At 56.7% G+C, this 278,044-nt stretch overlaps 3 protein-coding genes across 6 annotated transcripts; 2 read left to right on the plus strand and 1 right to left on the minus strand.

Annotated features, from left to right (window-relative positions):
• Window positions 1-2,354: 2,354 nt before the first annotated feature.
• Chd5 (chromodomain helicase DNA binding protein 5) lies at window positions 2,355-58,594 on the plus strand. Its single transcript, XM_076863415.2, has 41 exons — window positions 2,355-2,433; window positions 11,624-11,751; window positions 18,953-19,132; window positions 20,732-20,850; window positions 21,328-21,566; window positions 23,279-23,403; window positions 24,436-24,559; window positions 25,234-25,400; window positions 25,544-25,765; window positions 27,522-27,728; window positions 27,973-28,184; window positions 30,263-30,394; window positions 30,485-30,593; window positions 31,407-31,598; window positions 31,681-31,881; window positions 35,231-35,368; window positions 35,453-35,574; window positions 36,288-36,461; window positions 36,816-36,957; window positions 38,029-38,160; window positions 40,256-40,373; window positions 41,352-41,476; window positions 42,003-42,234; window positions 42,456-42,566; window positions 42,783-42,955; window positions 44,060-44,234; window positions 44,689-44,781; window positions 44,951-45,039; window positions 45,261-45,394; window positions 45,804-45,948; window positions 46,316-46,475; window positions 48,673-48,752; window positions 48,972-49,104; window positions 54,538-54,627; window positions 55,142-55,279; window positions 55,524-55,632; window positions 56,171-56,303; window positions 56,472-56,667; window positions 57,227-57,390; window positions 57,724-57,777; window positions 58,484-58,594. The coding sequence occupies exons 1-41, from the start codon at window positions 2,355-2,357 to the stop codon at window positions 58,541-58,543; spliced, it is 5,856 nt and encodes a 1,951-aa protein (XP_076719530.2). The 3' UTR covers window positions 58,544-58,594.
• A 3,863-nt stretch (window positions 58,595-62,457) lies between these two features.
• Window positions 62,458-147,448, minus strand: Kcnab2 (potassium voltage-gated channel subfamily A regulatory beta subunit 2). 4 transcript variants are annotated; one of them, XM_076863420.2, is made up of 16 exons: window positions 121,987-122,052; window positions 111,177-111,305; window positions 110,113-110,154; window positions 85,962-86,005; window positions 85,217-85,254; window positions 78,924-79,003; window positions 76,305-76,349; window positions 74,464-74,508; window positions 73,697-73,740; window positions 72,817-72,903; window positions 68,999-69,084; window positions 67,263-67,383; window positions 67,097-67,191; window positions 66,494-66,614; window positions 65,894-65,982; window positions 62,458-65,046 (listed from the first exon to the last, which is right to left on the minus strand). In XM_076863420.2, the coding sequence occupies exons 2-16, from the start codon at window positions 111,251-111,253 to the stop codon at window positions 64,957-64,959; spliced, it is 1,104 nt and encodes a 367-aa protein (XP_076719535.1). In that variant the 5' UTR covers window positions 111,254-111,305; window positions 121,987-122,052; the 3' UTR covers window positions 62,458-64,956. The 4 variants fall into 4 exon arrangements, with proteins under 4 accessions (XP_076719535.1, XP_076719532.1, XP_076719531.1 ...); XM_076863417.2 differs by lacking the exons at window positions 110,113-110,154; window positions 121,987-122,052 and adding an exon at window positions 147,362-147,448; XM_076863416.2 differs by lacking the exon at window positions 110,113-110,154.
• A 4,657-nt stretch (window positions 147,449-152,105) lies between these two features.
• On the plus strand, window positions 152,106-251,087 carry Nphp4 (nephrocystin 4). The gene is made up of 30 exons (XM_076863423.2): window positions 152,106-152,151; window positions 152,609-152,781; window positions 159,121-159,273; window positions 165,024-165,196; window positions 166,216-166,280; window positions 167,855-168,010; window positions 173,843-173,979; window positions 177,089-177,270; window positions 177,894-178,020; window positions 191,676-191,858; window positions 195,317-195,455; window positions 209,037-209,098; window positions 210,815-210,919; window positions 212,160-212,311; window positions 212,447-212,638; window positions 213,236-213,423; window positions 228,711-228,871; window positions 231,740-231,920; window positions 235,008-235,133; window positions 237,083-237,291; window positions 240,822-241,048; window positions 241,173-241,359; window positions 241,882-241,965; window positions 246,549-246,705; window positions 247,273-247,358; window positions 247,992-248,077; window positions 248,987-249,158; window positions 249,584-249,763; window positions 250,010-250,153; window positions 250,833-251,087. Exons 2-30 carry the CDS (start codon window positions 152,647-152,649, stop codon window positions 250,971-250,973), a joined length of 4,290 nt encoding a protein of 1,429 aa, XP_076719538.2. The 5' UTR covers window positions 152,106-152,151; window positions 152,609-152,646; the 3' UTR covers window positions 250,974-251,087.
• The last annotated feature ends 26,957 nt before the right edge of the window (window positions 251,088-278,044 follow it).

Genomic DNA, 278,044 nt, shown 5'->3' on the forward strand with positions numbered 1-278,044 from the left:
GCATCTTGGCTCTAATTTGTTGCAAATTAAGCAGTTGGAGCTTTTCCATGGTGAATGATATCTTGACTTTCTCAGCCTTGCTTTGGGAATTGGAGCCAAGGTTAATGGTGTGTGTGTGTGTGTGTGTGTGTGTGTGTACTCACACACTCACACACGTGGTGGGGGCTTTCTGGTATTAAGAAATATTAAGCCAAAATTCCTTGCAGTGGGTTGGGGGAATCACCACTAGCTGGTGATGGAGGGTGGGTGTGTTTGGTGAAGCTTAGGGTTTTTTTCCCTGGGAAGTTATGAGTCAGGGAAACAGGTGGACTTGAAAGAGCCAGGAAGCCTTTCAGGGAACACGCAGGCCTGGCTCCAGCCTAGTGATCTGGGGCTCCCCTTGGCCAGCTGCTCAGTGGTGAGGACAGTTTTGCGGAGGGAGGTCCTTTGGTTCCTTAGCCTGCTTGCTGCTGACTGCCCCTTTCCTCTGATAGGTGGCCTGCAGTATTCTGATCCAGCATCTTTATGTACAATGTGCTCTAAAATAGGCATGGTGGCACACACCTGTAATCCCAGTGACTTGGGAAGCTGAGGTAGGAGGATCATAAGTTCATGGCCAGCCTCAGCAATTTAGCAAGCCCCGGTCTCAAAAAAGGACTGGGGATGTAGTTGAGTAGTAAAGTGCTTATGGGTTCAATCCCCATTGCCAAGAAAAAAAGAAAGACCTGAAAGATGAAGTGGATTCTCAGCACCTTGCACTTTGATCCTGAAAGGCTGGACAGACCTGCCTTTGCCTAGGATGTAAAAAGAGATTTTAGGGCTCAATGGCAATTAACTTGGGTTGCACCAGGATAAAGCTTTGCCAAAAACCTTTACAACCCTCCCTGGGCCATAGATACAGCTTTTCCTGTCCAGCAGCATGGGTTGTAGCAACCTCCCCAAAGAGGTCTCGCTCTGGGGTCCTTCAGCCAAGTGGACACAATTTTCATGATTCTCCAAAAGTGCCAGGGCAGGGAAAACCCTCCTGGTGATGGATGCCTGGGTGGGACAGGTGCTCAGCCAAGACCAGAGGGTTTGTGCTATATTCCTCTTCCACCGCCTTGAGGTTCCCAAGTCAGGCAGAGCCTGGCTTCCGTGGCTGCAGCTGGTTTCCAGTGGACCTCTTACGTGTCTGGCTGCAGGTAGTGAGATGAAGTTGCCCTTCTTACTGGTCTTTCTGGGATAAGAGTTGGTGATCCTGGGGGTCACTGAAACCTACGCGCGTTTTTAAAGTAGCGTTAAGACTTGCTGCAGCGAGACTGAATGCACTCACTTAAAATTCGTCTTGCTCCCGCAGGGCTTAGGCCTCCTTCCTTACCTTTAGCAATCGAGGGTTGGCAGCGGAGGCTCCTTCGCGTTTCGCCACAGGTGTTGCTTCTGAGTGGGAGTTTGGGGCGCAGACCACGCAGGGCCACACAACCCCCAGGGATCTGGATGTGTAGGAATTGGAGTCAGTCCAGGAGGGTTGTTTTGGATGAAGACACGTAGGGGGTGGGCACAAGCACCCTCACGGAATCAGCCCCACTGTCTCCAGAACGTCCCTTCCCCAAATGCACACCACATTTTTCTTCTAGTCTTCATTCGAAATGGGTTGAGAGAGGAGATTAGAAGCATGTCAAGGCCGGAACCGGGTGCGGGGCGGGTCTTGGCGCGTGTCAGCCTAGTGGGGCGCTTCCTCCTCGCAGCCCCGGAGACCCCGCCTCCGCGCCCTTGGGGACCCGGGCCCGGCGCCTCCGTGGGCGGGGCGGCTGTGGCTGGCTCTGCTCTGGGCGCGCGGGGGCGGCGTTTCCCCGCCTGCTCCTGCGCTAGGGCCGCCAAGTTCCCGCAGCCCGCTTGGCCGTCGGGTCCCCGGGCGCGCGGGCGCCTCGACGGCTCCCCCTGTCGGAGCGCCCCTGTCTCCCACGCTCACCCGGCGGCACCGGACTAGTCCCCCCAACTTGTTCTGTGCTGTTAACTAGTACCGCTGCCGGAACGATGGGATGGGGTTGCCACAGCAACCAGACTGGACGTCACAATCCGGGCATGTGTGCCGCCCCCCCGCCTGCCGCCGTGCCGCCGGCGCTGCCGCCGCCACCCTCGGCCGGCTGCGGGACTGGGGCTGCCGGGCGCGGTGGGCGGAGCGGCCCGGGCTGTGCGGGTGCGGGCTAAGGCGGCCGGAGGAAGGGGGGTCGAGACGGGGGGGTGGAGGTTTAGGGGGTGGGGGGGCCGGCGTCCGCCATCTTCTCGCCGAGGCCGCCTCGCCCGCCGCGCGCGCCCGTCTGGCAGCGCACGGGTTAAGGCTGGCACCGCGCCCGGCGGGAGGGGGGCGCCCACCTCCCCTCCCCCCCGTGCCGGGCATGCGGGGCCCGCTGGGCACCGAGGAGGAGCTGCCGCGGCTGTTCGCCGAGGAGATGGAGAACGAGGACGAGATGTCAGGTGAGGGGGCGCGGGGGCGCCCCGGGGCCAGGGCAGTGGGGGCGCCGGGACCCGCGGGACCCGGACCGGAGCGGGCGGCGGGGGCGGCGCGGCAGGGCTGGCGCGGCGCGGGAGGAGCGCCCGGGCTGCGGGCTGTGCTCCCGCCCCGCTGGCGCCGCGCGGCCAAGGGCGCAGGGCAGGGCGAGCGCCGGAGCGCAGCGCGCGGGCGACCCAGGGCGGGGTGCGACCCGGACCCCGGCTGCGGCGCGGGCCGGAGGACGGCGGGCAGGGGCCTGCGCGGGCGCCCGGGCGGGGAGGGGGAGCGGCGCCGCCAGGGTCAGCCCGCGTGCCCTTGAAGGGGGCGGGAATCGCGCGCTGCTGGCGCGGCGCACCCGCCTCTCGCCTGGCCGCCGCGCGCCCCTGGCCTCGCCGCGGGCAGGCGGGACCCGGCCCCGCGCGTCTCGGCCCTAGGGCGGCCTGGGTGGGGCCGGCAGCGGGGCGAGGACCGGCTGTGTTTGGGGATCTGAAGGTGCCCGGCATGGGAGGCTTCCTTCGGCCCGCGAGGGCTGCGAGCTGGGGCGCGCGGGATGGGACTCCCGCTCCCTTTTCCTGGCCGCTGGGCGCTGCGACCGCCGCTCCCTGCACTTTGCCAGGGCCGCCGGCGTCCTCCTGGCGCACCCTAGCGCCCGCGCAGTCTCCGGCCCCCTGTCGCCCAGCGCAGCGGCGTTCCAGCCCACCCTGCTGCTGTGGCTGGGGGCCTGGCGCCCCAGGGCCGCCGCCCCTGCCCTTGCCGGCTCTCTCCTTTTCTCTCTCAGAATTCAGGATTTCAGCGTGAATGGATTTGGTGCGGAGGGGTTGCTTACAGGATAACCATTCAGTTAGCTGCCCGCCATTTGTTCCGACGTTTTCCCACCTGGCCCGCCTGGGCAGGGCCTGGCCAGCCGCCCTCCTCCGCTGCTCAGCGCCCCTCCTGGACTCCTCAGCTGTGAGGCCCGAGGTTCTTCCCGTCCCAGAATGTGCATCTGGCCCCCAGGGATGTTTTATGTCTTCTCAGGGCATGAGAACGTGCCACAGTGGCACCTCCTCACTTCTGTTGGGGTACAGCAGCCCCGAGGCTCCTTGGCACCTTCTCACTGTTGTGGGGAGTCCCCCAGGTGGCCACGCCCCTGCCCCTCTCCCCATTTCTGTTTGCCTAATGACTTTGACTCTGGGGCCTCTGCAGGAGGCTGTTCCTCACCTTGCAGTAAGGCCAAGTTAGCAAAGAGGCGGCTGGGGTGTCCCCACATGGGGTAGGGTTGTCTGGACAGTAGCTGTGACCTTCCCAGGCTGGTGGGATCAGACCCATTCCTGGGAGGGGAATACAGAGGCCCAGCACATGGGAAGTACCTGTGTTTGCTTTCTAGCTTGGAGGCTGGCTTCTCAGTAAGCTAGCTCACTGTTTTCCTCAGTGAGACGCCCTGTGGTGTTTGGGGTGTGGCCCTTTGTGGCACTGATGGGGTGGTGGACAGCTGAGCAGGCATGGACAGCCCCATTTCTGGGACTGCAGACCTCTTGCTGGAGTCCCCTGTTCTCTCCTGCCTTACTCTGGCTCTCTCTGGTTGTATTGGGGTACTGAGTTTGGGGAAGGAAGGAGATGGGGGGAGGGGCATAATGCCAGGCTGGTGACACCCAACTCATTCTTAGGGCCGGAGAATTGGGTCTTGGTCATAATCTCCCTTCTGCCCCTCATTCTCCCTTTTTCTCCAGGGCAGGGGGGATGTTGTCCCCAGGGCCTCCAGGAGTGGTCCCCAAAGCCTGGCAGAGAAGATGTCCTGCTCCTGCCCTTCTTGCCTGGGGATTCCAGCCCCATCCACCTACCAGATGAGCTGCTCTGCCTCCGAGGCTCAAGCTCCTTTTCATGTCCCTGATCCCTTCCAGAACCTCCCGGCCTGTTCTCACTGACCACCCCCCCTTGGAGCTGGGGTCACCTCTGAACACAAATCAGAGCTTGGAACCTGGGTCCATCCTTTTCTACTCCATGTCCCTTTATCCTCGCTCTGCTTTGTCCTTGGGCCTTGACTGTGACCTCTGCTTGAATCCCTCTTTCCTCTGCGCAGAGGTTTCTCTTGGCCATTTGAATCCCAGCTCCAGTGCTACCATGGAAGACCCTCTTTGATCCTCTGGCTCAAGTGTGGTCCCATTACAGACTTATTTTAATGGTTTATTGTCTGGGAAGCACTTCTTGCTCTCTGGATGTGTTACTGTCCATCTGCTGGGCCAGTGGGTTCCCCTTCAAGTGGACTTCCCTTGACCACCTGCTGTGCTCAGCCCCCCCCCCCCCCAGCACTAAGGGTGCCAAGAGATCATTATGGTCTCAGTGTCTGAGGGTGGAGGGAACCTAGATCACTCCTGGGCCCCTGGATGTGATGGTGGCCTCAGCTCCAGCCTTATGTCCCTCCTTCAGTGCTGACTGGCCTGCCCACTAGCAGCCTGGGGCCCAGGTCAATGGCAGCCACCTGGAGTCAGCTGGTTCTGAAACATTGCAGTTTGAGGCTGGAGGAGTTAGTATTTTGGGGGCTGTCAAACTGTTTTTTCTTTTTTCTAATCCAAGCAGTTGCACTCTTTGTCATTTTTTTTTTTTTTTTTTTTGGCTCTGCTCCCCCTCCTGTCTCACCCTCAGAGTGGCCCTTGCTTCCTCAACGGTATTCTTGCTTCCTACCAACCCTTGCTAACTCTCTGGCTTTGTGTCAGGTGGGTGAGTCTGCTTCCAGGAGGAAGGTGGGATGGGTGCCCACCTCTTCTGGCTCTGCCAAATTCTCCTGGGAGCTGGGAGGACTGGTCAGTGAGGGTTTGGGAGTTGGATGGAGGAGGCCTCCGATCTCAGCTCTGCTTTATTAGCTGAGAGGCCTTGAGCAAGCTCACCAGCCTTCTGCCTCAGTGTCCCCGCTTCTAGAATGGGACATAGCACTCACTACCTCATAGAGGGTTATTATGAGGCCTAATGAGATGGTGCATGTGGAATATTTAGGTCATAGTGCCCTGCATATAATGGGTGCCCAGGAATCCATGGCTGGTATAATTAGCACCATCCAAGCGGGGAAGCTATCCTGCCTCCCCAAGGAAATGCTTTTGAGACTTGCACTTTCATCCAGTAAGCTGGGCAGGAGGAGGGCTGGGGGGATGGAGGACAGGGACATAGCACCTCCAAGCTTTTCCTTAGATATAGCACTAATTCCTCTTGGAGCCCCTGGTGGGCTGGCAAGTTCCCTGCCTAGTTGGCCTAGCCCTTTCTTAACCATAGCCAAGCTGGTGAGCTGACCAGACAGCATGATCACTCCAGCCCCAAGGACACGCGACTGACCTCTGCTCTCCATGCCTACAGGACTGGCTCCGTCCGCATGAGCATCTCTGGCTTTCTGAGTGGCTGTCATGACTTCTAAAGGCCCAGGCTTTCTTAGCTTGCTGGCATTCTTGAGGAATGCGTGTAGGGTGGGGTTCCAGGCATCCTGATTATATTGTTATATTTATTATTCTTTCTGGGAGAAGGGAGGCAAAGGGAGCACAGTTTTCCCAGTGACTTGGCAGTGACTTCCAAGTTGATGAAGGACTAAGATTATGTGTCATTCCACCAGGTATTCACCCAGACATCTACCTATTCACCCGTAAACCCAACCAACTAGCCATCTACTCACCATCCCTCCATTTATCTACCATTCATATCTTTATTATCCATCCAGCACTCATCCACCTACCATTCAGTCATCTACCTTCCATCCATTCATATATCCATATGTACACCCACCAGTCATCCTTTCACCTATCTACTCACTGTTCATCTGTCCATATATCACTATGCATTCATCCATCTAGCCATCTATACATTTACCATCCATCAGTCCATCTAGAATCCATCCATCAATCATCCACTTATCTATACATACACATCTATCTACCCATCCAGAATCTGTCTGCTACTTATCTAGCCATTCATCTATCCATAGTCGCCACCCACCCACCCATTCTCCATCCATCCATCCATCCATCATCTATCTGTCCATATGCCTACCTGCCTGCCTGCCTGCCATTCCTCCATCCCTCCCCATCCATTTATCCATCTCTCTGCCATCCACCCATTTACCTATCCACACAACACACATTTTTGGAGTATCTTCCCTGAGCAGTTTTGAACACAGAGCATGATGTCTTTCTGGGCTCTTGCTGTGAAACCCTGAGATTTTCTGTCTCATCTCTGTGTCTTTGTCTATATCTCCCCCTCCCTGGCTCTCTCCCTCTGTCCCCCTTCTGTCTCCTGTGTCCGTCAGTCTTGCCTCTGCTTCTCTGTCTTGTCTCTCTGTCTCTCCCTCTGCCTCCGGGGTGGTCTCCCCATGCAGTGAGGTAGGCATGAGAGAGGAGTCTCCTCTCTCTTTTTCCTGCCCCCATCCCTTCCTTGGGCCTGGAGGCCTCTTCCTGCCTGCCTTGTGCCCCTCACTCTCCCCAGACCCCAGTCACTCCTTGGTAGAAGCCTTGCCACCTCCCCTCTAGTCCCCTCCCTCTCAGGACTGGCGCTTTCTTTTGATGAGACGCCAATGAGGTGATGTCTGGGTTTTGTTAAATGTCATAAATAAATTATTAATCACTTCTTGGGCGGGAGGACTGCCCCCCACATCAGCCTGGGTTCTGTGTCATGTGGGGAGGTCCAAGGACTAATGGGAATTTTTGTCTGGGCTCCTCCTTGGCCAGAACTCCTGGTCCCTTAGCACCCAAAACGGACCTGACAGCCCTCACCCTGGGGCCACCCTCCCGGGCTCTGCCTGCTTATCTCCGCCTAGGTGTCCCATCCCCACTTTTCACTCACAGTTTCTAATTCCTTGGTCACCTGGAGGAAGGGTGCTGGGACAGGCCAACTTTCAGAAGAAGCTAGAGTCAGCCAGGCAGGGACTTGGGCCACCCCAAGGAGGGGTGCTGGTTTGAAGCCATTGCACTGTCCTGTCCCTGCCTCCTCCTGACCCTGACCGCCAGGTGGCCTTGTTTCCTGCTTGGACCTGGGTTACAGGGTGGGGAACAGAAGGAGCTCCTGTCTCCAGACCCTGGGAAGGATGGTGGATGCTGAGCTGGGTCCCTATCATTGACACATTTGGTGGCCCGGACCTTGGCAGTGAAGGTCTTGTCTAGCTCCTGCCTCTGTTCTTCCCACCCTTGGACCACCCAGAATCTGGTGGCCTAACTGCCCTTCGCAGTCACATGGTTTTCTTTACTCTGAGCAGCTTGAGCTTCCAAAGCTCTCTGCAGCCTGGCTCAGCCGCTGCTCCTCCCAGAAGGGGCGGGGCTTGCCCTGGGTGTGAGCCTGGACCAGCCCCAACCTCCCCCAGGGGCCCCTGTGACCTTCCAGACCCGCCTGCCTTGGCTTCAGTCACCTCATGGTCCCCAGGGTGAAGACCCCACTTGGCACACCAGACATGCTGTTGAAATGCTGAATTCTGGGAGGATCTGATGCCTGTCGGTCGGTTCCCTGCTGGCCGTGGAACTGAGATGCCGGCAACCCATGGGGCCCTCTGAGCTTGAGTTTCCACATCTGCAGTGAGATTGGTAGTTCTTATCTCCGGGGTTGCTGTGTGGTGTCCCAATGGATATGACACTGTCAGGTGCTCTGAGCCTAGGGCAGGTGGTGTGTAGGCATTAGGTGATGTGTAGGCCTGGGATGGGCCACCCAGCTGTGTCAGCTTGGGGTCCCTCGGGGCTGAGCCAGAGTGTGCATGGGGAGCTAATAAGGGCTGAACTGAGCGCAGGAAAAAGCTAGGCTCTGTCCCTCCCTGTCTGTCCATCTGCTCCTTGCCTCTGAAGCAGCCTCCCCGGCCCCTCCCCAGGCCTGCTCTGCCTGGGCGGCTCTGGAGGTGAGCGATAACCAGGCTAATGGTCCTAATTATAGCTGGCTTGGATCGATGGCACCTCAGGCCCTGGAGGGGCAGGCCTGGTGTGGGAGGGCCCAGCCGGGCGGGCCAGAGGTGTGGGTCGCTATGAAGGCCAAGAGCTGGCAGGACAAGGAGTCCTGGAGCCCCTCACCCCAGGGCCCAGGAGCCCACCACCACTGGCTGCATGTCCTGCATCTCAGCACCCTCCGCATCTCTGCTCTGTCCTTGACAGCTGGGGCCGCAGGGAGAAGGGGCGGGGGTCCCCGGGCACAGGGCTCAGGGCTCAGGGCATGGCTGATGGTGGGGTGGCTTGAAGAGTGATTCCTAGGCCTAAGAGCCCAAGAAGACTCATGGCCTGTTGCAGAAGAGGGAGAGGGGCCGTGTGAGAGGAGACAGGGTGCATGGACTTGAGGTGTTCCCAGGGTACCAGAAGCCTGTGGGAACAGGAAGGGCCTGTCAGAGAAGGGGGTGGGCAGGGCTGGATCCCCATCTCCCATACCAACTCTGAACCTTCCTGGGGGAGGCTTTTATTAGGCAGATGGCCCTGGGCTGGGAGGTCTTCTGGGAGGGGAGGAGGGGTCTGTGATGGACAGGGTCTAGGACCGATTCTCCAAGGTGCGTTCTGGGTGTGGTCAGGGTGACCTGTGAGGCGCCTCTTGCCTTCTTCCCGCTACAAGCAGACCAGGAACTTCGTTTCAGAACTTCCCCAGCCACCTGTTCATCCTCGGTCCAGTCTGGTCAGTCAGGGACCATGTACTGATCTGACCTTCCTAAATCTGGGGACTGCTCTTCTGGGAAGGGGCAGGGGACAGCCCAGAGCAGGGAGAGCCCCCACTCCCGAGATTGCATCAGCCTCGAGTGGGTTACATAACCATGTTGAGCACTGCTAGGGGGTGGGGTGCCTCTGCCTAGGACGTCTCCAGGGGCCAGGGGAGTGGGCAGATTAGGTTGGGCATCCTGTGGGCCACCTTAGCCTAGCTCCAGGCCAACCCCGGATACTGCTGGCCAATCTTCTCCACTCCAGGATGACTCTGGGGGTCCCCATGCATGTTTTCAGCTGGTTTGAAAAATCTCTGCCCTGCCAAGTTGGGACTTAGAGGGACAGATGGGGTCATCTCTAGCGGCTCCTGGCCTCATCCTGGCTGTACCCAGGGCCTGGCCCCCACTGTCCACGCCTCTGGGAGTTGGAGCTCATCTAAGGCCACCGCGTCTGTGCCTCCACCTGGGTATGTCCTCAGCAGTGCTCTTGAGTGGGTCAGGACACGCTGTGCTGGTCCCTCAGGCACACTCAGGCCACCCTGCTAAGACCAGCTCCCTGTGGCACCTGCCGGAGCCTCCCCCTCCATGTCGGTATGCTCCGCTGGTCCTCGGGGTTCCCACCGCCTCAGCATGGGGAAGGGTTGGACTCAGCGTGCCCTGCCTCTGCCCAGGTACTCCTGGGGGCTGGCAGAGCAGAACTTGCTCCCCGGTTGGGACCCTGGTGCAGAGAGTCCCAGGCAGTGGTGTAGCCCCCACCTGGTGCAGCCTGCCCTGCAGGGTGAATGGTAGGAAGGGTGTCTGCCCAGCCACCAGAGTCACCAGGGCCCTCTGAGGGCTGGTGTGTGTGGAGGAAGCCTCCTCATCCTCCCTTGGGACAGGGAGTGGGCAGGGGTCCCAGGCTGGGGGTGGGGCCTGTGTGGAGCACGGGAGGGGATGTTTGTGGGTTGAGTCCTGCGTGTGCACACCTGTGTCCATGCACACGTGTGTGGCTGTTCTGTCTGCTGCATGGGGCCTGCACACAGCTGGCTGGCAGGTTGAACAAACAGGATGGTAACAAGGATTTCTGAGGTCACCCTCTCCTGGTTCTGAGGTTCCCCTGGGCAACCTCACCCTCCCAGGTGGGGTCCTGCAAGGTGGCCGTTGGACTCTGAGCTGTTCACCCTGCTGTGTCTCCCACCTTGTGGGCCCAGCCGGCCACTCGTGGCACATGGGGGTGGGGTAGGACGAGCTGGCCAGGGGTGCATGGGCCACCGGCTGGCAAGGGGAACTGACCCGAGTGGGTCCTCCCCTGGTCTTCTGGAGGTTTTGTTTCCGCGTGGCCCTTTGCCCCATGTGTGGCCATAGTTCTACTCTGGGTGACTTATTTCTTGGTGCTGTGTGCCCTGGGGAATCCTCCTCCCTTCCCTTCCATGGCCCATGCCTGCAGTCTTGGAACTTGGGCTCAAGTGTGGTTTCTTGGGTGGGAGTCCGGCCTCAGCCCACCGTGTCCCCATGGAAAGGTCACACATCATGCCCCCAGTACATGTGGGAACCCCTCCTCTAGGTTGGAAGTGGGGGAGGGGTAGTCCCACCCTGTGCCCTTCAAGAGATGGGTGTGGAGCTCAGAGCCAGCATCTTACTTTCTTTGACCTAGGGCCCTGGGCATGCACACACACACTACCACTGACCACACCCTCGGCCCTTTTTATTTTTTATTTGAAGACAGGGTCTCACTAAGTTCCCCAGGGTGGCCTTGAAACTGTGATCCTCCTGCCTCAGCCTCTCTAAGCTGAGGATTACAGGTGTGGCCACCACACCCAGCTGTAGCCAGTTTCTTCTTCAAAGATTCTCCACCCAAGTCCACTCTGCTCTCCTCGAAGCCTGTAGGGTGCTGAAACAAGCAAGGGGTTCAGGATTCTGGTGGCTTCCAGGAAGCCCAGGCGTGGTGAATGTGACAGTTCTCCGTGGGGCGCCACATCTTCCTGGGTGCCCAGCTGGCGTGTTCTTGGCATACTGTCCGGCGTGTGTGTGTGTGTGTGTGTGTGTGTGTGTAGGGTGAGGTGTGTGCACCTATGCACAGTGGCTGCAGGGTCAGGGCAAGGGGTGCAGTGCCATCTTGGATGTTCCTGGGTGGGTCCCTCCTCCAGCACCCTGGCTCTTGCTGTGCTGGTTTTATGTGGCCCTCGGGTGATGGGCCTGAGTGTCCCAATTGTCCTGTTTACACAGGATGGGCCTCACCCAGGTTGGCGCCTGTGTCCAGCCCTGACCCTCCCTGGGTGGTTCCTTGGGGCTGCTTCCTCCCTGCGCCCCATGCACAGTGCCCGCTGGTCAATCGCTCACTTTTGTTCCTAGAGATCAGCTTCCGTGTCCCTGTCTTACCAGGGGTTGGTGGTTACTGTCCCATTTTAGAGGAGGGAAGGAAAGGCCCAGGGAGGGGACCTGACGTTGTCCCCCACGGCTGGCATTCCTGCCTTGCCCTGGTTGGGTCTGGGGAGGGTCCGGAGTGGTCACCTGGCGTGGCGGGTGGGTCCCTGGGACTCTGGCTAGGGGAGTAGAGGGTAACCCTCCCACTTTGCGTCTTCCAGAAGAAGAAGATGGTGGCCTTGAAGGCTTCCACAGCTTCTTCCCTGCGGAGCCCGTGAGCCTTCCCAAGAGAAAGAAATCCAAGAAGCTCAAGGAGAGCAAGTCCAAAGGGAAGCGGAAGAAGAAAGAGGTGAGATGCGAGGGCGGGAGGGGCGCTGAGAGACCTGGGCCTCACCGAGGAGTCCCAAGCCAGTTTGTGCTGGAAGCCTGGGGTGTGCCAGCCTCTCTGGGGTTCCTGATATCCTATTTCCTGAGAGAACGTTGCGGGGGGTGTCTTTCCTTTCTCCTGTCCTGGCTGCCCTGTGTGGAGACGGTGGAGTGCCCACATTCAGCATCCCTCCCTCACAGCCGGTGGTCACTGCTTCTGGCTCTTGGCGCTCTCTCCTGGCTCTCTGTAGCAGCCTCTGTCCCTCTAAGCAGATGTACTGGAAGTGCAGAGGCGAGGCGGGGAGTCCTGGAGAGACCCTGGTGAGCCGAGCCTGCCCCTGGAGCTGGGCTCCTGTCTCTTTCATCCTGGTTCCCAGCAGTTCAGGAAAGGAGAGGGAGCTGCGGATGGATGGAGCCCACGCGCTCAGAATATTTCCAAGTGCTTCATGGACTCGCTTGGACCCCAGGATCCACTCTGGGAATCGGTGGGATGGGGCTCTCTTAACCAAACCTCTGCAGAGAAACAAAGAAATTGGTGGGATGGGGATGGAGATTCGTCCTTGTCACATGGGAAACTGAGGCAGATAGGCAGCTGAAGGTTCCCCGACTTGGACTGGGACCCTGGGTGCCCTGTTATCTTACTGCATGCCGACTGGGAGGCTTTGGGCCTCATCTCCAGTCCTCCAGGCAGCCCCGGGAGAGGGTGGTAGCATGCATCTAGCTTCACAGGCAAGGGAGAAGTGGCTCAGGGACGGCCGTGCCCATGGTCACATGTGGTCATGCCGAGGTCTGAACCTGGGACTCTCAGCAGGGTCCAGCTTTCCCCTACCAGGCATAGTCCTCTCCTAGCCTGCCTGTGTGGCCAGTGCTCTGCCCCTTTTTGGTCCAGAGTTGTAGACGAAAGGCCCAGGAAGGTGGCTAGTGAGGAGCCCTGGGCAGAGCCTGGTAGGGAGAAGGGCTGCAGAAGACCCCGCCGAGGGCCCATGTGCCTGCTGAGTGCTTGGGAGTCCACCTAAGGCAGTGGCGCCCTGGGGCCACCGTGGCCTCTTGCCTACCTCTCAAGTGAGGCGGGGTCAGCAGAGGGCTTTGAGCGGCTGGGCACAGGATGTAACTCAGCTCTGGCTCCTTGGGAGGCCCCAGGGTGAGGGCCAGAGGCAGAGGCCATTGAGGGAGAGAGGCCCAGCAGAGGGAGAGAGGACAGTGGTGGGCGTGAGAGCTGCTGCCTGTGCCACTTGGTTCTGTGTCCCCTTTCCACCTCCCATTTGTTTTGGTGACACATTAAGTGCCTTCCCATGTGAGGTGGCTGTGGAGCGGCCCCGACCTCTGCTTGTGGTCTGTTTCCCTGGGCTGTCTGTGATCTTGCGCTGTGGTCTTCATCCAGGGTCCCTCTGGGGAGAGGCTGAGGCAGCTTGGTTTTCTTTGGTTGGTGCTCTTCGCTGAGGTTGGTGGTCAGCCTTTTTCACTGCAGGCCCCCACCCTTCTGGGAGAGCTTCCTGAAGGGTGCACCTGGCCACGCCCACAGCCCCTTTTCAGAGCTCCCGTGCTGTGCCCCCCAGGCCCTTCCTTGCCACTATTGCTCCACTGTGTGTGTGCACGCGAGGGATCCTGGGTCCTCCTGCTTGACTTTGCCCACACCTGCTGCCCTCAGCTCTGTCTTCATTCTGGCGTGATGTCCAGGACTGATGTGTTTGCCCCCTCTGAGGACACTCTACTCTTTACCCCTGGGCCAACCTGCAGGGTAGGGCCCAGGTCAGGGTTGTCCCTGAGGGTAGGTGGGTGGCCGAGGCTCCTGAGATGTGTAGGCCTGTATGCCGAGTCTTCTGAGGGGTCATGAAGGGGGGTGAGCTTCCTGTTCCCAGGATCTAAATGGAGATGTGGAGGGAGAAGGGGGCCCTGTGTCTGGGGGCTCCCCCACTGAAGGAGAAGCTGAGACCAGCCCTTTTGATGGGGAAGGTCCCTAAATTCCTTGCTGTAGTTCCCTCTGCACTGCGGGGTCCCCACCATAGCCCTGCAGGTCTGTCCTTGGACTAGGTGACTTACTGATTGAGGCTGTGAAACCTGTTCTGCTGCCCCACTGCTTTCCCCTCTGAGCCCCAGGCTCCGTGGGTCTCCATCCTGGGCCTCATGGCCGAGGGCAGGGATTTCCTACATGTGGCCCCTGCCCAGTGCCTGTTTCCTCTCTAATAGATTTCTGGGGATGGGGTAGGAGGCTAGGACCAGAGGCACTACCACCTGGCCCTGGGTCTCAGCCTCGGGCTGGCTCTGCCCAGGCCCCCATTTGGGTCCCAGCAGGTGCCCGTGAGAGCCACCGCCCCAGGCAGGGCTGGGTTTTTGCCCCCTCCCTCCTGGACATGTTGGCCCTGGCCAGGAAGGAGGCAGTGTCTGGACAGAAGCCAGGAGTGGGAGGGTGCTGGCGGCCCTGCAGCCTCCGGAGCCTGTAAGGGCTGGTCGCTGCCTCTCTTCTCAGGGCCCTGGTCTCAGCTTCTCCTTTTTTGAGCTGATGGGCTCCCTCCTTTCTCCGAGGCCTGGTTTGGTTTTGTGTCCAGCACAGCTCTCTGGCTCTCGTCTGCTGTCTCTCGCTGCGTCCCACGGAGCCTCCCTCTGGCTCATGCTTGGTCTCTGCCTTATGCATCTGTCCCCCTGGCCTCTTGCTCCCATCTCTCCATTTCCCCCCCTCCTGCCTCGTTTCCCTCCCTGCTCTCCCTCATTCTCCCCACTCCTCTCTACAGAGATGCTGTGGTGCCTCCTGGAAAGGATGGAGGGCTGGGGTGGACTGGAGGACCCCAGGGGACAGGCCCCTCGAGGTGACCTTTGGTTCAGGGCTGCCTCCTTCCCTGCATTCCTGAGAGCCTGGCTCTGACCTGCTGTGGATCCTAGGGGGTCTGGAGCATGCTGTGTCCAGAGAGGAGGGTCCCAGCTGCCTGCCTGCCCCGCAGGCAGGGGGATTGTATCCCTTTGCCCCTCTCTGTTTCCACCCAGGTGACCCCAGGAGGAGGTGCCAGGGCTGGTGGGCCCCAAGCAGCAGTTTGGGTGGGGGCAGGTAGCAAGTCAGGGATTCTGATTTACATAAAATAACCAGGCTGCAGCCGGAACCTGAGCATATGTAGATGAAGCTCCTTGTCAGACCGGAGCGCAGGAGGGAGAAATGATTTCAACCTGTACTGCAGCGGTTACCATAGCAACCAATTATTCAGTGCTAAATTATAACTGTTTATAACAGTCGTGAATGGGAAGGCTCATATTTCATTCTTTCTTTTTCCCTCTCAATCTTGAAGGACCCCAAATTGAGAATGACCAACTCTCTCAGTCCTTCCTTTGAGTTTAAATGCCTCCTTTTTCGGGAGATGCGGTGTGTGCGCTGGGTGTACAGGGAGGGGCGGGGAGCTGAGAGGCTTCCATCCTGAAACAGCTGCGGAGCTGGGAAGGAGGGGGGCAGTGGGGACTGCCCGCTTGGGGTCCCCAGAACTGAGGTTGGTGCGCTATGCCCTCCGTGGGAAATGGGGTGTAGAGCAGGGGCTCTTCCACCCGCCACAGGCACAGCTGGGGCGCAGTGTCCAGGGTGCTCTGCAGGTGGCTTCCGAGTCCTCTAAGATTGTTCTTCCAGCCAGCGGAGCGTCTCCCACAGTCACGTCTGGGGCTGCTGCGGCGAAAGGACAGTGCCAAGGTCAAAGTCCCACTGTGTGTCTCGGTTGCTCACAGAGCTCAGGGTGGAGCTCTGCTAGGGAATTACTGGTCTCCTCCCCTGAGCAGGCTCTGGTCCACGGCCCCCTTGTAGGGTCCAGGTATTCTCTGGTGTCCCCTCTCTGCTTCTTGGTCTTCCTTCTGCCACGGAGGTCCTCCTAGTTCCTGGGTCTCTTCTCTGCAAGTTGTTTCAGAACCCATTCGGCATCCCCCACTCCCTTTCTCTGCAAGTCAAGATTTTTTGGGGGAAAGGGGGAGCAAAAGGAGGCCCAGTTGTAGAAGTGTCAGAACAGCTGGTGCTGAGTTCTGCTGGGATAGACTTGTTCTGTAACTCGTCCTGGCTGGGGAGCGGAGCTCGGGTGAGTGCTGGGTGTAGGTGGGTGTGGCCCAAGCTGTGTGGGCTCCCTTTGGGGGAGGCCCGGGGAAGGGAGGTGGCCAGGGGCCCCTGGGCCTCAGAGCCTTCTCTTTGGCAGCTTCTTCCTCCTCTGTGAAATGAGAGGCTGACATCTTGCCTGAGCCTCAGGTGGTTGGCTGCAGGGAGGGGGTCTCTTGCTCGGCTCTGGGCTCTGGGGTAGACTCTGGCCCAGCCTGTCAGGGCTGGGCTTTGGCCTTCTGCCAAGCCTGCTCCCCCTGAGCTGTGCACACGCCGCCACCGCCAGACAGCACAGTCTGCAGGCGGCGCCTCCCGGCTCCCTCCCTCCATCTTTCCGCTCCCCCTTGGTCCTGCAGGCGGAGCTGTGCTGGCCACTCCTTGACTCTCTCACCCTGATGCTTCCCAGCAGATGCCTGGGCCAGCTTCTCTAGAGCTGTTGCTACACAGCCCCATCTTGTCTGAGTCACGTTGTCTGTCCACACTGCTGCCCAGCTGCAGGTTTGCCCTGTGCAGTGGCTCCAGCCCAGTCTGCTGGACAGTTGAGGGAGATGAGGCTGGTTCGTTTCCTCACCCTGCCTTCCAAGTAGAGTTGGGGTGGTCTTGGGTCATCTGGGCATTACCAGGGGAGGACGTGGTCCTGGCGCCTGGGTGTGGATGGTGTTGAAAGTGTCGCTCTGCCTGCGGGACCTGGCCCTTCTCTGCCGCTGTCTTCTGAGCATGGCTTCCCTGCCTGGCTGGCCTCTGTGTCAGAAACACCCAAGGGGGCTGGGGATGAGGCTCAAGTGGTAGCGCGCTCGCCTGGCATGCGTGCGGCCCAGATTCGATCCTCAGCACCACATACAAATAAAGATGTTGTGTCCGCCGAAATCTAAAGAATAAATACTAAAAAAATTTTCTCTCTCTCTCTCTCTTTCTCTTTAAAAAAAAAAAACACCCAAGGGCTTGCTTCCGGCTCCCCTTGGTTCCGCCTACCATCCTTTGTGGCACTGCCTTTGCACAGATGAGGAGGCTGAGGTTCAACTCTGCTGCAGACTTGCCCAAGGCCCTGGCTAGCAAGGGGCAAGACCTCCCAGGGAGCCCCAGGACCCACCGGCAGGACCCCGGGTCCTCTGGCTTCATCCCTGGCCAGTTTGTGGGGTCCGCCCTGAGGCAGCCGAGGGCTGCTTGGATTCCCTCCCTTGGGCTGCCTCAGCCGCTGTCCATGGTGCTGAAGCTCCCCGAGGCTCTCACCCCCTTCCTGACCTTTGCTGGGGTGGAGCCTGTATTTCTTGACTGGAAGACACCCGTGGGGAAATGGATGTTCTTGTCTGACGCCCAGCTCTTCGGAGGACTGTGGAAGAGCCTAAGAGCCAGGCTCAGGCAGCAGCCAGGGCTGGGAGCTGCCCCTGCTCCGGGTGTGGTCAAGTCAGTGTTCCGAGAAACACCGCAGTTCCAGAAAAGCCAGGAGGCCCTGTTTCTGCTACCTGCTGGCGTTGTTGGCTTGGGGATTAGTGGACGTAGAGGTTTGAGAGCGGGAGCCTGGTGGAGAGCTGGGAAGTATAGGCAGCGCATGGCGGGGTCCTTCCTGGCCTGATCTCAAGGAGAGCCCCTCAGTGGCCTTCCATTCTCACCTCGCCAATGGGATGTGCCTATTCAGAGCCTCTCTCCTGGGAAAAGGCTAGGTCATAACTCATTTTGTTGCTGATGACAACTTTATTTTATTTGTATATGGTGTTGAGAGTCCAACCCAGTGACCACAGATGCCAGGCAAGAGCTCTACCACTGAGCCCCAGCCCCAGCCTCCTCGGCCATAGCTCTTTATAGAGTGACCTGAAAGGGAGAGTTGTGCTGGGGCCCCCATAGCTTCTCCAGGCGGACCCCGCTGCCCCTCCCGTCCTCCCTGTCTTCCGCACTCTCCTTCTGCTCCACTCTCTGATGCTCCCCTCTGTCCCACTGCCGGTCCCTGAGCTCACGTTTCATCTCTCCAGTTCTCTCTTCATCTCTTCCTATGTCACCCCACCTGCCTTGTTTTTTTGGGACTGGGGATTGGACCCAGAGGGGCCTAACCACTGAGCCACATCCCCAGCCCTTTTTATTTTTAATTTTGTGGCAGGGTCTTGCTAAGTTGCTTAGGGCCTCACTGAGTTGCTGAGGCTGGCTTTGAACTTGCCATCTTCCTGTCTCAGCCTCCTGAGCTGCTGGGATTACAGGCGTGCTCCACCACGCCTGGCCCCATGCCTCTCTTCGCTCACCTTGAAAACAGTTTACTGTAGTCATGAGAGTGACAGGCCGAGTTCTCTATCTGTAGCCACAGTGCCAGCCTCTCCCCACAGACCCCAGCCCACGGGGACTGGGAAGGCTCTGCCCCACTTGCTTTCTTCAGGGCCAGGAGGAGACTGCTTTCTGCTGGGGCAGTACCTTTCTGGTGGGGACGCTCTGGCTACAAACACCCTTATCTCCAAAATGGGCCATTTTCTGCCTGTTCAGACAGGAGACTAAATCAGGGAAGCCAGGCTTAAGAGCTGCCTAAATTACCTTGTCTCATATCGAGAGAAGTGGCCGGTGTGGGGTGGTGGGGAAGGTGGGCTTGTGCCCTGGCAGCTTCTGGAGAGCCGGCTGCAGAGAAACCTGGGGTGTGCCCCATGTTAATTGAGGTGTGGCTTGAACAGGTTTGGTTCCTGGGGCGCAGCAGTAGCAGGGCTCCAGGGCTGGAGCCTGGGTGGGTGCCAGTAGGGACATCGTTCTCTGTGTGGGGCTTTTTCCGTACACCTTGGTATTGGACTCTGGCCGTGGTGACCTCTACCATCAGCTCCTGGGTTCCAGTACCATTGTGCGAGACTAGTCACAATCCCAGAGTCCTCAGAAGCCTGGAGGACGTGGAGCCTGAGCTGCTCGAGGGTGGGCCAGGCAGGCTGCGTCTCGCTTGGGAGAGGGTCTGGTTTGCGGGGGGCCTTGCCTCACTGGCACTTCTCATTCAGCGGGGAGTGAGACCCTTGACTTGTGCTGGCTCAGAGCTGTGAGTATTGGACACGGATGAGGGACGGGTGGGCTGACTAACTTGGCCAGGCTGCTCGCAGAGCCACGCGTCTGCCCGGGACCCTCCATTCTCTTGGGACCTCTGAGACCCTCACTGTGCCTCTTTCTTTTCCAGGGGAGCAACGATGAGCTTTCAGAGAATGAGGAGGATCTGGAAGAGAAGTCAGAGAGCGAAGGCAGTGACTACTCCCCTAACAAAAAGAAGAAGAAGAAACTCAAGGACAAGAAGGAGAAAAAAGCCAAGCGGAAGAAGAAGGATGAGGACGAGGACGACAATGACGACGGGTGCTTAAAGGTGACCGCTGTGGCCTGGGCTGGAGGAGCTCCAGTTCTTTGCCCTCTGACCTGAGAGTCCATCCCGGGTTTTCCCAACCAGCGCGCACCGTGGACACTGGACACCATGTCTGAGATGTGCAATGGCCAGGCATCCTGGAGACGTGTTGAGATAACGATGGGCAGATTTAGGAGCTGGTGGAAGAAATTGCGTGTCTTGCTGATGTGTTGGCTGCTCTTGGCAGTGGCTTGCCTGCATGCGTCTGCCCCTGTTTCTGGGGAGAGTGACAGCGTGAGCTCGGGTTGAGTGTCAGGAACCTTTGCTTGGAGCAGGACAAAGTGGAGTCTTCGCTGCCAGCAATAGCTGGCCAGCCCCGCTTAGGGTGGGAAGGGAACCTTGTTCCTAGCTTGCTCTGCAAGTCTGCCCGAGCCAGTGGGCATTCCCCAAGTCTCCTGCTGAACTTGGAGCAGAGCAGCTGCAGAGAATGGTCTTGCTTTCCTGGGGGACGAGTGGCTTCCTATGAATGTGCGGAAACATGGGAAACAAGCCATGGCCTTAGGCTCAGCCTCACACCCCCTGGGATTCAGGCGTCCTCTGGGGGCTCTGGACCTCCACTCTCGGTGTTGGAGGATGACCCTGAGTCACCAGGAGGGCTTTGCTCCTCGAGCCCCACAGCATAAAGATGAATGCTCCATAGATAATAGTACAGCCGCTGTGGGGCGGAAACACCGGTGGGAATGACTGAAGCTGGGAGGTGCCGAGGGAGGGGCAGCTCTCTCGGGGGCGTCCCGACACTGAGTGCTCTCATTAGTCAGTGGGTGTGTTGTGAGTCATCTGCGACTGGTGATAGCTGAGGGGCTGACAGTTCTGACTTCAGGGAGCAGTTCAGGGTCCCCCAACAGTGTCATCCATGCCCGCTCTGCTCTCCTGGGGGTGGGCTGAAGGGATGGTAGGGACAGGTTGGTCATGGGAGGGTGTCCAGCTCTCTTGGAGCCAGGTTCCCAAGCTGCTCTGCAGTGCTGGCCAGGCAGGCCTGGTCCTCAGCTCCAGGGGGCCAGGGAGACCATGTACCACCTGGGGATTTTCTACTGCAGGAGCAGACCCCGGGTGAAGGCAGCACAGGGGTATACGGAGTCAGGGCCCTGAGACTGAGAGGTGGGAATCCTAGGGTGTGGGCCCCGGTGGTGGCTGTTTCTGTGCACCCCTCTCTGCCTCTGTGGGGTCCGCAGAGCTCAGGCTAGGTATCCTCATGGCTAAGGGCAGGTGCAGAGCTGTTTAGGGCTCCTCAGCCCTATTCTGCAGGACTCCCAGTCCAATCACAGCCTGCATGGGACAGCGTGGCCATCTGGTCATCTGACCCCTGGGATGGGTCTCTTTGAGAGCTGGCTGGGTGTCTCTACACCTCCTTGGTCTCCGTGTCCTATCCAGAAAGTGAAGCATTGGCTAAAGGACCCTCTCAGCTCTGCCCTGGACAGGCCGTTGACCCATGCCCTACCCAGGCCAGGACATGCCTTCCTGTCCTTAGAACCTGACCCTGTCCTTTCAGGGGCCAAACAGGACCGCACTGGGGGAATCTGGGTTGCAGATTGGGGGACCCACTTTTGGCCTCTGTCTCCCTAGGAGCCCAAGTCCTCGGGGCAGCTTATGGCGGAGTGGGGCCTGGACGATGTGGACTACCTGTTCTCGGAGGAGGACTACCACACGCTAACCAACTACAAGGCCTTCAGCCAGTTCCTCCGGTGGGTTGGGGTCCAGGATGCTGCAGCTGGGCATCTGTGGGCCTGTCCCCTGGGGGGCAACCAAGTCAGAGGTGGGGACAGAGAGGCAGAGCCCAGGATGAGGGCTGTCAGGCCAACCACTGACCTGCAGGGCTGGCAGGGGAGGGTCCTGTCCCTCCCCTTCATTTTAACAGGTGGTCAGGCCTCCCCTGGCTGGCCTGCCCTGGGTCCTCCTGTCTCTTCCTCTTGGGTGATGCCTGCTGCAGCGCCCTCTGTCCCCTCAGATCTTGCGGGGTCTACACACTGGTTAGCCACTCACCAGCTGTGAAGGAGGGAACAGGAGTGTCTGGGGTGGACTCTTGTCTTGGCTTTGCACTTCCCTGTCCTCCTTTCTACCTGATTTCGCTAGCCAGGGAACATGGGGCTGCTGCTGGAGGCTGCGGGGCTGGGAGAAGGGACGGCTCTGCCCTCATGTCCTGGCTGTTTCTCCCAACACAGGCCTCTCATTGCCAAGAGGAACCCGAAGATCCCCATGTCCAAAATGATGACGGTCCTAGGTGCCAAGTGGCGGGAATTCAGTGCCAATAACCCTTTCAAGGGCAGCTCTGCGGCAGCAGCTGCGGCGGCTGTGGCCGCAGCCGTAGAGACGGTTACCATCGCCCCGCCACTGGCCATCAGCCCCCAGCAGGTGCCCCAGCCAGTGCCCATCCGCAAGGCTAAGACCAAAGAGGGCAAGGGTAAGACTGCAGGTGGGGGCCTCATGCCCTGCTGGGCAACTGGGCACTCCTTACCAGGGGGTTTGGGCTGACTTGCTCTTTCTCTGCGGCCATGTGGCATTGAGCTTGGTCCTGTCTACCTGTGGGGTAGGGAGGAACGGGAATGATGGGGACAGAGCTTTGGAGGTAGTGCCTGGCCATAGGAAGGAGGGAGGCCCGAGTGTCCTGGGCTTCTGGGAGTTGGCAGGCTGGAGTTGGAGGTGGCCAGGGTTAGCCTGTTGACCTCTCCTCTGGGCGCCACTGTGGCACAGTCCTTCTCCAGGCCTGCGGGTAGCTAGAGGATCATTTCCCTGCCCCCTCTGGCTTTAGGATCCAGGGAGGTACGGGAGTTGGGAGTAAGGGACTGGTATGGTCAGACTGGAGTCCAGGAAGGGGGTGCAGATCCAATCTGACTCAGGGCTAGGGGTCGTGGACAGGAGAAGAGGGCAGCAGGGCCCTGTGAGACTTGAAGTGCCCCAGGGAGGAGGCATTCTGGGTGGAGGTTTCTGGCTTCCTGGGTTTGGGGACATTGGTCTCCCAGGGTGCTCCCTAGTGCCATCTCCAGTAACTCAGCCTTCCTGGATGCTGATTTGGTTTTTGATGGGAGTGGGGGTTGAGGAGATCTGGGGACCCTGGTTTTCAGCCCCAAGGAGATTGGTCGCTGAGTGAGGTGGTGTACTCCTGTAATCTCAGTGACTTGAGAGGCTGAGACAGGAGGATCACAAGTTTGAGGTCAGCCTCAGCAAGTTAACAAGGCTCCCAGCAACTTAGAGAAGACTCTGTCTCAGAATTAAATAAGTAAATAAAAAGGACTGGCTCTGTGGTAAAGCACCCCTGGGTTAAATCCAAGGTATATATAAAAAAAGCAGCATTGGTTTCTGGGACAAGGCCGTGGTGCTGTGCCTGGCACCCCTTTGCCAGGTCTTGGAGGGGGCTGGTAGGCAAGTGACATGGGTCTGACCCTGCACCTTGTCCTGCCTGACCCTTGTCACCAGGACCTCAGGAAGGGCCTGGCCTATCCACCACCTGCCCATCCACTTATTTCCTCTGGGGCTCCAGCTGCCTAGCTATTGATTCCCGGAGCTACTGCCTCACAGCTGAGCTGTTGAAGTAGATTCTTTGTAGCATCACAGAGGGAGGGAGCAGTGGGAATCCCAGTCCCGTCCCGAGCGTGGCCAGAAGAGGGCCTTGGGTAAAGCCACCTATGTGTGAATCCCGCTGCTGGACCTCTCCCGCTCTGCTTCTCCTGGCAGTGGGTTGGGCCACTGGGGGTGCTCACTGCCCCGTGGCTAGCTTCAACTTGCCGGCCTTTCCCTGGGGGGCAGCTGTGGGAGGGGCCTGCCCTGCCTGCTTGTAGGAAGGGCTTTTGGCCTCAGGATGTAGCTCTGGGGGATAAGCATGGACCACAGGCGGGTGGGTGTGCCTTTGGTGGCTCTGCTGAGGCGGACAGGGGCTTCCTTGGCTGGGGTGGGGACAGTGTAGGGGCAGGGGCTCTTGGCAGAGGGCCAGTGCTTTGGCCTGGCAGACAAACGTGGGTCAGATCAATCTCTGGCTTTCCCTTTCCCTGCTGTGTGACCCTGCTGGGACACTCCCTGTGTCCCCAGCCCTCATGACTCCTCTGAAAAGGGAGATGGTAAAACCTCATTGGGTCACCTCATGAAGTGGCAGTTGGTGATCATGACCCTTGTTCTCAGGGCCTGGAGTGAGGAAGAAGATTAAAGGCTCCAAAGACGGGAAGAAGAAGGGCAAGGGGAAGAAGGTGGCTGGGCTCAAGTTCCGCTTTGGGGGTATTGGTGGCAAGAGGAAGAGGGGCTCTTCGGTGAGTGTGTTTGTGGGCATGCATACTAAGTGGGTGCATGTGTGCGTGTGCATGCAGATGGGTGAATGTGTGTATGTGCGTGTGTGCTGGGGAGGGCCCGGGGGACCGAGGACAGTGGGCTTTCCTTTCATTCTCCTAAGCCGGCTGGGGGCTGGGCCCCCTCCCCCTCCATTCTACCTGCATGCCTGCTGGGCTTTTCCTGTGGCTCTGGTGGGGTAGAGGCTGGATCTTTCCAAGGGCCCCTCTAGCTTGGGCTCTGGGCAGGAACTTTCCCCAGCCCACAATCTCTGGCTCCTGCTGCCACAGCTGCGGCTCCATCCAGGTAGCAGGGTACACTGGGAGGGTGGGGCCCAGGGAGGTAGTATGTAGGTCTAGGCTAAGCTCTGACCCCAGGGTCAGAGCCCAAGCCAGTGTCTCTGCCTTGCTCGCTCCCTTCTCTGTGTGTGGAGAGTTTTTTCCCCTCACCTCAGCCCTGCAAGGTGAGAGGAAGTTGGAAGCTGTTGAGTTTAGCTGCTCTGAAGGGGAATATGGAGCAGAAGGGATGGCCCACCCCAGACCCGGTGGTCCAGGTCAGCTTAGCAAACACTTGATGAGCACCTGCTGTGTCCAGCAGGCATATCTAGGGAGAGAGCGTGCAGACAGGCCACGCCACACCTGGCTCAGCACTGGCCTGTGGGTTCAGCCAAGGAGAGGTCTGGGGAGACTCCTTGGGTGGGGGTTCCTTAGGTCTGCCCCTTGCAGGGAGTTTGGCAGGATGGAGGGTAGGGCCTGGGGAGTGGTGTGGAGGTGCAAATGTGGAAGTGTCTGGGGGCTGGAGAGCAGGGCTCAGTGGGTGGGTGGACATCAAGCTGGGCCAGTGGGCTGGGCTATGGCATGAGGCTTCTATCTGGATGTGGGGGATGTGAACCCCAGGGAGCAGTCTCCAAAGCCTCCTCTGGCCCTTCATCACCCCACCCCACCAATCCAGGCAAGCAAAGTCCTTGGATGAGCCCTGGGTATCCCTGGCTCAGAGGCCCCTCCCTTCATCTGCAGAGTGAGGAAGATGAGCGGGAGGAGTCGGATTTGGATAGTGCCAGCATCCACAGCTCCTCTGTGCGCTCTGAGTGCTCTGCAGCCCTGGGCAAGAAGAGCAAAAGGCGGCGCAAGAAGAGGAGGAGTGAGTGGGGCTTCCTGTTGCAGGGCTGTCAGGCCCTCCTGGTAGATATGGGGGCATTGCCGAGCCTCCCCTGGGGACGTGGGGAGGCATCCTCAGACCTCAGCCTCCCCTGGTATTGGCCAGGAAGATGCTCTGTTGTTCCTCAACTGCCCTGGTCTCTTCTATCACAAGAGAGGGGTGTCCTGAGGAAGAAATAGGATCCTTGGTGTGAACCACCAGGGGTCTGCGCTGGCAGGTAGGGCTGGAGAAACTCATCCACTGGCCACCCTGTCACCCACCCCTTTCCCTACCCACCAACACCCCTTCATCCTCTCACTCCCTAGTTTCATCCCTCTGTCCCACCTTTCCTCCCTCTCTTTTATCTTTCTGTCCATCCATTTTTCTGTTCCTCCATCCACCTTTCTCTCCTTTTCCTTATATCTGTCTTCCATCCATCTCTTCGCTTTTCCTACCTAAGCCATCCCCAGCATTTGTTCACTCCATAGGCCCACCCACCCACCCAACCATTCCTCCACCCCCCCACCCATTCACCCCATCCTGTCCACACACTCACCAATTCATCCATCCAGCATCTATTAAGCACCTACTGAATACCTGTCAGGCAAGGGCGATGGAGATGGTTGTGCATCACTAGGGGGTCGGCCCCTCCACTGCTGCCTTTTCCCCCTCTCCAGTTGACGATGGTGATGGCTATGAGACGGACCACCAGGACTACTGCGAGGTGTGCCAGCAGGGGGGGGAGATCATCCTGTGTGACACCTGCCCGCGGGCCTACCACCTCGTCTGCCTCGACCCGGAGCTGGAGAAGGCTCCCGAGGGCAAGTGGAGCTGCCCGCACTGCGTAAGCCCCGGTAGAGGCGGCCGCAGGGGAGGGCAGGGACGGCACCTGGCTCTTTGGACCCGGTGCCATCACCCGTGGGGGGGGAGTCGGGCCGGGAGCTGGGGGACCCGGCCCAAGGTGCCTCCACCTGGACACCCCTCCAGGAGAAGGAGGGCATCCAGTGGGAGCCGAAGGATGACGACGAGGAGGAGGAGGAGGGCGGCTGTGAGGAGGAGGAGGACGACCACATGGAGTTCTGCCGGGTGTGCAAGGACGGCGGCGAGCTGCTGTGCTGCGACGCCTGTCCCTCCTCCTACCACCTGCACTGCCTCAACCCGCCGCTGCCCGAGATCCCAAACGGTGAATGGCTCTGCCCGCGCTGTACTGTGAGTGTTACGCCGCCCCGCCCCGCCCCGCCCCGCAGGCCCCGCCCCGCCCCGCCCACCCTGCTCGAGGCCCCGCCCCCGGGCCTGTGTGGCTTCTGAATGCCCTTTCTTCGCAGCTGCCCGTCAGCGAGCGTTTACTCTGCCCCAAGTGTTTGGCACAGACCTCATTCCCTTAGCCTTACTGAGCGTTCAAGAGCCAGGCTTTTGTTATGCCCATTTTTAGAGGAGAAAATTGAGGCTCAGGAAAGGAAGTGAAGTGACTTAGGGCCACATAGCTGCAGAACTGTCCACTCAGACCCAGATCTTTAGAGCCACCCTGGCCCTGGCTGTGTCCCAAGACTGGGGTAATGGGACGCTTAAACCCCAGCTTCTGCAGGGAGGCGGGAGTGCTTCCCCTCACTGCCTCCCCAAGTGATGGGCCTCCCTGCCCTGTGGTCCTGCCTGTGCTGTGGCTAGCCCTGGCCACTGTGTACCTGGGCTTGTGTTGTGTCTGTGCCTGTGTGTCTGTGTTGCATAGGAGCCTGGGAGCCCTGTTGGACAGGGGCAGCCTTCTTAGCTGTTCTGCAAAACCCCCTGTGATGAGAGGTGGCAGGAGCTTAGTTCTGTCCAGGTCCTTCCCTGTAGGGTAGGGATGGAGGTAGGTCAGGGTTGGGCAAGGAGGTGTCCCATCTACCTACCAGAGCCAGTGGAGGAGGCTGGTCCTACCTGACTCCCCGTCTCCTCTCCTACTCTGCTCCTTGGCCTTTGCTCTCACTAAGCTAAAGCAAGGCTGGCTGTGGGGCTTTGTGGCATGCAGTGTGTACCCGAAAGCCTTCCTATGTGGTTGGCACCACAGTAGTTCTAGACGTGGAGGAGGGTGAGGCCCTATTTTGAAGATGAGAAAACAGACTCAGGGCTGTACCTAACCCCAGGTGGCTTGACAAAGATATGTGGACAAATGGTGCCAGGGGTGGGACCTGCCCCCTCCAGCAGAGCTGTCTCTTGACATGCACAATCTCTGCCCCAGCCCAGCTGTGGCTCAGAACTGCCTCCTGCAAGGGCCAGGGCTGCTCAGAGCCCTTTCAGGGTAGCGTGCTCAGTGCACAGGTGGTGGATCTGTGGCCCCTGCATTCTCACTTCTGCCAGCCAGCAATTCCCTGGAGCCCAGCGTCCATCAGGACCCCAGTATGTTTCTGGGCTGATGGAGACTGGGTTTCTGACCCAGCCAGCTCAGATACACAGTGCCTGGATGGTTGCAGCCCCGCCTGGGGTGAGGCAGGGGACAGAGCTGCATTGTCCTTCAGTGCCAGGCAGGAGCTTGTCCCCACAGGTGCTTGTGGTCAGGATATGATGTGGCATGGTTTCAGGTGGGTTTAGGCAGGGAATGGGCAGTGGGAGGACCCATAAGTGGGGGAACGCTGCAGTCTTGGGCTCTGCTCCCTGCTCCGCTGTTCCTTGCTGAGTGCGCCACGTTTTCTCCATCTGTCCTGTGTGTATGGCCATCTCCTCACCTGGCTCAGGTTTTCCAGGTGTGAGGAAGCTCACAGTCAAGTGCAAAGGACGCACATGGACTCATTGTTGCCCATCTCCTGCAGGCACAGCATGTGCTGGTTCCCGTGGACAGGGGTGGGTGCCGTGGAGTCACTGTGGTATTCCTCTGACTTGGGGACTCTGCATCTGGTTGGAGGGAGTCTGTGTGACAGCCTGATGTTGTGGGAGCCCTGGGGTGCAGCCCTGTGCCTAAGCCCTGAACTTGGGGACCCTCTTGTGTCCACAGTGTCCCCCACTGAAGGGCAAAGTCCAGCGGATCCTACACTGGAGGTGGACAGAGCCCCCGGCTCCCTTCACGGTGGGACTGCCAGGACCAGATGTGGAGCCGGGAATGCCCCCACCCAAGCCCCTGGAGGGTATCCCAGAGAGAGAGTTCTTTGTCAAGTGGGCTGGGCTCTCCTACTGGCACTGCTCCTGGGTGAAGGAGCTACAGGTGAGGCACGTGGGCGGGTGTGGCTGTGCTAGGCATGGCCTGGTGTGAGACTCTTGGCCCTCCTGGATGATGAGGAAGGGGCTGACACACAGTGCCCACCCACTGGGGGAAGGGCATTGCTGGGAGTGGGCAGCTGAGGGGGAGGGTCGTCCTGCCTGGATCAGGGCTGGGAGTAGGGAGCTGGGTGAGGGACACAAAGACACAGCCCACCTCCTCCCTGGTAACTGCCGGGCTCTGTGAGCAGCTGGAGCTATACCACACGGTGATGTATCGCAACTACCAAAGAAAGAATGACATGGATGAGCCGCCACCCTTTGACTATGGCTCTGGTGATGAGGACGGCAAGAGCGAGAAGAGGAAGAACAAGGACCCTCTGTACGCCAAGATGGAGGAACGCTTTTACCGCTATGGCATCAAGCCCGAGTGGATGATGATCCATCGCATCCTGAACCACAGGTGTGTGCCCTGGGTGGTGACAGCCCTGAGCCTCACTGGAGGTGGACACCTGTGGTCCATTCACTCTGTAAGATGGGCACAGGGCTGGGAGCCTGGACCCTTTGGGGCTGCTGCTCAGAGCCACGTATGGGTGCAGTGGGGCAGGAGGAAGAGACCACGGGCTCCCCGCTGCTGGTGATCTGACTGTCCAGCTAGAAGGGCTCTCTGCCCAGGATACACTTGTACCTGCTTGTAGAGGGCAGTGGCAGAGTCATATGGAGAAAAGAGGAACTTGACAACCAGCCTGTAAACCTTACACAGAGCGGAAATGGGGTTGGGGAGGCTTGCATTCTCGGGATCCCGCTGAGTCAGCTGGATGCCCACAGGAGGGTTTTGAGGACCAGAAAGGCTAGGGTGCAGGGGTTTAGCGTTCTCCACGTTTATCACAGCAGCCAACATCGGGCAGTGTGGGGGACCAGCAAGGTTAAATCAGTGTCCCAAGCCTCACAACAGGTGGCAGAGCAGAGGGAACAGGTGCATCTGGGGGTAGGATAACTCTCTTAGCCACTGTGCTAACCTCTGTGCCCCTGTGGCAGCTTATTTGAGCAGTCTGGGAATTCTCCAGATGACTTGGTGACCGTAGGCTGCAGGAGGCCAGGATGAGGAGGCCGAGGGTTCTGAGAGAACATTTGGCTTCCACGTGGTGGACAGTGGCAGCACCTGCAGATTCTCTAGCTCAGGTACTAGGAAGCAGGTGGTGGCCACCAGGGGGCCTTGGAGGGGGACCCAGCTTGGAGTACTGTACTCCCTGCTTGCGCCCTGAATTAGTGGCTCTGCCCTTGAGGGGCTCAGGATCCGGTGGCTGTTCCTGCCCTGCGTGCCTTGGGTAGTGTCTTGATAGTCAGCTGCTGGGTGCTACATGCTCCATTTCCACCCCAGCTCCCCATTTTTCTGGGATTCGTGGTTGTGGGCTCCCTGTGCCTGTCTGTCTTATGAAGTGGGCTGCTGTCAGACTGAAGGAGCTTGCAGAGGCCTTGCTGGGGTGGCCTTCAGGGCGGAGAGGCTGTGGAACTTGAAAAGGCTCCTCCCTTTGACTGTGAAGTGCCCCCGCCTGTCTCCAGACTTCACTGAGAGTGGCCCTTACTGAGGGTCAGTATCTAGAGAAGCCTGAGCCCCACAGCGTCTACCTTTGTTAAATTGCATGTTAAAAGCAGTTTTCCTCTGTGCTTCCAACGTGGAACAGGTAACTCTCCCCTGGACTTATTCCCTGGAGTCCATGTACCAACCAATTATTTGCTGAAAAAGAATCCACTGGTTTCCATGGTGACTGGGATTGGTCTTGCTTCTTGATGGTGTCCAGGCCAGCTGCAGCACTGCTCATCCACCTGTTGGCCTGGCCACTGCCCTTGAGGGGTGCACGGCCCCCCAGCCCAGCTGTGTTTCCTTGGCCTGGTCACCTGATCTACTCGGGTGGAAGTTCCTGAGGATCCTCCTGTTGGCCAGAATCAATCTGTGTGCTTCTGGGCTTGTGCATCAGGTCCCGTGCCCTTGGGGCTCTTTGGAAGAGGCCATGCCACCTGTGGGAATTGCATCTTTGCCTGCTTTTTAGAGAAAGGCCCTTCACCTGGGATGGATACTGCTCTTTTGTTTTTCCCCCAATTTTAAATACAGTTTTATTTAAGACATTGCATTTTCCAGTCCTTTGGGTTTTTAAAGTTAGAAAACAGACAAGACAGAGGAGAGAACTTTCTGTAACAGAGATTCCGAGTTCCTGTGTCCAGCCTGTGACTGGATGTGACTCATCCCTGCAGCAGAGGCTGGAAAGGACTCTGGATGCTGCTCCTGACTCCTCAGTGACCCTTCCTCTTCCAGCCTGTCACTTATCAGAGACCCTCTTCTATTGTGTGTCCTTGGGCAAGCTGCTGTACCTCTCTGGAGCCACTGCCCAGGCACCCTCCTCCTGGGTGGGCCCAGAATCCCAGGGGACCACTAGCACAAGTGGTTGTGCATCATGTGAGGCCCCCTGTATCATCGGCCCACACAGTGGCCACTGCCTGGAGTGGCTGCCCCTCCCTCACCATCTATTTGCTGTGTTGCAGCTTTGACAAAAAGGGGGATGTCCACTACCTGATCAAGTGGAAAGACCTGCCCTATGACCAGTGCACCTGGGAGATTGATGACATCGACATCCCCTACTATGACAACCTGAAGCAGGCCTACTGGGGCCACAGGTGGGCTGCGGGATCCAGCCACCAGGTGTGGGCCGCTGGGTCCCCCTCCTGACTTGAGCTCAGCTCATCTGCACCCACGCTCTTTCCCAGGGAGCTGATGCTGGGAGAGGACGCCAGACTGCCCAAGCGGCTGATCAAGAAGGGCAAGAAGCTGAAGGATGATAAGCAGGAGAAGCCGCCAGACACGCCCATTGTGGACGTGAGTTGAGAGCGGGGCAGCAGGGTAGGATGGCCGGGGCTCCCTGGCCCAGGCTTGGCTGTGGAGGAGGGCGCGTTCTCGGGACCCTCATGTGCTCGGACTCACCCACATGCCCACAGCCTGGCAGCTGGCGTGCCAGTTACACACCATGCCTACCTGCGAGGCGCGCTGGCCGGTGCATTCAGCAGAGCTCCCTGGGGTGTCTAACAGTGCCTGGCCCTTGGGTGGCACTGGGGGGTTAATGAGCCCTGAGCCCTGTTCCAGAATAATCTTTTCCCAGGGCCCTGGGCAGGGACGCACAGCAGGGTGTGAGCTGTGTGGGAGAGGCGGTGGGTCTCGTCCCTCAGGAGAACTTTCATCAGAGAGGTGCCTGCAGCCACAGCACGAAGGGCCCAGGTGATGTCCTGGGTCAAGTGGAGGCGGTGGTTCTGGCAGCCTTGAGAGTCCCCAGATCCACATTCATGCTGTCACTCACCCAACAGTAGGGACAAGTGCCCCAGCGTCAGAGGCACTGTGTGGGGCATCTGGGAAGCAGGGAGCAGGATTTGGGGGGGGGGGTCTTGACAACGTGGGTCACAGAGAATGCGACAATCAGATGTCCCTGGACGGAGAAGTACAGGGCCAGCTGGGGCGGACCTGTGGCAGCAGAGAGGCCAGGCAGGGAGCCGGCCTTCTAGCTGAGGCCTGAGGAAGGGCTGGGGCAGCAGGGAGGAGCGGGAGGGCTCCAGGGAGGAGCAGCTGCCCGTGCAGAGCCTGGAGGGTGGGCCCCGTGGCCCAGGACTCAGCGTGTCTGCACTTCTCCCTTCCCCACAGCCCACGGTCAAGTTCGACAAGCAGCCATGGTACATCGACTCCACAGGTGGCACACTGCACCCCTACCAGCTGGAGGGCCTCAACTGGCTGCGCTTCTCCTGGGCGCAGGGCACTGACACCATCCTGGCCGATGAGATGGGCCTGGGCAAGACAGTGCAAACCATCGTGTTCCTGTACTCCCTGTACAAAGAGGTGGGCATGCTGGCAGGTGGGTGGGCAGAGGCCGGCGCCAGCTCTGGGCACACAGATTCACTGCCTCAGTCTCTCTTGGCAGGGCCACTCCAAGGGGCCCTACCTGGTCAGTGCGCCCCTGTCTACCATCATCAACTGGGAACGTGAGTTCGAGATGTGGGCCCCCGACTTCTACGTGGTCACCTATACAGGGGACAAGGAGAGCCGCTCTGTGATCCGCGAGAACGAGTTTTCCTTTGAGGATAATGCCATTCGGAGCGGGAAGAAAGTGTTCCGCATGAAGGTGAGCGTCCTTGTCCCCGGAAGGTGCCTGGTCTCCCTGGGGCGCAGAAGCCCTGCAGTGTGCCCCTTCCCTGCCCCGTGGAGGTGAGGTGCAGGCTGGCACAGGGCTTCTGCAGAGGAGACTTCCGGCTGGTACTAGCATCTTAAACAGAGGTGCTGGCTTCCCGGTGAAGACTCTAGGGGAGGATCCAGCCTTCCTGCTGCTTCCTGCCTCTGGTGCTGTCCCTGGCTTAGGGCTGCATCCCTCGTCCCTCGTCTTGGTCTGGTCACCTGGTTTTCTCCCCTTTGTGTCTGACTTCTGTGTTCTTATAAAGAGACCAATCACAGTGCTCACACAACCACCTGATCCGGCATGACCTCAACTAACTGCCAAGAGAGACCCGCAAAGACCCGTTTGCAAGAAAGCTTCTAGGTGGACTGGAGTTTAGGGAAGACGTTGCTCAACCCTGTACACCATCGGTGTACCTCCGGCAAGTCGCTGGGTCTCTCTGTGTTTTAGAGTCTTCTCAGAAAAATGGGGCTAACAGACCCCTTTACACAGCTGTTGGGAGGGTCATGGTTAGGAAAAGCTGGGCAGGGCCTCCTGACTCCATACTGCTAACCCCCAGGGGTTTGTCTTAGGGCAGGCGCTGAGCCAACAGCTCCTGTTAGGAGGAGGGGGCCGAGATCCTGCATTCGATTTACTAGGACTTTTATTTATTTATTTATTCTGCAGTGCTGGGGATTGAACCCAGGGGATTGCACCCAGGGCCTTGCCCTTGCTCGGCAAGTGCTATACCACTGAGCTAAATCCCCAGTGAGATTCTGCATTTGAAACAAAGTCATAGCTGACACGGATGTACCAACTTCTGGTACCTTGGCCACACATTGAGCAGAAAAAGGCGGTGCATCGGCAGGCCCCAGCTAAACATCAGCACTCATGTTAGCTCCCGTGCTGGGGGCTGGCAGTGTCTCCCAGCCCCTCCAGAATGTGTTGTCTTGGCTTCGTTGATGGTCTCTGAGCAGCCATTCAGGTTCCTAGGAGAGGCTCAGAAACTGTCTGCTGAAGGAACCACAACTAGATCAGTGATCCCAAGGTGGCTTTTTAGACAGATGAGCCTATGAGCCTGGGGGGTCACAAAGAATCCCCCCTTAGCTCCCTCTGGGGTCTGGCTATGGCTGGGCATTTCAAAGTCTTCACTCCCTTATTTATTATTTTATATATTTTTTGTTTTGTGTACTTAATGATTTTATATATTTTTCAACCAGGAATTGAACCCAGGGGCGCTTAACCACTGAGCCACATCTCCAGCCCATTTTATTTTTTATTTTGAGCCAGGTTCTCAATAAGTTGTTTAGGGCCTTACTAAGTTGCTGAGGCTAGCCTTAAACTTGTGATTCTACTGCCTCAGCCTCCTGAGCTGCTGGGATTGCAGGCATGGCCACTGCCCTCAGCTCTTCCCTTATTCTATTAAAAAATTGTGGTAAAATGCACATAAATTTACCATTTTAACCATTTAAGAGTACATACTCAGGAGTGTTAAGGACGTTCACGTTATCATGAAACCAATCTCCAGAACCCTTTCCACCTGGCAGAATGGAAGCTGTCTCCACTAAACACCGACGGCCCATCCGACACCTGCCAGCCCCGGCAACCACCTCGTGCGTTGTGTCCGAGACTCTGACTCCTCCAGGAGCGTCAGGCCGGTGGAGTCGTACAGCGTGACTCCTTAGCAGAAGGCCTTCAGGGTTCATCCACTGTGAGGCCTGGGTCAGAGTGGCCATCTGTTTTCAGGCTGAGTGTTCCCCACCGGGTGGACGGACTGTGTTTTATTTCATCTGTGGACGGGCCCTTGGGCTGCTTCTCCGCCTGGCCGTCAGGAACAGTGCTGAGGACGTTGGTTGTCCCGCTGTCTCTCCGTCTCCATCCACGCCTCCCCTGGGGGTGTACTCAGGGCAGGGTTGCAGGACCACGGGGTCATTCTGGTTTTGACTTTGTGAGGAACAGAGTGAGCTCTTCCAGTCCTCGTGCCTGTCCTCACTGACCTGGGTGAGGGGCCTGGGGCTGGGGCTGGGAATAAGCTGATCAAGGTCCCAGCTCAAGAGGCTGGGGCTGGTACAAAGCCTCTGGCCAGCTTTCCCTCTGCCCCCTCTGATCCCCTCACACGGGCGCTTGTCACTGGGAGAGATGGGTGTGGACTGGCCAGGATGTGGGGCCCGGTGCAGGGTGAGAGCTCTTCGTTCTAATGCAGGAGAACTGCTTCTTCCTTTCTTCATGGGCTTGTCTGACCCGCCGTTCTGTGTTTTAGGCATTTAATGTCCCCTTCCCTTTGTCTGGAGATAGTGGGTGAATGCAGAGCCTCAAGGCACCGGGGGCCCACCCTGTAACTTGGGGCATAGAATGTGCACCTAGCCCCCTCCCCACCAGCATTCAGGCCCAAGCAAAGTGTGACAGTGGTCACTGAGCAGAGGCAGGGGAGCAGAGGCCCGTCCCACACACCTGGGACCTCAAGTGAAGCTCCCAGCTCCAGCCCACGTCCCACCGTCCCACAGGACTCTTTTTTTTTTTTTTTTTTTTTTTTTTTACAAGTTACAAACTCAATATTAAAACGATTTAGAATTTCACATCAGCAAATACAAGGCATGAAACCCCCAGTGTGGAGTCTCTTTCTTCTGTTTGAGCCCCGACTCTGTCATTTGTTACCTGGGAGAGTTATCCAGCCTGAGATCCCGTGAACTTGAAGTAGGGACAATGACAGTTCAGCTCATAGAGTTCCTGAGGATAAGATGAGAGTTGAGGAAGAAGCGCAGGGCTGGCCCCACACCACCTGAGCAGTGAGCGGCAGCTCTCCTGTTATTAAACAGTCATCTCCGCACCGCCATCCACACGGTCCCCGAGACTGGTTCTGGGGCCCACAGGACACCAGAATCCTCAGGTGCTCAAGTCCCTTGTATAAAATATGACGTATGCCCACCCTCCCATATACGCTATCACCTCTGGCTTCTTACAGTGCTAACTTACAGGACACTTGTGACTTTTGCTTACGGGTGAGTGGTGCCACGCTGGATTGTTCAGGGCATAACAGCAAGGATAATGACAGGTGCGGGATTTCTCCTAAATACTTCCCACCCAGGTTGGCTGCATCTGTCGGTGTGAAACCACGGTACGGAGGGGAAACTGGGTTGAGTTTTCTTTGTCTGCAGCACTCCCCTCTTGCGGGTTCTATCCTCTGGGCCTCAGCTGCCTCCCTCTGTCTCCCCTCCTGTCCTGGGCTGGCCAGGCTCCGGAGCTCCAGGAGCCTGACTCTGCCTCGCAGATCGATCTGCCTAGCCCCCAGCTGCCTCCTCCCCAATGTTCCTCTTCCCTGCAGAAAGAAGTGCAGATCAAGTTCCACGTCCTCCTCACCTCCTACGAGCTCATCACCATCGACCAGGCCATCCTGGGCTCCATCGAGTGGGCCTGCCTCGTGGTGGACGAGGCCCACCGGCTCAAGAACAACCAGTCCAAGGTAGGCAGTGCTGGCCGTGCGGCTGGGGCCCACTCAGATTGGGGTCACCTTGTGCCCCCATGACTGCCCCTCTGCTCCCCGCAGTTCTTCAGGGTCTTGAACAGCTACAAGATCGATTACAAGCTGCTGCTGACGGGGACGCCCCTTCAGAACAACCTGGAGGAACTCTTCCATCTCCTCAACTTCCTGACTCCAGAGAGGTTCAAGTGCGTCCCCTGCGCCTGGCCGGTGGGGTGGAGGTGCTTGGGGCACAGTGAGGACGTTATCGATGTCCTGGTGCAGGAGGGGCGTGGCACAGGCTCTGCCATGCTTGGTGGGTCCCAACTGCTGCTAAGCCTGCGATTTCCCCTCAGCTCTGCCCTGGAAGGCTCTTCCCCAGGGCACCTTCTGGGCTCCTGTCTGTGTCCCCTGCCCTCTTCCCCACCTTCAGGTGACCCATGTGAGCAACAGTGATGGGAGGCAGAGGCCAGGGCAGGGGAGGGTGGAGATGGAACCTGCTTCCCCAGCCTTTTTGTTACCCACACCACATTCCTGCTCAGAATGAAGGGCTCAGGGTGAGGAGGGCTGACTCTGGAATCAGGAGGTGTTGAGCCGGGAGCAGGTTTTGGCCGGCTGCATAACCTTGGACCCCTTGGCCTCAGTCGCTGGTTTGTCGTCTGGTTGACAGTCCTGGAGAGCTCCCACCCAGGATGCCTCAAGGATGCAAAGATCCTGTGTGGCAGAAAGAGGGGGCTGTGGCGTGTGGGTGACGCAGGCTTCTGCTGACGGCTACTTGGGGCAGTGCCTGGGCCCCCTGCCCTACGCCCTGTGCTGCCTGAGCTCTCTGCCCCGGCCCCTTTACCCTAACCCTGAGTTCCTCTGCAGAGGCCTGTGTGTCCTGGGCCTCTGCTGCCGGCCCTCAGCCCTGTCTGTGTTGCAGCAACCTGGAGGGTTTCCTGGAGGAGTTTGCTGACATCTCCAAGGAGGACCAGATCAAGAAGCTGCATGATCTGCTGGGGCCCCACATGCTCCGGCGGCTCAAGGCCGACGTTTTCAAGAACATGCCGGCCAAGACAGAGCTGATCGTCCGCGTGGAGCTGAGCCAGATGCAGAAGTGCGTGGCCGGGCTCAGCCACCTGGGGGTCACCGGCCTCTGCCCCGCCCGAAGGCCCCAAGCTGGCCTTCCTGGGCCCCTCCCTGGGATGGTGGAGGCCTGGGCTCACCTTCGCCGACCCTTCCTTCTTGGGGCTCTTCTCAGATCGCAGTGTCTGTGCTGCCTGAGTTCTAGCAGGGTCTGGCACCCGACCATTTGCCGGGTGATTTCCCCTGGTGACCCCACCTCTGGGGCTCCACAGGGTCTCTCTGCCAGAGCTGCCTGGCAGGGGCCCCAGCCTCCCTGAGGGGCAGAGTGAGCCCCTTGGAGGCCGGAGGCCGGGTGCACAGAGCGCCTTGCCTGTGTCCATTGCAGGAAGTACTACAAGTTCATCCTCACGCGGAACTTCGAGGCGCTGAACTCCAAGGGGGGCGGGAACCAGGTGTCCCTGCTCAACATCATGATGGACCTGAAGAAGTGCTGCAACCACCCCTACCTCTTCCCTGTGGCTGCAGTGGTAGGTGCCTGCACCCGGGCCCTGGGCCCTTGGGCCCTCAGCTCCCCCGAAGACCTGGAGGTGGCCTGGGTCCCCTTCATGCCAGAAGTTTCTGAAACCTGCCTTTGTCCACTGCCTGGCTCAGTCTTCTCCTTCCCTTGGGCCCTCCCCATGATGCATAGAGTCAAGGGGCCACCAGGTCACCCCAAAGACCCCTCCTTTCCTAGTGCCAGGGCTCCAGGGCAGGATTTGAGGGCTGTGCCCAGTCCCTAAGGAGTGTGCCACCAGCTCCCAGGGGGAGTCCAACAGCCATGGGTGAGATGCTAAACCCTGGAACCATATATTTCAACCCCAGCACTATGTCCTCAGGAAAGTTAAAACTCCTCCCTGAGCCCCAACATCTTCCTCTGTAAAATAGGGACAGGAGCAGTGTCTGCCTGGAAGAGGTCTGCTGAGGGTCAGAGGAGCACGTGCATGCGGCACACCCTTGCAGGGAGCTTGGCGCCTGGCGTTCTCGGTGAACGTCAGCCTTCACCACCCAGTATCCCTGCCATTGGGTTCTAGTTTGAACCCTCTGCAGTTCTTCCTCCTTGTCCAACTCTGCTGAGCTGGACAGGGGTGTCTGTCCTGGGGTGTCCCAGCCTAGGGCAGCCTGAGATCCTTGTTGTGAGACTCAGGTGGCAGAGTATTTTGTAACTTTCTGATCAACCTGCTCAGCTGGGGTCAGAGGGTTGCCCTGCTGGATGTACCCAGTGAACGCAGGGACAAGGCCAAGTTCCTGCTAGGAAGGCTGGTGTGGCTTCACCCTCTCTTGGCTTCCTGACATCTCAGGTCTCAGGTGCCAACTAGGGAGCAAGACCAAGGACAGGGCTGGCAGGTCTGTGCCCCACCTGGGAACATGGTGCCCGGAGCCAGTGCCCACGTGATCCGCAGCCCATCCCGTGCTGTTGATCCAGCTCTGGTTTGGGCTTTGTGCTCAGCAGGGCAGACAGGGAGTTGGCCCATGGCTAGACCCTTATCTGTCCCCTGCAGCCTCCTGGGTGCCAAGCCAGGGGGGACGCTCACCATGGCCCTCTTCTGCTGTGTCCCCAGGAGGCCCCTGTCTTGCCCAATGGCTCCTATGATGGCAGCTCCCTGGTGAAGTCTTCGGGGAAGCTCATGCTGCTGCAGAAGATGCTCAAGAAGTTGCGTGATGAGGGGCACCGTGTGCTGATCTTCTCTCAGGTGGGCCACCCAGGAGCTTCAGCTGACACCCTGCAGAGAGCACCCTGCCTGATGGCTGAGTGCCTGCCTTGCCTGTGCCCTCAGGCACTAATGCTGGTCCATGTGGCTTGGGTATTGAGGATCATTCCCTTGTGTGCCCTGGCGGGAAGCAGCCGGTGGCTGGCTGAGGGCAGAGTTCAGGAGCCCCTCTCCCTGTAGATGACATCTGTCAAGATCAGCCCCACCCTCTGCCCTGTCACGCCTCCTCTGCTCTGCTCTCACCCCTGCAGCCAGGCCTGTCATTAGGGGGCCCTGGGGTTGGTTTGGGAGAACAGTGGGGCAGCTCCAGGCGCCCCTCTCTCCAGCGTGATCCTGAGGTTCACTGGCAGCATTCCTGTTGGCACAGAGAGGCAGGGCTGTTCAGCCTCAGGTCGGCTCACTTTTTCCTCCATTCCTTCATTTGCGGCCACTGTGTATCAGGCTCGGTCCTAGGTCCATGTGGGTATAGCGAACAATGATCTGGCTCCTCTTCTCAATGCCTACTTTAGAGAGGAAGAGTTTTTGAGACAGTTGCCTGAGTCTAGTCAGCTCTGTGTTGGAGGCCATAGTGATGGTCCTGCAGGATCCTATGGTTTGATCTCCCCTGGAAGTCAGGCCCAGCCAGGCCACTGCTCACAGCCAGAGTGTGGAATCCAGCTCCTCTGCACAGAGGTCAAGCAAAAACAACTGCTGCTGTCTGTCGCCCTGATCACACCCCAGGAGGGCAGTGGGCTGGAGTCCCAAGGAAGCAGGCAACCTGTGTCTGGAGATGAACCAGGCAGTGACTGGAACTTGGATCCACATTCCCCCTACACCACTGCCCCCATGAGACCTGATCTGGCAGAGTCCGCCGGGGACCACGTAGAGTGGACTGTCAGAGCACCAGAAATGTGTGCAGAGGGAGCCCCACAGAGGCAGCCTCCTCCTGTCCAAGTGAGCCAGCAAACCCAGACTCCCCAACTCACAGTGGAACTGGCTGTTAAGACATCCCACAAAACCATAATTAGAATCCACATCAAAACAGCAATAGAATTGCCTGAAAAAGACTTTCCAGAAACATGTTTAGGGTCCTCAAAAAATTAATGGATTAACCAACACCTATAAATGAAGAAGAATTTATTGAGGAGAAAGCAGGAGGTAATAAAACAAGAGCACACAGGTGATTCTGCAGAGGAATTTAGTCACTGAAATAAAACACCTCACCAGGCTGGGTAAAATTTCTACATCAACGAAGAGAACACTGATGAATTAGAACCTGGTCCCGAGGAACTTCCTAGGATGTAGCTAGACAAAGACAAGAAAAGGAGCATGGTGGTAGCCTGTGAGGCCCCAACAATCACCTGATAGGGGCCAGGGAACCATGGAGAGCAAGACTTGATGAGTTTATGGACTTGGAGAAAGACATGAGGTCTCAGATCTAAAGTGTGCCCTAGAGCTCCAGCAAGATCAATGTCAGTAAACCAAGCCCTCGGCACCTGGTAGGGAAACTAGCACTTCACACCTGAGGCTGACAAAGGAGAGGACCAGGACTGTCCATCAGTGACAGGTGACAGAGGATGGCAAAATCTCCATGTTCCGAGGCAGTGCCTGCTGGTAGTTTCATATCCAGCTGAACTATCTCAAGGCTGCTGGGCAGTCAGCAGGGTTGTGGGTGCTCAGCAGAAACTGCCTTTCTTCTGGGGAAGAGTGACATCAGGGAAGCTGTCACAGGAGGCCATATTTGAGTTCCCCAGGCAGAAAGGCGGGTAGGGGTGGGTATTGTGGGAAGAGTCTGGTTGGGAGTGTCTGTGGGGGCAGTGGGTATTGGGCCTCAGAGCCTTGACTGCTGGCTTAGGAGCTGGGACTTCATTCTGAGGGGCATGAGCAGGGGAGGCTGCTGCTCAGGGTCATGTTTGGGCTGGTGTGGAGGGTGGACTGGCTGCTGGAGGGTTGGCAGCCATGTTCCCCAGAGTCCTGTCTTGGGTCTGCCTGGGTCCTTTTTGTCTCCCTACTCAGGGGGCTGCCCTCTCCCCCCCCATCCATGGCCCTGCGGGCTCCTGGCTCCGTGGCCACTCCTCACGCCCCCCTCTTCCTGTAGATGACCAAGATGCTGGATCTTCTGGAAGATTTCCTGGAATACGAGGGCTACAAATATGAGCGGATTGATGGTGGCATCACCGGGGGCCTCCGGCAAGAAGCAATCGACAGATTCAACGGTACCCACCCCACCCGAGGGTTCTGACTAGGACCCCACTTCCGCCTCCGCTCCAGGCCAGGTTCTTAGCTGGAACCCAACTAATGTTGGGTGGACTCCACAATGACTGATGAAAGCTGACTAGTCCTTAGGTCATGACTGTGTTCTCCTAGGGTCCCTGGGGATTGAACCCCATGCCAGCACATGGTAGGCAAGAGCTCTGCCACGGAGCTACACCCCAACCTTTTTACTTATTATTATTTTTTAATCTTGAGACAGGGTTTTGATGGGTTGCCCAGGCTGACTTTGAACTTGTGATCCTCTTAGCCTCCCGAGTAGCTGCGATTGTAGGTGTGCACCGCCATGCCTGGCTTCTTAGTTTTAAATGCTAAAAGGATTTGTCCCAACGGCCCTTTTGGAGTCTGTTGGGGTTGTAGGAATCCACCTGATAACACTTACTTTGAACAGAGTTAGAAAAGCACAAGATGAAAGGCAGATGGGGGAGGGAAATTTCACCTTTGTCCTCAAATGAAGCTGGTCCTGAGGGTCTGACTGGCACGCTGAGCCTCTACTGTGGACACCAGATGAAGCCCAGTTACTAGCAGAGCCTGCCACTGACGCACAGGGAGGGTGTGACTTCCGAGGGCCTGGCTGCTGGCCTCTCGAGGGCTCTGCCGATATTTGCCGGCTGCTGGTTTGGTTTTTGCCCATCTGGACTTTAAAAATTGGCTTCCTTCTCATTCTGGCTTCCTCCCTTTGGACCAGAGCTCGGAGCGCTCATTGTCTGGGCCTAAGTGGCCGCAGGTGGGCTCCTCCCGCCTCCCTGGGTACAGGTATGGCTGCCCGTCTGTGACGGGGTCACTGTCTTGTCCTGCTTCTTTGCCAGGGACCTGTTGCTGGGGTTTCTGCCCATGATATCTCCTCCCACCCTCTGCCTGCCATCCATCCTGCTCAGGTGGCTCCATTAACCCACCCTCACCTGTTGGCCTCTCTTTCTCAGCCCCTGGGGCCCAGCAGTTCTGCTTCCTCCTCTCGACCCGGGCGGGTGGCCTGGGGATCAACCTGGCCACGGCAGACACGGTCATCATCTACGATTCAGACTGGAACCCGCACAATGACATCCAGGTCTATAGCCCCCCTGCCACCCCCATCCTTTGTACCCCCTGACCGTGGTCCTGACTCCTCCCTAGTTCCCTAGGCCTCCCCCTGCGGTGGAGGCTTTGCCCCGACTCCTCCCTCATTGCACAGAGGAGGAAACAGACCCAAGAAGGCCGGGTTGTGCAAGGCACAGAGCAAGCTGGCTGCTAACCCTGGTTTGTCCTGTCACCCTCAGGACTAGCCCTTGCTGCCCTTGAAAGGTTGCTGTTTGTTTGTAATGTGTGCAGCTCCCCATGGCCCACCACCGTGTGGCTCCCTTTCCATGCAGCACACAGACCACTCTCCCCTGCACGCACCTGTGGTCACGGTTAGTTCCACCTGCCAGGCACATTTTCATCCAGTCCCAGCCTGGCTGCCACATCCACACAAGGCTGGGCATTCAGGTGACCCTCCCATGGTTATGAACTCCTGGGAAGCTCCCTGGCCCATGGCACCCCACCCCATACCCAGCGTCCTCGCTCAGATCCTGGTACTGAGCTCCAGGTCTCCCCAGGCCTTCAGCCGTGCCCACCGCATTGGGCAGAACAAGAAGGTAATGATCTACCGCTTCGTGACCCGGGCCTCTGTGGAGGAGCGCATCACGCAGGTGGCCAAGCGCAAGATGATGCTCACCCACCTGGTGGTGCGTCCGGGCCTGGGCTCCAAGTCGGGGTCCATGACCAAGCAGGAGCTGGATGACATCCTCAAGTTCGGCACCGAGGAGCTCTTCAAGGACGACGTGGAGGGTGGGCCTCCCTTCCACAGGAGTCTGGTGGGGGTTCAAGGGTGACCCTGCGTGAGGAGCCCCTGTCCAGGATCCCTACCAGTCCCACCATGCACAGCCTCCCTCTCCTCAGCTCCTGCCCGTGTCTCCTTCCTCAGTGGGCCAGGGTGGCATCTGTCCACTGCCCACCAGCCCTGCAGCCCCTCTGTGCCACCACATCAGCGCCCTTCCTCTGCCCTCCAGGTATGATGTCGCAGGGCCAGAGGCCTGTAACGCCTATCCCTGATGTGCAGCCCTCCAAAGGGGGAGCCCTGGCTGCCAGCGCAAAGAAAAAACACGGCAGCACCCCACCAGGTAGGGAGGCCCACTTGAGTCCAGCCCAGAGCTGCTCCCCTGGTGAAGGGGGTGCCCTTGATGCTCCCCCAGGGAGTGGGGCTGTTGCACCTGTGCAAGTGACAGCCAGGTTTTCTCCCAACGGGTTGCTCTACTCCTTGGCCCAGACTGGAAGAGACCAGAGGTTGGGCTTGAACACTCCCTATGTCCCCATAATGCACTGTATCTGCTGCTCAGGTGACAACAAGGACGTGGAGGACAGCAGTGTGATCCACTATGATGATGCGGCCATCTCCAAGCTGCTGGACCGGAACCAGGATGCCACCGACGACACGGAGCTACAGAACATGAATGAGTACCTCAGCTCCTTCAAGGTGGCGCAGTACGTGGTGCGCGAAGAGGATGGCGTGGTAAGGTCCCTTGACTGCCTCTGCCTTTCTGTGATCCTCTGCCCTGACTCTGTCCCTGCCAGGCCCGGCCCTTCACCTTGCTCCACCTGCCTGGCCCGCTCTCTAGCCTATCAGGCCCTGCCCTGTGGCCTTGCTCCACCCACCAGGCCCCGCCCCTAGCCTATGCTCTGCCCATCAGGCTCCTCCCTCCAGCCCCATGCCCCCACCCCATCAGACCCCGCCCTGTGGCCTTGCCCCACTAGCCAGGACCTGCCTTTCCTCCCCGGCTCTGTCCCTCAGGCCCTGCCCTGTGGCCTTGCTCCACCCACCAGGCCCCCCACCTCTAGCCTGTGCTCTGCCCATCAAGCTCCTCCCTCCAGCCCCAGCCCCCCCCATCAGGCCCCGCCCTGCAGCCTTGCTCCACCCACAAGGACCTTCCCTCTTTAGTGCTCTGCTCATCAGGCCGCGCTCTGTCAGGCACCCCCACTGCGGCCTTAGTTTGGGGTCGCCCTCCACCACAGGCTGAGGCGGTGTAGAGGGAAGGACCATACAGCCACATCCTTGCTGTTGTCTTCCTCCTCCTCCCAGCACATTTGGGATGTACACATGGAACTGCCACCTCCTGTAGAGAGGCCTGTTCAGGGGTCTGGTTTCAGGCCTTTCCCGCCCTGTCCACTGAGCCCCTCCCAGCCTTGCCTGGGGCTGCACCTGGCCTGGCTGGACCACTCCTGTCTGGGAACACTCCTGCACTGCTGCCTGGAATCTTCTGCCTTCCCCACCCTGCAAACCCCTTTCTCCCACCAGAACCTTTACTTCTTCCTGAACTCCCCAGGCACCCCGTGCTAATTAATTGTCCTTCCCCTTAAATCCAGGAGCCTCCTGAGGGCAGGGGCTGGGCCTTGTCAGCCCTGTGTAGTGACTGAATGACTGCAGGAAGGGCAGGGAGAGGAAGGCCTTTGGGGCTGGGTGGCAGGGAAGGCTTCCTGGAATAGGCAGGACTCTCAGTTGCTCCTTGAGCCCCAAGACGGTGGTGAGGTAAGGTTGATGCGGGACGAGGCGCCCCAGACAGGCCAGGGATGCCTGTCCAGCCAGCTGTCCTGCTAGCCCCTGTGCCTGTGTCCCCAGGAGGAGGTGGAGCGGGAGGTGATCAAGCAGGAGGAGAACGTGGACCCCGACTACTGGGAGAAGCTGCTGCGGCACCACTATGAGCAGCAGCAGGAGGACCTGGCCCGCAACCTGGGCAAGGGCAAGCGCATCCGCAAGCAGGTCAACTACAATGACGCGTCCCAAGAGGACCAGGGTGTGTGCTGCGGCTGGGAGACCCCGGGGGTTCTGGAGTGTCAGAGGGCCATGTCTGCAGGAGCCCCTGTCTGGTGCAGTTCTGCAGGCAGGGAGGTGGTTGGGGAGGCTTCTGGGAGAAGGGGGCTGCGTGGGTTGCGGGTGTTGGGAGGGGAACGAGGCGGGAATCTGTCCAGTGACTTCTTGCACGTGGTGTGAGGTTGGGCAAGCCTTCCTAGGTCTGTTTCCCTGTCTGTAAAGTGGGATGGGATGGGGTCATTCTTAGTGTATTCCGTGGTGTGATTCCTAAGTAGTGGAGTTGAGCTGTTGAGTGAGCTCACAGGAAGTACCTGGTGGCCGCTGTCAGTGTCACTGTCTTCGCTGGGCTGGGTATAGGGCTTGGCCTGGCCCTGGGGGTGCGAGGGTTGGAGGTGGGCTTCTGTTTGCACACATGCGCTCTGCCTGCCTCCCTGCAGAGTGGCAGGATGAGCTCTCGGACAACCAGTCTGAATATTCCATCGGCTCCGAGGACGAGGATGAGGACTTCGAGGAAAGACCAGAAGGGCAGAGTGAGTATCCGTGCTGGTGACCTGGTCGGCCAGTGGACCCTGGTCTGCCGTGGGGTGTGGCTGGGGTCCTACTGGAGGTAGTAGCAGGAGGATTCCTGAGGTGGGCTGGTGAGTGGGGTGGGAGGGCCCCCTTGGCCCTACCTGAGGGTTTGTGGCGGCTTCTCCCCAGGTGGACGGCGGCAGTCCAGGAGGCAGCTGAAAAGTGACAGGGACAAGCCTCTGCCTCCTCTTCTTGCTCGAGTTGGCGGCAATATTGAGGTGGGGCTTGCCTGTTCCCCATTTCTCCCAGTTCCCCGTTCCTGCCACCCCTGGGGTATGGAGGAGGGGCTGGGGGTTTGTCCAGGGTCATATGCCAGGTAGAGGTGAGGCAGGGATGGACCCCAGGGGCAGGCTTCCCCCACCTTCTTTCTCCCCCATCTCTGAGTTCTCTGCACCCACTGTCTCTGACCTGACCCACACCTGCTCTCTGCCCTGCCCAGGTCCTGGGCTTCAATGCCCGACAGCGGAAAGCCTTTCTGAATGCCATCATGCGCTGGGGCATGCCGCCCCAGGACGCCTTCAACTCCCACTGGCTGGTGCGAGACCTCCGCGGGAAGAGTGAGAAGGAGTTTAGGTAAAGGGACCAAGGTGGTGGCCCAGGTGTGGCCTCCCAGTGTGTAGGCCCTCCCAGTATGCAGTCTGCTGCTGCCAGACTCAGGGCATCTGGAAAGTTCACGTCGTGTGGTCTTGGACGGGTGCTGGTGGGGTGACTGGCAGAAACACTAGCCGGCCTGTCTGCCTAGCCCGGCTGGCAACACTCCAGTGGGGAACATCTGGGTCTTCCAGGGTGGGGCCATCCTAGGAGGGTCCCCTGCCAGGAGGGCTCCCTCTGTCCTCTCCCAGAGCCTGGCACAGCAGGCCAGGTTGGGAGGTGAGCTGGGGTTGATGTTTCTAGCCAAGTGGTCCCCTGGGGTCCTGCCAGCCTCCTCAGAGGGTCCTGATGGCCCCCCACTCCCTGAGCCCCAGTCCCCCCACCACCCCAGAGCCTATGTGTCCCTCTTCATGCGGCACCTGTGTGAGCCGGGGGCGGACGGCGCGGAGACCTTTGCGGACGGCGTGCCCCGGGAGGGCCTCTCCAGGCAGCACGTGCTCACGCGCATCGGGGTCATGTCACTGGTTAGGAAGAAGGTGGGTGAGTAAGCCTCCACAGCGCCCTTCCTGGTGCCTTCCTGGGTTCCTGGCATTGTCCCTGGGGGTCGGCAGTCAGAGGGCAAGGCAAGTGCCCGGCACAGGCCACATGGCTGCCCGGGGTCTGAGCCAGCCCAGAGGGATCCCAGAAGCCTTTCTGGGTGAGGGGCCCAGATGGTGGAGACAAGGATGGAGGGTCCCAGGGTAGAGGACACACAGGGTGATGGGGTGCAGGGGCGCTGGCCGGGGAGTTTGTGCTCAGGAGTGTGTCTGCCTGAGCCTGTGACGGTCCAGTCCTGTGACTGCCCCTGGGCTTTTGGGCCGAGCTTCGACCACCACCTTCCCTGCTTCTCCCCCATGGCCCCAGGTTCAGGAGTTTGAGCACGTCAATGGGAAGTATAGCACGCCGGACTTGGTCCCCGAGGGACCTGAAGGCAAGAAGCCTGGAGAGGTCATCTCCTCGGACCCCAACACGCCGGTGCCGGCCAGCCCTGCTCATCTCCCACCAGCCCCACTGGGCTTGCCAGGTCTGAGTCTGGGCGAGCAGGGGCGGGCATCTGGGTCACCGGAAGTGGCAAGACACAGTGGCCTTGAGTCCTGTGCGGCATTCCATGAAGGACGTACCTGCAGAAGTATCTCTATGAGTGTGTGTGGGGTTCTTCTTTTCCTTTTGTTTTTGTGCAGTAGTGGGATGGAACCCGGGGGCACTCTTTCCATTGGGCTACACCCCAGCCCTGTTCATTTTTTGAGACATGGTAGCTGAAATGACGGGCCTGAGGCACCACGCCCAGCCGAGGGTTTCTCTTATTAGATCTAATCTGCCCGCGTACCACACGGCTCCCCCTGAAGCCTGCTGGCCAGTGGCTCTGCTATACTTGCAGGGTCCTGCAGTGGTCACTGCTTCCATTGCCAGAACACTCTCATCCACCCAAAAGAAGCCCGTACTCACCAGCAGTCCCTGCTGGTCTCCCCTCCCCAGCCCTGGGCAGCTGCTGGTGTGCTTCTGTCTGGATTTGCCTGTTCTGGACGTCTCAGATCAACCGGTCTCACACTCTGTGGCCTTTGCTGGCTGCCTCCTCTCATGGAGCATTGCGTTCCAAGGGCTGTCCGCAGCACCGATGGGTTCTTCAGGCCTCCTGGGGCCCAGTGGCATTCCCTGTAGGGATCCACCACCCCGTGTGTCCGTTCGTCCGTTGATGGGCAGCTGGGTGACTTCCGCATCCTGGCTGGTGTGGATGGTGGGAGCGTCTGCACCCATGTCTTTGTGTGGACACAGGCTCTCATTTCTCTCCGTTCTCTTTTCATCCACTCTTGGGTAGACACCTGGGAGTGGGTTGCTGGGTCATATGGGAGCTGCCAGCCTGTTTTCCGGAGTGGCCACACCATTTTATTCCTGCCAGTGATGTGTGAGGGTTCCATTTCTCTGTGTTCTCACCAAACTCAGGAAACTGGTTGTCTGACAGGATTCCAGCTCCCTGGTGGTGAAGTGGTTTGATTTGCGTTTTCCTGGTGGCTGAGCGAGTTGAGCATCTTTTCATGTGCTTATTGGCTATTTTTTTATGTCTATTTTAAAGAAATGTCTTTTCAACCTGAACTCAGTGGTGCACCCCTGTAGTCCCTCAGGAGGCTGAGGCAGGAGGATCGAAAGTTGAAGACCAGCCCCAGCAACTTAACAAGACCCTGCCTCAAAATAAAAACTGAAAAGAACTGGGATGTAGCTTAGTGGTAAAGTGCCTCTGGGTTCAATCCCTAATACCAGGAAAAAAGAAAAGTACTTTCAGGTTCTTTACCCCTTTTTAATTGGGCTGTTTGTCTCCAGAGGTCCTTTTGGTGATCCGTGTGCTGATTCAGCAAAGTGCCTTCCTCAGTTGGGCCTGACAGGCCTGGGGCAGACACCTGTCCCCAGGCTCCTGGACGCAGGCATGCTCGTAGGAGGTGGATGTGTTGGGGCTTGCCTCTGGCTCTGCCCTGAACTCCGTGTGACCTAGGGCAGGTCACCCACCCTGAGCCTCAGTTAACCGTGTGTAACGGGGATGAGACCGTACCCCTTCCTCCTGGAGTCCCTAGTTATGTGGGGACCTGACAGTGGGGAGGGGACTCACGGCCAGTGTGGACCAAACCCAGGATTCCTGGCTCCTGGCTGGGAGGTTCGACAGTCACCATGTGAACAGCACCTCACGCCTAGTTGTGTACCCAAGAGGGATCAAAACCTGCTTCCACCCTCCTCACCCGCCTCCTGCCGGGGGCAGCCACTGCTATATGCAGCCCTGTCCTGACAGCCCCTGACTTTGGCCTCACTGGGCCCAACGTCCTACGGGCGTCTCTGACTAGAGGCCAGGCCTGCGCTCTCTGGTGTACCTGGGAATCCTGCCCACTTCTCCTGAAAGTTCTGGTCCTCGTGGAGCCTTGTGAGGACCGGGCCCCATCTGTCTGGCCTGCAATCCCACTCTCGACCCTTCTACTTTTTCACCTGAGCCCCTCTGTCTCGGATCTTTTCTCTCTTCTTCTTCTTCTTCTTTTTTTTTTTTAAACTGGGGATTGAACCCCAGGGGTGCTTTGCTGCTGAGCTACATCCTCAGCCCTTTTTATTTTTTTGAGGTGGGGGCTCACTAGGTTCCTGGGGTTGGTCTTGAACTTAAGATCATCCTGCCTCAGCCTCCAGGGTTGCTGGGATCGCAGGTGTGCGCCACCGCGCCTGCTCACTGCTTCCCTTTAATCTTTCAGACAAAATGGAAACACAGCTGGGCTTCGTGGATGAGAAGGAGCCAATGGTGCAGAAGCCAAAGAAGCCCTTGGATGTCCAGGTACAGAGGCTGCTGGTGTCTGGGCCTGAAGCAGGCATTGGGTGAGGCGGGGGTCTAGGGACCCTCTCGGGCCTTGCCCAGCCATGAGGACCCAGGCACCCTTGCTCCCAGTTTGAGGCCTCTGGATGGGAGGGGAGCAGGCTGGGAGCAAGTGATGGGAGGCAGGATCGTGGGCCCCGCCCTCCTTTCCCGCTGAGGCCCCTAGCCTGTCCTCTCCAGGCCCTGCCAACTGCCCTGGACAGAGGGGAGGGTGAGGACAAGCACGAGAGCTCAGACAACAAGGAGAGAACCCGAGAGGAGCGGCCAGAGGAGGTGGAGAAGGCCCAGCCCTCCCCGGAGCAGCTGCCCAAAGGTAGGGCCTTCCAGGTGCCCTCCCAGCGGTCGGTGCGGTCTCTGGCCTCAGCAGGGCAGGCCGGTGGGTGGACTGTGCTGCTCTCCCTTTCTCTCTGCTGAGGGTAGACCTGGCAGGCTGCATGAGGGCAGGGCAGGGGCTCAGGTCTCTGCACGTGGACTGTCACCTTTCCTGCCATTCAGGGGCGTTAGGATCGGTGACTTCTAACTCGGGTGCACTCTGGTTTGGAAACGTGAGTCTGAGGATGCTGTTGAAACCTGCCTTCTGGCTTCACGGGTCAACCTTTGGCGAACGTTTTGTGTGTGCTTGAAAAGAGTGTCCATTTCTAACTGCTGGGGGCAGGTTCTGAGTATGGGCATGAGCATTAGGTAGGGCTTGCTCAGGACCCCACGGGATGTGTCCTTGCTGGGAAGTAGTTGACTGGCTGCTTTCTGAGAGACTCTGTTGACCCTGCCCTGGGATGAGGGGTCCACCTCTGGCCTTGAAGTGCCCGGTTCTGGATTCTGCCTCCCGTGATTTGAGGCTGGGTGTCAGGTGTTCATCTATTCGGGTGTTTCTTATTTTTCTGGTGACTCGGGCGTCTGATTCTCCTGTACTAGTGATTTTCTCTCCTGATCCATTTTGCCTTGAAGTTTATTATGCTGATTTCTATTGACCATCTGTTGAATACATATTATATGCCTTTTTCTATCTCCGTTTAAAAAAAAAAACAACAACATTCTGGTTGGGATGTGATTCACTTGCAGGAGTCCATGCATTTCAAGTGTACCTCCCGCCCACGGGTCTTGAGGACATTCACAGACTTGTGTGACCATCACCGCTGTCTAATTCCACAACATTTCCATGGCGCTGGAGAGAAGCTGCGTACCCATTTCCAGTCCCTCCCCATTTCTTCCTCTCCCCAGGTCCTGGCAATCGCTACTCTATTTTCCGTCTCTGTGGATTCGCCTCCTCGGGATGTTTTCTGTAAACAGAACCATAAAACACGCTGGTCTTCTGTGTCTGGCTTCCTTTGTGTTTTTAAAGCTCACCCGTGTCATGGAAGGCTGGTGTCCTTCCTGTAGCCAAGTGATTTCCCATTGACTGGGTTGGTGGGGTTGTTTATCCGTTCACAGCTGATGGATTTGGGGTTGTGCCTACCTTCAGCTATTGTGAAGGATTCTAGTGTGAACATATGTGCCCACGTTTTTGTGTGAACGTGGGTTTTTTGTTTCTCTTGGGTGTCCACCTGGGAGGAGCCTTGCTGGATCGTAAGGCAGCTGTTTCATATTTTGAGGAATGGTGAATTGTTCTCACACGTGCTGACCAGTTTACGAGCCCACCAGCAAGGCGTGAGGGTTGCCCGTGTGCTAGTCAAAACTTGTTCTTATCTGTCTTGATTATAGCCATCCTAGGGGTGAGAATCGGTCTCCTATTGGGCTTCCTGTTTGTACTCCATTTGTGCCTGAAGATGTACTTTTTCAGGTGCTTATGGCCCATGGGTATTTATGTTTGAGAAATGTCTCTTTTCGGATTCTTTGCCCATTCTAAGATTTTGTGATTTGTCTTCTTATTATTGACTTATAAGGGTTCTCCCCCCTCCCCCCCAGGTGCTAGAGATTGAACCCAGGGGTGCTCTACCATTGAGAGTTACCCCCAAGCCCTTTTTATTTATTTTTTTTTATTTTGAGACAGGGCCTTGCTTTGTTGTGGAGATTGGCCTTGAACCTGCGATCCTCCTGCCTCAGCCTCCTGAGTTGCTGAATGCTAGGCTGCACCTCTGTGCCCAGCAGGAGTTCTTTATAGATTTGTGTTTCCTTACCAGCTGTATGATTGGCAGATGTTTTCCTTGGTTGCTTTACTTTTAATCTTTCTATGCATTTGTGTTTTAGGCATCTCTTATAAACCCTGTAGAGGACTCTCTAGTTTAAATCTCTGTCTTTTGGCAGGGAAGTTTGATCTCTTTACATTTATTGTAGGAATTAGATAGTTGGATGAATTTGTATCTTGTTTTTATGTGACTCTTGCCTTTTTTTCTTTTTCCTCCCCTCTTGCCGTCTCTTGAAATGATCACATTTTCTTCATAGTTCTCCTTCCTCCCGACTCATTTGGAACGTTCATGGTTGATTCTGTTCTGCAGTGTTGATTTTTACCACACAGCCCTCCTGAATCGCATCGAGACCGTGGACTGTTAGCTGTAGTTCACTTCCCTCCCCTCTGCTCTGTTGCTTTTGCCCTGAATTTTTAGTTTGTTTGCTTTGACGTCCCCACGTTTGCTGACGTCCCTCTGACGCTCTGATCCTTGTTTAGGTCTTCGCAGTCTCTTTGCCTTTGTGTGTGCTCACCTGTCCCGCACTGCTTCACTGAAGTCCCCTCTCTAACACACCCTTTAATGGTGCTTCCCGCAAATTCCTGTGGATTGTTTCCCTTTCCCCTTGAATGATGGTAAGGCTGAGGTGGGCCGGGGATTCCCCTTAGCCCTTTGAAGATATCTCCTTTTTATTCTGGCTTTCATTGTGCTGCTGGGGAGGACACTACCAGTGAATCGTGGATCCTTTGGAGGACATCTGTCTTTACTCTTATTTTCTACCGTTAAAAGACTTTGTGTGTGTGTGTGTGGTGCTGGGGGTTGAGCCCAGGGCCTTGTGCGTGCTAGGCAAGCACTGTACCACTGAGCCACATCCCCAGCCTCAAAAGGGCTGCTTTTAAGATTTTCTCTGGTGCTTTGGCGATGTGTGATTTCAATACAGGGAAATTCCTGCCCTGCTTTTGAGATTCCCTGATTCTCAAAGCAAAGCTTGTAGGTCCTAGATCAAGTGTGGGAAACTCCCGGTCATTCCCTCTTTGCTAACTGTCTGCTCCATCGTAGTTCTTTCCTCCTGGAATTCCTATAACTCATGGATCCATTCACTTTCCAACAAGATGTAGAGCGAGCTGACTGTCAGTCACTGTTCCAGGTCCCGGGATACAACCCGTGAACCAGAACCGCTCGTGGCTCATCTCTTGCCTTTTGCGCCCTGGTGTGCGACGTGGGCAACACCAATAAGTAGAAGAGACTTCGGATGCTCTGAGGAAAGCAGGGGACCGGGACGGGCAGCGGCCGGGGTTCGAGCAGCCCTCCACATCTTGCTGCCTCCTTGCCTTTCTCTGTGCGGTTTCTGGGTTCTCCTCCGACCCAGCTTCGGGTATCCTGGCTTGACCTGGCTGTGTCTCCGGCTTCCCATGGCTCTGCTCTGCGGCTGCGTAGGCATGACTGCACACCCCAGGGCTCAGAACAGTGCGCCTGTTAGCTCCCAGCTCTCGGGTCAGAAGTCAGGAGAGGGCGCGGCCGAGTCCCCTTCTGGAGGTCGTGGAGACGGAGATCAAAGTTTTGGCTGAGCCAGGCTCCCCCCTGAAGGTTCTGGGGAGAAAGCACTTCCAAACTCATTCTTGTTTACTGACATTGGTCCCTTGAGGTTGGAGGACTTGGAGGACTGAGGTCCCATTTCCTTGCTGGCACCACCTGGGGGCCACATGCTGCCAGCAGCCACCTGCGTTTCTTGATGTGTCAAGCCAGCTCCACCCTCAAGCCAGCAAGGGGCCACAGGGCCTCTCCTGCATTGGGCCTCTGCCTGCCTTTCCTGTGGCCGGCCTGAGAGGGCTCCCTGCTTTTAAAGAGCTTTGTGATGGGGTCAGGCCCACTCAGGTAACCCTGTTTTAAGGTCACTGTGCCACTCACAGGAGTAGAATCCATCATATTCCATGCTGGGGACTTTGAGGGCCCCTTAGAATTCTGTTCCCAATTGTGAATTTCATCTCTACAAATTGTCTGGCTTTTCCAGTCTGTTTTGTTCGTTTTTGGTACAGGGAATTGAATCCAGGGTGCTCGACCACTGAGCCACATCCCTAACCCTTTTTATTTTTTATTTTGAGTCTGGGTCTTGCTTAGTTGTTTAGGGCCTCACTAAGTTGCTGAGACTGGCCTTGATCTTGCAATCTTCCTGCCTCGGCCTCCTGAGTCTCTGGATTATAGGTGTACGCCACTACCCCTAGCTCCCTGATTATGTTTTTTTTTTTTTTTTTTTAGTGCTGGGGATTGAACCCAAGGGTACTTTATCATTGAGTCACATCCTTGGCCCTTTTTAATATTTTATTTAGAGAAGGGTATTCCTGAGTTGCTTAGGGCCTCACTAAATTGCTGAAGCCGGCTTTGAACTTGCGATCCTCCTGCCTCAGTCTCCTGAGCTGCAGGGATTCCAGGCGTGCTGCACTGCACCTGGCTCCCAGCTTGTTTTTGGTCTTATTCTTCCCCCGTGGGCTCTGTTCTTTCTGTTGATTTCCCTTCCCTTTAACCCTTCCAGACACTGGCTTTAGTGCCTGTCTCCCGGTTTCATCACCTCCAGACACGGCTGCTCGCTGACTCCCTGCTGGGTTGCCCAGGTGGATGATGGTGGTTTTCTGGAAACCTGGACAGTGTCATGTCCCTCCCCCTTTATTTCCAAGTGCTTGGGGCCCAGTGGTCCCACTAGTAGATTTGCTGGTCTGGGACCAGCTTATATGATGCTGTCTTTGCTGGGACTTGATGGTTGTGACCCTGCAGCCTGGGGGTCCTGGACTTTGGGTTTGGGCTCCTCGTGAGGACCTTCTCCCCTGGGGCTGTGCTGGAGATGGGCTTCTGGTTGTGCCTGTCGGATGGAACTTCCACTCACAGAACAGACTGGTCGGAGGGCGCTGGCTTAGCTCCAGTGCTCTGCGTCCTTTGGGCTGACCCATCTGTCCTGCTGAGGTGTTGAGACCCAGCCCCAGCACCCCCATTCCTGGTGATTATGACCCCCTGCTGGGGCCACCAAATGCCAGCTCATGTATCCCTGGCTTTCATTTCTTCTTTATTTCTGGCTCCTGATGACTTTCTTTTCTTTTACTGAACTCACTTTTTTTTTGTGGGGGGGGGAAGACAGGGTCTTGCTGTATTAACCAGTCTGGCCTTGAATTCCTGGGCTCAGTGAGCCTCCCTGGGACCACCCCACTCACATCTCCTGTGTTGATTGCTTTTTTAGTGATGTGATTTTATGTGTGTGTGTGTGTGTGTGTGTGTGTGTGTGTGTGTGTTTGTATCATCTGTTTGTGGTGCTGGGGGTCCGAGCCCTGGCCCTGCAAATGCTAGGCAAGCCCTCTGCTGCTAAGCTGTCCCCAGCCCCACTAATGCAATCTATTCTGCCTGGCACTTGTGGATGTTTTAAGAGGAGTTCCACAGGACTGTGGCCTGCCCAGTGGCTGGACTTCACATCCTTTGGTTTTTGGTGCAGGAGGGCGATTCCAGACTACGGCTTGCAGATGGGGGCAGGGCAAGCCTCTGGAGTGGGTGTCCAGGCCTGGACTCCCAGAGGTCATGGATGCACCTGTTGGACTTCAGGTAGATGCATGGGGTTCTTTGACCTCCTGAGCCTCCACCTGTGAACCCTCTTTATCTTGCAGAGGAAGTGCCTCCTGAGAAGGAGAGAGCTCTGGACAAGCTGGAGCTAGGCTTGAGTCACAGCAGAGGGGACGGCAGCGACTGCAGGCCAGGTTTGGGGCTTTTCTGCATTCTGCCTTGTGTCCTTTGGTCCCTGATGGTCCTCCTGGGCCCTGGTCAATCATCTTATTGGAGCTGGGCATGGGAGCCTGGACTCATCAATCCCTGGTGGCACAGTGGTCTGCTCCCTGGAAATGGACTCCTGCTCTCTCCTGGCCCTTCCATGGCCCCTAGGGAGGGAGAGACCTGGTCACAGATCTTGGTTTGGAGGATTTGGGGGTTCAGCTTTGCATATGATAGGTGCTGTAAATCCTAGAACATTGTTCCTCTGGACCCTTGCTTGCCTTTGGGCCCTGGCCAGTGCCTTGGATGGAGAGTTAACATGATCTCAAGATCTTTTTTTTTTTTTTTTTTTTAAATATTTGTTTTAGTTGTAGGTGGACACAATAATCTTAATTTAATTTTTATGTGATTCTGAGGATCGAACAGTGTCTCAAGTGTGCTAGGCAGGTGCTCTGCCACTGAGCCACAACCTCAGCCCGGTTAGCAAGATCTTTCCACTCACAGATGACCCCAAAGCTGAGGAGAAGGAGCCCGCTGAGACACAGCAAAACGGTGACAGAGAGGAGGACGATGAGGGGAAGAAGGAAGAGAAGAACGGGAAGTTCAAATTCATGTTCAACATTGCCGACGGGGGCTTCACGGGTATGGAGGGGCACAGAGCTGGGGCTGTTGCTGTCCCTGACTGTGGGCCCCAGGAGCCGGGCAGGTGTTACTTTATGGTAGAGTGTGAACGGTTGAGGAAAGTCTGTCTCATGTCCTGTCCTAGTACATCGGAGCCGTGAACTCTGGGTGGTGTGAGGGGCCAGTGTTGGGGGAGCGCTTCCAGCCCACCGCTGAGACAGCAGAGTGGGGCTCCTCTCATTCTGTTCGTTGGCGGTTTTCCCAGAGCTGCACACATTGTGGCAGAATGAGGAACGTGCCGCCGTGTCCTCGGGAAAGATCTATGACATCTGGCACCGGCGCCATGACTACTGGCTGCTGGCGGGCATCGTGACGTATCCTTGGGCAGACCAGGCCGGGCGGTTGCTGGCCCCTGGCTCTGGGAACCTCAGCAGGAGCCCTCTGAAGGCTCGGTGGGGACCCTGTAGCGCCTTCTCCTAGCTTCCAGAGATGCCCTGGCACTCCTGGGCCACGTGCCTCACACGTGGGCTCTGTGGTCTGGTCCAGACTTCCCTCCTCTTACCTGGACAATGGTCTACGTGGCCTCTTCTCCATCTCGCCTCTGAGACTGCTTCCAGCTCAGGCCCCACACACAGGCCCTGGATGTTGGCACTTGGACCTACCCACCCTGGTTATTGGGGTGGAGGAAGTGGCCATGATGGGGTCCCTGTGCCATGTCTGGCACACTGAGGACACCTGTCACTGCCTGAAGAGATTGTCCCCATTGCCCCCCATCAACATGCTCTTCTTTAGCCGAGACTATGACTGGCCTGAGGGCAAGAGCTGGGTGCCAAGCCTCAGGCTGTTCCCTCCATCCCAGCTGCCAGTCCCACCCCTCCCTGTGGCCAGCTTTGTCCTTAACGTTGCCTGCAGGCATGGCTATGCCCGCTGGCAGGACATCCAGAATGACCCGAGGTACATGATCCTCAATGAGCCCTTCAAGTCTGAGATCCACAAGGGCAACTACCTGGAGATGAAGAACAAGTTCCTGGCCCGCAGGTTCAAGGTCAGTCCTCAGCAGGGCCACAGGTTGGGGCGGGGCATGGAGAGGGGCCTGAGGCGAAGGCCTAGGTGGAGGATGTCTTCCTCCTTCCTGCCTGGGCCTGGCTGGGCGCTGGTGGAGGAGGAGCGTGGCCGTCCAGGAGGAGGGGCCAGCCAACCTCTCACCCCCCAGCTGCTGGAGCAGGCGCTGGTCATCGAGGAGCAGCTCCGGAGGGCCGCGTACCTCAACATGACCCAGGACCCCAACCACCCAGCCATGGCCCTCAACGCCCGCCTGGCCGAGGTGGAGTGCCTTGCCGAGAGCCACCAGCACCTGTCCAAGGAGTCCCTTGCCGGGAACAAGCCTGCCAATGCTGTCCTGCACAAGGGTGAGCTGTCCTGGGCAAGGACACCCTGTGTGTTGGGGGGCGAGGGCAGAAGGTCAGTCCCAGGGCCTGGCCTCCTGGGTCAGCCTGGGGCAGTCCCTCACTGAGGGGAACCTGAGCAGACCCTGGGCTGGGTAGGTGACAGGCCACAGGATTTAAAGCCTCATGGTTATGGAGCCTGATATGCACCTTTCTTCAGTTCTCATGAACCCAGGGAGGTGAAGTCGCGTGTCCTCTGTGTGCTAGTGAGCCTTGCCCTGTGAGCCCTGCATCCTGTCCCTGGTGATGGACCAGGGCTGTGGCCTCCTGGGGAGGCTCTTTGTGTGGAGGGAAACCCAGTGTTTCTGCTTTGCCTCTGCCAGAGCAGGGGCCCCTGGAGTTATTTGGAAAGCCCACTGATCCCCCAGTTGGCCAAAGGGCTTCCTGCGCCTGGCGAGGGCGCCCCCTGGTGTCCGATGCTGGGGTGTCGTAACACACCCTTGTAAATGAGGGCTGGCCTGGCTGCTGCGTGGGCGGCACCAGAGAACAAGCCCCTCCATTCCTGGGCCCTCCTTCCCTGCAGTCTTGAACCAGCTGGAGGAGCTGCTGAGTGACATGAAGGCAGATGTGACGCGCCTGCCCTCCATGTTGTCACGCATCCCCCCGGTGGCTGCCCGCTTGCAGATGTCGGAGCGCAGCATCTTGAGCCGCCTGACCAACCGTGCCGGGGACCCCACCATCCAGCAGGTCAGGTTCAGACTGCATGCCGTGGGGCCAGCCCCTCGGGCGCCCGGTGCCCCAGCTGGGGCTGGGTGGGTGCCGAGCGGCACCTGTAAAGCTGAATCCTTGCCTCCAGGGCGCTTTTGGCTCCTCCCAGATGTACAACAACAACTTTGGGCCCAACTTCCGGGGCCCTGGACCGGGAGGGATTGTCAACTACAACCAGATGCCCCTAGGGCCCTATGTGACCGGTAGGTGCCCCTCCGCTTCCGGGCAGCATGCACACAGTGCCCTGTCAGGGCCCAGCCTGCCGCCTGCTGCGGATGCCCAGCAAGCCGCCGTGTTCTCTCTCTTTGGCAGATATCTAGCCGTCCCTGTGACTTCCCCCTGTTGCAGCGCTCATTTCCAGCTGAGGTGAGGTCCCTCCTGGCTGCTCCCCTGTCGTGCGCCCACCCGGCCAACTTGGCAAGTCAGGCCTGGCTAGAACTAGCCCGTCCATGAGCTTGATTCTGGTCCCTAAGTCTCCGGGTCCTCACTGCCTCGGGCTTTGGGAGCCACTCACTGGCCTGGACCCCTCCACCCAGCCTCCCTTGGCCCTGGGACCACCTTGGGCCAGGCTGTCTGCCGTGGGAGGCGGGGTGGCAGGACCCAGAGGACCCAGTGGACCTGGGCAGACCCTGTGTGTGCACCTCCGTCTCTGTACTTCCATGTGCTCCTGTGTTCTTGGTGGTGAATTGGGACAGTTGCCCCAGAGCAGTGCCCCATCCTGCCTTGACTGACCTGCTCAGTGGGGACTGCGGGCAGTTATGTCTTGTTTCATACCCTCCCTGAGAGCTTGAGGAGTGTTACTGGAAGGAGGGGGGCTCTCACAGACTAACTGCCAGCTCCTGCCACCTCCTTCACTGGGACCACCAGCTTCCCCTGAGTTCTGTCCCCATAAGAGCAGACAGGACAGTTTGAGGGTGAAGATAATGGACTTCCAGGCTGGTCACCCCACTGGAGACTGAGGAGAGCTGTCCAGCACTCTGGGTACAGCTCACGGCCTGGCCAGTGGTCAGCTGTAGGCTCTGGGGTATCTCTGGCCACCTAGACACATAACCCACTGACCTGCTTTTTGCAGCCACACTTACCGGGCCACCTGCCTGACCCCCACGGGAGAGAAAAGCTGCTGCCTTTTTAGAGCCGGTGCCACCTTGGGACAAAAGGGAAATGGAGAAGTGCCATCCTCTCACAGAGAACGAGGCCTAGCCTGGCTGGCCAGAGCCCAGAGTGCCACCTCGTCGTCACTGAGTTCTTCCACACAGCGTCACACCCACTGCCATGCTGGACATGCCCTCTCGCCACCTTTTCCAGACGACTTCCTAGAGAGATTTCATTTATCTGTACATCTTTTGCACTTTCCTATTGAAGATTCGGATGAATTTGTCTTGATAAAAGTTGGATGACGTATGGAAGATTCTGAGCACAGCACTCACCTCTCGTCACCAGGCTCCAGACCCAAGGGGAAGCTCCCTGGAGGCCCTGGCGCCACCCTGCAGGCTCAGCCCAGCTGGGGAGAACTCAGTGTTTCCTGTGCCCTGTCCTGCCTGCCCTCCTGCTGCAGCCCCTGCCCGCCTGGTACCCCCAGAACCAGGTGGGCCAGGTGGGAGAGGGGCCACCTTGCTCTGGCAGAGGAGATGCTGCTGACGCCTGGATCAGACAGGGTTTTCCTGTCTCCTTCCTGCCAGGGATGGAGACCACCAGGTAGAGGCTGTCTTCTGGGGGCTCCATGTCTGTCCCTGGCCCAGCATGTCCTGAAGGTTGGGCTCTTGCTACCAGCAGAGAGACCCCAGAAGTACATGGCAGGCTTCAGCGTGTGCGGCCAGGGAGGAGGGGCATGAGTCTGTGGGAGCCACTGTAGGAAGGGATGGAGGTTTGCCATCTGCTGGGGGTGTGGCTATGGGCAGGTGAGAGCTTGTGTCCTGGTAAGGAGGGACCTGGGCATTTGATGGCCCAGGAGACCCTGCCTTGTCCTGTGTCCTGCGAGGCCTGTCCCACCCACCTTTAGGTATAGACTTTTCTGATCTGGGCCACAGATGCGCAGGAATCAGGCGGACCCCTGAGGCCTGGACTGTCCTCTTCTCTGTCCCTGGGGGGTCCTCCATCTGGGCTCTTGCTGCATGAGGCAGGGGCCCCAGCTGCCCTTGATGAGTTCTTGGAGGGTGTGGGAAGAGCTCTGCGGGGAGGCAGGGGACTGGACCAGTGGCCTCTAGACCCTTCTTAGCAGGAGCCTTCCTGCTTCTGCCTCCTCTGTGGGAAGGCCTTGGAGCCCCTGCCCTTCTTCCCAACTGTGCCTGGTTGGAATCCAGCTCCACCCTTGCTCCTTCCCCGCCCTCAAGACCTCATAATGCCCTGACGCTGGATGGGGGTCAGTGGGAGCTGGCCAGGCCTCGTGCCTGTTGTCTAACCTCCCACGGGCCCCAGCGTAGCATGGACAGGGCTGTGCAGCCTTGAGCTGGAGCCTCCCAGGCGAGTGCTCTAGGGTGAGGGTCCTTTGAGTGCAGAAGGAAATTCACTGAGGAACTGGCTGGGCTTGGGGGCAAGAGGGGCTCAGACTCCACTCCCTGGGAGAGGCATGAGGGACCTGGTGTCTCTGGGCCTGTCGGGGACAGAAGTGAGGCAGGGGCAGTAGTAAGTCTCAGCCTCATCTCATGGACACTTGGGCAAATGCCTGGCCCTCCCTGAGCTCCAGGTTGCTCATCTGTAACATGGCTTTTTCTCTGAACCCCTGGACCAGACCCCAAGGCCCCTTGTTCCAGTCTTGATCCAAGTCTGGCCCAATTCTGAGAGCGGGGGTGGGCAAGGGGAGGAGAGCCCCGGAGGTGGAGAGGGTTGGATTGTGGGCAGGCTTGAGCACGCAGAGTTCCCGGTGTGGCTGGCCCCGCCTCCCAGGAGGGTGGCCCTTGTCCTCACAAGCCCCTGTGGTCATCTAGCACCACCATCCTCTGGTCAGCGCCCCCCTGCAGCCTCCTGGCTCAGGCCAGATGAGAAGACCTGCCGCCAGCTCACTCCCCAACCCAGGGCCGCTGTGATGTCATCCTCAGTGGGTGGGCAGTCAGCCCCTGGGTGGCCTCTGGGACAGGCCCGGCCCCACCCCAGTGCAGGGTCCTGAGGCCAGGTGATGACCCTCTCCCTTGCCCCTCCCGAGGGCTGGTGGTCTCCCTGGAAACCTTGCTCGGTCCCTCTCTCTGCTTCTTCCCAGGCCTGTCCAGGGGGCCCTCGACCCCCTTCCCTGCTAGGCTGGAGGTGGCACCCACAGCCAGCCTGGCCCTCGGAAGAGCGTGTTCTCCGTGACCAGCACCCAAGAAACCGGGAGGGTGGGCTGCCGAAAGTGGGGCAGGTTTCTGAAAGGAAAGGTTTTCCAGAATGTTCTCATCCTGGTTCCTCAGTAACTTCCTGCCAAAGCTGTGGTGGGGAGCAGGGAGCCCGGGGAGGCCTGCCTTGGCCTATTTGCCCTGGGGATGGCAGCCCTTGAGCCCCAGGGCAGCCTGCCTTCCTGGCCCCAGCCCTCTGTTTTGTCCAGTGTGGGGTTTTGTTGAACTGCCTTTGGCCCAGAGGGCTCAGCAGTCTGCCAGGTGGCACTGGCCTTTGGGTTGGAGTGGCCACTTCTGAGGGCGCCCTTCCCACACACCTGCCACCAGGCTGCTCTGTCCCCTGAGGCCAGGCGTGAGGAGGCTCCCTGAGGGGCAGCCAGAGGCTCCTGTCTCCTGCAGCGAGGCAAACTCCCGTGTCCCGCAGCCAGGCCCTCCTGTGGCTGGGCTTCCTTCCCAGAGTCCTCTGGCGGCTCTCCACCCAGGCCCAGGGTTGACCAGGACTCGGCCTGCAGATCCCAGGGCCACTGAGGGCCTGAGGGGGGGGCTTGGGGACCTGTGGCCTCTAGTGTGCTTGGGGGCTGGGGAGGGCGAGGCCGACCCACCCCTCTGCCCTCGCTGTCCCGGTGGCCTGGTTGTAGCTTCGGGTGGACGGTGCCCCAGCCCTTCTGCACAGCCTTGGCACCTAGGGGAGCCGCTGCTCCTGCTGGTCCCCGAGTTTACAGGTTGTGGCCGTCAGCCCAAGGCGTGGGGGTTGTTGTGTTTATGGATTTTTTCCCCTTAAGTTCCAGATTTTTTTTTTAAACAAAGTATTTTTTTAGGTGCGATACCCAGAAAGGGCCTGTTGGGTGTGTGTGTGTGTGTGTCCCGACTCCTCACACGGAGGTTGGTGCCCCCACCTTGCAGCTCCTGCTGGCTTGGCCTGGAGAGGAGGGAAGGCCCGCCTGGGCGGCGGAGGAGGGACTCGCCTGCCCAGGCCCCTGGCCCAGGCACATCCTCAGGCTGGCCAAGGGAGGGCCTGGCACTCTGAGCCAGCTAAGAGGGTCTCTCCTGCTGCGGGGTCCCTAGTGGGGCAGGGGTTGAACCTTGGACACCAAGTTCCCCGGGGGTTGTGGCTCACTGTCTCCTGCAGGAGGCTGGCAGAGACCACAGCCAACACAGTCACCTTTTCTTTGTACTCTGCGTGTATGTTTTGGTTTCTGTGTTTTAATAAACCCTTTGGGAAGGGACTGAGTCAGATTCTCATTTACAAAAGGGCTGGGGAGGGTGGAGTGGGGGACCCTGCTCCAAGCCATGTCCCACCTGAGAAGTCACACTTCTAAGGCTTGGTCGCACTGGGAGGGATGGGCAGTGAGTAGCCATGGGGTGGGCAGGGGAGATGCCCTTCTACCTGCACCCCAATCTTATGGGCTTCCCCAGACCCCGACCCCTCATCATGAGAACCACAGCCAGCCAGTCCCTCAAGCTACGACAGCCTCCCAGCAACCATCCCTGGGCCGTGGGACAGGGCAACAGACCATGTGTGTGTCGGGTGCAGGGGAGGCACCCCAGCCCCACGTCTGACCCTGGCCTTTGCCTCCTGCAAGGTACTTCACCCTGACCCACCTTTGGCAATAGGGACCGGTTCGGGAGCCCCAGTGTTTGGGTGTCTACAGTTGGCAGCCCTGGCCCAGCCCAGACCCTGAGGAAATGAGAACAAGAGGCAGGAGACCCGCAGGCTTGGGTTTATTTGTCATTCCGTAGACAGGCGGCTGGGTCCTGGTCTGTCTGGTTGGGAAGCTTGAGGCGCGGCAGTCTGCCGGCGGAGAACGCGGTAGCTGGGGAACCACGGTCATTAGAAAGGGGGAGGGAGGGCGCATGATTTACAGACTGGCTGAGAAGAGGGTGGCCGGGCGCCTTCCTTGGGACCCCAGATCTGACCATGTGTTTGGGACGAGCAATAGTGGGGCTCTGCTGCCCCCAAAGGCAGCTGATCCCCCACCCTGGGCCCTTGGTCCTTGGGCCCCTGCTTGGCAAACTGCTTCCAGAAGAGGGTGGGGGCTGCTGGAGGGTGGCCAGGCAGGCCGGCCGGCAGCTGGGGCCCAGGAGGTAGGCCTGGCACCCGGGGAGAGCTGCTGGTCCTAGGCCTGTGCTGGTGCCCCTGAGGCTGGGCAGCTCTCCCCTTCCAGGCTCAGTCTGCCCTTGGCCCTCTGCTGCTCCTCCAGAGGTCCTGCCCAGCCCCCTCCAACCTCCTTCCTACTGGGGACCACCCCCAGGAATCAGAGCCCCGTCCTCCCTGCAAGTGGACGCCAGAGGAAAAGATGCTTCAGAGCCATGTTGCTGGAAGTGCCACCTGGGGCTGCCTGGGCTCTGGGCAGGGTGTGCACCTGTGGCCCAGGGCCCTCGCCTCCCTTGCCTTGGTAACACGGCCAGCGGGCACCGCTTTCCCCGCAGCAGCCCTGCCGCGGACCCCACTGCACACTGCAGACTTCCCACCGGGGGCTCCCTGCCAGTGAGGTGGGCCACCTGGCCCTCAGTACCACCCTCTGCCACTGCAGGACCCTGTCCTTGGAGCAGCATGGAGGGGAGTGGCCTCAGCCCAGTGGCCTCCGCTGGAAAAGGACAGCACCCTCTCGGGAACCCACAGGCTGCTTCTGGTGCAGCAGGTCTTGGTGGAGGAGCCCCCAGGGCCTGTCTCTGGGCAGGGTGAGGGCTGTAGCCTACAGGGCCGTCAGGAAGGCGGGCGGGGAATGGAGGGCACGTGTGCTGGCCTCCTCTCTCCCCTGCCCGCCTCCCCCCTCCTTTGTGGTTTTCCTACAGCTGTTCCCAGGCCTTCACTCAGCCAGGCCTGGACAGCAGGCCCTTGGAGTGGCAGGGAGGAGCCTTCCCAGAATAACAGCCCCGCCCAAGGGCAGAGCAGGAACAGATGCGCCTGCGCTGGGGGTGCTGGCCAGCCACCGCCTGCCCGGGGCCTCGTGGAGCCAGCTGGCTAGTCAGGGCGGGGGCAGGTTTCATAGAGCCCCACTCCCACAGAGCCAGCAAAGGCTAGGTGCCACTAGGGCCGTGGGAGCACAGGACTGGGCCCCTCGAGCCTGCGGGCTTCCTGGCCATCCCTCCAGCCTCCCCCTGCAAAGGGGCTGACGCTCCGCCTGTCCTCCTCCCTTCCCCCAGCCTGTCCTGGACCTGGGTGGGGATGCTTCTCTCCAGGGAGAGGGTCCCTGGGGTCTTTTCCTATATTGTGGGGACTGTTGCTGAGGCACAGCCCTTGGTCCTTGGGCCTGCAGCATGGAACCCCAGAGGCTCTCCCTCACTGAGCCGAAGCGCGTTCTCTGGGCAGAATCCAGGGCCACTGCTCCGCCACAGGACAGAGAAGGGTCTTGGACCTAAGGAATCAGCCTTGGGCATATGGCCCGTGCCTACTGTCGCCTGCCCCCAGGTGGTCAGCAGCCACAGTGTGACTAACTGTGCTTCACAGGGCCTTCTGTGGCATGGACAGGGCCCATTCCACTGGGACCCTTCCCATTTGCTCTGGGCCTCTGTGGCATATCAATTGTGGGCAGAGTTGGAGACGGTGGGACAATTATCTAAAAGTCAGACCCACAAACTTTTATGGGTCCCAAACCACAGAGCCAATCTCCCTGGGGTCCCTGCTCCTGCCAGCAAGGGTGGGGTGGGGGCCAAGGGCTAGCTGGGTAGGCATGGCCCGGGCAGGGTGGGGTCGAGAGGGGTGGTGGAAGGGATCTGAGGTTGGGCCCAGCACAAAATACCTGGAGCCTGTGGAAAGGGAGGCTGAAGAAGCCTCCAGTAGGGAGCCCCTACCCCAGCTACCAGGGCCTTGGCAGAGGGGGCTCCAGGAAGTGCTGGACTCCTTCCCAGGGGGGGTTCTTGGTAGAGGAGAGGCCAACTCTGCCTGCCCCGAGGACCCAACCAAGTCTCTGCCAGGCTGTGACTTTGGGAACTGCCACGAAGGGTCACGGCTGGGAGAAGCTTGGTCTCCTCTCCGAGGGTGAGCCGAGGCGAAAGGCTTGGGTGGGACTGCTTGAAGGTCCTTCCTAACCAATGCCATCTCCCTGGCTCACGGTGGACATGGTCTGGGGAAGCAGCGGGTGGCATCTGGCAGCGACTGGAGATCATTTCCCGATGACGTCTGGGCGTGGTGTTTTCTCTTGGATACAAACCCCACGCTGTACTTGGCGTCAAAACAGCATAAGCGAGCGAACAGACAGGAGGGAACCGGAAACTGTCCGAGCAGGTGGTGGGCAGCTTAGGATCTGTAGTCCTTTTTGCTGTAGGGTTTATTGCCCAAAATGCTATCGATCTCGTGGATAATGGATGATGACAGTTTTGGAAGGACCTGCGTGCGGGGACAAGAACTAGTCAGAGCTCCACGAAGAGTTTGGCTGGGCCTGTGGAGGAGGCAGGCGACCCTTCCATGTTCCACGGACTGGCAGGTGGTGGTGGCAGGGTAGAGGCCCCAAGTGCCTGCCTTCTGTGCCCCCTAACTGCTCTCCCAGCTGCCCCTGCCTTAGGTGACAGCAATACCAGCCTTCTGGATGACAAAATTCCCCAGGACTGACTCTGCTCTCCTGCCCCATATCCAGTTTCTCAGCCAATCTCATCAGCACCCAGGCTCCAACCACAGCTCCCACACCTGACCTCAGAGACTGCTGCTACCTCCCACCAGCCATCTTGGCCTTGGCCTTGACCTTGAAGTGCCCCCATGAGCTGCCAGAAAGCAAGACCCTTTCAACAGCTCATTGGGTCATGCCAGGCTCTGTTCCCAGCTCAGCCCAGTCCTTGGAGGCATGTAACGCCCTGGGGACCTCGGCTCTGCCTGGTGCCTCCTCAACCTGCCAGGACTGCTCCTCCCCCGGAAGCTTCTATGCATGAGTCTCTGGCATTTCTTCAAGACTTGCTCCAAAGCCCCTCTTTCTCCACTGGCCCAGCTGACCCCTGAAGCCTGGCACTGTGGCTCTCCTGCCCTGCCTGCCCTGCTTCCTAAGGCGCTGGTCACCTCTGGCGTTTGTCACTGACTTCTTGCATTTAGTGTTCATATTTGCTCCTGTTATCAGGACGCAGTTCAGAGCAGGCTCACGCCAGATGCAGCCCCCGCACTTTTCCGGGCGCTGCGGGTGCTGAGTGGCCCTGTGCTTGGGTGAAGGGCTCGCTGGGCCCTGAGCTCCACCTCAGCCCCCACTCACTTGTATTGCTCCAATGTTCTCCATGAGCTGTTCCGCGTTGGAAGCACCGAGAAGCACAGAGCTGACCCCCTCGTTCCTCAGGCACCAGGCTGGGGGGCAAGACAGGAGGTGAGGAGACAGGTCTTCCCACTGTGGCCTCTGGCTCTGCCTTGCCCCTGACTGGGCCAGAGAGATCCTACTTTTTGGTCTGGGGGCTGAGGGTGCCAGGAAGCTCAGCAGTGCCAAAGGGGACTCTGCCCAAAGCCTGTGGAGAAGGTGCTGGAGAGCTCTGGCCCCACTGCCCCTGTGGAAGCAAGGCCCAAGGGCTCAGGGACCCCCTGTTCCCCGTGCCACATGGCTGGTGGATGGAGGGGGTGGCCCAGGCTCTCAAGGACCCATGCCATCTCTCCAGGGACATGGATCCTAACCCTGTCCCTTGCAGCCTTGACAGCTATGGCCATGTCACACAGGAGTTCCTCACCTCCTCCCAGGGACACTGGCCCACTGGGTTCTGAGCCCCATGACCTATGGCCAGCTGTGAGACCCCACAGTCTAGGCCCTCAGAGACCCCATCATACCCCAAGGGCCTGAGTCCCATCCCTGTGCCCGGGTCCCTGTTACCTATGGCCAGCTGGGGGAGGGTGCACCCCAGGCGCTCGGCGATGGCCTGCAGCTCCTTCAGCTTGGCCTGCTGGCGCCGGCCCTCCTCACTCAGGATCTTGTCTTTCAGCCACTGGTAGCCCTGGGGGTGGACACAGCTACAAGTGAGGGGTCACCTGGGCCTCCCACCGCAGATGGCTGATGACCTGTGCTCCTTTCTGTCTCCCTTACAGCAGCCCCGCCCCAGGCCCAGGCCTTCCAGCATCACCGGCCGTGGGCCAGACTTAGGCAGGGTGGGGTCGGACCTGTCTCTGAGGTCAGGACCCTGGGGGACCCAGGGAAACCAGAGAGGTTGGGGTGACCTCGCATGCCAGCCCCCAGCCCTGCTCTTAACCCCAGAGGTCTCAGTGGCGGTGGAGAGTGGGGGCTGTTCTGGAAGGGAGGCTACCTCAGAGGGCCTAGGTGGACCCTGCCCACATTGTGTCAGGAGGAAGGGGCTCTGCCCAGGTTCTCATGCCAGGAGACCCGTCCTGGTGACGGTGGCTGGGACAGCTGTGCCCCTGAGGTCTGTCCAAGGCCTCACCTGCCCACAGCGCCCCTCCCCACCCTGGGCCGCCCCTTCACCTTCAAGGAGGCTCTCGAGTAGGGAGGGATGCCACTGTCATACTTCCCAGAAACGATGCCGCAGGCCAGAGGGGACCAGGTCATGGCGCCCACTCCTGAGAGGGGAAAAGCAGGTGAGACGGAGCCCGGGGCCTGCGGGCTGGCAGGTGGCGGGGTGGGCGCCCACCTATCTTGTGGAATAGCTCCGGCAGCTGCACCTCCACCTTCTCTCGCTGGAACATGTGGTACTCTGCCTGCTCGCAGATGGGCGGGATCAGGTTGAACTGCCTGGCCACGGAGTAGGCCTCCTGCAGATACAGAGGGGCCCAGGCAGCCCCCGCGTCAACAGGCCTGGGGCAGCAGGGAGAAATGCCTGGCCCTGCCTGCTCCCCGCACCATGCCCCTCAGCTTTCCTGGGAGTCTTGTGAGCTCCCCGTGAGCCAGGAAAAGGGGGCGACCGTGGGGTCCCCAGGTTGAAAGTGTCTGGGGAAAGTGCAATGCCCGCGTGGGCTTCTGGCACTTGCTGGCCCCGTGCCTCAGTTTCCCCATCTGTCCTGAGAGTCCTATGAGCCAAGGTGTCTGTGGCCCTCGGTGGTGCCTGGCTTGTGGCAGGCGTCAGAGACTGCTGCTGTGCTGACTGTTCTTACCACGGTGCGTGCTGCCCTGGGCCTGGTCCTGGGGTGACAGTGGTGACAGCAAACACACCCCTAGGAGGGGCAGCAGCTATAGCAGTCCATTTCCAGGACCAGACTCCAGGTCGGTCCCTGCAGGGCCCCTCTCCAATGGGATGAGCCCTGGCCAAGGCCTCTAGACAGGTTGGCAAGGGAGCCCTGGCTGCCACCCTGAGAGGCCCTGTCTCCTGGGGCTTGAGGCTCATTGAACCTTCTCATCTGCAGGATGGGTTGATGATACACCTCCTGGAGCCCAGCGCTGGCTGGGAAAGTGTCCAGGGCATGCTCGTTGAGGGCACACCACAGAGGACGAGCTATGTTCAGTTAGGGATGGAAACTCTGCTGGATTTGTCCCGTGAAGCAGGCCCCGGGGACTCGGAGTGGGAGGCTGGATATGGGGAGGCCAGCCTGAATGGGCTGAGGCCGGAAGTGGGGCTGGGGGCTGGGGCAAGTCAGCCCAGGAAGATGCAGACCCCAGGGCCTCTGCCCTCACTCTCCCTGCAAGCTTTGAGAAGAGGGTACCATGCTGACTTTCTTGGTATTTGCAGAAATACCAAGAAACCTCTGCTACCTTCCGCCTCTAATGGTTCCCATGGAGGGAAATGACAGCTAGTGAAATTCTTTCCAGAAAATGCGAGTGAGGGGGGAAACAGCGTGGATTAAGAGATGGAAGCCCAGGGTCCTGACAGCCAAATCACATTCTAAGGCAGCCCAGGCTTTGCCTGATGGCCCGAGCACCCATCTCAACCTGAGCTGTGTGGCCTTGAGCATGTTACTTAATCTTTCTGTGCCTTGATCTTCACATTTGAGAAATGGGATGACAGTAGCACGTCATATGGTCTTATAAGGATTAAAGGGGATTTAACTTCCAGAAAATTCTTAAATCTAAGAGCACCCAGAACAGTGTCAGAGCCCAAGGCAGTGGCTAGTAGTGCCATCGTTGAGGACTTGCTGGGATCCAGGACCTCTGCTAAGAGTATCACACAGGTTCTCTCGGAGTCCTCAAAACAGGTGCATGAGGGACAGGCCATGCTACCAGGCTTGATCAACAGGTGGGGGGACTGAGGTCAGGGGCTCAGCATCTGTAATCACATAATGTTGTGGTTCCAGCTGAGGCCCTTTAGAGAAGGGCTGTGGGCATCACCCCCACACTCTTCCATATGTCCCCCTCCTCAGGGACCAAAGGCACATAGATCCTTTTCTATAGCACAGGAAGAGCCCCGCCCCACGGCACACCCTGAGTGTCACCTACCATGATCTCCATGGAGCTCCAGCGCGACGTGCCCCAGTACATGGCCATCCCCTGGTTGATGACGTGGGTCATGGCCCGCACGGTCTCTGTCATGAGAGAGGGAGAACATAGGTGGGGGCAGCTGGGGGCTCAGCCCAGCCTGGGGACATTCTGCAAATACAGGCAGGGAGCTGGGGGGTGGGCTGCAGAGACGTCTTGCAAGCAGTGTACTTCCTGGCTCCGAGGCTGGGGTTGGGGGTCCAGGAGGGATAAAAAGTGAGTCACCATCCGAGAAGTTGAAAACAACCTCTCCCTCTAGTCACAGGCCTTCCGGTTTCTTTGAAACAAGGGTCATGGGTGGAATGTGATGTGCTATGGAGAGGAGCAGGGGAGGGGAGGAGCTCCAGTCTGGGGAAGAGCTGGAGACCCCAGCTGCTCAGGAAGGGCCAGGTGAACGACTTAGCTAATGATGAGACTGGCCAAAGGCACAGGAAGTAAGCATGTCCTGCCTGTTATGGCCTCCTGCAGGACACTGCAGTCTTACGGGAATCTAGAGAGTTCTGTGGAGAGGAAATGATGGCGTCTGCAGGCACAGGGACAGAGTTTGGGACCCTGCATGGTTCCACGAGGTGGGGTGCAGGGTTGAGCTCCTCCTGTGCTTTGGAGAACCAGGGCAGGTGCAGAGTCTTGCCTGGACCAGTCCCAGGCCCCCAACAGCACAGACTGCCCAGGCCCACCCTCCACTGGATGGTGCCAGGGCAACAGGGGTCTGAGTGCCCCTCCTGTGAGGGGCCCAGGCCTAGAGGGGAACAGTTAGGCAGCTCCAGGAGTTCTGGGGGTCATGAGTCCTGGATAGCCAAAATCAGTCCTAAGGAGCGAGTTGCAGAGGCACCAGGCCACCCTTCTAAATGAGGGAGGGGAAGGGTCTCCCGACAGCGTGAGATTCTGCCCACGATTCAAAAAAGTCTTTGAGATGTTAAGAATCTGCTGGTCCTAGGGCCCCCTCTGCATTCTGGCCTCCTGGGGATGTTGCAGTCTTTATGACAGAGCCAAGCTTAAAGTTTTCAGAGTTTCTAGGTGCCCCTGGCCTGGCCGCTCCTGGGCTTCTCACAGGTCCCATACAGTGCTTGCAAGTTCGACCACCAGAGGCAGCGTGGGGAGCGGGGGGACAAGTGTTTCTAAACACACAGCCACAACATCCGCCCTGGAAAGACCCATCTCCGGGAGCGGCTTGCTCCTCAGCACCCACTGTGAAGGGAAAGCCCAGGTCCCTGGGGATGGCCAGAGGTACGAGAGGAGGAAGGGAGGAAAGGGGGAAGAGAGGAAGGAAGGGAGGACAGGGGACTCCAGGTGGCTCAGACAGCTCCGCCTCGGAGTGGCCACAGGCCCACAGGCATCCTCCCTGGCGCAGGGTGGCAGTGCTGCTTCCTGCCTATCCTGAGTTGGTGTCACTTCCTGTCCACCCTGGGTCCCTAAGTACTCCTTTGGCCGAGGTCTGCTCCAGGGGGGACCCAGGGCATTCTCAGTGCTGGTGCTAAAGTAGCTGTGGCTCCGGGGTTGGGGTCTTAGCAGGGTCACCTCTAGCCAGGAGGCCCAGCCCTGACCTCTCTTTCCTTCCAAGGTCAGGGACTGTGGCTCCTGGGAATCCTCTCGGCCCATCCTGGAGGGTGGGAGCTGGGAGGGGAGTCTGAACCTCTCTGGGGCCCTCTTGGGGCTCTCCTGGGGGCCACCTGCATGTCAGACCCAGGAGGGTGGTGCCTGGTTGGAGAGCCTGGAGGAGGTCCAGCTGGTCCCAGGGGACCTTTCCATCTAGCCCAGGCTCGGTCTTTTAGAAACACTCTCGGGGTACCTGTGACCATGCAGCAGCACTCCTGACTCTTCAGCCAAGGCCTGGGGCCACATGCCAGAGGGAGGGAAGCCAAAGGACTCCTAAGGCCAGCCTGGGCCCTGGCCTTCTCTCCCCCACAGCTCTCTCTGATCACGATGATCCCAGCCAGGGAGGTCATGTGGTGCCCAATGAGGCCCTTTCCATGCCGGTTCGCCTGGGGGGAGTCTGTGTGAGACTGGCTGTCCCCAGAGGCAGGGATCCTGGGCACAGGCCCCTGGGCTCCCCAGAGGATCTGGGCAGAGGCAGGCTGGTGTGGAACCCACACTCAGGAGCACAGGCACAGGTGTGATGTCAGCGGCCCAGAAATGGGCGATTGGGGAAGATTTCCTTCTCCTCCATATTTAATGCTAATAGACAGAAGCAGGCTCCAGACCCTTCCAGCTGCTGCCAGAACCCAGGGCATCGCTGCTGCATCACAAATAATACATGGGAGGGGTCAGGTGGCACACCAGGTGGCAGGCAGGAGCCTTCCAGTGTGGAACACTGCCCAGTCCCCAGGGAGGCCAAGGCCTGTGCTCAGGGCCGGGCCCGGGGCCCTTAGCTGAGGTGGGGCAGAGACCAAGCATGCTGGAGGCTGCCCTGGGCCTCAGAATCCCACTGGCTCATGTAGGTGTACTTCAAGGAAGAAAATGGCTCCATCTCCATGGAGACGTCTGGCCAGAAGGTGAGAGGACAAGTGGCTCAGCCGGTCAAGGGGCCTCTGGTGGCCACAGGCAGCCAGCACGCTCACAAGGAGCCAGGGTGCTGCAGAGCTCTGAGACAGGACTTCTTGGGGCCTCATGTTCTGGGGTCTCCGATGGGTTTGCTTCTGTGGAAGCCTGGTGTCCCCAACCCTCCCCACAGCACCATCCAAAGTCAGGTTTCCAGGTGGGGAGTGCACATTCTCAGCTCAAGAGGGGGCCCCGGCAGAGACAGCTGGCCACCGCAGACCACAGCAGTGCGAGCAGGGCTGCGGGGTGGGGGACATGCACGGAGGGAAGGGTGAAGTGACAGTGTGGGTGGGGGCGAGGGGCTCCGACACCGCTTTGCTTTTCCTTCACTTGCGAGGTGTCCTCATAGGGCGCTCCCCCTCCCCCGATGCATTTTATGGAGAAGTTTGTCATGGGGGACAGAGAGCTGTGTAAATAAAAACACTGTCTCATAAAATGCAGCTCGGACACAGGAGTCAATGGCCGGCTGAGGGCACTGTGTACCTTCTATGATGAATGTCCTTGACTTGGAGGAACTAAATGGGTCCCCTGGTGATAAAAGAAAGATTTAAAGAGACCGAGTTTACAGCTGTGGGAACACGGGAGGCGTGGCGTGACAAAGGGCACAAGGAGGGGACCACAAATCACTTTGTGCAGAATCCTTCTGTTAAAAGAAAAAAATTATATACACACACAAGTCATGCTGTATATACACAAAGGAAGAGAAATAGTCCCAGCACAACTGAATTTCCAAGTCCCCAAAGCGGCAGAGCACAAACGAGAAGATGCCCGGGCAGAGGTGGGAGCTGGAAGGGCCGAGGGTGAGGAGTCCAGGGGATAAAAACGCAAAGAAACCAAGATGCCTCCAAAGCACTGAATGTACTTTCTCCTCTGGGGAAGAATTCATCCCCCGAGCAGAAGACCCTACAACCTCCCAGCAGAACCAGATTGAAAGAAGGCGGCCGCTGCCAGAGACCTCATGCTGCCGCTTCACTGCGACAAAATGCCCACAGCAGAGAGGAGAGAACATTCCGCACGGTTCTAATGCAGCCAGGCGTGGGTTGGCACGGACCCAGCACGGGTGGACTCGGCCTGGAGGTTCCAGTGTGCGCCTGGTGGCTGGGAAGGCCTGTCCGCCCCCCACCAGGCCTGGCTGGGAGCCCCGTGGGGCCGAGCGGTGGTCTGCAGAGCCTCAGTTCAGACCCTCGCACCCGCGGCTCTGTGGTCCGCGCCCGCTGGCCGGCGCCACGGGGAGCACGTACCTTCCATGGGCGTGTTGGGGTCTGGGCGGTTGGCGAACACCACATCCACGTACTCCAGCTGCAGCCGCTCCAGAGAGGCCTTCAGACCTGGGGGAGGAAAGGAGGAAGTGGGGGCACAGTCCAAAGGGAATGGGGGTCCTTCCACTCAGGAGAACGTGGAGCAGAGGAACCACAGGCCCAATATGCCATGGCTGAAGGAAGACCTGCCCCTGGGGTCCCGCTCTTCTGCTGTGGGGGTCCTAGGGATGACAGGCAGAGCTGAGGAGGGGAGGGCATCTGCCATCTTCCCCACAAAAGGCCCGTGGGGTCTGACTTGCGCGGAGCACCAGCTAGCCCTACCAGGAGGCTCGGAACACTGAGCTGGCGGTGCACATGCCGGCTCCCGCACGGCTCGGCACCAGGGCCTGGCTGCGGTTGTTAGAGGAGGGAGAATGTTGGCTCCATGGCCTGAAGACCCTAACAAGCAGGCTGAGCCCCTGCCCCGGCCCCTTGCTCTGGTGCCTGTGAGCTGAGCCCTGGCTGCGAGTCTCTGTCAACCCCTGGGTCCTTCCGGATTCCCAAGGATGCCCAGCAATCCCAGCAGCACTGGCCTGGCTTCGCAGACACTGTGACAGGGGCTTGGGGAAGCGATGGCCCTGCTTGAGGCCATTGGATTGAAACCCTGGCCTGTCTGTGCCCAGCCCTAGGGCTGCCATCATTTAATGCCAGGTCCACCCGTGCCTGCCTGGGGTGGAAGGAGAGGGTCAGACCAGAGCTCTGGGTGCCCTGGACTGGGCCCCTTGCTGGACAGACAGCTGGGGCCACGGCACTGTGTGTCTTTGCTCTTCCTCCAGGGGAGGGACACGAGGGCCTGGGGGCCCATGGCTGAGCCCCTGCTCACCTTCTATGATGTGTTTCCTGGAAAGGCCTCTCTCAGTCTCTGCTCTGAAAAACAAGTAGATGTGAGGTCACAGCCGTCTGGGGAAGAAGTTCAGGATGCAGTATCAGGCAGAGAAAGCAGGTCAGCAAATGCTGCGAGCCTAGGCCCTTGGGGCAGTCCAAAGCCACGGGCAGAGTTCCCACGGGCTCAGGTGGAAGCCTGGGGGCTGGGGCTGGGGGAGAGGTGTCCTGGCCTCCAGAGTTTGGTGTTAAATTTGACCTCTGTTTGGCTTTGATTTTTAAAAATTAAGAATGAGTTACATTCCTAATTCCTATGAGATGGAATTTGTCCAGCCTCACAGAGAATAGAGAGCCAGATGCCCAGAGTATGGTGGGGTGACGGGTGGCCCAGGGAATTTGGGTTGGATAGGACACTTCACAAATTTTCTGTTTTCCAGAATTTTTATGATATTACCTTTATAATCAGAAAGGATAAAAATAAAACCAAAACCACATGGAAGTATAAATAGAAATTAAAGAAGATTTGAGCAAAAGACAAACAGCCAAAGCTGCTTTTCTGGGCTGGATGTCCCGAGGCAGGTGGGGTGCCAGTTGCACGGGGCTGTGTGGGGCATGGGGCATGGGACACTGCACGGGGCCCACACATCCTCCCTCCTCAAGGCGAACTGTCTGTCCCCTGCCCCCAGAGCCTCCCAAGTCGGGTTTCTGCACGAGATGGGGCTGCGGCTGCAGGACCCCGGCAGGAAGCCTCCTGTGCGCTGCACCTACTTTCCGCCCCAGAAGATCTTGGTGGTGATGACGAGGCTGGACCGCCTGCAGGACAGGAGAGAGGAGAAGGTGTTACTGGACCCAGTCTTCCCTCACCCCGGCAGCTCTCAGCTGCCACGCGGGATCCTCAAAAGCCTTCCCACCTGGGTGCCTAGTGCCTGGTGCCTGGTGTGAAATGGCATTTCTCCATGGCTGGCTTGGGGTCTCAGGGTCAGGGCTTCCCCCAGAGCCAGGAGGCAGCCCTGCTGCAAATAACCACCCAGAACTGTATTCAGGCAGCGGGGCCCCAGTGTGGCCAGGTCCCCAGGTGGAGGCTGAGAAGCGAACTCCTCCCTTCCCTCTCTCAGGGACACAGGACTCCGAGGGTTTGGACAGGTGTGTCCTGTGCCCCTACTCCTGGGAGGGGCCTCTGAGGCCGGCAGCTGTTCCCGGCCACATCAAGGCACCTCCTCTGCAGCCAGAGCATTGGTAGCTGTGACCCTGGCCCGCAGCCAGGGGGTCACGACCTGCCATCACCTGTGTGTGTTCCTGGGACACCACTGGGAGTGCCGATAAGGGTGAGATTCCCGGGACACCACTGGGAGTGCTGATAAGGGTGAGATTCCCGGGACACCACTGGGAGTGCCAATAAGGGTGAGATTCCCGGGACATCACTGGGAGTGCTGATACGGGTGAGATTCCTGGGACACCACTGGGGGTGCCGATACGGGTGAGATTCCCGGGACACCACTGGGGGTGCTGATACGGGTGAGATTCCCCGGACACCACTGGGGGTGCCGATACGGGTGAGATTTTCTTGAATGACTGGGCCACAGGAATTCATGGGGATCAGTCAGGGCTGAGAGGAAGCAACTGGATGGATGAGAGGTGGGTGTCACAAACCCACGTGGGGTGGGGTGGGGTGGGGTGGGGGCTGCCTGACAAATGGCACTAATATTCCGAGTGGCAAGTGGGAAAGGAGGGCAGGAGGGAAAACCCAGGTTTAAAAGTGCTCAAGTTTCTAAAAACAAAAAGAGGTAGCTGAGGCCCAGAGTGTGGATGGGGGTCACTCCTGAGAAGGGTCTCAGGCCCGATCTGCCACCTCTGGGCTTGGGCTTTGTCACCCCTCAGGGACAAGTCCGCAGGGCAGTGATGCACTGGCTGGGTCCATGATCTACAGACTCAGGACAGCCTGCCGGGAGGTTGGACCCTGGTCCCTTCCCAGATGGGGACAGTGAGCACCAGAGGTGTGGAGGCAGACAGGGTGGGGCCATTCTCTCCTCCAGGCTCCTCTGAAGAGGAGGGAGGCTTTGCACCTGGACACTCCACTGCTGCTCACTCTGTGGTACCCTGGCCACCAGGGCAGCTCTCATAGCTTTGCATCTGGGGCCTACCCTCTCAACCCCTGCGGGTGGGGTAGGACTAATGTGGAGAGTGGCACTAGGGCAGGTGGCCAACACAGCCGGCCTCCACTCCACTATTCTCCAGCAGCGTTGCCTCCACCCCTCAGAGAACTGAATTGCACACTCACCTAGGACCCGCAAGGCCCTCCCTGGCCCTGGCCCTGCCCTGGCCCTGGCCCTGGTCTTGGCCCGGAATGTTCAGGGTATGAACACTTGCTTCCCCTGGAGGAGCCTGGGCTGCTCCCTTCTGAGACGTTTCTCCCTTCCCAGCAAGAAAAACTGGGGGACTTCCAGGCCTTAGTAAGACTGCCCTGGGGCAATACATTGGTCAGCAGGAAAGAACGGACCCCCTCTACTTTCCTCCCCACTGCAATGCAGTGGCCCATCCACCCAGCCAGGCACCTGGGAGCACATCTGCCTCTCCTCCCCTCCTTCCCTGTGTGTGCAGAGAGTAATTACCTCCATCCCTTCTTCTTGATGATGTTTCCTAATACCACCTCAGCCCTGCAAAGCAAGAGACAGACCAGGGGATTTCATCACTGCAGAATGGGGAAATCAAACCCAGCCTTGCTGGGACAATAACCACGGGTCCCCTCTGTGAAACTGCCACAAGGCCTAGAGAGCCAGGCTATAAAAGCCACCTTGACTTGGCAGCTCATTCCAGACACAAGCAGGGTCTGGCGCTGCCCGGGGCTGGCTGGGAGTAGCTCTTCTCCCTCCCTCAGGTGCACATCCAAGTAGCAGTAGCCCCAGACCTTGCAGAGAAGGAAGGAGCCGATGTCCGGCTCATCAAAGTCAGCATCCCATTTCCCTGGTTGTCTGGAATTCACTGGGAAAAACACCTGGCCATGGTACATGGGTGAAATGTGCAGACGGATATATGCTTAAAAGGTGAATTTTTCATCAGATGCATCCTCTGCATTCAGAGACAATCAACATGTCTTTGGTGGTGGTGGTATTTCTAACAGATTGTGGGCGTGCGAGTGTGAACACGTGTGTGTTTGCATGTCTCTTGCTTTCTGATTATGAACAACAGGGACATGGCAAGGCAAGCACTCTGTTCTGCTTGGCATCACTCCTGGTCCTGCACCAAACTCGGGCCAGCTGGGGTCAGGAGCGGGCTGTTCCAGCCTCACTTGGCACAGCAGTGCTGGATTAACTTTTAAGAACTTTCTGCTTGTAGCAAAATGTTTCTGAGCAAAAGCAACAGACGGAGAATGATCCATGCCCAGTGCTACATTCCAATTATCAAAGCGCCTGAGTCATCCACTCAGAGACAATGGGCCCTAATTTGCAAGCTGTTTAGCGTACATTCTGCATGCTCTTCATTTATGGTCAGGATGCACAGAAAATCCACTCATCCCTGGGCCTCTTTTATTCCGCGGTCCCTGATTGTCAGACAAAGGACTAGGAAGGGTGGACATGGTTGCAGAGCTGTGTTGTAGACGGTGGGCTAACCAAGGCCTGTTGTTTGTGTCCTGCCTGCAAGCTAACAATCTGGTGACACTTGAATCCGTGTGTGTTTGTTGGGGTGGGCATAGAAATCCTTTGGCTCTCGGGGAAACACCCAAATTAGTGTCAGCATGAGAAGCAAGATAGGTGCATGTCCATCCTCATCTGCAGGAGGGGCAGCTCTGGCCCACCATCCGCAGGAGCTGTCCCTAGCCCCTTGCCCAGAGGGACTCCTCTGGTTCTGTCCCTGGAATTCAATGTTGTGCATTGAGGGTGGCTGCTCACACCGAGCATTGATGGGTGCAGACAGGCAGGTTCTGCTCTGGGCTAGACAGAGCAGGAGCTGCAGTGGCTGGCAGAGGTGGGTCTCCAGAGCAATGGCACCCTGAGAAGAAGGTGCTCTCGGAATCTTCAGTTTCTAGCAAAGGGCTTCCAAGAGGCCTGAGGCTGCATAGGCCCCCACGTGCTTGCCCCAGCATGCTGCCCCTGGTGTCCAGTTAAACAGAGACTGAAGACAGCCCTCAGCAGGGTGGCTGCTGGGAGGTGGAGCACAGGGATTGGGCCATCTGCAACTAGAGGAAGCTGCAGGGAGCTTCTGCCTCCCATACACCCTTGTGGGCAGAAGCCAGGCAGGAGCTGGGCCAAGGAAGAGGCTCAGGACTGGATGCCCCAGGGCTGGGCATCTGCATCTGGCACCTTGACCCTCAGCTTAGCTCATCTTCTGTCTGGGAAGCATGCCCCTTTGATGGGAGCTGCTGCTGCCTTATGGCAGGGCCGTGGCCCAGGAGGGGCTGCTGACAGGGGCTGCAGGAGGCGTGGGGGTCCCAGCTGTCAGCTCCCCAGTCCTGGGTCAGGACTCCAGCAAAGGCCCAGCTGTGCTCCCTGACGCTTGGTGCCAGGGGCCCCACTGCAGGTAGCGCGAAGCAATCTGAGCCCTGTGAGGCAGGTGCTGGCCCCCTGGCCATGGCGCACAGCAGGTCAGGGCTGCAGTCAGCACAGCCAACAGCCCCAGCCAGGAGCCACCGTGGGGAGGACTGGGGAGGACGACCAGGGAGCAGGGAGCCAACAAATGATTTCACAAACAAAAGCTGACTTTTGGAAACCCGATGCAGGGGAGTGGATGATTTGATTACAGCCAGTCTTTAAAATTGAAGCCAACAGCTCTGGCTGAAGAGGGCTGAGCTTTTACATAATTGAGTAGGAAAGTTCCCTGCCAAGACGGGCAGCGCTTCCCACAGCACGGGCCAGCCCTGCTCTCTCCCGCTCCCGAGAGGCCGGCGCCCTAATTGCATCATTAAGACATGAAAATGTCAGGCATGTGGGGCTGGCTGCAGGTCACCAGCATGTGGAGAGCCCAGGACAACAACTTAATCGTAGCTCTGGCCCGGCACAGTGTCTTTGGCACCAGAAGGACTTCGGTCACCTCAGTGCTCACGCACCAGGGAGCTCAGCAAGCAAACGGTGCCCAAGTGCTCTGTGATTCTGGGCCCATAAAAGTAGCTCCCAAGGTCACTGGGAACTTAGAAAGGAAGTGAGGTGGAAGGCACCGTGAGGGTGAGAGGGGTGCTAGAGCTGCCCCCCCCCCACACACCCTGGGCCACCTTCCTCAGAAGAAAAGACACTTACTTGCCAGCTGCGTAGACTTCAGCGGTATCAAAGAGGTTGATACCGTTGTCATAGGCCAAGGTCATCAGCTGCTCTGCCATCTGAAGAGAGAAACCGAGTCGCTCACATCCAGCACTGTCCTGCCAGCTCAGGGGAGGGCTCAGAGGCTCCAGAGCAGGACCCCTGTGGCCTGGGAGACTGGCCTCCCTGGTGCCTAGGCCCTGGTGCCTGGGATCTAGATGGCCTCCTCCCCCACCTCCCATCCCCACTCTCCGTCCTCCCCTCTCTCCGTCCTCCCCACTCTCCGTCCTCCCCTCTCTCCCCGTCCTCCCCTCTCTCCCCGTCCTCCCCACTCTCCCCGTCCTCCCCACTCTCCGTCCTCCCCTCTCTCCCCGTCCTCCCCTCTCTCCCCGTCCTCCCCTCTCTCCCCGTCCTCCCCTCTCTCCCCGTCCTCCCCTCTCTCCCCGTCCTCCCCACTCTCCCCGTCCTCCCCACTCTCCGTCCTCCCCTCTCTCTCCGTTCTCCCCTCTCTCCCCGTCCTCCCCTCTCTCCCCGTCCTCCCCTCTCTCCCCGTCCTCCCCTCTCTCCCCGTCCTCCCCTCTCTCCCCGTCCTCCCCTCTCTCCCCGTCCTCCCCTCTCTCCCCGTCCTCCCCACTCTCCCCGTCCTCCCCACTCTCCGTCCTCCCCTCTCTCTCCGTTCTCCCCTCTCTCCCCGTCCTCCCCTCTCTCCCCGTCCTCCCCTCTCTCCCCGTCCTCCTCTGCCGCAGGATGGGGAGGCAGCTCTCAGTTACAGACCCTTCAAGATGAAGGTAAAGTGGACAAAGAAGCAGCCTATGGGCCGTGAATTTCCTGAGATCAGGGACACTACCTATTGGGGATGCCCCAGGGTGTAGGCTGGGTTCAATAGGTGCCCAGAACCTCAGAAGGTGACCTTATCTGGAAATAGGGTCTTGTGAATGCAATTAGTTATGATGACTTCATGCTGCTCCAAGGCGGGCCCTGAGTTTAGTACGCCTGATATCCTCACAGGAAGTGAACGTGAAGCCCAGAGAAGGTCACGTGGTGACAGAGCAGAGACTGGCTCGGTGTGTCTACAAGCCAGGGAACACCAATGGTGGCAAGCAACCAACGGAAGCTGGAAGAGGCACAGGACAGATTCCCGCTCAGAGCCTCTGGAGAGACCAGGGCTCTGCTGACACCTGATTCAGGCTTCTGGCCTCCAGACTGTGGGAGAATAAATTTCTGCTATTCTAAGCCCCTCGGCTGTGGCGGCCCCAGGAGCTGACAGGAGCTCCACGGGTCTTGGTGGGATGAACGTCTCTGCTTACAGCTCCGGCCGCGTGCCCAGCTGTCTCGGGGAACCTTCCGCCCACGACCATGCTGTTGTGTACTGCAGGTGGAGAGACAGAAGCCCCCGGCTACTATGTGGCGGAGCTGAGAGCCAGAGCGGCCTTGGCTGGTGTTTCTCCAATGCAGCACACTCCCAGCCCTCTCTGGGGCAGGATTGACAAATGGCGGCCCAATCCAACCTGCAGACCAGAGCTTGCTGCTCAGGCCACTGGCAAAGACTAAACGGCGGCAGTGGCGCGGTTGGGAATTGAGGAGCCGGGAGCCCATCTGCAAAGGACAGCCAGCCCCTTCAAGGTTCAGGAGAGAAGTGTCCCCTGGACTCTGCTGACCCTCCAAGTGTCTCACCAGCTTGGGGCACCGGGCAGCCCATGATGAGGTAGGTTATTCCCAGTGGCCCTCAACCCCTGTAGGACGGGGAGTCAGCCAAGGGTGGGGACATAGGGCCTCTCTCAATACTGAGCTCAGAGTCACAGCAGCCAGGCAGGTGTGGGGAGCAAGGACAGAGGGCTGGTGACTGCTGGGTGGGACACCACTTGAAGGAACTTAGGGGCAGGGCCCATGGCTAGTGCTGTCCTTGGGAAGGTGGGCCTAGCACTATCGGGTGCCTTGATTTTTCAAGGGATGCCCAAAATCCAGGGTTTTTGAAGGTTGGTCAAATCTACTGTTTTTCAAAAGCAGCAGTGAGCCCAAAACATTTCAGGTGTGTGCGGCCCAAAGCAGAGCCCGTCAGCCAGCTGCTGGGGGTGGGTCCGGAAGCCCACTGGCCATGTGGCCATCGGTGGAGTTATCGACGGATGTCCTGCTTGCTGGGTTATTTTCTCTCTCCTCTGCTGTGGCTCAAGGGCGTCTGTGTATCAGATGCCTCACGGATACAGCAGCCCCGTCAGGGTCTTCGATAAGTGGATCCCAGGGCACTCAGGGGCATGTTACAACTTAAGAAGTCCCGCCGGCTGGCCACTCCCTGGGCAGCAGCCAGAGTGGGCTTTAGACCCAGGTCAGGTCACATTTCCTTGCTGCCAAAACCCTCCAGTGGCTTCTGTCTCACAGATGATCAAAGCCAGAGTCCCTGCGCCTACCTGCCGGCACCGCCCTCAGGGCCGACCTCCGGGCTCCCCTGGCTGCCCACCGTCCTCTGGAGTGCTCTTCCCGTCATCTCATGCCCACTCTTGCTTCCTGCAGGAGCCCCGACCCCAGCCCTCTTTGTGTGCTTCCCCTCCTTTGGGGTCTACTACACAGTGGCTGCCCAGAGGTGTCAGGTCCAGCAACCTGTTAGTTTTTGTGGAAAAGGGGACTTCTCAAGGGGATTACATCAGATTTTGAGGTGGGGCATTGACGGGGATTATCTAAGTATACTCTAAAGGCCATCACAGGTGCCCTGTGTGAGGAGGAGAGGGATATTGACATGGAACACCTGTGCCCAGCAGAGCTGGAGGTGGGAGGGGCTCTCCCCCAAGGGAATCCCTAGAAGGAGCTCAGCTCTGCTGACTCCTGGTTTTAGCTCAGCAGCACTGATTTTGCACTCTGACCTCTAGAAATCTGAGAGAATCAATTCTGTTGCTTTAAGCTGCCCAGCTGGGGGTCTTTCATTACAGCAGCCACCAGGGACTCATGCATTCTCCAGAGAGCACCTTTCACCATCAGAGACAGAGATGTGCTTATTTCCTTATGGCGTCTGTCCCTTTGCTAGAGAGCCACCTGAGGGTGGTACCTGACTCTTGGCAGGTGCTCAGTGATTGTGAGCTGTGGGGCACCTTTCTCCAGCTGCCTCGGGTGGCTTTCAGAGTGGTCACTCCCCCCTCCTCACTGCCCTGGCTGCTCCTGGCTCTGCTCTGCCTAGTGCAGGACAGCCTCCTCCTCTCCTCCCTGGACCAAGAACAGAGGCCCGATGGTCCAGACTTCAGAAAGCTAACCACGAACATGCCTAGTCCCCTCCTCAGAGGAGGAATCCTAGCCCAGCTGCTGCCCCTGGCACTGGGCAAGGGCTCCAAGCAGCAGGCAGAGCACTGGGCAAAGGGGCACCAACCCTAACTTCACCATTCCCAGCGAAAGAAGAGTCCAAACCCCGATCCCAATGGCCCAGGATGGCCCCTTGGGTGACAAGAGGAGGAGGAAACCAGGGCTCTCTAGGGCTGTGCTGTGGTCTGGGCGCCTCTCTTCCCCGGCTCGCACGCGGTTCTACTTTCCCCTACAGAGCCACAGCGCTAATGTAGCGGGTAGCAGGCACCGAGCCCTTTGCTCTGGCAGGTCCTGCATCCCACTGTAGGAAGCCGAGCCTCTGCTTTGTGACTTTTTAGTTCTTTCCAGGGTCAGAGTCCAAGAAATTGAACAGGATGACATACAGGCCACCTCCCTGCCACCCTCCCCCAGAGAGTTGTCATCCCACAGGAGTCATCCCAGCCCCAGGACAGTCACATCAGGGCTGGGCACAGGTGCCAAGGCTGAGGGCCCACATGTGACTTCCGGCACTGGCGCACATCAGGCTCCCATAAGATGGGAGTACTGACGTGGCCTCCCTGGGCCACCAGGCCGCGAGTGGGGTCATAACTGTGAAGGTCCAGCTGCAGCTCTCATTAGGTCCTTGCTGCCCAGTCTGTCTGGCACATGCGCTCCTCACAGCATGCTGTGGCCCCTGAGGGGCAGAGCAGGGTGGCAGAAAGGGCATCAAGTGGGAGGCAGGGACCCTGGCACCACCCTTGTGGCTTCACGCGTGACACGTGATGTCAGACCCGCTAGCGCCGTCTGCTTCCTTTGCTGGCTTCTGGTGAGAATCTATGAGAGCAGCCCGTGTCCTGTGAACTGTGAGCTCTGCAACGTGCCGTGTGAGGGTTGCTGGCACTCCTCCCCGGTGGGCACGGGACAGCTCTGAGCTTCTGTCTGCACAACAGCCCCGGAGATGCTAGCAGACAGCTGCTGTGACCTCACCAAACAAGGGACATGAAACTTGCTCTATGAAGAGCCACGACTGTCTCTGTGGCAGGTACTGGCTCTGCTCTTGTGGTGAGAAGTAGGCCAGGCAACTGGTAAACAAACGTGCCTGGCTATGTGTCATTAAAACTTTATTTAAAAAATAGGCTGAGGGGCCGGGGATGTGGCTCAGTGACAGAGCACTTGCCTAGCCTGTGCAAGAACCTGGGCTCAACCCTCAACACTGGAATTTAAAAAAAAAAAAAAAAATGGCTGAGTCTCCAGAGACAGGATGTAGATCAAGAGATTGACAGGGTCTGGGTATAGCAGCTTAAAGGTACAGAGCTTCTGCTTGGGGTCATGAAAACAAAATTGGAAATAGTGGTGAGGACTGCACAGCAATGTGAATGCACTTACAGACACGGACGGACCTGTATCCTTAGATAGGGTTAAGTGGTAAACTTATGTTTCATCTATTTAATTAAAAATTACACACACATACAAAAAGAACCCTCAGTCCAGGATGGTCTTCACCTCCTGGCTGGCTCCAACCGAGCAGGCAGCAGCCTGGAGCACAAAGACCTGGCCTTCCCCATCAGGACTGCAGCCAAGGGGCCTTCCACACCTGGCATACTGATTTCATTTTGGACACTAACTGTAGGATTTAGTACAGAATTCTTCTTATTCTTTACTCTGCATTTTCACCTGCCACAACCTTCCAGGTCCCTGAGTCCATCATCTATTATGGCCCCTGTCCTCCCAGCATGGTCATCTAGGGATGACCTGCAATGTCTTTATCCATGTTGCTGTGTCCCTGACAGAGCCAGCTGGGGCTGCCATCAGATTATTCATCAACGTTCCTCAGTGCAACTGACCGCTTGGTAAGAAGTCACCCAGTGGGCGTTCATGTCTGTCCACAGGGAAGCCACATGCAGGTAGGTAGCCCTGTCTGGGGACAAATCACACCCCTCTACAGGACTCTTCCATCCACTATTTCAGTTACAACACCAAAAGGGACCCAAGGCGGATCAGGCAGGACTTATTTCAAGCAGACCACACATGGCCTCATGACTCCAATTTTTGCTCGATCTGACAAGCTCAGGCCAGGCCCTTCGCCTTAGAAACTCCTGACTTGGCCCCGAAGGCCTGTACCCATCAATCTCAGAGCACAGGCAAATCGTTTCATAACCAGCTACTGTCACAAAAATAAATATGAACAAAACAAACTGTGCACTTGGATTTGATGGAAGCAAAGCTTTCCCTTTGAAATCACAGTGAACGGGGTCTCGAATAAACTAATTTTTAAATGTGGCCTTCATACTGGTAAGAAGGGTGAAGGGGACAAATGCATCTGGTGCAGATGCCCAGAGCACCTTGAGCAAGCGCCACTGTCTTTCCATGTACACTACCACCCAGAAGTGCACCCCTCTGGGAGCACATCGTTCTCCTTCCGAGGGACCTCATGATGCTCTCGGGAGAGCCCTTCCTTAGCATCCCCCGGGGGCCCCAGTGGTGGGGACACAAGCCCCAGCACGTGGGCGTGAATGTGACAAGCAGCTACGGGAAATGTGTGTCGGGATCTCGGTAAAGAGTCGATCTGCTCAGATTCTTCAGCCTGCAGGAAGTTGCAGAAGATGGTTTTTAAATGACTGTGAAGAACACGTTCTGACATTTCAAACCCAAGCAGGTGCACTCTGCCGAGGCAGCTCAGACCCGCACCCGACTTTGTAATTCCGAGTACGTGCTGTCTCTGGATTCTCAGGGTTGACCCTGGGGAGTGTGTCATGCATGTGAGGTCCCTGAGTTCCTGGGGGCTGGGGGCTTGCTGAAGGCCCCCAGGCTCCTGGCTGCAGGTGGTGGCACCAGATGTGGCATCTTCCCTGGCCACTGCCACCTGGCTCAACTTTTCACGGTCTCATGAGGTAGGGCCTCTCCACCACAGACACAGGGAGGCTGCTGTGGCAGCTGCATGAACAATGCTCATGTTCATGCAGGGGACCTGGCAGCAGGCCCGGGGCGAGGCCTTGCTGGGCACTGGGGGTCAGGGGAGTCCATCTTACCTCATCAGTGATCTGGCCTCCAAAGGTCACCCATGTTCCTAGAAGGAAACCCGCAGGCTTAGGTCAGACAAGTGTCCAGGGAGCCGCCCACCCTCCAGGGATCGCTCAGACCTCAGACTGCAGGGCTGGGGTCGGGGGCAGCACAGGCAGCCACGCTGCTCTGGGTGAGCCTGTCCCCTGTGTGTGTGGACACCTGGTCTTCTGGGCAAGCATTCAAACTGTGGGTCAACAGTCTCCAGGTGGACAGCAGCTGCGAGCCCAGGAGACCTGGGGCCTTCGAAACATTCCCTGGCCAGGGACATGCTGCTGCGGGAGCTGAATGCGGGGTCTCCCAACAACGGGTGGGTCCCTGCTCTTGCTGGGAAAGTGGGGTTGGGGAAGAAAGGGGCATGCCATGTGCACCCTGGAGGTGAAGGACTGCCCACTCATGACAGGGCTCTTATTTGGAAACAGGGCAAATGGGCAGCCCCCCGTGGGGGAGCCACAGTGAGCGGGTCCAGAAGGAAGGGTGCCTGGGCCAGGAGTGGCTCTGATCTTCTGGTGCAGGGTGGAACGTGGGTGCCAAGGGCCTTGGATCCCCTGGCCTCCTGTGCTACGGCTGTCTCTCGGTCCCCCATCCTCCTGGTTGGTGGGGCAACTGAGCCCCACTCCCCAGTCCTTGGTCCAGTGTGTAGCTCCCCTGATAGGGCAGGGCCGGCCCTCCCGCAGCCCTGCTCCTTGGTGATAAAGGGTCCCCCACACTCACCGAGCCCCAGGCAGGAGACCCGCAGGCCGGACTTGCCCAGGTTCCTAAAAAAACAAGCAGCGTGTGAGTCCTGTGCAGAGCAGGGTGCCACCAGCCAGGCCCACTGTCCAGCGCCCACCCCTGTGCACTCCCAGCCCAGCTGACACATGTCTAACCCTGGGAGGTACGGGCATTCGGAGGGAGGCCTCTGCTCACCCACCCCAGGGCAGGTGAGTGCCCGCTGTGCCCTGGGCCCACCGCGGGCTCTGCCACACTGCTGGGGTGGCAGTGCTGGAGGCCAGGGGACAGGCTGCAGTGCCGTCCCAGGAGCAGATGACGACGCCATGTCTTGCTTGGTTTCGCAGAGTGTGATGTGGACCTGGACACCCACAGGGTCCCCGGGGGATTTGGTGAGTTCTTGGGTTCCCTGCTGAGAAGCTGGCCATATCTGTGGCTTTGTGGGCCCTTACTTCCTTTCTCCAGGGACAGGATAAGAGGTGTTAGTCCCTCCTCACCTGGGCCATGTGGCTAGGCTCAGTCCCCCCTGTTTCCTTGAGGCAAGTGGTTTGGGGGAGAGTGGGGTTCCCTAGCAGGGCAGGTTCTAGCTTTGTCCTCATCACAGCCAGGTCCTGGCTGCTCCTGCAACACACGTCCCACCCAGGCATGGCCCTGGGCTCAGCCACGGGCCCACTAAGGCACTTGCCTATTGGGGTCCACCAGGATCCTATGGGAATGGTGGACATTAATATCCAGGCTGTCGTTAATACCCATAGGAGGCTGTGGAGGTGGCAGCCCTCTGCTGAGGACTGGCATGTGTCTGCCCCGGCAGTCGGGAGCCCGGGGGCAGTGTGGGTGGTCCTCACTCTACGTTGGCAGCTGCCTCACTTGTGAGGCATCATGATCCCCTCAGTACAGATCATGGCCACACCTGGCCGGCCCCCACCTGTCTATGGGAGAGCCTGGGGGGCAGCGGGAGCTCAGAGCAGACTGGCTGGGTAGGAAGGCCCCCTCCCTGATTCCTGGCCAGGTGACAGCCGGGGCCTGGTGTTTCCCATGCAACCTGGGCGCAGATGCTGCTGAGAGGATGAAGGGAGGCCTCGTGTGTGCCTGGGGCAGGGTTCACAGGACTCTGACCCACATCTGACCAGCACGTCTCCCTTCCCAGACGGCACGGCATGCAGGAGGAGGGCGGCATTTTCCCTGTACAAAACCCCCAGTGGAAAACTCAAATAGGATTAGTAGCTAAGTGTTCAACCGTGTTGAAAAGGGAGATGAAGTTTTCGGGTTCCCCCTATGAACCGGCCGCATTGTCTAACAGTGCCCTCAGTGTTGGCGCATGAGCCAACCTACAGCCACGTGTCTGGGGCCGCTGCAAAGAGGCGCCAGGTCTACGGAGTCGTGTCCACTCTAACCTCACAGTGGTGGGCACAATGAGGTTGCTAGAAGGGGCATGATGACCAGGTGAAACTTTCCTCACTGTTTGGGGATCACAGACCCCTGTGGAAACAGACAAAGGCTGCAGACATCTTCCTTGGGACTAGGCCCAGGTACTCAGAGCGATTGGGTGTCCCCGGAGCTCTGGACACCACTGGGTGCCCAGCCTAGATCAATCCAGGTCTGTAGAGGGAGGTGGGGTTCCCACCTTTCAAAACCTCCTGCCCAGGTGACCCTGGGGGGCAATTTCTGACCGGGCTGAGTTGAAGATCAGGTTTTAGGCACCTTCTTTGGCCACCTTTCCACCCGGCATAGCGCTGGGATCCAAATCCAGGTCCTCCGGTGCCGGAACACACTGTGTTCAGGAGGATGGAGCAGCTTAACCACAGACAGGTGGGGACAACAAACGCGAGGCCGACCCACCTGGGCCCGTGGTGGAGAGCAGAGGCACTGTCGCCCCAGCTTCGGGAGGTGTGCCCCTGCTCTCCGTGTCTCATCGATTCCCGTTTGTTTGGCATGAAAGGGACCAGCTTCCCTGAAAGGGCCAGAGTTTCCTCCTGTGCCCTGTGGGGACCCAGAGAGTTTGCTCTTCGGTGGCCTCTCCGCCCATAGGAATAAATGAACAAAACTAGGACGTTGCGGAAGGCCGCTGTCCCCCGCTCAACTCGTTTCCCCGTTAACATGATGGTATTAGTTCTGCCATCCGCTGCCAGGCCTCAGAGAGGCAATGAGAGGGAAGGGGGGCCTCCGGGCAGAGGGCTCCGCACACAGCTGCTCAGTGGGGGCGGAGCCTACAGTCACCGCCAGCCGGGCCGGGGCTGCTGTGTCGCTGCCACTCCAAACTGGAGACATGAACGTCATTCGCTACAGATTTCTTTTCCTACTTAACGCTTGACATATGATAAGATAGTTGGTCAAAACCTCTAAACACGATACTATTGGTTTTCGTTAATCAGGCTCAAAAGGCCTGGAAAAGAGGCCCCTGAGGACTTCACCAGGGAAAGCACCAGTGCGTCTCCCTGGGCCTCACCCCGACACTGCGCCCCCGGCCCCCCAGGACCAGAGCTGGAATGAACCAGGGGATCACAGGTCTTCTAAAAAGAGGAGCCCAGGACCTGCCACTTCAGGGTCTATGTGGGGGACAGATGGGGCCAGGTGGAAGCGGGGCCTCGGGCCTGGGTTAGCTGCTCTGAGGAGTGAGGCAGACAGAGTTTCCCGACGGCGTCTCGCTGGCCTGTCAGTCTCCTGCCCAGTGGAGGTTCCAGGGAGGGTTGTGCAGAAGATGTGGGTGCGACGCGGGGTGAGCAGCCCAGCCCCGGCTCAGCCCCTCGGGACACAGGGCTGCCCCTCTCCTCACTCCAGGGTTGGCTCTCACGGCCGCACTGAGTACCGCTGGGCCTCTGGTGAGAATGGCACCTGGTGCTGGTCACCTCTGGGTCCCTTAACACATGTGGGCTGTGCCTGGAGTAGCCACGGGGGAGGCCCAGGCTCCCAGGGAGGTGGTGAGGGGTACTGGGGCCGGGGCCAGTACCTGGTCCCTGCTGTAGTCCCTGCTGCCCCCACCTGCACCCAGGCTGTGGCCTGGTGGGGTGACTCATGAGGCTACATAGGCTGCGTAGAAAAGGGGCTCAGCAGAGGCCTTAGGGGGCATGGTTTGGATTCCCACTCCCATTTCAGCAGCTAGGAAGCCTCGTGATCCTACAGACCTGAATCCACCTCCCTCCACCAACGCCCCCAGGCAAAGCTCACCAGGCTGTGCTGTGTGGAAGGCTGTTTGCTCCTCCATAGGAGAAGCAGGATCTAGAAGCTAGGAAAGGCTGGGGCTGGGATTTGAGGCCAGATCCCCAGGCTGCAGACCCTGCACAGCCCGGTCCTACTCTCCCTGATTCCAGAAAGTGCATATATGTAGGAACACACATCTGCAGACACACACACACACACACACACACACACACACACACACACACACAGGGTCACACATGCACACAGTCACTCAGGCTCTTGGAGATCTCCCATTAACTTAAAAGTCACATCAAATAAGAGGCATCTTCACTAAAATATATGTATTCTACTTACAACTAGATTTTGATCCCCACTTAACAGAAGATACAAACCCTAGAGCTTCTAGAATAGAGAAGTCCATTCTGGATTGTTCTCCATGACCCATCAGGTCCACTAAAGAACCTTCACCCTTCCCAGGACCCAAGGTGGCTGGGACAAGAGCACAGGCTCTGTCACCCTGGACTCATCCCAAGGGGTCTCTGATCGGACAACACTGTTCTTGAACGTCCAAGTCCACCTGCCAGGCTCTGGTTGTGGGGAGGACTGCGCTGCACATCTCAGCTATTGGGAGGGACTCTCAAAATTTCCAAGTTGTTACCAATACCAGCTACAAGTCCAGATTATCGTCCTCCGGGACAGACTTTCTGGTTACTGAGAAGTGGACTTGACCCTGGCTCCTGTTTTAGAACATGTTCTCCAGGAAACCCCGGGACCAGAGCCCTTACTTGGCCTCTCTGGTCTGTGCAGATCTTGTGCCACAGACCCCTCCAGGCACTGAGGATCCTGGGTCTCACAGAGGAAGTGAGAAGAGCCAGACCTCAGAAGGGTGCCCCTGCCCCTGCCCCCAGTCTCTCCTAGGAGCAAGGAGGAGATTCAGGGAAGGGGAGGGAGGTCCTCTCCTGGATATTTGGGCCCTCTCCACTACAAGTCCCAGGCCTGGAGGCCCGGTGGGGCACTGAGTCCCCATGGAGGGAAACAAGGCAGCCTGGGTGCTGCCTGGCCACCCTGTGCCCACTGCACCCAGAGTCCCCACTAGAGGAAGCCAGCCCGAGTCTGGTTCGAGCCAGGGAGGGGAGAGTCCTCCCCCTGCAGGGTTCCCCTGAGAGCCCCCTTCCTCAGACTCAAGCTTGTCATGGTGGCCTGCTGCAAAGGCCCGGACTACCCAGCCTGTAAGCCCAGGAAAGCTCAGGAGGGTGCAGGGGGCCAATGCCTGGGGTCCCCTGGAGAAGCAGGTGGCACTGCTATTGTGTGACCTCCAGGAAGGAAACAAAGGCAGGAGGAAGGAGAGGGCTGACCGTGGGCCAGCTGCCTCTGCAGCCTTGAAGAGGAACCGTGGCGCTGAGTGGAGCCTGGCTTTACCTCTGACGGAGCCCAGCAAGTGCTTGAGCAGCCCTCCTGGCCTCAGTGCACACGCCCCGGACTGACCACAAGAGTTTTGCCGACTGTGAGGCTCATGCAGCGGGGAGGTAGGGAGGGGAGCCCCAACCTGCAGAGCCACCCGTCCCTCCTACCTATATTTCATCCCCGGCTGCTTCATGCTGCTGTCACCAGCGCTCGGCACACTCTGCACCGACAGCTGTCCCAGGCTCCGGGCCACCATGGCCACAGCACGGAATCTTCCATGGGTGCCCTGGCTGGGGCTGCCAGTCAGCGGCCGTCCCAGCCGCTCCTCGGGAACCCGGGCCTTGAGGCCGTGCTCGGAGCACACGAAGGACACCTGCATGTTGAGGCCACGCTCAGCTCCTGGCTGCCTGTCCCCTCCTGCTGGGCTCAGCTCCTGGCTGTCTGTCCCCTCCTGCTGGGCTCAGCTCCTGGCTGCCTGTCCCCTCCTGCTGGGCTCAGCTCCTGGCTGCCTGTCCCCTCCTGCTGGGCTCAGAAGGCATCTGTCCTTAGGAGTCCGCCTCTGCCTGGGACAGGAGTTTGTCCCAGAAGGCGAGGGAGCGTCGAGGTGTCCGTTCAGGAGCGAGGGTTTCTGAAGGCAGCGAGGGGTGGAGGCAATGCCCATGCAGGCTCCGGGAAGGGCATCCGATTTCCAGACGGTGCTAGAAAAGACCTCTCCCAAGAGCAGTGGAGACGGCGGTGGGAGGCGCCCTTTCCCTGGCCCTCTCAGGTCCTCCCCTCCCCGCCAGGTTCTCCTGGTCCTGCGGGGCTCTCCTGCCCTCCTGCCCGGGTGCCTGGAGGGGCTGGGCTGAGGAACTCTGGCTGGGGCGAGCAGTCGCCTGCCTCTGACAGGAGGAGGAAGCCTCCTCCCTGCGTCCTTGTCCTCGATGCCGACTGAGCCCTGAGTGGTGTCCACGGGGCTGAGCTGGGCCACCGTGACTGCCCACTGTGACTATGCAGGGGCAGAGGCTCAGGGGGTCTCGGGAGCAGCTGCTTCCCTGGCTTCCTGGCTCGCGGCCCTGGCTCTGCGCATGGGGCTGCTGAGGCTCTCACTGTGTCAACGAGGTGGCCAGCGAGAGGTGCAGGCAGCCGCTGGAGGTTCATTATTAATGACGCAGGATGCACAGCCGCCTGCCCTGCTGGTCCCCTGAGGCCAGCACTGGCTGACCCGCCAGCCGAGGCTGGGGCAGGAGATGCAGGTTCCGGTGGAGCCTCCTGATGGAGCACCCAGCTCCACGTGCTCCAGGCAGTCGCCTGGGGAGGGTGGCGGGTGTGCGTGTGTGTGTGTGTGTGCCCAGGCTGAGTGCAGGGAGAAGCCAAATCACCAGAACCATGAAAAACCTGATGTCTTGATGACAGTGACACAGATGGCCAAGGAAAGAAACTGGGGTCAAAGGAATAAAGGGACAGAGGAGTTCCAGCACTTGCCCGGCGCTTATCTTACTGCAGACACCAGAAAGTACTTCTAGAAAGAATAGGGATTAAGTGAGTGAGCCCCCCCGCCACGCTGCGCCCATCCTCAGCACCAGGAGGGGCTGGCCTTGCCCTCTGGTCCCGAGCAGCCCCTCTCGCCTGACAGGACGGGCCCTAGCCAAAGCTGCCCTTTTTTGCCCTCTTGCCTTGCCAGGTGCGGTTAAGAAAGAGCAGGGCAGTGCCCAGACAGGAGTCTGGTCTTGGGTGAGTGCTCACCAGCTAAAGCCAGCCGACCGACCCCCCATGCACTCCGCTGACCCACAACACCAAGGAACAGCCTCCGACCGCAAGTGTCAGCAACGGCCCAAGAGTGAGGTTGTCCTCTCCCCCACAGCTCCCCCATGGGTGGGCGCAGCCCTCGGGTCCTCCCCATGAGCAGGCAGCAGCCAGCCCAAGGGGTCCTGGATCTGGGAACAGGGGTCTGGGAGGGAGAAGCTTCCACCTTTGCCAAGGATGCCCTGGTAGGTCAGGGGTGATGCCTGTAGAGGCCAGCAGTGGCCTCTTGGGACAACCTGCAGGCCCAGCTCTGCCTTCCTCCTGCTGGTTGCCACAGGATCAGGCTGGCCTGGGCCCTGGGTTCTGGGTGGGCTAGAGCCCTTTCCAAGCCCTTTGGGTAGGGAGGGACAGGGTGCGGGGAGAAGGGCAGTGCTGACCCCAGGTGCAGCTGAGCCTCTTCTCTAGGCTGGACCCCAGGACCCAAAGACAGTGGGCCCTGGCCTTTTGGGTGCTCACAAGCCTGCCAAGGAGGCCACACTCGGAAAGGATCCTGCCTGGGCCCTTTCCGGGGCTCAGGCTGCCCTTCCTTTGGACTCTTAGTCCCTTGTGAACAGGGGCAGATCCCAGCTGATTATGCAAACCCTGAGCCCAAAGGGAACTTGTTCCAGCTGATATCATGGCTCTTTCAACATCTTCCCAGTCCCTTGTATAAAAAGAATCACAGGTACTCACTCCCAGGGCACCTGAGTGCCTGCCTGTGCCTCGTGCCCTTTGGAGGTCACCCTCCAGGGCTGGGCTGCTCACCGCCTGAGGAGGACATTAGGAGTGCAGAGTCCGGGAGCCTCCCAGGCCTCCCACAGCAGCAGCTCTGGCCCTGCAGGCTGGGGTTTTACCAAGAGCTCCGAGTGCTGCGGTGCTCGCTGGCCTGTGAGATGTGGACACCCCCACTTCACTCCCCTGCACAGATCCCAGAGCACTGGCAACCTGTGGGATATCTCTTGAGGGCCGGGGTCTCTCTGTCCTTGAGGGCTGCTTGGAATCAGCAAGCAGCCAAGTGTGGTCCTGGGAACCCACATTCCATCTGCCTCACCACACAAGCAGCAGTCCCTGCCCTGGGTCTGCCCCAGGGAGCTGAAAACATATGCCCACACAAAATCACAAACACAAACGTCCCATGACAGCATTGTTGACAATAGTCCCCATGTAGAAACAACCCCCATGCCCAACAACGGACAGATGGGTAAAAAAAAAAAAAAAAAAAAAAATGTGGTTTATCCAGTGGAATATTATTCAGCCATAAAAATGAAGTTCAAACACATGCTCCATCATGGAGGGACCTGGAAAACATGCTGGGCAAAAGAAGCCAGTTACAAATGACCCCCACGTACGACATCATGTGTACAAAGAACTGAGAATAGGTAGATCCATAGAGACGGAAAGTAGATGAATGGTTGCTGGGTGGAGGTGGGAGAATGGGGTTTCTTTTTTGGCGGAGGGGGTGATGAAAAAGTTCTGAAATTGTAATTTTTGCACAAGTTAGGTCACAGAAACCATTGGACTGTATGCCTTAAGTGAATTGTGTGGTGTGGGAAGGACATCTCAATAAAGCTGTGGCCCCCAAGTGACCCCAAAAGCCTCTGGGCTTTGTTCCTGACGTCCCCCGTGGCGGTGCCCTTCCTGCCTCTCTGCCTGTGAGCTCCAGTCTTCTCGGGCTCCAGCTCAAAAGTGTTTGGGGTGCAGCACAGGTAACTCCTCCCTTCTCCAAGAGCCACCGCCCCCCGTCTCCCCCAGGGCATCGGGATGTTGGGAGTAATGACCGGCGGTCAGTGTGGCATCTCCCCTGCCCAGCAGAGTCATGGGCCCAGAGCCTCTCGAGACATATGGGCCAATGACCCAAGGAAAGGCTCAGGGCTATTTTGGGCCACCCAGGGGCCATGAGCAGCTGTTGGACAATGGCCTCTCGTGGAGGAAACGGTTTACTAGTGCACGCTGTGGTTCTTGTGCGAGAATCTAGAGAAGGTGTCTCCGGGGCACTGGGCTCCTCTGAGCGGCCAGCGGCTTCCCTGTGCTGGAAACAGTCTCTGGAGGTCGTCCAGTGGTGACTTGGTGTACAAAAGACCAACCTGCCCTGCTTCCCACTCGCCCTCTCCCCACGTTTGCTATTTGCAAAATTCCCCCGTAGCAGATTCATCTAAGGAACCCACCCACAATCCTTTTTGGAATTGGGTGGGTGCGGGGAAAAGTGATTTCAAAATGATTCAGTATAGTTTCCACGTGCCTAATAGTAATATTGTAGTGTACTACGATCCCTGGAAATTGAAGGCAGGTTGATAGCTGTGTGTCAGTGGTGTCACTGGGAGTGGTTTCGTTTCCCAGGGACACTGGGTAACAACAGAGGTATTTTGGCATGCCACAGCTAGGTGGGGTTTGCTATGGAAAATAAGTGGCTGGGGATGTTGACCCCAACAGAACACTAGCCAGCCCAAGTGTCCACAGTGCTGACGCCGAGAAAGCCTGTACTAACCAGTCCTGGGTTGTCTCTCAATGACCACATCATTCTGGGCGGGAGGCACTTGGGACGTCCATGTGCAGGGGACAGGTGCTGGGAGGCCAGGGGCTACTTTCCAGACAAAAGCCAAAAGCCCAGAAAGCGGATCTTGGGCCTTTGAACCCTTCCCTGCTCAGGACAGAGGTGAAGGGAAGAGCCCTGGAGCAGGGGGGTGGGGAGATTTCCATTTCTTTGACTTTTCTCAGTTTTGAAGCCAAAGTCAAGGCAAACAAAGCAAGTAAGGAAGGGCTGTGGCCTCGTGTGTGCCCAGCCCCCAGGTCACAGCCCCACCAGGGCAGGATGAGCGGAGTACTTCACCATCCCTGGCCCTCAGCTCCTGGGGTGGGGCCTGCCTCTGGGCTCCGGCACAGAGCTCCCTGTCCAGGGCCCCGGTTCTACATCACTCAGGATGTTGGGGACAACTTCACCTGGAGGCGGGGTTCTCTCTCCCATGTGCAGGACCCCAGGTGCCAGCCTCTTGGTCACGCTGGCTTCCTGAGGTGTGTACCCGACAAGGAAGATTCTGGAAGGTCCAGATATTTTTACTTGAATGAGCAGGGTCCCCTCCCCAAACCTCCTCTGGGTTGGGGGTGGCAGGTGAAACACGGCGTGGTGGGACCTCAGGAAAGGTGTGTAAACACACTTGGAGCTGCCCAGGTGACGTGCTGGGAGCCACAGCCGGCCACGTCCACCTAATGGCGCCAGCTCTGTGGGGGTGACGCCCTGAACACGCAGCACATGGCTCCCAACAGTCTGAAGGTGGTAGCAGCACGCAGGCCACCGGTCTTTAGGCCTAAACTCCTGTGTGGCCCCCTCAGGGCGCCTTTGGCTCCAGTGGGTCCTGTGCGTCCTGGAAATTGAGCCCGACAAGGATTCCTGATGCAGAAGAGGATGTGCTGTGGGCTGTGGCCACCCGGGCTGGGGCCAGGTCCTCAGAGGCTCTTCAGGGCCTGCTGGGGCCCAGCGTGTAGAGGACCTCAGCAGTCACCATGCTCCGGCACACATCAGCACTGCCTGCTGATCCCCACTGCTACCAGCTGTCTGGGAAGCAGCCACAGCCCTGAACCCTTCTCAGACGAGTGGCTTCTCCACGGAGACCCTCCAGAGGCAGCAGTGGCAGCAACAGGGGCTCCAGCCTGACCCCAGGCAACAGGTTCAGACCACTGAGAACCCCGAGCAGGAGGCCAGGCGTGGGGGGACTGCCCCTCCAAGGTCAGCACCGTGCCGTGGGGCAGAAAACCGCTGAGCAGAGAAGGTGGCCCGCGTGGCATCCTCGACTTCCATTTGTCCAAAACAGGGTCAAGACGCACAATGTTCTTTGAAAGTCCCCAGGACCAGCAGGTGGAAAGTGAATGCTTGACCCTGAACCTGGGCTGGCCACAGTTAAACGCAACCCTACAAGGGCCCCCCCTTTCAGATGTGTCCAAGAGGGGAAGGGGTGGGTCCCAGGCACGTCCTGGTCCCCTTTAGGTTGGCTTGGGCAGAAGTTCCACGTGTGGACAGTTGGCTTGGGTCCAGGAGAGGCTGCCGGGCTCCTTCCGCCTCTTGTACCTGCTGACATCTCAGTGAAGCAGACAGCTCCAGCCGTGATCACCCTGAGGTGCGGCTGCCCCACATAAAAGCTCTGCTCTGTCCACGCCATGCTCCCAGACAGCATCCCTGGGTGCCCAGCTGCCTGCTCAGCCACTGGGGTCCAGGTCTCCACCTCAGGAAGGTCTGGAGAGATGGGAATGTCGGGGCTGAGCCAGGGCCTCCCCCAAGAGGCAGATGGCTCCCAGCGGAAGGGGCAGAGGCCTACCCTGCGGAGAGTGAAGCCTGTGAGGCTCAAGACCCGGAGTAGAGGTGGCAGGGACGGCTTCCAGAAGCCCGAGTCCAGCCATTCCTCCAGGGGGGAGCAGGGCTGTGTCCCAGAGGCTCTCCTGCCTCCCTGCACCGCTGAGTAAGGCCGTCCTGTTCCTGCTGAATGAAGCGCAGCCTGCACCCAAAGGTGACTTCCTGCTGGGAGGGAGGCAGATGCCGAGGAGCTGGGGGCCAACCCAGTGGAGCAGTTTCTCAGGACAGAGGACGGCAGGACGGGTGGCCTTCCCTGGGGAGGATGGACCAGTAGGTAAGAGCTGAAGTCCTGGGTGTCAGGTAGCTGACCAGGCCTCCCTGGGCCGTCCTGAGCCGAGCGTGCCTGAGGGCTCGCGCTCGGCCGTCTTCCCCAGGAAAGGGGAGTTGGCGGCACCAGGGAGCATGGGAAAGCTCTGGGCAGGGAGAGGGCTGGATCTGGAATGTGGGGTGTGTCCGGCACAGAGCTGGCCAGCCCTGCCAGGAGTGGAAGGCTGTAGAGGCTTGGTGTGGTAGGAAGGTGGGGAGACACAGGGAGCAGGGAGGCTGGAGGAACTGTGGTCAGATGGCGCCCCCTGGGGGACTTGTCCAGGGCCTGTTTTACGGCTGGGCTGGGTAGATGGTGCCGGTCACACTGGCAAGCTGCAGGTGGCACTTGGACAGGACCCTCCTGGTTGCGTATGAGTTCCCAGGAGACTGCTTTCCCTGTCCACCTCCTTCTGCTCCTCCTGCTCACCAGGAGCCCATGGTCCTGCTGGCTCCCAGCTAGGAGCAGTCCCCAAAGGGAAAAGGCAAATCAGCGGCCAGCAGGCTGATCCGCTTCCTCATTGGTGCTACTGACCAGGCAACGGTGTGGCGCCCTGATGGCACCTTTCTGTTCCTCTTCCACCCTCAGACGCACCCTTTGAGGTGTAACAAGGCCAACAGTGACCACCATGGTGCCAGCGTGGGGCTGGTGTCCAGTCCTCGATGTTCATGACCTGTGCTCTTAACAGAGTGCCCGGGATCCCGTGGCTGGGACAGGTGGGTCAGTTACAAGGCAATGACCCAACGTGCATGTCAGGCTCTTGGCACTTCCTCCACTTCTGTCTGACAGCCCTGCTGGGGAGGGCAGGGCAGGGCAGCTGGGGCTGGAGACCTCCAGGAACAGTCATCCCAGGTCTGGGATGGCCACTGAGGCTTGTCTGGTGGTCCCTGGCAGCAGAGGTGGCCCCGGCAGACACAGACCACACAGCCGCCAGGCTTGGTCCTGGGCAGGCCCTCCACTGAGGCCCCGAGCCTGCCAGCTGGCCCACTCCCGCCCGATCCTGTCTTGGTGGCCCCGCCGGGCTGGCCTCGTGGCGCCCTCCCCCGCCTCTTCCTTTGGCATCGGCTTCTTGTCCACAGGGCACGGACCTGCATCTTCCAGTGTGACTGTTCCCACCCATGAGACTCCAGGCTGGCTCAGGTTCCTGGGTTCAACCACTGGAGGGCAGGAAGGGAGGGGACGGGCTCGTTTCTCTCTCACAGGAGCCGGTCCTGGAGGCTTGAGTCAGGCCCCTACCTTACTGAGTTCTCAGGACAATTCCGAGAGGTGGTGACTCTGTTCCTCACTTTCCAGAGGAGGAAGCTGAGACATGGAGGGCCAGGTGACTTGTCTGAGGTCACACAGATAGCCGACGGGGAAGCCAGGCTCCTCCCTGGACAGTCAGTGATGTCTCCACAGGCTCAGGGTGTCCAGTTAGCCATTGGGACCTGTGGTTGGTTAAATGTGTCCCCGGAAGGCACACTTAGGTCCTAAGTCCTGCACTTGTGACTGTGATCTTATTTGGAAATAGGATCTTTGCAGGTGGAATCAGGTTAAGAGGAGATCATTCTAGATTACAGTGGGCCCTACAGCCAATGACTGGTGACCTTCTACAGAGGGGGACATTTGGCCACAGGAAAATGGAGGCAGGGATCAGAGTAACACATCTACAAGCCAGGGATGGCCAGGGACTGCTGGCAGCCACCAGAAGCCGGGAGACATCTGGATTTTAGACACCTAAGCTTCCGTGGTTTTAAAGCAGGTTGATATGGCGACCTTAGGAGAAGAAGACCAGACTGTCCTCAAGGTGGCTGCCCCCTTCTAGCCCTGGTCCCTCTTTCCCATGATGCCCTCCTTCCCACCTGGTCCCCAGCTCCCCCAGGAAGCCTTCCCTGGGGCTGGGACCTGTGGCTAAGGGGTCAACTTAGCTCCATTCCGTTAACTCAGCAAACAGCCGAGAACGTCTTGGGCAGTCTTCCTGGCTGGTGGTCAAGACTCCTGCCCTCCCAGGAAGTCAGGGGTTACTGCCCAGGGTCACCTGGGCTGCCGAGAGAGGCTCCAACCCCGCTTCCCGTCCTGCCTGCCCACCACAGTAAGCAGCAGGACCCAGACGCCGCGGCAGGGCTTTTGTGGGGATGGATTAGGCCATGGCCACGCGGCTCAGAGAGGCTTGGAACGTCCTGGGAACGGACAAAGGCTCGGCTCTCAGGGGGGCACAGATGGGCCAGAACAGGCCAGCCCAGGGCAGGGCGAGAAGGACAGCGGCAGGGAGGACGGCGAGGGCCCGACAGGAGCTAGTTCAGAAAGGGTGCTCAGGTGTGGGCTGTGGGCAGGAGGCAGCCGTGGGGACAGTCACTTCAGAGCATCAAGGCCGTTTTCTTAAATGACAAGAGTTGAGGACGGTCTTAAGTAAATGGGAAGCTGATAAGAAAGCTCCTGGCTTCAGCTGCCGGCTCAGTTCAGCCAACACAGCACCCAGGCTGGGAGCTGCCTCTGGGCTGCGCTGAGCAGCGCTTGTCTTCAGATGCCACCATTATTTTGGCAGCACTGGGAACTGAACTTGGGGGCTTGTGCATGCCAGGCAAGTCCTCTACTATTGAGCTGCACCCCAGATTTTTGAGATGTCACCTTTTTTTGGGGGGGGTAGGGGGTACAGGGATGGAACTCAGGGGCACTCGACCACTGAGCCACATCCCCAGCCCTATTTTGTATTTTATTTAGAGACAGTGTCTCACTGAGCTGCTTAGGGCCTCGCTGTTGCTGAGGCTGGCTTTGCAGTCACAATCCTCCGCCTCAGGCCCCGGTGCTGCTGGGATTACAGGCATGTGCCACGGCGCTTGGTGAGATGTTACCTTTTTTATATTAATATTTAAGACCAAGTTTGACCGAATCCTTGTCCACTCACCAATTGGGAAGACTTCACCCCAGAACAGCATTCAGCTTTAGGATCTTTAAAAACTGATGGCACGGGTCAGTCACCCAGTGTAGCGGCAGCAAAATGGAATTCACCAGACAGAGCAGGGGCCCCAGGAGTGGGACAGCCCTCGACACCAATGACTGAAGGTGTGAGTTGCTTTCTAGACTCCTCGGCTCCTTAGGAGGTGCGTTTCCTTGGGCATTTTGGCCCTGCAATTGGTCCAGCAATGCTATGGACTCAGATGTCACATGGACATTTTCCTTGGGACATGGGACAGAAAGATAGGTTTCTCCACCCTGTGTTGGCTTCCTGGGTCTCCAGAGCAAAGCACACAAAACAGGTGGTGGTAGTTCTATCCAATCACATCGGCCAAGACCTGTGGTCAGGTCCTTCCTGCTCAGCTCCTGGAGCTCTCTGTCTTGGTCTCTCTGGCCCAGCGCCTGGGCGCCTTCCCATCTCCGCCAATGTGCCCAGAAGGTTCTCCCCACATCGCCTGCCACATCCTCCGATGGAGCCTCTCTCAGATGACTCATGTCACTTCCTCACATCAGTCTCCCTGCCACCAGGGCCTGCGTGTTATCTGTACTGCAGCCTTGGGACGGCTAGTGCCCGAGGGTGGGGACCTGGTTGGTCTTGCTCACGCAGTTCCTCCAGGCTCTAGCCCACTGCCTGGTCCCAAAGAGCTTCTCGATACACATTTGCTGAGCACGTGAAAGTATCAGTGAGCATCCAGGACAGAACAGCACAAGGCCCAGCCGTCCTCTGGAGGAATCCGTCAGAATTAGGAGCTCAGAGGTGGCCAAGCCAGTGTCCATCTGTGCTCTCCTTACAGCCGCCATCTAAGGACTCTCAGAAGAAGTGCTTTGTTTCTTTAAACTTACCACCACATGTTCAGACAATGGGCCGAAGGACCAAACCCACTGCCCAAAGGGGCACAGGATAAAAGTCCAGGCCTCAGTTTACTCTCCAAAAAGCAGCCAGAAAAGCCCTGGGGCTTCTGTTCTATGGGAGCCAAAGCTTTAGGGCTGATGGATAAATTTCAGGACCCCAGTTCAGAACTTCAGATAAATAATGAGCAACTTTCCTGAATAAACGTGTTCTCAATATTGCACGGGGCATATTTATACTAAAAAAATGACATTTACCTGAAATTCCAGTTTACTGGTCATTCTGTATTTCATTTGCTACATCTGGCAACCCTGCCAGGCCTGGGAGGGGAGGGCCCTTTATATCCAGATGATAAGGGCTCACTCCTTGAGGCACAGCAAGCAGAGCTGCATATGGGTGACCGACAAGGATTGATAAACCAAAAACCAGGCAGCTCGCAGGTTCTTTGGCCAGGAGTCATTGGCTGGAGAGCTGTCCCAGGTGCTGAATTCAAGGATGAATGAATTCAACAGAATGTCTTTTTGCGGTTCCAAGGAAATTTATACCTGTCATTTATGCCTGTCAATCATACAGGTAGGATATTTAATTCACAGTCTTTCCTATTATGGCTACAGTTTGATGCAACCAATTCAGAGATCACCTGCTAGAAAAACCACTTCCCATAGGTACAGCCCTGATTAAGGACATAAAGGAAAAGAACACTTTGTCTCCAGAATCCAACCCAGGTCTCTGTTGCCAGAACGGATTTGCCGTTAGAGATGGTGAATCGATGTGTTTTCACTAACTCATGTTTAGTCAATGCCCAATGACGAGTTCGTCCCGACGGAGTTGCAAAAGACACCTGAAACCGCGCACCTTCTGCAAAGCCCACCCTCCAAAACGACACTCTGTTCCCCGGAGAACACACCAAGATCTTAACGGTGCTCATCTTCGAATAGCTAGGACTATGGCAGGCTTTCGGTTTCTTCTTCGAATTACTCATCAGTTCAGATGAGTAATTACTCCCAAACCTACCCATTTTCTAATCTTTCTCTAAAGTCTTTTGGGGATGATTCATTCTGTGAAATAAAATGGTTTGTTGGGTTTTTTCCATGTGGTTGAAATGCGAAAACAGGATATATTTACCCCACTACACAATAAAAACGTTGTTAGCATTTCCTGGGCTGCGCCCCTTGCTCCTGCAGTGCTGGCCCACAGGCCTCCTCTGATGTCCCCAGGATTCCCTGCCCTTGGCCCCTGCCCGGCCCTTACCGATACTTCATGCCTGTGCGCTGGGCGGTGCAGCCGTCCAGGGACAGGCCGTGCATGCGGAGGAAGCTCTCCATGTTCCTGGCCTGGGCAGCCGCCCGCACCTCCCGCAGCCGCTGCAGCTCCAGTGTGTCTGTCTGGCGGATGGGGTGCAGGGCCCAGTCCGAGTGGTACCTGCTGCTCACGCTCCGCAGACTCTCGCTGTATGTCATGGACAACATGGTGCCGCCTGGCCCAGGAGCTGCCACTGTCCAGACGGGAAATGCCGAGTGGGGAGGGTTAGAGGTTGTGCCGATGCCCCTGGTGCCCCAGGCTGGCTGGCCTGCCGCAGGGGAGGAGACAGCCTCAGTGAGACAGGCTCCAACCAGAGCGGCTGCCATGAGGCCTTGGCGCCTGGGGATGGGGTTGGGACCCCGGATGAAAACACCCTTTGGCAAGGAGTCTCTGTCTTCAAGTTGGTACTTTCCAGGAGCTGAGCTGCCCCCTCTGTCCCTGCATCCACGAGACAAGCACAGGCCAAGCTGCATTCCAGGTGGGAGTGTGGCACTCCAAATGTCCCTGTGGAAACTGAGGTGCAGGAGCATGCAGAGCCTGAGCCTCCAGTACTGAGGACCAGTGTCCCCACCCGACGGTCACTGGGTGCTGCATCACGGTGCCTTCCTGGCTCCTGGGGCAAAACCAGGCAGAGGCTGTCCCTGGAGAAGCAGCACAGGGCACACCTGCCAGTTGGGACCACAACTCCACATGCCAGGGGCCCACCCAGGGAGGCTCTGTCTGTTTACGGGACATCCATCCCGTAAACAGATGGATTGCCATCCACACAGCACATTCTTGCCTGTCAAAAGCACTGTTGCCAGCAAAGCTCTTTGGGCTTCATGCTCCCTGACATTAAGGATGTCACCATTCACAGTTTTGCAATAGAAAGAGGAAGGAGGTGGGTGACCTGGAGACACAGGTTGGGGTAGGAGGAGTTCAAAGCTTACACGTTCAGGACCATTGCTAGATCCTCTTCCTGAAGATGAATGTACACCCTCAGAAAAAAAACACAGGCAGCATGAGTGTCCATCAATAGGGGACGGATGGCTACACGATTGGCAGCCCGTCCATAGAGTAAAAGTTTGTCCAGCCATCAAGACTGAGGTGTCCTCACATGTCTGACATGTGCACAGGGGCCTGGCACAGTCACCAGAAGGTACCCACAGGAAGACCCTGTGTCAGGGAACTAGCACTGTCCCATCTTCTGCTCCTGGAGAGGACAAGTGTGATGACCCTTGGGAAGGAGCTGGGAGGGCTGTCCTAGGAGCGGAGGCAGCTGCAGAGGTGCTGGTGTGGTCCTTGGGGGCAGGTGAAGTTGCCCTGGGCTGGCCTCTCCCTTGGGTGAGCTCAAGGGGTCAGCCTGCTCAGTTTCTCCAGGTGCCGGAGGAAAGGGCAGGAGTCTGAGATGAGTTTTGAGTGGTGGGTCCTTCCAGGAGGGGTGGCCAGCCTGCCTGACCTCTAACCACTTGGCCCGACCTGAGTATGCACACAGGGAAGGGCCACTTCCAGGAGCCCTGCAGCTGCCCCTCTCACAGAGGTTTCCCTGCAAGAATCTGTCTGTGTCTCACTCACTTGTGGGCACTGCCATGACTGCTCTTCTCCCCCGCCATGGTCCTGGCTCAGAACAGGTGGCCAGAAATGCTTATTGAATGTGCAGCTGAGCAGGGAAGGGGCTTGGAGAGGAGCTGGAGAGAAGGATGGGCAAGGGGTTGGGGGGCCCTGCAGGGAGTGAGGGGAGCAGCATCTAAGCAGGTCTCGGACCCCACTGCCCAGGATGGGTCTGGGTGGTGCCTCCCCCAGGGTGGGCTGCTGTACAGCTGCTCATGGGCAGCCCCTTGCCTGGCTGGGCCCCCTATGTGCCCTGCATCTCCAGCAGACCCTTGGCATACCTGACCCTGTCACACCCCGCACTGTCGGGAGCTGCTGCACAGACTCCTGCCTGTTTCATTCCCACCCCTGAAGGTCAGGTCTGGAGGCAGGGACTCTTCTGTTCTGCTTTTACTGCTGCCCCCAGCAGTGTCCTGTCCCTAGCATGCCCTGTCCCCAGCAGTGCCCTTAGTGAGCATGTAGGAACTCCGGGCTCTGAAAGGCCAACCTGGCCTCCATTTGGGCTCTAGCTGTGGCCCTGTGCTGACCTCTCAGGTAGGGGCGTGTTTCCTATGTCGGGACTTGTGCTTGCGGTTGGTATCCTTGGGGGAGGGGCCTGCAGACCTGATGCTAAAGCAGGCAGAGCTGCCTCTGGCATGAAACCCCTTCCAGAAGAATCAGTCTGGAGGCAGGCAGGGGGCCCAGCCTCAGGGAGAGGTTGATCCCAGGAAGTGGGGCTTGGAAACCCTCAGGCAGCAGCACGGGCCCCTCTTCCTGCCTGTGCCAGCTTCTCCCTCCCTATGGCACATGCGGGGTGGCATCAGGCAGCTGCTTCTGAGGTGGCCTTGTGGCTCACTGCCAGCCCTGTGGGGGCAAATGGAGGCCACTCGTCACCTCCCTGAGTCCGCGTTCGGAGAGAAGGCCAGACGGGCAGGCTGCAGGGACCAACCCTTCCCGAAAAGCAGGGCCATCTCAGACGCACACTTTCCCAGCCAAGCCCAGCCAAACCCCGATCAATAGCCATTAGCTTTCAAGACATTAACCACAAAAAGCAACCCGGGTCTGGCTGGGTCCTGGAAGTAGGCCCAGGCTTACTTGACAGCGTGGCTGGGCTACCAGGTCCAGGACCGGGGCCGCCTCGGCTGTCACTCACTCTGCCACCCATGTCTGACATGGGAGGAGCACAGGCCTCTTCAGTCTGCCTCGGGCTGTGTGAGGAGAGGCTGGACAGCTGGGCAGGAGCTGGGGCGCAGCAGGGCACACCTGATGGGGAGGGGCCCCCACCTCTGGTGACAACAGGCAGCAGGGGAGATGAGCTACGATTCAGCTGGCAGGTGGGTGGGTCTCTCTGAGAGGGGGCAGGTCACCAGAGGCTGCAATGAGTCTCAAGACCCGGGCAGACACCAGCCGTGGCTGGGAAGTGTCCAGAAGCTAATGAGGCCCCTGTCACAGGCATGTGTGTCCCTGGGCAGATGGTGCAGGGGACTGTGGAGTGGGTAGGAAGGGAGAGAGGGCAGGAGGCAATGAGCCTCAGCCACGGCCTTGGACAGCCACGCGGCCAGGTCCTGCGGGGACCCCTCTGTGGGGCCATGGACTCCTTGCTCGTGGTCATCCCTTGTAGCAAGTCTCCCTGCCCTGGGAGCAGGCCTGTGGGTGCAGGCCCTGCGACATGGGGAAGCCTGGAGCCTCCTGCCACAAATGTGGTGCAGGGACTTGTGGGCAGAGAAGTGGGTGGGCACGGGGGCCCCTGGTGTGAGGTGGGGGGCAAGAGAGCAGAGGCCTGTGCCCATGAGGTGGTCCATGCAGGGAGGGGCCCTTGAGGAGCTCTGGGGAGCAGCTGGGGGGGTCTTCCTGGGGAAGGAAGGACACTGTGTGCAGATGGCATGGCAGGGCTGGTGGTCACCACGCTGCCTGGGACTGCGTGTGGAGGGCAGAGTTCATCTCCTGGACCCTCCTGCTGGGGCTCTTCTCTGGGCTTTTTCCGGAGGTGATTCTAGCAGAGTAGGGTCCCTGTATAAAGGGCCCAGGTGAGACGTTGCCAGGGAGGACAGAGGGGCTTCAACCTCAGGTCCCCCACCTCCTGAGATCAAATGTTCCTTGACCCTGGACCTCCGATCCACAGCACCCCAGCTGCTTTCCAGGGTTAGGTTCTCCAAGCTCTGAGGCTACCCCTTACCCTGCTGTCCGGAAAATTAGCCCCCTCCTCAATAGCCACTGCTAATCACAAGTTCTTTCCTGCCTTCTGCAAATCTATTCTTGTCAGCTGGGGGGCTCCAGGGAATTCACGCAAATCAACACCGTGACATGGAAAAATGAAACGGCGCTGTTAACCTCGTTAAGCCACCAGAGTCGCTGCCTCCCGCCAAGCCTCCTTCCACCTGGAGTCTGAACTGGGGTCTGTTCACGGACAGCCACCGCAGCAAGACGTGAGGCGGAGGAGGAGGCCTGGGTGTCCCAGTGCAATGATGACATCTGTCTGGAAACCAGAGGCACTGCCACAGGTCTGGAGAGTGGGGACGGAGGGAAGCGGCAGCATTCGCGGCTCGGCTCGGCAGCGCACGCACGGCACCACATCAGCACAGAAGCAAAATCATTTTCGCTCAAGAACCATCAGCAAACAGAGGCCCAGACAAGCAGCCCCAGGTCCCTCAGGCACGGGCTCCCTAAACAGACTCTTCAGACGGCCCCAAACCTCCCGGCAGCGTTCACAGCCAAGTGCAAAAATGCTGACTGGTCTGTGGTGAGCCCAGCGAGGCAGGAGCTCCCACCGTGCCTCTGGTGGATGGGAAGGCCAGGTGGCGCTGGGCAGGGCGGGCAAAGCAGGCTCAAGCGCGGGAACACCCGGGCGGCGGGCGCTGCCAGGAGGGAGCCTGGCCACCCTCCTCCATCCAGCGCTGGTCATCTGGGTTTACCCGGAGCCATCCCTTCCTTGAGATTCTCTGCTCTGAGAAAATATCGAGGGTCTATATCGAGGGTCTAATTGCAGATCAGCCCAAAGCTTCCTGAAATACCACCCCTGTTATCCCAGTTCCTGCCCCGGGCGGCATCCCCCAAAGCAGGTGGCCGCAGGTTCGTTCCTGGGGCTGAAGGGCCGACTCACCTGCCTCCTTGGGCGGCTGCTTGTTAAAAGGGCCACAGGCTAGTTATTAGGGATCTAAGGATCTGGTGCAGCGTTTTCATTAGGGAGTGTCACTGCGAACGTCAGAAGCAAGCGGTGAATGAGGCAGTCCCACGGGGCGGCTGGAGGCAGCGAGTGCATTAGTTCTATTAGGGCATTTTCGTCTCCGTGGAAGCAGCTGAATTATTCACGATCGCTGCTTCCCCTGAAAGCTCGGGAAGTGAGTTTCCGCGATGCAGCCTGGCACAGCCGGCTCCTGGTAGATGGGGTCGGGGTGCAACCCAACGTGGGGGTCCGACCCTCGGACCCTTCCCTTGGCCCCTCGCTGCCTCCACCACTGGTGTGTCAGAGGCAAGGGCTCTCGGAGCCCCTGGGGGTGGGGGGTCAGGCTGTGTTACTTGTTATTTCAGCGCGATGCAGCTCACTACCGAACTCAAAAAGTGTGCTTGCAGCAGGGGAGCTAGGTCCCCGTGGCATGTGACCACCACCCACAGCAAAGGGCTGGGTGGCAAGGCCTCCCCTCAGCACCCGAGGAAGCCCCTGGCAGGCTGAGCCACACGTGATGTGTCCGACGCTGCCAGCGCTCTCAGCGGCCAGGCCCCGGAGGTCGGGCATTTGGATACCCCACTGCCATGGCCTCCAGGCAGGCAGGGCAGCCCTTCTTGAGAGCATACATCCTGGCCTGGGCCCAGGGTGTGACCCCTGGGGCACTAATAGTCACCCTCCTGGGGACTCTGCAGCTCTGTGACCTTCTGGACAGTGCTGGAGTTCTGGGCTAGAGTTCTGGGGTAGACTGGGTCATGGTCCCCACTCCTTGGCCCCCCAGTATCCGTGTCCTTTGCCATGTGACTCCTAGTTCCTCCCACAGGTGGGGGAAGATATTTTCCTGCCCTTTGACTCTGGGAGGGGTGAGGGTCACGAGTCTTGCTAGGAGCAGAACTGCCCGTGCTCTGTTCCTCGTCTCCGAGAGGCAGGGCACACTCTGTTTCTCCTCTGGCTCCCCCGCCATGGGGTACTGGGCCAGGCCAGGCCTGGTTAAGAAGGACAAGAGGAGAGGACGCTGGGTCCACCTGCACCTTGGAGACAAACCCAGTCCAGCCTAGCCTAGAGCAGCTGACTGTAGTCCACCCACAGGTAGACCAGCAACAGGGTTGGGCACGGTAACACGCTCTGTGATCCCAACTCAGGAGCCAAGGCAGGAGGATTGCTTGTTTGAGATCACCCTGGACCATTTAGTGAGATCCTGTCTCAAAACTAAAACAAACAAACCATCAAAAAATAACAAGGGCTGGGGCATGTAATTCAGTAGTAGAGCATCCTGGGTTTCATCCCAATACTGAAAATAAATAAAATTAAAAATTAAAAAGTCTAATTGGGGGTCTGGGGATGTGGCTCAAGTGGTACGCGCGCACCTGCCATGCGTGCGGCCCGGGTTCGATCCTCAGCGCCACATACAAACAGAGATGTTGTGTCCGCCGAAAACTAAAAAATAAAATATTAAAATTCTCTCTCTCTCTCTCTCCCTCTCTCACTCTCTCTTAAAAAAAAAAAAAAGTCTAATTGGACAGATATACAAGCAAGAAAGAAATGAAAACTGCCAGGTACTGTTTTGGGGACGTTTGTTATGGAACAGTCTGTGAGTGCTGACTGATACAGGGTCTTACTCCCTTACCAGTCTGGGAGCTACTCAAGGGTGGGCACTTGCCTTGAACACCTTTGCTCATCAGAGGGCCAGTCTTAAGTAACTCCAGTAGCTCCCCGATAGCCATGCTTAGTGCCGTGTAAGGGGTGCCCTACTTGGAGTGGCATCTAGCCTGTTAAATAAAGACCCCTCCCCTTCGAGGTCATCATCGGAGGCCGCACCTGAGGGTGCACGTGAAGGACAGCATCAGAGACCCAAAGAACAGGGTGGCCAGGACCTGTGGGCATGGAATGTGGACTGAGAGGCTGTGAGGAGGTCTTCAGAGCTTTCCCTCAGGGAAGGCAGGCCTCCAGAGGACGAGGGTGCTCCCGGGGCTGGATGACGGGACACGTCCTGTGACCCTTGTTCTGAGGACCAGTTAGTGGTGCACAAGATTCTGTTATTCGCACAGTCTCTGTGCTCTGTGGTCCCATCAAGGAGAGCTCTCTGGGCTGGCCAGTGTGCAGCTGGGATTTTTCCGCCCGTTGTTGTGTCTCCTGCCGCTTCTGGGTTGAGAGTGCTCCCTGAGGGTGCAGGTCAGGTGTGAATGTGGCTTCATTGGTCGAATCTTTCTGGGACCAACCCCATACATTCATTAAGGTATTACGCAAGACAGATGTAAATGACGATATAAGCACTTATCAAAAAAAAAAAAAAAAAGCATTTACAAGCCCCAATTCAGGCAAAAAATCTTATTTAACCAAAATTTCAGTAGATTCAAAGAGTCAGCCATCTCTTTGGAGCTCCCGGTAAGGAATGAGACCTCACAGGAGCACTGGGTGCCCAGGTCCACGGTCATGTTCAGAGGCGCTGAGACCACTGGGGTAGAGAGGAAAGTCGTATGGAAACCCAGCACAGACCCTGGCACCCACAGCCCCAGATTCTGTGCACCAAGACACACTCCTCAGCTCCACGTCTGGTGGGTGTGCACAGCACTTGGAGCTGGTTTTGGACAGAGAGACTTCCCAGGTCTGCAACACAGGGAAGCGGCAACACAGGGAACTGTCACCAAGACCCCATCCCTCCATGGTGCTGAGGCTGGCAGACCCCGCTGACCCCCGGCTTCAGCACAACTCCGAGATCTTGCTTCCTAAACTTGGAAACCCTCCAGGAAGTAGTATGAATCTTTTTGGTGTGTGCCCGGCTTACTGGTGAGGGAGGCAGACCAGAGGGAGGGACAGACAGGACCCTGCTGGGCCACATGCCTGGACCTCTTGATGCCACATCCCTCTGGGCACAATTTCTTGTCAGGCAAACATCTGTTTTCTAATTTGCCAATGGGGAAGCACAACAGGAGAATGACACTGTCCATCCTGACATGATCCAAGCCACATTGGTACCGCACACCCCAAGAAGGCATCCATCTCAATGGACCCAAGAGCTCTGTGGGTGTCAGCCCAGATCCTCAGGCAGAAGGGAGAATGCATGGGCATGCGCTCTCCAGGGAGCCTGTGGCCTGGTGACAGAAGCGCAAGACCATGATTGTGGCAAGGTGGCCATCTGCTGCTGGTGAGTGCAGGGCTAACAGGAGGGCTGCTGAGAGCGACGCAGCCCAGAAGACCATTTGGTCAAACCAACAGCCAACCTCTAGGAGACTCACACGCACAACTAAGGCTACCGCACATTTTGTGTCAGGCATTACACTGAGAGAGGCAGAGCCCTGGTGTCACCTGTGTGTGGGCACAGTCCTCCCACCCACTCCCCGCCCTATCAGGTCTGTATTCAAGAGAAAACGAAGAACTCATTACCTGTAAAACTGGAGCTGTCTTTTGGGGCTCCCATACCTAGTACTTCGGACGGCAATGGAGAAAAGAGAAAAAAAAGAGAGAGGAGAGAAGATAGTCCAGAGTTGGCATCAACCACAGACAAGTGCCAACACAGAACGCATCACCAATACCCGCAGGCCTGGCCCGCCCCCTCCGCCTGCTCCGGATGCGCCTGGGTACCAAATGCTCTGCAGCAGCGCCACCCAGTGGCCACAGAGGCAGGGCCTGAGCCCCATCTGTCTGGACATGCAAGGGGTCCTGCACCTGCCCTTATTTCCCATGGTAAGTCTCTGGGAGAGGGTCTGTCTGGATTTCAGTGTGCTTTAAAAGAATACTAGAAACTCTCCAGTCAAGAGGTCAGCCTGCTGCCTCTGGCTACTGAGTCCTTTCAGGACAGGCATCACTTGCCCTGGGCTCCCGTGGACCCGCACGGCCTCAGACCCTAACAGCTGTCTAGGAAGGTCTGACGGCCCAGTGCCCACAGGGCCACTGCCACTGGGGCTCCCTGCCCCCACCCAAGTCGGCAGCTCTCGCCCAGCGCCCCCTGCTGTTCAGGGCTGCCTGTTGCGCAGATCACACCCGGGCCGGTTTGGGAGTGGCCTCCGTGGAGGAGGCCAAGTTGCCCTGGGAGCATCTGGCTGCCCACAGTCTCTCCAGGGTTGGTAAACAGGCGAGCGTGGCTCCACAAAGGCTTGTGAGGTTGTGAGCGCAGGGGGACATGTGGGACCACGGAGGACGCATGAGCCGTGACTTGTGAGAAACGGAAGCCGGGAAGGGCCTCGGCTCACCGCCAGGCCTCTGTTATCCTCCAGGGGAGCACTTTGGAAGTTGGGGACCAGAAAGGAATCTGTCCCGGCTCGGCGCCACCTGCAAAACCTTTGCTTTTTCTTTTCCATTTTGGTTTTCAAGAGCCTGCCTTCTTTCCTTGGAGAATGAGCAGCGCGTGTGCCTCTCAGTCCTGTGGGCCTTGCTCAGTCCTCCCCCCCCACCCCAGGGAAGGTCTTGGTCTCGGGGACCCCTGCAGGGAGGGGTAGGGTGGGAGTCACCTGTAGACCATCCCGGGGGAGCCCGTCTGCCGCAAGGAGTGCCGAGCCGGGGAGACCGTGGTCGATTCTGGATACATGGAGCCTGCCTCAGTGGTCCAGACCTGCTTGCTTTTTCACGGAGGGAAAGTTCTGGAAGAAAAGCAGAGTGGGGAGGGGTGGTTACAAAAGATCAGCCACATTTGGCCAGGAGCTCCTATGATCCCAGAGGCCCACAGGCTGTCTGTGCTCGCGGTGCATTTGTGTGGGCTGAGGACAAGGGGCCAGGACTCTGAGAGTCCACTCCACCATTCCCCCTGACCTGTCACAGGGCCCCGGCTTCTCTGAGATGACAAGTTCTGCCACCCTGCAGGAACTGGAGGGTCTGTGCTTCTCAGCCAGTCTCCTCTCCCAGGAAGGGCACTGCTGCCACCTGCAGTCACCCTAGGGGTACCCTTGGTCCTGCCTCCTGTCCATGACAGCCTCCGGTGCTGCCCCGAGCTTGTAAGAAGACTGTCAGAGGCCCCCAGTGAGCTGGGCCTGGGACTCCCTCTCTGTACAGCCCCCTAGGCCCTGAGGGTGGCTGGGTCTGGTGACTTGCTTCTCACCAGCACATGGGGGTTACAACTATATGGGGCTGTCGTCACTTCTGTGAGTGGGGAGCACAGACTGTGACTTCTACCTTGCTAGCTGACTCTCCCTCGATGGCTCCGATGAGCAAGCAGCCATGTGGGAGAGGCCCATGTGGCAGGAACTGAGGGTGACCTCTGGTCTGCAGCTAGAGGAGCCGAGGCCTCAGCCCAACAGCCCACAGATCAGGGAATCCTTCCCCAGCTGAGCCTTCCCATGACTGTCCAGTGTGAGGTCATTTGTTACAGCGCTGGAAGGCAGGCAATGATTGGGCCTTCCCCAAAGGCCACGCCCAGGACCCCGGGGCCTTTGCACTGGCAGCTTGGCTGTCATGCCCTAGTGCTCAGCTCCCTGGTGCTCTGGCCCTCTCTGGACAGGGGAAGTCTCTCTCCCTACTGCGTCCCTGTGTCTACCATAGACCCTGCCTTCTGAAAGGGTGAAGGTCCCTGACCCAAATTCATGTGGTCCCTTTCCCATGGGCAAAGGGATCAACACACAGCCCTGTCCACTCCAATAGACCCCTGAAATTGGCAGTGCCAGGCAGCCCACGGGGGGGATTTTGTCCATCCTTTTTTTTTTTTTTTTAAGAGAAAGAGAGAGAGAGAGAGGGAGAGAAAGAGAGAGAGAGAGGATTTTTTAAATGTTTATTCTTCAGTTTTTCGGTGGACACAGCATCTTTATTTTATTTTTATGTGATGCCCATCGAACCCAGCGCCCCGCGCATGTCAGGCGAGCGCATTACCGCTTGAGCTACGTCCCCAGCCCTCATCTTCCTTTCTCAGAGCAGAGACCTCCTGTCCCCAGGAGGTGTCCCCCTTGGAATATTCTCCACCCACTGGTCAACACAGCTCGGTCTAGGTCCCACTCGTAACTGAGGTCTGCTCTGAGTGAGGGGCCTGAGCCCAAGCGAACGCTCCTGCTTGAAACACGGCGACACCAGGAAGACGCGCCACAGGAAAAGTCATGGGGTCGGTGATGGTTCCCTGAGACTGTTTTTAAGGGACCTCATTTGGAATTCAATGATGAAATGAAATAAAAAATGCACTTAAATCTTTAAAATCAGAGCCGAGGATGCTTGGCTGATACCAGCCCCCACGAAGGTGCCCCCACAGGATCCTGGGCAAACCTCTCCCCGGCCCCTCTATGTGCACTTTCACACAGCCTGGCCAGTGGACACCAGAGGCCTCCCCGTCACCTCTCTCTTTTAGCCTGAGGGTCCTTCAGGGCCACCAGCACTCAGAGGCACCAGCCATCTGCCCATCTGCCCAGGTCTATGCAGGAAGCTGTTCACTGGCTCATGAGCAGGATGTGACCCAGTGCCCAAGCCTGCTGAGGTGCTGCTCCCTGGGCACAAGAACTGGCTAGAACTTCCTCCTTGGACAGTGGCTGCTCCCCTGGCCTTGGGGCAGTTGAGTTCCTGTGGACGGAGGGCGGGGGGCACAGGGCCTCAAGGGCAGTCTCTCTTCTGAGCCCATTAGCGGCTCACACACCTCACTCCCTTAGATGACTCAGAAGCGTGAAATCACATTATCTCACTGCGGTCATTTAAAAGCTGTCGCTAAACTCCTGATGATGCTGAGCTTTAAGTCAGAGTCCCTTAATGCACAAAATGCTGCCCAGCCCCGCTGGGTGTCGGGGCTGGGGGCTGCCAGGTGAGCAATGGCATCCCAGGCCCTGAAGCACACCCAGTGGGTGAGGGTCATGGCCAGGAATCCATGGCCACAGAGCAGAGGGTGCTGCAAAGGGCCAGCCATAGCAGCTGTCCCCAGGGGCTCCGTGGAAGACAGCCAAAGGGGAGCACGGGGGGCAGGACGGAGGCCTGGATACCGGAACCCTTAACAAGGTGCATGGCCTACCCCACACTCCATTCTCCCTGGCTGCCCAGTGTGGCACTCAAGGTTGGCTAACTTCCAGAATTTTAGAATCACAAACCCAGCTGCATTTGAACTGGTGCTGATTCCACGGATGTGGGTGGGACCAGGAGTTTGGAATTTCCACTGAGTTCCCAGGCAGCAGAGATGCTGCTACCCAGAGACCATGCTTGAGGGCCACTGGCCTGGAGACAAGGTCCTACACCCGGTTCCTGGGGGTGAAGTCCAGCCTGCTGCCTACTTTGGCGGATAGTTTTATTGGCACGTCTCTGTGCCCATTTGTTGAGGGACTGTACTGTTCTGAGCAGGGCTGAGCAGCTGCAGCAGGGACTGTCACAGCAAAGTCCACAACACTCACCCTCCAGCCTTTAGAGATGCCACCGTGTGGGGACCCTGTGCTGGGCTGCTGTCTCCCCCACCCAAGGGGACCACCATTGATCCACCCAGCCAGCCCACTCGAGGGCGTCCTGAGCAGGGTCTTCCTTCTCACAGAGTGCGGCCATCTGCACGGGATGAATTCCTCCCATCTGAAAAGCAGTCTCCCGGACCACTGTCTTCTCCGTCTATTCACAGGGGATTTCCTCCAAAGCACCTCTTCACTGGTCTGCAATTCCTCTCCTCCCTCTGGCTCTGGCAGACAAGCAGTCCTCGGCTCTCCCTCCTCTGCGGCAGGACCCTACACCCTCTGGGGCTTCTCTGTGCTCTTCGTCCACTCCTTCTGTCCACAAGCTGCTTCCTGTTCATCTCTCTGACCTCTGACTTTGGTGGCTGCCCAGGGTCTGGCGGTGAATCTGTTTGCTTTTCTGAACTCCGTTTCTGCTCTGCAGACCCCACGTCTCTGTCTCCACCCCGTCAACCCCTGCACCCACGTGGTTTATTCAGCTCCCTGAGCATCCGCCATGGGGATGCGGAAAGAGATCCTTAGATTCAGCTCCTGATGGGCCCTACCTGCTGCTGCTCTTCCCATGACCAGAGAACAACTGGGCAGAGCACCATCCTCCTGGGGGTTAGTTCCTGGAGTCACCCAGACTCCCGCTTCCCCTTACACACCTGCCTCATCCACCCCTGACCAAGCCCCATGCTTCTCCCCGCATGTCCCTTCTCCCCGGCTTAGGCCTCACAGCTTCCTGCCTGGTCTCCTCTGTGCCACAGGAGCAAGACTGACCCTTTCGGATCAGGGTGTCACTTTGTGCACAACTTCCGATGGCTTTCATTCTATCCAAAGTAAACCCCAAATCTCAGCCCTGGTCTCTGGGGCAGCCCCTCCCCAGAGCCCTCCAGCTCCACCCCTTGGAGCTGTGGCCTTGCTCCTTCTGCTCAGCCACACTCCCTGGGGATCCTCCAGCCCAGTGTCCCTCCTCAGGCATCCCCCACTCCTCTTCCTCCCACCTGACTTGGCTTCTGACCCCTGAGACCTACCATGGCCCTGCCTTTGCCTCTGTAAACCAGGGTCACCTTTCCAAGGAGGTCCCCATGGACACGGTGTCTTACATGGCCAGCCCTGTCTTCTTGGGTTATTTTTCTCCCTCAAGATTATCACCTGCTCTATTCCTTACAGCTCACTCACTTGTCCTGTGGACGATCTCTCTCCCCACCCAGGTGCCGGAAGGGGCAAGGCAGGGATTTTGTCTGTGGTGTTTCCATGGTAGACACTCAGAGGAGTTTGCTGGATGAATGAGTGAATGACCATAGCTCAGCCTGCTGAAGGCCCATGGACAGCGTGCAGGAGAGGATCTCGGGTTGGGCGGTCTGTGTTCCTGCAGGCGGCACCCTTGCTCCAGTGTGGGGATGCTCCGCATGCCTGGGGATCAGGGCAGCTTCCTCGGGAGAGTTCAATGCCAGCTCTGTCCAGTGGGGCTGCTCAGCGCAGCTGCAGGTGGAGGGATAATCGCTGCCACTTAGCAAGTTCTCCCGGAAGACACCTGTCCCACCCCAACCCCTTGCCTGGACTCCCAGAAGTGCTGACCCTGAGGTCAGGCTCCCTCTGAGCCAGCAGCCAGCCCCCCAGTCCACAGCCACAGGGGGATGCTGGACTCACTCTGAAGTCTACTTCATGAGGAACTGCCTGTCTTGTCCATTCGGGGTTGGGGCATAGCACAGCCCACCCCCTCTGCCACTTCACAGGGGAAGGGAGGGGCTGATGAGATTCCCACAGCTTCTGCTTTGCATTCAGGATGCAGGATGCATGGATGGAGCCAATCTGCCCAGAGCCCACCTCCTGGCTCAGCAGCTGCCACCCTCCAATCAGGAATGACTGCACCCACCAAGTAGCCAATCCCCATGAAGCTGACATCCTAGTGGGGATGCTGAGCACACCAGCTTGGCACGGTGGCTCCCGCACCAGAGGGAGGCATGCAGAGCTAAGCTGGGTGTCCCTGGGTCCCTCACCCTTAGGGCTCAGGAGGACAGGCTTTAGAAACTGTCTCCCAATCCACCAGCCCAGGAGTGTCAGGAGGGGAGCTGGGTTTGGGATCTAGGTTGGAGGTAAAAGTCTGGGCTTTGCCCATCTCCTATGGTTCTACTTGGTCTCCGTGTGACCTTGAGCAGCTCTCCCTGGTTTATATTTGGAGGAACCAAAGCTCGGAGCTTTACAAAGGTCTGCTCAAACTTTTTGCACAGAATCAAAGAGAAGCAGCATGTGAAAATGCTTTGAGCCCAGGAGGAAAGATGTTAAACCAATGCCTGCTCTTGCCCTGTACACGGTCTACTGGCAGGGACAGCAGGTGAGGGAGGACGGCCAGGGGGCTCCAGCTAAGGCATTTCTTCCTTCTCTCCATCTTATTTTTTTAAAATTTATTTTAGTTGTAGGTAGACACAAGATCTTTATTTCATTTTTATGTGATGCTGAGGATTGAACCCAATGCCTCATGTGTGCTGGGCCAGTGCTCTACTACTCAGCCACAACCCAAGCCCCTCTCCATCTTATTCTGGGAACTTTCAAACTTCAGAAAAGTTGAAAACAACCAGAATAGCAACAAACACCCGCACACTCTTCAACCTAAGCACCAAAGGTTTACATTTTAGGGAATGTATGCACTCTCTCTCTTCCCTCTGCTTTCCCCACCCTCCAGGTCTGCGTGTGCACACCCACCCACCCACCTACATACCCACACACCCACACCCACCCCCACCCACACACCCACACACACTTTCTCAACCATTTGAAAATAAGCAGCCATATCCAGAACTTCATCTGTGACCTCAGCACACATCTTCTGAGAACTTTGTCTTCCACAACCACATTATCATCATCATCATACTTAAGATAACTAATTCACTGTCACCCAATAGATGAGTTCTGTTCCAATTTCCCAATTATTCCATCTTGTTTTAGACTTAAAACAAATGCAGGATCCACCAGGAATCCCACCTGGCCCTGCTGCTTCTCCAGCCCCTCTGACCCACAAGAAGCACCCTTCCCACTTTACCACCTCTTCATTCACATTTCCCGTGACACTGAGACCTTTTGAAAGGTTCTGCCCCTCAGTTCTGATCTGTCTCATTGCTGCCTGAGGATTAGATTTAGCAACCCTTTTTAGCAAGGTGGTGTCTCACGCATCCAAGCAGGAGGTGTGCACACGAGCTTGCTCTCGTGGGCGGGGCCAGGTCTGATCACTTGTCAGGGGGCATTCACCAGGACACAGCTCGGGCCCTTCTTTGTCATTACCCAGGAATTAAGGAGGGTTCTCTTAGGTGTGTGAATGTCTGGGTCCTATTTTCTCAACTGTTGCTTTTCTTGAAAGGCCAAATGTGTTGCTGGTTTGGGCCCCGAGGGCAGAGTCAGTGGGAGGAGAGGAAGTCTAGTTCAAATGGAAAGAAAACACCAAGATGGATTCCTGGAGGCCTCAGACTGTTGTCAAAACCAGCTCCAGGAAGACCTCACTGTTCGACTCCAGGGCCTGACCGAGGGCCCCTGATCCCTCCTAGCTGTGTTGCTCTGGTTCCTGGGCCCCTGGGGCCAGCCTGGGATTGGCTGTGAGATTGGGGTTAGCAGTGTTCTGGGAATGGACCTGCCACATGATCTTAGGTAAGGACAAGAACCTTACATACTCAAGGAGGGAGGGCAGCAGACTGGACAGGACAGCGCGAAAGACCCAGGGTCACAGAAGACCCAGAAGGAGCCTGACCGGGATGTGTGGGCTCTCTCACTCTCTCTGAGCCTCAGTTTCCTCACCCACAGAACGGGGGCCTAGCCTACAGGAGCCCAGTTTCTCTAGTGGACTAATGACTGCATTACTCTGGGGACACACGCCCCAGTGTTACAGCAGGAGCCGTCAGAGGCTCCTTCTCTGACGCCTTCCCCTAAGCATTGGAGATGGGATCTGTGCAAGCCAGGAAACCACAGGGAAGTCAGGCTGTGCCCAGGAATCAAGGCAGAGATTCAAGATAAACCAGACCCTTCTGGTTTGGCCTGGATGGTGGCTAAGCTGCTCTGACGTCCTGGCATCTGATGTCCTCTGATACCCTGATGTCCTGGCTGGCTGAGCTGCGTAGGAGGAGGGTATAAGGTCGAGTCATTGACCCAACGCCTCCCTTCTCCTGGGACCCATGCTCTTGGCTGTGTGACACACATACAGTTGGCAGAGTACACTCCAGGCCCTGCCTGCTGTGGCCCTGCGACTCACTTGGCCAACAACAGAGAGGACAGCTCACCAGTTCGCCCTTGTTGGAGACTAGTTCTTGACTCCCTGACATCATCATGGGACACACATGCTGCAGAACACCTGCCATTTGGCCTGACTGGGTCCCCTGTGACACAGAGCCAGCCCCCTCTCACCCCCAAAGGTGTGGTGGACCAATGCTCCCTGTGAAGGGATCACTTGGAACAAGTCACAGAGCTTCCCCTGGCCTCCAGGGAGCCAGTGCTGCTGGCTCATCCTGCTAACATGAAACTGGCCATGGGAAAGCGGGAGCTGGCTCTGGGTACCAGAGAAGGCCATGTGTCTGCCTCGCTGGCTGGCACCCTCCTTTAGCACAGGCTCTCGATCCAGGGTCAGTCCTCTGAGCACTGGAGAGAGACTTTCTAAAACCCTGCCTGAGGTATCACACACTTCTGCCCTCTACTAGGGCTGGTGACAGGGTCCCATTCTCTTTGGGTGACCCAGGAGGACCACTCCAGGTGCTGGAGAGGGAGGCAGGGCTGCCAGGGGGTCAGACCTGGGCTTTGTTGCTGGCCCTGGGCTTGAGTCCTGACTCTGCCACCCGCTGGTGTGGGGACTGGCAAATGTCTCCACCTCCCATTGCAGATTCTTCATGCAGGAAAAGGGCTCCGTGTGCTGACGGGTGGGGAGAGCGCGCAGCAGGGGCCACAGGAGCTGGACGGGGGCTCTGGCCCAGGCCTGGGTGCGCCTCCTTCCTGGACCGGGTGCCTCTCAGAAGGCACAGGTGTCTCACAGCGCTGTCTCGCTCTCAGGAAGCTCTCTCTTTGGGCCCTTGTATTTGCTCTGATATCTGCTCTCCCTGCTCTTGGCTTCCTGTCAGAAAACTTGCTGTCCCTTCTGCTTTCCCAGAAAAGGCTGATCTTTTGTAAACGTGACCGGCCACACACAGGAATGACCACCCTGCTCTGGTGTCACGGTGGCCCCTCTGGGTTTTGGGTTCTCTGTGGCTGCATCCCAATTCTGAATTGTCCTGGAAGCTCAAAATCACCACAAGGCCAATCCCTAGGCCACGGAGGACTTCAGAGCAAGGACCTTGTGTGCACTATTGATTGCCATGTGGCAAGGACCCATGGCTGAAAACAGGCCAGCCCTAGGACCGAGGGAGAGGGGTCCCTGCATCAGTGATGGACTGTTCCCCACGTTGACCCCTGTCTTCACCTTTCCTGTGAGCACTGGGGCGTCTGCTCTGCCAGGCAGGGAGCCTTGTCTCTGTTCGCTGATGTGTGTCCCGGAGCCCAGAGAAGCCCCAGTGCAAGGTGACACTTAGTGATGAGGACCGAGGGACCAGGAGGAAGAGGCTCCTAACTTCTGGGCAGGCCTCCAGCTGGCTCTTGGAAAGCCTCAGGGCTCGGGGTGGGGACTCCCGCTTGGGCTGGTGGAGTGAGGTCCTCAATGAACACGGTGCCTCTCAATGCTGGGAATCCACCCTGCCAGGCCCCTGAAGTGTCTGCTGTGACCGTCACATGGCCAAGGCTGGAGGAACCACGGTGCTGACAGCAGGCCTCATGGAGGGACAGGAAGAGGTGTAACCGCTGGAAACCACAAGTCACAGAATGGCGCTTGTGCGACACACCCTTCCTCCCTGGGGAGGTCAGGGGCCCCTCTGACGGAGCCCACTCTTTCTGAAGCTGGGTGCACTGGGTCAGTTCTGCTCATGGGCAATGAGCAGAGAGTTGCTAGAAGGGTGCCTGGAGGAGCTGGAGGTCCGCATAGCCCAGTTCCCGTCAGCACCTCCCAGAGCTTGCCCGGATGCAGGCTGGAGGGTGGGGAAGAAGAAGAGTGGACAGGTAACCAGGGCCTAGGTCATGTCCAGGCCCCCTGTTTTTGTCCCGAAAAACCCTCAAAACTCCTGAGGCCTGAGCCTGGGGCCTGCTAATCTGACACTAAACAGCATGGATGTCACATGATTCAGGCAACGGAAGAAGCATCTGGACCCAACCACAGAGCTCAACATCAAGACCACTGGAGGGAGCATTTGATAACACATCTCATCGGTGCCTCATAAAAAATGTTTAGAAAGATCATAAACGAAAATCCTCAACCTAACCTTTTCAAAGCAACATCCAAATGCTGGTTTCCTATTAACAACCTACACAGCGACCCCGCACAGAACCCCAGGTCTAGCCCCACGTCCAGCCTGTTGTAAGGACAGTTCAGATTCACATCTAATTAATGCCACATGAATTGCCGCCAGCTTTCCCAGCACAATGTTCACATGTCTCCCTACACAACAAAAGCCCACCCAGACCCGCACCTGACTCGCACGCACACCTGCCCGCTGGAGCGGGAGCCCTGGCTCTTGGCCTGGGCTTATTGATTGGGTCAGGGGCCAGGGCTCCAGGCTTAGGAGCCCCCTCCTTCCTCCCTGAGAGGGAACGGGGGCTCAGACCCCAGCTGGCTCAGCATCCTGTCCTGGAGGAAGGGACTAACGGCTCAGCAGCTTCCGGCCCCCAAGTTTGTCCTGCCAGGATTGTTCTCGGAACTCAGAGAAGGTCCCAGGACATCGTCTGAGGAGCTGGGTCCCTGGGCATCCAGGTGCAGGGCTCCCGGCCTCTGGCCACCACAGGTGGCAATGTGTGGTGCTGTGCTGGGGTCACCTGGCACCCGGCAGAGGGACCCCAGTACTGTGCAGCAGTCTGTGTACTGTGGCAACTTGGGGTGAGCTGCGGGGTTCTTGCCCACAGCCCCCTCTGGGCTGGAGGTAGCAGGTGTTCCCCGGCTCTGGGACCCCCATGACCACATGCTCAGGCCACACGGCCCCCACTTCTGTCATTGCTCAATGCACACGTGGCATTGCGCCTCCCCACGTGGACAGCAGATGAGCAGGCTGCTCCCCTCTTCCCCCACCACACCCACACCCCACACCCATATCCTGCTGGGGGGAAGTGAGGGAGAGAGCAAGGCAGGGAGGGAGGATCCACCAGGAGATCCTGGCCCTGTCCTCGCAGAGCGATGGCGGGGCCGACACACTGTGGCGCCGGGCGCTGCAGGCTGTCTGTCCTTCAGGGTGGAGCTGCAGTGGAGGAGGTCTGAGGGGCCCTCCACCCTCTACCCCTGCCCCGCGCTCAGCCCCAGGGGCAGAGGGGAGACCCGGGATGGGAAATGTTTGCTGTCAAGAGAGGCCCTTGCTCTCTCCATTCGGAGACTGGAAGTCCCCGGCCAGGGCTTCCTGGGAGCGGACAGATGGGCAGGCCACTCTGGGAGCCACCAGAGACTGCTCAGCAGCTCTCTGCCATCTGCCTGCCACCCACTCTCCCATGGAGGAACAGGGGCAGCCCTGCAGGGGTCTTGATCACCCTGTGTCTCTCCCTCTTGGCCCAGGGTTGAAAGCAGATCCATGGAGAACTGTCACAGGCAGACACCTCTGCGGCGCAGTGCCACTGTGCCTGGCCCCTGAACAGTGGCTTGGTGTGTGTGTGTGTGTGTGTGTGTGTGTGTGTGTGTTTGTGTGTGTGTGTGTCTGCTGCGGTCCTAGTAGGTTGGACAGGAAGCCACACAGGGCCACAAGAGGCCTGGGTCGGGCAGGGCGTCTGCAGGAGCAGCTTCCCTCCGGGCTGTGTCCATCCTATGGGGGATGGGCACGGGTCTCGGACATGCGGGGGCACCCAAGCCTTGCCAGGGAGCAGACACAAACCCGTCCTGGGAGGCACAATCCCCAAAGCACCCTGGTACCTGCTCCTGAACCGGAATGCCAGTCGGGACCATGTTCCGTGTGTCTGTGGCGGAAGGTGAAGTCACTGCTCTGCTGCACAGCAAACCGCCCGGGACCACAGGCCCAACAGGAAGTTGGCGTGGCCCATGCCAGGGCCCCGTGGGGCTGCCTCTGCACAGCGGAGGCGCCTAGCAAACCAGGGCCCGTGGGGTGCCAGGGTGTGGCCTCTGGTTCCAGCCCCCTGATCCAGGCGGGAGGGCCTGGGCACCACCGACCCTCCTGGCCGCGCAGTAGCAGGGGTAGGAGGAGGGGGGCAGGAGAGGGCATGCCCTGTCCCCACCCTCCTGCTCATGGTGACCCCTCCAGAAGAGAGGCAGACCTGCCCGTCAGTCTGGGAGCCCCTGTCTCAGGGCAGGGAGGAAGGGACAGCAAGCAGCTACCAGCAGCCCTGGGAAGGGGCACTGCAGCCACCTTATGCTGCAGATCACCACACTAAGAGTTGGCTGGGATTTGAACCCAGGTCTGGCTGACTCCACGGCTCTGCTCTGACCTGTGAATGCCTACAACTCGGGGCGGGGCTGCCATCCCTGCTCCCATCCCCTGCCCTACAGGGTCAGGGGATGGTGCAGACTGACTGTGGGGGGCTTTCCTCACCCCCTGAGCTGGGCACTGAGTAAGAAAGCAGAGGCCTGGGAGATGAGCAAGAGGAAGAGCGAAGGAGAAAATGGGAATGGAAGAGAGACAGGGAGACACCAGAGGGAGGTGCAGGAGGCAGGGCCCATGTTGAGCCCTGTTGGGGTGTGCCGCCGGCCCTCACCGTGAAATGCACTTTAGAGGAAATTAAGGTCCACAAGTATCAGATAGCCCCCAAGGTCACCCGGCCACCAGTGGCCAGGCGGGCACCAGAGCCCAGGCTGTTCTGCTTCAGACTGAGGCTCTGTCCTCATGCACATCTAGCATCACTGCCCCCTGAACCTCCGACCCTGGACAGGTGACCCCAGATCCGCAGGGAACGGGGGCCACAGTTATACTCTAGTCCCAGCACACAACACGTCTGTGAACACAGACTTTATCCACGCCATCATCACAGACCACGCAGCGACTACGGAACCTCAGGGTGGGAGAAAGCCCAACCCGCCAAGCAGACCTCAGGCTCAGCAGCCGCTCTGCCGTTTCAGACACACAGAATAGCCCCGAACCTCAGCTGCAGCCCTGGCCCTTAAAACTAAATTGTAATTCTTCAGACACCTGCCAACTCTTTTTAATTAAAGTTACTTTAGGCCAGGGAGGGAGGCGACTGTCCAATACTGGGTGACAAAGTCAGAAATACCTAATTTAGGGGCTGGGGTGGTGGCTCAGAGGTAGAGCGCCTGCCTAGCATGTGCAGGGTCTTGGGTTCAATCCTCAGTACCACATAAAAATGAATGAATGGAATGAAGATATTGTGTCCAACTACAACTAAAAAAAATATTTTTTAAAAAGAAATACTTGGCTGGAGTTGTAGCCCATTGCCTTGCAAGTGTGAGGCACTGAGTTCAATCCTAGCACCACATTAAAAAAACCAAAAAACAACTTAAAAAAAAAAATACTTAATTTAAAAGACACTGTCAACAGTAAGAAAGGTGCTGGGCATGTTGGTGCCTGCTTGTAATCCCAGCAGCTTAGGAGGCTGAGGCAGGAGGATGGTAAGTTCAAGGCCAGCCTCAGCAATTTAGCCAGGCTCTGAACAACTCAGTGAAACCCTGTCTCAAAAAAAAAAAAAAAGAAAAGAAAAAAAAAAATGACTGGGTATGTAGCTTAGTGGCAAAAATCCCCTGTGTCAAATCCCTGGTACCAAAAATAAATGGATAGATAAATAAATATATAAATGCATAAATAAAATAAATAAAAAGGGCTGGGGATGTGGCTCAGTGGTTAATTGCCCCTGGATTCAATCCTTGATACTGAAAAACAAAGCAACAAACAAACAAACAAAACAGTAAAAAAGGAGAAGATACTTAGACATCCTATGTCTGATAAGAGGTTGATACCCAGACTACACAGAGAAGTCCTGAGGCTCACGGGAGAAGACCCAGCAACTTGGTTGGAAAATGGGCAAAGGACTGGAACACATTTCCCCCAAAGCCAATTTGCTAATCAGTAAGCACACGGGAAGATGTTCAACGTCTCTGGTCACGAGGGAACTGCAGATCCAACCGCGATGAGATACTGCCTCACACCCACCAGGTGGCTACTGTCAAAAACCCCCCAGAAAATAGAAAGTGCTGGCGAGATGTGGAGAGTCGTTCGGAACCCCTGTGTGCCGTTGGTTGGAACCACAGATGGTGCAGCTGCTGTGGCAACGGAGGGCGGTTCCTCAGGAACATGAAAAGAGAACCAGCACCTGACCCAGAATTCCACTCTGGGATCTCACCCTGAAGAACTGGGAGCAGTGCCTTAAGGAGGTGGCCGGTTCCTGGCAGTGTCATTCACAAGAGCCCAACAAGACAACCTGAGTGTCCACCAGTGAGGTGCAGTCAGTGGATAAGCTGGATGTGGCACGTCCATCCAAAGGGACATGACTCACCCTTCAAAGAGGCAGGGAACCGTGACACAGACTATCAGGTGGAGGGGCCTTGAGGACATTAGCTAAGGAAGCCACCCCAGAGACAAACACTGAAGGATCCCCCTGATGGGAGGTCCTTAGAGACACCCACGGAGCAGGGTGGCCAGGGTGGGGTGGGGAAGTGGGGAGGCGCTGTTTCATGGGACAGAGTTTCAGGTTTACAAGGTGACGGGAGGTTTGGAGACGGGCGGTGGAGATGTCTGCACACCATGAATGTACTTTATACCATTCAACTGTCCTTAAAACAGTTAAAACAGTAAGACTTACAATGTATCTTCTGCCACAGTAAAAAGAAGAAAATTGGACAATAAGAGGAAGTACTTGATGCAGTCGACAGGCAGCTCTACCCCTGCCCTCGTGGAGACCTATTTAAGCTAGGAAGCAAACTTGGCAGATACGTTTGCTGGCAGGCCCAGCTGTCACCTATGACCCCGAATCATCTCCTAGCTGGGGTGGTCTGAGACACAGGGAAGATGGGGCTTCCGGAAAGTTCTATGCTCCTGATGTAGGAGACTGTCTGTCCTGGCATGTTCCTGTTACAGACAAGGCTAGGCACCAAGTTCTGCTTCCATTTCCAGTAGGTGGCGGACATCTCTGCTGGATTGGGGCCACATACAGGACGAGGTGACACATGCCTCTTGGATCAACCTTGGGTGCTGCCGTATCCTGTCCTCTCAAGCCTACCCCAGAACAAGGCTGGTCTTGGGACCATCAAAAATCTCCTAAGTGGGGACTGCACAGCAGTTCTTCCCGCATCTAGGTATTTCCATCAAGGAACAGGACTGAACAAGTCCACTTTGATGGGACTCTCGTTCCTCCAGGCCTGCACTAGGGGCAGGCACGTTTCCCAAGGGGCGCGAGAGGATGCACATTTCTTGGCAAGTTCCCGTACTGGTGGGTCTCGATGCCTCCAGCCTCGGGAACTCTAAGCAGATGTCCCAGTGGGGACAACTGGGATGACAATAAGGTCCTTGTGTGATCTGACATGGGCTTCCCCGCTTTTGCTTGGTAGGGACAATAACAAATCAAGTCCCTCTGAGGTGTGACAGGCCTTCAAGTGTCTGAGGACTCTTGGCCTTGCTCTTCAGCTGGGCACTGTTCTCAAGGGTCTTCTTTTCATCCTTTGGCCCCAGGTTTCTGCCTTAAGCCAACACAGTTCTCTTTGGCCGATGCCTTGGATGCGTGGCCGTCACACCCAAGCCTTATGAAACCCTGCAGGCTGGCTTGGTGACTGTGCCCATTGCACATGGAAGCTGAGAAGGGGTCAGTTAGTTGTTAGCCAGTGACCGGGAAGCAGGGATGCAACGCTCCAGTGAGAGTCCAGAGCCCCACTGGCTCAGCCGGCCTTCAGTGGCCTCTCTGTGGAACCCTGACATGGAGGCCATGCTCTCTCAAGGGTGTTTGCATTTGTCCACATTCTTCCTAAAACGACGGAGGCACCAGGATCCCGACCCGTGGTCAGGTCAGTGGTGAGTGGAGGGAGGAGGCCTCTGTCCGTGCCCTGGGCTGGGGCCAGCAAACTGTTGCAGCCCAACGGCCAAATCCAGCCCATCGCCTGTTTATGCACAGCCCCGGCTAGGAGAGGTTTCCACATTTTAAAACGGGAGGAAAAAACCAAAGGAAGGTACTATTTCATGATTCGTAAAAGTGATGCGCACTTCAAATCTCAGTGTCCCCGGAGACGTTTTGTTGGCCCAGAGCCACGCCTGCTTGTCTTGGCTCCGGCTGCCGTGACAAAACATCAGAGATGAGGTGGCTCACAGCAGACACACTTCTCACAGCTCTGGAGGCTGGACACGTAAGACTGAGATGGAGGTGCTCTCAGCTCTGTCCCTGTCACCTGTGTCCCTGCCCTCTTCCCGCGAGCCGAGGGCCCAAGGTGAAGAGCAGCTCAAGCCTCCCACGTGGGGCTTCACTTCATGGCCCTGGGCATCCTGGTCACCTCCCCAAGCCACGCCTCTTAGAGCCACCCATGGGGAGCGGGGGCTTCAACGCCGGGTGTGGGGCCCGGTCCCTGGCTGCTGGCCTCTCACACCAGGATGGCACGGCTGAGTTCAGATGCACCTCCGCCGACGACAGGGTTGCAGTCTGACGAGCCCCTCCTAACTTGAAAGTGTCCTATGTTGAAAAGGCACCCAATGCTGTGGTAAGCCCATCATAGAGCTGAAAATTCGTATGTTGAACCTCCGTGAGGCACGGCGGTTTGAAGGTGCACTGATTTGCAAGTCCAAGACGCGTTCTGTAGAGAAGACCTCAGATCCCGGTCCAGGACAGCGCCTCCACCCTGCTTCACACACACCCTTCCCATGACACACCCTCCTCCGCTGCACCCCAGGCCCCAGGTCCCAGCCCCACCTACCATCCTTGCTTCCCGTGCTGACTCTAGGACTTCTCCTTAGTCTGTGTACTGTTTTGATGAAGCAAGACGACCTGCTGGGAGCTCCTGCTGCTGTCCTGGGCGCGCTCCTGGTTACTGGGGTCTGGTTTGCCTGTGTGGTGGACTTCCCAGACAGCTCCAGGATTCTGCTGAGTTTTTCTTTGACGGGATCATCACCTCCTCTCCTGGGGATTTGACACGCTAATCCACTCTAATCACTGATACCCAGAAGGCAAACCCATTTCGGCAGCAGTGTGATTGTGATTGGTAGCATTTGGTCTGTCCCCATTCAAAACCTGGCTCTGGGGGAGGAAGGGGAATGTAGTAGATCCACTGGACACCGGGCGGCCTCTTCCTAGGGTGGGGGCATCCCTGGCAGGGCCTGGTGTGTGCTCAGCAGTGACATCTCTGTCCTCCTGCCCCCACCTGAGTGGAGGTGGGTGCAAGCGGTCCCCAAAGCCTTCATGCAAACGCAGACCTTGGGTTTAAAAAGCTCCTTGTGTCATTCTGTGGGAGACACGTGCCCAGTGACACATCATATGAAATTTCAAATGCTCAAGACGGGCCAAGTAGAAAGGCCAAAGCTAATTCTGTGCTTGGCTCTGTGGTCCGCGGCAAGGATCCCCTCCCTTGAGAGCACCGTTGTCCCGGGGGTAGAGGCGTTGCCATGGTCTGAGGTTTGAAATAGCTCTCCGTGATTCATGGAACCGAGGGACATGGGGCAACGTCAGTGCACCCCAAGGAGAAGGACCCCCAGGAGTAGGTGTCTCTCCCGCCCAGCTCAGTGGAGTCAGCCTGCGCTCCCCTGCCAGATGGATGGGGAATGGAACAGCAGGGGGGGCCTGGCAGGTGGCCCAGAGGACCCTGCCGGGTCCAAGTGACTGTGGGAGGACCCTTCCCTGACAGCCCAAGGGCCTGCAGGCAGCAGGTGGGCATTCCTGACTGAGAAGCATGTAGGGTGGGGCTGGAGGCTGATCACATGACTAAACATCCTGGCCAACACCTCTACTTTATTCAAGTCAAACCAAAGTATTGCAGATTTTTTTTTTTTTTTTAAAAACAATGCCTCTAAAGCCCCAAATAAACATCAGCAAACTGAAACCACACCAGACCCAAACCCAGCATCAGTTGCCCTTGTTCCTGGACAGATGCTTCCCTAGGATGCTTAAGCATATGATAAAGAAACCAGAGATGTTTCAGGCTTTGTGGCTGGTCAGTCCCTGTTGCAACTGCTCAACGGCAGGGTGCAAAAGCAGCCAGAGATGACCGCTGCGTTCCAATAAAGCTTTATTCACAAAAACCAGCAGTGGGCTGGAGGTGTGGGCTGAGGTGCCCTCAGGTGTGATCTGCACACCTCTGATCACAGTTTTAAAAAAGGTGATGTCCATCCTAATGAAGTGAAGACCCAAGTGCAAATCCTCACGATGCCCTTGGCCCCTGCTGCTCTGTTCCTCCAGAAGCTGGTCTCATGTGTGCCCAGCCACAGCCTCGTCCTCTGGGTGTCATTCTGAGTATGGAGGGGAACCTCCCTGGCCAAGCAACCCCCATGCTGGCCGTGAGAGGCCCCCCCGGGCACCCTGAGCATCCTCAGGCTGTTCTGGCTTTCTCACAATTCATCTTCGGATTGCAGGCCTGATTAATCTCTTCCGGAGTAAACACTGTAAAGCCGTCTTGCCAGCCCTCTCCACGATGCTGCTCATCAGCAGAGGCAGAGCTGGGGACAGCTGCTGCGTGGCCCGAGCTGCTGCCTCTAACGCAGCACTATTTTTGGAGATTGCTTGTGCCTCGTTTATTTCTGTTTGGAGTTGCTCATGCAGACTGCGTGCTCCCTTTCTCTCTCTCGTGCGTGCTGAATTAAATGAACACAGTGTTTTAAACCCCGCCTGGGTTACCTCCTATGTGAGTGCAGATGAGCACCTGGAGAGCTGGGCTGAGGAGGGGCCACCTGGCCTCTGCTCCAGGCCTCAGCTCTGTCTGACACTGGCCTGCCCTCTGCAGGACAGGGATGCGGCCTCGCTCTTTTGGGTGTGGTGATTAGTCTGATCCTGGGGTAAAGGCTGGGTTTCAGGGACCACGCCCCATATTGGACCCCATACTGAATGGCTGGGGTCCAGGACATCCAGGAAGGGCCCTCTGAGTTCCAAGTGCCTAGTGCCATGGTAGGGGAGCTAAAGGACAGCCCTGACACCACCTGGGTAGTGTCACTATGCAGGGATCAGTGTCAGAGCTTTGGTGACCGGGTGGCCCCAGGGAGACCTTGGGTAAGGGCTTCATATGCACTCACGCCTTAAGTCTTGCTTCCAAATCCTGCAAGGCTTTCTTTGTCATCCTTAGCCACAGAGGACAACTGTGAGCCTGCCCTGTCACCTGTGAGTGGCAGTTCTGGGGGTCTATCCTCTAAATGTCCTGTGCCCTCACCAGCAGAGAAGTCCAGGGACAAACAAGAGGGCGGTCCTCGTGAGGAGACCAGTGCAATCCGCCTTGAGCTGGGGCTGCCTGGGTCAGATGGAGGGGGTGGAGGTGACCAGGGGCTGATGAATTTGAGATGCTGGGGCCTCAGAGGCGGCTGGTGGGTCTATGCAGCGTATGAGAGAAGACAAGAGTACAGGGTGGCCCCAGGTTGAACTGTCAGCTTCCCAGACAAAGCTCGCAGTGGCGGTGTGCAGCCTGAGGTGCTTGTTGGACAAGTCCTGGGTGTGTAGGCTGTGGGTGTCCTCGGGATCCTCTGGGGCCCCTGTGCCCCAGGGCCTTTGCAGGTGCAGCTCCTTCGTTCTGGATGTTCTTCCTTGTCACCTCTCCAGAGAGGCCAAACTGGAGAGCTCCATCCATTACGACATTGTGTTTTTTCTGCCAAAGGCATACCTGTCTGTGAAGGCTGCTCATGTGACTGTCCCTCACCAGATGTGAGCCCCAGAGGATGGTGGCACCAGGGTCTGTCCCATTTCCTGCTAGCCCCTGGTGCCCAGGACAGGGCCTGACAGCTTGTTGGTGCCCAGACTGCCTTTGCTGAAGGCGCACGGGTGTGCCAGCCTGCTCTGGACGAGCAGCTTTTGGCTTACAGGTGACAGACTCCAGTGAGGCCGAAGCGCAGAGTGGAGGGAAGTGGAGCGGTGGGAGGTCGTGTTCCGGCTGCTCCTCCTAGGGAGGCCGAGGGCGTCCTGCAGAACCCTCCAAGGGCTTTCTTGGCAACGCTGTGGCCACACAGGCTCCTGGGTTCTCAGGCTAAGATTCAACTCGACAGTCTCTGTCAGGTCTGCAGCCCTCCCCCGTCACCTCAGCATGATGCTGGTGCAGGAAGCACGTGTGAAGAGCCGGGCATCTCATGGCACGTGCGTGGACATACGTACAAATGTAAATACATGCAGACACACCTCTACCACCACCATTTCCACCACCACCCTCTCCACCTCCACCATCTTTGCCTCCACCATCTCCACCTCCACCATCACCGTCATCACCATCTCCACCTCCACCATCACCGCCTCCACCCTACCACCTCTTCCACCATCACCACCTCCACCATCTCCACCTCCACCATTTCCACCTCCACCATCACCACCTCCACCATTTCCACCTCCACTATCACCACCTCCATCCTACCACCTCCTCCACCATCACCACCTCCTCCATCTCCACCTCCACCATTTCCACCTCCACCATCACCACCTCCACCATTTCCACCTCCACTATCACCACCTCCATCCTACCACCTCCTCCACCATCACCACCTCCTCCATCTCCACCTCCACCATCACCACCTCCACTATCACCACCTCCACCATCTCCGCCTCCACCCTACCACCTCCTCCACCATCACCACCTCCACCATTTCCACCTCCACTGTCACCGCCTCCACCATCTCCGCCTCCACCCTACCACCTCCTCCACCATCATCATCTCTACCATCACCACCTCCACCATCTTCACCTCCACCATCACCACCTCCACCATCTTCACCTCCATCATCACCACCTCCACCATCTCCATCTCCACCATCACCACCTCCACCATCTTCACCTCCATCATCACCACCTCCACCATCTCCATCTCCACCATCACCACCTCCACCACCTTCACCTCCACCATCACCACCTCCACCATCTCCATCTCCATCAACACCACCTCCACCATCTCCACCTCCTACACTACCATCCCCACCCCATACCTCCTTCTCCACCACCTGCACCTCTACCTCTAACCAGCCCAGAGTCTGCTGCAGTGGCCACACCCAGGTCTGAATGGGTCACCCCATACTACTCAAAGTGGTCCCTAGGGTGGGCATCAGCAGGGAGGAGCTTTCTACCTCCTACACCTCATCTACCTGCATCTTCTGGAAGGCTTGCCCAAAGATAGGCAATCCTGAGGAGCAAAGGGCCGGGAAAGTCCTCTGCCCGACTGCAAACCAACACTCTCAATGAACCACTCGCCATTTCCCCTGGACTTCCATGGCAATCTCTGGAGAACGCTCTCTATGTCTCTGGACACTAGAATGCTAGCTTAGCCCCTGGGCACCTGGATTCCCAGGAAAACCTCTCCCCAACTAGGGGGGTATGGGGCTGACCTTCCCATCATGGGCTGCTCCATCTCTGGCAAGCACCTCTTCCCCAGCTTGCCCTTGACCCGCCCCTAACCTTTGACCAGGTATTCCACCTGTGGACTAAGGGAACTGGGGCTGACTGGAGGTGATTAGCAGGTAGCCTACAACTGAATTCCTGGAGAATGGCTGGTGACTTATGGCACTCCCCAGGCAGGGGTTCTCTGAGCGTGCCTGGTGCACCCCGGGTCCCACTGAGACTGGCCTGGCAGGCAGTATCACCTACTTTTCCAGTTAACCTTTTAAGGATGATTAGTAATGCTGGGTTTTTCCTCTATTGCAGGGACTGAAAATTTCATTTCAAAATAATGATTTAAGTGTAGCCAGGCATGGTGGCCCATGCCTGTAAACCCAGGGACTGGGGAGGCTGAGGTAGGAGAATTGCAAGTTCAAAGCCAGACTCGGCAGCTTACTGAGGCCTGTTTAAAATACAAAGAGCTGGGGATGTGGCTCAGTGGTTAAGCATGCCTGGGTTAAAACAAAAAAAGAAGTATCAATGACTAAAAGGAAAATATAAACTAAGAAATAGGATTGGTGGTGTGTACCTATGACCCAAATCACAAGAGGAAAGGCCAATGATTGAAGTGTAAGAAATACTTGCCAAAGGCAGATGGAGATAGAGAGATGGAGGAAGAGGATCAGAGACAGAGTGACAGAGAGAGGGCGAGCAACCGGGTGCCAGAGCAGGCTCCATGATCTCCCATGGCCCTCGAGACCCCATTCCCAGCCATCCCGGAAGGCGTGGAGCCTGCACGGTGGGACCGTGGGGCAGAGAGCAGATTCCAGGTCATTCGCCATTGTTTTTCTTAAAACTAAACTTATGTCCCTTTTCTGTGAAGGAGTGCCGGAGTTCCACCATTATAGGAAGTTGACCAAGAGAATCAAGGGAGAGACCAGAACCCAGGCAGGACAGCATGTTCTGGGGCAGTCCTGCCTAGAAGCCTGTGGGGGTGGGGGTTCCAAGTTGGGGGCTGCATCTGACCACAGATGGGCATCTGCACACACACACGAACACACGCGTGTGCAAATGCACCACCAGCCAAGCTGGTGCCTGATCATCTAGCAGTGGTGCCGTGGAAGGGCTCTCCCTGCATACCCAGCCCTTCACCTCAGGCCAGTGCCAACTCTGTGCTTCCTGCCTATGGAAGGGGCTGAACCTCAAGGCATAGTGGGTCCTGGGAAGCCACCTGCTACTCGGAAAAGCAGGTGCTCCAGAGGACGGGTGACGTTCGAGGACCAGGACTCCACGGAGGGTGGGGTGCCCAGCCCCGCAAGGCCATCTGGCGAGCCTCAGACTCATCTCACGAATGTCTAGGCAAGGCCCATCTCAGCATGCTGGCCAGGGTGGAGCTCACCATGGATGCTCTAGCTTTTGTCCCCCTGGCGTGCCTGTGTCTTGCCTTCGTGGCTCTCACTGTGGCTACTCTCTGAGGAATGGGGCAGGGCTGCCCAGGGCCTCCTTCTGGGGCCCAGGCCACAGTCACAGGACACCTTCTCCAGGTGGCCCCACGCCTGACTCTCCTGCAGAGGGGCAGCCCCTCTGCCTGGCTGGGGGGCAGACGCGGTTCAAGGCACATTGAGATGCCTGGGGCTGGCGGGCAGGGACAGCGCTCAGGACAGGAGAGCCACTCCTCAGGCTGCCACTTCCTTTGCACAGCCCTCGAGGTCCTGAGGACACCAAGAGCAGTTCTCAGCCCCTCTGAGGTTGGGGGCAGCAGGTCTTGTCCTGAAAGATTCTCAGAGAGGATGGGTAGAGGGTCCAGGGTGTCCTGTCCTTGGGAGCAAACAGGCCACTAGCAGGGTGAGGGGGACACAGTGCAAGAGGACTTGGTTCATTGCCTCTCTGTGAAATCCAAGCCCTGCCCTTCACATCAGGTAAAAGTCACCTGCAGGGTTGATGGCCACCTCCAGGACTCCCTTGCCCCCGGTGCCACAGTGGGGTTACTTGTGAGGCAGCACCCCTGCCCCCCACTTGCCAGCTCCCTCGGGGTGGGGGGATAAGCAAACCCAGGAGACTCTGCTGGCACCTGCAGCCTCACTGGATGGAGGGGACCCTGCTGCCACGGCTGCAGCACCTCCTGCCCCACTTCACAGTGGTGTCTACCTGGCTGCAGCATCAGAGACAGAACCTCCATATCCCACCAGATAATCGATGAGGGAGGGAAGGTGGTTGGGTTGGGGGACCCAGCGGACATACTGTGCCCCTTGCAAGGGTGAGAGCAGCAGGGTGCACAGGCAACGGCTGCAGAGCCTGGGTCCTCCCATGCCTTCTGGTGCATCCACCATAGCGGGGGATAAAGAAAATGCTGAGCCTCCTCCTCTGGCCAGATGGAGAGCCTAAGTGAGCCAAAGCAGGAAAAACCCAGATGGGGGTGGGGAGGAAATAAGAACCGTCCCAGGCAGTGCTGAGCCCAGAGCCTGACTCAGCAGGGAAGGGAGGCTGGGGGATGTCCAGCCCCCGCAGACCAAGGGATGGAGGATGGGTGGAACCGCTGTCAGCTGCTGCCTGTCTTCCCGGGCAGACAGGGTGGGTCTTAACTGCTTGCACCCTAGGGTGGGGGCAGGAGGGAGAAGCTGGCATCCTGGTATTTCCGAGATGGGCACTTTTGGAGGGAGAGTCACTTTACGTGGGTGGCCATGTTGGCCTCCTCTGCAACCAAGCAGTCCCCTGGGCCATGTGGCCTTGTCCCCCTGCCCCCCTGAATGCTTGGGGCCTCTCCCCCTCTGAAGCTCTGGACAAACCCACACCTGAGGAGAGAACCCATATGTAGCAACGGGGCAGGGGATCCTGCAGGCAAAGTGGCAGCTGCTGCATTGCACTCAGATGACCTGAGCTTCTGGCAGCATCAGGGGGTCTGCTGCATTGGCTGTGGTGATGGCGCCTACCTCTAGGTGGCTGTGTACCGGACACTGGTCAGTGTGTCCAGGCACCTTGCTGGGCTTAGCACTGTCCTGGTAGAGAACAGGGCTGGCTGCTCACGGCCGAGCCGCATCTCATGCCAGCCTGAGCTCACCCTTGAGGACCGTGTTCACTCAAGAGCTCTCATTACTGGGCAGGTGCAGTAGGGGGACCTCAGTCACCGCCTCTGGAAGAAAAGGGGGGCAAAGGCCTTGACTCCCTTCTCAGAGGGGAGTTGGAAGCGTAGAAGAAAGGTGTGGCCCAGTAGCATGTCTCAAGACTCTGCCTCTTGTGCATCGTGCCACCCTATTTACTAGGGGATGCCCAGACAGAGGCCTTCCTCAAGTTTAGGGTACACATCTGTCCCCTCTAGGGGGCAGCACAGGCCTGCATCCTGGAAACAGGGCCACAGGTTGAGAACCCCACCTGCTCCTAGTGGGGTGCTATGTCCGTATGCACCTGGGCCTTCCTCCTTCCAGTGACCCCCCACCACTGCCCCCTGCAAGGGGCAGGCCTGGTCTTCTTGTTGCCTCCCCGGGCTGCTGAGCTCTCTGAACCAGGAGGGAGTCCTGCCTTCCAAACCTACCAGGAGACCCACCCTGGATCCAACTCCTGGTGCTTAGTCCCAGCTCCAGGCCCCATGGCTGGCTTTGTATGGGTGGTGACCCAGCATGAGCCTGCTGGATGCCCATGTCCTGCCGTTCCACCTTCACCACCCTCACTCTTTGGCCAGTGACACCTGGTATCCAATCCCTGTCAAGGAGGAAGAGCCACCACATTAGAAAGAGAGCCATGGAAACTTCCGGAGGGAGTAGAAACTACCAGAGGGGGTAGGAATCAGAAACCCTGCTGTAGTAGGTTGAAATGTGTCCTTGGGTACGTCCAAGCCCTGGTGCCTGTGAAGGTGACCTTATTTGGCAAAAGGGCTTTTGCAGATGTTTAAGGTAAGAATCCTGTGATGAGATCATCCTGCTCTGTGGTGGCTCCATGTCCAACAACCAGGTCCTGACAAGAGGCAGTGACATGGAAGTGGAGCCTGAGGTGGACGAGGGGCACCAAGGGCTGTGGCAGCCTCCAGAAACAGAAGGTCCCTGCCCTGCCCACATGGCCATGTGGCACTTCTGTCCTCCTGAACTGCCAGAGAATGAATGGGGCTATTTTGAGCTTAGCCATTTGTGGCACCAGGAAACTGAGAGGGCAGGGCCCCCTTGTCCACAGGGCATGCCTTCCAAGACGGCCAGAGAATGCCTGGAAGCCTGACAGGACTGAACCTTGTGCCAGCCATGCTTTCTCCTGCACTCCTGCCTATAATCAGGTTTAATTTACAAACTGGGCACAGGAGGAGATGACCACAGTAACTAATGGTAAAATAAGACAATTACAATGCGATGTAATAGAAGCCACTTCAACCTTATGAATTGTTCATTTCTGGCAACTTCCATTTGATATTTTCAGACCAAGTTTGATTGAGGGTGTCTGCGACCTCAGGAAGGGGACCACAGGTAACGGGGTACTGCCGTGTACCCATCTCTCCTCGACAGCCCTCTGGCCCTAGCATGATGGAAGGCAGCACCGAAGGCACCTTCTCACGGGCAAGTCACCCTGCGTGGGCCTCTGCTCCCGCCCTCTGCTCCCGGCCTCACGTGGGGGGAAGGGTAAGAATAGATAACAAAGGGCTTCAAAGAGGATTACTGGCCCATCACCACGTGACAGGACAGAGGCATGAAAGATTAATATCGTGCCCATGCGGCACACCAGCAATCTGAAAGCCAGCTTTACCCACCACATCCATTAAAGCCTCCGCTGAGTAAAAAGATCCGCAAAAGAAAAGCATCAGGCCCGGCGCCTTCGCAACCACCAACTACAGGGAAATGCGTCTTTCAATGCTGGTGAGGCCGCACTGAGGCTGCTCCACGGAGGGGCGGGTTCTGGGGCACAGGGAACCCCACTTACACAGCTTCATCCCACCAGGTCAAGCGAGGAAGTGAGGTGAGACGCTCAGGAGCGTTCATGGCAGCCTCGCTTGGAAGAGTGAAAAGATGAAAAAATGTTTAGCAGGCGTCCCCTCCTAGGGTCTCCCCGTTTGGGAAAGTCCTTGGGCCACTGCGTAGTGCGGAGGTGGAGGGCACCCAGGTGTTTCTGAGGCTGACAGGTGAGGGGAAGGGCCTCTCCTATGATCTCTTTTTTTTTTTTTTTTAATTTTTGTTTTTAATTGTAGTGGGACACCATACCTTTATTTTATTTATTTATTTTTATGTGGTGCTGAGGATTGAATCCAGCGCCTCACGCATGCTAGGTGAGCGCTCTACCGCTGAGCCACAACTCCAGCCCCTGACCTCTGCCTTAATGGCCCCTTTCTTTCTCTCTCTTTTTTTAAATTTTTTTTTCCAATTAATTACATGTGGCAGTAGAATACATTTGATTCATTGTATACAAATGCCGATGTCCTCTTTCTTGTGGAGCATCTGTATGCCTAAAAACAGGGAAAGAAAGATGGCCAGGGTGGGGTAGGGGAGATACCATGGGAGTGCTTGCAGCTAGAGCAAGCAGGGCCAGCTGGGGGCCGGGCCGCACCTTCCTGTGCTCCCCCTTGCTTGCTTCCTGGTGACCTGGCCCAGGAGCAAGGTCAGGGGAGCACTTGCCTCATTAACAGGGTGGTCTAGGACTTGGTGGTTTAGGACTGGTACAAGAGTCCACCATGGTCCCATTCTAGCTCTGCCCATTGCTAGCTTCGGGACCTCAGGCAAGATCTAGGACCTGTTCTCACCTGTGAAGCAGAGAGGGTCGGCACCCTCTCTGAGGCAGCTGGAGAATTTAGAGGAAAGGAACATAAGATATGAAGTGGGGTACCCCACGGAGAGGAGAGTTAACCCGCAACGAGGGCCCATTGTCAACGAGAGTAACCATGGACAGCGATCATTATTGCCATCTTGTCCTGAGCACCTCCCAGAGTCAGACACACCCGATTCACTTCCTGCAGCAAGGGCAAATGCTGTCAGCAGTCCAGCACCCCCATCCAGGCCTGGAGGCCTGGACTTCTGCTCTTAGGGCCTCAACCTTCTTTGCTCTTGGGAACCCCGGATCTGGACCCCTTGGGAAGGCTTCTGCAGTTCAAAGGAATCAGCTGCACATAATTAAGTGCCTCAGTTGTAAATCAGAGCCGCTTCCTCCTTTCTGGCTGGGCAGCACCCAGGGCTGAACCTGTTGTGTGGGAACACCAAGAGGCCAGGAGAAGGAGCTCATCCATCCAGACTCCAGGAGGCAGACAGCCTATGCCCCTCAGGGTAGGAGGGCAGCTGTAGGACTGGGGCTGCCTTGGCACGTTGGTCCCAAACTTGGCTTTGGTCACCTTCAGCCTAGAGGCATGTCCTGCCTCCTGCCATGTCTGGCTGGGTGCCAGCCCCCAGAGGCTGTGGCTACCTCTGTCCTACCTTGGGCATTGCCTGGTATTCAGGCGCTGGGTTGGGGAGGTACCTTGGGGAGGGTCCCTCAGTGGTGTGGTCAACCTTAGGCAGGCCAGGACCATCTAGTACTTCTGAGGATTCTGAAGGCTTCTCCCTGGTCCTAGGAAGCCTGTGCTTGAGGCAGCGGATGCATTACAAGCCAGCTCCTGGGGGTGGAGCAATCAGAGGGGAGGTGAGAGGGCAGGGGCAGCTGCAGCTTTCCTTGTTCCCTGAGCAGACAGTAGGAACTGTGGTCTTCAGCTCTCTGCAGCTTGGAGTCCTGGACCTTGACACATGGGCACAGAGGGCTGTGGCTATAGCTCAGTGGTAGAGTGCTTGCCCAGCAGGCACAAGGCTCTGGGTCCAATCCCAGCACCCCAAAATAAAGCTCTGAGGAAGAGCACTTGCCTAGCATGCATGAGTCCTGGGTTTGATCCTAGGCACCACAAAATCAGCCAGCCAACCTACTGACTGAGCAAGCAAGCAAGCAACCAACCAACCACACATGGGCACCAAGAGCAGTCCTAGGAGGTGAGTGCAATGGCTCAAAGGGCCTGGGCACTTTTAAGTCTGTGGAATCAGCCTGGGTCCAGTGAATGTTCACTTGGCTTGATGGGGGAGGAGTGGGGAGAGTGTGGATTTGCATGCATTCACGGCAGGCTGCCTTTTGCTGATAAAAATCATTATCAGTATGACGGTCCCCTGGAGGATGTACCCCAGACCGCCTGGTTTGAAATGGGGAGCTGGGGTTGAAGGATGGGGCATGGAGCAGGGTCTGGAGGGATCTGGTATGGGACTGATTTCTGCCCTGATCCTTGGGGGTGATGTGGGACAGGGACAGGCATGACCCATCCTCATGGAATTCACCATCTGGGAGGGGCTGAACATCCGCAGAAATCACTGCTATGGGGAAAGCTCCTTGAGACTTAGGGGATGCTGAGACCAAGTATGGGTTTTCCCCAGCCTCGGTTTCCACCTCCCTGAAACAAAGGGGCTGGGTTACAAGCTTTGCAGACATGAAGAGCCTGAAGGGACCCTCCTGGGGGTGCTGGCTGCAGGAGCTCAGGACCCAGCCCTGCAGCACCCAACAGAATAAGCTGGATAATGGGCTGCATTAGGGACCAGAGATTCTGAGCCTGGGGACAGGTGCCCTCTTGTCCCTTCCAGGGGCTGGAGGGAAGGACCCCTGGCCCAGGGCTCCCCCTACTGCTGCTCCCCAGGGAACCATGTGAAATACCCTGGGGCCCAGCCAGGCACCCACACGGCCCAGCAGGTGGCTGGGCCACTCCAGCGGCTCCCCATGGTTGCCATGGCTACCAGCTGCTGAAGGGTGGGGAGAAACCCTCTCCTCAGCATCTTCCCAGCAGCACCCAGTGGACTTTGCCAGAACCTTCTGCCCATGGGTGAGTGCCCAGTGGGGCACAGGGCTCTGTGTGCATGTTTAGAAGATGATGGGCATCATGGGCAGCCTAGAGTTCCCTGAGGGTGGCACAGGGAGACTTGGGGCCTTGAGGAGGGGGACCTGGTCAACTCCTCCACCCCACCCATGCAGGGTGAGTGACCCAGTACAGCCACAGGGGAGGTTGCCCATCTTCCAAAGATGCCCAGGCCCCAAGACCTTTCCTCCACAGTGCCGACACCACTCGCTACTCCTCTTCCCTTCGTGCCCAGCTCTCCTTGCCTCAAGGCCACCTCTCACTCCTGGTTTCAGGCCTGGCTCCCTCTCACTCCCCCTTTCCTGACCGTGCTGCGTGGACGCTGTTGTGTCATGCCCACCAGACTGCAGATGCTTCTGTGGTGGCCCGGGGCACCTCTGTGCTGTGGACCATAGTCCCCTTCTCCACCGCCACAGCCTGGCGCAGCAAGCTCACCCGCGCCTGTCTGTGGTCCATGAGCAGGGGGCGGAAGACGACAGCCTGCCTGTGGCCAGCCTCGGCCTCATCTGAACAGGCCGTTCTGTGGGGAGCCTTGCTGTTTTTCCGGGCCCTTCTTGACAACTGTTGTATGCCCCAGGAGGGTGGGGGTCCATGCCCCCGAAGCTGGCCCACAGGCTCCAAGTGGCTTTTCCCAAACCTATCTTTCAGCATGAGGAGAAAGCACAGCAGCACCCGAGTCCCCAAGGTGCCCAACACAGGACAGCTGATGTCCCCTGAGCACTGCTGCTGGCCAATGAGCGGGATGTAAACAAGGAGGCCTGCGGTCCTCTGGTGAGGAGCGAAGCACAGCTGTGTGCCCGAGGAAAGGGCGATGCTGAGTTTGAGCTGGGCTCTGCGCATCCTGCTCCAGGCGCCCAGTGTCCTTTGCGGGGCAGAGGGGAAGGATGGCTCTGGGCCTCCTGTCCGTGACACCTGAATACCTCCTGGCCCGGGTGACTAAAAATACCATGTATTTATTGCCAGGGAAAGACAATACCCCCTGGGGGTGAGGAGCAGGATCAGAGGTGGCAGAGCAGGGAGCAGGGAGGGGTGCCACAGGAGGTGTCTTCACAGAACATGGGGCACAGGTGGGGTGCAGCGGGGGGCACACAGTGAGGGCCAAGAGGACACACAGAGTCAGACAGGGTCTGGGTACGCACACGGTGACAAGGGTCTGCTCTTGCACACAGCTCTGGCTTCTCATAGCGGACAAGCATTCGGGAGTCTGCATCCCTGAATAAGCCTCATTCCAAGGGGCCTGGGGAGCTAACAATAGCCTCTCCCTGAGCACACACTGGGATAAACGCACAATTTTAGATTTAAGGCTGACAAAAGCTAGCAGGTCATTCCAGTGGAACGTGGGCTCCACACGTTCCTCAGAATTAAAGAAATCCGAAGCTCTTCTTGCCGGAGCTTTCAACCATCAAAGAGCGTTTTCCGTGCGCCGCTTTAAGAAGCAGAGGCGGGAAAGTTCACCAACAGACCAAAATAGCCAGGAAGTGTTCTCAAAGTGTAGTCTTGGAACCCCTGAATCTGGGTCACAAGGAACTGTGAATGATGAGCCTGCCCAGCTGCCCAGGACCTTCTGGGGGCTGTCCAGTGCTGGGCCCTGCGGGGCTGATGGGCACGATGACTCGGCCTGTTCTCACTGCTCTGAGGATGCACTGTGCAGAGCACTGGAGGCTGAGCTGGGGCCCGACAGTTCATGAGTGTCCCCAGAAGTGTCCTCCATAAGGGCAGGAAACAGAATAATGCACGGAAGAGAGAACCGACAGAGGGCAGGCAGGGGGGTGTTGGGGGGCTGGGGCTGGGGGCGGCTCTTCCTCATCTTTCCTTCTCTGGCACTTTTCTCAAGGCCGTTCAGGCAGCAGAGTGACCTCTGGCTTTGGCTCTGTCTCCCTGAGTACCAGCTCTGGAAGGTCATGTTGCCTGTCAGGGCCTGTCTCTGAATGGGACACACAGGACAAGGCCCTTCACTCGTCACTCCTGGGGGCTGGCTTTGCTCCCCTCTCAGTGCAGACTGCCTCCTCCAGGGCAGACCCTGTCCCAGCCCCAGGGTCTCCCTCCTCCTGGGCTCCAGAATAAGCCGGTGTGCCTCCTCCTGGATCTTTACTTCCCCTTCAGACTTGGCACCCACACCCACTCCCTGCACTGTCTTGCACACTCTTCTCTCTGGACACTGAGCCCCAGGTGACCCTGTCCACTGTCAGGGTTGTGACCCAGGGATAACTGGCAGTCGCCCCAGGTCCCACCTTTCATGTGAGCCCTAGCCCTCCCTTCTCAATGCCTATGGGCACAATAGGCAAGCGCAGGACCCAGCATGGTGCTTGCCATCTGGGGGTCTCTCTTTCTGCCTGCCCTGCTTTTTTCCATCTGTGCAACCCACTGGACCCCCTGAGAACAGCCTGGGAGCCTCTGGGGCTCCCTCTCCCTCCCCGTCCCATCACTGTCCTGCTCCACGGGGGCTCTGGCCTCCACACCGTCCTTTCCATTCATCCTTTTCACCCAGGGTCATGTTCTGCCCTTAGTGGGCCTCTGGCCAGGGCCCAGCTGGGGGTTCCTGCAGGGACCCCTCCCAGCTCTGTCCATCATAAGGTGTACATCAAATGGCTGCCACCTATCTCTCCTTCCCCATTAATGTGGTTACAGCTGGCCTTTCCTGGCTCTTGCCCCCAGAAGCTAGAGCTGGGGGTCTGGCTCACCGTCAGCCCTCACATGTCTCCTGTAGGCCTTTACCCATCATCGTGAGGTTTACAGGTTTTAAGTTTATTTTATAATGAATGCACTCATTAGAATCTCCGTGTCCATGCGTCCTAGTTACTTCTGACTCTCCGACATCTGTAAGGGGTGGCACAGACACCACTTCCAGAGCCCCTGCTACCATGAGAGCTCAGAATGGCTGAGCTCCAGGGCGGGCGCTAGACCTTCCACCCAGGGCTGGGACCTCAGGGTCTGAGCTCGCTCTGAAAGATCATGAAGCTGTCCAGGGACGGAAGAGGACAATACATCTATGGGAGGGAGAGCCGTGGGCTAGTGGCCCCCTTGTGCCCTTGAGCTGCTGGGATCAGACAGTCCAGTGTGCACACCGAAGCCAGCAGGCTCGTGGGCCCCCCAGGCCTGAAGCCAGGGCAAGGCATGACCCTCTGTCCAGGGATGGGCTCTTGCCTACTTTCTTCTCCCCTTTACCCCTCCTTTCTACCCTGGGTGCAGGCAGCTGGGCTGGAGTCTCCAGGGTTCCTCCCAGGACCAGGTAGCAGCTCTGAGAGGTCTGGAGTGGGTTCATGAACTGACTCAGCAGGAAACCCAAGCTCCTGTGCTCTGGGTTTCCTGGGGCTCGGTTGGGCTCCAGGTAGGGCTGTGGTTGGGGCTTAGTCTCTTCCTGGAAGTGGAGCAGCTGACATTTACCATCCTGCTCTGTGTCAGGGGCCTCCAATGCAGATAAAGGGAGGCAGGAGAAGGAAACCAAGTGGCTTAGAGGGCACAGTGGTGAGTCTGCCCTGATAACAAGGACGAACTCTCCACTGGGACAAAGGCCCAAGGCTGGTGATAGAGGACCCCATGGACAAGACTCCTGAGTGTACAGGACCCAGGAAGTGGGGAGGTCACCTATGTGATGGGTGGCCTGCTGGTTTGCCTTGAATCTGGTGCAGGGATCTGGAAAGGAACATGAGCCTGGTGCCGGGGTTTCAATATGTCCCCCAAGTTTCAGGCACTAGAAACTTAATTCCCCAAATCATATGTTGATGGGTTTTACAGGTGGGGCCTTGGGAGGTAATTAGGATTAGATGGGGTTGTGATGGTGGGGCCCCATGGCAGGGCTGGCGGGTTATAAAGCAGAGAGGACTAAGCTGACATAGGCTTGTCATGCTGTCATCTGATGCCTGCCACCATGTTGCAGTGCAGCAGGAAGGTCCTCGCCAGGTGCTGGCCCTGTGCTCTTGGCCCCCTGAGCCTCCAGAACTGTGAGTTTTTAAAATCACCTGGCCTCAGGTGTCTTGTTATAGCCACAGAACATAGACCGAGACATCCGGCTTTTAGCTGCTGAGGGGGGTGACGGATTTCAGCCACTCAGCAAGATCAGTGAGGAAGGTCCTTTTAACTGGTCTGGAGATCAAGTGGGAAGTGTAGGAGGGGGTCCCCACCCTTTCTCCATCTTTTCTCCTTTTCCCAATTCGACTTGATCTGCAAATGGCATGGCCTCAAGACAGCCCACCTGCAGGTGCTGGTGTGTGCAGAGGGACTCAAGCAAGTGCCAGAGAAGCAGGTGAGACAGGGAGGGGCCTGGCTCTGGGACACGTGACACACCCAACCACACATTTTGCATCCCCAGGCCTTGGGGCTAACCACAGGGTCACTGGCAGAGGCCACTCCTGAGACCCTGACTAGCAGGGTGGGATGGGGATCAGGAACCAGGCGAAGGCTGGCGGCAGGACCCAGGCTGGGCTGGGTCAGAGCTCTCCCCGTGCCGTGTGGGAAGAGGAACAGAAGTGCCTCTTGTCTGAGCTTCCCAAGGTACGGGGAAGGGTGGGAAGAGCTGCAGTTGCTCAGGTCCACCCGGGCAGGAACTCCCATCTGCCAATCCCTGACCAGATGGGAAGCCTCAAGCCAACGGAGAGTGGCCGGAGGAAGACCAGGGTGTGAGGTCCCCTTCAAGGGTGTCTCCTCTCCGAGGGGAGGCCTGTTCCCTTTCCCTCCTCAGCACTGGCTGAGTCAGAGCCTCTCTCAGTGGCACCAAGGACCCATCTCTTCACAGATACACTCTGAAGATGGGCAGAGGAGCGTGGTGGGTCACTGAGCGAAGAACATTTTTGAACCTTCCATTTCACGAGGAAGGAGTTTCCATATCCCTTGAGGCCTGGGACTGAATCCTGACTCCTGAGCGTCCAGGGAGACTCACCCACACAGAGGTGAGGATCTTTGCCATCTGCTACAGCGTGGCTGGAAGGCAGAGGGATCACTGCCACAGAGTCCTGGCATGGAAGGACAGGTTCAAGGTTTCTTTGCTAGCTGGGAGGCTTGCGGCCACCCTGTGCCTCAGTTGCCCTAGGCAGGGTTACACCAGGCCCAGAGGGGAAGTACAAGTCCACTGTGGGGAGTCCCCTCTCCCCTCCAGCCTACCCAGGGCCTTGGCTTCCCACCTCCTTTCTAAGTACATGGCCATCTCTGTGACAGTCATGAACAACAGTGTACTTGGGAGGTGACCTCCCAGGTCAGGCAGGACTGGAGTCCCTGAGAACTCTCTAGGGTGAGTGGCACCTCCCCTGCTCCTAACAGTCCCTCCAGGGACATGGACACACCAGAGGACACTGGCTTTTCCATGAATGTCAGCAACACCTTGACAGAGGCCTTCCCAAAGGGCAGGTGGTCATCTCTGGGGAGCTGGCTTCCTCCAGCTTGGGCAGCCCTGGTGGTGAATTGGGCCTAAATAAGTGGGAAGCACAGAGTTTAACCCAACTCCATTGTGGCCTCTGTGTGACCTTGGGGAAGCAGCTGCTCTCTAGGTTCCACTTACTCCTCTGAGACAAGAGCTCATTGGCTGTTGGTTGGCTAAGACCCTTGCAGCTTTAGGGTCTTCACCCCTAAGGGTGGGGCCTCCTGGCTGCTTAGGAGGGGGGTTGAAGGAAGGAGTGGGGTCTCTGGCCCTGGACACCTTCAGAGTCAGCCCTTCCCCAGTGCTGCCTGCTGTTTTGCCTCCTTATTCAGGGGTTGTGGGAAAAGGCTTTTACTTTGGGGCCTTTGGCGATGTAAAGATCACTGAGAATTTAGCCAAGGATCAAACATACACTGCTTCTGGCCAGGGTCCCCAGAAACGGAAACATGGTCCCCAAGCATCTAGGAGTACTCCTTCCCTTGACGCAGACTCTGTTTGCCCAGTTGCCATGAAGAGCACCAACAAACACCAGGAGCCCCTCCCTCCACACCCTCACTGGAAACTGCCAATCAAACTCTGCCACTCCTTTCCTCCTGAATCACTTGGGTTTAGAAGATTGAAAAAGGAAAGGACAGAACGAGGAGACAGCCCAGTGTATGGAAGCCCTCCTGAGCTGGCCAGCCCTCAGAGTTCTCTGCCCTCCTGCTCACCAGCACCATGCCTGTGTCCCACCTGCCCATCTCCTGTGGGCAGCCAGTGCTGTGCATGCTTCCTGCAGTCTAGGCTCCATATTCAGACCTGCAAGGGTTTTGAACACTTACGCGTGAAAAAGGTTTCAGGCTTTTTCATGACACTCCTCTACCCCGTTGTTTGGCACAGCCCCTGGGTCCTGATCCGTGCCCACAAGGCATTTATTTGTTGACTGGTGTAGCAAAGAGAATAAGATGTATCTGTTTTATAAGGAAAGTCTCCCCCAGGCTGCTTTTGAGGCAAGGATGTGCAGCAGAGCAAGCCCTGTCAGTGCCACTGGGGCCAGTATGTACCTGGACAGTGTTTCTTGGCAAGGCTGCACCTTGGGCCTGATGGACAGGACCTGGGGAGTCAGTGCACTCTGAGGAGCCCACTTTGTGAAAGCGCAGGGCCATGATCCCAGGAGCTGCCTATGAGCCTGGGCTCTGCAGCAGACAAGTCTGCCAAGTGCGAATCAGGTGGACAGATGCAACTCTCCACACACAATTCCCTAAAGCTTGCACAGCAGGGCCTGACTGCAGCTTCATGAGCAGAGTGGGAGCTGCTCTTGGCATTAGAAGGGGGGCTGGCATTTTTTGAGGGGGAGGAGAAGTTGCAGAGAAGGAAGAAATCCTGAAGCGACAGACAGAGGGACAGCTGTGGCCTGAACTTGGTGTTCTTGCTCCTGGGATGTGGATGTATTAATTTCCATAAATGCTCACAGCCCATTTCCCCAGGAGCTATTACTTATGTCATCTCCCCTTGGATCCAGTTCAACACACAGGGCAGACAAATGGAAGGGGAGGAAAAGGCAACCCCCGCTGGTGGGTCCCATCTCCAGTCCCTCTCTCAACCAGGCAGATTGAATCTGGTTTCTAAGTTGGCCCTGTTAAACCTCAGAGCCCAGACCACCTGCCTTCAACCAGGTCCCCATCATTTCAGGAAGCAAAGAAAGTTACCAATCCCAAAAATGCTGAATCACAAAGTGAGCCTGAGCAGGAAAGTGGGGGTGGGGAGGGGAGGGAGATGGTGGCCAGGAAGACAGGAAAGGGTGCATGGGGACTCCCCACCCGGAGCCACCCCAGGATGCTTTAGGCAAAGTGTAGCCCCTTGGCAGCAGCCCCCCAAGACAAATGCCAGGAAGAGTGAGCAGGAGGTGCCTAGATGGGAGGGTGGGCAGGTGGGCAGGTACAAAGGCTGCTGATATTGCAGTAGGAAGCTGTGCAGCAGTGGAGGCTCTGCATCCTGCAGGGGCAGCAGCAGGTAGGGAGATGGAAAAGTGCTTGGTGCCTTCTCCTGGAAGGGCCTGGACAGGGGGAAAAGCTGCTAATGAGAGTAGGGACCTAAGGATGAAGTGGAGGAGTGCAGACTCACATAGCCAAAGGAACTGGTGCAGAAAGGGAGTGTCAAGGTCCTGCGGACCAGGGCAAGTGGAGAGAGAGAGAGCGTCCGAGAGAGAAGAGATTGAATGGGCTGGGAGCAGAATAGGTGAAAGGATGGGGTCAAGGGACAGGAGAGACAGGGGCAGGCAGCGAGGACGAAGGATTTGCCCTGAAGAGCAACAAGGATAGAGATGGGGAGGTTCAGAACTAGGAAGGCTCTCATCGGGCTGCGCAGAAGCCGAGAGAAGGGATAGGAAGGATGGAACGTAGCGGGAGGTGAGGCTGCGGAACGGGAAGGGGCTGAGACCGGGATGCAGAAGAGGGATGAAGTTTGGGGCTGGGGTCGGGGATGCCAGCTGAAAGGTCAGGCGGATGACAGGGAAGCAAAGAGAGGATGGAATGGGGGAAGGGAGATGATGGGGAAGGAGGTGAGGAGGCTGGAAAGGAGGTGAGAACGACGCGGGGGCAGGGACGTAGGGCCGGGAGAGAGGAGATGGAGAGGGACCACGGTGCTCGCCGCCACCCTCCTGGCGCAAGTCCTTGAAAAGCTCGGCCGGCCGGGGTCTCCCCCTGCACTCACCTGGGGGCTCCAGCTCCGGATCCCGTGCCCCGCTCCGGATCTTCCTTCCCGCCCTGCCCCTGCGACTTTAGCTCCCCCGAATCCCGCTCGCTTCGGCAGGTTCCGCCCGCAGCATCTTCACCTCGTGGGACGCCCGCGGCCACGCCCCTGACAGAATCTCATTGGTTGTTGTTCACGCCAGTCACATTCCCATTCGCTGAGGGTCGTCGTCCATGCAAATCAGGACGGGCCCATCCCCACGCTAACTGGCTAGTGTCTGCAGAGCGGAGCTCGCAATTTGGGTTCTGATTGGCTCCGCGGGCCTGACGACAAAAGTGACGCGAGGCGGGTTCTGAGTACGCGGCGCGTTGCAGACTTGGGCTCCTTGCGGGTGGCCGCGGGATCGGGCGCGTCCCTCGGCTGGTGCATGGACTGGCGAGGCCTGCGGCTTCGCTGGGCACCGGCCGCCGGACCTCCTGGTCCGTGGTGCGGGAATTTCCTGAAAGCGTGGGCCCGGTGGCCCTCGGCGTGGCTGTGGCTGGCCCGTCTCCTAGGTAACGCTGCCCGAGGCGGGCGGAACCAAGTGGGCTGGCGCCGCGGGGGAGGCTGGACGAGGCCTGGAGTCACGGGTGGCCGCAGAGCCGGCCAGGCCTCCGCGCCTCGCGGTGAGGGGCTGAGCCCGGCCCCAACGTGGAGGCCCAGTGCTTGCGGGGGCGCGGAGGCGGAGCTCCTGGCGGGTCCTAGCCCGCGTCGGTCTCACCCTCCCCCTGGCCTTGACAGTTGGTGCGGCCCGGGCGCCGTTAGGCGCCGAGGGCTCCTCCCGGCTCCTCGGGGCTGCTCGGGGCTCTCTCTCCGGCCCTGCCCTTCCTCGGGCCGGTGCGCACCGCAGTCCGCCTCTGTGTCCCGCGGCCTAGCCCGCGCGCGTCCATCCCTGGGCCTGGCCCCTGCGGCCCGCGTTGCGCCCGCCAGGCCCTGGCCCTGCCCCGCCCCGAGCGCGCGCCGCCGGGGCCCCGCCTACCGGTTCAGACCTGCCGCCCGCCCGCCGCCGCCGGGCGGGTGTCCGCCTGGGTGGTGCGCGAGGCTCACATGGAAGTCTGCGGAGAAAGTGGGACTCCCGCTGGTGCAGTGCGGCAGGGAGGGTCTCTGTACCAACCCCGGTTCCGACACGGTCGGCCTGGGCGGCTTCTTGGGGCCTCTCCGTCCTGCGCGCTCCGCGGCGACCTGTCTCGCCTTGCTCTACTGCGCGTCCCGTGGGGACGATCCGCGGTGCTGAGGACCGTGTGAAGGGGGACCGCCAGCAGCCCCGGGTCAGACCTGTCCTCCCCAGAGCTTCCGGGGCGCCTGCATCTCTGGCCTTCGGGTCTCTGCACGGAGCCTGGGCCCCTCCCTGCCCCTGGGACTGCTGCTGGAGGAACTGGAGCCTAGCCTGCCTGGTTCTGGTCACTCTCCTGAGATGCGCGCCTCACGCCTCTGACTGCTTGTCATTCTCCCCCACAGGATTTTAGATTCTCTGAAACAGCACCTGTTTTAGTCAGCTTTTTTGCCACTGTGACCAAAACACCCGACAAGAACAATTTTAGAGAAGGAAAAGTTTATTTGGCCCTTTGGTGTCCTAGGTCTCAGTCAATATGGCCAACTCCATAGCTCTGGGTTGGAGGTGAGGCAGAACATCATGAGGGAAGGATGTGGAGGAGGAAAGCAGCTCAGGACATGGCAACCAGGAAGCAGAGCTCTCACCAGGAACAAAACAGGCACCCCAAAAGCATGCCCCCAGTGACCCACCTCCTCCAGCCACACCCTGCCTTCCTGTGGTTTCCATCCAACCAGTTAATCCATTCACTTGGATTAATGCAGATAGGTTAAGGCTCTCACAACCAATCACTTCACCTCTGAACTTTCTTGTAAGCTCTTGGGGACACCTCGTATCTAAGCCTTAACAGGACCATTGACTGTTCTTGGTTTGGAACACAGTAGGCGCTTGGTAATTACTCATCGAATAGCCACAAACTTCAAAAGACTCCACAGCCTCAGTTTTGTAGATTGGAAACAGGCCAGGTGGGTGGGGGTCTTTCCTGATGTTGGAAAGACTAGTCTCTGCACCCTGGGCCCCTTGGCTTCTCCTGACTTCCTGATGGGCGGGGGTGGGGGGTGGCCTGACTATAATGACTTTGGGGTGGGCATCACTAGTCGTGTGGCTTTAGGCTGGCCATTTAACCTCTACAGTCTCAATCTCTTCATTTTTATACTAGGGATAACGAGAGTACTTATCTTACAGTTGGAATAATAGATGTGGAAATGTTCGCGGGGCACTTGGATTCAGGATGGAACCCTCCCGGTTTTCTCTTTCTCGTGTTCATCTGGCCCCAGTGGCCCTCTGCCTTTTCCCAGGACATTTCTATTTAATCACTAAAAGATTCCTGCTGGGGACCCAGTGCTGACCTCACAGTCTTGTGTGCAGCTCTGATGTGTGCAGTGACTTTCCTGTAGAGTCTGTTGAGAGCAGGTGGAAGTGAAGACAGGTGTTCTCTGAGGAGGTGGCCAAGTGGGAGAGGGGAAGTGAGAGCTGCCTGCTGCCTAGGTTCCTCCTCTCAGGGGTCCCATGTAGCACATGTCCCTTAGACTGTTGCTGTCCTGCCTCCCCCACCCAGCTTTAGCCACGTGGGCACAAGTCCTCTCAGGGTGCGCTCCCTCTCCCAGCCTGGGCGTGGGGCAGTAGGGGCGGTGAGGGTAAGGCAGTCTCCCGTGTGGGTGGCTGGCACTTTGCATGCTCTTTAATAGTGGCTACCACGTGTGGCACTGTCCCTGCTGTCACCAAGGAAGAGAGGAGATGCAAGTGAGGTGACTGGGCCCTCTGGAGCCCGCGTCAGGAGTGCCTTCCTCTCCATCAGGCGTGCATGTGAACGAGTGCCCACCTCCATTTCAGGAAAGAAGGCAACCAGAAAACAGCATTTTTCCAGGAAAAAAAAAAAAAAAAAGCACAAAGGTCACCTTCCCTGAAGCTGTTTGATTTTGGTTGTGAATGTTAACTGTGCTCTGCTGGGGTGCCAAGGATGTGGGAGGAACAGGCTCCCTCCTGCAAGGAGCTGGCCTGGGAGCAGTCAGTGCAAGACAGGTGACGTGCAGGGGCCATATGAGCCGAGGGCCAGCCAGGGAGCATCCAGGAGGTCCTGGCAAAGCAGGTGGCTCTTGAGTTGGCGTTGGTGGCATCTTTTGCTTTTGGTTGTGGGCTTTTGTGTGAATCTCTTGTGCCTGCTGTCACATAGTACCACAAATTCAGAGGCTTGAAACAACCTTTATTCTCAGTTCTGGAAGTTAGCAGCCCGAAATCAGCCTCACTAGCTAAGGTAAGGCGTCCCTGGGCTGATCCCTTCTGAGGCTCAGGGTGGGGAAGAGCCTGGCCTTTACCAGCTCCTGAGGCCGCTGCATTTCTTGGCTTCTGGCCCTGCCCTCCTCAGATCTCACCCTGCTTCCACCATGATCGTTCGCTTAGAAGATACTGGTTGACTAAGTGTTGCAGATCTTCCAAATACTGCCATGTGTAACTGTACAGTTCTGAAGGTCACATTTGTTCCTATTCTCTCCTCTTCAGGAAAGTCTTAAGTGTGAAGCTTTCAGCCTTGTGGTGCAGGGTACAAATGTGCTCAGTTCTGTTTTGCTTGAAAATTCCATTTTCATTGCCACTATTTTCCCTGAAGTGTCAGGCTCACTTCTTTAGAGAAAGTGTCCGCAGGTATCCAAGTCTGAATAACCTTAGCTCTACTCTCATTGTTTTTAGTAAAATGTGTCAATGAATAGAAAAAGCAAGCTGGGCTGGCTGCCCAACCCTGCAGGGCCTCCCCTGGGATGACCAGGGCCTTAGTCTGCAGCAGAAACACTTCCCGTGGATTTCTCATTTTGCCATTGAATCTTGACGTATACGCCAACTGTCAAGGTGTGACACATTAATAACCTCCCAGCTCCTGCAGGAACGTTCTCTAGTGAAGCTGGTGTTTTCCTGTGTGGGGACAGACTCCATGAGGACAGAGTCTGGTGCCACATGTGGGTGATACTGGGCCTTGCAGCTGAACCCTAGTTGCCTTTGCTCCGTCAACACAGATGTCAGCCTGGGGAAAGTGACCAGGGACAGCTGGGTGTTAGGAAGATCCTGTGAACTCGTGCCCCAGGATCACACTTGGGGAGCTGCGTTCTCAGAAGGCTAAGCCCACTGCTTTTCCTTCTGCTTGGTGTCTCAGTGTCGGAATCCAGCCTCTTGCCAAGGCGCGACTCTTGATTCTGGGTCAGCTGAAGGACATCAGGAGAAGGTGGGATCCTGCCTGGCTGGAAGGGCGGGGAGCACTAGCCAGGCCCCTCAGAAGCTGGCGACACTTGAAACCCATTCCAGATTGGCTTTGGTAGCAAGAGACTTTGTTCATAGCTCAACTGTCCTGGGGTGACTGGTTTTAGGGAGCTGTTAAGCCAGGGCTCCAATGACATCAGGTGCTCCTACTTTGTTCTTTTTTTTTCTTTTGGTACCAGGTATTGAACTCGGGGCACTTGACCACTGAGCCACATCCTCAGCCCTTTTTTGTATTTTATTTAGAGACAGGGTCTCACTGAGTTGCTTAGCGCCTTGCTTTTGATGAGGCTGGCTTTGGACTTAGGATCCTCCTGCCTCAGCCTCCTGAGCCACTGGGATTACAGGTGTGCACCACTGCACCCACCTCTTATTAATTTTAATTTTCGTTTTTTAAGACAGGGTGTTTCTACATTGCCCAGCGTGTCCTGGAGTGTGCTGTCCTTCTGCCTCAGTCTCCTGATTGCTGGCATTTCAGGTATGTGCCACTGTGCCCAGCCTTTCCTCTTTTGACCTATGTCTTCAGGTAACTGCTCCCAGTTGGGCTCTGGCCACTTGAGACTGGCACCCTCTGCTCTGATTGTGTCATGCTGCCTGGGCTCCCTTTAAGACAGTCCACAGTAGGGCCGGGCTTGAGCTGCCACTCACCCTGGGGCTCTTTTGCTTTGCTCAGCTTTCGCAGCTGCACAGAGCAGCCTTGCATGTGGTGTCCCTAAGTAGTCACTGAGGCCAGGGTGTTTGTGCTTTGATGTGTCCATGGTGGGGGTGGAGGGCCTCTGGGTCAAGATGGGCACATTTCCTGGGGGCAGCATGGTTGCAAGCTGGCAGTGGAGGCTGCTGACTGGGGTGTGGTAGGCTTCAGGGGTGGAGGTTCCTTTCAGAAACTCAGATTTGCTGTGGGCCCTGGTGACTCTCTTCTTCCACGAATGGAGCAGGTCATGCTGGAGGCCCAAGCAAGGGTCTGGCGGGCAGAATGAACGACTGGCACAGGATCTTTGCCCAGAGCACGCTCATCCCTCCCCACCCCCAGAGAGCACGGCAGCTGTTGAAGGAATCGACAGCCTTTCAGTGTGTCCTGAAGTGGCTCGAGGGTCCACTGGTCAAACAGGTAATGCCGTCAGCTCTGGTCGCCAGGTGTTCTCGGCTGAGGTGAGGTTTCCAGGTTTCGTGTTGATTTTCACTCACCTGCTGCATCTCAGCACCACACCCCTGACTCTGGCCTTGGCAGTGTTGGGAAGTGAAGTGGCCCATCAGCACAGAGCACAGTCAGTGACTTGGTGCCTTTGACACAGGGTGGGGGTTTCTTTCTGCCCACAGTGGAACAGTTGAAAACCCAGGTAGTCTGACTTCCTTGGATATTTCTTGAGTGAACTTGTTTCAATGTGTGGCCTTGTGCGTTCTTCCTTGTGTCCTGATTTCAGCCTGGCAATCAGGGCACAGGGAGCTGAGCCTGGTACCTGGTAGCTGTGGCCTGTCTGAGCACAGTATGTAGATATGTGGTAGCAGTTAGCACTCTCAGGCCCTGTTCTGTGGGCTCCACAGCCAGTCTGTGCCCCAGTTGCCGAGGAACCTGCTGGGTGGGTCAGTGTTCCTGTGCTGCCATCTGCAGGACCCTTGTGTGGTGGACGTGTTGGTGAGCCCAAGTAGTGACCTGTGGGCGGCATGAGAAGGACCCAGCCTGTAGTGCCAGCGCGTGCTTTCTGAGTTTGGCCTGCCAAGGTGTCGTCTTTTGTAGCTGATGGAGTGACATTAGTACAGAGTATTGAGTATGGGCCTGTGGACCGCTGGCTAAGTCACCAGTATCCTCGTCGCTCATTCCAAGCCCTTGTGGAGTCTGCCGTCTGCCGTCCAGTACTGGGATGGCTGCCGTGCTCACGGCTTCTTTCTTTGGGTTTTTCTTGGGTGGATTTGTTCCACCCTCGCGGCCCTGGGAAGCCAGTGCCAGCGATTGCTGGATCCCAGAGAGGAGCAGAACCCCAGAGCAGCCGGTCAGCTGCCCTGATGGCCACCTGGCCTCCACCCAGCTGGGCACTCCACTGCCCTGCCCCCAGCCTCACAGGAAAGCCTTGCTTTTCTCCTCCTGGGAATTTTTTGAAGGAAATTTTGTTTCTTCACTTTATTTTTCAAAAGTTCAAAAATTCACAAGGATAGGCAGGGAAGGTGAGTCACCCGTGGTGTCCCCACCCAGGAAGATAGCCAGTGGTACCTGTTTTTGGTATAGCTTTCCAGAAATTCTAAGCCAGTAGAATAAATCTTTTATAAATATTTTATTCCATAAAATATATTTATGGAAATATGTATTTTTTTCATTTTTAAGTCTAAATGGTAACTTACTGTTACTAAATGATAACTTGCTTAGCACCTTGCTATTTTAAAAAATATCCATGTTTCATAGATTGTTCATGTTATTACATGAAAATTTTCTTACTCTGTTGTAAAACTGCATAGTATTTCTTTGATGGTGAACCGTTGTTTATATAACTTTCGAACTTTCCCCGTCATTTTCTGTTACAGATAATGCTTCAGTGAATAAGTTTGGTTTTGTTGTTTTTTTAGCGTATACATGTATTTGTAGAATGATTTCTATAAGTGGGATAACTGATCCTAAGTCATATGTGAAAGATGTGATTTGAGACCACATTATGTGTTTTGACAAGTGTATTTAAACACCAAGACAGAGACAAGCTGGGAGTATAACAGCATAAGCCACACAAATACTGAGCGTGAGGATACTGGTGACCATGCTGACGTCTGACCCCAGATGTCCAGGTGAAGAGCTGTGGCCAGAGATGAAGACGCTTTTTCCCCCCCAGTTCTTGGGTGGAACCCAGGGCCTCATGTCCACCAGGCAAGTGCTTTTCTAGTGAGCCACAACCCAACTCATGAAAAGGGGCATTTCATCAGATAATCATGTCCAGAAGATGCAGCAGCCCTAAGTGTGTCTGCACCTAGGTTGGGGCCCCCAGAACACCCGTGGGGGTATGGTCCTCTAAGAGGAGCACAGCCAAGTCTCCTTACAGTAGAGGACACAGGGATACCTACGGCAGGCAGAAGGACACAGGCTTACATAGGTGCCCCGGTGACTTCAGCAGGGTGCAGTGAGATGTGGCCACAGATGGGAATGTTGCCTGGCACGGACCATAATGCCGGTCCGGGGCAGGAAGCGGGTGTTCAGCGTAAACCAGGGTTTCACTTCGGAGGCGCCGTGAGCCACTTATTAGGCAGCTGGTGGGAGCTCTCCGTTTCACCTCCCCGGGCCCAGCCAAGCTCAGCACGGCAGGCTGGCCTTTCAATGCGTGCTGCTGGGCTGGCTGGGACAGCTCTCCTGCGTGGCACCTGCAACATGGCTCCCACATGCCGAAGCTGGCGTGGTAGAAATAAAGGGGCAGCGTGTCAGGTGCACAGTCGCTCCGGAAGAGCAAAGGACATGCACGCATCGCACTGTGTGCGCAGTCACCCTGGAGGAGTGCAGGACATTACAAAGATCAACGAATGAGTACATCAACAAAAACGGAATTCATAGGGATATTAGAAAATTATTTGAACTGAATAATCGGGGAGTATGTGACAATTTGTGAGGTGTTGCTTATATCAGTTGTTTGAGGGAAATTCATAGCTCTTTACGGCTGTCCTAGAAAAGAAAGGTATGAGATCATGGTTTCCTTTTTAAGAACCTAGATGAAAAGATCAAATCAAAGATAACGTAAGTAGAAATAAGGCAATAGTAAATATTTGAGCAGAAATCAATTCGGGGACCAAGAATAGACAAAATGAGCAGAAGAGGAAGAAGTTGGTCCTTTGAGATGGTTTGTAAAATTGATAACTCTGAAGAAAGACTGCTCAAAAGGGGCGACAAAAGAAAACACAGATTCCTAGCGCTAGGAGTGAGGGAGTGACTGTCCCGTGTCACCTCAGAGTCCGTCATGTGTCACCTCAGAGTCTGTTAGGCAGAGGGAGGAGGGCTGGTGATTGCAGACAGGTTCTCCGAGGGAAAAGGGGATCAAGGGCTGCTTCCCACCGCCTTTCTAAGGGCACGGCCAGCGATGCCCAGATCAGCTAAGAAACTCCCGGGAAAACACAGACCAGTGTGCTCAAGAATAGTAGCACAAACCGCCTGTGTTGGGGTGTCCGACCCCGTGTGAGAGACAGACAGACAGACGGACGGACATCATGGTCCTGTGTTGGGGTGTCAGACCCCGTGTGTGAGAGACAGACGGACGGACATCATGGTCCTGTGTTGGGGTGTCTGACCTCGCGTGAGAGAGAGACAGATGGATGGACATCAAGTCCCGTGGAGTCCCTGCAGGAATGCAAAGCCAGTTCTACATTAAGAATCCAACAGCAGTTACAGGAAGACAGGACTGGGGGCAGATGTGACTTAGAGGGCCTCACCAGGTGTACAGTTGCAGTTCTTCTGAGTCTGGTGGCTTTGGGTGGCAGCAGCCCTGCCTAGGGATGGAGCTGGGTTGGCCTCGAGCTCAGGCACTTTGTTGATGATCTTGGTATCTTTTTCTCACTTTCCCACTCTTCTGTCTAGTTTATTTTTACCATGACATTATTTCATTACTTGGGATGGCTATTTGGTTCAGTTTGGTATTTATTGGACACCTGTTTGGAACGGTGCTGGGGACATAGAGATGATGCTCAGGTCCTGAAGTCAAGGCCAGCAATGGCAGCAATGACCTTCCCAGAAGGTGGCAGGAGGGTGAGGGAGCAGGAGAGACTGGAGACCTCCCACTGGGAGGTGCAGGGGTTCAGCCCTGCTCCTGTGGCCTGGCCTGGGCCCTGAGCCAGCCTTCCTGCCTCCTCACAGCCTGCTGTCCACTTGGGGATGGTGGTCAGTCAGCCTGTGAGAACTGGACAGCCCCTGGGGAAAGGCAGGGCAGGGCCTGGAGAGGCTGGGTGGCCTGGTCAGGGGAGGCTGGGTGTGGAGGGGAGGAGGTCAGTGCAGGGGCAGCAGCTGAGGCCTCTGTGGAACAGTGGCCTTGCACAGCGGGAGGACAGCATTGAGCTGGCCTCTTCCACAGACTTCACCCTGTCTTTGCCATCCCTGGAATTGATGCCATCTCCTTCCAGTTGTCCCAGACAGAAGGTGTGCTATCGTCCTTCACTAGGGACATGGGACTCCAAACTGGACCTGGGAATGCAGGGCCATCCGAGGCAGCTGGCCGCCCTCTCCCTCCTGTCTCCCTGCTCCTGTTCTGCATCCAGCCTGCCCCTGCTCCTTCAGGACACAGCCTGAGGGCCGCTTGCTGCTAGCCAGTGCCCTTCCTGCTGCCTCCTGTCTGCAGCGGGCTGTGGCCTCCACCTCTCCCCACGGCAGCAGCCGCCGTTTTTTTAGAGTCCTGGATCAGAACGGGCCGTTTCTGCTTGGGGTCTTTCTGTGTCTTCTGGCCTCTCTGGGAGGCAAGGTCAGTTTCTGAGTGGGCTCCATGAGGCCCACTCCTGTGGCCTCCCAGCTTCCCGCCTCCTCCCCTCTCCATCTGCTGCAGTCTGCAGGTACCATTGGAGAATGTCCCTGGGCTTTTGTTTCTTCTCAGGCGTGGTGAGGCCTGGGGTCAGGAGACAACAGTCACTGATAGAGGGCTTGTGAGGGTTCCCTGAGGGCAGGAAGGTGACCGCGTGCACGGGTCCATCAGGAGGTGAGGGGTTCTGGTCGGCTTAGGGGGAGCCGGTCCTGGGGTTCCTGCAGGAAGGCGTGTGTGAGGCAGAGTAGGCAGGCCTAGGACTGGCCAGCTGGAATGATTCAGTGGCCTTAGGATAGGGGCTGCCCCAGCTGCCTGGTCCCTGGTCCTGGGACCAGGAGGGCAGAGGCGCAGTCTCCTGGGGTGTGAGAGCCGGGCGGGCTGAGGGGCAGGCAGGACTGCGTGGTGGCTTGCCTTCAGAGATGTTTTCACGGGCAGCCTGTTTGCCAGCCGTGGGATCTGCCCTGGGAGGGAGGCCGCAGAAGCCAGGGCAGAATGTAGAAGCTGGGAAACTAGGGTTCACAGAGCCGAAGAGAGGCCCCAGTCCTCCCTGAAGGGCACTGGTGTCGCTGTCCCTCGACCTGGTCCGTCCTCCTCAGGTGCCCCAGGCTTGGCTCAGGGGCGTTCTCCTGACCGGCCAGAGAAGTCTTTTCTTCAGTGGACCTGTGAGGACAGCAGCTTTGCCTGCCTGGTTGTCCCTTGTGTCCCTGTTCTTGGCACGGAATAGATGTCTGATGAATGGCCGTGAGCAAAGGGAAAGAGAGACCGTCCCCGGCAGGAGCAGAGCCTCGTGCTGGCCTCCCAGGAGCAGGGGCGCTGAGGCTGAGCCGAGCTGTGCAAGTGCTGGTCTCCTGGTTGCTTTGTTCTGTCTTTGCAGCTATGATTTCTTGTGAAGACTATTTATTGAGTATAAATAAATGTCCTGTGCAGTAAATATCAAGAAATATTCATTATTGATTACAGGTTGGGCTGTAATGCTGAGGGAACCAGACTCAAAATATCCACTGGTGATAGGCAGTGACCGTTGCCTTCCAACACTGGACACATGATCTGCTCACAAGACACAACAAATCCTACCAAAAGAGCCGCCACTCTGAGCTGCCTATATGCCACGATGGAAAGTGGTTTTGAATCATAATATGAACAGTCTCCATAGTCTCATCTTCACCTCATCAATTTCCTAGGTCATCTTGAGACTGTAGAGTCACACTGTCACAAAATCTAAAGGTTTCATCTCCTTGGTTTTATTTCAAATTGTTATCAATGAGTGAAAATGAGTCATACAAAGCCAAAGATACTTTTAAGTTAATCTTTCATAAGAGAAAAAGAATCAAGCTCCCCCCAAGCAATTTAGCTATGATTTCTTACTCATGGAAGATCTGTTTGTTTTTGTTTTTTTCCACTAAAATACCACCCCAGAATAATTCTGGCAAGTTGAGAATTTAGAACTTCTGGCCCTGTGAGGACTGCAAATGAGTAACCAAATCAATCTGAAATGTTAAGCTTAAGTTAGACAGAGGTGATTTACTACCTCTCATCACAGACAAATCCAGTTATATAAGCTTCAGGTGTGGTTTGATCTAGGTTCTCATATAAAGTCACCTGGACTTGTTCTCTCTTATCTCTTGGCTCCCCCTTGTGGCAGAGTGGCTGCCAGCAGCTCTAAGCCTGCATCCTGGCACATGTCTGCGTCTGCAGCCCTGGCTCATGTCCTCTTGGCTCTGGGTGCACCTTAAGTCAGCGTCTGTTCCAGGGACTTGAGTGCCCTAATTGGCTGGGGAGAGGGCTGAGCGCTGGGTTTGCAGTCCTACCAAGACCAGTGGCCGTGGGAGAGAGGCGGCTCCTGAAAGGAAATTGGGCTGCTTGTGGCTCAGCAGGTGGGGTAGAGGCTGAGTGCTCAGTGCCATCCAGAGTGTCCGCCATGGGCGTGGGGTGGCTCGCGGCTGGCAGGGCTCCTCAGGCTCCTCCCTGCTGTCTCCTAGGCTGTGCTGGAGGTGCTGTCGGAGACTGAATGCCACCTGCGCGTGTCTCTCTTTGACATCACCTACCGATACTTCTTTGGGAGGACGTGGAGAACCTCAGCGAGGCTGGTCCAGCAGCTCTCGAGGCAGCCATCCAGGATCGTCTTTGACGAGGTGGGCCTGGGACAGTGGGCGGGGCTGCTCTGAGGGCATCTGAATGGGGCCAGCCCAGAAGGGACCAGTGCATCTCAGGCCCACCTGAAGGAAGGGCGCGGGGCAGCGGGTCAGGGGTGGGAAGGGCGCGGGGCAGCGGGTTCAGGGGTGGGAAGGGCGCGGGGCAGCGGGTTCAGGGGTGGGAAGGGCGCGGGGCAGCGGGTTCAGGGGTGGGAAGGGCGCGGGGCAGCGGGTTCAGGGGTGGGAAGGGCGCGGGGCAGCGGGTTCAGGGGTGGGAAGGGCGCGGGGCAGCGGGTCAGGGGTGGGAAGGACGCGGGGCAGCGGGTTCAGGGGTGGGGAGTGTGTGGGGCAGCAGGTTCAGGGGTGGGGAGCGCATGGTGCGGTAGTTTGTCTCCAAGCTCTCTGGTGTGGAAGCAGCTTGCAGGGGGACCGGGGGTCCCATCACCTGTGAGGAGTCTCAGGGTTCTTGGAACAAAGTAAGGAAATGGGTGGTCTCATCTGCCACTGCTGCCTCCTGCTGTCCTTTAAGGTGGTGAAATTGAGACTTAGTGAAGTGATGTGCCTGGTCGAGGGTGGCAGAGTGTGGCCCAGACCTGTGCTCCTGGCTCCAGACTGTGGCTAGAATGGACACTGGTTGAGTCCCCTGGTCCCCAACCAGCTCTGAGACTGGCTGTCTGCCTATGGTCGTGGCTCTCCAGGTGCTGGGTGAGGGGTCATGCAGTCTGTCATGCAGTCTGTCCTGGCCGCCCATCATGCAGTCTGTTGGGCCACCCCCAGGGCAGGAAGCACAGCGATTGGATTGAAGCCACCATGGGTCTCCATGGGGGAGAGCTGCTGGGGCTGGGGCCTGCAGGGCGAGACAGGCCCTGGGGCTAGCTGGCCAGGCCAGTGTGGCAGGGGTGGCCCTGGTTAGGTGACCTCCTTTACAGGGTCCTGTAGTCCTTCTTGCAGGTCCTTCACTGGGGTTTTACTCAGAAAGCAGCATGTGACCGAGCCCTTTCCCTCCAGGCTGCTGCTTCACACCTGAAGTGGGGAGTCTGAGGAGCCTGCTTGTTGGGCCAGGGTCACCAGTGGGGAGTACTGTCAGGGACAGGGCGGAGGCGGGGACGTGCAGGGAGCCACAGTGACGAGGTGTCCTTGGGTGGAGAAGGCCGCAGGTCAGCAGGACGGGCGGGTGTGCTTAGGCAGGAGCGGGTGCCGGCGCCCCTGACTCATCCCCAGCTGCTGTGCCCACTGTGGGCGGCAGAGGCCAGTGGTGGCCCAGGAAGCATCCCGCCTGACAGCCGCTTGGCAGGGTGTTTTGCCTGTGTTCCTCTGACTTCCTTTTCGTGCAGGGCGCAGAGAGCAGGCCTGCTCAGTTTAGGTAACTAGGAGGACTGCCCTCCACCGCCTGAGTGTGTGCTGTGGCCTCAGCCTGGGCGCTCTGCAGCCGCATGCGGGCCACCTGCCCCCTCTGCCTGCCTGTGGGGTGCAGCTGCGGAAGTCCTGTTGGCTTCGAGAAAGGTGGTTCTGAGGTTTGACCAGGTCTTCCTGGTTCCTCCATCTGCAGTGGCCCAGGTGACCTGGTGTGAAGCTAGTGAGCTGCCAGCAGGAGAACTCTGGCCTTGAGCCTGGGGGAGTGTTCTTTCTGTAAGGAGGACTCTTTGCTCTGTACCCCAGTTTTTGTTCCCAGCCCTGCTGGGGGGACCCAGGCGAGCAGCCCAGCCCTGTCAGCTCCAGCTGGAGCTCTGCTCTCCTCCGACCTTCCCCGGCGGGGAAGAGCTGCTTCCTCTGAGACGATCGGTAACCCCTTTAGCCTCTGAAGAAGTGCCTTCCAATCCACCCTGGCCGGGGGCCTGCGTTTTCCACGTTTGCTTTTGGAGATGACAGAACTCTCCCCCAGTTCATGCTGCAGCTGACCGTGGTCCCGCCTCCTGTGGCAGGCTTATTTTCCCCCTGTTGATTTGAGGAATGTCACAGGGTGGGGACTCTGGGGCTTCTCAGTCCAGTGTGCACTGGCCCAGGACCCCTTCAGGGGTCGGCTGTTGGTCCCTCAGGGGATGGGTTGTCTGCCCCACCCATGACAGTGAGGGGACAGCAGGACTGGGCTGCTCCTGCTGGTCAGGTAGTGAGGCCTTGTAGGTGCCCTTCAGAAGTGGGTGCTGTCAGGGAGCCCGAGGGTAACCCAGCCCTTCCCCAGCCTGACGGGAGGCGCTGCCTCTCAGGCTTTCTTCCTGCAGCCGGTGGGGGAGGCCACATCCTCATGTGAGTGGTCATAGCACAGCAGCTGTGGCTTTGCTTCTGAGGAAGCCGTGTCCCTGTAGGAGCCTCCCCGGCTTGCCCGCTGCCCGTCAGCGCTCCCCTCCACGAGGGCCACCTTCCTCTCTGGCTCAGTGGGAACGCTCCCGGGGCCTCTGACCTCCAGCGGGGCCCGCACAGGTGATTTCCAGAGGTGTTCCAGTGCTGGGTCTGGCTGGATGGTGATGGCACTGCCACTTGTTTGGGGACATGGAGCACTGTCAGTGGTGGGTTTTGTCCTGTGTGCTCGTGATACAGGCTCTGGGAGCATCCTTGATTTGTGTCTCCTCCCCTGCTTTTCTAAGTGAGCAGAGGAGTTGTGCTTTGCTGAGCACTGGCTCATGCACGTGGGCTAGCCCTGCCCTATTGCTTGTCCCCTGTGGGGTCCAGGCACGTTATTCACACTCCCAGGTCCCGAGTCCACTCCTCTGTGGTTGAGAGAGGACAGTGTGTGTCTTGCAGGGGCTGCTTGAACATGAAGCATGTGCATTTCACACCCAGGGCCCAGGAAGTGGTCCGTGGTCCGCAGCAGAGGTTGGTGGACCACTCAGCCTGCAGGCCGGGTTCAAGAGCCGGTGTGCAGATGCGGACAAGGTCCCACGTAGCTCTCAGAGGGTCAGAGTTCCCATGTGTGTAGACCAGGGTTTCTCACCGCGGCGCCATCCAGGTGGGTCCTCTGTTCTGCAGTGGGTGGTGAGGGCCGGAGCCATCATTGGGACCCTTTGCTGTGGAAGCTTCTGGCTTTTGATCTTGAGGTTGTGTGTCCTGGAGGAGAGCTGTTCAGCTGTGTCAGCGGCGCTGGGTGGTCAGCCGTGGGTTCTGGGACAGGGAAACAGCCCCGGTGTGAGGCCGAGCTGCAGGTGGAAGCCGGGGAGGTGTTGGTGGGGAATTGGTCCTCCTGAAGGTGCTCTGCTCCTGGTGCCTCTTTAAGTGAGTTCTTGGGAAGGTGCTGGTTTGATTTCTGCTCAATTCTTCCCTGGCCTTCAGGGCACATGTCAGCAGGGGCTGGTCGCTTGCCTGGTGCAGCTTCTTCCTAAAGGCACATCGGCAGAGCCCAGTTTCAGTCTTGTCGTGGGTGAGAGATGGAGAACTGGCCTGAGGCGAGTGGTGTCCATGTTTTTGAAGATGTAGGCATTAGGACAGGAGCATTTAAATGATTTATGAATCTGTTTATCCTGTCAGGGAGGAAGCTTGTCAACGCAGATGAGTGGGAGGTGATGCAGGGTGAACTGGAGCCGTCTCTCCTGTCTTGAGTGGCCTTCTCCCGTGGGTAATTGGATGGGCTTGACTTGAACGCTTAATCATGCAGTTTCAGTGGATGCATAGAACTGTTCTCTCAAAACGTGTGGCGTTGGTGTTAATTAAATTCCCCTAGAATAACGGGCCCAGGTGTGTCTCAGTGGGGTGCTGTTGGGATTCTGGCTGAGCCTGTTTCCCAGGAAGGCAGGGCTCTAAGGTGCAGGTGAAGCAGTCAGCGTGACCTCGTGACTACGTGGGGATGATGGCATGGGGTGGTGGTTCAAGCTGTGCAGGGTTTCCCTCTTGGGAGGCTCCTGCCTGAGTCTCAGAACTGCTGGGTCCTGAGCAGTGTTTGCAGTCGGTGGCTGTGCAGTCCGTCATTTATAGAGCCAGTGAACCTTGAACTTGGCTAAGGCTGGGTTTTGTTTTCCAGCTTCCTCATGAGTTCTTTAGCGTGGAGCCGTTCCTACACTGATGGTCAGTAAATGATTTTTGGAAGAGTGTGTCCTTGTCAGTCAGCAGTGGAACTGACAGGACTGTCTGAACTTGACTGCCTTTCAGCCTGCTGGCTGCCAGGGACGGCTGCCTCTTCTTAAGATGTGCTCTTAGGTTCCAGGCTGGCCACTGGGCTGAGAGCCTGTCCTCCGGGCTGTTTCAGCCTCCCAGTGATGGTTGCTGGAGGTGAGTGAGCAGCCACTATCTGAGCCCTCCACTGCTTCAGGTGGAGCACTTAATTGCAAGGTGACCTCTAAGCTAGGAGATGATTGTTGCTTCATATCGGAGTTTAAAATGTTTGTTTTACTGCCAAAACAGAAGCTGTGCAGTGTTCATAAAACCGAAGTGCACAGGTGTAAATATACAGGTGAGATAGTGCAGACTTGGCTGTGCGGTGGTGGGGCTTCATAAACCTTACTGAGTCTTTGAAGCAGAAACATGACTCTCCCAGTCCAACCACCTGTCAGCTATGAGTGGTCATCATTTCATCGTTTTGCAATAAAAGATAATGGAATGGCGATTTATATCTCATGGCTGATGTCTGAATGTGTCTCTCTGTTATCCTGGGCTGACAGTCAGTGATTACAGTAAACGTTCTCTCGGTGACACCATGGTAATGACCCGTTAATAGGGGAGTCGGGTGCAGGCCAGCCTCTGCCCTGCCTCTGGGGGGTGGCTCTCACCCAGCCTTACACCTGCTCAGTCTGGAAGCCAGCTCAGTGCCACCTGTGAGTGCTGTGCACACAGATACCGGACGCCGTGGGTTGGCAGACGCGACCAGCAGCTCTGCTCCACCTTCTGAGCCTGCGTCTCCATCAGTTTTAACTGCAGGTAACTTCACTTCATTGACTGACGCAGGAAGACAGAGAGAGTGAAGGGAGCAGGTGTGTTGAACAGGGAGATGATTTGCCTCACCTCTCGCTTCTCTCCAGGTCCCTTCAGGCCCTGGGGACACAGGAGTCAGAGGCCCCCACTTGCATGTTGGGGATGAAGAGGTTACAAAGGGAACATCTGCTGAGATCAGTTTGAATGGCCTCTACTTGGCCTAGGCCCCCACATCTTTTAGCAAGATCTCTGGGTCATCATAGAAGACCTTGGTCAGGCTCTGAGCTGGGGAGACTTAGCACCTAGAGAAATCCAGGGGTCCTTCTGGTGTGCACACAGTGAGTTCAGGTGGACTGTCACGAACCTCCTGAGACAGGCTGAACTTGGCCCCTGGGGGAGTGTGGAGGGGAGAGCAGCAGTCTGGATGAGAGTTCTGTACTGAGTGTCGGCTGGGCTTGGGGCAGGGGAGGGTCAGCAGACCTGTACATCTGTAGAGGGCTTGTTCTGTCCTGGGCTGAGGCCACTGGTCCTGCCTGGAGTCACCACCCCTGCCGCAGGTGCACAGCTGGCCAGCCTTTCTTCCCCAGGAGGCCCGAGGCCTGTTGGCAACTGCAGGGTGGAATAACCAGGGTTGAAAGGTGCTGAGCAGAGGCAAAGTGTCTGAAGCCTGGGCGTCGGCCCCTGGTGGGAGAAGCCCTGACACCGGCTAGACTCTGGGGGGTGACCTCCTGCGCTGTTCTTTCCCCATCAGGGGTGGCGCTGCACACGAGGGCTCAGGCATAGTCCCTGGTGCTTGTGGTGTGCTCCTGAAGCGCGTCTGGCACCTGCTCCCCGGCTGCCCCCCCCCTGCCCTGCAGGCTGGGGACATAGCCCACCACCTGGCTCTGCCCAGCAGCCTCTGATCTGTTTTGCAGCCTTTCTACTTCCATACGTCCTTAAACCACCCAAATATCGTGGCCGTAGTGGAAGTGGTCACTGAAGGCAGGAAGCAGGATGGGACCCTCCAGTCACTGTCCTGTGGGTTTGGAATTCTTCGGATCTTCAGCAATAAACCTGACTCTCCGACCTCTGCTTCCCAGGACAAACGGTATCTGCTTTGTTTTTCTACTTCTGTGGTCCCCAGCCTCATTCACTGTGGCTTAACAGCTTGCTCTTGGTGATCAGAGAGCTTTAAGTTTGTTATGTGTTCATAATAGTGTACTGTAAGAGATTTTTGCTTATTTTACTATTACTTTTTTTTTGTTTTGTTTTGTTATTTTTAAGCAAGCTGAGGAGTTATGCTTTGACTATGAGTGTTGGATCCGATGTAGCATGCACGTGGGCCAGCCCTGCCCTGTTGTTTGTCCCCTGTGGGGTCCAGGAACGTTATTCACACTCTCAGGTCCCAAGTCCACTCCTCTGTGGCCGAGAGAGGATAGTGTGTCTCTTGCTGCTTGAGCATGAAACATGTGCATTTCACACCCAGGCCCCAGGAAGTGGTCTGTGGTCCGAAGCAGAAACGCCTCTGCCTGCAGGCCGTGTTTAGGAGCTGGGTGTGCAGACACGGACAAGGTCACACATAGTGTCTCAGCAGGGTCAGAATTCCCGTGTGTGTAGACCACCTGACATTCAGGCAGGTCCTCCTCTGTTCTGTGGTGGGTGGTGAGGGCTAGGGGCTAGGGTTAGGGTTAAGGAGCCACCGGTGAATTCTGGATGCTTGGCAGCATCCTTGGCCTCCCTCTGCTAGATGCCAGCACCCAGTTAGGATAGCTCAAAGCCTCCCCAGACACTGCCAAATGTTCCTGGGGTGAAGTCATCATGGAGGAGACTGCTCTGGCAATAGGCCTTAGCAGTCCCTTAAACCTTGTCTTTTTTGGAACGCTGGGTTTGGTGATTTTCCCTTGTGCTTTCTTGCTCCTTGGGCCTTGGGCCGAGGTGTGCCCGACATGCTCGGCATGTCGTGGAGCTCTGGGCATGGCCACCAACATTGTCTTCAGCTGCCTGTTCCCTGCAGAGGTCGGGGCTGGCAGCATTAGAAGGCTCTAGAGGTGTGGGAGAAGCAGATCTGGCCTTTGGTGCCTGGTGCAAGCTGGATGGTTGACGAGGTTCCCTGGTCCTGTTTTCCAGGTTGAGGCTGTACCATGGCACCCCCAGAGCCCTCCTGCACCCGTTTCTGCAAGACCCTGTGGAGCGTAAGAACCAGCCTGTCCTTGGCCACACGGGCAGAGACTGCAACTTTCCTGAGCATGTTCCTGCCTCAGTGTGTGCCGCCTTGTGCCTGAATGTCAGCTGCCCTCGGCTTAGCACAGTTATCTAATAGTTTCTGGCAAATATGTCACGGACTTGGCTTTTTGCATAATTTAAAAAACTGAAATGCACCCACCCTGCTTTGCCAGGCAAGCTGGGGGTGTGGCCTTTGTCAGCCACATGAAAGGGGGAGGCCTCCTGGCCTCTGATGGCACCTTGCCTACCAGATGAAGCAGCTGAGCAGCAAGATCTCTGACTGAAGTCATTGGTTAACACTAACAGTGAGGCCTTCCCAGCTGTGCCCACCTAATGGGGATGTCTGCAGACTGCTGCCCCACAGCAGGGGAGTTTCCTACTGGGCTTCTCTTGGGAGGTGTGGCCCCCTGTGATGCTGCCTACCTGGAGGATGAGCGGGGAGGTGCCTGTAGTGGGGGCTGTTTGGAAGGACATCCCGGAGGCCCAGAGCAGATGCTGAGCCAGGCCCCAGGGAGGGTGGAGGGGAGAGTGGCAGGAGGTGGGTCTGATGGGGAGCATGCCTCTTGTCCATTGGAGATGTGGCCCCGACGCCCTGAAAGCAGTTGTGTGGGCACACTGTGGCCTGTGCTAGAATGTTCAGTGGCACCCCCTGCCCCCAAATTTGGTGAAAATCTTGAGATGGGAAGCAATCAGTTGGAAAGTTAATTTTGTTTATAAAGATTGCTTTTAGGTTATTTTTCATTGACTTTAATTACTTTTTGCTAAGATTTTTCTCTCCTGAAGTATCCAGGACTACCAGGGTTCTATCCCCACAGTTCTATGTGCAAGCTCCGTTCTGAGTGGGAGTGGGTGCAGGGGACCAGCCTCCAGCCAGCAGCCTGTCCAGCCACTGCGTGGGCATTTCCCTGGTGGTTCACATGGTTCAGAGTTCCAAAGGTCTGAAAAAGTATGGAGATTGAGAGTGAACTCTCCTCCGCCAGCTGCCCCGCTGCTGCTGCTAGCCTCCCTCTTGGAGCTGGTCAGGATCCTGGTGGCTCTTTTTATGACACTGAGCAAATGTTTGTTCTAAGCCTTGCTTTTTTCTTAACATTCATTTGGAGGATTTTCGTATCAGTACCTAGAAAGCTCCTCATCCTCCTGGCTGCGAGGCATTTCCTTAAATTAACGTTCTGTGATTGAATCTGCTCGTGTGTGGACACTTGGGCAGCTCTGTTTGCTGGCCGAGCCTTGCCACAGGGGTAGCAAGGCTCCCCTGAGGGAGGGGAAGGCTGGACCGAGGCTGAGTGCTTGCCTAGCATGCTGGAGGCCCTGGGCTGGATCCCCAGCACTGCAAAAACAGACAAAATGCACAAAATCCCAAACACACATACAAACAAAAGCCAAACAAATGGCCCTTGTGCTTTCCATCTCTAGGCTAACGGGGCAGAAGGACTCCTGTCTCCTTAGACAAGACGATCTCCCTGAGTGGTGGGGCCTCTGGGTCTGTTTCTTGCTGATTGACAGAAGTGCCCTGGCTTCAGCCCCATGTTTTCTCTTCCCCCAGAAAACAAGCACATGACCCTCATCGAGAGCTGCAGCCTGCTGTACACCCTGCGGCTCCACCCGCCGCTGGAGCCTGCTTTCCACCTGGTGCCCCAGAACCTGCTGGTGTCGGGGCTGCAGCAGATCCCTGGCCTCCTCCCCGCTCACAGCGAAACCGGTGAGGCTCCTTTGGTTCTCTCTCTGTGGGTCTGTGGTTCAAGGTTGAACCTCAGAGGACCCGGCCTCCTCCAGGTGGGTGAGTGGCCACAGTCCCACTCTAGTTCAGCACCCAGCCTGGGGAGCAAACAGCAAGGCCATCCGTCCCTGTCCCTTCTGGGGAGTGAGCTGCCATCCTTGTGTCACCTTTGCCTTCTTTTCTGGGAAATACTCTCATAAAACACTCCCTATGACGGTGGCCAGCAAAGCCACTATCGCTGTGTCCCACCCTTGCTGTGCCCTAGTTTTAGGAACTCATTGTCATTATAGCTTCTCAGTTGTGGTAAAATATATATGACGTGCAGCTTGCCACCTGAGCTGTCTTTTGGGGGACTGTCAGGGGTGAGCACCTTCACACCACTGTGTAGCTGCTGCCTCCGCCATTCCAGAATGTTCTCATCTCCAGCTGAAGTTCGAGCCCCTAACCCCGAGCTGCCCACTCTGCCTCCCAGCCCTGAGCTTACAGTGTCCTCCTCAGCCCCTGGTGTGAGTCCTACCTGTGACCTCCCCAAATGGGAGGCCAGACAAGTGGGCCTCGTTGCCCCTGCTTCGAGTGAAGGGTGAAAACCAGTGCCTGGCCCTGCCTGCTGCGCTGTGGCCTGGTCTCGCTGCCCTGGGCATGTCCTGGGCCCTGGCCAGGGGGCCCTGAGCTCTGCTGTGGTGTGTTGTCCTGCTCTGTGCCAATGCTGAGGACCTTGTTGCATGTGGATTTTAGGGTCACTGTGGCGGGCGTCTTGACCTGTGCTCTGGGGGCCGGTGGTGTATCCATCCCTCTGTGACTGTGCACAGGTGTCTGTGGGATTGAGCTAGGACAGGAAGCATCTGCAGGTCCCTGTGGAGTTGCTGCTTCTTGTGGGTGGGGTGGTGACAGAAACTTAGGTGCCCTGAAACACCTGTTTTGTTCTCAGTATCTTGTGGGGAGCTGGGGTACAAAGGGAGCTGGTGGCCAAAATCGGGCTTCTGGATGAAGAAGCAGGAGGTAGCTGAGAAGTCCCCTCAGGGCTGTCCTGAAGCATGGGTGTTCAGCCCAGCCTGGCTTCGCTCTCCTGTGTGGAGCAGCCAGTCTGGCGCTGAGGCACTGATCACCTGCGGGTGGTGCCTGAGGAGCTGCAGAAATGAAGGGCACTTCATGTGTCATTATTAAGTCTAATGAGCAGGGACCCTGAAAGAGGAGCCAGTGCAGCCCTGGGGTGGGTGGGTAGAGAGTGCTGACTCCATGCAGGTGCTCCCGAGCTGAGCCATGGGATGTGGCTCTTGCTGGCTCCCCAGTGACAGTTTTGGAAGAGAAGCCCGGGTGCGCAGCCTCGGCTGGTATGCAGGGTGCCAGGTCGAAAGTGCTAGAGTGCTCACCCAGGTGCCAGCTCTGCCCCGAGTTCTGCCCAGGAGCTTCTGCGCCCTCGTGATTGTCCGCCAGATGATGGTCTGCATCAGGGAGGGCCGTCTGACTGGGCTTTCTTAGTGGCGGTCTTCGTTGCTCACTTGCAGGGGTGGATTTTAGGTTCATTTGTGACAGGCAGCAGTGGGAGGACAGAGGTGAAGTTTCTGTTGTGTCATTGTCAGGCCACACAAGGTCGTGATTCCCAGCGCAGAGAGGTCCCGTGTGTGGCGGTGTCACAGCCGGGATGCTGGTGAGGTTAAGCCAGGGTGGCTCAGGCTCCCTGAGTGAGGACGCTCGCTCACGGAAGTCCAGCTGGGCTTTCCAGAACTAGAACCCAAGGCCATGTGGGGTGCTCAGGGAGGGGGTGGTCCAGTTTTCACGGTGCCCTTAGCTCTGGAGGAAAGAGTGCGCCCCTTAGCAGGGAGGGGCCTGTGATCCCCAAAGTGCCTGAGGACAGCGAGCGCCTGGCCACTTCCAGGAGGTGGGTGGAGAGTGAACAGTGCGTGGGTGGAGTTGTGGGGGCTGGGTCTGGTGACCTCACTGGTGGTCATCCGGGTCGCTGTGTGGCTGGGGCTTGGTGTTCGTTGGGGCCTAAGGGTTTCGGGGGTGGAGCGAGCCTCTGTTGCTGGAGACTTCAGATCCCTGCGGCCCCGCCTGCCCTCCCCAGGCCTTGTTTTCTGTTTTTCCTCTGTAAAATGGGGACAGGACTGTTTGGGGGAGAAAGTGAGATGGACTAGCAAAGTGCCAGCACGCGGAGCTACTGCTCCTGCCTCGGGACCTTCTGTCTCAAGTTCAGCTGAAGCCCACGCTTCCCTCCCTCGGAGTGCATCCTGGAAGCGCTGATCCTTCCCAGTCCTTCACGTACGTGGAGCGAAGGCTCTGCTCCGACCCAGCTGCTTTTCCTCAGTCTCGCTTCCTGAGGCCCAGAGCACCTGGGCGATGGAGCCAGGCTTGGGAGCTGGGCACTTTGCCCCAGAGTCTGCGACACTCATAGGATGCCCAGCCCTGCCCTGGCCTCCCAGCGCCTCCGGACCTGGAAGGCGGGGCTCCTCTGGGTGTCCCGGAGGAAGCTCATCTTCCTCCGAGGGCCTCCTTGCCGCTCTGCAGTCCTGGGTTGCAGTTGTGGTCATGGCCCCTGGGGATGGCCATGGACGTCTGCTTTCTGCCCAGGCCTGGGCTGCTCTGGGATCACTGGGCCCTGCCACTGGTCAGCTGCCCAGTGGCTCCACTCCTTCTGCCGCATTGTTGCCCTGTGGAATAGGCACTGGGCACCAGGGTGGCTCTTCCTGAAAGGTGGTCCTTGTCTTTAGTTGTTGAGGTTTCTTGGGGGAAAAAACCCAGCAGCATGAACTGGTGGTAGGTGAGCCCGGTCCAGCTTCAGACACCACAGGTCTGTTGTCAGGATGGACCACGGCAGTGGAGATGTGTGCCCACCTGGCTGGACGCAGCTGTGTGTGGGCCCCGCCCCCTCTTGGATGTACAGGCCAGTGTTACCAGGCGCTCGCCAGCTCCGCGTCCAACTTCCATTCTCAGTGGCTTCTCGGTCCTCACGGTGGATCCTGTGCTCATGGACTCACCTGCTCACCACAACTGGTTTCCATCCCCGAATCAAGACTCAGCTCTTTCCCGCCACTGGTGGGAGTTTGCGGAGCCATGGGAAGCTAACGAGTCTGCGGCACACGTCCTGGCTGGTGTGGAACAAGGGGACACTCAGCAGAGATGGTGACCAGATGGGGATAGTGGCTGTTATAGGGTGGCCCCTGAGCCCCAGGTGTTCTTTTGCTAAGTATAGTGTGGAATGCACAGCCAGGCTGTTCCGAGGATTTAGGACTGTGCTCTCGTGGCCTATGTGTGCTGCACATCTCTCCTGGGAGCCAAGCGAGGCCTACGTCCCCATCAGAGTTTACGGTGACTCTAGAGCGACTTTGCAGGTAGCGAGACCCACAGGCTGAGGGGGCATGGTCTCCCCCCTTGCTCAGCTGTGGAAACTGAGAGTGGCAGTGCCTGGTCCAGGGCCATGAGCAGAGCTGGGTCCACACCAGGCCTGGCTCCCAGGCCCGCCTGCCTCCAGAGAAGCTCCTCAGCTCTCCTGAGGAGGCGGTGCCTTGGCGACTCTTGGCGGACCTGACTTCTTCCTGCGGACAGGTCCTGCTGTGCGACACCCCGCAGTTGTGGCCGGCCGCTGTGTGCAGGGCAGGAGGTGCAGGGGCGGTCGCTGGCCCTGCTGTGGCTGCAGCCCCTCCATGTGACTCCCTCCTGGCTCCAGGCTACTCAGCTCTCTTGCTATAGCTGGTGTGTCCTCTGTTCTGTCACCAGTGCTGCCAGCAACTGGGTCGTGGCCTTTGGTGCCCCCTTTTCTCTGTCCCTGTTTTGTTCTCCTGCAACCCCACCTGTGCTTAGCTTCTCATCTCCCCGTGCCCCCGAGGAGGCTCGGTCCATGACCCCGGGATCCCCTTGTGTGCACTGCAGCTGGTCATCTTTCACTGTCACACCTGCATTTTGAACATTCAGATGCCTGTGGCCTGGGGTTCTGCACCAGTGTCCAGGAGCAGCATGCCACACCTCGTGAGGGCGAGGAGGACACTGGGTTTCCCCTTCTGTTTCTGTAGAAGTTAAGAAGTCAGTAGAGTCGAGGTCAGCACTGTGTGAGCTGGGCATGTTGTCACTGTCCTTGCCACCTTGTGGGGTGGCAATGCCTTTGCTGCCCAGTGACAGGGAGGTCAAGTTGGAGTGTGCTGGGGGTAGTCCAGCAGACAGTGCCCTGGGGCCTGCGGGAGTTGAGGGTGGGGCGGGGTGTCCTGGAAGTCTCGGCTTTCTGTGGTGGCTGATAGAAGTCCCTGGGTGGGGCGCTGTGGATGGTGCCACCAGTGAAGGCTGAGAGCGGGGGCCTCAGCGTGGGAGGAGGTGCAGGACTTGCAGGTGCACATGGGCGTGACCACCTCCCTTCAGTGGCATCCCGTCAGTGACGTCCACCTGGAGCCCTCACGTCTGCTGACAGGACCCCTAACCCCAGGTCCAGCCTGCTGTGTGGCCAGTGGCCTTGCTGGTCTAGAGCAGAAGGTTCTGGGTGGCCGCTGTCATGCCCTCGTGAGTGAAGCAGCCGTGCTGCTGGTCAGTGTGGTACAGGCCCTCGGGTGGGCGGGCTGAGAGGGCACCCGCGAGCACCCCTGCCCACCATCAAGGTGAACGTGTGCATTACAGTTTCCGTCTGCCTAGTGGGGGGCATCTGCAGACGCCACCAGGGCACAGCGGCCTGTGTGTTCTCATCTTGCTCTTCTCCTGGGCCTGCTCACCTCCTCGGCCTCCTCTCCCCCTCCTCTCCTCCTCTCCTCTGGCTTACTTTGCTGGGATGCTCTCTGCTCACCTGGAGTGGCCTGGGCGCTGGTCACCTTCCCAGGCCCCTGCTGGCCTTGCCATTGACTTCCCAGAAGCAGCACAGGAGCCTTGGATGCTGCGGGGGCCTCCCACCTCCCTCCTGCCTCGCTCCTCCCACCACTGCTTCCTGTCTGGCTGGGTGCAGGGTGGTCCCCAGCTCAGGTTGTCTAGGATGCTCGCTCAGCCACCACGCAGATGGTGGACTTCAGGCCATCTTCCCCATCCCTCAGTGGGCAGTGGAGGGCTGTTGAGCACATTCACATTGTTGTGCAGCCCTCTCTGCCATTTGTCCCTGGGTTCTTGTGGACACAAAGGCAAAGATGAACCTTCTTCCCTGCTCTCCTGCCCTCACTCTGACCGTGTTTTCCTTAGCACCAAGTGTTTACTTAACTTTGGAATTGTCTTTTAAAAACCTAAGACCTAATATGCAAATAATCACAAAAACAGAGGAAGAGTTCGAGGTAGGAGGAGAAGATTGCAGCGGCCGGGAGAGGAAGCCCAGATCTCTGTGTGGGTTGGGAAGCGGCTGCTTCTCCTGGTCCTGCAGCGTGGAGCAGATCCAGCTCCCACTCAGCCGTGCTGTGTGCCCGCTCTGCACTGGGCGTGACCTCAGGGAGAAGGCGGTGCTTCTGGGTCAGAACCAGGGCTTGGTTCTTGTGGTGCCAGCCCCGTCTTGTGTGTCTGCTTGCTGCAAGATGTCAGCACGTGGTCCCATTTCCAGCTGGTTCGGGTAAATGCAGTGGTGTTGGTGTGGCTGAGGAGGCGGCGCTGGGGGAACCCAGCTGAAGGGCAGTGGGCGTGCTTTGCTGTCTGCCCTTGTTCTTTGAGTGGCCCACTTGCAGTTTGCCTCTGGAGGAGGTTTGCTGGAATCTGAGTGGCAAGTGCAGTTTGTGCACCTTAGCTCAGTTGGTGGCCCGGCGTGCTGTGTCCAGGCGACTCCCCTGCCTCCTCCTGGCCTCGAGGTCCCACTGCCTGTGGTCTGAGGCCTGGGGGTCCTCTGCCTGCTATCCCATGCCATCTCTCACGAGCCTCTCACCGCAGGCGACGCCCTCCGGAAGCCTCGGCTCCAGAAGCCCGTCACGTGGCACTTGGACGACTTGTTCCTCACCCTGTGCCCTTCCCTCGGGAGGTTCGAGGAGGAGCTGGCACAGCTCCTCACCTGCGATCACGTCCAGGAGGTACGTCTCACCTGCTGCGAGGAGGGCATCCTGAGGGCTGGGCCAGCTGCCGGAGTCTGGTGCTGCTGGGGTGGACGGTGTGCCCAGGGGATGTGGTCCTGTCTCTCCCAACTTTGTGGCTGAAGAGGGACACTGTTTCTGTCTCTGAGTTGGTGTAAAACAGGTTTCCTGGGACCCATTTCCTCCTCAGACCCCAGAGATCCTCCAGCCCCCCCATCCTGGAAGGTGACAAAGGTGCTGTTGGCAAGAGACACTGACTCTCATCTCAGTAGATGACAAAACACTCCTCACTTAAAGCACAGTATGACCCCAAGTGGACATGGGTGACCCAGGCACTGTGGCTCATTTCAGGAGGTGACTGGAGAGTTGTTGCTAACCCCTAAAGGCGGCTGAGAACGTCTCACCCTTGTCTGACCCTTGGCCCTCTGCCATCCACATGGACACATTCCTAGAAACCTTAACCTGGGAGCCCATGGGAGCACTCCTCTGTCCCCCTCTGTCACTGCATGCCCGGGCAGGGTGCTTCATGCTCCTGGTGGGGGGTCTGCCCACCCATCAGGCAGGGACGTGCATGTGGCCATAGTGAGATACAGCACACGAGCCCCAGCGTGCACGTCTGCTCCCGTGTGCTGCTCAGGCTGCAGCAGGACCCCCACACCAAGGGCCCCTCTTCCCGTCCAGTGATGACAGCTTGCAGGTGGCAAGACCTGAGTGCAAGGACAGCTCAAGCTCTGCCCCCCCCCCACCCCGACCAGCTTCCCTGGGTATTCTCACACAGCTCATTTGTGCACCCGAAGGTCCTCAGAGCCTCTGCAGGTTTGGTGGACTCCTCATTTCTTTCTTTGTCCCGGATGTGTCCGGCCTGGCCTCTGTTTTCCTCTGGACGGCCCAGGAACAGGAGGTGGGCTGCACACGGCTTCCGTGCTGCCCCGGCCTGGTGCCAACTGCTCCGGAGCTGAAGCCACCAGCAGGGAGGAGGGGTGGCCCTCTAAAGGACGGGAGGAGGGGCAGCAGAACTGGACTAGGGAGCTGCTTCTTGGCCTCCTGGGACACCAAGGGTGCTCACTCTTGGCTTTTCCACAAGCAGCTTTGCCACAGATGCCAGGAGACCGAGGGGCATCTCCTTGCATCAGTCAGGCCACAGAGGGTGAGGGGCTTGGCAAATGGAAGAGAGGAGAAAGGAGCCTGGGCTCCTGGTCCAGCCTCCTGCTCCCAGGTCTTCCTGCCACCCGGTGTTTGCATCTTGTCCTGGGTTGTCACTCGAGGTGCCTGGACTAGTGTGGGTTTGCCTCGTTTCACCTTTATTTCCATGAAGCTGCCTTTTCTTTGTGCTGTCTTTGCTGGGCACTGTGCAGGGCTCTTTGTCGGAGCAGCCTGCGCACTGTCTTTGTTGTGTGGTGTTCCTGTGAGTGCCCTGCCACATGTCTGTCCATCAACAGAGTGGCCTTCTTGGCTGCTTCCAAGCCGGGCCGTTAGGACCCTGCTGTGCATGTTCTTGTGCATGGATCCTGGCTCTTGGTGGAATTTTGAGCGGGAGGCAACTCATCCTTGGTTGTGTGCAGGTAGCTGGCAGGTCAGCTGGAGGCTGGCTGCAGTGTCTCTGAGGCCACAGCCTCTGCCCAGAGCCACAGTGTTCTTTAGAAACACAGACAGCCAGTGCCTTTCCTCCTGCTCAGACCTCCTGCTGGCTTCGGCTCCTCACTGCCCTCAGGCTGATGCTGGGCCTTGTATGCCGGACCTGCAGAGTATGGGCTTTCTCTGCCGGCTTCGTGACCTGAGCTGCTCCCTGGACTCACCTGTGGACGTGTGCTGGCCACTGGGCCTTTGGATATGAGGCTCATTTCCTGGGCATTCTTTCTATAGGCCTTCCTTGGCCCCTGTGCAAACCTGTATGGGTCTCCTTCCCCTCAGCTGACCCGCGCCTCTCCAGTGCACCATGCTTCGGGGAGCACTTGGTTTTCTTCTCTGCCCAGGGTTGCCCTCCCTCTGCTCTAGGGAGGATGAGCTGTGGGTGCACCATGCTCTGCCAGGGCACTTGTGGCAGTGCTGGAGTCTCCACTTGTGGGAACAGGTGGTCCTCTCTCTCGGCTCCCACTCTCATGGCCTACGAAGTGAGCAAGTGACTGGTTCCCCGTGAGCAAGCTGGCTTTTTTGCTTCTTCTCTTCTTAGAAACTAGTTCTGCCTAACATGGTCACACATGCAGGCATGGAGCAGAAGCGGGCTGCGCAGCAACCATTTTCTAGGGAGATCCATTCTTTTCTTATTTTTCAGAGTGGGTCGTGTAAAGGCAGAGATGTTTTAAGAGTGCCATGGTTGAATTTTACCGATTCCTAAAAACAACTTTACTGTGTGTTTTTATTTTGTTTATCTTATGTTTGTGTTTTTGTTCCTATCCAACTGGCAGATACTCAGTTGTCTCTGAGGTTTAGTTTCCATTATCCAAAGACTCATAGGCTGAATTTAGGTCCATTCACTTGATTAATGGGTACTGGAAAATTCAGTCGCTTTGCAAAGATTGCATAATTTAATAAGTGCAAGTGGCCTGGAGGAATACCCCTGTTCACTGGTCAGAGCGCCTGTTCATTTTCTGTTAAGATGAAGCACTTTAATATCTGGTGGTCACGTTGGGGCCGACCCCATTGCTGTTGGTTCGTGACTTCCTGCCTTGGTGTACGTCATCCTCTTCCTGCCCTTTCTTCCCAGAGCCTCAAGTCTCTGGGGGCACAGAGTTGAAACTGGGTGTGTTCTGCTTGTGGGCACCTCTCTATCATGTGTCCCCTTGTCTCAGGAGAGTGAGCTTCCGGACCTCTGGGACCTGTCTGTGGAGGGAGCCGAGGTCCATGAGGAGGAGGCTGCCCGTCTGGGAAAGCTGAGCTCTGGAAAGCTAGAGTAGCCTGGCCACCAGGCACCGCAGGGCATGCTGCTTGGAAAGGACGGTGGTGTCGCAAGGCCAGCCTCACCTTAGAGGTGCTGTGGCCAGCAGTCACGGTGGGGTGAAGTACCTGACCTTTGCTTGGACTCACCTGCTTGCCTGCCTGCCGGGGCTCCTCTGGCCACCCCTCTTTCTGGCTGTGTAGGACTCATTCCATGTCCCTGTGCCTCTTGCAGGGGGGTGGCCTGCTGGATGGCGGGGCCCTGGAGATCCTGGAGCGGCGCCTGCATGTGGGTGTGCACAACGGCCTGGGCTTTGTGCGGAGGCCGCAGGTGGTTGTGCTGGTGCCCGAGATGGATGTGGCCATGACGCGTTCGGCCAGCTTCAGCAGGAGAGTGAGCTCCTCCTCCAGGACCAGGTATTCTCCCTGGGGCCCAAGGTGCGTGGGGACGCAAGCTGTGGAGCAGGCTGGTGTGGAGTCACCACTGGGGCTTTTCCCTGTCACCTTTCTTCCACTTGCTCAGTTATGCCCCTATGAGCAAATTAGTGCGCTTGGAAAAAGCCCGTTCCTGTGTTCGACACTTTAGAGTTTGCATTTTGGACACTTCCTGCTGTGGCAGCTGAGGGTCCGGGGAGCCCTTGGCATGCTGAATCCAGATGTGTCCGGGATTAGTTTCCCAAATGATGCAGCAGTTGCTTCCCAATCCCCTGTCCCTCTGTCACCACAGGGGTCTCCTGATGCAGCAGGGGCTGCTGTCCTCCACAGCAGTCAGTCTCAGAATGGGACCCTCCTCCACGTGGTGCTTCTGGGGACTTGGCTGCAGGGTGCGCTGGCGGTCTGGAGAGGTGCTGCTTGTGGCACTTGGGAGAAGGAAGCACTGGCTGGGGACTGCCTGGGGCCAAGCACATGCAGGATAGCTCTGCACAAGTGCCCAGGCCGTGTCGGCAGCGCTCCCGCGCCCCTGGTCCCTGGGTAGGGATAGGCACAGGGGGTGCGTGAGAGACACTCTAACATGTCCCTGTGTTTTGTTTTTGCCCCAGCTCTGGAAACCAGGCTCTGGTTTTGAGAAGCCGCCTGCGACTGCCTGAGATGGTGCAGCACCCGGCCTTCGCCGTGGTCTTCCAGCTGGAGTATGTGTTCAGCAGCCCCGTGGTGGCGGACGGCAACGTGAGCATCGCCCTCTGTGCTCAGGCCTCATTGGGTGACAGTGTTTCCCCCTCAGAGCTGGTTGTGAGCAGCAGTAGGGCAGCAAGTGTGGCTCATGTCTCGAGAGCCTCTTCCTGTGCCAGCCATCTGTCCCTGGCAGGAGCAGGTTCTGTTGGGGACAGTGGTGCCCAGTTCAGTATGCTTCATGTGTCGAGATAGCATTAATCACAATCACAGAAGTGATGATCATTTTGAAAGACGAGGCCATTTGGTGTGCTTTTCATAGGATCTTAAGCATAGTACAGCTTGAATCTGAGCAGGTGATAAAGTTCTTACAGTCAAACTTGAGTGTATCTGCATCACAACCAGGAGACGGAGTTCACAGGTGCAGGTGAGGAACTGTGTGCACGGACATCTCTTCAGCGTTGGTGTAGATTTAGTTTTCTGTTTGAGAAAGCCATTTTAGCAAGTTGCTGGGCCCGCCCACCGTGGCTTTCACATGTCGCTGTCCAGCTCTCCTTGAAGAGGCCTGGCGACAGTGCTGGCTGGGCCTCGTGGGCCGGCGGTGGTTCACGGTGTCCTTTTGTTGCCGACCTCCTCTAGCAGCGCGCTGACCTGCACGTCCCCTACCCCAGCCTGTGCTTCAGAGCCCCGTCAGGGGGAAATTCCAGCCCGCCAGGCATTGGAGCCAATCTGAGGTCCTAGCTGCTTTGATGAACCTGACGTTCCCATTTCTGTTTTATTAATTATCAGCAATCTCAGCTAAATTTCAGCTGTGTGCAGATACCCTGGCATGGGTGGGCCTCTCCGGTGGGCCTGGCTCCTTGAGGGCTGGGGCTTCAGGGCTGAAAAGCCAGCAGGGAGACCGGGCCGTACGTTGCACCCTGGGCTCTGTGGGTGACTTGGGTGCTGCTGCACCCAAGTGGGTGGGAGTGGTGCGGGCCAGCAGGGCAGCAATGTGGGTCTGTCACCCTGGTGGGGCTCCCTGTTGCTCTGCACTCTCCCCGGGGCAGTCTGTATGCTGAACTGAGGCGTCTCGTGCAATGCCTGGTCTAGTGCTCAGCCAGTGCACATGGCGCCAGCTCCGCTGCTGCCCGCAGGGCTCTCGGGGTGGTGGTAGCTCATCCCTTCTTTTCAGCATCCGTTTGTGTGAGGGTGGGAACATGATTGGCTAGCCAGGTGGCCTGCTCGGCAGGTTCAGCCGTGGCCCTGGGGGGGCGTGTCCTGCTGCAGTCCACTCCTGCTTCTCCGAGTTCTTTAGGGAGCACTGCCTCCAGCTGGGACGAGGCCTTTTCAAATATTTATGCATCCAGGCTGCAGATTCCCATGTTTCCGTCTTCCTTTTCTTCTCTCTCTCTCTCTCTGTCTCTCTCAGCAGTGCTGGGGTTGAACCCTCATTTATGCTAGGCAAGTGCTCTACCACTGACCTATATCCCAGGCCCCTTTTCTTTGCTTTTTAAAGTCTTTATAAAATGGACAATTCAAGCACCAGCAAAAGCAGGGTGGGTGGTAAATGGACGGTGGTCACGATCGGGTCCTTGCTGGGCCTCCCAGGCTGAGTCACTCTGAGGCAGATCTGGGCACAGTGTCATTTCACTGGTGAAGATTTTGCCAATATGTTTTTATAAGTGCTTTTTTATTATGGAAAATGTTAAACAGGTAGAGAGAAGCATTAGATGACGCCAGGTCCTGTCACTGGGCTGGGGTTTGTCCGCCGATGGTGTCCAGTCTCGTCTTGGCCCTTTCTCCAGGTTGTTTGAGAGCTTGCTGTGACCCTATGGCATCTCGTCCGTAGATGGCCACTGGGTGTCTCCAGAGGGGGGTGGGTCTCTGCAGTCTGGTGCAAGTGGCCACACTCAAAGGGAAGTGAGTTTCTCAGTGCCATCAGATGTCCAGCCGTCCTAGGTGAACGTTTCCAGGTCCTCTGCTTCACTGGGAGCGGAGGGACCGCATGCTTTCCTCTGGAGCTGGTCCTGAGCAGCATCTCCCTGCACAGGCAGACCCTGGTGTGGCGCGCTCACCAGTTGCCTTTCCTCTTCCTAACCTTGGAGAACAAGTGCTCAGACTTCTGCGATGCTTCAGTTTACCAGGTGCTGCAGCCACAAACCCCAAGGCCCTTCATGGATGCCTCATCTTTAAATGGTACCATCTGGGCAGGTGGCCTTCTGGCCAGAAGAACAGTTCCAGTTCATGTCCAGTCACCTGAATCTGAGTGACATGTTTGGGCCCTGAATGTTTTGTTATCACTAAAAAGAAACTAGCTGCACCAGGCCCCGGCTCCGTCCCCAGGACAGCAAGACCATGACAACCACAGACTAGCTCCAGCACCCGGCGTCGCACTAGCTGCCTGGCCATTGCGGCCTGTGGTTAGCCACAGCAGCAGGGGCCTCTTCATTGTGGTTTGTCTTGGGTCAGCTGTGGACGGTTGGAGAAGCAGCCCCCCATGCAGCCACATCCTTGCCAGGGTGGCTGGAGCCCATGTGCCTCCTCGGGTGGAGGCCCAGCCCTGCAGGGTGGACTTCAGAGTGTGCAACTGGACGTGGTGCCACCTCCCTCCAGCACGGTTGTGGAGGGCTGTACCTTTGTCCTAGGACCACAGCTCCCCGGGCAGCAGCCCTGCCCCATCACTAGGCCGTGAAGATCTTGCTGGTCTACCTTGGTTCATCCTCTTTGAGCAGAACGGATTGGCTCTTGAGTTTGGGGCTCACCACATGCAGGTGCCTGGGGGTGCCCGGGCAGCGCCAGCGTGGCCCTTGGGCACTCCGTGTTGGGGCTCAGGTGTCAAGGGCTCATTCTAAAATCATTGAATCTGAATTTCTTCAAACTGAAAAATACGCCTGTTATAGGATTTTCTTGAGACCTTTAAAAATTATCCTACCCCTGTCCCGTAGTGCATGCCCCGGTGAGGTCACCACGCAACGATGCCTTATGCAGGGGTGGTGCTCAGCATGGGGGGATGCCTTCTGTGGAGGGGATCCTTCTGTAGAGGTGATCCTTATGTACAGGTGATTCCTGTGTGGAGGGGATCCCTATGTACAGGTGGTCCTAATGTATAGGTGATCCCCATGTGGAGGGGATCCCTGTGTGGAGGTGAGCCTTATGTGGGGGTGACCCCTCAGGTGAGGTGATGCCTGACCTAGGGGACGAAGCCCGGCACAGGGAGCCATGGCTTGTGTAGGGGCAGTGTCTCTGGGAAATGGTGGTCATGTCTCAGACCCTGAGCTTGAGGCTTGGCTTCTAAACCCCGCAGGACTGCGGGGGCCTCTGGGCTGCTGAGTGGGAGCAGCTGGACCTGGTATTGCCACGGAGAACCTGTGCCGAATCTTCTCAGGCTTCTCTGACAGTTTTGAGGACGACAATGACTTATCTTTTAAATACGTTTTTGTCGCGTTACAGCATGATGCAATGTTGAAGCGTGGTGTTCGGGCCATTAGGAAGGTTTTATTTTTTTGTTGCTGTTCCCTCTTGGGTTCAGTTTGAGTCTGGGGTCCCTGGGGCCCTGGGGCCCTGGGGCCCTGCCTCTGGCCCTCCCTGTGATGGCAGGCTAGGCACTTGCCTCTGTCACGGGTGTGGCTGAGCTCCCTGGCCACCAGGCTACTCCCTGTCTCTGCGTCTTGTCTGAGAGCAGAGTGTGGTGGCCTGCTTGAGCCCTGCCATGCTGCTTTCTGGTGTGGGCTCTTGACTTCCTCTGGAGGCGGGGTGTGCAGTGGGGGACGGCCCTCGCCCTCAGAGGCTGGGCTGGTTTTCACCTTGGGAGCTGAAGGTCTCTGGCCTGTGGTGATCCAGGCCCTAATGGGCCCAGGAGCCACCTGGTCCCGTCCCCTGGCCCCTGCGGGCTCTCTCCGCTCCAGCCAGGCTGCTCCTCAGAGAGTCAGGAGAGGACGGTCAGGCGGAGTGTCCTGGGAGTGTGAGTGCAGATGCAGCAGGTGAGTGAGCTGACTGTTAGGGTCACTAGCAATGGGCAGCCGGCTTGGTCCTGCCTAGGCAGCAGGCGGGAATCTGCTGCTCTCGAACTCGGCAAGTCAAGGTGGGGTCTGGCCTCAGGAGCCTCCGGGGCTCACGGGATGAGCTTTTGCTCTTACAGTGACATGCCCGTCCCAGAGTGCGGAGCTGGGTGGCCTTGGTGAGTTTGGGTGGGTGTGTGCCCTGCACACCCTGACCGTTCCGTTGTTTCCTGACGTCCCCTCCCACTCCCCTCAGTGGTTGCTGGATTGGCATCTGTCCGCACTTTGTCAGCTTCTGGTGGTGCTGTGACAAATTGCCACAGACCTGGTGGAGCTGCTGTCTCAGTCTTGGGGGCAGAAGCTGGGTCACTGGGATGGAGTCAAGGTGTTGCAGGGCTGTGCCTCCTGCCCAGCTTGGCGAGGATCCATCTGGCTCCTCCAGCTTCTGGTGGTCGCTGGCCTCCCTCAGCTTGTGGCCACATTGGTGCAGGAAGGACCTGAAGGACAGTCTTCAGGGGGCTGTTGTCTGGACTCCCCGCTCCGTCTCTGCGTTGCCTTCCCCTCTACCTCGGTGCTCTGTGCTTCTCTTGGGAGGACAGTTGTGATGTCCAGGTCTCCAGATGACCTGGGATAATGTCTCCTTCCCAAGGGCCTGGTCACACCTGAAATGACTTTTTTCCTTAGAAGTTGCAATTTATCCGTCCCAGGGACAAGACCCTCATGTCTCTAAGGGCTGTTGTGGAGCCTGTGACGGCCATAGATTGGTCCTGCCCATTGGTGACTCATCTGCATGGCCTATTGTGGGAGGTGGTGTGTGGCCTCTTCCCTGGCAGGTGGGTGGACCCTCACCCGTGAGGGTGACCTTGTGCTGCTGTGTTGTAGGTGGTACTTCCTGCCCTTCCCGGGCGAGTCCCTGGAGATGTGTCTGTTTCCCTGGGTGGGCTCTGTGGAGCCTGCGAGCGTCCCTCCGCCCACCTTCCTGCCGTCGTGGTTTGCTCTGTGGGAAGTGGTGCTTCCCTACAGCTGTGATTCACATCCCCCAGAGACCAGGCTTTTCTTGTTGGCATGCTTGTAGCCGCTGGTCACCTTCCTCCGTAGGGTCCCACTGTCCACCCCTCTGTGTGGGCTGCTCTCTCCTACCATGGAGCAGGGAGGCGGCGACTTCCGTGCACTTTGGGTGCACACCCTTCATCAGAGGCGTGTTTTTCTTAACATTGTGCTTGTTTAAAATGGCTTAGGAAGACTTTATTTCTCTAAAGATCTTTTATTTGGAAATGATGTCAAACTTGCAGGTATTTGCAAAACCACAGAGGGCTTTGGTTCATCTCGAAGCTCCTGTCCCTGTAGTGTGACTTTCTGTGTTTGCTCCTGTGCTCTGGCCCTCCTCCTGCAGGTGGTGTGCACGTGTGTGCGTGTGCGTACATACATGCTTTTCCTGACCCACGGGAGGGTGCGCTGTGGACGCCGTGGCCCTGACCCCGGGAGCCCAGCGAGTGCACCTGGAGGCTGGGGTCTGGCCTTTGGACGCTGTGCGGCTGTCACCATGGCTCATTGAACACCAGCTGGTGCTTTGGTCCATCTGATCGTTGGTCAGCCCTTGACAGCCTTCTCCTCCAGGAGTGGCTGTGTCCAGTGTCCTTATCTCTTGGCCTCCTTTAATCTGGGGCAGTTCTTCCACTTTTCTTGCCTTTATGATGCATTTTTAATGTGTAGTCTTCCTCCTTGTGAGACTTCCAGAGAATGGTTCTATTTTGCCTCTACTGCTTCCCCACAGTGGAGTCAGCTACAGCTTCCTGGGAGAGTGTGGAGTGAGGTCGTCCCTCTCAGGGCCATGCCTGGAGGCTCACGCTGTCCACCTGCTGTCCATCTGAGGTCCCACAGGGCCTTGTTGCTTTTTCTCCTCAGGCTGGCCTGTGTCTGTGTGGCCACCTCTGTGAGTTGGACACTTTCGGACATCTTCCCTGTTCCAGCCCTGGCCCTGGCTTTCCTGCGAGGAGCCGTGGTTTCCATGCTCTGTCTATTTTAAAAGAACCTCGTTTTTATAAGTTTTAGGTTTACAGAACAACGTGAGGATAGTGTGGAGAGTCCCCACGTGCCCCACGCCCAGCTTCCCTGCTGTCAGTGTTATCGCAGGGGACATTCGCCGTGACTCCTCGACCACTACGGGCACGTGGTTACCTGCTGCCCTTTTCTGGGATCTCCAGGACGTCCCCTGCAGCTAACTGTCATGTCTCCTTGAGCTCCAGGAGACAGAGTTTCTTAGACCTTCCTTGTCTTTGATGAGCCCTGGTTCTATTTATTTGTTTTTATTTTTATTTTTATGGTATTGGGGATTGAACCCAGGGGCGCTTAACCATGGAACCACATCCCCAGGCTTTTTGGTATTTTATTTTGAGACAGGGTCTTTGCTTAGGGCCTTGCTAAGTTGCTGAGGCTGTGTTTGAACTTGGGATCCTCCTGCTTTGGCCTCCTGCGTCACTGGGATTGTTGTAGGCGTGTGCCACTGTGCCTGGCTCTGTGGTTCTTTTTAAAGGGAATGTGTGAGAGATCTTGATTCGGTGCCAGTTCTGTGGACAGAGCTAGGAAATTTGACTCGTGAACTCAGACACCTCCTCACATCGTAGGCGTGTGAGTGAGCAGGTCATGTATATGCTGAAGCACACGCACTCTTACACACTTCCCCACACACACTCATAGGTTCTTGCTGGCCCGTTGACTCTGGTCCCTTCTAGGCCTTTGTCTTGCTGCACCCAGTGCTGTCTGCACCTGCCGTTTGCCTGGTCCTGGAGCCCCAGAGTGGAGGATTTGTGCAGCTATCCCCTGTCCTGAGACCATGTGTGTGGCCCGTGGCGTGTCCCCACGTTTCTGGGTTTATCCCAAGTGTGGGGAAGTTGCTGAGTTGCACTGGGCCTTCTGTTGTTTGCTTTCAGTTTTAGTTATTTCCCCTTCCCTTCCTCATTGATGGGGTTCTGCCTTTTGAGTGTCCAGAGCACTGATGTGTTCAGAATTCTCCAAAAGGCACCGTGGGTAAGCATCTCACTCTTTTGAGTCTTTTCCACCCTATGGCCCCAGCTCTCGGGGGCAGCCAATTTGGTGTTTTCTGGCTCATCTTTCCTGGGCTGCCTTTTGTGGATGTAACTGGAGGCTTGTGTTTTCTCAGTCTCCCTAGTGTACAAGGGCCAGCAGGCTGCCTGTATGCGTCTGTGTTGCTGTGGTGCACTCCTGGGAATGGCAGTGGGCTTCTGCATCCTTGTTCTGGCTGCATAGTACTCTGTCCTGTGTCCAGGCTGCTGTGCCCTGGGCCCAGGTGCTGCATCTGGGTGTTCAGGTGGGCCCCCCATGTGCAGCTGTGTAGGGAGGGGGAGCACTTTTGCATCGAGAGAGGTGCATCTTGGGGGCTGAAAAGAGCCCGCCGGGCTTAGGCGATGACGTTTTGCTGCACATTGTAGAGATGCCCTCTGTAGGGCTAGGTCCTGCTCAGTTCCCATGGGTGATGCCCTGGTCAGGGTGCTCCACAGCACGGTCAGCGCTGCAGCATGGTTCTGAGTTCTGCTGATAGGTGGAACCACAGTTGGTGTCTCTCCAATGATGAGTGACCTGGACGTGTTTCCACATGGTTGTGAGTGGCCTGTTCACGCTCCTGGCTGTTTTATATAGAGTGTCTCTTAGTCTCTGCATTAGGGGTATCTGCTCTTTACCTGTGATAAGGTGTTTTCTTCCAGTTTTGTTGACCTTCTCCACTTCTTGCCATGTAAACATCAAATTTTTTTTATGTGTGGTACTGGGGATGGAACCCAGGGCCTTGCGCATGTGTCAGGCGGGTGCTGTGCCACTGAATGTCACACCGGCCCTAAGACATTGTCCACGTCAGCTTTCGGTCTTGCAGCCCTCCTTATTCCCAAGTGGAGGACCCTCGCACCCCTTGCTCCCTAGGTGCAGCTGGCTTGGGCGCCCCCCCTTCCAGTGGCACCACTGGCTCCCCACACTCGGGATGGTCCTCGTCACATGCTCAGCTGTATGTCGTCGTCCCCTTTGGGTCCTGTCTATTTCCAGGTGCCATGGGCTCTAGTTTGGAGGCTGCTGTATCCTCAGGCCTGGCCGAGTGAGTGTGGCCACACGGCTCTGCCTGTCCCTCGCTCTTTGGTGATTCTCGCTTATTCCTTTCTCCAGAGGAGCTTTTGCAGCAGGGCCGCGATACTGCTGACCTTCTGCTGACCTTCTGCTGGGGCTCTGGTGAATTTGCAGAGGAACTTAGAGAGGGTTTGCATTTGAGGATGTTGGGCCGTCTCGGCCAAGAACGCACCTCTTTGGTGCATTCATGTCTGTTCTGGTGCCTTCTGAAGAGCTTCTTCTGGTTTTGAAAGTGGATGGCATGCTTCACGCCACAGTGAGGCCCTGTGCAGTGGCAGGGAGTGGGCGTTCCTTTCCCTCTGCCCTCTGACCCGCCGCCGTGTTGGCATTGTCCTCGTGGGTGGTCATCAGTGTTTTAAAATTGGACCAGCACTGTGCAGAACTCTCACCGCGCGGCGCCCGCTTTTTGGATTAAGTTTGACTTTTGAGGTTATTAAGGGTGCACATGCAGTTGTGAGCAATGAAGCAGAGCAGGCCTGTGTCCTTGTTGCCCAGCGCTAACACTGACCTTGATGAGCGCATATTCTGGTCTTAGGTCCTGCTGGTCAGCGTGGTCCTTCTTGGCTGGTGTCCTCTGCGCCCTCCCCAGGAACTCTGCCTGTTGCAGGACATTCTTCTGCCCTGCCTCTGCCAGGCACTCTGCCTGTGTGGGCCTCTCCTCTGCTGCCCTGGCTGGGTGCAGGGTGGGGCTGTGCACAGCTCTGCTTGCTCAGCTGACCCCCTTCCCAGCTGGTGACCCCGAGACAGAGGGCCACTTCCCCTAAGGTCTTTGGAGGTAGCTCACTGAGAGCCCCTTTCCTGGGGTAGTCACTGGCACAGAGGATGGAGTTCTGTGGCCCTACTGTGTGGCCCAGGAGGCAGTGCTGCTCCAAGCCAGGCTCCAGAGGGTGCAGTGCCCACAGGAGTGGATGTCAGGCCTCACACCTGAGCCCAGCAGCCAGGGATTTATAGGACCTAGTAGGGGTGGGGTGGGAGGGAGCAGGACCAGGCAGAGGGCACTCTGCAGGGCAAGCAGAGACAGGCCCTGTGGTGTCCCTTTGTGGCCTTTGGCTGACTCTGTCCCTCTGGGTCAGAGGCTGTGGGCTCGTTCACCTCCCAGGCTGTGTCCCCTACTCAGTGCCAGTGTTTCTTCTGTCAGTCATTGTGGGTGTGACAGTGTGTTGCAAAGAGGCCACGTTTTGCGAACCCTTTGGCATGAGGCGCCGCCCCAGGGTGCAGAGCTTTCTTTCCTTGTGCAAGTTCATAACTAAAAAGGCTGCCGTGTCCTGCTGAGAGAACTAGAACTGTTGCCTGTTAAGTGATGGCTGTGCCTTCACACAACTCTGCAAGTACCGTGCCACACAGGAGACCAAATGACATCAGCTCTGGGCTCCTTTTCTTCAGAGGATGGCGTGAAGGACCTTAGCCAGAAGCAGCTGCCACATTTATGTACCTCTGACTTGGATGCGGTTTCCCCTTGACCTGCTGGCCTGTCCCATGGCCTCTGCTGGAGGACTGGCAGGAAAGCAGAGGCCAGGTGCAGACGCACCACCTCTCTCCCTCTGCACACTTCACCTGGGCGGGTTTCGCCTCGGTGTCCCTTTTGGAGAATGCTGGAGAACAAGTTGCCTGAGGAGGTGCTGGGACTCGGCCTCTGTCTGTGAGCTGGGTCCTCAAGCCCTTCGTGCTCCTGCAGGCCCAGCATCCTGCCGTGCTGGGCACTGGGCTCCACCTCCTGCCTCTGCTCCTGGTTTGTGTCCCTGGGTGGGTCTCAGCCATCCTCCGGGTGTGGTTGGTAGCTCTGGGTTACTTGGGCTCATGGGTGCAGAGGGCGGTGCTGATGGTCAGCCTGGACGTCTGTCCTCTTCCACGAAGACCAGGAGCCAGTGTTAGCCAGGGTCTGCCGCAGCCTGTCTGCTCCTGGTCTGTGTTAGGAGCCTGTATATGGCTCTCTCCTCTTTGTTTTGTCCCGCTTCTGTGGTCTGTGATGCCGGGAACACAGAGACACTTCTACCTGGCAGTTTTTCTTTTTAACCTGTGTTCAGCCAGGCGCCCTGTGTGCTCAGCTCGTCAAGGCTCAGTCCCCGCTGCCTCTGGAAGTGGCCTCAGCAGCTGTGAGTTGAGCGCTGGGTGGGCAGGCCCTCCCCTTTTGCCCAGGCAGGATGCCATCTCCCTTCTGCTGTGCATTCTCTGTGTGCCCAGCAAGATGGTGCCCAGACTCAGGGGTATGGTGACCTGGGCAGCCCTTGCTGGAAATCTAAAGGAAATAAAGCCCATGAAGTGACATGAAGTTCTAGTCTGTCACCATAGGGAACCATGAGTTCCCTGGGGCTGTCCTCCACAGTACCACTGATGGCTGGTGTAGAACCACAGAGTTTATTCTCACAGTTCTGGAGGCTGCAGACTTAAAAGCAGTCCCCTGGGCCAGAATTGAGGTGTCGCAGGTCACTTCCTCCAGAGCTCTGGGCCGGGGCTTCCTGGCTCTTGCAGGTTGGTGCTTGGCCTGTCGCCGTGCTACCGTCTCCCCGCTGTCAGCGTGTGGCTCTCTTCCCCAATGCCTCCCTCTGGCTCCCAATCAAGCCTCTCTGCCCTGTTCTTACTGGGACACTTGCCCTTGGGTTTAGGGCCTACCTTGGTACTCAGGGATGATCTCATCTTGTGATGATTAACTGCATCTGCAGAGACCCCTTTTCCAAGTAAAGTCACAGGCACAGGTTCTGGGGATTAGGGAGGACACAGATCTTTTTGGGAACTACTACTCAGCTCACCACAGGGACTCCCAAAGGCCAGTGTCTGTGTCCTGTCTGTGCCTTTGCTGGTATTTCTGCTCCATTGGCAAGACCTGGCTCATAACACAGTGTATGCCTTTGGCATTTTGCATCATGTTTGTCACAGTTAAAAAGTCCAAATGGGGATGATTCAATGTGTTTTGGACTTTTCTTTTTAGTTTGCATAGATTCAAATCTAAATTGGGCAGGACAAGAAATGATTTAATCATCTGTGGGCTGTGTTGCTCAGGCTGGGCTGAGGCCCTGGGCTCAAATGACCCTTCTTCCTCAGCCTCCTGTGTGTCACATGCCTGGCTAGCTGATCTAATCCTGACCCCAGAACTCACTGAGAAGAGGAGCCTGTTGAGTACCTGCTGCTGGATGGACCTGGGGCCAGTGGGCGGCAGGGAGACTCCCACCTGCAGTGCCTCTGTGGGCCACCTCAGGCTAATCCTTGGCAGGTGCATTGGCTAATCCAGCCCAGGTGTCCCCTCGAGGTCTTAGAGAGTGACAGTAGCCATCTCTTTTTGTTAAACCTATTTAAGGTAAAAATGAAGAAAAATGGGTACTTATGTAGCTGATAGATACTGCACATGCAGAGATTTGTGTCAGTTGAAAACAAAGAAAAACAAAACAACCCCAAGAAAACCATGAAATTGTAAAATCAGACCTGGGAATCGCCTGTTTTAGGAAGGGAAATGGAAGGAGTTGTGTGGACGGCATGGAAACCTGGTGTGTTCATTTCATCCTGACATAAACTTCCGTTTTTCAGGTGACCGTTTACAAGAGCAGTTTGGACATCATTGAACCCTGAGAGTGTTGTAGTGACCAGGTTTCCTAATAAGTTTATAATGATTTTGTTTTTAAAAGGCGGTCGATTGACACTAGCTTTGTTGACACCCTGTGGTTGCTCGGGACCCTTTGGTGATCTGCTACTCCATCAGAGGGGCAGACAGATGCTGTTTGTACTTGACAGAGGTTGAGAGTGGCAAGGTCACATGCACTGGCTTCTTGGTTTTCTGACTCTCTGTGATTCCAGGATGTGGGTTTTAACTCCTTCTATCGCCAGGGACTAAAGTCCCCCTCTCCACATTATAGCGGCATGCATGTGACCGAGTTCTGCCTGGCAATCTAAAATGTGGGTCTGGTGAAGGATCAGCCTGGGTCTTGCTGGAGTGGACAGTTCAAGGGCCGGCTGTGTGGGATGAAAGAGTAATAAAACAAGATGCTGGTTCTGGATTTTTTTCTATCATGGATGTAAAGGATTGTTTTAGCTTTTTTGTTGCTGTGACTAAGAGGACCCGGCCAGAACAACTGTTGAGGAGGAGAAGTTTATTTAAGGGCTCACGGTTTTAGTGGTCTCAGTCCATACACAGCCAGTTCTATTCTATCATGGTGGAAGAGTGTGGCAGAGGGAAGCAGCTCACATGATCAGGAAGCAGACAGACTCCGCTCTCCAGATACAAAATATATACCCCATAGTCCCGTCCCCAATGAACCATTTTCTCTAGCCACACCCCACCTGCCTCCAGTTACCACTCAGTTAATCACATCGGGGATGAATTCACTGATTAGGTTAAGGATGTAGCCCAGTTATTTCTTCTCTAAACTTTCTTGCATTGTCTCACCTGTGAATTTCTGGGGGACACCTATATCCAAACCATAGCAAGGACTTAATAGGACGGGATGTCATTTGGCAAGGAACAGTTAAAAGAGATTGCTTGGTCTCCTTGTTTGTGTTCACACTGCCTGGTTCATGAGCCGGCAGTGGTTTAACCCATACAGGCCTCTGTCCATGCCAGGAATCCAGCCACAGGACTTTTGGTGTGAGTGTGGGATCGCCGTTGGCCCCAGTGCAGTGAGTGCATCTGCTTACCTGGTGGCCGGTGCTTTACTCACCCCAGCTTACCTTCCTCACCAAGAGGGGGAGCCCTGTCCCAGGCTGCCCCATGTGTGGCCCTGCCTTGGTTGGGTTCTTGCACTGGCAGTGGTTAAGCTCATCTGGGGACACCCCAGAGCTCTGGGCCAGGGCATCTGGATATGCTCCATCTACCAAGGGAGCCTGCCGCATCCCCAGTCAGAGCCTCAGTTGCTAGCTGGTGCACTCCAAGGCTCATGGCTGGGGCTGTGCCATGTCCCAGCACCCAGTGAAGACCTGGGGCTCAGCTTATTTTTTTAAAAAATAAATGCATAAAAGTGGGAACTTCAAAGCATTTTGCTGAACCAAGCCCTGCGACCATCTTTGTGAAGGTGACTTTCTATAAATGTGGTTGCTAACCCTGGAGTTTCCTCAGGGTCCTCATTTCTTTCATCTGACAAAGGACAGAGAAAGTAAAAGAAGCGTCAGTTCCTAAAATTGGACCTGACTGATTTCCCAGTTTCATGTCAAGTCACGTCTATGAAATGTGCCATTTTAAGCCAAAGCTTTGCTGAAGAACCTGTGTGCTGATGGTGGTGACTTGAGCACGCACGTGCGTCCTGGAGTATTTTTGAGAGGTTTTTTTAATCTCTAACACCAAGTGCTGTTTTTGTTTGTTGGATTTGAAGAGAGTCTGGAGAAGTATCGAGTGTTCACAGACCTGCAGGCGGGATCTTGGGATCTTCAAGAGGGAAGTCGGTGTTGCCTCGAGTCAAAGGAGGAGGCTGGCTGGGTGGCGGGTCCTGCTCGGGTGGCGGGCCCCCGGGTGGGCTGGCACTGTGGGTGCTGCATCCGCCTGTGTCAGTCCCTCCTGTGTAGAATGGTGTGGGTGGGCCCGTTGCGTGCTGCACACAGCTTGGAGTGACCCTGCCTGGCAGCACTGGGGCTGACCCGCCAGGCTCTGCTAACCCTGCCGTGGGCCCTTTTCCCTTCCAGGCAGCTGTGGCCTCTTCCTTGTCCAGCTTGGCGTGCATGCGTGCAGTCCGCTGGGCTGTATGGAGCCCAGTGCTGGATGTCCGTGCCGGAAGTGTGACTTTGCCTCTGCAGGGCGGGGTCCTGCACAACCCCTTGCATTGCCTGGTCTATCAGGTGCCCTCAGCCAGCAGGAGCTCCGAAGAGGTAAGCCACTAGGTCGTTCGTACGTGTGATTCTTCTCCATTGAGCTTCTAGCAAGTTCTCTCACTTTTAAAACCAGAAGTTGGCAAATAGCGTTGCAGATGTTTCAGGAACAGTATGTTTTCACATTATGGATACACCCTTAGAAAGACAGAGAGCCAGGGGCCATGGCACCTCTGATCCCAGGGGCTCGGGAGGCTGCGGCAGGAGGATGGCGAGTTCAGAGCAGCCTTCAGTGAGGCCCTGTCTCTAAATAAAAGGTAGAACAGGGCTGGGGTGGGCTTGGTGGTGCCCCTGGGTTCCCTCCACAAGAAAAGACAAAGTTGATTGTGAGCCAGAGTCGGGTGTGTACTCAGTGTGGCCAGCTGGGGCTTTCCTGCTGTCCCACTCCCGTGTCTACCTGTGCTCATTGTGCCTTGTGCTACACTTCTGCGTCTTCCTGATGCCTCTGGCGCTGGTCAGGTCAGACCGGTAGGGACCGAGGGATGCCCACTCTGGCCTGTTGCTTCATTCAGTGGACTTGTGTTGAGCACCAGTGGAGACACCAAGAAAAATGTCCCTGACCTCATGGGATTTATAGCTCAGTGGGGTGGCCGGTGTTCGTCAGGAAAAACACGGAGAGTGTGAGTGTTCCAGGGTGTCTGGGCGAGTGGGTTGTGGGCGGTGTTACTGGGGTCACTTCACTGTTGTTTATTATGAAACAAAATGTCATCATGAGATATGTCCTTCCTTCAGTAACTCCTGTTTTTCCCCTTTAACAAGAACACATATGTTCTTTTTTAAAAGAATATGTCTCCAGAACCTGCCACCTTCAGTTCTTAGCGGGACTTATGCTACTTACCTTTTTTTTCTTAATTACGTGGTTCTATTGCTGATGTTCCCAGTGTGTCTGTTTTAGACATTATATGTCAACGTCCAGTCCTGATGGATGGGGACACTAGCTCTTGGACACACTCCTGTTCCTCTTTTTTTAAAAATATCTTTATTTATTTATTTTTATATGGTGCTGAGGATCGAACCCAGGGCGTTGCGTGCTAGGTGAGCGCTCTACCGCTGAGCCACAACCCCAGCCCCCACTCCTGTTCCTCTTAAGAAACACCGCTCGGCCTTGGATTCACATCCGTCTCAGCAAGTGTGCAGCACAGCCCAGCATGGCTGGTCGGAGAGCCAGAGCGGCTGGGAACTGGAAACCACTAGGGGAGCTTGGGGAGCAACTGTGAAGTTGCTGGCCTCGAGCTGCATGTGGTGGTTTGACCCTGCGCAGCCTGGGGTAGTTTGAGAGCTGACTTATGGGGTGGACTGCCATCCAGCCCAGCATTGCCCACTGGTAGGAGCACATGCAGATCCGACGGGTGTGGTGCAGGCTTAGGGACTTCGGGAGCAGTGCTGATGTGGGAACTGTGGCCCGCAGGAGCCTGGTCACAAACTGTGGCCTGAATGTGCTGGGTTTGCTTCTGCCAAGCAAAAATCGCAAGAGTCTTTTTTTTAATGGGATGTGGACCAACGTCAGAGTCTGATAGTGTAAGCTTTTAAATGTCCACGGGACAATCTAAAGTTAATTGGCACACAGGGAGCCTGGAAAAGCTCCACTTGGGGAACAAGACATTAATAGACATGGTCACGGAGATGACACAGATGTTGGAGTCACTGCTACTGAGTGGAGCTCACCCAGAAATGGGATCTCTCTATTTGAAAGTCAATAGAGGCAGTTCACTATAGTACCAACAGTCTAAAGAAGGAAAACCGTGTGATCATTGCAACTGATGCAGAAGAAGCACTGGACAGGCCTCAGTGCCTGTTTGTCACGAATGCTCAAGCAGCTGGCAGGGGCAGGAGGCGTCCTTGTGGTGGTGAAAAGCTGCACGCTGTTCCCCAGAGTCGGGAGCGAGGAAGGACACCCACTCGTGCCTTGAACTCCTGCCCAGCCCTGCACAGGAAGTTCCAGCCAGCGCAGGTGTCAAGGAAGAAGGCATTCAGTTCACCAGGGGGAGGAGACAGTGTCCTGTGTGTGGACAGCGTGTTTGTCTGTGTCCCAGATCCCAAGGGGTGTGGAAGAGATCTTCCAGAGTGGCCCCCGAGAGCACGTTGTGCGCATGGAAAGTCGTCCTGGTTCTTCTGGACCCGAGCAAGGGGCAGCGGAAGGCAAAGTGTGAAGAGGCCGTTTCTGGAGCCCTCCTCTCCACGAAGTAATCGCAGCAGAAGGTGCTCGCAGCCTCGTGTGCTGAAGATGCAGGACTCGTGCTTTTTGCAGATGCCATTAGTCTCGTTTTGGTTCCACCTGGGTGAAGTCTGAGGAGACTTGCATACCAGGGAGACTCCATGCCCAAACCAGCCTGCAGGGGGGTGAGTGCAGTCGGAGTGCCAGCAGGCTGCTCTTTTTTTGTAGATACAGACAAGCTGATTCTGAAACTTATACAAAAAGACAGACGAATTGGAAGAGTCAAACAGTTTTGAAGATGGGCAATGCAGTGGGAGGCAGCCGTGCTGCTGGATTTTAAGACTCCCTGGAAATCGGAGCTGGCGGGGTGGAGCACCGGGCCGCATTCCCTGCAGCCCTCCTGGGCTTCCCACGGAGACCTGGCAGCCCAGCATCGCTCCTCACGCTTCGCCTCCGCCCAGCACAGGGGTGGGGACTGTCGGGCCCGTGCGCAGCTTGCGGAGCTTCACCACGCTGAGTGGGACAGCCCGTCTCGGAAGGGCTGCCGGGTGGTTTTGTTCCCACGAATTTCTCAAGACAGCTGAGCTTGGCTGCTGGAGAAGTTGGCAGGGGTGGCCGGGGGGAGGCGGGTCCCGTGACCACCACGCAGCAGCCGCAGCCCCCTCACGAGGTAGGGTGGTCTGGATCCCAGTTGTGCCGCTGGCCGCGTGAACCTGTGCAGGGGTTAAATCCTTAGAGGTAAAAAGTATAAAGCCATTTGTACACATTATTGAAAAATGAAAATATGGTGGTTTATGAAGTATACTTTTTAATATCTTTATTTGTTTTTTTTTTTTTTTTTTTTTTAATATTTATTTCTTAGTTTTCCAATGGACACAATATCTTTGTTTGTATATGGTGCTGAGGATCGAACCCGGGCCGCACGCATGCCAGGCGAGCACGCTACCGCTTGAGCCACATCCCCAGCCCTCTTTATTTGTTCATATGTGGTGCTGAGGATCGAACCCAGGGCCTCTCATGTACTAGGCGAGTGCTCTACAGCTGAGCCACAACCCCAGCCCATTTATTAAGCGTTTTAAACTAACATCTACTTGGATAAATGCCATTCTGTGATGAGGTCTTCTAGGATTTCAGTGTCACCACTGGTGGATTTGTGCTCTGAAAATTACCTTACATAGGCTAAGAATGCGTGGCTTTAGCTAACTTTGGTCTTACTGGGGCTTTCTTTTGGGGTGGTGTGCTGTCCCTGGGGGCCATTCCAACAGGAGTGCTGACCAAGGGGCTGCACCTCTCTCCACCCTAGGTGAAGCAGGTGGAGTCAGGGACAGTCCAGTTCCAGTTCTCACTGAACCGGGAAGAGCCTCTAGGCACACCCATGGAGCATGCCAACGGCCCCAAGGCAGCGCGGCGGTCCTGCAAGAAGCCTCCCTCGTCCCCTTCAGGTGAGCAAGTGTGGAGAGCTGAGTCTTAAAGCCCCAGCGTCCTTCCCTCAGTTCCCAAGCAGGGTCCTTAGTCCCACATAGCCATGGTCAGTTTATAGGATAATTGTTAGAGATGGCTTTAATCTGGGTCAGTTGGTTTTTGCTTGAGATGATGGTGGAGCTGGGACCGTGTGATGAAGTGTGGTCTGTGTGACACCTTCCCCTGGCTGTCCTGCGGGCTTGGGACCACCAGCTCTGTTTTGCACTGTTAGTGCAGCTGTCCTTCTGCTTCTGGAAACACTGTCGGGGACTTGGGAATCGGTGCTGTCAGGACGTGCTTAACCAGGGGAGTCACGGCGGGGTGTGAGCAGCAAGGGCCCCCCGGAGGTCAGGCTTTGTTGTGGGCGGAGGAGTAGTGAGGGCGTCAGCTCAGCCTTGGTTGGCTCAGCTTCTGTTTGGCAGGGACCCTGTGCTTGAGCCTCTTATTTGAAATAAGCTCTGCTGAGAATTGTCCTGTGGTGAAGCGCAGTGGCGTTGAGAAGGAGACTCAGAGTCCACTGGAGTGGGTGCTGGACCCTGGCCCGGGCTTTGGTGCTCTTGCCGGCTGAAGGAGCCTTCGCCACTCTTTTCTTTCTTTCTCCTGGATTCAGATGGAAAGATCGCACAGAGCAGCTTGTGAACCCCCGCGGTGGAGCACCGTGTCCCCATCCTCCTGCAGGCTCTCTGAAGCCAGTGGGACCCAGGTGCCCGGAGGACACTCCCTGTCTCTTGGCCAGGGCTCCTGTCTTGGCACACAGGTGCTCTTGATTCTGTCACTTGGGAACGGTTTTCTTTAGGGGTGGAGATAGCGGTTGGCAGCAGCTGGTCTTGCTGCATTTCGTCTTCTGATCGGTGGGCAGCTCAGCTGTTTCTTTGGCCTAGACCTGGATGTACTGGCCTCTGATTTCATGGTCTTCTGGGCTTTATGAGACTCGTATAAATATTCAGGTCCCCAAACTTAAGTTGATCACTTTGCGACCGACTGCAGTGTGCACATTTCCCTCTTTCCACAGAAGCAGTGCTCTCGAAGCTTTGCTTTGTTCTACCTGTTGTTGAGTTTTGTTCTCTGCAGCTTGTTGTCAGGATCCGGCTCACGGCCACGAGCACACGAGCGGTTCCACCTCGCCTGGGTGTGTCCGATGTGGCAGAGGCAGTCCTGTGTTCTATTGGAGTTGCTCAGGATGAGTTCCCGTTCCATTTGAATGACGGTTTTAGCTTTTTGAATGTCCTTGTTGGCTAATTCTAAAATCTTCCACAGATTGCTGTGATTTGTTTTGATGGGTGTGTGGCAGCTGCAGGTCTGTGGGGCTCCATGTGCTGGTGTGACACACTCACAGCGTCAGTGTTCAGGTGGGGCAGAGGGCACGCCCGTCACGGCCAGCTTAGCATTCTTGTGGTTGGAACATGGAAAACCTTCCTTCTTGCTGTTGTGACATGGCCTTCTTTTTACTGAGCCTGCCCTACTGTGCTCACTGTTAACTGAGTCACCCTACTGTGTGAGGGAACTGGAATCCCAGCCTCCTGTCTCACCGTGGCTTCCTTCCTATCAACTGACTCCTGCCCTAGCCTCTGTAACCTGGGTCAGTTTGGATTGGTTGGTTTTTGTCCTGATTTGGGTTGTATTTTTCTGCCTCTGTGCACATTTGATAATTTCTGAGTGGAGTCCAGATATTGGAGATTTTCTCTTGTTAGGTGTTGGATATTTTGTATTTGATAAATATTCTTAAACTTTGGGAAGGGATAGCTCTTTTCTGGTTTTGCTCCTAAAATTCGTTAGCTGGGACCAGATCAGCATTAGTCCAGGGCTGATTATTCCCCCCTGAGAAGAAAGTTCTACCCCTGGCTGGGGACTGGCCCTGTTTGGCCCTGGGGACCCCAGAGCTGCTCCCTGTACCCCTGTCTGGTCATTCTCGTCCTGACCAGTGTGCTCTGAGTGCGAGCAGGTGTCTCTGGAAATCCAAGAGCCCTCTGCACACCCACCTGTGGGCTTCCTTGGTCTTCAGGACTGAGCTCTCTCTTCTCAAGGGCCCCCTGTACTTTGACTGGGCCCCCCACCCTGACCTGCCAGCTGACCAGGCCCAGACAGGGGTAGTCAAGGGTTCCCTTGTTTCCTGCCCTCAGGATTGTTCTTCCTGTATCGTCCGAGGTCCAGGTCTGCAAGACCATTGTTTTACATATTTTGTCTATATTTAAAAAAATGTGTTTCAGATAGGGTGAGTCTGGTCACCATTGCCCCACCTGCCTGGAACAGAAGTCTCAGGCCCTGAACTTGCATCCTGGCTGAGGCCAGCGGCTTTGGAACATTCCAGGTCACAGAGTCATGGCCGTGCATATTTCCACGGCTCTCGAGTCCAGGTTTAGGCTTCCTGCCCACGGTGGATCGCCCCGTGTGCTACACTTATTTGCTTTTGAGATCTATTCTGTTTTAAACTTAAAACTCATGGTGAAGAAAGCCAAGGCAGTTTTGAAGAAGAGGGGCTTTGTCCTCCTTGGTTTGCTGATGTACCATGGAGTTTTCGTAACTGGAACAGCATGCCGTGGATGCAGAGAGAGATGAACAGACATGGGGTATGAGTGTCCTTTTGCTGCTGTGACAAATTTCCACAAGTGACTTGAAACAGTGCAGCCTTGTCATTGTGTGGTTCTAGAAGTCAGAGTCCAGAGGGGTCTTGTGGCTCAAATCCAGGCGTCAGCAGGACAGGCTCCCCTGGAGGTGGTAGGGAGGATCCTTTCCTCGCCCTGTAGAGGCTAGAGGTGCCTGTGTCCCTCGGCCCCTCCTCCATCTGCGAAGAGCAGCTGGCCTCTTCAGTCCTCCCCTTGACTCTGATCCTGGGGCCTTCTTTTACTTAACAAGGACAGTTGTGGGTGCACTGGGCCTGCCCTGACCATCCAGCACAATCTCCCCACCTCAGTCAGCTGATCAGCAGCCTTACTTCCCTTGACAGTGCTACAGGACACACTGGTAGGCGTGGGTGTTAAGACGTGGACGTCCTGGGCATGGGGAGCACTTAACTCTGCCCACCAAAAGGAGGACAGATGGAATAGCCAATAAATGGTGCGGCATGATTAGCTGTCCATGTGGAAAACAAAATTCAATCCAAACTTCATACAGTACAAAAATAAATTCCAGATGGAATAAAAAACAGAACTTTAGAAATTTCAGAAAAAGTTAGAATTAGAAGATTAAAATTAAAATAATTAAAAATTAAAATTAGAAGAAAGATCGTAAAAAGCTTTTCTCTATGTCAGGTGTGGTGGCATATGCCTGTCATTCTAGTGGCTTGGGAGGCTGGGGCAGGAGGATCGTGAGTTCAAAGCCAGCCTAAGCAACTTAGCAAGACTCTGTCTCTAAATAAAATGTAAAAAAGGGCTGGGGATGTGCCTCAGTGGTTAAACACCCCTGGGTACAATCCCTGGCACCAAAAAAAAAAAAAAAAAAAAATTCCTCTAAATCAATAAGATACAGATAAACAAAAAGAAAATAGAAGACATGAGGAGGAAATTCTTGGAGAAGAAATCAGGGTGACTGATAAACGTATGGAAGATGCTCAGTTTTACTAGAGATTGGAGAATGCAAGGTAAAACAAGAAATCGTTTCTCCTCTTGTAGAAAGTCCAGCTGTCTAATAGCGTGAGGTCAGCAGGGATGTGGATTAGGAGGGGCTCTCACTACCCAGGGGGATGAGGCGCGCAGGCTGCTTCCTGGAGCAGCTTCGGGAAGTTGAGCTGACACCCACGACACCTTCCCAGGTGTCTGTTAGAACAGAGAGTTCATGTGGGACAGAGCGGGGTCAAGGAGGCTTGTGACACTTTTTAATAGTCAGGAATTCAAAAAAACTTCCTGCTTCGCAGCTGGGGAGTAGCAGGCCATGGCCTCTGCACTCCAGGTAAGTGAAGGAGCTCTTCTCCGCACCACAGGTGAACCTGTAGCACATTGTGCTGGACGCAAACAGCAGGGCCGTCAGGCAGGCCACTTGCTTCCTGCCTGATGCTCCACTCTGTCCTCAGTCCTCAGCTGTAAAATGGGAGGGGTTAATGGTAAAAATACGAAGAATGAAGCTTGAGGACTCTTAGAACAGAATTGGGAATGCTTTAGTGACTTCCAGGGTGGGAGGCTTCCATAAGCCACAGAGAGGATCGAAATGTGACAGCATCAAGATAGGAAAACCCTTTCCTACGGAGCAGACTCCACAAAGAAAGTGAGAAGGCAGATCTCCCCCCGGAAGACGTTGCAAAGCATATACCACTGAGTTAGTCCGAGACTCAGCCCTGGAGGTGCTTCTCTAAGCCAGGCCTGGGTGAGCAGCAGGGAGCAGAAGTGGGCCCAGAGCACGGGCAACAGGGTCGGGCCTGGCGGGGGCAGGGGCTGTCCTTAGCATCACCATGCCCTTGCTGTTGCCAGCCTTCTGGTTGGCACCATCAGTGGGCAGTGACCACCTGCATGGACCCCTTTTGACCAAGGGTTTGCTGAAACAAGAGACTGAGTCTTGCTGGAAGCCAGGCAGCCAGCAGGACACCTCTCCAAGGAGCTTCTCCTCACCTCCCTCTCCCCGTCTGCTCAGCAAGTGCCGACTCGGTCTGTGAGCTCAGGTGCTCTGAGAGGCTGTGTGCAAACCATCCAGCCACCACGTGCATTAGGTGGTGCAGGGATCATGGTCGAGGGGGTGCAGGGTGGGGTCAGGGAGTACATGGAGGCGTTGCACCTTCTGCTGAGTCTTGCTGTGAACTTAAAACTGCTCAAAAAATAAAGTCTATTAGAAAAACAAAGGATGAGGAAGGATGGAGGGGTAGAGAGTGACTGGTCTGTGTTCAGGATTTCTGCTTCTAGAACTGAGGCTCACCCGTGGCCAAGGCCAGCGGCTTGTTTTCTGTAGAGGCCATCTAGTAACTACTTTAGGCTTCGCGGGCCAGGCGGTCTCTCCTCAGCTGCTGGACTCTGCTGGTGTGCCCCAAAGCCATCAGATGACAGAAGACAATGGGCATGGCTATGTTCCAGCAGAACTTCATTTACACTCCCAGTTTGACCTGGTCCTGCAGATGCCGAGTCTTAGCTTTCCCTTCCTCTTTCTTCATCAGGAGGCAGCTTCCCATCTTTTCCTGCTTTAAAGTAGTTCCAACAGAAGGCAGACCTGCTGCTGGGAGGTCGGGGAGATGCCTCTGCCCCGCCGGAACCTGATGCCTTTTGAAGTTTTTTTTTTTTTTAAATTTGGTTTTTAGTTGTAGTTGGGCACAATACCTTTATTTACTTGTTTTAATGTGGTGCTGAGGATTGAACCCAGGGCCTTGCACGTGGTGGGCGAGTGCTCTACCGCTGAGCCACAACCCCAGTCCTTGCAGGGTTTTTGATGACCATTTACATTTCTTCTTAAAGAGTATTGATCTGTTTTGGTTTCCTCCTGTCTGGAGGTGACTTTCAGAACACACATCCTTTGGAGCGATGGCTGACCTCACCTGATATAGAGCTGCTGGGATCAAGTTGCCCTCAGTTCTAGAATTCTGACTTGAGTCTATGATGAGACTCCTTTCTGGTGTCCTCCTGACACTGGGCTCTTCCCAGACATCATTAGTTTCTTAAAGAACCAGCACTCGGTTTTACTGATTGGTTCCTTTAAGGTTCTGTTTTTATCCTTATTTCTAATCAATTCAGTTTTAATTTTATGTGCCTCTATATTAATTCCATCCTTTCAATTTCTCAAGTTTTTAGAAAATTGAAAGCTTAATTATTTCTCATCCTTCCCATCCACTTTTGTGTGTGTGTGTGTGTGTGTGTGTGTGCTGAGGATTGAACCTAGGGCCTTGTGCAGGTGAGGCAAGCACTCTACCAATTGAGCGATTTCACTATCCCCCCATCTATCATGTTTAATAGTAAAAGTTCTATTAAGTTTTCTTTCCAAGTATAGTTTGGGCCCCCATTTTATAGTTTTTTTTTTGTTTTGTTTTTTGCTATTTATTTATTTATTTTTTTGGTGCGGGGGTTGGAGCTCAGGGCCTCATGCATGGTAAGCATTTTGTGCTGTACCACTGAGCTGCATGCCAGCCCTGTTTGCTTTCAGAATTTGAGAGTGTTTTAAATATCCCCACATTAAAAAATAAATGTATCTATTAAACCCTTCTTGCCTTTTCTTATGGAAACTTCTGGTCTTTGAAGCTCAGCTTGAGGGTCTTGTCTGTGACAGAGCTTTTTGTCTAGCATCCCATGGCCTTTGGAGATACCGCTGTTTATTTTTTATAATAGCATGTTGTCTGCTATTTTTGGACTATGTTAGTCAGGTTTGCTTGGTAACAAATAATCCCCAAATCTGGGGTTTAAAACGAAAGGCTTTCTCTTTTACTATGTGCTGGTTGCAGTTGGAGGTGGCTCTGCTTGTCAAGGACCTACATGGCAGTTGCCATCTTGAATATTGCTGTTCACCTGCCAGACAGAAAGGGAGGCCTTGAAAGGACCTTGTTCCATCAGCGAGGATTGTGGCCCAGAAGTGACACTTGCTCTCCTCCCACCTTGTTGGCTGCACGTAGCCAGCCCACCCAGGCTCAGGGGACTGGGAAGCCTCTCTCATGCACAGAGGAGACGAGAGGCAAGTGTCTGTGCAGCCTAGACTGCCGTGGAGCATCTCCCCGTGGGCTGTCTTGTTACTTTGCATTACCCAGTGGAGTCCTGGCCACCATGCAGCATGGAGAGAGGTGTCTGGTCAGAACTCCTGTGTGTGCTAGGGTAGTTGAACTCAGAAGGAACAGGAGAGGCGATCTGGCCATCCCTTGACAGGAAGCTCGGAGGCAGAGCTGATGTCGGGCACGGCTGGGTCCTCACAGTCACGTGCTGTCCCCGAGACGATGCTGCCGTCCTGTCCTCCCCCGGCCCTTCAGCTCTCCTTCCTTAGATGTGGCTTCCTTCTCCGTGGTGACCCCGGAGCTCCAGGGCTCTCCCTGGGCTTAGGGGGTTCCAGCAGAGCACTTGTTTTGTCCAGTTGTTCCCATAGAGTCCCGAGACAGAGCCCCTCATTCTGTAGTGTCACCTGCCTGCATGCTGTAATGACCAATGGAGACCTGGCTGGGGACAGAAGGTCCTGTGTCACATGTCGCTTGTGGTGTGGAGGTTGGGCCTGTCCTTTATTGTGTGGTCAAGGGCTGGAGGGTGATTCCCCAAAGGAAAGCTATCAGGAGAGAGCATGGGTTTGGGAAGAGTAAAGCTGGCAGGGGCTGGTGGCCCTGTGGAAGATGGGCCGAGCCCCAGGTCCCCTCCTGGGCCCTTCCCGACATTGCTGCACTGCGAAGTTGTCAATGAGTAGGCACTCGAGTCCTGCCTGTCTTCCCACAGGAGAGGCGTCCTTGGCCATCCCTTGACAGGAAGCTCAGAGGCAGAGCTGATGTCAGGCACGGCTGGATCCTCACACTCACGTGCTGTCCCTGAGACGATAAAGCTGCCGTTCTGTCCTTCCCACAGGGAAGGACGAAGCCAGGGAGCAGCGGCCTATCCTCCAGCAGCCCTCTAGACCTGGGCGGGGAGTGGCCTAGGGCTCAAGCAGTGCTGTGGGGCAGGGGAGGGGCCTCAGGGTGGCCCCCACAGAGTGGCCCCCACAGAGTGGCCTGCAGTTCATCCCCATGCTGGTGGCCAGAGGGGCAAGTTATTCTCCAAGGCACACGGGGCAGCAGCGAGACTGCCTGAGATGCAGAGCCACTGGGTGCACACCTGTAGGTCCTTACCTAGAGATTTATCTTCACGTCCTCTGCAGAGAGGTGTCGGCTTTGGTTACTGGAAGGGTCAGAAATGGAGCCGCTGTGCAGATGAACCATAGTAGCACGATGTGTGCTTCAGCTGCTGTGGGACTTGCTGATCCACACGGATGGAACCTGATTTCATTTGGCTTATTTAATTTGGATTTATTGCTGCCTTCGTGTTGTGTTAATATGATCGCCTCCAGCTCAGGTTCCAGGCATTTGAAGACATTGCCTCCCAAGACCCATCTAAGAGGCTCAAACAGCCACGAGTGCTTAACTGATGATGGAAACTTTCCTACTTCAATATTTTACCAACTTGTACGGCTCCTCTGGAAGTCTTAACGATATGTGGCTGTCACTTTAAGTGAGGTACTTTGGCTTTCCGTTATGAATAATCCTTTTTATTTTTACTATAAAATTGCTAGGGAGCAGAGGTCTATTCATCACCTACAGGGAGAGAGTGTGCACAGAGCCACTAGAGGGCACTCTGTCGTTATGTTTTATAAACTTTAGAATTTCCTTGACCCATATTTTGCTTTTGAATGTTCCAGGGGTACCAGAATTTTGGATCATTTGCTTTATAGCTTTGAAAAGAGCCCTGTAGCAGGAGCTGTTAGACATGTGCAGCTGTCGTGTTTCCTGGGACATGTGGAATTGCCCTTGTGCCCCAGCCTGCCTGCCGTGCTGTTCCTGGTGGAATGTCCTCTCTGACAGGCAGCGCTGGCTGACCCCAGTTCAGGGGAGTCTAGTCAGTCACACAGCGGCAGGAGAGAGTTACAGCCACCCTTGGTCACTGTGGACGTGTGCGTGCAGGTTGCTGAAGAACAGCCAGGGTGTGGTTCAGGACGGATGTGGCTTTGATGAGGGCCGTGATGTTTTTGACACTGACCCCGAAGGTGGTCTGGGTGCAGGGCTCTGGCAGGCTGTGGAACATCCCCTGTCCATCTGGATCTAGTCCACCAAGATGGGGCGCGCTGTCCCCTGGCTCCCTGTGGTCTGTGTGTGCTCAGCATGGAGACCCACGCCATTGCCATGTCTCCCTTTATCTCTTCTTGGATTTTCCCCATTTCCCATTCCTGTGATCAGAGTCTGAGGAAAAACGACTTTTTATCTAGAAGTAGGGGCAAAGCCCTTTAGTTGGGGTACTGCTAAAGAGGGAGTCATCCTTATTTTTTTTTAAATATTTATTTTTTAGTTTTAGGTGCACACAATATTTTTATTTTCTTTTATGTGGTGCTGAGGATCAAACCCAGTGCCTCACGCATGCCAGGTGAGCACGCTATCACTTGAGCCACATCCCGAGCCCCCATCCTTATTTTTACAGTCTGGTGGCTGGAAACTGCTCTTGGGCATCTTTCTCTAGATCCCAGAGATGCGTCTGGGACAGTGGTGCCTCCCCCCACACCCTGCTGTGTGGCCACAGGCTCCTCTGATGCCCAGGTGGCCTTTCCTTGGCAGGGGCTGCTGCGAGCTGCTAGGCAGCAGCCTCCCGGGGTTGCCCCTTCCCACTCCTCCTTCAGGATCTTGCTCTCCCCTGGGGTAACTGGCCCTTTAGTCACCTGAGGGTACTGGGCAGTTGTTCTGCAAACTGAATGTGCTCCTCCATCAGGTCCCCGGCCCGCCTGCTGCGGTCTCTTTCCCTAGCTGCAGGCGTCTCAGGCAGGCAGCTTGGATCTGTGGGTAAAGAGTCCGGTGAGGCCTCCTACCCAGTGAGGCCCTCGGGAAGATGCCCAGGGACCATACCCATGTCTCCAGAAAGGGCGCCTCTGCCTCCACGCGTTTCCTGCTGTGTCGAGGGGCTCTGTGCCCCAGCCTGGGACGCCAGAGGCTGCCCCCTGTCCTCTTAGCTGTTGGTCTTTATGTCTTGCTGTGGCTGTGCAACGCAGGCAGGTGATCAGTGAGCGTAGGAGGTAGAGGTGGGAAAGCACTCTCCTTCCTTTGCCTTATTTCTGTTTTCACATTTTTGTGTGTGTGTGTGTGTGTTAATTTGCATACCAAGAAGGGTCCAGCTAGAGAGGACAAATGGTCACTCAGGAGCTCCCTAGTTCAGGAGACAGAAACCAAGCCCCTCTCCCCTGGTGTCCCCCTCCTGTGGTTAACCTGGGAAGGAGGGGGTGCCGGGGCTCACCTTGTGCGCCAGTCCTGGTCCCTGTGTGCTGCTTGTGGAGCCACCTGCTGGAGGAGCAGAGCCCTGCACCGGCTTGCTTCCTGTGGGACGGCGGGGGCTGATGGGCATGGCTGGAGACCTCTGGCTGTGCTTCTAATGTGGCTGTTCTGAGCAACAGAGTTCTTTACTGTTCTCTGTCCAGCATGCATCATCAGGACCACCTCTGTTGAGGACAGGCCAGGGCACAGGGGCTCAGGTGCCTTGGGAGTTCTTGCCGCCTGGAATTTGAGTATGGTGTAGCCTTTGCCATTCTGTTCATCCGCAGTGCTGTCGGAGAGCACTGACGAGGAGTGCTCCTTTCTGGAGCAGAAGACAGAGGCTGCGGTAAGCCTGGGTCTTTGTGTGACTCGGTGGGACCTGTGCCCGCCTGGCTTGGAGTCGTCTGGCCTCCTGAGGGCGGCGTTAGTCAAGTGTGGGTGCCTGAGCTTCGCAGACTAACCCGAAATAACTGGAGTGGACTGTCGAGATTTTGTTGACAGCGGTTTGTGGCGTGTGGAGACTGATTGGAGAGTAATGGGGTGTCAGGGGAAATTAGCGTTCAGATGGGAGGCGGGACCTACTGCCGGGGGGCCCGGGGTCTCCGTGGTCTCCAGCAGTTAACAGGGGCTGCTCCGGCCAGCGGTCCACTACAGTGTCATGAACCACTGATTTAGTCCCTCTTGCCCCTTCTTGGTGCTGGTGGCCTCCAGCTGCTCAGTGTGACTGTGGAAAAGTGCGTCTCTGGGTCCCCGTGCTCCTCTTCACATCCAGCTCACTTACCTGAACGGAGTCTGTGCTGGACCAGACACTGACTCTGGCCCTGGGGTTGGAGCCCGGCCTCCACTGCACTCTTTGGGGAGAAGCAGCTGCTAATTGGTGTCATTGGTTTAGCCGGTGTGTCTCTCGGCTCTGCTAATGACCACTGAACTGACGTCCTACGGGTACTGTATGAAGACACGCTGATGCACAGGTGCAGGGAGAGCCCCTGGCATGCCACGCAGCTTCAGTGGGCTCACAGCAGCCTGCCACATGGTTCCTCCCTCTCTTTCTTTAATGTAGATGGGGTCACACCCTCTGAGTGGTCAGCCTCTCGCTTTTTTCACTTTAAACCTGTCCTGCTGTCCTCACGTGTTGGACTGCCCAGCTGACCTCCTCTGTCCTGCATGGCCATGTGCCAGCTTTTATTTAGGCACCTGTTTTCAGGGGCTCTTGGTGCACTTGCAAGGTGTTGCTCTTCTTGCTCTGTCTTGGGTGTTTCTGCACGTGTCCCTGGGCACAGGCAGGCACCTGCTCGTGTGTCCTTGTGCACACACATGTTGCCTTGGGTCCTGTTTGCTTTCCCAGCATACACTGGTGTGCTGGGGAAGTTGGGCTTCTCCACCGGGCTTGCCGTCGAGCAGGAGGTCTGGGGGGCACTGCCCGAGCACTCGGTGTTCTCTGGGCAGGAAGCAGCAGCTTAACCAATGGCCACTTTGTCAGTGTTAAGATGAAAAGATTTGAAAACGAGTTATTCTGTGGTCTTGGTGTATTCCTCTCAGCCCATGTTTTCCTGGGGGTGTGGATTTGACCCTCTAGCCTGGGGCTTGCAGCAGGTGTCTTTTCCAAAGACTGCCAGACCCTCTTTTAGGCTGTTTTGCTTGGAAGGTACAATTGCATAATAAGTCACAATATAAAGAACCATGTGAACATCCATAGCGCATCGTGCCTGAATCTGAGACTGGGGGAGGGCACAGGACGCTCGGTGTGCTTCGGTGGAACAGCCTCTCAGCACTCAGGTTTTCCTCGCCTGCAGGATGCTCGGAGCACCGCTCCTAAGTGCCGGCCTTCTCTTAGCTGAAGATAATGGAACCATTTCCTGCAATTTTTCCTCGTTACCAAAATCAGCCTGTGGAGTTCTCTGAGACCCCATTTTGGGTGGAACAAAGCAGACGTGCTCTGGCAGATGTCCTGTTTCACTGCAGGCTCTCTTAGCAGGTGGAGGGAGGTCTGCTGCAGCAGATGCCCAGGACCCTGTGGAGAGGTGCAGCTGGGGGCTGGTGGGGTCGGCGGCACCCCTCCGCTGCTCCTGGTGAGGGAGCCTTCCTGGGAGCCAGGCTCGGGCTGGTCTGCCTGCTCCCTCAGAAGCAGGGGAGTGTACTCGGGAGCTGCAGGCTCTCCTGACAAGACTGTTTGAGGGCTCCTGGGAACCCCATTTAACTGGCTTGTCAGAGGACGGGGCCCCTGAGCGGGCACTGCCTCAGCGGGCTGGGGGGTCAGGTCACTTGGGCTGCAGCGCTCCCTCTGACCATCCCCTCCAGCAGGGCCTCAGCCTGCAGTGAGCCGGCCACCTCCCAGGGGACTGTGGAAGCCCAGGTGGGGGGCCAGCGGCTCGTGGGCCAGTGGGCCTGGCAGTGCTCCTTTGGGTGCTGTTCTTGTGTTTGGTCCTTCTGGACACAGTCTCTGTGTTGTTCTGCCGTGGTCCAGACTGGGACAGGAAGTGGCTGGCCATCTCTGTGTGGATGGCATCTGCACTGTGAACATGTGCCCGCCCCGAGCTGCGTGCCCTTGAGGACAGGATCCAGGAACATCTGAAAGAGCCATTTGCCTGACCTTTCATGGCACATGTAGGCCCTGAGGGAACCTGGGGAGCAAAGGCCGCAGGGGAGGGAGGGGAGCCAGGGGCGTGCCTGGTGGCCACATGTGGCTGAGCAAGAGCCTGGGGAGAGGACCTGATTTCTCAGGCGGTTTGGAAGATTCTGGAAGCTCAGGGGGTGGGCAGAGTCTGTCCCCGTGAAGATGAATGCAGTGCGCTGGCAGGGCACAGCCTGAAGCCAACTGTCCCTTGAGGGCTAGCAGCAGGGCCTCACTGTAGGCCAGTGCCCAGGCTCACATCCTGTGCTGGCTGCAACCTGGCCTTCGGGGCCGGGGCACAGAGGTGCCTCGTTAGGTTGGGCTCCACTGTCAACGGAAGGTGGTGACCACAGTGGGGGAAGGCAGAGGCTTGCGTGAAGTGAGCATACGAGGGTTAGTGGCCGTGGGTGGGTTTGCCTGGAAGCACCCCTCTGTGGCAGGCGGCAGGCGGCAGGCGGCAGGCTCCGGGGGCTCTGTGGGAGGCCGCTCGCTGTGCAGGTGGCCCCAGGCACTCGGGCAGCAGCCTTGGCCTCTCCAGTGTCAAAGATGTTGTCAGCCGCTTGCTCCAAGGGGATGGTGTGAATAGCCGGCCTCCCCCCTCCTTGGCAGGCCTTGGGAAGCCCAGCTTGCTGCTCCCTGGAGTAAACAGGACTCAGGGACCAGAAGGTATCCAGTGGGTACTAACGGGGCCACCGTCTGGGCTGTCGTCTCTGTGGGTTGGACCAGGGAGCTGGGAGCCCTACTCTCCCAAGACAGCGACGTGTGCAAACCTTGAACACTAATGGGGAGCAGAGCAGATGTTTTAAGAGATCTCAAGTGTCCAAGAACTGTCCTGTGTCACTGGGCCACACTTAGACTGCACAGCTCAGGAGGAAGGAGGTAGGCAGAGCGTGTGAGGCGGAGCACGGCAGGCTCGCTCCAGTCTGATCTCCAGCGGAGCCTCGCGGAGCGTCTGCCACCTTCTGTGCAAACTGCTGAGCTTCGGGACGGCACTGGAGCTGCTGCTGGCTCTAGTGTCGACAGGGTGGAGAGAAGTGTCAAGATCGGCTGCACTGAACCCCCGAGGCTGACGGCTCCTGTGCTTCTTCCCAGGTCTGCCTGTGCCAGTACCCGAGGGTCTTGCGGCCACCCAGGACTCGCCTGTGGGCCCAGGGGTAAGTCCAGGCCTGATGGGGTCCACTTCAGAATTCCAGAATAAGCCCCAGTGGACCCTGAAAGCACTCTTTGTCTCTTCTTATCCCTGAGGGGGGCCCGCTGGCTGGGGGCGTCTGGTGCCTTCCCAACTTGTCACGTGGCCTGATCCTGACATGCTGACTCAGCGTGGGGCTCTCGGGGTGGTGGCTTCCTGCTGCCATCAGAGGTCTCTGTAGTGTCTCCAGGACATGCTGTGCTCTCCTGGCAGTCATGTCTGCTGGTGGAGATGCCCTTAGGATTGAAGGCCTTTTGTTTTTTTCGGAGACACTGAGGTATAGTCTTCACCCTTCCCTGACCTATTCAGCCAGGAGAGAGGGCCAAGGCCACATGCTGGTGCACTCAGGGCCACAGGTGTGTCAGCCCGCACCTATGTGGGCCGGACTCACCTGTGTGCAGAGGAGGGCTCTTCCTGACTTGGCCTTGATGCTCGGTGGCTGATAAGGCTGTGGTGTACTGAGCTGCAGGGTGCTCCCTGTGGCCCTGGGTGGCTCTAGCAGCATGATTTTGACTGAGGTCAGAGTTGGCTTGTTCTTCCTGGTGACTTTGTCTGCTAATGCTGCATGGAAGTTGACTTCTAGAAAAGTCAAGTGATTCGGTGACCCAGGCTGTCTGCAGGAAGTGGCTCTAGTGTGGGGCACACAGCTTGGGAGCTGGGCCCCAGGGGAGCATCTGTGTGCTGGAGATGCCTGGCTGTGGACTGCCTCCTGGTCCCCTGCTGGCTTAATCTGGCATATTCCCTGCAGCGGTTTCCACGTCGCCCTGAGTGTTCAGGGCCACAGGCAGGGAGGGCTTACGGTGCCTCCTGGTCTCGGGGGCTTAGCAGAACCGAGTGGTCTCCCTGGCTCCCTGCAGATGCTGCCAGGATGCCCTGCCGTCCTGCTCACCCTCCCTTCTCCAGCTCTTCTCTCACTGACTTCTCTGTGCTGGCACCTCCTTTGGGCCTCTGTGCCAGCTGTCCCCGCTGAAAGTGAGCATCCCACAGCAGCATGTGCTGGAAATAGCATCTCCAGTAGAGCAGCCCCCCCGCCCCCTGCCTTTTTTCCAGGCATTCATTTTCCAAATATAAACATAAACCTTTCTAGAGGCCTGCCATGTGCCAGGCCCCACGCCAGGCCCTTGCCATGGATGCCCATTCATTCTCACGGGAGTCCTGCAGGTCAGGTGCCATGATCATCTTTTTTTTTTTTTTTTTAACAAGTAAGGGGACTGAGGCAAAGAGGCTGGCTGACCTTCACAAGGTCACATGATAAAGAGGTGGTGGGATAATCTGTCTCCAGAGCCCGTGGTGGCTGCCTGTACAGTCACTGTCTTGGTGGGAGGCTCACAGGGCAGGGACCTAGGTGACTGGATCAGACGGAGCTTGGAAGTATCCAGTCCAGGGGTGGAAGTGAAGCCCAAGGGTCTAGCCCAGTCCACCCTGGAGGGGAGACCCTTGCCCTCGTCTGCTTGCTTTTCCCCACTGATGTGTTTTTATTCAGATCGTGGTCTGTGTGCTGAGGCGAGTTTAGGAGAGGCTCTAGGTTGCACGCAGCTGCTGACCAGGAGGCTGTGGAGCTGCTCCCCTCTGCAGCTGGCTGAGTGTCCTCTGTTCCCCTGGATTTGTGTCGTGTGTGTGCACATGCCTGTGTGTGAGTGTGGGGGTTTCACTAGCTGACGTGAGTTCTCTTGCCTTCCAGTTGTCACTTTCCCAGCTGGTGACTTCCCCGCAGTCCCCGGCTCGGTGCCGCTCAGCCAAAGCCACTCCACGGTCACCAGAGGGCTCCCAGCCCCAGGCAGTAAGTGTCCCCCATGCTGCCTCCTGCCTCACATCCCCCTGACTGCTGGCAAGCCTTGGGATTTTGAGCTGTGCTGGTCCTTGGTTAGGTGACAAGGACCTCAGTAGGCTCTGAGACTTGGGCTGTGGGATGGGTGGGGTGGGCCACTGTGTCCCTCTGTGCTTCCATGGAGAAGCACGTTCTGTCCAGGAGAATGGGGAAAGATGTGGTTCTCGCCACGGTGGGTGATTGACTCAGGCTTGGTTTCCCTGAGCCAGCGGAGCTCAGCTGCTGGCGGGTCTGTTGGTGAAAGGAGAAGGAAGGTGGCAGAGGGCGGAGGAGGAGGCTGAGCTGGGCCTTCCTGGCTGCTAGGGGAGGGTTCAGGTGGAGCCAAAATAGCCTCTGCTGCCCCTGACTGTGGGGATCCTTGCAGAGCTGGTCCTGCGCACTGCACCTCTGGTCTCACGCTGGTAGCACGGAGGAAAACGTCCCTTCCGGTCGTGCATTAGCAGGCACCCCTGATGTGAGCGTCCGTGCCACCCTGCTCTGAAACACGCCTGCAGCTCCCCATTTGTGAAGCTATTGCTGTCTTTTTATTTTTGCCTGAGACATCATGTGAGAGCTGTCCCTGCTCAGCAGAAGCTGCGAGTGTGATCCAGTGGAGAGGGGGCTTGGAGTCCCGCTCTCCTCTCCACCCAGATAACCTGCCTCAGAGGGAATAACTAGAAGATTCAGGACTGGCAGGGGCTAGAGCAGCATCCAGACGCACGGGCCAGCTCTGAGATTTGACGTTAACATTCCATCTCAGGCATCAGATGTCCCCAGTGGTATTGGCTTGTTCATAAACTTGGTGGTTCCTTTCTTGCTGTTTCTTTTTTCTTTTTTAATATCTTTATTTTATTTTTATGTGGTGCTGAGGATCGAACCCAGTGCCTCACACGTGCTAGGTGAGCGTTCTACCACTTGAGCCATAACCCCAGCCCCTCTTGCTGTTTCTTGACTTACAGATAATCATGAGAAATAAAGGAGTCACCGTTAAGATTTTGGATGCAAAACAAATAATGTGTTAGCATAAGCATATCCCAAGTATTAGATGGAACATACTTATACTAAAGTCAGTTAAAATATAACTGAGCCTCCTGTGCTTGTGGTGGTGGAGGCTGACAGCCTACAGAGGCAGTAGTCATCAGCCCCCTTAGAGCTGAGCATCCTTGGTGGCTGCAGGTTGGGGTCCCTGTGGCCTCACCTGGAATCCCATTTTGTTTAGCAGGAGTTTCCTTTGGAGGGCGGGATCTCTCATCTGGAAGCCGACCTTAGTCAGACTCCCTTGGTCCTGGAAACCCCTGTTGCTGAACCTTTGCAGGAGCTGCCCTTCACCCCTCTGCATGCCCCCATTGTCGTGGGACCCCAGCAAAGGAGGTAAGGTGGGCACCAGGAGGGGTGGGGCCAGGCAAGTGCCGTCTGTCACACCTGCCTTTGATTAGCAGCTCTCTGAGAAGGAGAAGAGCATCTCTGCCCCTCTCGCGGGCTGGCTGAGGACTGTTTCTGTTTCAGTTCTGGCAGCCAGCTCTCCAGAGCCACCATGGTTCTCCTGCAGTCCTCCGGCTTTCCTGAGATTCTGGATGCCAGCAAGCGGCCTGCCGAAGCTGTCAGTCCCACGGATCCCGTGCACTTCGACCCTCAAAGGGAAGAAGCGGATTGTCTACAGAGCAATGAAATAGTGCTGCAGTTTCTTGCCTTCAGCAGGTAGTGGCTGAGTTTCCTGTCTGCCACGCCCCTGCTTCCTTGTGCTGAAGAGTAGCTGTGACGTGACTCTGACCTGGCAGATGCTGTGTTCAGGTCTTGTTGGACCTAGCAGCGCTGTTTTTCAAATTAATTAATTAATTTGTTCTTCGTTAAAAAGGAAAAATTAATTAGCACATACTTGTGTGTGTTATGGGGTGCAGTGTGATGATGAGATATATGTATACTATGTGTAATGATCAAATCAGGTAATTAGCATTCCCGTCTCCTTTTTTTGTGCTGGGAACCTTTGAACTGCCATCTGATTCTACTTTACTTTGGCTAGGACCCACCCAGAACCATTCTGAGTGCCAGGGAGCCTGCTTTGCCCAGGCTTCTCTCCTTAATTAAAATATGCATGACGTTTGCCTGATTCCCAGATGTCAGAGTAGCTCTGGGGCAGCACCCTCAGGCCAGGAGACTCACTGTGCCTGACATGGCTGCGGCCCTCCTGAGGCCACAGTGAAGCTGTTTTAGTGACTGTGTCCCTGGGCAAGCGTACATGCCACCCAGGTGCTCTGCTGTGGCTGCCTGATTAATCAGAGCTGTTGTTGGGTGCAGAGTGGCCCAGGACCACCAAGGAGCTCCGTGGCCAAAGTCCGTGTACTTCACGTTCCAGTTCTACCGCCTCCCACCTGCCACGACGCCACGGCTGCAGCTGGTGGAGCTGGCTGGGATGGGGAAGACGGGCTCCGGCTCCCTGACTCACGTCCTTGTTCCCATTAGTAAAGACGGCTCCTTTGACACTGGTAAGTGCTTGTGCAGTGCGACTGCTGAGGCCTGCACCGAGTTTCCTGTGTGCATGTCATCATCAAACAGCCCAGGCACGGCCAGTACACCCACACCCATCAACTGCACCCAACCTGGGCCTCCCCCACCCAGTCATTGTAAGTCATTTGTAAATATTTCCTATGTTCCTCCATAAAACAATGGAGTCTTTTGAAAACTTATGCTGTCATAGTAAAAAATGATTCCTTAATATCAGGAAATATCTAGTTAATGTTAAGAATTCCTCAATAATTTCATAACTTTTAAAATATTAGTTCAAAACTCCTGTCTGTGTGTTGCAACGGGTGCCCCTGTGTGCTGCCCTGGGGATTGTGTCTGCGGTGGCTGCCACCATCCCGTCTCTCTCTTTCCTTTCTCTGTGGAAGAGGTGTTCTGCGGAGCATCCATCCCCCAGTCTGGACTTTGTTGAGGCTCTGAAGTTAAGGCTGTCTCTCCGTCCCCTCTTTTCCTGAGTCAGGGATCCATGTGTGATCGGGTGCATGGTTTTGTTTTTGTCAAGGATTCTTTGTAGTGGGTGACTTGGACTCTGTCTCTGCAGCACTGTGACACCCGGTGCTTCTTCCTCTGGTACAGCAGCAGCCATCACAACTGTCGCATGCTATCAGTCACTGCTGGAGGGTGCACAAGGACACATCCTGCTTTGGAACACCTTTGTGTGCCGGCTGGGTGCTTCCTGTCAGCCTCCGTCACTGTGACACCTACCCAAGAAGAACAGCTGAGAAGCGGGAAGGTTTATTTTGGCTCACGGTTTCAGGGATTTCTGAGCATGGCTGGCTGCTCCCTTACTTTGGGCCTGAGGTGAGGCAAAAGTTCATGGCAGAAGAGTGTGGCAGGGAAGAGCTTGGAAGCCAGGAAGCAGGGAGAGAAACAGGAAGGGGCTGGGGACGAGAGGTGCCCTTTAAGAGCATGCCCACCATGATCTTCCTCCCGCTAGGCCCCAGAGCCTGCGACTCCCGGGAGTGTTCAGTTATGACCATGAATGCACTGTCCACTGATGTGGTCAGATCGTGACCACTCCCTTCTCCAGATCCCCACCTCTGAAGGTTGCTGCATTGGGGACCAAGCCTTCAACACAGGACATTCCGGATCCCAGCTGTAGTGCTTCTGTGACTCAGGCTTCCCCCATCGGCTGGTCACCTTGAGGTGTAGTGCGCGCAGGAAAGGCAGAATATAATAATGGCATGTTCCCTTGTGTCCTCCAAGAGGGAACACCAGTGGCTTTTTCCCTTCTGTTTCGTTTTGGGTGAGTGGATTCAAACCACAGGGATGGAATGTGCCTGACATGTTGTTTATTGATGGTTGGCTGTCCCATCTTTGGTTGGTGACATGGCTCTTAAAGGACCAAGCTGGGCTCTGACCACCACTGCATCTTGTGGTGGGCAGTAGAAGGTGGGAAGTCACGCTCAGATTCTGGCGCCACAGAATGTAGCTTAATGACATGAGCGTCGACGGGAGATGAAGGGTGAATGCAGGTCCAGGGTCCAGGAGGCTGCTGGGCAGTAACCAGGCAGGCAGTGTAGTAGGACAGCGGCTCGATCCCTGAGCTGCTCACACAGCTCCAGGAAAGGCAGATGGATGGCTGTGTGTGGAGGGACCGACAAACCCACAATCGTAGTGATTTGGCCCAGCTCTCAGTAAACTGATGGATCAACGGAAGCACAGTCATGGGTGTGCTCCAGAATGTGGTTTGGAAGATGATCTGAGAGAGCATGCGTATCCTGTTCAGGGGGTGGGTACTATCTGAAGCAAACCTTAAAAATTACAAACACTGATATATATGGTTTAGGCCACCAAGCCGGTATCACCCTACCCCAAGAGAATCACTGTCAAATCTCATTTTATAGCATCTTCTGACCATAGTGCCCCAAGGTCAGGACCCTCCCCCCCACCCCCGGCAATAGTCTGAACTACTAACTCTAAAGTTTAGAGTATTTCTTTTTAAATACGCTTCTTACGGTGAGTCAGAAATCAGAGTAGAAATGACTAAATGAAAAGCTGATATTGTGAGATGCAAGTGGCCCTTGCTGGAAAGGTACAATTTTGGAAGCCTGTGCTGGGGAGAGTAAGAGACAGTGCTAATGTTCAACTCTGGGAGTTTTGGGGAGGAAAACAAAGTCAGTACGAGTAGAAGGAAGTAAGTTTGGAAATGAGGTAAATAGAAAACAAGCAGGAGGAGGTCGGCCAGACGTTGGCATGGTGTGGGGGGCGGGGGGCGGCAGGTGCGGCAGGCGTGCTCTCCAGGTCCTGTCAAGGTCAGCCTCAGCTGAGCGGGATGGGGAAGATCACGTCGCGCTCTTCTCTACATGGTGCTCATAAAGTGGCTGTGGGAACACGAGAGCCCCCTGCCCCTGCTGGGGCCCGAGCCTGAGCTGGACCGACTCTGATGCTGGTGGAGGCTCACAGCCTGCCTGTCGACAGGTGCCTCCAACTCCAGTCTGCTGCTGACCTGAAGATGGGAGGCAGGGGAGGGCCGAGCAGCCCAGGCCCCATCCCTCACCAGAGAACCCCCCCCATCCCAGGTGGATGCGCTCTTCCTGTCCTGAACCTGGGCTGGGCTGAGAGAGGGCCCGGGAGGCCCCTGCGTGGAGGCATGGGGTCAGGGGAGGGAGGCTCTCTGGTAACACTTCCTCCCACATTTGATTCTCAGATCACTGTCCTTAACCCATGAGCTTACAGTCATGTCTCTGGTTGGATGTTATCCTGGGGGAGAGACCAGTCACCACCAGGGCGGTTCCAACCCTCCAGGGATCACTTCTCCCAAATCGTCCGCCTTTGCTGGTTGATCTCAGTGACCTGTGGTGCATGGCGCAGCTTGTGTCCTCAGGAGGCTGGAAACAGCTCAGAACCGTGTGTTGGTTTCAGGGCTCCTCCGCCTGCTGCTGAAGCCTCGTCCCTGGTCCCTTCCCCTCCAGGTCTGTCCCACCTTTCAATCCTGCAGCTTATCAGAAGCCCTGCAGCATTGAGATCACCCAATAAAAACACCAGCCACTTAGAGATGCTCCCGATTTGAATGCATTTCCATTTTGAATTTCCCAGATAATAATTAAAGTCCCCAAATTAAATGTCTTTGCAAGTTTATGTCTAAAGAAATTAAAGTCCAAAATCAAATTTTCTTGTCATTATGAACTAAAATTCAAAGTGCAGGGCTGGGGTTGTGACTCAGTGGCAGAGCGCTTGCCTCACATATGTGAGGCACTGGTTTCGATCCTCAGCACCACATAAAAATAAAATAAACAAAGTAAATTTTTAGTTATACATTGTGCCCAATGTGTAAAATTCTTAAGTTTAAGTCCATTGTGCCCAAAGTGTAAAATTCTTAAGTTTAAGTCCATAGTTGAATCTCAGCCACAGGGGCTTCTGCCTGCATAGGTCTGGGGCAGTTATGTGCAGAGGGCCCCTACCCCTAGCTGACTGGTTGGGGTTGGGGCTTTCATGGTCACTCTCAAGCCAGTTCCTGCTGTTGAAATACAACATGGGCACAGAGAAGCTTGCAGGGCTCCAGTCCCACGAGGTAAAACAAAGGGACGAGCTGGTCGTGGTGACACATGCCTGTAATTCCCACTGCCGGGGAGGCTGAGTGAGGAGGATCACAGGTCCAAGGCTATCCTTGGCAACTCAGACCTTGTCTCAAAATGAAATATAAAGGGCTGGGGATGTTGCTGAGTGGTTAAGTATCTCTGGTTCAATCTCCAGTAACAGAATGGGGCGGGGAAAGAAATGGGAGGGTTTTATTTCCAGAGCAGTCTTGGGTTTGATAGAGGTGAGTAGGCGGTGCAGAGGCCCCTTCACCCCCAGCCCCTGCTCCTTGTTTTAAGGTCTCAACGTTGGTGTGCCACGCTTGTGGAACTCAGGTGGATTGATTATTATTTTCTGAAGCTCATGGTCAGTGTTAAGGCACCCTGTGCATCGTATGGTCTGAATTTTGGTGAGTGCAGAATGATTGCACCGCCCTAACGTCCCCTGTTTGTGGCTTTCTGTCCGTCTCTAAGGTTCTGCCCTTTCCAGCATCTCCTGCAGCTGGCTTCGGCCTGGATGGAGCCTTTTCAGGCTGGCCTCTGACTCGGCAGTGGGCACTCCCAGTTCCTCTGCACTCCGTGTGTTGATGGCTTTTTTTTCCTTCGTGTTGGAAGTACTCCATCTTGTGGATACACCAGTTCTTTTATTCACTCACCTGCTGAAGGGCATCTTGGTTGCTTCCAGGTTTTGGCAATGGTGAATCAAGTTGTTATACTAGGATTGTGAGTGGAGTAAACCTTTAGCTCACTGGGTGAGTGCCAAAGTGTGTGCTGTGGGGCTGTGTATGGTAGCGTGTGTTCATCTGATAAGAAGAGCTTGCCACTTTGCATTCCCACCAGCGACAGTTCCACATCCTGTCTGCATTTGGGTTAGCAGTATTTGGGGCTGAGCCATTCCAGCAGGTGTGTGGTGTTTCTCGTTTGATTTGCAGTTCCCTAGTGACATGGTGTTGAACGTCTTTCCGTGAGCTTATTTGCCACCTTTATATCTTCTTCCATGAGGCATCTGTTCTGACATCTGAACAGGTGTATCTTTGCTTTGGATGCAGTCTCCTGTTTGATATGTGTCTGGAGATATTCTCCCCTGTCTGTGGCTGGCTCTTTTCCGCTCTTACTGGTGTGTTTTGCAGAGCACAAGTTTTTAATTCGCATGTAGTACAGCCCACCAGTCCTTTCTTTCGTGGATTGTGCTTGGTGTTGTGTAAAATGTCACTTCCAAGCCTGACCGAGGTCACCTGATTTGGTCCCACCTTGTCTCCTAGTTTTGCAGCTCTGTGCTCTACCCTTGGGTTGGGCTGTGATCCTTTCTGGGTTTATCTCTGCAGAAGTGTGGTCCTTACAAAGTGATCATGTCAGTGCAGGGTCTGGCTATTATGCAGAAGCCCCTTGTCCATCCCCTCACCTGACCCTGAACCTCCCTGAGGAAATGCTCTCCTTACTTCTGTTTCTGTCCAAAGCATTATCCCTTTTGCATGTGGCAGAGGGCTTATTGCAGCTTGTCTCTCCAGAGACCCCTCAGCGCTGTCCCTGGCAGTGCCACTTTGTGGCTGTACAGGGACCCACGGTGTTCATCCTTGCAAATAGGTGCTGGACTCGTTTCCAGCTTCTGGCCCTTCTGGATGGCGCTGCCATGAACTTTGTTCTGGCGTGTGGCGTGTGCGCTCCTGCTGGGGATGTGCCCAGGAGAGCAAGCGCTGGTCCTGGGCTAGCGTGGGTCGGGTTGGGCAGCTTTGCCCTGTGCTTCTGGGATCGAGGTTGGAGCTGCTCCCCACCCTCTCCAACTGCAGAGCGGCTGCTGGCCTGTTTCTCTAACAGTCCTGCTGGTGTGCTCCCCCCGGCTGGGGACCCTGTGCCCCATGCTCACAGGCCTGAGGGTCTCCACCCGCGTGAGCGCGTCCTCCGTCCTTGCCCTCTTCTGTCGTCCAGCTGTGTGGGCTCTGCTTGTAGGCCTTCTCTGTCCATCTTGGTGGGATCCTCTTCAGACACGTAGGTGTCTTACCCCTCTTGGGCCTGGCTTCTCTTCCAGCTCTGTTGATGGTCTTTTGCTGAACATTAATTTTCAATTCAAATTAAGTCTGTGTATCAGTCTCCAGTGGATACGTTTCCCTCACTAGACATAAAGGAGTTTGTCTCTGCCAAGTGTTGAGGATTCCCTCCTGTGTTGTCTTTTACAAGTTTCATTTATATATTTCGCCTTTATATGCAGACCAGGACTTCCTGTGGAGCTCATTTTCTGTGTGGGAACAGTCTTTGCAGAGCCCACTAAGCTAATGGGGCACACCCACCAGGGTAGTCCCCGGCCACTCCCGGGCCCAGTTAGTTGTTGTAAGAAAGTTTGTCCCCAGAATCCACACTCTGGCATCTGAGCAAGTGCGGGTAGATGGGAGAATGCCTGGGTTTTAGCTTCCCCAGGCTATGCCCCTCTCAATGGCAGGAACCCTGGGTAGAAAGTGGCCCTTGAGACATTGTGTTCTTGGCTGCCTTGGTCCAGCGGGAGGTTCCACGGTGGTTCCACGGTGTTCTGCTGTGGCCGGGCTCCTGCAGACAGTGGTTTCTGTGGCGTTCAGGGGAGTGTGTGTGGGGAGTGTGTTCTTCTTGTCACCTCTTTTCCCTCAGAATGGGATGTCCCTCTGGCATTCCCTCGGCTGTCATCTCTACCCCTTCCAGAAGCTTCCACTGGGTTTGGGGTGCTTCTGTCTGTTCACATGGGTCCTTGTCCTTCCCACGTGTCCTTTGCTTCTGGCCTGGGCTCCTGCTTTTCTAACATGTTCCTCATGTGGGGTCTTCCCAGTGTGAGGCCGAGGCCTTCGCTTCCTGGGTTGCCAAAGTCGTCTTTCGGTCCCTGGCTCCAGTGAGAAGCATTCCTCATCAGACCAGTGCTGGCCCGGTGGGCATGGAGCCTGCTCCTCAGTCTCCCTTCCCTTAGCTTGCCTCCCCCTTCCTGGGCCTTCTCCAGAGCCCCACCTGTGTCCTCGTCACCAGGAGCCACCATGGCCTGTGGGTACTGTCAGCTCTGTGTATCTCCCCCATAGAGCCACTTATTAAAACATGTATTTTTAGATGTTGAGGGAGTGAGGAGAGTCGAACCCAGTGCCTCACACATGCTAGGCAAGCGCTCTGCCCCTGAGCCCCACCCCAGCTCCCCACGGAGCCATTTGAAAGCAAATTGCAGATAGGTAACGCTTTACCTCCAAATCTGCAGCGTGCACATCTTAAAAACAAGGATGCCCTTTCGCACACCCACAGTTGTGTGGTCGCAGTTCAGGCACCCTGCAGCCTTCCAGGACAGCCCCAGTGAGCCTGTGTGGCTTCTGAACTGGGTTTTGAACTGATCAATCTCTTCAGTCTGGAATAGTAAGTAGCCTCTGCCTTTCTCCTCGGGAGGCCTTCCAGGGAGACTGAGTGGGTCTGTCCGGCTGCCCCTCCTTTTGTGCAGTCTGCTGGTGCATCCCAGCAGGTCTCGCCATCGGGGCGGTAGGGCTCATGGCTCAGGTTGACTCTGGATTTTGTTGTGAGCCCTTGGTTGTCATGGCTCTGTGCTTCAGGTCCCACCCCGCCAGGAGGCACAGGTGTCAGGGGTCTCAGCTGGCCAAGTTACCCCGATGTCTGCAGTGGACAGAGGCTGGCTCCTTGTGTTCTTGTGAAGAACTCTCAGGGCACTGTGGCTGCCTGTGAGCATCTGTCCCCATGGCTGTCCCTCCTGGGCTCCGCCTTCGGCCGAGCTGCCTGTGTCGGGCTTTTCTGGTGTTCTCATCGGATCCTTTATCACCTGCACTCTTCTATTAAAAAAGTGCTTTTTCTGGGCTGGGGCTGGGGCTCGGGCTCAGTGGTAGAGTGCTTGCCTGTCATGTGTGAGGCACTGGGTTTGATTCTCAGCACCACGTAAATATAAAATAAAGATATTGTGTTGTCCTCAAACTAAAAAATAAATTAAAAAAAATAAATTCCTTGGGATAGGGATGAACCATACCGAAGCCTCCACAGAACTCTGAAGAGAGGTTCAGAACTTCCCCTTCTAATTGTCCGCTTTTGGAGTGGGAGGTTGGTGTGGTGGTTAATGGTGGTTACCCTGGGCATGGGGTCTCAGGCGTCTGGTTTCTGTCTGTGAGTGTCACTTCATCTCTTGGTATTCTGCCCACTTCTGCCAGTTCCAATGTGCCCATCTCCACACTGGCCAGCGGGAGCCCTCCAGGTGGCCTGGCAGCTCCCTTCCACCTGCTCTACTGGTTGGGGGCATGCCTCCCTTCCTGGGCTGTCCAGTGTCCTGGGGTGCTATGCCCCTGTTCCTGGGAGCCTTGTCCCAGAAGCCAGGGCCTGGTTGCTTTGATCTGGGTTTCATTACTTTGAAGCCTTTCACTGGGAAGAGGTGGGAAGTCCCTGTTCAAGCATGGTTTATGTTGGTTTCTGGTCCTGACTTTAGTGATATTTCTCTTACACAGAAAATCGTAGATCTTGGTAAGTTTTACTCACCTGTTGGCCTTGCAGCCTACATCATGGGCCTTGAGAATGCATTGTTGATGCTGATGGGAGAGCCTGTCCCGACAGAGTTGAGGGGTCTTGTGGCTCTGCTCTGAGACTTTGTCCCACTGGGTGCAGACGTGATGCATGACCCGGGGCCCTGGAAATAATTCTTTCCTTGGTGGAGTTACATTGCCAGTTTGATATTTGGTAGGATTCATTTGTTTCAATTTGTTTTATATTTTCAGTTTTAGATTTGCTTTTCTTCCTTTCTGATTCCATTTTTAAGAACTTTACACAGCTTAAAATACACAACTGTCATCAAGTGTGTACTGGAGACTCCTAGCCATCCCGTCCCCTCCTGCTCCTCTCTGTCCTGTCTCCTGGAGGATTTCAATTTCTTGTTTATCCTTCTAGTGTTTTCGTTTGTTTGGTCTTCAAAAGGAAGTGTGTGTATATCTTTGTTATTCCCCACTTTCTCTCTTCAGTTGGAATCACACCACACACACTCTTCTGTACCCTGCACTTCTCAGTGAACACTGTCCTGAGTTCCACTCAACGCGGGCATGGTCTGCATCCCTTTTTATGGCTGCATGGGACGCTAGGGGTGAAGGTTCTGTAGTGTGTTCTACCAGTCTCCGATTGGTGGGCCTTTGGGCTTTTTCTGGTATTTCACCACCCCAAGTAACGCAGCCATTGAGTAGCCTGTGTGTCTGGTTCTAGAAGTGGGATTCCAGGTTCCTTCTTTATGACAACTCACTGCTGTGAGAACTCGCTGTGAATTAGTCCGTTTTCAGAGTGCTGCTCCCTGACCCCATTACCTTGCACCACCCCACCTTTCAAAGGCTCCGGCACCTCAGCACTGCACACTGGGGACCGGGCACATGAGCCCCTGAGACGCACTTCCCCACATCCATGCCGTGGCAGAGATGTCGGCGGGCATTGTGCCCGTGTCTGTCAGCTGCTTCCTCTCTGGAACTTGCCAGTCCTGTTGGGCCTGTCCCCATGACCTTGCCCTCATGGTGAGTTGTCCAACGGTGGGGGTCTTACAGTCAGGGAGACGTGAAATCAACCGTGTTAGCAGCTTTTTACCACAGTGACCAAAACTTCTTACCAAAACAACTTAAGTAAGAGGAGAGATTCCTTTGGGCTCATGGTTTCAGAGGTTCTGTCCATGGTACTTGACTCCGTTGCTCTGGACCTTATGGTGGAACCGTAGTGGAGGAAAGATGTTTAACTCCTGGTAACTAGGAAATGGAGAGAAGGAGGAGCCAGGGGGCCGAGAGAATCCCCAAGGGTATGTCCCCAGTGACCCTCCTCCTCCAGCCACACCCCACTTGCCTGCAGTTGCCACCCAGAACAATAGTCCTTTAAAATTGCTAATTAATCCAACTGGTTAATCCACAGATGAGGTTACAACTCTCAACCTAATCGTTTTACCTCTGGAAATTCCTGCATTAATACAGATTTGGGGGTATACCTCACATCCAAACTATAACATTCTGCCCCTGGCACCCAAAAAGCTCATGTCCATTTCAAATACAAAATGCATTCAGTCCATCTCTGAGCGTCCCATAGTCTTTAACAGTTTCACCATTGCCCAAAAGTTTAAGTCTAAATTCTCCTCTGAGACTTAAGGCGGATTCTTGGTTGTGAGCCCCTGTAATGATGAAAAGCAAGTTGCATGAATCCAATATAAAACGACACCGAGTGAACATTTCCATCCCAAAGTGGAGGAAGAGGGGTGTAGAAAGAAGGAATGGACCACAGTACGGCAGCCAGCTGAGCAAACCAGCCCTCCAGCTTGCACCAGGTGAGATGAGACCTCGGACGGGCTTGAGCAGTGTGCCCTGTGGCCTTGCCAGGGGCAGCCAAGATGACCTCTCTTTTAGGCCGACTTTGTTTGCAGCCAGCATACTTCCTTGGCAGCCTTTAACCCTAGAGGTTCTCCACTACAGCTTTGGCTTCTCACACCTCCATACATGGCTCTCTAGGGACTGCCTGCAGGGATTCTGACCCTGATACTCTTTGCCTGGCCTCCCAGGCCTTCCTTTGAAATATCCGTGGAAGCCTCCAGGACCCCTTAAATCCTGCATTCCTGGAGAGCCGGCTCCTGCGGGACATTGCCAAGATCTTCCACCAGCTTGAGCAGTGGCTGGGCCCCCTGGATCATGGCTGAGCCTGGTAAAACAGAATCCCAGGGAAACGATTTCCTAGCATCCCTGTGTGAGCAGGCTGCCCCCTTGGTCTCTTAAAGAAGTTTCCAGTTCTAGACCCTTGAGCCTGCAATGGGTGTGGTCTTGCTGATTCCTGAGTCGCCATCCTGAAGGCATTTTCCCTGTTATCTCTGTGCAAAGTACTTAGCTTCTCCTTATTGGTGGTGATCTCTTCAACAGTCACATCTTCCTCAGCCCCAGTGCTGTCTGGGCTTCTTCTCTGGCCAAATGACAAGTTTTAAAAATCTCTCCTTTCTGCTTTTTTGCTTCTGATTCTCACAAGCAAACCTGGCTGGAAGTTGCCAGCAACACTGTTGTCACTGCCTGAATGCTGTGCGAACTCAAAATCAACCTGCCATGTTAATTAATTCATCACTTTTAAATTCAGCCCCATAGAAACTCTCAGAACATGGGAAAAATGTAGATAAGTTTTTTTTTTTTTTTGGCCAGAATATAGTATGAATGGCCTCTAGTCCAGTTTCCAAAAGAATCCTCATTTCTCTCTGAAACCTCGTGAACATAGTCTTTTCTGTCCACATTTCTGTTGGCACTATGGTCTTCTAAACCCTACCAGAATCACCGTTGATTCCCGCTTACACATTCTAAGGCTTCGCCAGCTGGCTTCTCCAAGCTTTTTCAGATTCTCCTACAAACCAGTTCCAGAGGTTTCTGAGCCGCATGGTCAGGTTAGTGACAGCAATGACCCTACTCTTAGTACCAGCTTCTGTGTCAGGTGTCTTGGTCAGTGATGAAAAGCTGACGTGACCACTTAGAGGAGGACAGTGTATTTTGGCTCGTGGTTTTGGAGGTCTGTCCACGGCGGGCCTGCTCCCTTGCTCTGGGCCATGATGACAGAAGGGTGTGGCAGAGGAAACCAGGAAGGGCGGGGGGAGTCAGACACACGCACACAAAGATGTGTGTACTTACAGAGCCACGGGGACAAGAGGTAACCCCTGAGTGCACATCCCCAGTGACCCACTTCCCCCAGCCACGTGCCACCTGCGTACGGTCAACCCCATGCAGTAGTGCTTCCAGATTAAGAATCCATCAAATGGATCAGTCCATGGGTTAGGTCACAGCTCTCACAATCCGATTATCTCACTTGAACACAGGAACTTTTGGGGATACCTCACGTGCAAACAGTAACATCAGCCTCAATGAAGTTGTTGTATTTTATCATTATTTTTTGTACTGGGTATTGAACCACGGGTGCTTTTCCTCTGAAATACATCCCCAGTCCTTTTTATTTTGAGACAGCATCTCGTTAGTTGCTGAGGGTGTCCTTGAATTTGTGGTCCTCCTGCCTCCTCCCACGGCACAGGATGACAGGGTGTGCCACCACTGCCAGCCTCAGTGACGTTTTAATGAGTGAAGTTCACTGTGTCTTATGCTTGTCCTTTCTTGTGGACTTCTGCTCCTGTCTTTCCCGGGTTTCTGTCGGGCCACCCGTCTACTCGGTCCCGTGCAGGGGCTTTTCATCCGTCGCAGTGTCTTTGATGTCAGTTGGGATGGGCGTTGCTCTGTGGAAGTCCTGCTGCTGGGGGGTCCGTGTGTCCTCTCCTCTTTCCTCTGTTGGGACTTTGGAGTCTGCTGGGAGAGCCTTCTCCTCTCCCACTCCGAGAAAGTGAGGCGTGCTTCCTCCCACGACGTGCCGGCCCCTTTCTATGTTAGATTCTCATCTGTTGCAGTTTGTCCTTCTGTGGTGGCCGCTGTGGATCCTACTCTCATTTTCCAGATGACTATTTGGTCAACCCATTTATTAAAATGTCCCTATTTTCCCTAGTGTCCTAAGAGCCACCCTTACCACGCATCACCCTAAGTGCCTGGGTGGATTTCTGGATTTTCTACTGGGCTCCGTTAGACCAGGAGATTGGCAGACTGTTTCTGTGAAGGTGTGGACAACAAACATTTCAGACTAGTCCACTTTCCAAAAGAGTTCACATGTGGTCTCTGTCACATTTTTGTCCCTGTATATTTTTCAACAACCCGTTAAATTGTGAAAGCCATTCTTCAGCCCACATTGGCCTGTGCCTCTCCGTCACTTGCCCAGTGTCCCAGGGCTTTACTTGCTAGTGGGCTCAGCTCCCACCCTGCTGCCCTTCCTTGCAGCGTGTCCTGGGCATTCTTGCGTGGCCTGTCTCCCGTGGACACTTGGTGTCAGTGCGAAGACTGTTGGATTTATGGGCAGATTCTGGCGGAGTCCATGAACGATGGCAGGTGTCCTTCCCAAGAGCAAGGACGCCTTCCGTCCGGCATTTCTGCCTCTCCAGAGAGTTGCCAGGCCTGCCTCCTGTGGGTGTGCGCCTTTCTAACTGATTGGGTTTGCGTTGGTCTCTGCTGTTTCCTTTGTTCTCCTCCTTTCTGGTACTCTTCACGGTTGTTTCCCCACTTTTCCTGAGTTGTTGGTTCACTCACCTTAACCCTTGGTCTCGGTGGGGTGCAGTCGCCAGGCAGGACTGTTCCTCTGATGACAGCTGCATGTTTACTGGTTCTGCAGAGAGTGTTCTTAGTGTTGCTGTGTCCTGGAGGGTCCTCCTTGCTTGTGGGTGCTCTTTGACATAGTTTCAAGTAAGTTATGAATTTCAGAAATTTTATTACTAATTCCAGTTTTTGCATTGTGATCAGGGAGCATTGTTGGGCTGCTCCTGCTTAACGGAGTGTATCTAGGTGTTCTTTGGGGCCTTTAAGTTGCTGTTTTTTGTTGAGGTTTCAGGTGCACCTGAAAAGGAGTGCTGTGTGTTGGGTGCATGCCGCTGCCTGTCTGCAGGTGTCCCACGGACCTGTTGTGCTGCGTCTGTGTCCTTCCTGACTTACTTTCCGCTGGGTCTGCCTGCGAGTGGGCAGGGCTCTGCCGCTGTGGCCTCTCTGGATTTCTGCTTTGCTTGCTGCGTGGAGACTCGTGGCTGCTGTGCAGAGCCTGTGATTGTGGAGCGTGGTGTTGGGAAGTTCCCGTGATCGGAGGGAACTCCTCGTACTGTGCAAAGGAGGTGCTTGTGGATCTTGAAGGGAAGGTGGAGATTGAACAGGGTGCAGAGCAGCCACCCGGCGTGGGCCTGGCGTGGGGCTGGGTCAAGGAGCTGGCAGGGACCCACCTGGGGAGTGAGGGAGGCAGATGTCCTGCGCCTGGAGCCTGTTCTTGGTGCAGCTGTTGGTTGGCGCCATCACAGCTGCTGACGGGTGGGGCTGACACACACACTGGTTGGTTTTCTGCTGGGGGCTTCGGCAGTGCTGTTGGATGGACTTTGGGCAGCCAGAGCCTCAGGAGTGGCTTCCGAGGAGCTGGGCAGGGAGCGCAACGCCTGTACCCGTGGTGGGAAGAGTTGGGAAGCCCATTCTGAGGGACCGTGATGGCCAGAGCAAGGCGGCCACGCCTGTGGGCATCCCCCAGGAGCACGCACAGCTCAGGGCCAGTCCCCAACCCCAGAGCCTGAGCATCACGTGGGCAGGGACCCTGAGTCCTATTTTCGGTGCTGCCTATGCAGGGCCTGGTGTGGGAGGGGCGTGGCCACTGTTGGCTAAGGCAGTGAAGTGATGGTGGTATGCAAGTGCTGGTGACCACGGGCTTATGGTGTGGAGCCCCCAGCAGGTGGCTGGGGATAAGGGAGGGTCCAGCTGGGGCCTGCTAGGGTCAGGCACATGTGGGACCCTGGGTGGGTCTGTGCCTACGCAGGGTGTTGCTGGGGAGGTCACCCCACAGGTCTGGCCTGAGTGCGGGGAGGGCCCACACTGCCCCTTCCTTAGCTTGGGTCTGTGGTGAGTGGGATAAGTGCCCTCAGTGCCACGAGCCCGGGCTTTGGTGCTTAGGGGTGTGTGACACGGGGATCCCACCTGAACCTGGGTGTCCTGAGCTCCAGCCGGGTGTCGCAGGCCACCGAGTCCTCAGATCAGGACCAGGCTGAGTTTGGGGTGAGGGTCTTGCCACCTCTGAGAGGCCACGCTGGGGCATGCTGCCTGCCGCTGGCCTTGGTGACCAGCTCCTCCTTGTTCTTGTCCTGGGTCTTTACGTGCCCTTGGCCCTGTGAGATGCCCCTTCAGCCTAAGCAGCTGTTCCTCACCCTGCTCCCTGGGACCCACCCTGGGGCTGAAGCCCAAGGTCTTAGGCTGTGTCCCTCCCTCTAGAAATTGCACTGCCACCTGGTCTTGAGGACAGGTGGCCTGAGATGGAGTCACAGAGGGAACCTGTGGCCCAACCATATATAAACCTCAGTCCAGTGGAGGACCACGCAGACTCCTGCCCCTTCTTCCTAGAGACCAGGGTTCTGCTCCTTGGTGCTTCACAAATGCTGATCCGTGGGGGCAGACCAGGGGTGTTGATTTGAACTTGCCAGCATCGCTGTCCCTGAACCTCACTGAATGGAAGTTTCAGTGGCATTTGTGTCAATTTAGAATTAATGATAGTGCCACTTCAGGACGAAGGCTGGCTGCAGTCGGCTCATGACTCAGCCCCATAGCCAGGCACTGCCTCCAAGAGGAGCCCGCAAGCCCCGTGGGGTGCTGCCCGGCCTGGGTTAGGGCAGCCCCGTTCCAGGTCCCGAGTTCCCACACTTGAACAAGCTTGAAGCACCTGCTCCGCTTGAGAGGTGTGTGTGTGTGCGCTCGCGCATGTGTGTGCGTGTGCACGTGTGTGTGTGTGTGCATGTGCACGTGTGCGTGTGTGTGTGTGCACGTGTGTGTGTGTGCGTGCGTGCACCATATTGACAGCAGGTGTCGGCTGCGTTTTTCCTTGAATTCTGCGTGCCCAGAATAATGAGCTTCCCGCGAGCCTCATCAGGGCGCTTGTTCCCATCCATCATAGATGTTTTACAAGGACTTGGTGAAAGCCATAAATCTTATTTTGGGAGTTTACTGTGTACATTGAAAAGAAGTGTAGTCTTCTGAACATGACTCTTGGCTTGTTAATTGGGGCATTTATGATGTTTTTGATTAATGTGTTTTTTAACTATCAATGTGACGGAAGCAGAAATTAGTAATCATGACCAGAGCAGAGATCTCTTCAGAGAGTAAAGATGATGAATGACTCCAATTACTTCTGGGCCCTCCTGGGGCCTCCTCGCACAGGGTCTCCTGGCTTCCAGCTGAGGTACGTGGTGGGCCCTGGCTTCCTGAAGCCGGGTGAGCAGCGATGGTTCCTCCACTACCTGGCCGTGCAGACCTTGCAGATCGACGTCTGGGACGGGGACTCCTTGCTCCTCATTGGATCTGCCGCCGTCCAGATGAAGGTACGGCCTTGCTCAGGCCAGGCATGGCTCACAGGGCAGTCTACTGGAGAGCTGGTCACCATGCAGCACTGGACTGTGGTTTGCTTTTTGCTCACTGAGAACAGTGCTGAGCCCTCTGTGCTCTGAACAGAAGGCCAGGTGTTGCTTGCTGAGCCCCCCTGCAAGCTGGCCTGCTAGGTCCTGTCGTCTTCTGCTCCTTGAATGTGATGACGTAAGTTTCCCGAGGGCAGGAGCCAGGTGGATGGCCTTGAAGGTGGAATGACCAAGGGAGAAGGTGTGAAAACATGGCGTGGTCATCAGTGAAGGAATTCTAGTTAGAATCAAAACCCCCCTAACCGTGCCTGTCCGTATCCTGACACCCAGCTCTGTCCTGTCCTCGCGCTTTCCGCGGCTTCTCCGCAGACCTTCCCTACTGCGTGCAGGGGACCACAGTGGGTCCGAGGCAGACCACCATGACAACTGCTGTGTGCTTCTGCGGGATGTCCTGGGCCTTACTCTCAAGGCCTGTGGGGGTAGGGGTCTCTCCTGCCTCAACCCCATGAGACCACACCCTCCTGCACTCTGGGCCCCTCTATTGATATGGCCCTCTAGCGGCCGCTGAGCATGAGACACAGACCTGGCCATCACTCTGGCCCTCCTCCGCCATGTGCTCGCTTTCTCTGTCCTCCCATGTGCAGCACCAGGGGTCCCTGACAGCAGGCTGCTGTTCCTGGGCTCAGCTTGTCCCTCCCTCCTCTGATTCTGACTCCCTGTGCACCCTGTGACTCAGCCCGCCTCAGTGTCTTTAGTGAGTGGGATGTGCTCCCTAGGGGTATGGTAGAGCTGTGGGTGTAGGGGCCTGGGGCAGGGTCTGCCAGTAAGGACTCAGAGTCTTGTTTGTGCCTCCCACCCTGGCCCTGACTGCCCGAGAGCAAGGTGGGGTGCACAGCCAGGCTGTGCACTGCCCAGGGGGGCTCATCCCCCTGGGACCTGGCCCAGCCAAACCCTGCGTCCTTGTTCACCTTCATACCTGGAGACAGAAGCCGTTGATTCCCTCCCGTAAGAGCAGCCCTTAGCCCAGTGCCGTGCCGTGATGTGTATTGACAGGGTTGGACCAAGGAAAACTGAGTTTCAGGGGCTGGGCTTGCCTAGCACGTGTGAGGCCCTGGGTTTGATCCTCAGCACCGCATAATAAGTAAATAAATAAATAGATAGATAGATAGATAGATAGAGAGATAGAAGGTATGGTGTCCATCCACAACTAAAAAAAATAAATAAATAAAAACCCTTTTAACTTTAAGTAAAAAAGTCTTTTAGGTTTAAAACTGAAGGAGCAAAGGTGGGAAGTGAAGGTGGGAGAGGTGGCCTCCTGTGGCGTGGTCCTGGGTGGTCAGTGCTGTGGCTGTCCTTTCTCTTCTGGGCCTCGAGTGTGTGCACGTGTGCCCTCACCGAGCCGCGCTCCGCCCCGCCTGGTCGTCCTGTTTTCTGCCCACCAGGGCTGCCTGTGGCTCGCCTCTGTCTGCTGGTGGGCGTGCCGGAGACTGCCCTGTAACTGAAGGAGCTGAATTTCCTGTGTCTCTTGTGTTGTTGTGGCAACCGGAAGAGCTGCTGCCAGCAGCTACGTGCTCCCTTTGGTGGGGCTGAAGCCCAGGGTCACGCTTGATGACAACCAGGGTGGGTTTTCAGCCCAATTCCGACTCAGGATTTTGACTCGAAACCTGTGCTTGTTCCTCTGTCCCCAGACGACAGGTTCTAGGCAGCAGAATTCCTTGCCGAGTGAGGGTGGCAGGTGCACAGGGCCAGATGGCTGGCAAGGCCTGCAGATGAGAGGGCCTGGGCTGCTGCACACGTGTCCTTTTAAAGGGTGTTGGCCTCTTTAAGTCCCTGTGGCTTGGTGGGCGAGGGTGCTGCTTTGTGTCTGTTCACGGCTCCTCGTGAGGCTGACGTTATTTCTTATATTTACTGCCCCTTCTCAGAGGAGTCTTCCCAGACCTCATCTTCCAAGGGTCCTGGCCTGGGGACGTGCATGCTGTGAGTTGGGCAGTGGGTACAAGCAGCGCCAGGCCAGCAGGTGCTGCGTGATGGAGCCGAGGGCAGGCTCGGGTCTGCCTCTCCACTCCCAGAGGCAGGTGCTTTGGTTGCAGTGAGAGTTGGAAAACCATTCCACACCTCTGCTTTGGTCCAGGGAGCCACGCAGTAGAGAAAGTGCAAGCGGGCTGGAGCCATGATGGCAGCACGGTCCCCACACGCCAGCAAGCTCCTGGGCTCGGGCGGAGGCTGGGGGTGGAATGTGAAGACCCTGGCCGGCAAGGTCCTGCCCATACTGTTCTGGCTCTGGCACGTCCCTGTGCTGTCTCTGCCTGACTTCCCGACGGGCCTCAGTGCTCCAGCTGGCCCTTGTGCCCTGTGGCCCCTGCTCTGGTCCTCTGGGCACCTCCAGCCGCAATGAAGTCATGCAGGCTGTGCTGTGCGCCCCTGCCCTGCTGGCCTCCGCTGCCCTGTGCCTGTGCTCATCAGTTCAGACTGCTGCCCAGGTCACTCCTGAGTGCCCTGAGTTTGGCTCAGTGGAGGGTCCTTATCTCTTTCTACTGCCCACCTCTGGTCCTTCTCCCCGCGAAGGGCAGGTGCCAGGCCTCTGTGCATCCCCAGGGGCAGTGTTTTCAGGGGGCACGTTGGGTCCACTTCCAGAGTCTCTGAAGAAGCCCCTGATGTTGAGGACTCGTGGTTTAAGGAGGTCTCCCCCGCAACGTGTACGTGGTTAGGGCTCTCGGTTCCTGGCCTTCCCCACGCTCAGTGGTCTTTCCCGGGGCTCTGGAGTGGTCGCACCTGCAGGGATTCCTGGGAGGGGTGGTGGAGCCCAGCTCCTGAGCGCCCGTCTCTCCTTCGCAGCACCTCCTCCGCCAGGGGCGGCCGGCTGTGCAGGTGCCACATGAGCTCGAGGTCGAGGCGACCGAGTATGAGCAGGACGCGTCTGTGGTGAGTGGAGATGTGACCAGGTTTGGCAGCATCAAGCCCATTGGTGTCCACACGGTGGTGAGGGGCCTGCTGCACCTGACCTTGGCCAACGTGGGTGAGTCCTGGCAGCTTTGCCTGGGTTTGTGCTGTTTCCGGGGACGGCTGGTCTCTGCTGGAGCGTGAGGGCCAGCGGCAGCGTGGGCACTGTGTACTTGGTAGGAATCAGCAGGAGGCAGGTCAGCTTGGCTTCAGGAGTCCACCTCAGCTCCTGAGCCCCTCTTGACGTTCTCAGTTACTGACCAGGACTGAGATCATTGCCACCTCAGACTGGCCCACGTGATGTCTCTTGGTGCTCTCCATGGGTCATCCCAGCGACTCCGCGACGGTCCTGAAGTGGCTGGACTCTGGGAGGGCGTTCCTGTTTGGACGTGCAGTCAACATAACTGCCCGTTGCAGAGGAGAGGAGGTGCTCCGCACCCTCCGAGCAGCTCGGGGGGATGAGAGGGGAGTTTCTCCCGGGCACTGAGATCTTGAGCAGATGGAGTCCCACGGGCTGCTGGCAGAGACTGAGCAGAGCCCTCTTCTCATTCTCTGTGTCTGGGCCGGGGTCGGGGGCTCGGCATGGTCCCACCTGGGCTTCCCGTTTCCAACAGAGGGCAGCGATGGGGTTGGGGCTGCTCAGTGCTGGTGGGTGGAGATCTCCAGAGGACCCTGCTGGTCCTGTGACACACCCGCTGACCTTCCTTTGGGGATATTCTGAAATGGTCGGGCTTTTCTAGGCAAAATGGGAAGTGCAGTGAGACAAGCTATTGGAAGGTTCTGGAATACTCCATGAGGCTGGGACACAGGCCTCCATTATCTTATTAGGGAATTTTCCATTGCTCAAAACCTGGTCTGACCTGGCGTCCTGGTGACCCACGGGCCGCCCCACCACGTGCAGGCACAGCACAGGGTGTCAGAGCTGCGGTGGCAGCGGGAGGGAGCGCACAGCCCATCAATTCTGGGAGGCTCTGCCTGCTTGTCTACAAGTGTGGACGCCGAGGCAGCCTGGAAAGCAGACAGTGCAGACCCCGCGGGGCTCCGTTAGGTTCTGGAGGAGTGAATGAGCCACGTGTGAGCGGCAGGCGCTGTCTGAGCACTCGCCGAGCTGCAGAGGCCTCAGCTCGAGCCCCTGGCTGCGCGTTCACCTGCCCACAAGTGAGCACTGGCTCCAGGCCTTAATCTTATCTTGAGGAGAAAGATGGGCTCCATTATATGTTATCTTAAATTGTCATTTTCATACTTTGCCTGCGAGAGAGAGATAAGCCCAGGGGAAGGAGAGTTGCGGCCTGCAGGAGGGACTCTGAGCACGGGAGGGGAGCTGCCGCAGGGGACCATGCTCACGCAGCACTGTGCACCCCTGCAGCTGCGCTTGTGAACTTTGTGCTTTTTTTTTTCTAAGAATAAAGTGGTATGGCCTTTGTTTCTTTATAAAATTGGCTATTGTGCGTGGCACAGAGGTGCTGCCAGTGCATAGGAAGACCTCTGTGGGAGACTTTGGGGGCAGAAGCGGGCGCTGCACAGTGTCTGTTCCAGCGGGAGGCCGAGCAAGGACGCAGGGTTGCCTGTGGAGACGCAGCCACCTGCCAGTCCCACTCAGGGCTCCTGGGTCTTGTGGTGGGCAGAGGACTGTCCTCTGGCTTGGTGCTTCTCCTCCCAGGCCCCCTGGCTCCTCAGCAGTCTCTTCCACACTGTGTTCTGATCCGTGGCCTGATCTTGACCTTGAAACAAATTCCTTGGCCGCTGTCCTCCAGGGATGGCCAGAACTGTGTTGCTTTCCTTCCCCTGGTGATCCGGTTGTGAAATAGGCCAGCAGGTCAGCTGGGAAATTGGTTCTCACTTCTGCAACCTCCTGGAGGCAGCTGTCAGGGCAGATGTCCCCGTAGGTCAAGTGTTTGTGTCCTCAGGGAACGTATGGCAGCCAAGTGCATGCTTCACTTCAAGGAGAGCCAGGATGTGGACTTTGACAAGTGACTGAGGTGTGGGGCCAGACAGCTGGTGGTGGCGTGCCGTGCTCAGCCACAGGCCACTGCATGAGCCCTGCCTGCGTGTGTGGAGGCCCCTGCTGCGGGCACCTCGTTCCCTGGCACCACCCTGTCTCACCAGTGTAAGGTGGCACGCTGTGCCCATCCCACTGGAGGAGGCATGCGGATGTGAGTTCGGCTCACCTGGTCTATTTTCCCATCTTTCCAACAGTCAGTGCTATAGGTGCGAGTGCCGTGGGTGGGGTGGGGATTCCGCCTGCTGTGGCCTCCTCTGTGGGTCCATGTGGTCCTGCTGGTCTCATGGCTGTGGTGATTGTCATCACCCACCCTCCTGGAGCCCATGCTCCAAGAATGGTGTCGCTCACCTGTGAGCTATGTGAACTGGATCCCGACCTTGAAAGAATTTCCTGGGTCACTGTCTCCCAAGAGCCTCATGCCACCAGGCTTGGAACAGGCCAGTGCTCATCACAGTCAGATGCAGGTGGACCTGAGGCCTCACCTGTGGTTCAGGGACCCACTGGCCATCAGATGCAGGCGGTTGAGAAGCCAGGGGGTGGGTGTACATGTGGCCCAGGGAGGTACTGCTTTCCTTGGGGCTGGGTCCTTGCCAGGCCCTGGGGCACTGCACTGTTCAGCTGCAGGGAGGTGTGGCCAGTGCTTCCGGGTCTCCATCTGGAATTGCCCCAGTGCCCCAGCTGGGAAGGCTCTGGCCTTCAGGTGACTTGTAGCATGAAGACTTGTCCTCCAGCAGTGCCCACTTCCAGAGACTGAGGTTGCAGGATATGTTCCCTGTGACGGTCCAGAAATCCAGGGATGAGAACCGTGTTGACTGGCAGGTGTGGTGGTGCACACCTGTACTCCCAGTGACTTAGGAGGCTGAGGCAGGAGGATCAAAAATTGGAGACTAGCCTGGGAAACCTAGTGAGACCCTTTGTCCCAAAAAAAAAAAAAAAAAAAAATGTGAGTCCACAAACAGGTGCATGGCTCCATCCTCACGGTGGGAGGGTGGGAGGGTGCACCTCAGAGACAGAGTGCAAGGGGCCCTGCCTGCCAAATAGCATTCCGAGCAGAGGTGGGTGCTGGGGTGCTGGCTGAAGGCTGGAACCCTCATAGCAAGGGCTGTTGGTTCGTCAGCCTCCCCCTTGGTGTCTGTTTCATGCTGGATCCTTTTTATTCAGGTCACACGTGTGAACGGCCAGTGAGGGGTTCTAGCATGCTGCCACCATCCAGGTCTCGGGTCATCTCCAGTGACGGAGCCAGTCGCTTCTCTGGGGGCAGCCTCCTCCCAAGGGGAGGCTCAAGATGTGAGTTGAGGCTGTGGGGCTCCCTGGGTGGTGGTGAGCGGCACTGTGGGGCAGGGCAGGACAAGAGGGTGTACATGTTGGTTTGTGGTGTTGGGGGCCCTCTGGGGCCGGGGCAGGTGGTTGCTGTGACCAGCTTCTGGCCTTGATGAGGGTCCTTTGGACCCACTGTCCCCACCACATTCCCCCAGGCTGGGCCCCGTGGCCAGCAGTGTGGTTTCATGGGCAGATGGTAGTCCTGTGGCAGTGTCGGGTTTGGTCAGCTACTCACCGCAGGGAAGGGGAAAGGTCAGGGTGGACCTCAGCTGATTTTAAAAGCACATTTGGAACTCCCCATTGGTTTCCTAGCCACTTACAGAGCTTTGGAAAGAAACACCTGGGTCTGGAGAGCAAGATCTGGGTTTGGCAAAAGTGCTTTTCACGGCAGTGAGGTGCTGGGGTTTTCTATCCCCTTAGAAATGAAACCCACAGACCTAAATCTAAACACGCCATTTGAACTAAAAATGGGTGATGCTTTTTAAGTGGCCTTTTCCCCACATGTTGTGGATAGTCTCCTGTGAATCCAAAATAGCCGTGAGCCGTCTTGTGTGGGTAGTCCTCTGACTTCATTGGCCTTGAACTGGAGCTCCAGGAAGGAGGCAGAGCCATGGCTTGTTGGAGCTGGGTGGGGCTCTGGGTTCCATCTTGCAAGACCTTGAGGACGCCACTGTCCAATCCCTGAACCTTGAGGCACAACCGAACTCTTCCTGGGACAGAGGCCTGTGTGTTCAGCAGAAGCTCGGAGGGACCCATGACCCAGGGGAGCCATGAGTCTGTTTTGGGCCCACTCCTCATTTTAATATGGATATTAAATTTTGGATAGCTCAGATGTGATTCTGGGCTGGGCTTCCTCCCATATGCCTGCGCCCTTAGATGTGGAAATGCCCTTTAGGGGTGGTAAGACATTGGAACCAACTTGTTGGCATCTAAAAAGCAATTATATGGCTTTAAAATAGAATGATGGTGAGGGACCTGGCAGTGGCACTTGTGAGGGGAGAGGAGAGCTGCTTGGGAGGACGCCGTCCGTGTCTGATGGAAGGTGGACCTGTCCAGGAGGGTCCCTGCAGGCCTTGCTTTGCTCAAGGAAACTTCTGGTGGTGGCTGTGCGCCAGGAGTACCTGGCTCCTAGGTTGGGGTGTCCCTTTATCTGGCCTTCCTGGCCCGGCAGCTGGATGTCAGGGAGTCTCATGTGTCAGTTCTTGATGTGGCCTTGTCCCTGAAGGTAGTCCCACCACCACCTGTAGCCCTGCCTCCGTAGGGGATGGGGTGGGGTGAGCACAACTCTGCTTCTGTCACCTACTGGTGGCTTTCCTGGTGCTCAGGGTGTGAGTAGCCCACCCTCCAAGGACATAGGCTATTCGTGGGCTCAGGTGGTCCAGGGGCATTTGGAGCCAGGCTTGACTTGAACTCCATCTGCCTCTGACACACTGGGAGGCTTCCAGCCAAGGGGCACAGCCCCTCATAGCCCCCTGCTCCTGAGCTGAGCTTGACTGGTGATGGCACACGTGGGCTTGGGTGAGGGTGCCCTGAGAGCACAGGATAGTGCCCACCTGCAGGACGCTTCCTGGAGGGGTTGCCTCTGAGCTGCAGCCACATCCTGGCTGGTGTTAGTGCCCTTTAGATCCAAGCACATGAGCCTCCCACCAGAAAGTCACCTAATGGAGTATCCAAGGACCAGACTCCAAATTCTTTTTATCTGAGAGGCTGGTGAAAGAAGAGGTGCTGTGGGGCTCAGGCTTGGGAGTTGTCGTCTGTCAGCACCTTAGAACTTGCAGACGGGACCTACAAAGAAGAATGAGATTCACTCTTGGAGCTTCCTGTCTGGATAAAGTGGTTCTGGGTGGCCCACCACTGTCTGCTTGGAGAGCATGAACTGCATGCAGCCACCCCTGACTCCTTTTCTGACCCTTCAGCAGGAAAAAATGTGGTCCAAGCACAGAAGCTGGCTGATGTGGACAGTGACCTGGCCGCCATGCTGCTGACCCACGTGAGGGGCGGCCAGGGGCTCCAGGGTGCTGGCCATGAGGCTGATGCTGTCCGTAGGCGCAAGCTGGAGAGGATGCAGTCTGTGCGCCTGCAGGAATCCGGAGGGGAGCCGGGCAGCCGCAGAACAAACATACTGGTGAGGGTCCAGGCTGTGTACCCATGTCTGTCCTCCCTTCCTTCTGGTCCTCTGTCAACTTTCTTCCAAATCCTGGTTACAAGAGACAAGAAAAATGGGACTTTTCAGCTACCAGGGGCAATTTTCAGGATGGAATTTTCTGGAACTCTTAAGTAAAGCTGATTCTTAGGCTTTACTCTTGGAAGTTGCTTCCATTTAGCTTGGCCATGCCTTGGAGCCGGGGTTTTAAGAAAGCTGCAGGTGATTCTGAGGTCCCCCAGATTTGAGGGCCAAGAACTTAAATGTCTGGGATTATCACTTGAGTTAACTTGACCAAAAGAATTTCCTTTTCTGGCTGAATGTCTAAATAGACCTGTAAGGTTTTGCAATGAAGAAATGGGGGAAGAACGGCCACACCTCATGGTATGTGAACCTATGCTGCCACTAACACCCCCGGGGTCATGGCAGCATGCACCGGCTTAGCCCCTGCGGGAGCCATGTGCAGTGGGGGTGGGAGGAGCCTTGGTCCCTGCCAGGAGCCTGGGGAAGGCAGAGAACCAGCCTGTCAGCCTGTGGGGAAAGAGGCAGTTTAGGTGGGAGGGTGCCGTGGGGGAGAGGTGGGTACATGAGCCGGTTTTGGTGGGCTTGGCCTCCGGGGCCTCTGCCTGGCCTCCATGCCCACAAGTCCTCCCCAGGCAGGCTCCGTCAGCTGTCCGGCGGGCTCACTGAGGGTTCCCTCAGGGAGTGGTGGGCCTGGAACACAGCGGTCCTCAGTGGCAGTGGCAGTGTGATAGTGTGCCTATCAATCTGGCTAGCTTGCTGTCACATGGTGTGAGGAGAAGTGAGCCAGCCAGGCGTGGAGGCAGTCAAGCCACAAGCTGTCCCCCAGTTTCCCATGATGTTCTGAGCTGGTGGCCGGCAGGAGGTTGGTGGAATCACCTATCAGAGGTGATCACATATCAGAGGGATCACATATCAGAGGTTCCTGTCACTTCCAGAGCCTTCACAAGTCAGGGCCCTGTGAAGCAGTGGTGCTGCGGCGGAGTCAGGCTGTTCTTGTAGGGCCGGCTTGCTGGGCCCCGCTGGTCCTCTGTGGGGCAAGTTTGCTGCATCCTGGGATGGCCTTGGCCCCAAGGGCTGTGCAGCCAGCAGGCGGGGGACCCCGAGTCGTCTTGTAGCAGGTGGCACAGCCCCAGGGAGGCAGAGCTAGGCAGGAGGCCAAGTGTTGCAGGGCTTCTCAACAGAAGGTCCTGTGGCCTGTGGCTGGGAGCAAGCTCCAGCAACCCGATGCCCTACCCTATAATGCCAGGGGACACTCTGTCCCTGTGCCTCCTCTTCCTTGTGAGGGTCATAGCCTACTGTGTGTCCAGTGCCCATGGTGACTGCCATGATCAGTGGTAGCCACTGCATGTGTGCAGCCAGAGGCCTGCAGGGAGACCCTGGGTTGAGAGGGAGGCTGCCACTCTTGTTCAGGGGTGAGGGATGCTGTGGGGTTGCAGGTGACAGGAATCCAGCATGCATTGGCCTGTAGCACAGGTCCCAGGCCCTCACCCTGATTTCTGGCCCTGCTGCTCTGCTCAGTGCCTGCCCCCACATGAGTCCTTTGATGCAGTAACTGCACAGCCCCAGGCAGGGCCAGCTGTATTGGCCACCAGGGTCAGGTCCCCCCAGCTGCCCTCTGTATAGCATCCTCACCCTCCACCTCCCTAGGTGGCATCCCCACAGCCCAGGCGTGACACCTCAGCAGCACAGTGATGTTGAGCTCCCAAGAGTCATGTTGTCACGTCAGGCCGAGGGCCATGGAGGGGAAAGCTTGCTTCCCAGAGGTATAGTGAGCAGACGGCCCGTTGTCTTACTGCCTACGTGATGTGCCTGGGCCTGAGCCAGTGTCTAGGACCACACTGGGAGCGATGAGAGCCGGGGACCCAGTGGGGACCATCATTGTTTTTTTGCTTTGACTTCAAATTGATGGAGGAATGAGACGGGAGAGCAGCAGCTAACTGCTCTCTTACTGATGGCTCTCTGCTGGTGACACTGACTTGGAGCGCTGGCTCGTGTTGGCAGCAGGCAGCTTCCTGACACTGAGCCTGGGATTTAAGGACAGACCCGCCTGGCCTGGGCACTGCCCAGCCTTCTCCACAGGAGGACTGTGAACCCCTAATTGTGTGCTGGCCAAGAGCAGTGGGAGCACCCATGCTGTCTCCAGGCAGGTGGACCCAGAGGGAGGAGCAGAGGCAGGGCAGCACCATCTGGCCAGATGATGTCCTGGGACTTTCTAATCAGGAGTCACCCTGTCTCATGTGGGTGGACAGGGTTGGGGCGTTAGGCTGACAGGGTCCTTGTGGCATGGAAGGAGACAGGAACGGGCCAGAAGGACCCCCTGTGGCCCCCAGCGTCCATTGTGTTCACGTTATACCAAGTATGGTCACCCCATGCCCTCCCTGGACAGCTGGTCTAATAGGCAGACTTGCACGTGTCTTCAAATGGGCCACTTCTTAAAGCCTGCCACTGTATCGTCCTGGGGACTGCGCCACTGGTGGGAAGAGGAGGTGTAGCCCTTCCACTGGGCACTCATCAGAAAGGTGCCCGTTCAACTCCTGGTCCCTCCTCATCCTAACTCATGTCTGGCTCTGTGACCCAGCACCACCATCCAGAGGCTTCACTGCTTGGACAGGGTCTCGTGGCCAGATGCCCATAAGAGCCTCCAGGGGGAGTTGGACACCCTCTACTTCCAGCTCCCATCCCTGAAAGGAAAAGGCCAGGGCTTTGGACATTGGCCAGTTGGTAGCAAAGTCACTTCCTGGCTGGCTTCAGTCAAGTCTGTGGGAGCTGCAGGCAGCCTGCTCACTGCCATCCCAGCCCTTCAGCCTTGGCAGGAGTTCTCTGTGCCTGGCCAGGTGGACCTTGGAGCAGCTGCCTCCTGGGACACCCTGGTGTGGGGAAGGCCCATCTAGACCTTGAAGCAGCCTCACTTTTTAATGTAAGACCCAGACGTAAACCAGCTACGGAACGTGCCAGGCTGTAGCTCTGCGTCTCAGGGCGCGTGAGCAGGCAGGGCTGAGCCTCATGGACTTGGACCCAGTGTGAGGCTGCTGGGAACACTGGGATGGGGTGCAGGGGACATGCCTCCTGCAGATATGGTCACAGGCCGGGCTCTCAACACTACGTGGGGACCCGTGGGCCAGCCCTGTCGCCAGGCTCAGGTTTGAGGCCCTTCTTTCCTCTTTGAAGCCACATTGTCCAGCTGCCTTGCTGAGCCTGGGTGCCAGCCTTGCCCCCGGGAGGGGTCTCGGGAGCAGGCAGGGTGCCCTGCCATGAGGCAGAGAAGCTGGGGTGCCGGGCGGGCCTCCCATGGAGGGAAAGCGTGCCCTTCCCTGTTCTGATGTGTGAGGCTCTCTGGGCTGGGGGCGGGCTGGTCCCGGAGCCCCAGGCTAAGGCAGGGTCAGTCGTGCTTTTCCAGAAGTCCGATGCCCTGGTGTGGGGCGGCACACAGGCCCCGCCCAGGAGGGCACGCACCCAGCCTGTCCAGCCAGCTGGCCCGTGTTTGACAGGCCCAGCAGAGCGTGCGGGCACAGCACTCGCGGGACCTGCAGGTCATTGACGCCTACCGGGAGCGCACCAAGGCCGAGAACATTGCCAGCGTGCTGAGCCTGGCCGTCACCACGCAGCACACGCTCTACGCCACCCTGGGCACTGCTGAGTTCTTCGAGTTCGCGCTCAAGAACCCCCACAACATCCAGCACACGGTGACCATCGAGATCGACAACCCTGAGCTCAGGTGACAGCTCCTGCCTGGCCCCTCGCTGGGTCTGTGCCGTGCTCATTCCTGTCCCCCGAGGGGGCGGCTCTGGGGGAGGGCGGCTTTTGCCCACAGCCCCGGCCTCCCCACTGCCTCCCTCCAGTGTCATCCTGGACAGCCAGGAGTGGAGGTACTTCAAAGATGCCGCCGGCCTGCACACACCCCTGGAGGAGGACATGTTCCACTTGCGCGGCAGCCTGGCCCCCCAGCTCTACCTGCGCCCCCGGGAGACCACCCACGTTCCCTTCAAGTACCAGAGCTTCTCTGTGGGTCGGCCAGCCCCCGTACAGGTGTGGCCCAGGCCGACAGGGAAGTTCCTTCCCGGCCATAGAAAGGGAGAGTGCTGTCAGGTGTTCGTAGTGTGCCCATGTCTGGCAGGTGGGCTCTGCCCTCCACCCTTGTCTGTCCGCCTTGCCACTCGGCGCCTCCTCTGTACCTGTGCCACACAGGCAGCCCAGGCTCTCCTCTTCTCCCGCCAGGCGTGTGTGCAAACCTGGCGAGAGTGGGTGGGCTGCCCCACCCTGCTCTGTCCCGTTTGCCTTTACACACCAACCTGGAGGCCTTGGGTGACGTGAGTGTGTGTTCCAGTGTCTGACTGACCTCTGAGGATGCGCTGGGCCCAGCTGGCTCTGTGGATGGGCCTGGGATTGAGCAGGCCTTTGCTCCAGGCACAGTGGGGAGACATGCTGGAGTCTGTGCCTGGGGGAGGCTGGCTGGCAGCTGCCGGGAGGGCTGGCGTGGGGCACGCAGGGTGGCCTTCAGGAGCTGCCGACTGCGCCTGCGACCTGCTCCTGCTCCGGGGTTCCTCACAGGCCTCTGCTGAGCTGAGCTCCGAGAGGGGCGCAGACGCCGGATCACCTTGGAAGTCCAGCGCCACTTTCACCAAGCACGCCAAGGTAGGGGCCAAGACGACACCTCAGTCATCCCACAGCCCTGCGGTGCCCTGCGTCCCTCCTGTCCTCGGAGGCTGAGTGAAGTGTGCTGTGTCTTTATGGTTCCCGTTTGGCCCTGACCCCTCCCTCTTTCTCTGCCCTCCCGGAGGGAGGGAAGAGATCTGGGCCAACTTGGGGCGGGGCTGGGCTGGGCAAGGGTTGAGGTGGACATCCAGCAGGGCAGCCACAGCTGTGTCCAGACGTTGGCAAAAGCTGGTGAAAGCCTGCTTTATTTATTTTTTTTGCCTTTGCTGATGGAACGCGTCTGCCCTTTGTTGGTGCTGTAGAGGATGTCGGGGCTGGGACTCCCACATGCGGGAAGTCCCAGCCACCACCCTGCTGCCATGACTGTTGGGAGGGGGGTTGTTGGGGCTGCTTCCCCTGCTGTGGGTCTGGGTGGTCAGGGCTGCGGGTCAGCCCTCGGCAGGCAGGTGGTGTGCAGGGTGGGTTTCACTGCGCCCGCACATAACAGCCAGGGCGAGGTGGGCTTCAGGGACAGCACAGAGGGTTCTGTTGGGTTTGGTGTCCAGGGATTAGACAGAATGACTCCTTCCTAGAATTTTTGAGACCCTCCTTTGGAGGGGGAGGGGTTAATGGAACTGTATTTGGGAAGAATCAGATAAGGGAACTTAAAATAATATTTCAAGTATTTTTAGCAAAATGACGATCCTTTTGCATGAATTTGGAGTTTTAAGAAAAGCCTCAGAAATTTTAATGAGTTTACCCATAATTGCTGCAGGGTGGATCTCTGATAGATAAGGACTTTCATCCTGACCATGTGCCGTGGTCCCTGCCCCTGAATTAACAAGGATCCCCAGCCTAGTCTGATGTCAGGTGCTCATGGTATTTACAGTTGGACAGTTTGGGTCGGGACCTGCTCTCCTTGGACTACCCATCTCTGAGCCTTGGGTGTTAGTGAACATGTCACCTGCAGAGGCCCCTGTGGCTGGTTGTCCTGGGGGGCTCGGGTGCTGTGGTGAATTCCCTGCCCACTGTCACCTGAGGGCTCACGACCATGCCTGCTGTTCCCTGGGTACAGATTGGTGGCGTCCCAGTTCCGCCACTCTCCTGTCGTCTCCTGTCAACAGGAGCTCCCCCAGCAGCGCTTTGGCCCCCCTGAAGCACACGAGTCCTGTGAAGTCGGGGCACGTGTGAGGTTCGTTCCCTTCATTTATCAAAATAATGAGCTGTGGCCAGCAGCTCGCCATGGACGGTGGGTTTACTTAGATGGCTCACTCCATGCAGACTTTGTTCCTTAGCTGCTGACACTGCCCTCTTCGGCCACTGCCGTCCTTCTCACATTAACTCTTGTGCCTTAAAAAAATTATTTTGAAATGATTTCAAACTTAGAGAAAAGTTGCAAAAATACACAGAGTTTTCATGGTGTTTGCCCGGATTTCCTGGTTGCTAACACTGCCCACATTTCCTTATCATTCTCTCCATACGTGTGCATATTTTTTCTTGAAGAGCTGCTTCTTTTTTTTTTTGTTTGTTTGGTACCAGAGATTGAACCCAGGGGTGCTTTACTACTGAGCCACATCCCTAGTCCTTTTTATTTTTGAGACAGGGTCTCACTAAGTTGCTTAGAGCCTCACCAAGTTGGTGAGTGTCGAGGGCCACAGCTGAGTCGGGATGACACATGGCATTTTTGCCAGAAGTAGTGGTTGAGAGGTGACGCCAGCGAGCCATTAAGATGATGACTTTTGAGTTCTCATGGAGTTCCCGTTGAGTTCCGGTTGAGCCCTCCGGGGATTCCTGAAGAGTTCGCATTGGTTGGGGAAGTGCCGGAGGAGGGATTCCCTTTGGTGGTTCCTGGTGGAGCCGCGCGGCATTCGGGAAAGTTCCTGGGAGCGTGTGTGACGTGTGCTGGTGGAGTTCAGAAGTAACGTTTGTTCCTGCTTCAGTGGCTCGTGATTTGTGCCCAGCCAGACTGCGGCAGGTGAAGCTGACTTTTTTGTTTTTTAAGAGAATTTTTAAAAAATATTTTAATTTTTCAGTTCTTGGCTGACACAACATCTTTGTATGTGGTGCTGAGGATCGAACCCGGGCCGCACGCATGCCAGGCGAGCGCGCTACCGCTTGAGCCACATCCCCAGCCCGTGAGGCTGACTTTGAACTTGGAATCCTCCTGCCTCAGCCTCCTGAGCTGTTGGGATTACAGGCGTGCACCATTACGCCTGGCTTCTTGAACAGTTTTGAAAATAAATTATTGACCAAACGCTCCATTGTGCTCTGAAGCTTAGAGCTGGTCTGTCCTGAAAACGTAGAATTGTGAGGATCCTGAATTGGCGTGATCTTGTCACAGGCCCCATCCCCATTCCACAGTGTCCCTCTGGTGTTCGGTCGTTGCCTGCTCGGGCTCCCGGGTGCTGGGTGGTCCTGGCTGCCCTGCTGCCGGGCTCTCCTCTGTGGCCCTGGTGATGCCGAGCTCTTGGCTGGTCGTCTTGCGGAGTGTCCTGTGGGGCTTGCCTGCAGTCTGCTGGTGACTAGAGTCCGCCTGCGCACCTGGGGCAGGATGCTACCACCCAGCCTATGCTTGTTCTCAGAACGCCACTTTGGAAGGAAGGCAGCGTTGATTCATCCTGTCAGTGGCAGTGTTAACTTTTTCACTTAGGGTGACATTGCCATGCTTTGTCCCTGTGAAATTACTGAAGTATTTTGTGTTTAGAATTAGAAAGTCGTGAGTATTCAAGTATTTTGTCAGAAGATATTCCGAGGCTATGGAAGTATCCCGTTTCTTACAGACGTTCAACCAGGGTAGCAGTTGACATCTTGCCTGAATCAGGGACAGCGTGACGGGTGCCCTGGGGGTTTTCAGTTCCACCCTCCTGCTCTGGTGGTTGCATTCTGAGTGAGACAGAGCATTGCCTTACCCGCACACCCCCCCGCCCCCCCCCTCAGTTTTGCATCTTACGGTTTGTCACTGCCATTGTTTATTTTGCTGCTGACATTTGCATTGCCCCCGTCTGACAAGTGGCAGCCCCTTCAAGCTGGCGCCTGTCTTGTTCCACGTCCCTGCCATCCTTCGAGCCCTTCTCTCTGCCTGGCATAACAGGGAGTACAAGCTCCTCTCATCTCTCCCTGCCCATTTCAGAGTCAGAGCAGGACGGTCGTTAGAAACCAAGGTTGGTCCTTGGTGTGCTCGCTGCTGCTGGGGTGTCACTACTGCTCAGCAGAGGGGCCCAGGAGGCATATGCCTATATGGACATGCACAGCCACACGTGCGTGTGTCCTTGTGCATGTGACACGTAGATATCTGTGTGTGTGCACACATGTGCACAGACCTTTGTTCTAACTGTATGGGTTGAAGACCATAGACTCACACTGTGCTTCAAGACCAGGCCAGCACCACAGGGTTTATTCCTGTTGTCTTTCTCCATGTTTAACCCCAGTGTCTAATAGTGAGGAACCTGGCTCCCATTGTCTTTGGCATATTTACTTATTTGCCTAGTTTTCCTATATATAGCCAGTCTTTGACCACCCTGGTCAGACCCCTTTGGCCCTGAAGCCACCGGCCATGCTGGCAAGTGTGTGTCCATCTGTGTATTTCAGAGTCCCGGACAAGAGTACTGCAGCTTAAGGCTTCTAGCAGTGCATTTGCCCTAGGGTCCCTGTCCTGTACTTTAGACTTACTGGAGGAATTCTCCTCTGTGATGGTGCCACCAGCTTGGAGTACTGCAAGCTCTGTTGCTTTGTTTTCGTAATAGAGCTTTCCTCTTTATTTCTAAAAATTAACCAGGGAGTTCACAGACTGTCAAACAAGACAGAAAGCTCTTGAATCTGTGCTGCTTGCCACTGCCTCCGGGGTCACATGTGCATGCATGTGCTTGTGTATGTATGCCTTTGTGTCCACACACTTGCCTGTGTGGAGGACAAAAGAAAGATAAATAAGCACCACTCTTGAATGTAAGTTTTTTGCAATAACTTTTTGAAGAGGAGGCTTTCTGTTCTGAGCCTTCTTTTTTTCGTACCAGGGGTTGAATTCAGGGACACCTAACCTCTGAACCACATCCCCAGCTGTATTTTGTGTTTTATTTAGAGACAGGGTCTCACTGAGTCGCTTAGTGCTTTACTTTTGCTGAGGCTGGCTTTGAATTAACGATCCTCCTGCCTCAGCCTCCAGAGCCGCTGGGATGACAGGTGTGCATGACCACATCTGGCCCGTTCTGAGCCGTCTTGGTTTCAGTACAGCCTGCTTCTCTGTCTGGAAAGCAGAGGCCTCAGTCCTGAACACAGCTGCCCGTTACCACCATGGCCTGGTGAGGGCGATGGCGAGGCCTTCTGAATGACTGCCACACACCCAGGGGAGACTGCAGCGGGGACAGCATTTAGGGGGCATGCCTTACTTGAGAGGATGGCAGCGGCACGCTCACTGTCCACTCAGGACCCCAGTGCCCTGTACTGTGAACCCTGTCCCTGCATCGCTGACAGTGCCTCTCTTCCGCCTCTCTTGGGAAGGGCAGTGAGAGCTCTGTGGTGCCTTGGGACGGACGTGGAGCTGCACAGTCTGTGCTCCTGCCCTGAGGCCTGGCTGCTGCTGTCCGCAGGTGCTGTTCCGGGCCAGCAGCGGGAAGCTCCTTGCTATGCTCCAGCTGACCGTGGAGCCCCAGCCCCACGTTGTGGACCAGATCTTCCGCTTCTACCACCCGGAACTCACCTTCCTGAAGAAGGCCATCCGCCTGCCTCCCTGGCACACGCTTCCCGGCAAGTCCCCTGCCGTTCCTGTGGTGGCCTCTGGCAGGTTCAGCTGGTTGGAAGAGGCCTCTGCCCAAGGTGGCAAGTGGCATCATGGAGTCCCCCATGCTGTGTGGCAAACCCTGCCACCACCCTTCTGCCTCCTCTGATGCCACCCTTCCAACCCTAAGAGCTCTGCGCCAGGGCCTGTCCCCGTAAGAAGTGAGGGCCATGGAGATGGCTCCCCCCCGCCCCCCGGGGCTCTCCAACGTTCTGGCAGGTACCTTCACAGCCAGGTGAGGCCTCTGTGCTTGGTGGGGCTCCTGTTCACCTCTAGGTCACTCCCTTTGGGTGACTGTCCATGGAAGGGGCTAGAAGGTCATCACAGAGACCCCAAGGTGATGATCGAGCTGCCCTGTACTGCCCTCACCCCGTTGAATGACCCTGGTCCCTCTGCTATTTCCTCCTGGGTCTGTCTCCCACCCCTGTGGGGACGCTGTAGGTCAGGCTGTCAGCTCCTGTGCCCGCGACCTGCAGCCTGCATTGCCCACAGGCCGCGCTAGGCGGGTGGCAACATCGTCCCCTTCCCTGTTGCAGGTGCCCCAGTGGGAATGCCTGGCGAGGACCTCCCCATCCACGTGCGATGCAGCGACCCTAATGTCCTCTGTGAGGCCCAGAGTGTGGTATGTCGTGGGGACGTTGTCCTCGCCCCATGTCGCTTCTGCTGGGGTTTTAGCTGAGTGGCTTCTTTTCAAGGTGGTGAAGGGCTCTGGGGACACCCTTGAGGGCTTCCCGAGCTGGTCTTTATTTTCTCTGCTAGCAGATCAGTCCTCTGATCAGCTGCATTTAAATTTTAAGAAAAGGCACGAAGCAAAGTGAATAAAACGAATGGTAATTAAGGCACTTATTAATTACCGTGGTCAAGGGATGGCGGCAGTAACTGTGCTATGACTAGCTGGGAGCCTGGATAAAATCTTTGCAATGTAATTATTGAAATCAACATAAAACCAAGGAGCTGCCGACTGCTCCCTCACTGAACAGGCTGGTGAATGCTGACGAGTGCCAGGAGGATGCACCTGGGGAGGGGCTCCCACCTGCCCTGGCTGCACACCTGCCCCGGCTGCACACCTCCCTAGCTGCACACCTGCCCCCAGTGCACACCTGTCCTGGGTACACACCTGCCCCGGCTGCACACCTGCCCTGGGTGCACACCTGCCCCAGCTGCACAGGCCTCAGGCAACTTTAGGGGTCAGACTAGGGTTAGAGGGGGGAGGCAGGTGGTGCTGGCCCCCATGTCCCCCACGTCTGCTTGGCAGGGCCCTGGGGAGCCCCGGGATGTGTTTCTGAAGGTGGCCAGTGGTCCAAGCCCAGAGATGAAAGACTTCTTTGTCATCATTTATGCGTGAGTACTCAAGACAGCAGATCTGGAAAGGGCAGGCGGGGCTGGGAGGGGCAGGTCGGGGGGCTGCTGGTGGATGGGGGGCCGTGCCCATCTGAGAGGCAGGACTGCTGAGTTCTAGGGCCAGTGGGGCCCTGCAGAGGGCATCCTCTGCTGGAGCAGCACAAGTGACTGGAGAGACTCAGATGCACCCTGCCCACCCAGGGAAGGGTCAACCCAGGAAGCCTGGCAGCTGTTTCCTCCCCAGTTTATGGGCTGAACCTCTGGAGGGATTGGAGCTGGGAGTGGCTGACACCACCCCAAGACCATGATCAAGTTGCCCAGTTAGACAGCTGCAGTCCCTTCACTGTCTCCTCCTGGGCCCTGTCTCCCAGCCACTTGGAGCCCTCTAACTGGTGCAAGCCGGGAGATTTCCTGCAGGGCTTCCAAGACAGGCCAGGGTGAGGGTAAGCTGCATCCAGGGTGAGGGGCTGCACCAGCCTCCCCTGCCATGAGAACACCTCAGCCCTGACTCCTCCTAACAACCCCTGGAGGTGGGTCACTGGCCCTGCTTTGCGATGCAGTCATGAAGTTTCACAGCCCTGTGTTCAGACCTGTGACCTCTGCGCCCCGCCTCCTCCCCTACGCGCAGCCCACCACCCTTCACAGCTGTTCCGAGGCATTTGGGCCAGCTCAGGCTCTCCTTCATCCCATGTGCACTCCCTGTACCTCAGTCCTAGGTGCAGGGACAGGCAGTGTCTCAGCCCCGCCAAGGGCTTCCGTGTAGGTGGGCAGGTGGAGGCGAGGGCAGAGGCAGCTGGCCCAGCCTGGCCTCCTCGGCTCTTGCCCCCGCCCCTGCCCCCAGCACACCCACTCTCAGGGGCTTTTTCTGTCTCTCTGAGGACACTTGCAGACAGCCCCTGTCCCTCGCAGGGACCGCTGGCTGGCAGTGCCTGTGCAGACGTGGCAGGTCTGCCTCCACTCCCTGCAGCGCGTCGACGTCTCCTGTGTTGCGGGCCAACTGAGCCGCCTGTCCCTTGTCCTCCGGGGGACACAGAGAGTGAGGAAAGTGAGAGCTTTTGCCTCGCACCCCCAGGAGCTGCAGGTGAGCCTCCTCCCTGCTGAACTGCCGCAGGGTCCTCCCAGCCCTAAGCTGGCTTTGCTAGGCATGCTGGTGCGGCCACAGGACAGGTGCACCTGAAGGCCTGGATCTGGAGTCTGGGAAGGACTCTGGGATCGGAGACACCCCGGGGACACAACATGAGGCCATGCAGATTCCCACCCACAGGCCTGTGTTCGGAACCCAGGTTGCTTAGGGAAGGGTCACCATGGGTGAGCCTTGCCTATCATAGACCCAAAGTGCGGGAACAGGGGCCAGGCTCTAGACCCTGGTGGCTCCTGAGCCTGTTGAGCTGTCACCAGAACAACCTGGTGACTTTGAGTTGCCCTGGTTGGTGAGATTGGGTACCTGGGAGACTTTGTGTCTGTGAACCCAGAGGCTGCAATCTGACTCTCCCCTTGCTCCTGAAGACAGACCCTGCAGGTGTCTTTGTGCTGCCGCCGCATGGGGTGCAGGACCTGCATGTGGCCGTGAGGCCCAGAAGGGCCGGCAGCCGCTTCATCCACCTCAACCTGGTGGACGTGGACTACCACCAGCTGGTGGCCTCCTGGCTCCTGTGCCTCTCCTGCCACCAGCCGCTCATCTCCAAGGTCTGTGTGAGGCTGCGGGAGGAGGCACTGCAGGACTTCTCTGTGCTTTTCAGGTGACAGCGTGTCACCTGCCCTGTGCCCTGGGCTGTCCCGACCCAGGGCTGTGCGGGGCGGGGTGGGGGTGCTTGCTCCTGCACCGTCTGTCCCTCTCATCTACGTGGATGTCCTGGGGTCTGGGGCTGGGCTCAGGAAGTTCTTGGAGAAGGAGCCCTGGGCCGTGACTGGGACCTGGCCCACCCTCCCCAGGCCTTTGAGATCACGATGGCCGTGGGTGAAGGGAAGGGCGTCAACAAGCGGATCACCTACACCAACCCCTACCCCACCCGGAGGACCTACCGCCTGTACAGCGACCACCCTGACCTGCTGCAGTTCAAGGAGGACACCTTTCAGGTGCTGCAGGGCTGCCCGGGGCCTTGGGAGGCGTGTGGGAGGGCTGGCGCTGGGTGGTCAGTGCTGCGTCCAGGAGGGGTGAGTCTGGGGATGATGGCAGGTGCCCCCGCCCCCTGGTGAGGTGCCGGGAGGCAGGAGACTCGCTGAGAGCCCACCGCCTCTCGCTGGATACCCTGGCTGGGAGCACTGTTGTAAGGGGCCTTGGTGGCTTTGCCCCTCTGCAGCTCCTCACTGTCCCTGTGCCCAGATCTGAGGCCATCCCCCATCAGGAAGGTCGAGGGCGCGTCCTGCGGTGGTAGTACCTCAGGGGTCCGCAGGCAGCCAGCTTCTGAGAGGGCAGGCTGGTGGCTAGGGTCTCCATAGCAGTGTTGGGAGGGAGCTCAGGAGAGGAGCGGCCTCCAGCCCCAGCAGTGCTGCCCATGCAGGCCTGGTGCCCGTCCCTCCAGGCACTGGGTCCCGGGCTGGTCATGGACGTCATTTGTCAGCTATGTGTCCCACCTGCCTGTAGGGAGCCTACCTCACCTGAGTTACCTCTCTGGACGCTGCTGTGAGGCTGGTGTAGCTCAGTGTGGAGGCCTGCCTGGCACCCTGAGCCTGGGTTCCATCCCTGGCCCTGAGAAGCTGCTGGTAAAGTGGGCGCAGCTCAGGGTGGACACTGGGGTCTCAATGCTTCTTCCAGGTGGGAGGAGGCGAGACCTACACCATCGGCCTGCGGTTTGCGCCGGGCGGGAGAGTGGGGCAGGAGGAGATCCTGATTTACATCAATGACCACGAAGACAAGAATGAAGAGGCCTTCTGTGTGAAGGTCATCTACCAGTGAGGGGCCGGCGGCACCTGCCACGCGCCTGCCCTGCCGACCTCCCCTGCCTCTCCTCTCCCCAGCATGTGGCCCTGCCCTGGTGGCCTGGGCCTGGCTTAAGGAGGAGCATGTGTACCCTGGTCATTTTTGAAATGCCTGTGTCCAGCCTAGGGCTGCCAACACTGACCAAGGCCACAGGTGAGTTCTCAGTGTGAACAGGAATCTGGTGGCCTCCTTATTCTACCTGAGGTGTGCATGAGGCCCACTGGTCCCTCTGTAGCCCATGGAGGTTGTCACTATTTGTAACTTAGTTTCGATTTTTTTTTTAAGCAAAATGTATTTTATGAATCATCTAAATGGCAAAATTATGTTTTTCTTACTGGATTTTATATGAACAAAATGAACTTTATTTGCTACCCAGTGTTTTCTACTGATATCACTTTGTGTTTGTTTTTAAGAGCAGACCATCTGAACGCTGGCTTGTGTTCCCTTCTGCTGGTTCTTATTTTCCTTATTCCCTGCGGACCTGCTGCCAGAGGGTTTTCCCGTCAGCAGCGGTAGCCTGGACTGCCCTGGATTGCCAGGAGGGCCCAGCCCTGTGTCCTCTTGAGAGTCCCCTCGGACTGGGCCTGGCCCCAGGGCAGAGCTGAGGGACACCACTGAGACCGCGAGGGCCCCCAGAGCACTGCGCTGGGGGTGGGAGTGCAAGGGGTGCAAGAGTGGAGGTGGCCTGCGTGCCTGCAGCGACCTCATGGAGCACACACGTGCTGTGGGGGCGTGCAGTGACGAATGTCCCTAGAGCCAGTGCCGGCTGCCGGGTGACTTTCAGGAATGGCTTGCATGCTCTACAGGGGCCTGAAGGTGGGAGCTGTGGCCTTTTCCTGCTCCCTCTACAGGGTCCTTGTGCCCAGTGCTGCACTCTGCTGGGGCTGAGTCGGCCTCTGGCCCCTCGAGTACCCTGACAAGCAGCAGTGGGCGTGGCTCCTTTGGAGGGTGGTTTGCTTGTGGGTAGGCCCACTGTCAGGTCCTGCTTGGGCGGACGCTGAGGCTGCGCAGTCTCCATGGAAGAGGCCCGTGGAGTCCCAAGAAGCCAATGCGGATGCCGGGAGGCCCTGTGGTGGGGCGTGGTGTTGAGCTCCTGCTCTCAGCACATCCACAGGGAGCGGAAGCCACTGCAGGACCGTGGGCTGCCATGGCCTGCGCCCTCAGTGCTCGGGGAGGTGGGGAAGGCTGTCGGAGGCCCTGGGCAGGCACGGCCTGGGGGCAGGACCCGCTGCAGCCTCCTGTGAGGACACGCAGCCCTGGAGCATGAGGTGGGCACATAGGGCACGGGAGGGCCTCCCAGGCAAAGAACAGAGGAGGGCCTTGGCCCTGGGGGTTGCGTGGTGTCAAGGTCACCGCGCTGGGCCATTATGGGAGGTTCAGGCCCACCTGAGAAGCTGACCCGGGCACAACAAGATCCTTGCAGGCCAGGATGGGGCTTTTGTCTTTATCAGGAAGTACCAGGAAGCTTCTCAGAGATTCAAAGCAAGGGGTAGGTGAGGGGCAGTGTCATGTTGGAATTCTGGGAGAAGGTGGGCAGTGGTGTGGAGGGCCACGTGGAGCCGCCCAGACACAGGCACAGCAGAGGCTGTTGTAGCAGGGAGATGGCGGGTGGGGAGGGTGGCTGTGTTTGGCTGGGCTGTGCATGACAGAAACCCCAGCACCACTGTCTCAGGCAAGGTGGACGCTGACTTCTCACACCCACACTCCTGCAGGTGACCAGGACTGATGAGCGCTCATTGTCCCTGTGCTTGGGTGTTCTCTTTCTCCAGTTGCTTCCTGACTCAGAGAGGGTGGAGGGTGACCCTGGCAGGCTGGCTCCTTAAGCATGGACAAAGGCACCCGTCCTGTGAGGCTCCTGGTCCTCAGGCACAGGCGGGTTGTTCTTCATAGAGATGGCCCCTGTGGCCGGGAGCTGGGTGATGGAGGGAGCCACCTCTGCTCCCCGAGGGCTGATTTCATCTGATGGCCGAGCAGCTTCCTGCGCTGGCTGCAGGCCCCACCACAGTGCCCTGTGTCTTGGGCAGGAAAACCCGGGGGGCTACAGCACCTTGGAAGGTGACTCATGCAGCCTGTACCTTTTAAAGGAGCCGTGGTCCTGCAGCCTGGCTGCTCCCCTCCTGGCAGAGCAGAGGGAGTGGGTCCTCCGCCAACCCCTTCAGGTGCTCTAGAGCTGGAGGCCCACCTGCCCTGCAGACGCTTTCTCCCAGGTGCATTTTCATACGGAAAGTCAAGGGCTGCTGCTTTGCTAGAGGTGGCTCTACCGGATCTTCCTTGTCCTTGGAAATGGTGGCGTCTCAGGAGCTCCTGGCCTTGTCCAGTCTGTAAAGCGTGGACTGAGATGGGCTGCCATTGGGCCCTCGGCTCAGCTCTGAGATATGGGCTCTGCCCGAGATATGGTGCCTATAGAGCTGGGTGCTGGGTGCCTGCGTGGCCACTGCCCCCTCCCTGGGCTTGCTGTGCACAGCTCCCTTGTGGTGCTCTTTTCCTCCCGTGCAGAGGAGGGCGCTGCAGCTCCCGGGAAGACCAGGCTGGAGCAGGCAGCAGCCAAGGCCAGAACCCAAGCTCCAAATGGGGAAGCCGGATGCACTGTTGTGCTGAGGTCAGAAAGAGCCAAAGATTTAAAACATTTCAATTGTTTCACTTAAAAATATTTAAGGCTGCGACAGGGTCAGAGTTCACCGCCTCTGCCCGCTGGGGAAACCTGGTGGCTGTTTCCCCAGCCACTTGGAATCAGAGCAACACCCTTGTGGTGCTGTTTTCCTCCCGTGCAGAGGAGGGCGCTGCAGCTCCCGGGAAGACCAGGCTGGAGCAGGCAGCAGGTGCCCCTCGGGGTGGGGCTGGCTTCTGACAGCAGTGAGCTCCTTTGGGGCTAGAAGACGCCTGACCATCACCTGAGCTCAGAGGCCCACAAGGAGGAAGGGGCCTGGCCACACTGCCTTACCCCCCGGCATGCACCTGCTCACACCCTCATCCTATCCACCTAGTGCGCAGAGGGCTCCTCCCTGAGACAGACACTGTCCCTGCCCTGAGAGGTGGCCTTTGGTGGGGCCCAGTGACCAGTGGACATGTGGTGCCCTGTGGGACATTGAAGCTGTGAGGAAGGGGTATTGGTTTAGAAAAGGGGTCGAGTCCTCTCTGAGCAGGGGACACTTGGGCAGAGGGGGCCCGCTGGCAGAGAACAGCCAGGAGCAAAGGGACTTGGGCAGGCAGAGAGGAGCCAGGCTGTAGGTGGGCTTCCGGGCTGGTGGTCAGGTGCACAGGCATCCGCTTGACCCTGCTGGGCCCCAGACCCAGCACCTGGTCAACATGGAGCCCAGACCTCACAGAGAGGCCTGCTCTCTCCACAGCCTGCCTCTCCTGGGGGGTGCCTCCTGCTGCCACCCGCATGCAGAAGAGTTTTGGTCGTAGCCTGTGATGTGGGCGCCCCTTTGCCCTCTCACATGCTGGGGCACCCGGGGAACAGGACTCTGCAGGCACAAAGCCCAGGTCAAGGCCACTGTGTGCGCCTGGGTGTGAGATGTTCTGAGTGGCATTGTCATTTACTTCTCCCTTCACGTACAGGAGAAAGCCAGCCTCGGCCTCGCCAGGCCAGGAGGCTCCAGCTGCAGGCTGGCCTCGACCTGCCCAGCCATCTTTCAAAGCAGGGTCAGGTTTTGGGGGCGTTTCTTGTAGCAGTAGCTTATCTTCTCCCTCCTCCCACACTGCCGAAAGCTGTGTTCCACTAAATGGAGTCAAACAGAAGCCAGGGGGGCTGCTTTGGCTTCCCATGCCTGATGGAGATTCCATGTTGTTTGCCTTTATTTAGAAAGAAACCAAGGCACTTGAAATTGTTGCTCTGATTCCAAGTGGCTGGGGAAACAGCCACCGGGTTTCCCCAGCGGGCAGAGGCGGTGAACTCTGACCCTGTCGCAGCCTTAAATATTTTTAAGTGAAACAATTGAAATGTTTTAAATCTCTGGCTCTTTCTGACCTCGGCACAACAGTGCATCCGGCTTCCCCGTTTGGAGCTTGGGTTCTGGCCTTGGCTGCTGGGTGCTGGTACTTCTGGCCTCTTAGGGGCTGGGCACTGAGGCCTCAGCGGGCTTCGGGTAACCATCCTCATGCCACTTTGGACCACCGGGTGGTCGTTGGGAAGAAGGAAGGAGGAGGCCAGAGAGTCCACCCTGAGGGAGGCTCTGCTGGACTGGCCTCCATGAGGCCACAGCAGCCGTGGAAGTGGACAGGGTGGACGATCCCAGAGAGAGCCAGGCCTCACACTCTGCCGCTGCCTCTGCGCGCTGCTGGTGGGGGCGGCAGCGCGGCCCCGGGGGATCCTGTCCAAGCATCCTCCTAGCTCTGAGCCTGGGGGAAGGATTCGTTTGGGCCATGACTCTAAACAAATATCTGGGGTCAGTTTTTACTTTGGCAAATAATCCATTTAGCTGGTCATCTCAACTAATTCCACATAAGTCAGACCATGGATCAGCTTCTGTTAAAAGAAGAAATGAAGTTCTTTTAAAGTGGATTTCCCCCCACCCCAGGTCTTCACACTTTTATTTATTTACTTATTTGTACCAGGGATTGAACCCAAGGGCACTTGGCCACCGAGCCACACCCCCAGCCCTATTTATTTATTTATTTATTGGTCCTGAGGATTGAACACAGGGGTACTGAGACGGGTGTGACCTGCCAAGATGTCAGCCTGCTGACTGCAAGACCTCACGGAGCAAGACTCAACCTGATCCCTGATCCCTGCCTTTGATGTATCCCCTTAAATAAACCATGGGAGCTCTGTGTGAACTTGACCTATCAGATGCTCCATCCTTTAAAACTAATTCTGACTCTGTCTTTTGTTCTTCACGAATTATTCTAGACTTTAATTTCCTAGGAGGCTCACGTCCTCCTGAGCAGGAAGAAAAAGCCCCTAATGGATGTTTTTAACAGTGGGCAACACGAGGGTGGCTTGTTGTCCACATGTGTGGGTGGGTGGGGTTTCAGCTTGACACGAGGGCAGCGTCTTGATCATGGTGACCTGGTGGCCCCGGAGCAACCTCGCTGGTCCCCTGCGTGTTTCCGGCTGTCACTAAGCGAGCCTTAGTGTGCACATGCAGCTTTGCCTCTGGACCCTGGTGCCAGGGATGTGCCTGGCACTGATTTTATCCTGAGATAAATGAGGGGCATTCCGGTCAGGACGCAGTCACTGTCCTGGCCCAGTGTGTGGGGATCCGACTGGTCTTGCTGCCCCAGTAAGTTCTGGGCCATCTGTCTTTTTGGCCTTGGGCTCTGTGGGGCTGGGCTGTTCTGGGCAAGTGTGTGCATGACAGACCTCAGGTTCACTGCTGTGTCCACATCTCTGTCCCTTTTAGAAGGATTTGGAGGAGAGGGCTGCACTGTTAGGAGACCATCTGTTTCAGGTTGGGGTCCCCAGGAGCAGGTTACCCCCGAAGCACAGTAGGGAGGAGGCAGGGAGAGGAAGGAGCAGAGGCCGTTCCTGGACGTGCTCTCCCCTCCCCTCTCTCTGGTCCGCCTCCACCCAGGTCTTCTGTTTCCTTCTCATTTACAGCTCAGGGGCAGGAGAAGGAGGGACATCCCGAAGCCCTGGCCAGGCCTGCTGATGTCCAAGTGGCCTGGGGGTCACTGTGCTCATGGGCACCATGTCAGGGTTCCTGAGGGCACACTCAGGCTGACCTTCGCCTGACCTCCGCCAGGTTCTTGCTACAGTGAAGGCCCCCAACATACCAGCTCCTTTCTGAGCACATGGAGTCGTGAAGCTGGGGACCAGCCACTGGGCCAGGTGTGTCCCTGCAGCCGCGGCCTGTGCTGGCTCAGCAGGTCTCCGTTAGTGTCCTGGGGCGGGCTGGTGGGTAGTGGTGCAGGAGGGAGCTCCACCCCACTCATCTTCTGTGGCTCCATCTTCCGTGGCTGGGCTGCCAAGACAGGATGCAGGAGACGGCTCATTGGTTGACTGTGTGCCTCTAGAACTCACAGTTCTGGGGGCCAGAGGCCCAAGGTCAAGGTGCCAGCAGACTCTGGCAAGGGCTTGTTCCTCTCATTTAGTGGCTTCTTGCTGTGTCCTCACCTGGCCATGAGCAGGCAGGTCACCAACCCTACTCACAACCTAACCCCAGGGAACCCACCCTCTCCTCACAGTTGCCTGGGTGGTTAGGAGTCCACCTGTGAGTGGACACAGGCATTCGGGCCACAGCACTCAACCCCACCTTGGCCTGACCTAGACTCGACTCAGGAGCTGAGGGTGGCCAGGCAGGAGGCCCGGCTGCGGGGGGGTCGGGGAGGGCGCAGGCAGCTCTCTAGAGGCTGGACCCTGGGGCTGTAGCAAGGAGGAGAGGTCTTCGCTGGACTCCTGCTGGGGCCAGGGTGATCCCAGGTACTGTCCAGATGTCGCTTGGGCTAGCGCCTCAGCCACTGTGCGGGGCTGCTTTCGTGGACTGGAACCGGACTGGAACCGACAGGGTCCTGCCAGGGTTAGGGCTCTGGACCACACAGCAGGGGGGGGGGGGGATCCGGGAATGCAGCCCAGGAGCTCTCTGTGACCGAGCTCCTCGGAAGTTACTTGGCCTCAGCTTCTTCCCAGCTGCACCACATACAGGGCAGCTGTATGTGGCAGCCGAGCTCAGAGCCTTGGCCCCAGCTCTGCTTCCAGGACTCTGGGCAGACACGGGCGGTGCCTCCCCTGCTTTGCTGGACTCAGGGAGAGGCTCAGGATGCAGCGCTTGAAGGGGTCAGCCGAGACTGTGGGCTTAGCCCTTTGGGCCAGCCCCCATGGTGTGCCTAGGGTGGACTCTTTGGAGAAGCCTCGGTTGTCCCTGGGAAGCCTGTGTGTCTTTCCACCAGACCTGGCCTGGCTGGGACCCCTTTCCACACTCACCCCTTCTGAGCAGGCAGATCCAAGCTCCCTGCAGCAGCCACAGGAACTGCCCGCCCTGCTGCCTTCTGCACCCTCTCTGTGGGCCTCCCCCGAGCCTGGACTGCCCAGCCCTGTTAGCGTCCTGCTCGATGGACTGGGGGGGGAACTGAGGCCCACAGAGCCTGAGCCACTTGCTCCCAGGGTGCGGCAGGAAGTTCAGGTCACCTCTCTCCAAACCCTGGCCCTTCCCGGTGAGTCGGCCCTGCGTGGCGCGCTGAGGAACTGGAAGGAGCGGCCCCAGTGAGGAGGGAGGAGTGTCCCCTTCCCAGCAGCAGAAGGGCTCAGGACTGTCAAGCAGGGCTCCTGCTGTGTGGGCCTGGCCTCCCTCGTCCTGCCTCCAAGCCTCTCCCCTGGCGCCCACATTCTCTTTCTCTCCCCAGCCTCCCCTTTGAGGCCTCCTTGCCCTCCTTCCGCCACAGGCTGGGCCACTCTGGCAGATCCTGAGCTGAGAGGGCTGGGCCCACAGCCCGCCTGCACCTTGGGGAGTGAAGGGAGAGACCTCCCCGGCCCCTGTGGCCCTCCCTGAGTCATGGGACCCGCACACCCCCACCGCAGTCCTGTGCGGAGGGCTTCTAAGAGGTGGGCTAGAGCAGGCTGGATTCCCACCCGTCCCCAGCAACGACCTGTTGTGCCAGGAAGCTGGGAAGCAGGGTGGGAATCAATGAGCTCCTGGAAGCAGACGCTGCTGGAGACGACATATCGCTGGCCGCAGCGTGGCCTGCAGGCCTGGCTCAGGGCCCCAGGGGACGCTGGGCCACGGGGCAGGGAGGACGGAGCTGGTGAGGCTCTGGAGGCCAGAGAAGGAGACAGAATGGGGGCCCTCATTGTCCAGCAGAGCCCAGCACTCTGGAGCTGGCTGTGTCCTGGGCCAGGGAGGGGTGGCCCTGGAGAATTTGAGGCCCAGGGAGGCAGGGGGCAGCTGGTAAAGACTCCCCCCCACTCAAGCCTGTAGAGGGCCATCACACTGGGGGACTGGCTCTCTGCTGAATCTGGGCAGTGGGAGTCTGTGGCTGGAGGAGGCTCTACGGTGCCCCCAGTGCCCAGGCAAGTGTCGCTTAAGAGGCCACCAAGGCCCGGGCTGTGCTGAGCCTGCGTGTGGCAGGTGCGCCGTCATGGGCTCTTCTCCACCAGTCCACGTGACAGTCAGAGCCACAGGGTCAGAGGCTGGATTTAGAGCCCCTGCTAGCCAAGCCTCTGCCCAGGAGGCCACGCGGCTCTGGAAGCTGTCTTCCCGCCATCAGTCTTATCACTGGGGTGTCCCAGGGGTCTGCAGAAACACTTTGCGGTCCAGTCTTTGGGGACCCTTTGCCGAGGCCTGATTCTGGCTGCCACTGTAAATAGAAGACCAGTGCACCCCCCCAGTCCCTCTGGCACACAGACCCAACTCCAGCCTGGGAGGCTCCTAAGACCAGGGGGATGGACGAGTGGGCATGCAGGGAAGGGTGGCCCACACTCACCTGCCCCTTTCAGAGCCTCCCTCAGGGGTCTCCAGGGGCCACCTGTGTACTCCTGTCGGGGCCTCCCCCAGCCTGTGTGTGCCTGGATGGAGTCCCCTTGCGTCTGAGGCCCTGCTGTGCTGCCCCTCGCCTCGAGCAGTAAAGGCTGGTGAGGCTGAATTCACCAATCCAGGGGTGAGGACACCGCATGGCCAGCAGACCCCTTCCCCTCCTGGGCATCTCTGCCCAGACCCCTCCTGCCAAGCCCGGAGAACCACAGCCCCACACTTGGGTGCAGGCTGAGGTTTGGGAGGCACATCCTGGGTCAGCCATGGGGCAGCATTTTGGTAAGATGCACGATGACAGGTGCCCTTGCAGCTCTGGGTCTGTAGTGGTCAGGTCTGGAGTGTCCCCAAAGGCTCGTGTGTTTGAAACCTTGCCTGACACAGCCATGCTGACACAGCCATGCTGACACAGAGGTGGAGTTTGGGGAAGTGGTTGAACCAGGAAGGTCTGACCTCATCAGTGGATTAATCCACCAGTGGGTTAACACATTTGATGGTGTTATTGGGAGGTGGTGGACACTGCAGGAGCTGGGCTGAGGTGAAGGAAGTGCGTCATCTGGAAGGGTCTCTCTCGTCTCCACCCCTTCCTCTCTCTTCTTCCAAACTGCCCCGAGCCGGGGTGCTTTCCTCTACCACACCCTTCTGCCACGGTGTTCTGCTTTACCTCCGGCCACAGCATGGAGCCAGCTGACCATGCACTGACCCTCTGAACCAGTGAGCCAAAATAAAAAATCTTCCTCCTGCGAATCGTCTTTCTCAGGTACTCTGTTGTACCCACGAGAAGCTGACTAAGGCAGGGTCTGAAAGGCAGACGGTGTCCTGGCTGGGCTCCTGCCCCTGGAGAAGATTTGGGGAAAGAGATTCAAGGCAGTGACCTTGGGGTCCTGGAGCATTCCTACCTCCCTGGTGCCAAAGCTGGAGCAGGGAGATGCCCCACCTGCAGTGTCCAGGGAGCGTCCAGCCTGCCTGGGAAGACAGGCTCAGGCTGGCCCCCTGCGGTGGAGCCCCTGACAGCGCCTGCTCAGCCCCTCCCGGCCACTCACTCCCTCCACACCAGGAGGAAAGTTGGAGTCCAGGAGGAGCAAATGAGTCTACAGGTAGGAAGTGCACCCCTTGCCTCTTCAGGGTGGGGGGCTTGTGCGCCCTCCCGGAGGGCCTGGCTGAGTGGCCTGCTCTCCATGCCTCTTGCAGGGACTCAGCCTGGAGCGTCTCAGCCATTGCTCAGAGCCCTGGATGTTATCAGTGCCCCTCTTGGCCTCTCAGCCCCCATCTCCCCCTTGTCAGGCTGTCCTATGAAGTTGGAGCCATCAATTCCTCCCAACATGTCTTCAGGCAGAGCTGCAGCCCACTTTGGGGCTGGGGCATCTCCCCACAAGCCGCGCCCCCCACCTACCACTTAAGAGAGAATCGCTAACCACCTCCCTCTGCCCGTCCCGGCCACCGAGGAGGAAGAGGGCTGCTGAGAGGAGGCACGATCGGCAGAGCCCACAGAGGATGCCCAGTGCCACGGGCACACTCACGGACACTCTCAAGGGCACACTCACAAAGCCGTTTCTTAGAGGAAACTGAGCTTTGAGGACCAGGTGCAACCTGGCCAGCAACTTGGCCCCGGGGAGGCTGGCTCCTCTTCCAGCCAGCACTCGACAACCCCCTTGTTTTCCCAGCGAGTGTGGCCTGCGGGGGGCCACAAGGCCCAGCCTGGCCCCACGCCTTTCCACCGTGGCAGAAAAGGTAAAAACCACCAGAACATCCATTTGCTTTCTGAGCTGCAGAGGACAGCTCTGACCCCCTGCACCAGCACAGGTCCTGGGGGAAGCCACCACACAGCCCTCCGCCCTCCTCATCCTGCCACCCATATCTCAACCAGCAAGGCCAGGGCAGGGAGGACCCAAGGCCGGCTCAGCCTGGAGCCCTGCAAGGCTGGGGGCAGGAATATGGCTGGGCCCACAGCATCTCAGGCTCCATCCCCCCATTTCCTTCTAGAGCCTTCCAGGAACGTCCTGCCCAAGTCACAAGACAGAGACCTAGGGCAGGGGTCCATTACCTGGGGAGAGCACCAGGGCCCATCACTAGTGAGGGCTCCACAGCCCCCCAAGAAACAGGGGGAGGAGCTGTAGCGAGCGGCTTGCATCCTCCCACCCCACCAGGCGTCCCAGGCACAGCCTCACGCCCCCCACCGACCTCGCCCTCCCTCGTCTGGGCCCTAAGTACTCCTTCTTTTACGATCTGGTGAGGCAGGGGTAGGTTAGGATTAGAAGGGACTCTTTTAACGTCTATCTCAGCAAATAAGGCATTGGCAATTCCACCCTGGTTCTCTGATCCTGCAAACCCACGGGTTTCAGTTTAAGGGGTGAATCATCCCACCCAGGGGTGGCCCAGGAGGAGCTCCTAGGTTGCCGGCCCACCCCTCTGCCTCATTAGCAGACTTGATCACTGGTCAGTGTGGTGCACACCAGGACAGGACCAGGACAAGGCCAGTCCACGTGTACACAGGAAGCAGATGTCACTTCCATTTAAAATTTCCTTGTCATGAAAGTGTCATGAAAATAAGATTAGAATTCTCTTCCGAGGCAAGCAAGAATCAAAGACACCACTATGTCCTGTGAAGTTGGAGCCGTGTGCCCAGCTGGGAGCTGGGCGTGGAGCTGATGGGCTGGTGTTTGCGGTTCCAGAATGAGGAGGACGCCTCTGGCCCCACACTGGGGGAGATGCAGGGCCTGGGTCTGCGTGGTGACCAGCCGGGCCACTCCTCCTTTCCAGCCTCCACCAGACTTGCCCCAGCCTCCTTCTGTGAGCCAAGGTCAGGAGAGCCCCAGGGAGGGCTCTGGAAGGAGGGGGTGGGCTTGGGCACAGGCCTGGGTCCTCCTGGCTCAGAACCGTGGTCCTCACTCTGCCCAGCTCCCCCTGCTGGGAAAGGGCCCCAAGGGACACTCTCTAACCTTGGGTGCCCCCCTTGGGAATGCTCCTGGGTGACTCTGGTGGAGTGACTTCGAGACCTCGTTCCCAGCACTGTGGAGTCCATGGTGGCCCGCGTGCCGGCCAGGCTGCTTCCCTGTAATTGAGGAAACCAAGCCTTGTTCATGGCGGTAGCAAGAGGCTTCGTGTGGCTTCGTGGGGGCTGACAGCTGCCCTGTGTTGAGCCAGTTATCCCCCAGGGCTCTGGACACTGCAGCTGCTGTGTCATGGCAAAGTGCCAGCTGTGAGATGGGACGAAGGTTGACATCTCCTGAGGAAAAGGACCCTGGCCACCTTGGTTCCAGCCGGGCTTTGAGGTAACAAGGAGCCACTGGGTGCCAGGGTCCTGCAGAGCACGTCCGTTTGGGCTGCTCACAGTTCAGCCAGTGTCCTGCAGGCAGCTGCTGACCAGGCGTCTCACTGAGGGGTCAGAGTCATGAGGAGTGTGAGCACCAGGAAATGGGGGGTCCTGGGCAGAAGCCCAGGCTTCATCTGCCCAGCAGGAAAATCAGGAGCCACTGGGTGCTGGTGGGTGTGGACAGGCCTGGGTCCAGGGAGGACCGGTTCTAGGTCCACCTGGCTCGTCGTTGCCTCCATCACATGTTCCGGAGCCGGGTGAGAACCACTGACCTCCAAAGCCAGCCTTGCCGCCCTCCTCCAGGGCCTGCTGCTCAGGGTGCCGCGGGCAGGGGCTCCTGCACTCCTGGGAGCCCCAAGTCCTGGAAGGGCAGGGTGCTATGGTTGGAGGGGGGCCGTGCATTCCCCCGGGACGGAGGGGACAGCGTGGCCGTCCCGGCGCTCAGCCCTGCGCAAAGGAAGCCAAGGAAACAGGGTGCGGGGAAGGACCGGGGATTGTCCTCCTCCTCGAGGAGTGGACCTGGTGCCCGTCTGCAGCGTTTGTTGGTCATTAACAGGCGAGCAGGCTCTGTGCTGCAAGGTTGGGCCCACTGAACACTGGAGTCTCTTGTCTTGTAGCTGCTGGCAGTTTTCTCCAGAGCTAAACTGCTGAAGGTGGCGGCCGAGCTCTGAGGAGCGAGTCCCAGCCCACTCTGTGCCCTGGCCTGGCTTGCTCTTGAGGACTCTGGCTCTCCCCTCTCCTCTCACCGCTCTTCCCCGCTTCACCATCTGGCTTTGGGCACTCCTCTGCAGCAGCGTGGGCACGATGGCCAGTCCAGGCTCGCCTGTCCTGGACCTACCCGCCTTCTGGACAGAGCCACTCTGCTCCTGTTTTCTATTAGCAGGGAGGGCCCCCTCCTCCATCTCAGTTGGATCAGGGGTGGGACAGCCCCTTCCGGCCTCACCACTCGCTCCAGGAGGGATAGGTATGGTACCCAGGATGGGCCCACCAGTTCTCCTTTGGGTTCTCCTCGCTGACTGGAGGCATGGCCCATGCTGGCCCAAGGAGCGCCCATTCTGGACTCTTGCTAGCATTGCTTGGTCAGAGAAAGTCTCCTGGTCCCACCTCAAAGCTGGTGGAACCTGGGTCTGCCGCATGGGGGAGCCGAGGGTGAGCCTGCCGAAGGGTGAAGCCAGGGCGGGGGGGGGGCAGGCAGAGCTGAAGGACGGGGGAAAACTGAGTCACCAAGGATGTGGCTTGGTGGTCCCATCCTTTCAGGGTGCAGGATTGGCCATCTTAGGCCTGTCCAGGAACGGTCAGTGACATCATCCAGAATCCCCAGGAGGCCTGAGCAGGTTGGAGCTGTGTTTCTAGGCAACCAAGGAGAGCCCTGATTCATCCAGGTCCCGCATCTGAAGCACCGGCTGCCAGGTGGAGGGGGGCTCTGGGCACTAGGGAACCCCCTTTCCTTCCAGGGAGTGTCAGACCTGCTTCTGTCAGGGACCAGGAGTGCTGCTGTCCCTCCCCACGTCTCTGGGCTTGGCTCCTGCCCAGCCTGCTGTTCTCTTTGCAGGACTGGAGGAGCGTGGCAATGACCGAGCCTGGTTCAGGGGGCAGGCCCGTGGCCCCGCGGGAGGGGCCAGGAGGTGGGCGCATGCTGGAGACCACCTCCCCATTTACTTCCCAAGAGACTCTTTGGTCTGGCTTGTGAGTCTGATGTCCAAAGAACACATGGGTTTTTTATTTTTTGTTTTTGGTACTAGGGATTGAACCTGGGGTGCTTTGCCGCTGAGCCATGGACCTCTTTGTCCTTAGCCCTTTTTATTTTGAGACAGGGCCTTGCTAAATTGCTGAGGCTGGCCTCCAATCCACGATCCTCCTGAGTCACTGGCATTACAGGTGTGAGCCACCATGCTAGCCCCTCCGAGACCTCTGTAAAGCTCACACTAAAGAAACAAAATAACAAAACAACTGATGATATTTCTAGAGAACCCAATAGAAGGAACCTGAGTAGGGACCTGGGAGTCAAACTGATACCTAAGTCCCTTTCTATTGCCCTGGCATGACCTCTGCACTGAGCACCACTCCAAACTGAGCCCAACCTAGAAATTTCCAAGCTGTGAATTCAGGTGGAAAGACCTCAACAGACGGGACAGGCCACTCACAGAGGGCAGAGTTGGCTTTGGGAGTTCCTGAGAAAGGAGCTCAGGCACCATATGGCCTTAACTGGCTTAGAAGACCATTGGGCGGCGGAGGAAGCGACACCGATGGGAGCCTTGGGAACGACCAGGAGGGTGTTCTGTTGAACTCGGGGCCCCCTCTCGGGGGGCAGCGACTAGAACCAGAAAGGCCCCTGCTCTGAGCACAGGGTACGCCCACTGCCTTCCCTCTTCCCTAAGGGCGTACGGTCCCCTGAGCTAGACCCTGAGCACTATGGGGCCTGGGGACAGATGTACACCTCCTAGCAGAGCTGGAGACCCAGGTGTCAGGCGCAGGTGCCCCAGTGCCCAGCACCCCACAGCCTGCCCTTGGCTCCACAAACCCTGTCCCCGGATGTCAACAGCTAGACAACAGCTTTAGCAGCAAGTTGCTCCTGCATAATGCAGTACACCCAGCGCCATGAAGTCACAGGTATCCTCATCCTGCCCTGCAAGGGAAGACTCCCATCTGTCCCTGTGGCCCAGATTCTAAAACCAGCCTCCTACTGCACACCCTGTTTAACGCAGCAGGAAAAGAAGGGAGGAGGAGACCTTCTTGCACACGTCCCTCCTTGCACACCTGTCCTGGGGCTGTGGACTTAGCCTGCTGATTGTCAGGTACCTTTAGGCCAGTGGGTGGCTCTGCTGTCTGGGCCAGCGTGGCCCATCCTGGCTGGCCTCTCATGGTCTGGAGCCCTGGCTGGGCTTTTGGGCTCTGTTCCATGTAGTATCATCCTCCTGTAGGCTGGTGTGGGCTTGCTTGTTCTTATGGAAGATTCAGGGTCCCAAAAGATCCCGGTGCTAATCTGGGCTCTTAACCTGGTGGACTGACTTGGCCTTTGCTGCTGGTGTGTCTGAGCTCTGTGTGGTTCTTACTCGGATTGCATAGGTTTTCATCAACACTATCACAAGATACTGCCTGACAGGCAGCAGCCCCAAGTCCTGTGAGCCCCAGGGCACTCTCTCAGCCCTATTTCACTTTTTATTCGGAATCAGCTACCCCAGCCAACATGGTGCCATGGTTGTGTTTTCTCTTGGGGACAAAGACCTTGCAGCCAGCAGAGCCTATTGTCATGGGAGGGAAAGCAAGAATTTAACAGCTTGCAGGTGTCCTGGGGTGCAGCAGCCTTGCACGGGGCCCGGGGTGCCTGCCTACGGGAGGACTGGGTGTGAGGCCCGTCCAGCAGGTCAGCAGGTCAGCCCTCAGCCTTGCGTGCCACTGGCTTCCCTTGGTACCCAACCAGTCCCCACTGGCTTTGAGGCTCCATTGCTCTGGATGACAGGTTGCCTCTGGGTGAGGGGTGTGAAGTCCACATGTCACACTGTTGTTGAGGGCCACAGCCGAGTTGGGATGACGCATGGCATTTTTGCCAGAAGCAGTGGTTGAGAGGTGACGCCAGCGAGCCATTAAGATGATGACTTTTGAGTTCTCGCGGAGTTCCCGTTGAGTTCCAGTTGAGCTCTCGCGGGGATTCCTGAAGAGTTCGCATTGGTTGGGGAAGTGTTGAAGGAGGGATTTCCGGTTGGTGGTTCCTGGAGGAGCCGCGTGGCGTTCGGGAGAGTTCCTGGGGAGCGTGTGTGGAGTGTGCTGGTGGAGTTCAGAAATAAAGTTTGTTCCTGCTTCGGTGGCTCGTGATTTGTGCCCAGCCAGACTGTGGCAATTGGTGGCCCGAACAGGGAATGCCTGAAGCTTGGAGGTAAAAGAAATTGCTCGCCCCTAAGGGAAGACGAAAGAATGGGTGACCATTTCAAAAAACAATGAGTTCTTGTTTTGATTTGTTTTGTTTTTGTTTCAAGCTGCCTATCCCTAGAACTTTCTCAGGCAAACTGGGAAAAATGGTTGGCTCAAGGTTTGAAGTTGTTTGCCCCTGAGGAAGAGATAAAAATAGACCACAAATGCACATGTCAAGAAAATAGGAAAATTGATACAACAATTTTTTGTTCCGTTTTTGTTTCATTCTGTTTCGGTTTTATTTTGTGTTATCTTGTTGGGTTGCATTATCTTTATAGCAGATTAGAAATTAGTAAAAAACAAACCAAAAGAGTGTTAAGTAAATTGTTAGAGGTTCAGACCATGGAGAAAGACATTTTGGATCAAGTAAAAGAGAAGGTCTCTTGAGCTAGTCAGAGGAAAAAAATTTAAAGGAGGAAGAACTATCAGGGAAATAGTTACAACAGGAGGCTGCTACTAACACCTTTCTATCACCAGAGGGCGTAAGTGTCCAACTAACAGCTCCACCTTTGGAGACAACATATCATATGGGGCTCCCAACCCCATAGTTGATAGATGGGATCCTGAAACAGGACCTCAAAGATTAGCACGCCCTGTACTTGAGCAGGCAGGAAGGCAGTGAATTCACCGTGCTTTAGATTTCAAAACAGTGAAGCAGTTAAAGGAGGCTGTAACAACCTATGGTCCCCAAGCACCCTTCACTGTAAGCATGGTCGAATCCATTACCAACTTGGACATGACGCCAGCAGATTGGGCTAATATGTGTAAAGCTGTGCTAAATGGAGGACAATACTTGTTATGGAAGGTTGCCAATGAGAAATTTTGCGCGGAGACAGCTAGGCGAAATGCAGCAGCTGGTTATCCTCAGAGAAATCTAGATATGTTGTTAGGAAAAGGACCTTATGAGGGTCAGCTGCAACAAATTGCATATGATCCGGCCATATATTCACAAATTGCTGCAGATGCAGTTAGGGCATGGAAGACTTTACAAGGACATGGAGATTTATAAGGTCAATTATCTAAGGTAATACAAGGAGCTAATGAACCTTACGCTGAATTTGTAGATAGGCTTATTCAAACAGCTACCAGAGTTTTTGGGGATACAGAGCAAGCAATGCCATTAATTAAACAGCTAGCCTATGACCAAGCAAACAAAGGGTGCAAGGAGGTCATTAGACCATGGAAACATGAAGATTTAAACACACATATTAAATTATGTAGAGACATTAATGAACAAGGGCAAATCTTGGCAGCTGCAGTACAACAGGCTTTAGATGCCAGGCTGAAAACATGCTACAATTGTGAACAAACAGGACATTTTAAAAAGAGTTACCCCATAGGAGGAGGGTTTAACAAAGCTAGGTATCAAAGGAGTAGAATACTGGGTATTTGCCCACAATGCCGTAGAGGGAGACATTGGGCTAATGAATGCCGTTCTCAAACCACCATAGAGGGTACTCCATTATCAAAAAACGGACAAGGACCAGGTGTTTACCCACGATATCATGGAGAAAGGCATTGGGCTCCATTGCCAAAAAACGGACAAGGGGGCCCAATCCGGGGCCCACGACCACAAATATACGGGGCAGTGGAGGAACACAGCAACCCCATCAGGGTAGTGCCCAGGACACATTGTCCATTATATCTCTCATCAGACAAACCAGAGGAAATGCAGGATTGGACATCTGCACCTCCACCAGAGCAGTACTAACTCCAGAGATGGGAGTTCAAATCATTCCCACAGGGGTAAAAGAGCCTCTTCCCCATGGAACAGTAGGCTTATTATTGGGACGCAGTTCTTCTACTCTAAAAGGACTTATGATAAGTCCTGGGGTAATTGATCCCAATTATGAAGGTGAAATAAAAATTATAGTTAGTTCTCCAAGAGGTATATCAGTAATTTCACCAGGAGATAGAATAGCACAGTTATTAATAATACCAAGCCTGCATGATAAATTTTCCAGCCCTACTGTACAAAGAGGTTCCAGGAGATTAGGATTCACAGGTGTAGATTGGGCTATGCTTTCTTTAAATTTAGATTCTTGCCCCATGCTAGAGCTAAATATTCAAGGACATGAATTTAATGGGCTACTTGATACAGGTGCAGACCTTAGCATCATATCTCATCAAGAATGGCCAAAACATTGGCAATTACAACAAGCCACTCAAACACTTCGAGGCCTAGGAGTGGCGACTAATCCCCATAGAAGTGCAATGGTATTAGATTGGAAGGATCCTGAAGGATGTGAAGGAACTATACAGCCATATGTATTGGATCATCTTCCTATAAATTTATGGGGATGAGATGTCCTAGATCAATTAGGTTTGGCATTAACAAATAACATCAATCCAAATGTGCCTCCTATTAGGGCTAGACAAGGTTTTAGGAAAGAAAAAAAGAGTAGGAGAACAAGAACAAGGTATAGCAGCACCAATTCAAATAGATCAAGAAATAGATAGACATGGGTTGGATTTTCAGAAAGGGCCACTGAGACAATAAAAATTACTTGGAAATCAGAAAGACCAGTATGGGTTCCTCAGTGGCCCCTGACTAAAGTAAAGATAAAAGCATCCCATGACCTGGTCAAACAATAATTAGCGGAGGGACATATACAACCTTCTGAACCTCCCCATAATACTCCCATTTTTATCATCAAAAAGAAATCTGGTAAATGGAGATTATTGCAAGATTTAAGAGCCATTAATAATGAGATGGTTTTTATGGAACCTGCTCAATCAGGGATTCCCCAATTGTCTGCTTTGCCAAAAACCTGGTATGTTTTAGCTATAGATATTAAAGTTTGTTTTTTTCAATTCCAATTCATCCTAAGGATAGTCCACGTTTTGCATTTACTATGCTTGCACTGAATCATGAAGGTCCTGATCAGAGATATGAATGGAAAGTACTCCCTCAAGGGATGGCTAACAGCCCAACTATGTGTCAAATTTATGTTAACAAAGCAACCCAGGCACTTAGAAATCAAAATCCTGAACTACAAATATTTCACTATATGGATGATGCATTATTAGCACATAAAGATAAAAACACATTGCTAGAATGTTATGCCACACTTACAAATTTATTAAGAAGTTATAATCTAGAGATAGCAATAGATAAAGTACAATTAAATTTTCCAATTAATTATTTAGGAGTTCTATTATCCTCAACCATGGTCTGTCCACCAAAAATTCAAATACGAGTAGATCAACTCAAATCACTTAACGACTTTCAAAAGTTATTAGGAGACATAAATTGGATAAGGCCTTATCTAGGCATACCAACAGGAGAGTTGGGACCTTTATTTGATATCCTAAAAGCTCCATCAGATCCAAATTCACCCTGCATGTTGACGCCTGAAGCAAGAAAGGCATTAAAAATCATTGAAACATATATGGAAAATATGCATTTGGATAGAATTGATGTAAGTTTGCCTCTGTTATTTATTGTACTACCAACAAAAAATATTCCTACAGGAGTATATTGGCAAGAAGGTCCATTATTGTGGATACATTTATCTTATTCTCCTAACACTATTCTTACTAGGTATCTGAGGCTGTAGGACAATTAATACTCAAAGAAATAAAAGCAGCAAAGGGAGTATTTGGAATTTCTCCCAATAAAATTATTACTCCATATACTATGGATCAAATTGATGAGTTATCTAATGAGTTAAATACTTGGGCAATAATCATGTGTAAATCTAATGTTTCATTTAATAACCACTTACCATCTAATCCTTTGTTGTCTTTTTGGTCTTCGCATCCTGTAGCTTTTCCAAAAATGACAAGAAAAACACCTATCATGAATGCTCCAAATATATTCACTGATGGGTCAAATAATGGTACAGCAGCAGTGGTTACCCCTGATCAAACTTTTACATTTTTAGTACCCAAACAATCAGCTCAAAAGGTAGAGCTTAATGCAGTTTTACAAGCTTTTGTGATGTTTAAAGATTCTGTATTTAATTTATTTTCTGATAGTATGTAGTTAATGCTATAGTATCCCTTGAAGATGCTGGTAGGATTTCTCCTTCCTCTACTGTTTTCTCTTTGTTTTCCACTATACAAAGTCTAATCTGGGACATAAAAGATCCATTCTTTATAGGACATATCAGGGCACATATAGGATTGCCTGGAGCCCTTAGTTTGGGCAATGATTTAGCAGATAAAACTACATATGACTTACATATTTTCTCTACAATAGAAGAAGCTATAAATTTTCATAAAAGGTTCCATGTCAATGCTAATACTTTATAAAAGTGTTTTAAAATAACTAAGGAACAAGCTAGACAAATAATAAAACAATGTCAAAATTGTGTGACCTTTTTACCACAAGTTAATCTTGGAGTCAATCCTAGAGGACTGATACCTAACCATATTTGGCAGATGGACGTCACACACTTGCCAGAATTTGGAAAAATAAATATTTTCATGTTACAGTTGATACTTCTTCTGGATTTTTGATGGGCTCCCTTCATGCCAGAGAAAAAACTAAAGATATTATAGCTCATTGCTTACAAAATTTTGCCACTGTGGGCATTCCAAAACAGTTAAAAACAGATAATGGTCCTGGTTATACTTCTACCTTTTTAAAACAATTTTGCTCATCATTTGGCATTACTCACATAACAGGAATTCCATACAATCCACAGGGACAAGGCATAGTTGAAAGAGTCAACAAACTATTAAAATGTACTTATTAAAGCAAAAAGGGGGAATTGGAAAGGGGTATATATACCCCAAAGATAAACTTAAAATAACCCTTTTTACTCTAAACTTTTAAAATTTGGATTCATCAGGGCTTAGTGCTGCGGAAAGGCATATGTATCCAAAAAATGTACATAAGCCTAAGGTACTTTGGAAGGATATTCTAACAGGACAATGGAAAGGTTCTGACCCAGTGATTGTCTGGAGTCTGGGTTCTGTTTGTGTGTTTCCACAGGGAGAACAGCAGCCGATTTGGATTCCAGAGAGACTAACCAAAGCGATTTCTACAGACCAAAAAGAAGATGATTTGACTCAAATCCATAACAGCTGATATCCAGAGCTCCAGCTTGGCTATTCTTACATCTGTGACAGTGATTAACCAGGATGCTTTTTTCAATATCTATTTTATTATTGCCTTTTCCCACATCATGAAGTTCTATTTTATTTTTTGAGCTCATACAGACCTAGGTTAATGTTTTTCTGATCAGTTTTATTTTTTGACTGTGGAGTTTTTAAACATTGCAATGGAGATTTCACCTAGATAAAACTACAAGGCCTTTACTATTGTCTTATGTGTTGTATGTTATGTGTGCACACTTGTGTTTTGTGTTGTATGTCTGTATGTGCATATGTCCATATATCATATATGAGGAACGCTCATGAAAAAATGGATCCAAATATTTTTATTATTCACGTGATTTAAATGGTTTAATTTAAATTGGGTAAACAGCTGTTGAGGATTGTTTTAATATGTGAACAAATAAGGAGGTTAACAGATCTATTTGCTTACTTTCACCTTTCCTTTTCATTATATTTAATAATTCTGTTCAGGATAATGTAAATTGTTCAGAAAATTGTTTTCTTAGTGCCTGTTGGAATGTTACATAATTTTTTTTAGCCATCATTGCCAGAATTCCTATCTTCATCCCAGTGCCGGTGAAGACAAAGATAAAATCAAACTACAGCTTCTTCAATAGCTATCACAGTAAACTGTATAAACTGATGCATCAATGAATAATAACTCAACAAGTAATGCTCAATCAAGGAGTCGATTTACTTTGGGAAGAAATGGACATATTGATAGATTCCTCTGCTTTGAACTGCTTGCAGAACTTGCCTGGACTATGTATCACTTGTAAACATTGTGAACTATCTATTGGTGCAGCAAATTATGGTAGTGCTGGCGTATCTTTGCTGATGGTGTCACCGGTGGTACAATTTATCCATAGGAGCCATCAATTGGCTTGGTGTCGTGGAATTTCTGTATCCTCCTCCCTTCTGCTAGTGATGGTCTAAAATTTGGGGGCCAACAGAGGTGAGGCAAAGAACCTCACCCCCCCCACTGGCACCTAGGCCAAATTTGGGGGCCAACAGAGGTGAGGCAAAGAACCTCACCCCCCGACTGGCACCAAGGCCAAATTTGGGGGCCAACAGAGGTGAGGCAAAGAACCTCACCCCCCCCCCCCACTGGTGCATAGGCCTATCCACAAGTATGGCTGTATGCTGGACCGGTAGTCAGTGATGGGTAAGATCCAATTGCAGTGGTACCAACCTAAGACAGGAGGCTGATGCCTTGAGGTCAGCTCATCCGATGACGGGTAAGGACCATATGTAGTATTGGACAGCCTAACAGGCACGGTCCCTAAGCCACATTGCTTGTTGTTTAATTAAACAGAAGGGGGGAGATGTTGAGGGCCACAGCTGATTCGGGATGATGCATGGCATTTTTGCCAGAAGTAGTGGTTGAGAGGTGACGCCAGCGAGCCACTAAGATGTTGACTTTTGAGTTCTTGCGGAGTTCCCGTTGAGTTCCAGTTGAACTCTCGCAGGGATTCCTGAAGAGTTCGCATTGGTTGAGGAAGTGCCGAAGGAGGGATTTCCGGTTGGTGCTTCCTGGAGGAGCCCGTGTGGAGTTCGGAAGAGTTCCTGGGGAGCGTGTGTGGAGTGTGCTGGTGGAGTTCAGAAATAAAGTTTGTTCCTGCTTCAGTGGCTCGTGATTTGTGCCCAGCCAGACTGCGGCACACTGTCACCTGGCTTCTTTGTGCAATGAGTCCCTTTGCCAGGAGCAGCACTGTGTCAATGCCATGGAGACAGCTGGCAGTTCCACAGGATGGTGGTAACCGGGCAAGACCCGTATTTGGAATAAACCCCTGTTCCTGTGCAGACGGCTGGTTTCCCCCTGCCTGGTGGGAAGAGCCTGCTTCTCCCAGGGTGTGTACCCTTGTGAGTCCAGTTAATGTCTCCTGCCCATGGCCAGGGTGGGCCCAGACCTGCCCTGGGGAGAGAGAGCAGGGCATGGACCTGGCACATAATCTCTACCTCTGCTTCCGCATCACCGTGTCCGTGAACTCCGCACACTGGGGTGGCTGGGGAGAGGATCCCGTCACCCTCATCCAGGGCCTCCGCTGCAGTGGGGACCAGAGGTCCTTGCCTTCCAGGCCCATCCTGGGAGGCCCAGTCCCCATGCCTCCTGGCCTTGTCTTCCCAAGAGGCACCACTGGACCAAACCTTCCCACCTTCCCTTGTTTGTGGTGCATGAGTGTCTCCTGCTCCATCGAGGACCCAGTGGGAAATGAGCTGCACTGTTGGAAGTTCTGCCCACGGAGAAACGTCCCTTTCCACCCGACCTCAGGGCCTCCCAGCGCCTGCTGGGGTGGTGCCAGCCTATCACGCAGAGCCCAGAAACCAGGCTCCACCTCAGCCACCTGGTCAGAGGGACCCCCTGAGACATCAGTGGCTGCAGGGGAGCTGGCAGGGGCATTGCAGTGGGTGCCCTGGAGTGTGAGTCCTTCGTGGAGCAGTCTCCTGGTCTCCAGGGGCTGCTGCTTGGCAGGGCCCTGGGTTTGGCCCAGCCGACTGGGCCCGTCTGGTTACACCTGGTCCCCGAGGGATCTTACCTAGACCCATGGTCTCCATGGGGCCTGGGAGCAACTGCTGAGCCGTGTCCCTTGAGGAGGGGGCTGTGTTTGCCGCAGAGCCCAGGACGGCACGGTGGTCCCCTGCAGTGCCTCTCTTCTCCGTCTCCCAGTGGCCACAGACTGTAGGCCCCACCAGATCCCAGGGATCATAGGTGCCCGGGGCAAAGCTGCTTTTCCTGCAGCCCCACAAGCCAGCAGCCTCCTCCTGATTGGCCCCTGGGGTATTCTTGGGTTGGGGCCAGTGGGGGAGTCTGCCAGCCTCAGAGCTTGGGTCTTCCAGCCGTACGCCAGGAACTGCGAGGAACTGCGGAAAGAATCACGTGAGGTTCGTGAGCTGCAGGGGTGATGACTCAGGCTCAGACTCCCCATTGCCTGACCTCCCTACGTCCTTGCCATGACTGGGGCCTGCAGTCTCAGGGGTGAGCATCAGCGTAAAGCCACCGCTTTGGGAATACCACAAAAGGTCTGGGTATTTCCTCCCCCGGGGGCAGTGCACTGACCTAGGGGACGATGAGGCGGAAGTTGGCAGCGTGGACCTGCAGTGCTGCAGGGGGTCATGCAACAGTAGCTGCTGTTACCCCTGTGTCCACTTCCCAGTGTGGCCTTGCAGCTTCTGCCATCAGAAGGAGTCTACATCCCCTTGAACATGGGGTGGCCTTGTGATTTGCTTTGATCAACAGACTGACCTGTAAGTGACATTGTGCTGGTCCTGAGCCTCAAGCCGTCCTCCCTGCCTTCCCTCTTTCTCTCAGGACCCTGCCTCCTCCAAATAGGTGCCAGCAAGCCACAGGATGAGACCAGGTGCAGCAGAGACCAGCAGCCCAGCTCAGGCTCCGGACCATCCGGGAGGCCAGCCAGGATGGGCCAGGCTGGCCTGGTGAGCAGAATCACCAGCTGCCCTGAAGCAGTCTGACAGCCACACAGGATTGTGATTTGAAGCCACTAAGGTTTTGGAGTGGTTTGTTATGCAGGGATTGTAGTGGACTAGCAGCCCAGGTGGTGTGTCCATTCAGGCCTCTGCTCCCCAGGACTAGAGAGTTGGTTGATCTATCAATCATCCATCCATCCATCTATCTATCTATCCATCTATCTATCTATCTATCTATCTATCTATCTATCTATCTATCTATCATCTATCTATCTATCTATCAATCATCTATCTATCTATCTATCTATCTATCTATCTATCTATCTATCTATCTATCTATCTATCTATCTATCCATCCATCTATCTATCTATCATCTCTCCACCATCATCCATCTATTACTTATCTATTTTTTTACACAGATCAAACAGGACCACCAAGGACCGTCCACCTGTTTTAGTCGCAGGTCCCTGGAGCTCCTGACCATGCTGCAGATTCCAGGGAGTTAAACCACTTGGATCAGCATTCAGGCCGAGCAGTCCCACCCGGCCTCGGGCAGGCTGGCTGCCTTGCTCTGGAAGCCAGGTCCTTGCTCCGCCTTGGTAAAGAGTGAACCATTGGGCTCTGTCTCTGGACGTCAGGGGACCTTTGCTCCCACTGGACCAGGTCAGAAGACCAAGCCCAGGTCTCACTGCCCCAGAGTGCTGAAGCCTCTCCTGCTTCCAGGTTTCAGTAGAAGAGAATCGAGCCCAGGCTCGCTGGGTTAGGGCTTCATTGTAGGGTGCTGGGTGGCCTCAGGGGTCATCAGGAAGCCTGAGAAAACAGACTCAAGGCTGTGTTTCCAGAAAAGACTTTGAAGTGACTGCACAGGATTGGACAGGAGGGGCTGCTGCCTGGTGAAGGTCAGGAGGCTGCTGGGGGAGCCAGGTGCTCTGGCCTGCCACCCAGCTGGGCATCACAAGGGCATCTGGCTGGTGGGTCCTATTATTCCTTGAAATGCAGCTGCAACAGCTTTTGGGAAATTTAGATTTTAGTTTTCTAGCTTCCATGATTCAGGACAGGACACTTAGACAGGTGGAACAGAGGGCCAGGGATTCCCCGATCCACAACCCTGGAGAGTACCCTTCCTGTGGCTTTCCAGAGCTGACTCACTCACTCACTCACGGAGAAGGGGTTCCTGCTGTGAGGATCATGTTGCATATGTCTGAGGCCCTAAAAAAAAAAGGAAGAAGGGAGAGGGTGGCATGCTGCCTGATTTGAATTCTAGTCTGTCACCCTGTGGGCAAGTGACTTCATTTTGGGGCCTTGGTTTTCATCTGTAAAACGGGCTTCATCACGTCCCACCCTTGATGGAGCTGTCAGGAGGATGAAAGCACGTGATGCTCGTGCAGCCTCCGGCCATTGCCTGTACAGAACCTGTGTGTCCTAACCGTGGTCGTTGTTATGGCTATTATTGTTAGTTGCTGCAGTCAACCTTCGGGTGCCCGTCCTGCACATAATCAATATGGTGCTTAAACCAAAAATCTCATGAACAGCGTGTCAGCCCGCTTTGCCTCACTGTGCTCAAAATACCCGACGAGAACCGTTTCGAGGAGGGAAAGTTTATCTGGGGCTCACGGTTTCAGAGGACCAGAGCGACGCCATGGCTCTGGCCCAAGGGAGGCAGCACATCACGGGGGCAGAGTGCCGTCCAGGGAAGCTGCTCTGCTCATGGTGGCCAGGAAGCCGAGTAGGGAGGCAGGAGGGCTGAAGGGCAGCCCCAGTGGCCCTCCTCCTGCCACACCGCGCGCGCCTGCCTGCAGCTGCGACCCAGGCAGCTCATCTAACTACGACGGACGGTCAGGTCACGGCTCTCGTAACCCAGTCCCCTCACCTCTGAACATTCCTGCATTAGCACAGCAGCTTTGGGGGCACCTCGCATCCAAACATAACATGTGACAATTGGATTCATTAGTGAGTGAGTAAATTAACTAGCATCCAGTGAAAAGCAGCTGGTTTGAAGAGCAAGTCAGGAGCAGAGGGGCTCCTATTAGTCGGGGGAGGCAGGCTGGCCGGAGCTTGCTGAGATGGGAAACCCTTGATGGCCCAAAGGGCAATACTGTGACCTTGGGGGCCAGCTTCTCCACAGGAGAACATAATTCACCTTACCAGTTGCTAAAGGAAAAAGCCCTCACCTCGCTGCCTGCAGAACGCATGAGGCCTTGGCCACTGGGCACCGTGGGGAAGTCGGTACCCTCTCCAACGGATGCCATGGGGAAGTGGCTTACCTCAAAGCAGGAGGCCTCTGCAGCTCCTCTCTCCAAACTTGGGACACAACATTATTAATAAGATGCAGATACGAAGTTCCTACTTCTCATAAGGACAGAGGGGGGATCCCATGAGATGACGGCGGATTTTGCTACCTTTAAAGAGATCGTGCCATGAGGCAGTCGGGAGAGAAGGAGAAGCTCCTGGGAGGAGCGTGGGTGTCCTGAGCTGGTCACCTGGGCAGAGTCAGCAGGCTCTGGTTCTGCTGAAGCCCTGGGTCTGAGTGGTCAGGGAGCGGGGCAGTGGGAGCAGCCGTGCTGGCCCCACTGTGGGTGAGAGACGTCCTGGCAGATGGCGGAGGGTGTTGTCCCACCGTCTTCTTCCCTAATTTCCCAACCAAGTGGAGCCTCTGCAGCCCCAAGGCCACCTGCACACATTCTGGAGAACTTACGACTTGTTTACCTGAATGTGCACAAAATCCTTTAACGCAGGGCGGGTCACACAGTGTGGAAAGTGGGGGCGCTTCTCAGATGTGGTGGTCAGGGGACACTGAACATCACCTCTGCTTTGGCCTGGTCCGCTCCTCCCAGCAGAGCCCTCAGGAAGCCCGGCAGAGGGAAGCAGAGGCGCGTTATCACAGTGACTGACACCCTGCTGGTCTCTGGCTAGCGGGGCTGACCTG

Source organism: Callospermophilus lateralis, chromosome 7 (genome assembly GCF_048772815.1).
Source record: "Callospermophilus lateralis isolate mCalLat2 chromosome 7, mCalLat2.hap1, whole genome shotgun sequence".
In the NCBI taxonomy this organism is placed as follows: domain Eukaryota; kingdom Metazoa; phylum Chordata; class Mammalia; order Rodentia; family Sciuridae; genus Callospermophilus; species Callospermophilus lateralis.

Excerpts from the sequence above, each read along its gene's own strand:
- Chd5 (XM_076863415.2), top strand. The coding sequence starts at position 2,355 with ATGCGGGGCCCGCTGGGCACCGAGGAGGAGCTGCCGCGGCTGTTCGCC. Across the intron at positions 41,477-42,002 it reads ACCCGCACAATGACATCCAG|GCCTTCAGCCGTGCCCACCG; the intron begins GTCTATAGCCCC and ends AGGTCTCCCCAG. Across the intron at positions 44,782-44,950 it reads GGAAAGACCAGAAGGGCAGA|GTGGACGGCGGCAGTCCAGG; the intron begins GTGAGTATCCGT and ends GCTTCTCCCCAG.
- Nphp4 (XM_076863423.2), top strand. The coding sequence starts at position 152,647 with ATGAACGACTGGCACAGGATCTTTGCCCAGAGCACGCTCATCCCTCCC. Across the intron at positions 212,639-213,235 it reads CAGTTTCTTGCCTTCAGCAG|AGTGGCCCAGGACCACCAAG; the intron begins GTAGTGGCTGAG and ends TGTTGGGTGCAG. Across the intron at positions 228,872-231,739 it reads CTGCCGCCGTCCAGATGAAG|CACCTCCTCCGCCAGGGGCG; the intron begins GTACGGCCTTGC and ends TCTCCTTCGCAG.
- Kcnab2 (XM_076863420.2), bottom strand. The coding sequence starts at position 111,253 with ATGTATCCAGAATCGACCACGGTCTCCCCGGCTCGGCACTCCTTGCGG. Across the intron at positions 65,983-66,493 it reads CCTCCCCCAGCTGGCCATAG|CCTGGTGCCTGAGGAACGAG; the intron begins GTAACAGGGACC and ends CTTGCCCCCCAG. Across the intron at positions 65,047-65,893 it reads AGAACATTGGAGCAATACAA|GTCCTTCCAAAACTGTCATC; the intron begins GTGAGTGGGGGC and ends CCCCGCACGCAG.